Source organism: Leiobunum rupestre, chromosome 11, assembly GCF_980474605.1.
Source record: "Leiobunum rupestre chromosome 11, qqLeiRupe1.1.hap1, whole genome shotgun sequence".
NCBI lineage: Eukaryota > Metazoa > Arthropoda > Arachnida > Opiliones > Sclerosomatidae > Leiobunum > Leiobunum rupestre.
This window is the reverse complement of record NC_143394.1, coordinates 11,936,061-12,190,204: the sequence shown is the minus strand read 5'-3', so window position 1 is coordinate 12,190,204 and position 254,144 is coordinate 11,936,061. Positions and strand designations below refer to the sequence as shown.

Genomic DNA, 254,144 nt, shown 5'->3' with positions numbered 1-254,144 from the left:
CCAATTGGAACTCTGGTAATTATTGATTTTCCAATTGGAATATATGTACCCCAATTGGAACCAATGCATCCTCCATTGAGTCCAATTAATCCCCGGTTGGGATGGTGGAATACCAATTGGTACCAATATATCCTTCAGAAAAAACAATATACACCAATTGGTTTCAAATTGTAGCCAATGGGTCTCTCATTTGGCTCAATTGGAATATGATGGCTCTAATTGGAGATTAATTGGAAATACAATACCCAACTTGGAAAAATCATCCCAATTGGAACTAATGCATCCTCCACTCAGTTCAAGTTTGTTTGTAAACCAAATGGGTTCTAATGGTTTCAATTGGAACTCAATAGGCTCCGACTGCGACTGGGTTTTCTTTAGAGTACCATTTGGAAACCTAATGGGCTCTAATCATTGATTTAAATCACCTATTATATTTCAATGTAATTTTAAATGTCAATTTAGTGAAAATTCTAGCTACAGCCCTGGGTTAGTGATGGCCCACTGCCATACTTTTTCAGACATAATTACTGTCAGTAAAATTAATTTATCAAACAAAAACCCAACTTGTTTTTTTTTTCTATTAAAGTCTCCTCAGATTTGCTTTATCATCCAACTAAACTGACTGTAATAAAATTAGATAAAATTTATCTTTAATATTTCCTTGCAAATTCACCCGTCTTAAAGGTAAATGCAAACAATAACCAATCGAATGCTCTCCCTAATTACATTTCTTGTATTGTCACAGTCATATTCATTAACGTAAACTGTAAAAATATAATCTTTTTGGCAAAGTGTTACTCAGCTCAATAATTACTTAACTATGATTATATCATAACAGATATAGTAAAATTAATACATTATGCAATGTTTAATTCCTGTGGGAGTACGAAAACCACATAACATCAGCATGATAAACATAATTTGATCTTAATCTGTGGTTTCTCGCCAAGTGTACAAAAAGCGTAAATGTGTTGATACAAAACCAATTTGAACCACTGTAAAAATGCAATTGATTATCCACCTCCAATTGGGACCACTATAAACCTCCAATTGGAACCACTAGAAACCTCTAAACTATAATTAAAATCTAAATATCCCATTTAAAAAAAAACCAAATCAATTGGAAAAAAAAAATCTACAATTGGAAAAATGAAATATCCCATTTAGAACCAATATAAACTCTACAATTGGAAATCAAGATATCCCATTTAAATACAATAAACAAAACCAATTGGAAAAAATACATTCTACAATTGGAAAAACAAAATATCCCATTTAGAACCAATAACAAACCAATTTAATCCATCAACAATACCAATGTGGAAACAAATGGGAATGATCCAAAAATACAAGTGGAACCAACTAATCGTTACCAATGTGTAAAAAACAATTGGTTTCTATTGATTTTTTGCAGACTATTAAGTAGGCACTTTTCATGATACCCAATTACCCATGAAAGAGGGTTTTTTTTTTAATTCTTTAATTCAATTTACACTTAACAAAAGGTCAGAGACCCATCACGTCAAGGTACAGAGTATACATGGGTATAAAATCAGTCAAGCACTTCAAAGTATTGCGCGAGAGCTTTCCGAAACTGAGCACGCTGCGGGAGGACCTTCAGATACTCAGGGAGGGAGTTCCAATCGCGAACAGAGGACGGAAGGAAAGAATGCTTTCTTGTGACGAGACGAAAACCCGGTAGGATGAAAGCGGCGTTTCGGTATCCCTGAGGGGCGCGAGACCACGACTACACAGTTTTGGAGAGGGGGGCAAGAGCCCCACTGGCGTTGTGAATGACACTGTTCACCAGGGTGAGACGGCGGAAGCGTCGTCTGGTGGCGAGGGATGTCCATTTGAGGTTGGTGAGAACACGGGTGACACTGAAGCTCCAGGAGAACCCAACACTAGAGGCGAACCGAGCTGCCCGCCGCTGAATAGTTTCGATGGAGTGAGTGCCGCTGGTCGAGGTAGGGGACCAGACCGCAGAGCAGTACTCGAGCGTGGGCAGGACGTAGGTTTTTATTCCCAGGGACTTCGTGGTGAAAGAGCAATGCGCCGAACGAGGCCTAATGAGCGTGCCGCCCGAGACGTTACATGGTCAATGTGGGTGCTCCACTCCAGGGTAGGCGTTAAGGTCACACCCAGATATTTGAGGGACGTGACCTGCTTGAGGGGATCCCCACCCAGGGGGTAGGTGGCATCGTGGGACGGACAACCGCGGTTGTGAAGGGAGAGGACGGTACACTTCTTGAAATTGAGCGGAAGCTTCCATGTCGCACTCCACTCCTCAATTCGGGATAGGTCCAATTGGAGCATGGTTTGGTCTTGTTCATTGGAGATTGTGTGAGAGAGTGCGACATCATCCGCAAAGATATATAGATATATATATATATATATGATGTTGTCTCCAAGGTCGTTAATGTATATAATAAATAACAGAGGTCCAAGCACAGACCCCTGAGGAACGCCCGACGAAGCTGGATGCCACTCAGACTGGGCTCCAGGAGCAACCACTCGGAATTTTCGGTCAGCCAAGTAGGCCGAGATCCAGGTGAGCGTGCGCCCTTTGATGCCGTAGGAGTGGAGCTTTGACTTGAGGAGCTCGTGGGGGACCGAGTCGAACGCCTTGCGAAAGTCGAGGAAGATGATGTTGACTCGTCCGGCCCTCTCGAGCTAAGAAGTCCAGTCCTCAACACAGCACAGCAGTTGGGTTTCAGTGCTGAAACCCGTCCGGAAACCGTGTTGGTACGGGCGGATTTGATTGTGCCGCTGGAGGTGGACTGTAATATCCGATGCCACTATGTGGTCGACTGCCTTCAACACCTGAGAAAGCAGGGCAATGGGCCTCGGCTAACGCGTTGCCTACGTTATAATAACGGCTAACGCTAATATTCGCATTATATATTAATTTTTTACACTGTTTTGTGAAATTGTGATAGCTAATGACGATTGGTAGCACCATAGAGATAGACAATAAATAGAGGGAAGATTACCGCGTTAAGGCACCCCTGTATTTGACCGGGAAAATTCATCCCTCCCCCCCCCCCGCGCATGTATGCGGAGATGGGCAGAATTTGCAACGCCATCTATCCTTCCTTTGTTTACATCAAATTACAGTTGATTTTCAAAAAGGTATAATGTATTTCATTTCACCGCGCGTCGATGGCGCCACGTAATCTGCCCATCTCATGGCTTCCTACATTGGCGAAAAGGGGGTTGGCACTCGGGGTCAACTTCGCCAGATACAATAGTGCCTCTACTTCTTTTCTATCTCTATGGATAGCACATTAAGTATTTGATAGGGTAGCTAGGAATATGAAAACTTGGTTGACTTGAATCCTCCTAGAGAGTAGGGTGTAGATCAGCTGTACTCGCATAACGCGCTCATCTATAATGGGAACTTGGAAAGCACAGCTAATTTTAGTTTTTTTTTGAGATACACACATCGGTGTCGACCCAAGGCCTTAGACACCAGCTCACAATAACTGATTAATCAGGGTGAGATAAGTGTAACGGCCACGCCAACGGGGGGATCCGTGGGGACAGGGGTGGGGACACCCGTGGCGGAAGTATTCCGACCACCCGTTGGGGGATTGGTGGTCGTCCTCACACTGCCATACATAAACTCTGCCTCCCAGATGCTTGGGGTTACAGGAGTACGCCACTACTCAGCTAATTTTAGATTCTTTCAGCCAAGATGATTATAAATCTCCTATTAAGCTATTACCCCGGGTCAGCGATATATCCCGAAAAAACGCTATAATTTTTCATAATTTGTGGGGATTCCCAAGGATTACCCATAAAATATATCATCAATGTGACCCAGAAACGGAATAAAATATAAAACTCAATTGTCTATCTCCCATTGTAGCCATAGAAATCTCATAGGTAACTAGAATGCTGCCGTGTAACTGGCAAATGGCCCAAACGCCGTGGCAGACGACGCCAGATCTCAGCCAATCAGAGCTCAAAGAGTGGTTCTGCCAAGAATTTAATGTCACCGGAGAGAATGACGTCACCTATCTCCCGCTATAGTAACGGAACCCAGGAGGATTATTATCCTCCTTGGCGGAACCACTCTACGACCTCTCATTGGCTGAAGGTTCAAGACGAACTGGCGTCAAGCTCGGCCGTAGGCGGCAGCATTCTAGTTACCTGTGAGATTTCTATGATTGTAGCCTATAAGGGCGGTGGCGCACTGGGAGATGTTAGCTTCGGTCAAATGGTCCTATCTCCAACTCCAACTTTGGTCAGGTTTGGGCTGGATACTGCGCTTCGGCTCAGGCTAACGGAGAGGGTCCAGGCAAACTGGCCAAATCGGTGGATTGGGTAGCCTGCTGTGGGCGGCGGGCCTCCATATGAAGGCACAGTGGTCCTGTTTCCCGGCCTTTTGGAGTCCACCGGGATCTCCGGTGCCAGCTGTGCCGGGTTACTTGGGCTGCTGTGTGCTCGTCGTTCCTCTTTAGGAGCTCTCTCCAAAGGGTTTGATTCTCTACCTTCTTAGGTAGGGTGTCGGCCAGAGTTGCTAGAGCATCCGCTCTCAATACCACTGGTGTGTGCGAAGTGGCGGGCTAGTCGTACCATTGCTGCACCTTCTGCTGGGTTGAGCAGCTTGCGTCGAGGGTGCGCCTATCAGTAGTAGGGTTCTACTACCCATGCTGGATTTGACACCTGTCCGGGCTTGTGGACGCTGGCGTAGGGCATTCGGATGATAGACCTCCGGTGGTGTGGTTTCAATCTTACCGGTACACCGGGCTACAAATTCTGACACATGTCTATCTTTTTTTTATTATTGAAAGAAGAAAGGGCTGATTGAGTCTGAGAAGACCGCGAGCCTGGCGAAGACACCATCTGATTAATCAGGGCGAGATATGTGTAACGGCCACGCCAACGGAGGGATACGTGGGGACACCCGTGGCGGAAGTATTCCACCCACCCGATGGGGGATTGGTGGTCGTCCTCACACGGCCATCCACAAACTCTGCCTCCCGGACGCCTGGGATTACAGGAGTGAGCCACTACTCCCGGCGTCACATGTCTATCTCCCACTTAAATCATTGAAAAAGGTGATTTGATACTCCCACCTAGGAGCAACAAACACAAGGAGAACGCAGCTAGCCTTTAAACACGCTAACGAAGGGTTGTGTACGAATTTCATTCGACGAGCGTCACGAGCCTTTACGATGAACGTTTTACGGGCAGGGGGGGGAGACAATTTCCGAATTTTCCCCTTCCGACGGCAGCAGGCGCTAAAGCGTCTAGCCAATGAAAAACGTACACAAGAAAATCCATGACTTTTGACGGGTGCGTTCTCCTTGTGTGGGGTGTTGTGTTTGTTGCTTCTAGCTCCCACAAACGGGCGTAGGCGTTGGGTTGAAAACGTGGGGACCGCATCCTGGTAAATTTCCGTCACGTGGGTGATTTCGTTAGTTCGCACCATCTAGAATGAGGAAGCCGTAGCGGCGTCACCATCTGTCTTTTTCGAAAAAAAAATAAGTCGTAACGGCGTGGTTACTGAGGTTTCCGAGATCATTAGAATCTAAACGAAAGAAGCATTGAGAAACGATCATGTGGTGAGGTTTTACTATTTACTTTTCCGATTATAATTTAATGATTTTTTTATTACTATTAAAATCTGTTTTTTGCTATAGTTATGGTCACTTAGCTCCATAAATTCGCTATTTAAAAACTACTTAATAATAAAAAAGAGTGAAAAACCTAAACATTAAAAACACGTGTTGAGAACAATTATAATTTCGATAGAGTTTTAAGGATTTTCATTATATTCTCACTTCATATATTTGTGTATTTGTATGTTGAAAGTGTTTATTGTGTTTTGTGCCAGTGTTATTACCATTGTGTTTATATTTCTTTGTGTTACGTATGCCACCTACCAAGGAATCCTCCTCGATCGGTCCCTGACTTCAACAAGGCCGACTTTGCGTCCATGGCACGCTCGCTCTCTGATATCTGATATCCACCTCCCCGATGCCACTTCTATTAAAGAGACGTACGTGGAGCACTTTCACCTCAGCCGTCATGTTCCCTCTAAGCATCTATCCTCCAGGCATAATCTACCGTGAGTAGGCTCTTCCCTCAGACGTCTTATGCGCATCACAAAGCGTAGGTACAACCGCTCCCGGAAGTACCCTTCTGCTGCTAATGTACAAGCCTTCAGTCGGCATCGTGCTATGGTCAAATTTGCACTCCGAGCTGCGCGCACCCATCATATGTTGACAAAGTAGCGTCGGATATCTCAACAAACAGGAAAAAGTTCTACCAGCTAGTCTCCAAGAAGGCGAAGTCAGCGGGAGTTCCCGATCACTCCAGCACTGGAACGACGTTCAGCACAGCAGTAGACAAAGCCAATCTCCTGGCGTCTACCTTCCGGCGTATGATGTAGCCGTATTGCCACTCTTGGCGCCTCTGGCGCCACCCATGCCGTGCATCATATTCTCAGTCAAAGGAATACACCAGCTGTAGACCAAAGTCAAACCGCATAAAGCCCCTGGCCCTGACGGCATCCAGTCAATTGTATTACGCCAGTGCGCCAATGCATTAGCGGCTCCGCTTACGACCATCTTCCAGCTGTCTTATGACGCCGGTGCTATTCCGTGAGATTGGAGTCGGGTTAACGTCACACCGATACCCAAGGGTGGAGATAAATCCGATCCTACTGAGTACCACCCAATTGCTCTCCTGCCCAAGTTCTGAAAGCCGATGAGCATGTCTGTGCGTCTGCCATTTCTACGCATTTCATCCAGCATAATCTGATGAACCCGTTCCAGCATGGCTTCAGGAGTGGCTTCAGCACCGAAACCCAGATCCTTTGCTGCGTCGAGGATTGGACCCTGGCCTTGAGCACCTTTCCCACTGCTCTTTTGCCACGAGGCCACTTGGTGTCAAAACCTATTTATTCCCGATCCTGGAATACTGCTCAGCTGTTTGGTCTCCTTCGACAACGAGTGGAGTCCATGCAGTAGAAAAAATCCAGCGCCGTGCCCTCCACTTCGCTGCCATAGTTGGCTTCGCGTGGAGTACCTCCTTGACGAGGGTTCTTCATAACTAAAAGTGGAACACCATGACTGCGCGCCGCCGTCTGAAGAGGCTTGTCATTGTCAACAGTGTCGTGCATCGCGCTTCTGGTGCCCTTGGTCCACTTTCGACGGTCATTTCCGGTTGGCATCGCCTCCCCCGAGGGAATCGTGTAGCCTCCATGGTCCTCCCGGGTTTCCGTCTCGCCGTTCGGAAACATTCGTTTCTCCCCTCCTCCGTCCAGGAGTGGAATTCCTTTCCGAAACACCTGAACGACATTCCAAGTCGCGTACAATTCCAGAAGGCGCTTTCCTCGTTCATGGATCTGTACGAGTAATGCTTCCCTGTCTCGACGTGATGGGTTTTTAACCCTTTGTTGAGCAAAAACCGAGCTCAAGAACTCAAGAACAGATTGGCTCCCCTTTAGGAAAAGGTCAAAATCTATGTATATCTACATATACATAGATTTTGACCTATTTATACATAAATTAAATTTACATTAAATATCCAAGTTAAGTATTTCCTTTTCAGTTCACACCCCTCCCCAGCAGCGTTGCCAAGTCCAGAACTGAAAATTATGGCACCCCTGTTCGAAGATTATTGAATTCTTGGAAAAATGATTGAATTTCCTCTTCAAAGAACGTGTAGTTATTTAAAATTTTAATATTATTTTCTTTATGAAACATGAGTCAAAACCACCCAATTTAAGATATTAAGGCGGAAGTCGGAGGTTTTGTGTTTCGGGGAAAAAATAAGAGATGACGCTATAGTGCATAACACTCTTTTACGCGCGTTTTCCCCCATCAAAGATCCCTCCCACGATTTCCTCCACAGGCAGTCGCCATAGACGTACCTTGGAGTAGAGAAGTTGACTGGAGGGGAAATTCCCATATCTGTAGCATTGAGTCTCTTCCCCCATCAATTCGGCCTAAGCCCTCCCAGCATGCATTGCGTATTTGGTAGGGGCCTACGTTTTACCTTACTCTAGCGACGAAAAAGAGAGTTATTTCCAAGGGTGTTGTGAATATTTGATCTTCATTTTATAGAACCAACTTACCAAGGCCGAACAAACCGTTAAAGGTTTGAACTTAGAGGTTTGAATGGCAAATTTGTTACAATCAAAATCATGTTTTAAAGACGGTATTATATAGTTTAGCCATTGACATAGTTAGAATTGTTCATAATGAAAAAGTACTGCTGTTATAAAAATTGCAAAAGTGATTCAATTAATAACTTTAATTTATAAAAGAGAAAAAACTTGTTAGGCCTTGGTTTATAGTACAATATTAGATAATAGAACTAAATTTACCTTCATTTTTTTTAATAATTTTTGAAAATTTGATATGTGTGATCATGTTGCTATCCAAAAAAATTTAAACTGAAACAATCCATTATAAAAAGAACTAATACAATCGGAAATAAAACTAAACTACTCCAAGCTTCAAAACTAAAGCATGGCGAATATTTACAATTTTATTTCAATAAAAACCCGAATGAGGGCGACACTAAGGCGCCCCTACCGCGGAGCAAAGGACTCTGGGTAACGTTGAGCTTACAGACTTCCCACCCTCTTTTCCCCTCCAGTCAACTTCTCTACTCCAAGGACGTACTGCACGTAGCTCTACAGTAGAAATGTCTTTCCCCCAAAACCCGTTCTCTGGCTTGCAGTACGGTAATGGCATCTTACATGAAATACGCGCATAAAAGAATCTATAAGTAAGGTTTTTATTTCGATTTCACGTGATTTGAATTCAAATAAAAAATAGCAAAATTTGAATGAAACGCGATATATCTTTCTATTCCACGAGCTAATTTATATACACTTCCCTTGAACTATACTTTCGACTACATAATTTTTATTTTTCAAAAAAAACCTACTGGAAAAAAGGTTTATAAGCGAAAAACCGGCATGTTGCCGAGGACGCGCGCATCTTCGATGGAGTGTGTTTTTCAAATAAACTTCTCTAAGTTGCACCGGGTGGTAAAGTTATGAATTGTCTTATGGTGATACGTGTCATAGTACTACGTAAAACCTGATATGGAACCCCATCGAGATATGTTTTTTACTTGACGTCTTTTACGATTTTACCTTTTTCTCTATAGGGTAAAAGGTGGTAAAGTTATGAATTGTTGGTGATATGTGTCATAGTACTACTTAAAACCACGTCAAGATATTTTTTACTTTACTTTTTTTCTTAATTTTTTTTTAATATTTGAGTATTACGTCTACCCAATAAATAACAAAAACTTCAAATGCGACTGAAATTGTCTACTTTTATTACATAATGCAACTGAAATTGTCTACTTTTATTACATACTTAATGCAACTGAAATTGTCTACTTTTATTACATACTTAATGCAACTGAAATTGTCTACTTTTATTACATACTTAATGCAACTGAAATTGTCTACTTTTATTACATACTTAATGCAACTGAAATTGTCTACTTTTATTACATTCTTAATGCAACTGAACTTGTCGACTTTTATTACATTCTTAATGCAACTGAAATTGTCTACTTTTATTACATTCTTAATGCAACTGAAATTGTCTACTTTTATTACATACTTAATGCAACTGAAACTGTCTACTTTTATTTCATACTTAATGCAACTGAAATTGTCTACTTTTATTACATTCTTAATGCAACTGAAATTGTCTACTTTTATTACATTCTTAATGCAACTGAAATTGTCTACTTTTATTACATACTTAATGCAACTGAAATTGTCAACTTCATTACATACTTAATGCTACTGAAATTGTCTACTTTTATTACATACTTAATGCAACTGAAATTGTCTACTTTTATTACATACTTAATGCAACTGAAATTGTCTACTTTTATTACATTCTTAATGCAACTGAAATTGTTTACTTTTATTACATACTTAATGCAACTGAAATTGTCTACTTTTATTACATTCTTAATGCAACTGAAATTGTCTACTTTTATTACATACTTAATGCAACTGAAATTGTCTACTTCATTACATACTTAATGCAACTGAAATTATCTACTTTAATTTCATACTTAATGCAACTGAAATTGTCTACTTTTATTACATACTTAATGCAACTGAAACTGTCTACTTTTATTACATACTTAATGCAACTGAAATTGTCTACTTTTATTACATAACGCAACTGAAATTTTCTACTTTTATTACATACTTAATGCAACTGAAATTGTCTACTTTTATTACAAACTTAATGCAACTGAAATTGTCTACTTTTATTACATACTTAATGCAACTGAAATTGTCTACTTTATTACATACTTAATGCAACTGAAATTATCTACTTTTATTTCATACTTAATGCAACTGAAATTGTCTACTTTTATTACATAATGCAACTGAAATTGTCTACTTTTATTACATACTTAATGCAACTGAAATTGTCTACTTTATTACATACTTAATGCAACTGAAATTGTCTACTTTTATTACATACTTAATGCAACTGAAATTGTCTACTTTTATTACATAATGCAACTGAAATTGTCTACTTTTATTTCATACTTAATGCAACTGAAATTGTCTACTTTTATTACATAATGCAACTGAAATTGTCTACTTTTATTACATTCTTAATGCAACTGAAATTGTCTACTTTTATTACATACTTAATGCAACTGAAATTGTCTACTTTTTTTACATTCTTAATGCAACTGAAATTGTCTACTTTTATAACATACTTAATGCAACTGAAATTGTCTACTTTTATTACATTCTTAATGCAACTGAAATTGTCTACTTTTATTATATACTTAATGCAACTGAAATTGTCTACTTTTATTACATACTTAATGCAACTGAAATTGTCTACTTTTATTACATACTTAATGCAACTGAAATTGTCTACTTTTATTACATACTTAATGCAACTGAAATTGTCTACTTTTATTACATTCTTAATGCAACTGAAATTGTCTACTTTTATTACATACTTAATGCAACTGAAATTGTCTACTTTTATTACATACTTAATGCAACTGAAATTGTCTACTTTTATTACATACTTAATGCAACTGAAATTGTCTACTTTTATTACAAACTTAATGCAACTGAAATTGTCTACTTTTATTACATTCTTAATGCAACAAAATTGTCTACTTTTATTACATTCTTAATGCCACTGAAATTGTCTACTTTTATTACATACTTAATGCAACTGAAATTGTCTACTTCATTACATACTTAATGCAACTGAAATTATCTACTTTTATTTCATACTTAATGCAACTGAAATTGTCTGCTTTTATTACATACTTAATGCAACTGAAATTGTCTACTTTTATTACATACTTAATGCAACTGAAATTGTCTACTTTTATTACATACTTAATGCAACTGAAATTGTCTACTTTTATTACATACTTAATGCAACTGAAATTGTCTACTTTTATTACATAATGCAACTGAAATTGTCTACTTTTATTACATACTTAATGCAACTGAAATTGTCTACTTTTATTACATACTTAATGCAACTGAAATTGTCTACTTTTATTACATACTTAATGCAACTGAAATTGTCTACTTTTATTACAAACTTAATGCAACTGAAATTGTCTACTTTTATTACATTCTTAATGCAACAAAATTGTCTACTTTTATTACATTCTTAATGCCACTGAAATTGTCTACTTTTATTACATACTTAATGCAACTGAAATTGTCTACTTCATTACATACTTAATGCAACTGAAATTATCTACTTTTATTTCATACTTAATGCAACTGAAATTGTCTGCTTTTATTACATACTTAATGCAACTGAAATTGTCTACTTTTATTACATACTTAATGCAACTGAAATTGTCTACTTTTATTACATACTTAATGCAACTGAAATTGTCTACTTTTATTACATACTTAATGCAACTGAAATTGTCTACTTTTATTACATAATGCAACTGAAATTGTCTACTTTTATTACATACTTAATGCAACTGAAATTGTCTACCTTTATTACATACTTAATGCAACTGAAATTGTCTACTTTTATTACATACTTAATGCAACTGAAATTGTCTACTTTTATTACATACTTAATGCAACTGAAATTGTCTACTTTTATTACATTCTTAATGCAACTGAAATTGTCTACTTTTATTACATACTTAATGCAACTGAAATTGTCTACTTTTATTACATAATGCAACTGAAATTGTCTACTTTTATTACATACTTAATGCAACTGAAATTGTCTACTTTTATTACATAATGCAACTGAAATTGTCTACTTTTATTTCATACTTAATGCAACTGAAATTGTCTACTTTTATTACATAATGCAACTGAAATTGTCTACTTTTATTACATTCTTAATGCAACTGAAATTGTCTACTTTTATTACATACTTAATGCAACTGAAATTGTCTACTTTTTTTACATTCTTAATGCAACTGAAATTGTCTACTTTTATAACATACTTAATGCAACTGAAATTGTCTACTTTTATTACATTCTTAATGCAACTGAAATTGTCTACTTTTATTATATACTTAATGCAACTGAAATTGTCTACTTTTATTACATACTTAATGCAACTGAAATTGTCTACTTTTATTACATACTTAATGCAACTGAAATTGTCTACTTTTATTACATTCTTAATGCAACTGAAATTGTCTACTTTTATTACATTCTTAATGCAACTGAAATTGTCTACTTTTATTACATTCTTAATGCAACTGAAATTGTCTACTTCATTACATACTTAATGCAACTGAAATTATCTACTTTTATTTCATACTTCATGCAACTGAAATTGTCACCTTTTATTACATAATGCAACTGAAATTGTCTACTTTTATTACATACTTAATGCAACTGAAATTGTCTACTTTTATTACATACTTAATGCAACTGAAATTGTCTACTTTTATTACAAACTTAATGCAACTGAAATTGTCTACTTTTATTACATTCTTAATGCAACAAAATTGTCTACTTTTATTACATTCTTAATGCCACTGAAATTGTCTACTTTTATTACATACTTAATGCAACTGAAATTGTCTACTTCATTACATACTTAATGCAACTGAAATTATCTACTTTTATTTCATACTTAATGCAACTGAAATTGTCTGCTTTTATTACATACTTAATGCAACTGAAATTGTCTACTTTTATTACATACTTAATGCAACTGAAATTGTCTACTTTTATTACATACTTAATGCAACTGAAATTGTCTACTTTTATTACATACTTAATGCAACTGAAATTGTCTACTTTTATTACATAATGCAACTGAAATTGTCTACTTTTATTACATACTTAATGCAACTGAAATTGTCTACCTTTATTACATACTTAATGCAACTGAAATTGTCTACTTTTATTACATACTTAATGCAACTGAAATTGTCTACTTTTATTACATACTTAATGCAACTGAAATTGTCTACTTTTATTACATTCTTAATGCAACTGAAATTGTCTACTTTTATTACATACATAATGCAACTGAAATTGTCTACTTTTATTACATAATGCAACTGAAATTGTCTACTTTTATTACATACTTAATGCAACTGAAATTGTCTACTTTTATTACATACTTAATGCAACTGAAATTGTCAACTTTTATTACATACTTCATGCAACTGAAATTTTCTACTTTTATTACATACTTAATGCAACTGAAATTGTCTACTTTTATTACATTCTTAATGCAACTGAAATTGTTTACTTTTATTACATACCTAATGCAACTGAAATTGTCTACTTTTATTACATACTTAATGCAACTGAAATTGTCTACTTTTATTACATACTTAATGCAACTGAAATTGTCTACTTTTATTACATTCTTAATGCAACTGAAATTGTCTACTTTTATTACATTCTTAATGCAACTGAAATTGTCTACTTTTATTACATACTTAATGCAACTGAAATTTTCTACTTCATTACATACTTAATGCAACTGAAATTGTCTACTTTTATTACATAATGCAACTGAAATTGTCTACTTTTATTACATACTTAATGCAACTGAAATTGTCTACTTTTATTACATACTTAATGCAACTGAAATTGTCTACTTTTATTACATTCTTAATGCAACTGAAATTGTCTACTTTTATTACATTCTTAATGCAACTGAAATTGTCTACTTTTATTACATACTTAATACAACTGAAATTGTCTACTTCATTACATACTTAATGCAACTGAAATTATCTACTTTTATTTCATACTTAATGCAACTGAAATTGTCTACTTTTATTACATAATGCAACTGAAATTGTCTACTTTTATTACATTCTTAATGCAACTGAAATTGTCTACTTTTATTACATACTTAATGCAACTGAAATTGTCTACTTTTTTTACATTCTTAATGCAACTGAAATTGTCTACTTTTATAACATACTTAATGCAACTGAAATTGTCTACTTTTATTACATTCTTAATGCAACTGAAATTGTCTACTTTTATTATATACTTAATGCAACTGAAATTGTCTACTTTTATTACATACTTAATGCAACTGAAATTGTCTACTTTTATTACATACTTAATGCAACTGAAATTGTCTACTTTTATTACATTCTTAATGCAACTGAAATTGTCTACTTTTATTACATTCTTAATGCAACTGAAATTGTCTACTTTTATTACATTCTTAATGCAACTGAAATTGTCTACTTCATTACATACTTAATGCAACTTAAATTATCTACTTTTATTTCATACTTCATGCAACTGAAATTGTCTACTTTTATTACATTCTTAATGCAACTGAAATTGTCTACTTTTATTACATTCTTAATGCAACTGAAATTGTCTACTTTTATTACATTCTTAATGCAACTGAAATTGTCTACTTTTATTACATTCTTAATGCAACTGAAATTGTCTACTTTTATTACATACTTAATGCAACTGAAATTGTCTACTTCATTACATACTTAATGCAACTGAAATTATCTACTTTTATTTCATACTTAATGCAACTGAAATTGTCTACTTTTATTACATACTTAATGCAACTGAAATTGTCTACTTTTATTACATACTTAATGCAACTGAAATTGTCTACTTTTATTACATACTTAATGCAACTGAAATTGTCTACTTTTATTACATAATGCAACTGAAATTGTCTACTTTTATTACATACTTAATGCAACTGAAATTGTCTACCTTTATTACATACTTAATGCAACTGAAATTGTCTACTTTTATTACATACTTAATGCAACTGAAATTGTCTACTTTTATTACATACTTAATGCAACTGAAATTGTCTACTTTTATTACATTCTTAATGCAACTGAAATTGTCTACTTTTATTACATACTTAATGCAACTGAAATTGTCTACTTTTATTACATAATGCAACTGAAATTGTCTACTTTTATTACATACTTAATGCAACTGAAATTGTCTACTTTTATTACATACTTAATGCAACTGAAATTGTCTACTTTTATTACATACTTAATGCTACTGAAATTGTCTACTTTTATTACATACTTAATGCAACTGAAATTGTCTACTTTTATTACATACTTAATGCAACTGAAATTGTCTACTTTTATTACATTCTTAATGCATCTGAAATTGTCTACTTTTATTACATACTTAATGCAACTGAAATTGTCTACTTTTATTACATTCTTAATGCAACTGAAATTGTCTACTTTTATTACATACTTAATGCAACTGAAATTGTCTACTTCATTACATTCTTAATGCAACTGAAATTGTCTACTTTTATTACATTCTTAATGCAACTGAAATTGTCTACTTTTATTACATTCTTAATGCAACTGAAATTGTCTACTTCATTACATACTTAATGCAACTGAAATTATCTACTTTTATTTCATACTTCATGCAACTGAAATTGTCACCTTTTATTACATAATGCAACTGAAATTGTCTACTTTTATTACATACTTAATGCAACTGAAATTGTCTACTTTTATTACATACTTAATGCAACTGAAATTGTCTACTTTTATTACAAACTTAATGCAACTGAAATTGTCTACTTTTATTACATTCTTAATGCAACAAAATTGTCTACTTTTATTACATTCTTAATGCCACTGAAATTGTCTACTTTTATTACATACTTAATGCAACTGAAATTGTCTACTTCATTACATACTTAATGCAACTGAAATTATCTACTTTTATTTCATACTTAATGCAACTGAAATTGTCTGCTTTTATTACATACTTAATGCAACTGAAATTGTCTACTTTTATTACATACTTAATGCAACTGAAATTGTCTACTTTTATTACATACTTAATGCAACTGAAATTGTCTACTTTTATTACATACTTAATGCAACTGAAATTGTCTACTTTTATTACATAATGCAACTGAAATTGTCTACTTTTATTACATACTTAATGCAACTGAAATTGTCTACCTTTATTACATACTTAATGCAACTGAAATTGTCTACTTTTATTACATACTTAATGCAACTGAAATTGTCTACTTTTATTACATACTTAATGCAACTGAAATTGTCTACTTTTATTACATTCTTAATGCAACTGAAATTGTCTACTTTTATTACATACTTAATGCAACTGAAATTGTCTACTTTTATTACATAATGCAACTGAAATTGTCTACTTTTATTACATACTTAATTCAACTGAAATTGTCTACTTTTATTACATAATGCAACTGAAATTGTCTACTTTTATTTCATACTTAATGCAACTGAAATTGTCTACTTTTATTACATAATGCAACTGAAATTGTCTACTTTTATTACATTCTTAATGCAACTGAAATTGTCTACTTTTATTACATACTTAATGCAACTGAAATTGTCTACTTTTTTTACATTCTTAATGCAACTGAAATTGTCTACTTTTATAACATACTTAATGCAACTGAAATTGTCTACTTTTATTACATTCTTAATGCAACTGAAATTGTCTACTTTTATTATATACTTAATGCAACTGAAATTGTCTACTTTTATTACATACTTAATGCAACTGAAATTGTCTACTTTTATTACATTCTTAATGCAACTGAAATTGTCTACTTTTATTACATTCTTAATGCAACTGAAATTGTCTACTTTTATTACATTCTTAATGCAACTGAAATTGTCTACTTCATTACATACTTAATGCAACTGAAATTATCTACTTTTATTTCATACTTCATGCAACTGAAATTGTCACCTTTTATTACATAATGCAACTGAAATTGTCTACTTTTATTACATACTTAATGCAACTGAAATTGTCTACTTTTATTACATACTTAATGCAACTGAAATTGTCTACTTTTATTACAAACTTAATGCAACTGAAATTGTCTACTTTTATTACATTCTTAATGCAACAAAATTGTCTACTTTTATTACATTCTTAATGCCACTGAAATTGTCTACTTTTATTACATACTTAATGCAACTGAAATTGTCTACTTCATTACATACTTAATGCAACTGAAATTATCTACTTTTATTTCATACTTAATGCAACTGAAATTGTCTGCTTTTATTACATACTTAATGCAACTGAAATTGTCTACTTTTATTACATACTTAATGCAACTGAAATTGTCTACTTTTATTACATACTTAATGCAACTGAAATTGTCTACTTTTATTACATACTTAATGCAACTGAAATTGTCTACTTTTATTACATAATGCAACTGAAATTGTCTACTTTTATTACATACTTAATGCAACTGAAATTGTCTACCTTTATTACATACTTAATGCAACTGAAATTGTCTACTTTTATTACATACTTAATGCAACTGAAATTGTCTACTTTTATTACATACTTAATGCAACTGAAATTGTCTACTTTTCTTACATTCTTAATGCAACTGAAATTGTCTACTTTTATTACATACTTAATGCAACTGAAATTGTCTACTTTTATTACATAATGCAACTGAAATTGTCTACTTTTATTACATACTTAATGCAACTGAAATTGTCTACTTTTATTACATACTTAATGCAACTGAAATTGTCAACTTTTATTACATACTTCATGCAACTGAAATTTTCTACTTTTATTACATACTTAATGCAACTGAAATTGTCTACTTTTATTACATTCTTAATGCAACTGAAATTGTTTACTTTTATTACATACCTAATGCAACTGAAATTGTCTACTTTTATTACATACTTAATGCAACTGAAATTGTCTACTTTTATTACATACTTAATGCAACTGAAATTGTCTACTTTTATTACATTCTTAATGCAACTGAAATTGTCTACTTTTATTACATTCTTAATGCAACTGAAATTGTCTACTTTTATTACATTCTTAATGCAACTGAAATTGTCTACTTTTATAACATTCTTAATGCAACTGAAATTGTCTACTTTTATTACATACTTAATGCAACTGAAATTTTCTACTTCATTACATACTTAATGCAACTGAAATTGTCTACTTTTATTACATAATGCAACTGAAATTGTCTACTTTTATTACATACTTAATGCAACTGAAATTGTCTACTTTTATTACATACTTAATGCAACTGAAATTGTCTACTTTTATTACATTCTTAATGCAACTGAAATTGTCTACTTTTATTACATTCTTAATGCAACTGAAATTGTCTACTTTTATTACATACTTAATACAACTGAAATTGTCTACTTCATTACATACTTAATGCAACTGAAATTATCTACTTTTATTTCATACTTAATGCAACTGAAATTGTCTACTTTTATTACATAATGCAACTGAAATTGTCTACTTTTATTACATTCTTAATGCAACTGAAATTGTCTACTTTTATTACATACTTAATGCAACTGAAATTGTCTACTTTTTTTACATTCTTAATGCAACTGAAATTGTCTACTTTTATAACATACTTAATGCAACTGAAATTGTCTACTTTTATTACATTCTTAATGCAACTGAAATTGTCTACTTTTATTATATACTTAATGCAACTGAATTTGTCTACTTTTATTACATACTTAATGCAACTGAAATTGTCTACTTTTATTACATACTTAATGCAACTGAAATTGTCTACTTTTATTACATTCTTAATGCAACTGAAATTGTCTACTTTTATTACATTCTTAATGCAACTGAAATTGTCTACTTTTATTACATTCTTAATGCAACTGAAATTGTCTACTTCATTACATACTTAATGCAACTTAAATTATCTACTTTTATTTCATACTTCATGCAACTGAAATTGTCTACTTTTATTACATTCTTAATGCAACTGAAATTGTCTACTTTTATTACATTCTTAATGCAACTGAAATTGTCTACTTTTATTACATTCTTAATGCAACTGAAATTGTCTACTTTTATTACATTCTTAATGCAACTGAAATTGTCTACTTTTATTACATACTTAATGCAACTGAAATTGTCTACTTCATTACATACTTAATGCAACTGAAATTATCTACTTTTATTTCATACTTAATGCAACTGAAATTGTCTACTTTTATTACATACTTAATGCAACTGAAATTGTCTACTTTTATTACATACTTAATGCAACTGAAATTGTCTACTTTTATTACATACTTAATGCAACTGAAATTGTCTACTTTTATTACATAATGCAACTGAAATTGTCTACTTTTATTACATACTTAATGCAACTGAAATTGTCTACCTTTATTACATACTTAATGCAACTGAAATTGTCTACTTTTATTACATACTTAATGCAACTGAAATTGTCTACTTTTATTACATACTTAATGCAACTGAAATTGTCTACTTTTATTACATTCTTAATGCAACTGAAATTGTCTACTTTTATTACATACTTAATGCAACTGAAATTGTCTACTTTTATTACATAATGCAACTGAAATTGTCTACTTTTATTACATACTTAATGCAACTGAAATTGTCTACTTTTATTACATACTTAATGCAACTGAAATTGTCTACTTTTATTACATACTTAATGCAACTGAAATTTTCTACTTTTATTACATACTTAATGCAACTGAAATTGTCTACTTTTATTACATTCTTAATGCAACTGAAATTGTCTACTTTTATTACATACCTAATGCAACTGAAATTGTCTACTTTTATTACATACTTAATGCAACTGAAATTGTCTACTTTTATTACATACTTAATGCAACTGAAATTGTCTACTTTTATTACATTCTTAATGCAACTGAAATTGTCTACTTTTATTACATTCTTAATGCAACTGAAATTGTCTACTTTTATTACATTCTTAATGCAACTGAAATTGTCTACTTTTATTACATACTTAATGCAACTGAAATTTTCTACTTCATTACATACTTAATGCAACTGAAATTGTCTACTTTTATTACATAATGCAACTGAAATTGTCTACTTTTATTACATACTTAATGCAACTGAAATTGTCTACTTTTATTACATACTTAATGCAACTGAAATTGTCTACTTTTATTACATTCTTAATGCAACTGAAATTGTCTACTTTTATTACATTCTTAATGCAACTGAAATTGTCTACTTTTATTACATACTTAATACAACTGAAATTGTCTACTTCATTACATACTTAATGCAACTGAAATTATCTACTTTTATTTCATACTTAATGCAACTGAAATTGTCTACTTTTATTACATAATGCAACTGAAATTGTATACTTTTATTACATACTTAATGCAACTGAAATTGTCTACTTTTATTACATACTTAATGCAACTGAAATTGTCTACTTTTATTACATACTTAATGCAACTGAAATTGTCTACTTTTATTACATACTTAATGCAACTGAAATTGTCTACTTTTATTACATACTTAATGCAACTGAAATTGTCTACTTTTATTACATACTTAATGCAACTGAAATTGTCTACTTTTATTACATTCTTAATGCAACTGAAATTGTCTACTTTTATTACATACTTAATGCAACTGAAATTGTCTACTTTTATTACATTCTTAATGCAACTGAAATTGTCTACTTTTATTACATTCTTAATGCAACTGAAATTGTCTACTTTTATTACATTCTTAATGCAACTGAAATTGTCTTCTTTTATTACATACTTAATGCAACTGAAATTGTCTACTTTTATTACATTCTTAATGCAACTGAAATTGTCTACTTTTATTACATTCTTAATGCAACTGAATTTGTCTACTTTTATTACATTCTTAATGCAACTGAAATTGTCTACTTTTTTACATTCTTAATGCAACTGAAATTGTCTACTTTTATTACATACTTAATGCAACTGAAATTGTCTACTTCATTACATACTTAATGCAACTGAAATTATCTACTTTTATTTCATACTTAATGCAACTGAAATTGTCTACTTTTATTACATACTTAATGCAACTGAAATTGTCTACTTTTATTACATTCTTAATGCAACTGAAATTGTCTACTTTTATTACATTCTTAATGCAACTGAAATTGTCTACTTTTATTACATTCTTAATGCAACTGAATTTGTCTACTTTTATTACATTCTTAATGCAACTGAAATTGTCTACTTTTTTACATTCTTAATGCAACTGAAATTGTCTACTTTTATTACATACTTAATGCAACTGAAATTGTCTACTTCATTACATACTTAATGCAACTGAAATTATCTACTTTTATTTCATACTTAATGCAACTGAAATTGTCTACTTTTATTACATAATGCAACTGAAATTGTCTACTTTTATTACATACTTATTGCAACTGAAATTGTCTACTTTTATTACATACTTAATGCAACTGAAATTGTCTACTTTTATTACATACTTAATGCAACTGAAATTGTCTACTTTTATTTCATACTTAATGCAACTGAAATTGTCTACTTTTATTACATACTTAATGCAACTGAAACTGTCTACTTTTATAACATACTTAATGCAACTGAAATTGTCTACTTTTATTACATAATGCAACTGAAATTGTCTACTTTTATTAATACTTAATGCAACTGAAATTGTCTACTTTTATTACATACTTAATGCAACTGAAATTGTCTACTTTTATTAATACTTAATGCAACTGAAATTGTCTACTTTTATTACATACTTAATGCAACTGAAATTGTCTACTTTTATTACATTCTTAATGCAACTGAAATTGTCTACTTTTATTACATACTTAATGCAACTGAAATTGTCTACTTCATTACATACTTAATGCAACTGAAATTATCTACTTTTATTTCATACTTAATGCAACTGAAATTGTCTACTTTTATTACATTCTTAATGCAACTGAAATTGTCTACTTTTATTACATTCTTAATGCAACTGAAATTGTCTACTTTTATTACATTCTTAATGCAACTGAAATTGTCTACTTTTATTACATTCTTAATGCAACTGAAATTGTCTACTTTTATTACATTCTTAATGCAACTGAAATTGTCTACTTTTATTACATACTTAATGCAACTGAAATTGTCTACTTTTATTACATTCTTAATGCAACTGAAATTGTCTACTTTTATTACATTCTTAATGCAACTGAATTTGTCTACTTTTATTACATTCTTAATGCAACTGAAATTGTCTACTTTTTTACATTCTTAATGCAACTGAAATTGTCTACTTTTATTACATACTTAATGCAACTGAAATTGTCTACTTCATTACATACTTAATGCAACTGAAATTATCTACTTTTATTTCATACTTAATGCAACTGAAATTGTCTACTTTTATTACATACTTAATGCAACTGAAATTGTCTACTTTTATTACATACTTAATGCAACTGAAATTGTCTACTTTTATTACATTCTTAATGCAACTGAAATTGTCTACTTTTATTACATTCTTAATGCAACTGAAATTATCTACTTTTATTTCATACTTATTGCAACTGAAATTGTCTACTTTTATTACATACTTAATGCAACTGAAATTGTCTACTTTTATTACATACTTAATGCAACTGAAATTGTCTACTTCATTACATACTTAATGCAACTGAAATTATCTACTTTTATTTCATACTTAATGCAACTGAAATTGTCTACTTTTATTACATTCTTAATGCAACTGAAATTATCTACTTTTATTTCATACTTAATGCAACTGAAATTGTCTACTTTTATTACATACTTAATGCAACTGAAATTGTCTACTTTTATTACATAATGCAACTGAAATTGTCTACTTTTATTACATACTTATTGCAACTGAAATTGTCTACTTTTATTACATACTTAATGCAACTGAAATTGTCTACTTTTATTACATACTTAATGCAACTGAAATTGTCTACTTTTATTTCATACTTAATGCAACTGAAATTGTCTACTTTTATTACATACTTAATGCAACTGAAACTGTCTACTTTTATTACATACTTAATGCAACTGAAATTGTCTACTTTTATTACATAATGCAACTGAAATTGTCTACTTTTATTAATACTTAATGCAACTGAAATTGTCTACTTTTATTACATACTTAATGCAACTGAAATTGTCTACTTTTATTACATACTTAATGCAACTGAAATTGTCTACTTTTATTACATACTTAATGCAACTGAAATTGTCTACTTTTATTACATTCTTAATGCAACTGAAATTGTCTACTTTTTTACATTCTTAATGCAACTGAAATTGTCTACTTTTATTACATACTTAATGCAACTGAAATTGTCTACTTCATTACATACTTAATGCAACTGAAATTATCTACTTTTATTTCATACTTAATGCAACTGAAATTGTCTACTTTTATTACATAATGCAACTGAAATTGTCTACTTTTATTACATACTTATTGCAACTGAAATTGTCTACTTTTATTACATACTTAATGCAACTGAAATTGTCTACTTTTATTACATACTTAATGCAACTGAAATTGTCTACTTTTATTTCATACTTAATGCAACTGAAATTGTCTACTTTTATTACATACTTAATGCAACTGAAACTGTCTACTTTTATAACATACTTAATGCAACTGAAATTGTCTACTTTTATTACATAATGCAACTGAAATTGTCTACTTTTATTAATACTTAATGCAACTGAAATTGTCTACTTTTATTACATACTTAATGCAACTGAAATTGTCTACTTTTATTAATACTTAATGCAACTGAAATTGTCTACTTTTATTACATACTTAATGCAACTGAAATTGTCTACTTTTATTACATTCTTAATGCAACTGAAATTGTCTACTTTTATTACATACTTAATGCAACTGAAATTGTCTACTTCATTACATACTTAATGCAACTGAAATTATCTACTTTTATTTCATACTTAATGCAACTGAAATTGTCTACTTTTATTACATTCTTAATGCAACTGAAATTGTCTACTTTTATTACATTCTTAATGCAACTGAAATTGTCTACTTTTATTACATTCTTAATGCAACTGAAATTGTCTACTTTTATTACATTCTTAATGCAACTGAAATTGTCTACTTTTATTACATTCTTAATGCAACTGAAATTGTCTACTTTTATTACATACTTAATGCAACTGAAATTGTCTACTTTTATTACATTCTTAATGCAACTGAAATTGTCTACTTTTATTACATTCTTAATGCAACTGAATTTGTCTACTTTTATTACATTCTTAATGCAACTGAAATTGTCTACTTTTTTACATTCTTAATGCAACTGAAATTGTCTACTTTTATTACATACTTAATGCAACTGAAATTGTCTACTTCATTACATACTTAATGCAACTGAAATTATCTACTTTTATTTCATACTTAATGCAACTGAAATTGTCTACTTTTATTACATACTTAATGCAACTGAAATTGTCTACTTTTATTACATACTTAATGCAACTGAAATTGTCTACTTTTATTACATTCTTAATGCAACTGAAATTGTCTACTTTTATTACATTCTTAATGCAACTGAAATTATCTACTTTTATTTCATACTTATTGCAACTGAAATTGTCTACTTTTATTACATACTTAATGCAACTGAAATTGTCTACTTTTATTACATACTTAATGCAACTGAAATTGTCTACTTCATTACATACTTAATGCAACTGAAATTATCTACTTTTATTTCATACTTAATGCAACTGAAATTGTCTACTTTTATTACATTCTTAATGCAACTGAAATTATCTACTTTTATTTCATACTTAATGCAACTGAAATTGTCTACTTTTATTACATACTTAATGCAACTGAAATTGTCTACTTTTATTACATAATGCAACTGAAATTGTCTACTTTTATTACATACTTATTGCAACTGAAATTGTCTACTTTTATTACATACTTAATGCAACTGAAATTGTCTACTTTTATTACATACTTAATGCAACTGAAATTGTCTACTTTTATTTCATACTTAATGCAACTGAAATTGTCTACTTTTATTACATACTTAATGCAACTGAAACTGTCTACTTTTATTACATACTTAATGCAACTGAAATTGTCTACTTTTATTACATAATGCAACTGAAATTGTCTACTTTTATTAATACTTAATGCAACTGAAATTGTCTACTTTTATTACATACTTAATGCAACTGAAATTGTCTACTTTTATTACATACTTAATGCAACTGAAATTGTCTACTTTTATTACATACTTAATGCAACTGAAATTGTCTACTTTTATTACATTCTTAATGCAACTGAAATTGTCTACTTTTATTACATACTTAATGCAACTGAAATTGTCTACTTCATTACATACTTAATGCAACTGAAATTATCTACTTTTATTTCATACTTAATGCAACTGAAATTGTCTACTTTTATTACATTCTTAATGCAACTGAAATTGTCTACTTTTATTACATTCTTAATGCAACTGAAATTGTCTACTTTTATTACATTCTTAATGCAACTGAAATTGTCTACTTTTATTACATACTTAATGCAACTGAAACTGTCTACTTTTATTACATACTTAATGCAACTGAAATTGTTTACTTTTATTACATAATGCAACTGAAATTTTCTACTTCATTACATACTTAATGCAACTGGAATTATCTACTTTTATTTCATACTTAATGCAACTGAAATTGTCTACTTTTATTACATACTTAATGCAACTGAAATTGTCTACTTTTATTACATTCTTAATGCAACTGAAATTGTCTACTTTTATTACATTCTTAATGCAACTGAAATTGTCTACTTTTATTACATACTTAATGCAACTGAAATTGTCTACTTCATTACATACTTAATGCAACTGAAATTATCTACTTTTATTTCATACTTAATGCAACTGAAATTGTCTACTTTTATTACATTCTTAATGCAACTGAAATTGTCTACTTTTATTACATTCTTAATGCAACTGAAATTGTCTACTTTTATTACATTCTTAATGCAACTGAAATTGTCTACTTTTATTACATACTTAATGCAACTGAAATTGTCTACTTTTATTACATACTTAATGCAACTGAAATTGTCTACTTTTATTACATACTTAATGCAACTGAAATTGTCTACTTTTATTACATACTTAATGCAACTGAAATTGTCTACTTTTATTACATACTTAATGCAACTGAAATTGTCTACTTTTATTACATTCTTAATGCAACTGAAATTGTCTACTTTTATTACATACTTAATGCAACTGAAATTGTCTACTTTTATTACATACTTAATGCAACTGAAATTGTCTACTTTTATTACATACTTAATGCAACTGAAATTGTCTACTTTTATTACATACTTAATGCAACTGAAATTGTCTACTTTTATTACATTCTTAATGCAACTGAAATTGTCTACTTTTATTACATAATGCAACTGAAATTGTCTACTTTTATTACATACTTAATGCAACTGAAATTGTCTACTTTTATTACATACTTAATGCAACTGAAATTGTCTACTTTTATTACATACTTAATGCAACTGAAATTGTCTACTTTTATTACATACTTAATGCAACTGAAATTGTCTACTTTTATTACATACTTAATGCAACTGAAATTGTCTACTTTTATTACATTCTTAATGCAACTGAAATTGTCTACTTTTATTACATACTTAATGCAACTGAAATTGTCTACTTTTATTACATTCTTAATGCAACTGAAATTGTCTACTTTTATTACATTCTTAATGCAACTGAAATTGTCTACTTTTATTACATACTTAATGCAACTGAAATTGTCTACTTTTATTACATTCTTAATGCAACTGAAATTGTCTACTTTTATTACATTCTTAATGCAACTGAAATTGTCTACTTTTATTACATTCTTAATGCAACTGAAATTGTCTACTTTTATTACATTCTTAATGCAACTGAAATTGTCTACTTTTTTACATTCTTAATGCCACTGAAATTGTCTACTTTTATTACATACTTAATGCAACTGAAATTGTCTACTTCATTACATACTTAATGCAACTGAAATTATCTACTTTTATTTCATACTTAATGCAACTGAAATTGTCTACTTTTATTACATACTTAATGCAACTGAAATTGTCTACTTTTATTACATACTTAATGCAACTGAAATTGTCTACTTTTATTACATATTTTATGATTTTTTTAAATAAAAAAATTACAATTATTATAAAAACGTCAAGTAAAAAAAATATATCGATGTTGTTCCATATCAGGTTTTAAGTATTACCCATGACGGGAACGGCTCATAATTTCGTAAACCACAACCCCGAATACAAAATTCCCATAAATTCCCACATCTCCGAATTCCCATAACTTAGAGTTCCCATTACGTAGAATTCTCATATCTTCGAACCACAACCTCGAATACAAAATTCCCATATCTCCAAATTCCCACAACTTCGAATTTCCATAACTTCGATTTCCCATAACTTTGAATTCCCCTAACTTCGAATAGTAGTTTTTGGGGTACGGAAATGCTAATTAATATTCTCAACTCAATAGTGAAGTTTGTTTTCGTTGTAAAGCTGTCTTGCGGAAGTGAATAGGAGAAAATTAATATTAAAGCAATATGAAGTGTCATACTTATAAATATTATGTTACTTATGGTCATACTAAAATTAAAACCCAAAATTCCAGTTTTAACGAATAAATTTGAGAGAAATTCACCGTTAAATCTAATCTTATATGGTCTATTTGTTATATTGACCAAAACTAAAATAAATAATTTTTCTTTTCAATAATATGTTATTTATTTTGATATAGATACATATTGTAGTAGCCTAAATTTTTTTTCGCCGAAAAAAGATTATAAACTAAATTTGTAACGACTGAAATTTCGTTGTTATCGCATTCTGTTTGAGGAAATGATTTTAAATTATTTGAAGTTTTAGTACTACAAAGTGATAAGTTCCATAAAACCTTATATCTCAAAGATATAAGGGTTTACCTTTGGATCCCGTACTATTTTAAAAAGGTAATTAAATTTTAACAGTTTCTATGGAAACTAATATCTTTGAGACATTAGACAATTATTTTTCATTTTTTTGTATGTTTCGAAGTTTTTAAATCTCGATTGTATATTTTTTGTTTTTATTTTTAATTAATTAAGTTTAGAATTCTACAGAAGTAAAATGGATTTATCAAGGTTAACGTCCAGGCCCGAGAAGAGAGGGGGGAAGTAGGTACAAATTACCGGGTCCCGTACAACCTTGGGCCCTTGGGGGGTCCGGGTCTGAACCCCTGTACTAGGCTTCTACCGTGAAACATTGGTATTTCTATGAAAAAGCTATCTCTTAGGGCACGGAAGTATACGTTTTTACCTGGGCCCGGGCCCGGGCCCGCTCTTGGTGGCCCCAATGCCGGATTAAGACCCTTGGGGGCCTCTAGGCACTAGGCTATCGGGGGCCCCTTTAATACAAGTTGAGGACTCAAGCAGGACCGGACTGGCTTGTAGTTGGCCCCACCGGCTACGCAATCGTATGGGCCCCATTTCCCATCAATGCAAAATATTTCCTCTTTGGCCCCCAATTTGAATTGGCCCCGATGTGACCGGGCCTGGACTCAAGGATGGAGTAAGAGGGTAGCTAAGCAAACCAACTTTTTCTAGAGTTGACACAATGACCATTTTGAAAATTGGAAATGGTTTTTTTCCCATGGGCGCCCGCAGAGGTGGGCAAACGGGGAAATTTCTCCTACCCCCCTTTTATTAGCCATATCTCTTTAACCCCCCCCCTCCCCGAATCGGGCCTTGCCCTGTTGTTTTTTCTGTGGAACTTTTTGGGGAGTGCAGTGATAAAGAAGAGTGATCCAGTTACTTGAAAGGTGTGTTACATCAATTACGGGAAACTTTTATCCCTATTCCTACTAAGTTTTAGCAAGAATATATCTAGCTATGAATATACAATAGCAATAGCCTCTCTAACCTCCCGCTAAAATTTGGGTTGGGCTTATCTAGTCACGTGATCAATCACATCTGCTCCGACCGAGTGAGGAGCGTGCCGTCATTTCCTTCAGTCTCCTGATTGGCTGAAAACGCGTCACTGGTCTCGAAAGTTGACACCCAAATCAAATCGACATGATAGAAGGGCTATATCGTAGGGTTGGATATTCATAGCTAGATATATTCATGGTTTTAGCTAGAGCTCGTTCATTTATCGGATCGTTTTATGTGTAAATGTTGTATATACCATCGAGTGAGTTCACTATATGCCTCCCCCCTTGAAATAATTTCTGCCGGCGTCCATGCTCTCAGTAGCGTATCCTGGATTTTATTTCGGAGGGAGCACACAATGGGAAACAAAAATAAAAAAGCCATACGTTTCGGTGGGGGGGGGGGGGGGGGATTACGCGGGGAACCGTGGTGGTCCAGTGAAACGGCTAGGCTAATTTGGGTCAAGAGAGACGCCTTTCGCGCTTTTAGAATCTCTCCATCTAGTGATTCCCGACGTTCTTTCGCAATTCAGCGCAACTTTCTCACCAAACACATTCGATCTTCTAAATTTAGATATGAGACCCGCTTAGTTGATGAAATTCCCAGTAACCCAAAGGCCCTTTACTCTCACGTCGCTCGTTCCCTCAACCCCAAACACCCACTCATAGTGGTTGAGGATTCAGCGGGGAAACACTGAGGGACCCTGTCTTATTGTTGACACTTTAAATGTTTTTTCTTAAATCTATTTTCATTTGGAGGTTGTATATTTAGGAGATTTATTTTCTCAATTTACTTGGCCTCCTTGCGATTTGACTCCTCTTGACTTCGGTTTGACGTACTCCACTGTTAGACGCTACCTACAACGGCTATCGGTTACTAAATCTCCGGGTCCAGATAATGTTTACCCTCGGCTGTTACGCGAGGGCCCTTCGATTTTAGCCTCGCCTTTACTCTTGATTTATACGCACTCTATCTCCCTGGGTAGATTTCCTGGGTTGTGGAAACAGGCGAACATCACTGCTTTCCCCTGGCTCCTGTGCCTATGATAATTTTAGAGGCATAAGTCTCACCCTTTTAAGCATTTGGAGACAAATGTTCGAGATACTTTGGTGTCTTTCCTCGAGAGTCGATCGTTCTTCTCTAAAGATCAACATGGTTTCCTGTTACGGCGATCTTGTTTCACTAATATGTTGTCCACTCTTGAGGAGGTCACTCGATGTCTTGATGGTGGTGACTCGTTTGATTTAATTTATTTGGACCCGCAGAAAGCTTTCGACTTGGTGCCACATTCTCTACTTATTCGTAATCTGGAGCTTTTAGAGGTCCCCTCTACGATTGTAAATTGGATTTCTGAATTCTTGACTGGTCGCTCTCAGCGGGTTGTTTTGGGGGGTGCGCGTTCTTCTTGGTGTGAGGTGACTAGCGGTGTCCCCCATGGTTCGGTTTTGGGTTCAACTCTCTTTGTCATCTTCATCAATGACATGCCCCTAGTTGTCAAGGAGTCTTTTCTGAAACTATTTGCAGACGACAACAAAATAGGACGCAACATTTCGTCACTGGGTGACTCCAAGTCCCTACAGGATGACATCCAAGCTCTTGAGCAATGGGTGTCTTCCAATAGCGTGGGTTTCAACGCCTCTAAGTCAATGGTACTGCATTGTGGGGATAAAAACCCCTGTTTCGGGTACCATTTGGGTGGTAGGCTAATTGAGGCTCGAACTGTAGCCCGTGATCTTGGGGTTATGCTCAGTGGCCGTATGTTTGGAGCTATTCATAGTCGTGCTGCCGCTGCTCGTGGTATGCGCGCTCTTTATTTACTACGCCGTTCCTTTTCGCATTTCAGTGTTAAGTCGTTTACAATTTTGCACAATGTATATATTCGCCCTCATCTCGAATACTGCTTGAGTATTTAGTCGCCCCATCTAGTCCAAGATATTGAGCATATCGAGAGAGTACAAAAAAGCCACGAAATTGGTTAATGGCATGCGTACTCTTTCTTACGAAGAGCGCCTTAAACGCTTAAATTTAATGATCTCATTGAGACGTTCAAAATTATTCATGGTCTCTACAATGTCCAATATAACGAGTTTTTTTAGGTCAAATGGTCTGGGTGCAAAGCCCCCACAATTGTCAAAAAGCGCTGTAATAGCGCGCAACGCCGTGTGTTTTTCACTCAAAGGGGTTGTAAATGATTAGAATCAGCTCCCGACAATTGTGAAGGTTAAATCCTCAGCCTCAGCGTTCAAGACCCGCCTTGATAAGTTTTGTGGCTGGTAAATAAATACAAAAACAAAAATGTGTATATATATATATATATATATATATAATCTTCTATCTGCCGTATACCCATAATTATTTTATGTCACTTTCCTTCATATTGTTTTCTCTTGTTTGTATATTTCGTGTTTCAGGGCTCAATAAGTGTATTTCACTTTCTTTTCCTGACTAATAAAATTATTATTATATTTTTCAAGACCTTCTCGAGATAGGCGCTCTGATGAAGGAAATTTGAGCCATCTTCCGTGAAGTCGATCTTGAGACCAAGATAGGTTGAGGCAGCTCCGGTGGTAATCTCGAATTCATCAGTGAAGCGACGGAGGAAAGCATCAACATCTGTATCTGTATCTGTAGTTCCGGTAATGAGACCATTGTCGACGTAGAGGATTAGGATAAGCAATGTCCTTCCATACGAAAAAACGTAGAGGCAATGATCACCATTAGCATGTCTGAAGCCGAAATTTCGTAGAACTCGATCAATTCGCTCGTTCAGCAGCGTAGTGATTGTTTAAGTCCGTACAGACTCTTTTTAAGTCTCCAGACTTTGCCGCTACAATCATCAAAACCTTCTGGTTGGCGCGTGTATATCTCCTCGGACAAATTTCCATGAAGAAAGGCTGTCCTTACATCAAATTGCTTTAAATATAATTTCTTCTGAGCAACGATACTGACGAATATTCTCAGGGTCTCAAAACGGGCAACTGGAGCGAAAGTCTCTTCATAATCGATCCCTTCTCGCTGTGCATATCCCTTGGCTACGAGTCTGGCCTTATACTTGGAAATCGTACCGTCTTCGTTTGTCTTTGTCCGAAAGATCCATCTATTTCCAATGATTTTCCGGCCCGGGGGAGGATTAACCAATTGGTAGAATTGGTGTTCCTTCATGGAAGAGAGCTCTTCAGACATCGCCGTTTGCCATTTCATGGATTCGGCACTTGAACGAGCGGCTTCGGCTGTCTTTGGAGGATCGTCACCGATCAGGAAAACTTTGTCTACAGGCATGCAGGTACAGCAAGTGTGTGCCCTATCTCAGTTTTGAACGATCTCGAAGGACAGGACCGGTGACTGCAGTGGGTGATTCGACGGATCCGGATGTCACGTCTTCGGAATCCGAATCGTCGGAACTCTGCATGCTCTCCCTGACTAGAGATATCCATACATTCTCCAGGTTTAGTTTCGAGTATACACTTCTCAGGATCGAACTTGACATCTCTAGATCGGATGACGTCATTTAGCTCTGGAACGTAGACTCGATATCCATCCATGTTATCTTCATAACCAACGAGAATGCCTTTCAAAGCTTTCTTAGACAGCTTCCTTCGCTTCTCCTTTAGCACATGAACGTAACCATCGGTTCCAAAAAGGATTCAGCTTTCCAATCGATAGTTCGTACGGTGTCTTCCCTTTGATGCGAGTTGGGGCTGTGCGATTTATAATATACGTCGTCGTGTTGACAACTTCAGCCCACAGCTTTGAGAAGATAGTAGAGCTTGCCCTTCATTGATGGAGTCGGTGGTGGTCGCCAGAGTTCTGAATGAATTCGTTCTCCTGGCTTCGTGGCTTTATCTAACCGAGTGCCAAAGCTGTGACGAGTCATTTTTCCAAAGATACATCCTTCGCATAGCTTATCAGTCTCCTGATTGATAATCTCGTAACCGAGTTTCTTCAGAGTAGCCACTACATGTCGTTTATCTTGATGGCCCAATCTTTCGTGCCAGACTTGGAGGTCCCCCTTTTTCTCGTTCCTTCGACCAGTGGCAAGATATAAGGAACTCGATGGCTGCTCCACAGTCATATCCACCCGGAACAGTGACTCGACTTTCCCAGGAAGACGTAAATGCTTTCTTCCCTTTATTTTCTCATAAAGGCCGCAGGAGGACGCAGTGGCTTGAAATTCCAAGTTGGTGTTTCGTTTCATGGCGCTTTTTAGAGAAAATACGTTGCATGCAAAACCGCTGATGTGCCAAACGTTGTGGATAATCTCGTGACGAACGGACTTTCCGACATTAAAACGTACGCGAATGTCACCCTCGCCGTCCGCTGTCATCTGAGCTTTGTTCCCAACTTGTAGAGTGGCTGGACTGTCAAACCTCCTGAACTGAATGAACTTCGTAGCGTCATTGGTGATGTGTCTGCCGTAGTATGAGCAACAAGGCCATTTGCCGCATAAAGACTACCACCGTTGTCGGCGCCAGTGTTGCTTCTTAGATTTCAGGATGGTTTCTTCCCTCCTGTGCAGTCTATCGAGAGATGTCCTAACTTCTTGCATTTGAAACATCTCGGCCGATTTCCTTTTGAGCTGTTGCCAGTGCTAATGACATTTCTTCTATACCATCTCGACGAGCTAGAAGACCAGATGACTCTTCAAAGACGTTTCCATAACGTGTTGAACGGCCAATCAGTAGGCGCTCCAACTCAGTGACAGTCTGCTTTTCTTTGGGCAATGTATTCCAGAGCATACCAAACTCTCGGTATTCGTCTTGAGGTAATGACTCAAAAATACAGGCGATCAGAATACAGTCATCAAATGAAACGTCCTTTTCCATCTTCGCTGTCGTCAGGATGTCTGACCATAGGGAACGCATTTGTGCAAGATGGGCGGCCATGTCATCTTCAGGAGTTTTCGTCGTTTTTATCAATTGGGCGAGTAATTTCCGGAGCTGGCTGGACGACTTTTGTTCAAAAATTTCCAATAGTTAACACCACATTTCCCTTGGTGTTTCACAATCAGCAATCATGTTCTGGACCTTCCGGGATAACGCTGACCAGATGCCAGTACGGACTGTACTGAACGCAACTTGGTATTTCTCTAGGGCTGCAGAAAACGCTGCCTCATCGGTTCGTACTGTTTCCGTACGACTTCCGTTGACAATGTTGTAGTCGCTTCGTATCGTCAAGACGTCACAGACTTGTCTTTTCCAGCTTCGCCAATTCTCTGGACCAGGTAGCTTCTCGACGTCATGGCGTAGAAGACCATCCATCGTGGCAGGAATTAGAATGCTGTGAAACAGGATACGATGAAGACGGGTAACCAGGATACTAAAGACTTGACTTCAGTTAATCATCATAGACAATAGTGTGGCGCAGTGGAAGCGTGCTGGGCCCATAACCTGTTGAAGTTTTATAGCAGCAGCGCTTCGCATTGATGAACAAGAACTCGAGTTAACGATAAACTGGTTTAATTGATTACTCGAGTTCTTGTTCATCACTGCGAAGCGCTGCTGCTATAAAACTTCAACAGATGTCAATATTATCTTTGCTCAAATTGTTTAATTTGGTAGGGCAGAGCTATTAATGTTGCTATTTCCGACAACATTTGAAAATTTTGTGGATGACCCGAGTTGTATTCCTACACCAAAAAGGTTCCAATAACTCATTAGGACTAAATAGAAATTTAGACAAAATTCCATTCCACCCTTATTTTTCAATTAAGGATATTTTAGGCTATACAATTACACTCTCAATTTTTATTATAATCATCCTTGTTGACCCAAATTTCTTCAATGACCCAGAAAACTTTAATCAAGCTAACCCTCTTGTCACACCTCCCCATATCCAACCTGAATGATATTTTTTGTTTGCTTACACTATTTTACGCTCAATTCGTAATAAATTGGGGGCGTTCTAGCTTTAATCTCTTCAATCTTAATTTTATTGACACTTCCTCTAAGAAAAAGAAACTTTCAAGGGCTTCAATTCTACCTGTTAAACCAAATTATATTCTGAAGTTTTCTTACCCTAGTTATTCTATTAACATGAATTGGAGCCTCCTCAATTGAAGAACCTTACCTCAATTTAGGACAAATTTTTACAATCGCGTACTTCGCCTACTTCTTATTAAACCCTCTAGCTATAAAAATTCAAGATAATAGACTAAACTAATCATTTAGCTAAGTAAAAGCAATTTGCTTTGAAAGCAAAATATAGGTAACCTAATGATTTATTTCATTCAAAACTATATCTCAAACCCCCTAAGCAAAAGGGATATAGGGAGGAAAAAACATTCTTATTAATACTATTATATTAAGAGTATATTGCTATACTTAATATTAACATTAAATTTAACGAAACAACAAATCTAATCTACCAGTAAAGACTATATAGTTATTCTTCATTTGACTTTTTACTATTTTATTTTTAAATCTCATAAAATAGTAAAAGGTCAAATGAGGGCCTTTAATAATTTTGTTAAATAATTATATCGTTGATAAGTAAAGGCTCCATTCAAATTGCGCTAGGTATAGGTCTATGTCGCTGCAGTCGATTTCTAACTACTTCGCATTGCGATAGTTGAACTGAATTCTTAAAACGTTTCTGGACAAACGTACTGCAGCAGCCAGCATTCCAATTTAAGCAACATCTCAAAGATTATCCAGGGTAGCTATGCCGTACCTTTTCCTGTATTGAAATTGTCATATCTTCAACATAGCCCTCCACTTGCGGTTAGAGAAGGGGATGAACTGGAATAGGGTATAATACCAGGCTTGTTTTCCCGGTCGGTATTCGTACGTCGGTCGGTGACATAAGAATATGAATGATCATATCCATCCTCAAACCTAGCTGTGACGAAACTGTCCTACCATCGATGGTTAAAGTATACAGCCAAGTTTAAGGGCAGTACAAGTGGTGTTGTGTAAATTAAATGGCAGAATCTGCTAAAACTGCACCGTGACTCTGATCGAGGAGCAGTCCGATATTTGCCAATTTGGGATTTGGAAATTTTTAAATCCTGCCACAGTGTCACGGTGTCGTTTGAGCAGCTTCTGCCACGTAGTCTCCCCCACACTACCCTTATTGTCCTTTAAACGGCCAAACTGGTGTCGGGAAAAAATATGTGTAAACCGAATAGCTCCTTTTTTGTCTCACCTCGTGATAGCAGACCAGGCCAATAATTATCTGTATTTTTCCCCTTTCCATAAAAACTTGTAGAAGGTAACGGCATATGTAACATAATTATTCATAAGTATGCCACCGTACCTTTATTTCATTCTAAAATCTTCAGTAACGGTTTGTTTCACCACGAACCAGTATAAAGGTGGACTACGTTAGATTTTAACCTTTTTATACATCCTAGTAATTTTGGGAATCACACTATTGGCTATTAACATGTGTATTTAAGCCAATGGAAAACCTCTAAATTGAGAAGGAATTTTTGGTGTCGAAATTTTAGTCAGCCCAATGTAGCTTTATTGAAATTTATAAACTCGCTCGGTTTGTGCGGATTAAGTTAAATAATGAGTAGTTTAGAAAAAGAAAAGGTTGGGGAAAAAATCGCTTTCCAAAAATGGAACAATTCGTTGAAGTGGGATATTCCACTTTAAAACTCATACCAAGCCTAGAAGAGTTAGGCCTAGGCTCAAAAGAATCTGCAAAGACTCCAAACTGGTTTGTTTACTAAAATAATGGCCGTCGGTTTATCAGACGTTGAGCTAATTGTGCGATGGCATAGTCAGCATTTGAGATTCGATGACGTCAAATATGACATCATATAAGCGTAAAAGATGTATGCTGAATAGCGACCGCCATGCAATAATTGGTGAAGAATTTCACTATAAATTGCACTGGACTGCTCACATATAGGGCACTCTGATTGTTTATCATATAAGACGTCAAATATTACGTAGGATACGGAAGACGCAATATCTGTGAATTAAACCGTTAGTGAAGAAATAAAGCTGCTAGTGGCATACTTATGAGTAATTATGTTACATATGGTAACGGTAATAGTGATTGTAGGTAGCTGTAGGCTCGCACTACGAACGAATGGGCTGAGGGTCTAAATTGCCACGGCCTTAAATAAACTATATCTAAAAATAGTTTTAATGATTGACGCTAGATGGCAAACGCTCCACTGAAAATTTTATATAGAAGGATTCAATGAAAGCCGGGGCTAGTGGCGCCTGGAAGACAGATAATGTGGTGGGCCTTGTGCGGACGACCACCAATTTCCCCAACGGGTGGTTGTTATACTTCCGCCACGAGTGTCCCGTCGCTTTCTAAACGTAACCCTCCCATTCAGGTAAACACCGAACTTCCTAATCCCAGGTGAACAAATTGGTCTGGTTATAGGGAAGATTTAAATCTACAGTTTCTACACCTGAATTATGATAAGCCTAGGCTGTCATCGGTGTTGGATTTCGATTTGGCTGTTGATCGCATGCAACACGCCGTTATCGACTCCTGCCACCGCAATTGTCCGGTGAATACCAACCAGTCAAGGTTAGTTCCTTGGTGGAACCATGAGATTGATAGACTTCGCAAAGAAACTAAAAGGTCGGGTGATTGTGCTGCTTATAAGCATACCCTCACTGCCTACCATAAGGCCATCCGCGAAGCCAAGAGGGACTAGTGGAATAATTTCTGAGAGAATATCTCTGATATTTCCAGCACGGCCAAGTTAATGAAAATTAACCTTCAACTCAAGCTTTGAGGTGGGGTGGCGGAGTGGTTAGCACTTTCGCCTCGCAGCAAGAGGAGCCGGGTTCGATCCCAGCTTTTGGCACTGGGTGAAAACTCAGAACAACTCCTTCTGCGTTGAGTTTGCAAGTTCTCTCCCCGCTGGTTAAAGGGGTTTTCCCCCGAGATCTTCGGTTTCCCCTTCCATAAAAACTTGCTTAGGTTAACGGTAATAGTTAGTGTAGGGAGCTGTTGGCTCGATCTCGTGGCATGCAGGGCTTGCCACCACCCTCCTACGCATTATAACCCGGCCACCTGAATTAAGGCTTCAAAGGTCGCATGATGACTTAGGCCTAAGGTGGTGCCTTGGGTATTAGCCTAGCTGATTATTATTATTATTATTATTATTAGATGGATGGCCAAAGGCAGGCTAAAAAGTTTATTTCGGGCCCCTCCAGGCAGAAAGCAAAATGGTTGCTCTCGCTCTCCAAGTCCAATACCAGGTTGGTCATTGGCCTACTAACAGACATCCTTACTTGATTGGAATCAATGATGATCCAATCTGTAGGGCTTATCAGGTTGAGGATGAAACTTCCTCTCATGTACTTTTTAGGTACGATTATTACGCGGCCCAAAGGTTCGAGTATATTGCCGGCCAAGCGGATTCTCCGTTTTGTGTCGGATATTGGACTTTTTAAGTTTTAATATCTTTGGTTGCACAGTGGTCGAAGTGCATGAATGGGAACATCTCTTGACCTTCTCCCCACTCATTAATAATAATAATAATAATAATAATTGGCGTAGCTTTGACACAGATCTCACCCCTGATTGGACGAGGAAAAGATAATTTAAACTCGTACCCTAGATTCGAAATCACTCTCTCGCGCGTTGCCGATAGCGTTTACCCACTTCCCGCTGGAACTCAGAAAAAATTCTCTCCATGGCTTGCGCCTTACCGCAACCGATGGAGCCCGATTTTTCTGAGGTCACGTGCCGGAAAAGGGTAAACGCTTTGTAACAAAACCGTCAATGGGAAAGCTCTCAGTATTCGAATCTAGGGTATGAGTTTAAGTTATCTTTGGACGAGTGGACTGTGCTGTCCCACACGCCCTAATCTTTAAATAAATAAATACAGATCTGAAAAAGTCTGCCCCATTGAATTGGGAATAGCCGATGTAACCGCTGAGTCTCCGATGATCAACGTGACGTCAAAACCGGAAGTCAAAAAACCCGTTCAGCAAAAAACCGCTGACCGTTGAGCTCAGCGCTGAGTCCGCTGAGTCCCGCTGAACGTAGCCCGAAATATGCTAAGAGAGCTCGCACTCTTGGTCCCGTGCCTTCCTCGGTGTCTGCTAGGTGTCAATTCCGTATTTTATGTTAGGCTTAGACACCCCGAAATTTATCTAGACCTTTCTATACATTTCTTATATGCGCCGACTCGAAATTTCAGAAATTGCTTTGCGAAACCACGGATCCGGAATGCGCCTTTGTCATTCTAGCGGTACTATTCCCAATGGACGCTTCAATAAAAGATACTCGGTTTTTACTCCACTCTCCAAATTCATCTGGGAAGGAACTATTTCCGGTCGGTCGGTTAAACGGTTAGAATCGCTAGCCAAAAAGTCATATATAAGCCAAATGGAGACGCGTTTTTGCCCTCATGATAATTTTGCGTCAGATAAGAAATGCGTCGGCTCACGTGTATAAGGAACTACTACTAATGTTAATTTTCGATAATATATTTTAATGTGAAATATATAATGTTACTAAAACTAAGTATAAGAAGATAATATTATTATTATTATCATCCTCTTATGGTATAAATAATAAAAATTATACGGAATATTTTTATATTACCGGGCAATTTTAAGGCTTCTCATTTCGTATAAAATTATCTTTCGGAAAAAGATGAAAACTAATTCCTTTAGAACTAAACGTATTACTTTTGCAGTACGGTATGCAACAAGTGTTTCCTTTTAACCAGGTAACGTTTTTACCTCTCCTATACAATCACCGTGTCTGTCTGTGGGTCTGTCTGTCAGGCGTGCGAACGCGTTCGCATTTTCGGGGCAAAGGTTAATCATTGCGTACGCAGTTTCTCGAAGGGTTGGCAAAACCACCGTGTGACGGTGACCGTTAACGGATTGATTTGGGTTTGGTTGGTGTTTTTTTTCGAGGGGTAAGACACTCTCAGATAACTTGTACACCGAGTTCGTGCATTTAGCACTGTTAAGGGTACGGATTTTCAAGAGTTCGCGAGTTCCATTTAGCACTGTCAGTGTACACCGAGTTCGCAGAGTGTCTTACCACTCGGTTTTTTCGTCAACGTTCACCGTCGCGACAGTTTTAATTCAGTTTGATTGGATATTTCGTTATTGTAATGTTTATGTGTAGGTTGTGGATGTTGAGTTTGTGTTATGATTGTTGTGGATGTTGAGTTCGTGTTATGACGGTTGTGGGTGTTGAGTTTGTTGTGTTTGTATGGGCGTTTTCTCTCCAACTTCTTCTTAATGACTTTGGGACGGACCGAGTTCTGAGTGTTATGCAACCACTCGACGTCCAATGGCAGAGTTTCCACCAATTGTACACGGTATTCGTCTTAGTATCAATTTGCGATTTTTTGGCGCCGGCCGGGAATCGAACCAGCTTTGGCGAATGTCCTTTACAAAGTTATAACGTTAGGTACTATAATTTATTCTACATCATTTTAAATATTTATAAATTATATTAATCTTATATTTAATTAAATATTTATAAATTATATTAATCTTATATTTAATTAAATATTTATAAATTATATTAATCTTATATTTAATTAAATATTTATAAATTATATTAATCTTATATTTAATTAAATATTTATAAATTATATTAATCTTATGTTTAATTAAATATTTATAAATTATATTAATCTTATATTTAATAAAATATTTATAAATTATATTAATCTTATATTTAATAAAATATTTATAAATTATATTAATCTTATATTTAATAAAATATTTATAAATTATATTAATCTTATATTTAATTAAATATTTTAGTATATTAATATAAAATTTGATCGTGATCAGGAATTGAACTCGGGTCGCATTGTAACAATGCGGATAGTTCATCGCCGAGCCATTGACTTCCTTAGGGAAAATCTTAAGTAAAGGAACCATTATGATAAGGCGGGTTTTTTTACTAAACGGATTAATACAATATCTGTATATATTGTTTATTTAATTTTGTTTGTTTATTCTTTGGTACGGTTTTTTGTTTTGTTTTAAATTTTTGTTAAATTCTTAACAAAATTTCGTTAAAACACAAAAAGTAGTTCATTGTTACCTTTTAATAACGCTAAGAAAAAGGATAATTATTCGAAACTCTCGCGGAAACTATATCAAAGTAACAATATAGCGCCACCGTGTGGAGAACTATCAATCAAACCGGGTAAAAAATTAAATCTCTTCAATTTTTCGAACTTTAGTCAAATCTCGACGGGTCAAAAAAACACAAAATAAAAGTATATAAGGCCGTTGCCGTCAATAAAGAAGATATAGTCTTTCTTAGTTCTTGGCTGTCAGACGAACTACTACAGGACGGGGTCCTGGTGTCGGTCAAAAGTTATGAGGTAACTTTGCGGTTTTAATTAGTATGTTCGGTCTTCGGTCAAGAAAAGAGTTAAATTGTGTTTCGCGTTTGGAACGTGAGTGAAAGGACTTAAGTGTATGAACAGTGCGCGTTTAAGACTGAAAGTGTTAAAGTAATTGTGAACTAACTCAAGTCAGCTGTAAGATAAAATTGATTGTTATTATTTTTTGAATTGGAATAACCTAATTATACCCTTGAAATTATCAACTCAACCTGTGAGGCTAATTAAGTAGATTGGAAGTAATTAGTAGCGAACCGCTCTCAGCTGTTAATTAAGACAGTTTATAGTTAGGTAGTTTGAATTTAGTTAAAATTACTCAGTATAATTTATGATATTTACTTAAGTGTAAGTGTGTTTTGGTTTATTTTTCAATCACGATGAACTAAGACAAATCTAGTCTTAGACACTTGAGTACCAGTTCTGTACAATTACGTAGAAGGGATATATATTGTTGGGTTATTGATGAAATTTATTTTCCCGCTATAAACCATGCTATAAACTATTGGCGACCCAATGCAAAAACTATTCTAAAAATAATTTTCCGCTAGTTGCGTTCAACGCCAAAAGATATTTTTGTTCGTAGGTTAACATAGAAACTTCAATGAATGGGTTGGCCGCTATGGGGGGGGGGACAGAATAACAAGTAGCGCCAAGACCTTCACACTAGGCGCACAGGGAGAAAAATTACCCAGCCAAAAAAAAAACACAAACACACACACACACACACACAAAAAAAAACAAACGCGCTCAAAGAGAAACACATCAGATATATACAAAAAGAGCAATAATTAGCGCGGAAAAGCTTTACGAAGAAATTGAGAAGTTTCCGAAATCTTGCCAACCCTTGCGCGAGTGTCGAAGTTGGCCGTGGTAGAGTAAAATGTAGGGGGCAGGCTAATAGCAAAGAGCTAATAGTATTCGCTTACTGCATAGAGATAGAAAAGAAATAGGGGGAAGATTAAGGCCATAGAAATCGGATAACAAACTAGAACGATTTTTGAAATTTTGTCGTGGGTTCCGATTAGAACTTTTAAAAAACCCTGCCTTTGGTCCATGCTTTTCGTTTGGCTTGCAACGAAAGTTACGCCATCGGTGCCAAACTGGTGAACTAACACTCCATTTCGCCTAAGATTAAATGACCGACTTTAGCTCGACGCTAACGCGTTTTTTTTTTAATCTTTAAAGTGACTTATGTTTAATTAAAGTTGAAGAATGGCTCAAAATTGCGTAATCAAATCGTGTAAGAGTACATACTCAAAAGAAAACATATCTTTTCACAGGTTAGTGTTAGAAATAGTTTTCTTTTTACCATAATTTCCAATCGCTAAGAACGCACTGGAAAACTCGTTTCTTTCAAATCATAGAAAGCTATTTTTTTTTAATAAAAAATGAAGAATGGTTCAAAATTCCGTAATTAAATATTTCATGAGTAATTACTCAAACAAAAACCTATCTTTTCACAGGTTACTGTTAGAAATAGTTTGTTTTACGAGCAATGGTTATGGGGGAAACCGGTGCTCAGTAATGGTTTATCGCGAATATCTACGTTAGTATTGTATGTACGGCTATAAACACTATTATGAACATTAGGGTCCGGCTATTTCCCACAAAAAATGTTCTATGAATATTTTACATACGAGCAATCGTTGTGTCGTATTCGCGGTTTTAACGTTGTACCCGAAACGCGTCTTACAATTTTGCGCCTTCGTTGACTTAAAACTCATCCGCCGCTCTTCATGTAACCGCGTTTAAAATTTACCACCCAGCTAACTCTTGTTATTTTTGCAATAAATCGCTTGAAAATGAAGCTATTGAGAAGATTGTGTGAGACAAAATGATAGGAAAGTCGGAATAATGGGTTACTTCAATTTAAGTTCATATTGATTGCCGTAAAGAATAAATCCAAAAGACCAGTATCAATGCTTTGAAAAGAAAACACAACACCGATGAGACTGTTCGACATGTAGAACGCGAGCGAATCAACCTACCAAATGATATAAGAAATATTCAACATACAAATTTTCCCGTTTATATGAACTGAAATGTAATATAAAATCGTCTTGAAAAATCGTTTATTGCTTTATAACATTCAAAAATAATATTTTTAATGCGCCATGTAGATAATCGAACATCTGCTCGTCTAGGTAAAGTTTGCGTTGTCAACGCGCGTATTAGAAAGCAAAATGAGATTTTAGAAAGTAGGTTGTAATTCGGAACGATATTAATACTTTTCGCGAATTTGGTCATCATTGAATTATAAATATAACTTTAAATAAGTTTCAAGGTTTATTTAAAAGCTAGTTTCATAACTTTTCATCCATTGGTTCGTTCAGAATTATTCTTTAAAGTAGACGAAAATTTTAAGTAATCAGGTTTTTCAGTTTCAAAATACGCAGTAGATTAAACCGAGGCTTTTTAAGACTGGGAAAGATTCAGCGCCTTAAAATTTTCGTCTACTTTAAAGATACATTCTGAACGAACCAATGGATGAAAAGTTATGAAACAAAATTCGTGAAAAGTATTAATATCGTTCGGAATTACAACCTACTTTCTAAAATATTATTTTGCTTTCTAATACGCGTGTTAACAACACAAACTTTACCTAGACGAGCGGATGTTCGGTTATATACATGGTGCGGGAAAAATATTATTTTTGAATGTTGTAAAGCGATAAGCGATTTTTCAAGACGATTTTATATTACATTTAAGTTCATATAAACGGGAAAAATTGTCAGTGGAATATTTCTTATATCATTTGGTAGGTTAATTAACGTTTAATTATAGCCAACTTTACATTAATTTCAATGGGGTGGGGGAAAACTTTTAACCAAGTTACGCGTGAGGCAGCGCAGATGGCGTTACTGTCGTTTTAGCCAAGAATCTAATCGGTACCTTGTCAGCCATTCGATTAAGCGTTCTAGTTTGTTATCCGATTTCTATGGTTAAGGCACCCCTGTTTTTGTCCGAGAAAATTCATCCCCCCCCCCCCACGCATGTATGAAAGCGGAGATGGGCAGAATTTGCAACGCCATCTATCCTTTCTTTGTTTACATCAAATGACAGTTGTGACAGTTGATTTTCCAAAATTCATAATGTATTTCATTTCACCGCGCGTCGATGGCGCCACGTAATCTGCCCATCTCATGGCTTCCTACATTGGCGAAAAGGGGGTCGGCACTCGCGGTCAACTTCGCCAGATACAATAGTGCCTCTATTTCTTTTCTATCTCTATGGCTTACTGCAGAATACTGCTTATTTCTAACATGGACTAATTAACAACAGGGACGGCCCAGATCTATAACATTTCCCTATAAAGACCCCAAATAAAAGTGTTAACTCGTTCAGCAGCGTTGCCAGGCAAATATTTTTTAACCTGGTGATTCAAACGTCATAAACAGGAAACAGATTTTTAACGGTTTTAGCGGTTGTGATTTGAATTTTCAAATTATTCATCATCAAAAAAAAGGTAAACAACTATTAAGCCTTTGTACAATCATTTATATTTATGAATAATAATAATTACCGTAACAAATTTGGGAATTGCTTTCAGACGGTAAGCAGAATATTTTACTATTTGTACGATTGAAAAAGCTCGACATTCTAAATTTTTACGACGATTCATTTAAAAGACTAAAATATTAGCACCGCATGGTAATCTCGTGGTTAAAATTTTAAATTCCAAGCATTCCAAGGAAGCTTCTTGCCCTATTTTACTCCCCCCGCCTATTTTGAATCACCAGCCTATACAAGCATTTCCTGTTATGCCCGCGAGTACCGCTAGAGTGCGTCGATGCTTGTTCTTTTTACTTTTTCCCCGGGCTGGACCGTCCCTGTTGTTAATTAGTCCATGTTTCTAAGATGGCCGAGACGATAATGATAGCGGCTTCTTGTGCCTCAAATGAAACTCATTTTTCGCCGGTTGTTTTAAACGAAAAGGTTTACATAGTTAAACGTAGTTTAGGTAGGAATAATTCTTTTAGTTTCTTCATTAGTGATTTAACCCGTATTTACTACGAAACTCTAAAGGAGAATGACTTGAAAACCAGATGTAACGTAAGCCTTGGTCAACAGTTTCAGTTTTGCCATGCGTATTTCAAACTATTTTGATGAAAAATCCCAGGTTTTAAATCCTAGTTTGGAAATTACCGCAAAATACCTAGTGCAACAGATCAGTATCGCTAGCGGTATCGAAAATATTGGCGGCTCTGAGATATTGACCCAAAATGATGAGGTTATAAGCCTTAAAATTAAAATGACAGTTGCTAGTGGCTTTCCGTTTAATTGGGAATTCCATGCTAAACGAGGGGATGAGTTAATGGTAATAATTATGCCATGAATTGGTTAATGCTAAAGTGATATTTCACAGGCTGTAATTTTTCCACGAATATAAGTGAGAGGCAAACAAGGTATACACAGTTCTCTATATCCGTTATCCCAGTAAAATAAATTTGGTATGAGAATGATAAAATTTACTCAGTGCCATTGGAAAGATTTTGGTTCAGAGGGGTGACACAAAAAAAATTGTTTATTCAAGGACTGCAGGTGATCCCTCTGTCTACCCCACTAACTTTTATTAAAAAAAAACACCCTATTAGTGTTAGCATAAAATTTTAATTTGAAACTGTGGAACATCCATTAGCTTTAATTAATCTATAGTTTTGTATACAACAAATCTGGTAACATGAAGGAGTAACACTTATTATCTACAGATGCGCGACCTTTTGGTCATTCCTTTACTTGGAACTGTGTCTGTTTTATTAGCACAAAATAAAATTCTGACTTCTATAATTGAAAAGAAAGACAGAGAATTGGAGGATTTAAAAATTCAGGGTGCTAAAGTTTCCCGCAAATATTTAGAAACTGATAAATTTACCAGTTTATCAATATCTGAGGATACACAATCGGTATGCCACTGAAACCATAATCAATACTAGTTTAGGTCCGGAGTAAATATAATTTCTTGTAGGAAATATCACTAATTGCATCGGTTAAGTCAATTTTTGGTGAAGGTGGTCAGTTTTTCAAATTCGCTGAAGCAAATTTAAAATATGAAGGTGTGTAGAAACTGAAAAAAATTTAAGAATTGTTTTGTTATTAAATTTATTTTTCATTATACAAAGATAAAATCGAAACTGTTGACAACACGCTAGTATCAGAAAATAAACCTGTACCATTAACGACTAACGTTGTTGAAAATGAAGTTGATCAATCAGTGCGTATTAAAACAGATTTCTAGTAATTTATGCAATTCAAAAAATTATTTTCAAATTGTTCATAGGAATTAGAACGCCAACGAAGAGAAGACCTTAAAAGGGAGTTAGCTAGTCAGGATAAGACCAAAAAGAAAAAAAAAATAAAGTTCTAAATTGAGCGAGAGAGTATCGAACCCCTTTGCTTAGCTAAAACCGAAGTTCCGGAACAATACTGTTAATTTCAACAAAAGCGAACCAATTTATTGTTTTACGAAAAGAAAGACCTAAACCGCTCCCACTTGGCAAATATTGAATTTCTGGGACTGGAACGGTTCAACTCGAAAAAGTTCATAAAGTTTTATCAACATTAAAGAATAATTATTTTATTAACTACATAATTTTCTTACATTATATTTAAAGTTGAATAAATTCAATTAATTTAAATTAAAGTGTTTTGTTTTTTAAACGCTAGATGGCCGCAGTTTTCCCTCTATAGACGTTGCAACCGCGAAATTTAAATAACCTTGGTTGATTATGTTGGTACTGTTAGAAATCGCGGTGGTACCAGTCTTATAAGAAATTAAAATGGAACAAAACTTTGAACTTTCAGTAAAATGGCCAAATGCTAAACAATTTACATAATTGCGCAGACCAAATACCTCTGCAGTTTATGATTAAATCATATCGTTATAAAATTTGAAAATAATATAGACTTTGGTTTGAGCATGGTCCGTGGTTTGAGCCAAAATGTAGAAGCCGCCCATTTTTTTACGATAGTTATGGTTGTATATTAACTTTTATTAAAAGCAGTGGCGTGGGATATGGTAGTTCATATAATTGTTTTTTTTTTTATTTCATTTGTGTGCGCATCCCCCCAAAACCTAAATCCTGGCTACACTACTGACACAGCAAGAACAGTACCATGTTCTAAATTCCACTATATCGATTTTTTTTTATTCGTGACCGAAACGAGTCTAGGTGGCGTAGCGGCGCTAGCTTCTCCGAGGTAGGGCCTATGATCTAGCGTCTGCTACAGACAAATTAAAAAGTCATAAGAACGTTAATTATTAAATAAACTTATCAAAATATAAGCAAACGATGCAAAAATGATATTAAAATGCAAGTAGCATCAAAAGTAAATAGGGGGAGAAAGTCTATCACTGCCTTTAGATTTTACCTTCCACCATGCTTGACACCCTTTTTAAAGAGCTAGTGATCACGTGATATTTCTAACCAATAAGGAAAGCACATTACGCGCGAAGTAGTGCATTATTATTTTGTGGTATTCCGGTCCGGGCTCAAGATGAAAATTTTGAATTTTATTAACTGGCAGCCCTGTCACCACCTCGCGATTTCAAATAGTCTCTCTGTCAAATCATAGACAGTATATATCCCTAAGGGGACGAGAATACGCTCTGATTTTTAGACCCCCACCACAGTCGCTTTGCGGCCAGCTGCAAGAGTTCGTGTCGATGCTAGGGCCCCAACCGAATAAAGACGGCCGTACTTTAAAAACGGGAACTTTCAAGGTCATTTGAAGCGCTTAGAAGCTTACGTGTTTCCCCCCCTCTTTCAATAACAGAGCGTCAGTGAGAGAAACAGCGACGTTAATGCAGTGGAAGGTAGGCGATTTCTCGTCCCCTTAGGGATATATACTGTCTATGGTCAAATGCTGACCATAATTTCCTTGGAAAATGGTTGATTTTAATTAATAATTACTATATCAATTGTAAAATAAACAAAAAAGCTCGTAGCTATATCTATTATTTCAGCTAAACTTGCAAATTGTTAAGCCTTAACATCCAATTAGTCCCGATCTCTGACCTTAGATGGCGCCACGCTCTCCACGATTTAAGTAAGCGTTTTTCTAGCTACGGTTAATTTCTTTTCAAAAGTCGTGTTATTTTTTTTTAAATGTTGCATTTTAGTTTCTATCATATATCTACTTTATTTAGGAACTAAATTAACCAAATTATCGAAAGCAAGAATTTAATATTCACGTATTTTATAGAGAGCTATTTTTCATCGTGGCGGAGTACAACCGATACCTTTGTGTCCCTGTAAAGAGGCGAGGGGGAAGTCATTTCCGAAGCCCAAAAATTTTACCCCTCAAATAAGACGTCGTGCGGTTGGACCCAAGTGCCAGACTTTCTCCCCCTATTTACTTTTGGTATTATTATTTATAAAGTCAAATTTACGAATAACGATGAGGTAAAACTTATAACGTCTGCTTTAGCCGCTACCTATCTAGGTTTCAATGGCGAACCAAAGGGGGCGTAGCGATAGTTTTCAGTCGCGAATATTCTCAATCTGTGTTTATTCCGCGGTTTATTCGCATTAAAATTATAAGCATTGTGGCTTTAAAAGCCTAATTTTTTATTGGCGGCTAGTGTTATATAATAATGAGCAAATCCCCTTTAGGCCCATTTCTCTTTAGACGCGTTTTTCAACCATTATTCATTTTTGAAAATAAATTGCGCCTTGTTTAATTGAAGACTTTCGAGGTTGGGTACGGCCTTAAACACAGCCACTTCTAAAGAGTCATTTTTCAATACAAAATAGCTCGCGGATTTTTGGTTTTGCTTAAAATTGCTGGTTTTTTAAAGGCCATTCCATTTTATCTACATAATGTAATCTGTAATTCGTGCTCAACCTACTCTTTCGGTATTCGCCGAAATGTTAAATTGTCCGCGCCCACGAGTTCGTATGTAAATAAATAGCGCTCTAAAAGGTAGGCGGGCATTTCGCCAGATGCGTTAATTAATTTACCTTTGTTAAACATTTTCTTTTAAACGAAATTAATAAACTTCGGTGGACTTAGAATCTAGAGGGACACGCTAGAGTAATAAGAAAAGACACGTTTTTAGGCTCCGGGCTTGGGAAATATAGCGCCATCTACTTCAATACTATTCAACTAAAGGTGTGAAAATGTAGTAACACAACTTTTGAATTTATTTATCTCTAGGCCGTTGTGCACAGATAATTTTGTAACAGCTTTTCATAGATTCAATTTAAGTAAGTAGTTGGTAAGTGGCGACAATTATGATTAAAATTGAAACTACGCACGAAGCGCCGAAGTAGACCCCGTCGCCGCCGACGGTTTATAATATTTTAACAGGGCTACCAGATTTTCCGTTGATTTCTTTGCAGCTTCAATAAAAATGTAGTTCTTTCTTTATCACATTTCAATTATTACTTTGCTAGTGCAAATAAAATACAGTTTAATTATAAATACTAAAATTTCGTTCCATGGTCGATATAACTTAAATTAAATTTAAATTTGGAAGAGGGTAAAATAAACGTGAAAGGTTGGGGAGGTTTTCAATGTTAAAAATAATTTTTATAAAATGTTGATTAGTGATGGATTTATCGGATAATATTGTTTTGGATAAAAAAAATATAAAATGTAATACATATTTGTAAATTTTAGTGGGTTTGTAACAACGACTGACGAAGGACCGCGGTCCGAAAGCTACCGACAAAATTTTTTATTTTATTTTATGAACCTCCATGTAGTAGCAGAACTTTTATTAAATTTTACTTTAAAAGACAGTTTAGTTTCTACAAAATTTCATATAAACTCTGCGCCACTGGATCGCTAAGAACTTAATTATTGTGTGAAATATTTCTACAAAAGAGAATAGAGACTTGGCACATACCGCCATAAATCAAGGAGAGTGGTGTAAAATGGGGTTTTTACCTAATTATTTATGTAGCTCGAAATTGGTACAAACACCCTATACACTGGACGCAAAAATCTATCGAGTTTCCGAACAGCTATATTTAAATATTTATTCAACCTCGTTCGGAGGGGGGGGGAAGTGGCATAGGAAACCCCCCTTCCCCCGATCTTTCGGTATGAAAGTTACGTTGACTGGTGCTATATTTCACACATCATTATATTGTAATTAATGTATCGGGCTTAATAATAACCCGCGGGCTGTCCTCTGATTGGCCGATCCGACTTTTACGTCGTAATTTTTCTAATAAGCAGCTCTCGTTAGAAATTTCCACCTTTCCGCTGAATGGTGGCCGCCGGGGCCTGTTTTGACTCGTTATTAATTAGGTTCTGATGGAAAGCGCGTTAGGCCTCGGTTCATCATTTTCCGCGTCGCCCGCCTAATGTGAAAATGGTGCAACTACCAAAACCACGTTTCCTCCAGCCGCCGAAGACAATTCTGACAAATATACACCTACTAGCGCAACAAATTCAGATCATATTAATTAATAAAGGGGCGTAAGCGTAATATTAATATTACAGTTTATTAGGGCTCAATCAAAAAGAAGAGTACCAAAATTAATATGATTTTAAATATATGTAATTTAAGCTTTGTGGCGAAAACGGCCGTTGTTAACTGTGACGTAATTTTCCCAAAATAAACGCGTTAATAGTTCTGTTGATTGACCAGTACGAAGCAACTCGACGGACCAACTGTGTTTGGCAACTAAGTTGGCTCGGGAAAGCGAAATATTTTTGCGTCATATAGGTTGTTTGCATTAGAGGCGTATTTTCTGTCGTGTAATGCTACACTGTTTGAAATATAGAAAATAGAGTAAAATTATTTCGTCGCTTTGGTCATGGTCGCCAATTTAGAAGCGTTGTTTATCGAAAAATAGCATGGATACAACTAAATACATAAGCTATACTAATAAATTGGGGAATTTTTTTAAATTATAGCTTACAACGTTGGAAGAGTAATATCCCGCAAAACTGCAAATTGGTTGTTGTGACGTTTTGGCTTTAAGGCGAACGGTTCTAATAAGATTGTTGAACTCAATCCAGATCAAATGAGCGCGAAAAATTCAAATGAAACCGCTCTGTAATTCGTCAATGTTGCATTTTTAAACGTGAAGTGAATATAGTTTTCGAAGAAACCGGTACCCGAGATTCGCTCTCGTGAAGAATACGATACTGGATGATCAGCCACCTTCATTTTAATTAGTTCCTTGTTGCGACGTCAATTGAGTTTTATTCGCCAAAATTAGACATTTTGCCGTTTCTGTTTGGGTCCAAGGTTTAAAGTTTGCTAAGATAATATTGCTACATGCGTAAGTGACGTAACAAAGATTAGAATGATCGGGAAATTATTGAAGGATTTGTAGTTAACAAAACTAATATTGTTAATTCCATAAGTAAAGGGGCATCATCAAGTATGATCAAGAAATTATTGAAGGATTTAGAAGTTAGAAATAATAATATTGTTAAATTCATTAAGTATGATCGGCAAGTTATTGATGTATTTATAGATAGCAAAAATATTATTGCTAAAAATATTATTGCTAAAATTATAAGTAAAGTGGGATTATTGCTAAAATCATAAGTACAGTGGCAATATTGCTAAATCATGAGTAAAGTGGCAATATTGCTAAAATCATGAGTAAAGTGACAATATTGCTAAAATCATGAGTAAAGTGGCATTATTGCTAAAATCACGAGTAAAGTGGAAATATTGCTAAAATCAAAGGTAAAGTGGCAATATTGCTAAAATCAAAGGTAAAGTGGCAATATTGCTAATATCAAAGGTAAATTGGCAATATTGCTAAAATCATAAGTAAAGTGGAAAAATTGCTAAATCATGAGTAAAGTGGCATTATTGCTAAAATCACGAGTAAAGTGGCAATATTGCTAAAATGGAAAGTAAGGTGGCAATATTGCTAAAATGAAAAGTAAAGTGACAATATTGCTAAAATGAAAAGTAAAGTGGCAATATTGCTAAAATGAAAAGTAAAGTGGCAATATTGCTAAATCATGAGTAAAGTTGCAATATTGCTAAAATCATGAGTAAAGTGACAATATTGCTAAAATCATGAGTAAAGTGGCATTATTGCTAAAATCACGAGTAAAGTGGAAATATTGCTAAAATCAAAAGTAAAGTGGCAATATTGCTAAAATCAAAGGTAAAGTGGCAATATTGCTAATATCAAAGGTAAATTGGCAATATTGCTAAAATCATAAGTAAAGTGGCAAAATTGCTAAATCATGAGTAAAGTGGCATTATTGCTAAAATCACGAGTAAAGTGGCAATATTGCTAAAATGAAAAGTAAGGTGGCAATATTGCTAAAATCAAAAGTAAAGTGGCAATATTGCTAAATCATGAGTAAAGTGGCAATATTGCTAAAATCATGAGTAAAGTGACAATATTGCTAAAATCATGAGTAAAGTGGCATTATTGCTAAAATCACGAGTAAAGTGGAAATATTGCTAAAATCAAAAGTAAAGTGGCAATATTGCTAAAATCAAAGGTAAAGTGGCAATATTGCTAATATCAAAGGTAAATTGGCAATATTGCTAAAATCATAAGTAAAGTGGCAAAATTGCTAAATCATGAGTAAAGTGGCATTATTGCTAAAATCACGAGTAAAGTGGCAATATTGCTAAAATGAAAAGTAAGGTGGCAATATTGCTAAAATGAAAAGTAAAGTGGCAATATTGCTAAAATCAAAAGTAAAGTGGCAATATTGCTAAAATCAAAAGTAAAGTGGCATCATTAAGTATGATCAAGAAAATAATTGAAGGATTTATAGTTAGCTAATTAGATTAATTTTCTGGTAAGTTTATTTTCCGAGTTAGTCAATGGCGTAGCTAGCATGGGGTGACACCCGGGGTGGATTTCATGGTGTGCTACCATATGTAACATAATTACTCATAAGTTACTAGTCTCTAGTTTGTATATGGTTTTATTTTTTTCACGGTCGAGTGTCACCCCCAAATCACGCCCAAACACATATTTACTTTTATAACTAAATAAATATTTTCGGTAAACATTCTTCGAGATGTTACCAGAACATTCCAAGACAAGGTAGGGATACGTACCAATTTATAAACAGTGTTGATACAGGCACTTTAAAAACTAATCTAATAACTTTTAATTTTTAAGAACTTAAAAATGGCGGGAAATTTAAATTTATCTTGAGTTGCGTTAATAAGCGAGTTTCAATAATATCTGACACACGCGCAGTTCGACGAAAAGCAGACGAAGATGGTACTTGGACGTCATACGTCAGCGTGACCTCGGTGACCTATGACGCCCGCTTAGGCTTCCCTTTGTTGTGACCAGTACCATCCTAATAGTTATTTTAATGAAGTACAGTTTTTGAAACTCGCTTATTTTTACCCAAAACAGTTTAGGACCTGCAATTTTCTTACTTTGAAATCATAATTTTGTAACGTGAATGTCTTTAAAGGGAATATAACTATTTTATTGATTAATAATACCCAAGACAGCTTTCGACTTATTTATCCTTTAATTCAGGTGGGCGGGTTACAATGCGTAGGAGGGTGGTAGCAAGCCTTTCATTCCACGCGAGCCAACAGCTCCCTACACTAACTATTACCGTTAACCTCTACAAGTTATTAAGGAAGGGGAAACCCCTCTAACCAGCCGGGAGATAACTTACAAACTCTACGCGAAAGGAGTGGTTCCGAGTTTTCACCCAGTGCCACAAGCTGGGGTCGAACCCATATAAGAGATTTTTTTCTAGTAACCTTGGGTCGAACCCAGGTCGTCTTTCCGCGCTGCGAAAGTGCTAACCACTCTGCCACCCCACCTCCGTAATAAATCACTCAGCAAAGAAAATATGCAAATGCATAGGAGGGAGTGGCTATAATTGGAACCCTTTGAGCAGGGCGACATAAAGGTGTTATATTCCTTTTAAGGGGACGGCCTATTCTTACAAAATGTTTCAAAGACAAAAGCCATGAATCCAGTGCCAGGATTTTGTTTCGGGGGGGGGGGGGGGCATGCCATTGAAAAAGTAAAAAATAAAAATATTTGTACGTACGACCCCCCTGGCTACGCCACTGCATGAATCTATAATTCTATTTCATCAAGGTTAGTTCAACGTCAGTGGTAAATCAGGGATTTTATTTAGTGTACCAAACCAAGTATTTTTTCCTGACAAAGCCAGCGAAAACTGAAAAGCCTCGCTTCTTTGATAGTTGCATCTTGTTCTTTTACCTCACACCAATTAGTCCATGAGCCAGGTGCCAAAAAGGGGCTTGTCAGGCTCATTAGGTGGTGCCAAACAAAACTTTTAGGGCTGATAGATGATGTCATGAAAAAGACAAATATCAATTATGCACTCTGAAATCCGTAGCTTTTCAAGATGGCGGCCACGCAACATCTTCAATGCGCAATATCTAAGGTTCACCTTGTCCGTATTTGACGTTCTATACGTCACGTAAAAGCTCTTTGGGTGAGCTACACTACAGGTTGGTAGTGTGAATTCGCTATATGAAGTAGTTTTGAAGACACGCCCAATTTACGGTGACACCAACCGTTTCAGTTTGAATATTTCCGGTCGCTATTCAAAACCGAATTGAACAATAAAATTGCGAATTCTCTCGTTAATACTACAAAGAATTGGAGATAGGACCATTTGATCAGAGCTAACATCTCCCAGTGCGCCACCGCCCTTATGGGTTACAAGAGCCGGACCCCGACTCCCCGGTAAAGCCACCAGTTATTGCACACTCTAACCCATTTAGGGCCAAGGTCGTGGTACAATTAAGTGTCCATGTCTCGTTGTCTCTCAAAATATTGATTTCGTCAGTTATTGCTTTGGTCCATTCAACCGCGTCGTTACCCGATAAAGCTTCTTTGACTGTTTCCGGATCGAGGTTGAGATTTGGTCGTTCTCGCGTTATTTTGCAGTTCTGATGTTTTTGCGCTAAGCGCTCTGATCGCCGAAGTGTTACCAGTCCTTCTTCTCTGTTAGCTCCTGATGTTTTGGTTTGTGAATGAACAGTCAAATCAATTATAGTTGTTGACTGCTTCCCTTGCAAAGGTACGTTTTCTTTGATCTCTTTATGGTTTTTTTCTTCAACGGTATCTTCTTCATCTGATTCCGTTTGTGCATCTTCGTTAACAAAAACGAAATCTTGGATGTTTTTATTTGCAGCAGTAATGGTAGTCAAAGGAGGAATTTCGGCATCGTTTTTCAAAGGATAGGTGAGTTCGTCAAAAGCGACATCACGGCTAACGAATATGTTATCTGTTTTGTAGTTCCATAATTTGTACCCTTTAACTCCTTCAGGATATCCTATGAGGACGGTTTCTTCCGCCTTTGGATCCAGTTTCGTCCGTTTGACTAGTTTTCCTTTGACCGTCCAAACACGACATTCAAAGGCTCGTACGTTGTCTAGTGATGTAGGCTGTCCAGTCCACAGCTCTTCTGGTAGTTGATTTTTGATGGACTTCGAAGGGCATAGGTTTCGTAAGTAAACCGCCGTATTCAGGGCGTCTGCCCAGAAATTTCTTGGAATTTTGGAATCCAGTAGTAAACACCTCGTCATGTCTAGTACCGTTTGGTTAACGCGTTCAGCGACTCAATTCTGCTGCGATGTCGCTGGAATGGTTAGTTGGTGTTTAATGCCTTTTTCCTTTAGGTAGTCGTCGAATTCTCTACTCATATATTCTCCTCCATTGTCCGATCTGAGTGTGCCAATTTTGAGTCCTAATTGAGCTCCCGCATATTCCTTAAATAGTTTGAACTTATCAAACGCTTCACTTTTGTATTTCATGAAATACGTTGTAATACGTCGAGAATAGTCGTCAACAAATGACACGAAGTAATGCGCACCACCTTTTGAAGTAGGATCGATTTTTCCCAGGACGTCAGAATGTATGAGCTCTAATGGCCGTGTGGCTCTTTTCGCTTGATTTTTGGGGAATGGCTTCCTTCGTAATTTTCCCAAAATACAGATCTCACAAGGTTTCTCTAGTGGTGTGTAATCTTCTTTTAATTAAATGCGTAACGCGTCTTCGTGGACATGGCCCATTCTTCTATGCCAAGTATCGTGCTTAACAATTTTCGCTGATTTTACAATTTTAATTACTTCGTTACTATTGCTTTCTTCGACAGCATAGAGTCTACCAACTCGTGTTGCTTTTAATATAGCTTTCCCATCTTGTTGTTTAATTATGGCCGCGCCATTTTCAAATGTTACCGTATATCCTATTTCTTCTATACGCAGAATGGATAGAAGGTTTTCGTCTAATTCTGGTACATATACCACGTTGTGCAGCTGGATGTTAAGTGACGTCTTGTTTATTTCAGTGCGAAATACCATATCCCCCTTTCCTTCGACTCGTATAACCTCTCTATTGGCAACTTCAACTGGTAATTTGAAAGTGTTATCAAAATTATTCATGTTATCCCGGAGTGAAGACACGTGATCCGTTGCCCCACTGTCCAAGTACCACAGGTTGATGTTAAAGTTTACATCGCTTCTTCGTTTCTCGTTGAGGTAGAGTGCCACACTGCGGGCTGATAGTTTCTCCTTCTCTGTGTCTGTCTCGTGACAAGAAACCATCTTCGCGGCGTTCCTTTTCGAGTCTTCCTGTTTCTTTGAGACGACTTGTTTGTCCCGCTTGTGTGTAGAGGTATTCTTCTCTCGCTATGTGACCCGCAGCGCCGCAGCAGAAACAAATAATGAAACGATCGTTCGGCTTCCTCGCGTTTTTCGAGTTTCTATAATTAGTGTTTTTACGTGTGATAAGAGCTCTTCCAGCGCGTAGTCCTTCGTCGGAATGTTGATTATCTTCGTCTCGTCTACACTGTCTACTCTTCGATGGATAATCTTGCCTGGACCATTTGCGATGTTAAATTTGCAATATCATGCTCCAAAGTTAATATTAGGTTTTCATATGATTTTGGGAGACCTAATAACATTATGAATGCTACTTCTTTATCAGTAAAGCCTTATCCGCACGCTTCAAGTTTTCTATGCAAATCCATTATTCTCGCGAGCTAATTCTGGACTTTCTCGTCAGACCTTTTATTTATGTTGAATAGGTCACTTAAGAGTTGCAAGATATGCAACAAACCAAATTTGGTGTGCGTATCCGATATCGTTTACCACCAACATCGTCCAGATAATTATCCTCAACTAATAGAAATAAAAATGATATTGCTTTGTCATTTACTTTTCTGTCGGCATCTGAAATGTTAGGTCCGTAGCGAGGGGTCGGACATTCCCAAAAAAAACGTACGAGATTTCGAAATCTCTGTGATTTCGCGATTTCGTCGGAGATTTCGGGATTTCGTCAAAGATTTCGGGATTTCATAAGATTTTGCGATTTCGTCGGAGATTTCTTGAGAAGTGTACGGAATTTTGTACAAATGTTCGACCCCTGGTCCGTAGCCTGTATCAATAGCTTCCCATAGCCCTTTGCTAATGAGTGCTTCCATACTCGTATGGCCCATGACTTCTCTGCTGATAACCGACTGATCCTGAATTCTTCGCCTTGCGTAGCCAGCTTCGTTAGGCTTAGCGATCGGGGTTTTCAGGACCAAGGTTTATCGGATTGAATAAAAATAACTATCACTTTCTTCACTTTATAACGCGCAGTGGAAGCGTGCTGGGCCCATAACCTGTTAATAATGGATCGTAACAGGTGCAGTTATATATTCGAAATAAGAATTACCAAAATTTTAACAATAAAGAAATAAGTTTATTACTCAAAAGATTAAATTGCCATACACATCGTTTAGTAACTCGCGAGTAACTGCGTAGAGTTTCTCTGGTAAACAAAAACAACAAAAGCGAAAAGGAGGACAAAGTTCGCGTGCAGGACTCACGATTTCGACACAGTTTATGCTACGTTCATGCGCGTATGTCCAACAATAAAACCAATAGAACCGGAGATATAATAAATATCATGTGATTCTTAATTAAAACAAGTTGTTTAAGACCCACATAAAAGTAATCAAATTTAAAAGAAATAATTCTTTCAAATAATTCTTTTTTAGAAACCAAGTTAAGTAAATCGATTTACCTAACTATACTGGCATATTAGCCTTATTTGTACTTTCGCCGCCATTTTGAAAAATGGCTTCCGATTCCTAAGACATTTTTTAAACTATTCTCAAAGCTGAACATCACTTATTCGGTTGTATGATACTGGTAGCTTCGAGCAGAAAACTCAACATGGAGCGGGTGTTCCAACACCTTCTTGGACCGTTGCCATGCTCCTTGGCCAATAATGACGTAGCTATGAAGAAAATAAATAAGTCCGCTTTAGCGAAACACCCCATGTAGCAAATTAGAGTCGGGCCGACGTCGGCCAAAGGTACTAAACACTAAAGTCGGCCGACCTTTGGATTGTGGGTCGAAATGTCGTAGGGGTAAAAGGGTCGGCCCACCGTCGGCCGACTACAATGCGTCGACTCTTTGCCGCCTTTTAATAGACCTAAGAACCGACTCCGAAACGACGTCGGGCCGACTTTATATTAATGCTTATTTCCGACACAAAACTGATCTAATTATTAGATGCCACGTTTTTCGAATACAAATAAGTTTGAAGAAAAAATAAAAGTTAATAAAAAATTATTTCAGAATATCATCAAATAGTCATAAAATAATAAAAATATCCCCTTTTCCTAAATAAATATGGTTTGTTTCATAAAATTAATGTTGAATCCAATAATTAAATGTAAGGTCTATTTTAAGTTGGATAATGGTCGGCATACCGACCATAAATAGTCCCAAAAAAGGATTTACGGTTTTAGGGTCGAAAAACGTTCGGACGTTTTTAGGTCGGCATTTGGTCGTCGACTATAAAGCGACTTTTCGACCGTACCCCGACCCTAAAACGACTTCATATGCTACAGGGGACATTGAATCTGGGATCTGTCCTTCTGAAAATGATTCACGGCCTAAGGCAACTATAATTGATGGAATGACGCTAGTAGAAAAATTTAAATGCGAAAATTACAATTTGGGAGAGCTATCTCAATATCTTCTAAGCCAAGTGCTTCAATTAGGCTCCGAAAATGGAAGAATCGACATTGTATTCGATGTTTACAGGGAAATCTCCATTTAAAATAGCGAAAGGCTAAACCGAGGAGCAGATTCTGGGGTGCACTGTTCTAGAATCGTAGCTGGTCGCGAAATCAAAAACTGGAGGCGACTCCTTCAAAGTTCTTCCAGTAAGAATAACTTAATTGCGTTCCTTGCCGAGCATTGGAGTTTAAAATTGGAAACTATAGGCACAACCGTGCTGTACGTTGCCTACGTTTTCATACAACATAACGGCTGAAATGAATATCAGATGTGGAAACAAAAATAGGACTCGCTTAGTAAGTGTAAGTAAAGTAGCAGCGTCACTAGGATTTGAATTGCGCCAATTAATCTTTACCAGGACCGTGGGCCTTTACCGGATGTGACACTGTTAGCGAATTATCAGCTCAGGGCAAAATTAAAGGGCTCAAACTCCTTCGACAACATACGATGTTGCAAAAAGCAAGAAATTCGACTTCGATGAAGAATTATTCGGTGATTTACAGGAGTTTACTTGCCTATTGTACGCACCAAGAACCAACGTAATCTCGGTAAACGAGCTACGGTATCAATTGTGGCGCGCCAAAAAAGGAACCGTGGAATCAGGCCAGGCCCGGACTGGCCATGGTCGGCTGGTCAGTGATCGCCGAGGGCCCCCGGCTCAAGGGGCCCCCAAATTGCTTATAATAAATTTTTCCTAAAAGTCCTTTAGAAGCGTTTTACGTTTCAAATTACAGTACGCGTAGAATCTAGTACACTTTAAATGTTATTTGTTGTGCTATACCGACAGCTAGAGCCTAGCGCCGCCGATCCAACGCTGCCGCCGCCGCTGATATTTTCTCTGGCGCCGAGCCGCCGCCGCCGACAAATTTTGATCCGCCCACCGAATTATTTTTGAGATTTTCTACGTTACTTTATTTTTTTTCCTTCAAAAAACATTTTTTGCAAAATTTTCAAAAGGGGATAATTTTTTGCGCCTTCGCGCCACCGCCGCCGAGAATTTTAGAAAAATTGGCGCGCCTTGGAGTGAAGTACAGAATTGACGTCATGCCCAAAAAGGTAAGCATCTCTAGCCTCTGCGGGGTTATTCAACTGTTAGGAGGTTTCGTTACAATGCTATACCAGCAATAGAAATTAGAAACGCATTTCCCACATTTAAGCCACGGTCACACTTGAACTTTAAACCCAGTTTAAGTCTCTTTGAATGCCAGTTTTGACCAATAAAATTGAGATTAACTAGCCATCAAAACTGGTTTCAAGTGATATAGTGTGACAACGCGGCTGTCAGAGTTTCTACACCCAGCTTCTGGCTGTGGGAAGGGAATTTTATGTTGATTAGTCGACGGCGCCCTCTATTGCAGATAAACAGAAGCTGTCAAAAATCAAAAAACAATTAATTATAAAAATAATTTTAATATATTTCCTTTTATAACTAAATATATATTCTAAATTACCGCTAATCTTTACCGAATGTAATTCACAAAGTTAATAAATAGTTTATCTAGGTGGCGCTTCCGAGCAATAATGATAAAAGATGGGCCTGACTTACGAGTAATTTAACCTCCTTAAGTTGAATAACCCTGTTATAACGACTTACTCGGAAATCCATAAAAATGTCCAGTTATTCTAGTAAAGGTTATCAGTAAAACTTAACACGCGAAAGTTAGGAAAGTGACACACTTCTACGATACGTAATTATAAACTTAGGGCCTTACACGTCGGGGCTATATGGCGGTGCTTGTGACGTGACTCCGGGGTCAAAAATGCATTGAGAATATGCCTTTTAAACATACGAGGTGCTGCGTATGTGAGATGAAATGTTTGATAAAGAAAGGAAATGCCTCTCGGTGTCTAGTCTGGAATATGATGAATTAGTCATGCTTAAGAATCTGACTGGCGCGTACCTTTTTTCTGATTAAATTTGCACGCTTGTTTTGGTGGAGAGTATATCTATCAAAATAACGTCAGCTGGAATTAATAGCGCCGAATCAATTTGTCATACTATTTACACGAAGGCCGAGGTTTGCCAGATATTATGCCCATGTTACGCGTTTTTTTTTTTTTCACTATTAATTTAATAAGAAGTAAAGCTAAAGATGAAGTATTCATCAGTGAATATTCGCGAGGGAAGCCTAGCGCTACGCCCTCTTTTGGTTGTCGTCGAAAACTAGGTAGCGTATTAGGCTATTAGCAGACGCTATTAGCGCATTGGTTAAAGGCATAGACATAATAAATAGGATAAACCCCCCTATTATATAATTAGCGAATAAGTAGATTATTCCATTATGAAAAGGGATAATAAAGCTAAACCCTAAACAAATTTGAAGAAATTTAAAAATTTAATAATAGCTCGTACCGATAGGTCTTCGAGCGAACAAAAAGACGCGAAACTCGGACCAAATAGATCTTCGAGTGAAAAACTAAATTAAATTAAATACTAGCTAACACGCTAGGCAGAACTAGCAGACGCGGGGGAAATCGCCTGGAAAACACCACAAATCGGAAACTAGTTAAACTATAAAATGTCAAAGTTAACAATGGCGTGTCAGGCAGGGTCGAGAATCATATGTTCTTTCGTAGAGTTTATAACTCTAAAATTTTAATTTCAAGTCATGAATAAGTGAATGGAAACTTATACGAAAGGTATGTAAATGTTTAATTATATATATATTAATATCTTTGGTTTCAAATAATTCATTTAAAATTGTTGGTTAATAATATTAAACCAAGGCTTAAGTAACATCTACGATATAAAATATAACAGAACTATGAAAATTAGCTTACACAGTGCTGGTGGATATTTAACTATAAGTTAGCAAAAAATAAGTTATTGGCCTTGAAATAATATTAATTTTGAAAATTTATGCCCAATAACTTTTTTAGCAAGTTTGTTAGAAATGAATAATTTTTTAATTAAACTTTTTCTGGGATGTTCTATGCCCACTTCGGAATCAAACATGTGTTCGGTAATAATAATATTTAAAATTTACAGTGGCAAGAACTTACCAAAACATTGTCTTCTTCTGGGTTAGATTGAGATGTTGAGTCCTACGGAATCAAGAAAATGTCATCATTTTGAAAAATAATCTAAATCTACGTTCACACTTACCCCTAAATTCGCTTCGTTTAGAACTTTAGATAACTGGTTTTTAAAACTAACGTGAGAAATCGCTTCGTGTTGGTTCGGGAAGCAATTCGTCCAAGTCGGTTCGCTTAAAATCGCTTTCAAAACGACAAGGCGGGGAAGTAAAATTGCTCGTATTTTCAAAATAATGGGGATAAAATTCTAAATAATGTCAAATAATATTACTGTATGTATAGTAAACATGATTAACTAATTGTTTTGGGATACATTTTAGTATTTTCAAAATTCTAGTCATAATTTGAAACGGCGTTAAGCCTTGGCTATAAACGAACCGGGTGTGTGAACTAAGAATTATCGTAGGCGGTCAAAACTGGCATACAAACCGACCTAAACTGGGTTTTAGGCTCTAGTGTGAACGTGGCTTAACAGAAGTTAAATTGTTTTCTCCGATTGTTTGCTTAAATAAACCATACACACGAAATATACCGGTATTGTATTCTTTTCAACAACTGAGTCAAAATCTAAAGTTTCCTCAACTGATTGGTTGCTCACGTTCATCAGGAGACCACACTTTATTAATAACGCTCGCTTCTGAACCCGACTCGTCTGTCTTTACTACACTACCATAACATTTCTGGAACAAATTATGTTTTAACTGTAGGATACGCGAAAAACCATGTTATTCTTATTGCTTAAACCATGGAGCAGAAATTGCAGAATATCTATCTTTCCCTAGTAAAATTCTAGTAAATGTCTTAAAAACAGAGGGCTTTCTGCTCCATAGCAATAAATTTTCCCGCTTAAACCTACAAGAACAGATTTGTGATCAAAGAATATGTCACTTATTTCAATTTCATCAACTAAATTCTTAGTTGGAATGGTGTCTTGTAAAAGTTTGTGTTTGCCATTTAAAATCTGAATATTTTCGGCCAAAAAATGATCACTACAAACAAAGTCATTGTTGGTTGGGTCCCAATCATCAAGATTCACAAAAAGCGTTTCAGGTTTAGAGAAAGGAAACCTTTAGTTTAGGCCTACATTTAATATAAATAATAACGAATTGTTACAACCTCTGGAAAGAAACATTTGTGCTCGAATTTGTGGTGGTTAATATATAATTTTGGCAATGAACAAATGCACAACTTTTAACCATTTTGAAAAAACAAATATATTTTGCGTAAAAGTAACCATCAAACTTTTTGCGTCTAGTTAGGCTTAACTTGAACTTCGCGCTTGATATCAATTTCAGTAACTATTTCCCCACGCCACTTTTGTTGTCTTTAATATTTACACGTTTCCTTCGTGATAACTCAGATAGATTACGACGCCCAGATTTAGTAATTTTTCTCTAAATTGACAATATCTGACGCTAGCTCATAGGCGCTACCTCGGAAGAACGTGCCACCTAGAGAACGCAGCTAGCCTTTAAACACGCTAACGAAGGGTTGTGTACGAATTTCATTGGACGAGCGTCACGAGCCTTTACGCTGAACGTTTTACGGGTGGGGTGCATTTGGCCGACTCCTCATTTGACCGACTTTTCATTTGGCCGACTGCTCATATGTCCGAATACCCATTTGGCCGACAGCTCATTTGGTCGACTTTTCGGTCGGCCAAATGAGCAGACCATATGGCCGACTACTCATTAGGCCGACTACTCATTTGGCCGACTACTCTTTTAGCCGAAATTCTGGTCGGACAAATGAGCAGCCCGTTTGCCCGACTGTCCATATGTCCGACTTCTCAGTCGGACAAATGTGCAGTCGGCCAAATGGACAGTCGGCGTAACGTGTATTTTGTGGTCGGCCAAATGAGAAGTCGGCCAAACGAAACTCTCCCCGTTTTACGGGCGGGGGGAAGACAATTTCCGAATTTTCCCCTTCCGACGGCAGCAGGCGCTAAAGCGTCTAGCCAATGAAAAATGTACACAAGAAAATCCACGACTTTTGACGGGTTGCTTTCTCCTTGTGTGGGGTGTTGTGTTTGTTGCTCCTAGGTGCCACCGATCGTATATTCCATATTTTGCTGAGTTTGTCAATACAAAGACGAACAGAAAATCGTATTGAAGATTTTAGTATATTCAGGCTCCTTGCATGGACTAACTATCGGGGGTGCGTCTAGTTGCTAGTAGTTGGTCATACTGTGTTCTGACAAAAAGATTTTTTTCTGAGTCAGAAAAAATCTTAGCGTAAGCTTCGAAACAGACGCGTTTCTTTTACTAAGAATTCTTAACCGTACTATAATTATCGTATACCTGGCAACGCTGCCACACGGATCCATTCCGGCTCAGCTTACACGCAAACAAATTTGCAAATGGCACTCTTGCGTCAAGAAAATGCCAGAATTATATCTGGACAAGCGCTAAAAACGTGGCACAGAATAGATTCGGTAATATCTAGACTAGGGGTGCGTCCAAATTCATTCTAAGAAGGAATTCTATTCTTGAGAAGAGTTCTTCGTGAGAACTCGCTCTAAAAAGCGTTAAAAGTAAAAAGATTTTTCTAAAGATGGCGGCTTTAACGAGAATGCCACGGACGTTGGAAATTAAGCCTTTGACAATAAATATTATTTTTAAACGATTTCACGACAATATATGAAGGAAGAAAACATTTGATTTGTAATTTGAAAGAAAATATTTCGTCGGAAATTACTTTACCATTCTGTATTCCCTGAAATTTTCATCCACAAAAAAATGATACTGTTTATTTTCTTCAGCATCAAGTAAACTGATAAGAATATTAGCTGCCGTTTTTATTTAAAATTTAAACCCCTTTTTGGCCCACTGAAAATGCTCGGAGGCATTCTCACTCTTCTCAAGAGAACTCGATTTCGTCACTTCCTGTGAGAAGGACCGCCACGGTGTGCCTTTTTTAGCGCATGCGCAGACGTTGTAACCATTATATTTCCCGATAGATCCATTTACAAACAATTACGGCCAAGACAGGTGTCTTAATTATCCATAATAATGAAAAAATTGTATTATATTAAAATATTAATTTAATGATAACCTTTAGAGATATTATTTGTAATAATGAACTCATTATTTGATATTTTATCTAAATATTAATTTACGAATCACCTTCAAAGAAACTGACTACAGATGGAGCAGAAGTCATCTTTGAAATAAAGAGGAGAAGTTAGCGTATAATAACGTTACAAGTCCCGTTGGATGTAATTGGTCTGAGACTCGGGCCACTTTGTGTTTTTGTTGCGTCTCGGACTAATTATTGCAGGGATGTTTTGGTGCCACTAATTTTCCCTAGAAAAGCATGAAAACCCTTATACACAGCCCTCTATCGGGAAAAATAGGCATAACAGCGACTGCGTGAGCGGCCATGTTAAGAAATTGCATAAGCTACGCCACCGTACGGAACTTAAAGACATTACTAAGAATGTGCGTACTGAGGGAGAATAACTTTGTTTTATATTTAAAATTATATTTTTTTCTCACTAGATGGCCTCCATAGTCTCGGAAGATCAGTCTGTACACTGACCAGGGGCGTAGGAACCGGGAGGGGCAGGGGGGGCAATGCCCCTCCCTAGAATTATGTTGGGAGGGGCAACTAATGTTATTGCCCCCTCCAACATTTTGGTCAGTTGAAATTTTCAAAAGGCTCAAATTATCATTTTAAAAGCATAAAAAGTTTAAAGAACCTCAACTGTGTTTAAATTTCAGTCTTTTCCCGCCAAATTACATAGTAGTAAACAGTACACATGCATTCGGAGAAGCTACACCCCATTAAAAATTCAAAACCATTCTCCAGACCACTTTTCGTTTCTCTTTGCCCCCTCCAACTTCTAGAACGTTACTACGCCCCTGACACTGACAATTTTGAGTGGTGAGCTTCACTATGGGGAAAATGTGTGTCAACCGAACTGAACGGAACTGGCATCCCAAGCCATTTTTTGAAGTCACCACAATCACGAATCACAAGTCATAGGCTGCGTTCAGTGACGCCCAACGGAATTGTTAATTAACCGTTGATCTCCGTTTGCAATCGTGACGCCACGTCTGTTGAACGCTTTTTTACGCTTGTTGTCAATTCTATAAAAATCGTCTGTCGTGTCGTCCGCAACTAGCCTTCCCGCGTGCTGTGACGTCACGATTGCGTTTATCAACAAAATAACCGGCTCTTCCAGCCGCTTATTTCGATAGCTATTCGATTGCAAACATGACGTCAATCCCGGAAGTGAAAAAAGTCGTACAGTAGCGAATGCGCATTGAACGGTCCAACCGTTTGCTGTTACTGAACGCGGCCATAAAATGTTTCTAAGAATTTTAAGTAATTCTTTTGGTTAAAACCAGAACCGTCCCTTGAGTAGGGCGAGCTGGGCAGTGGCTCAGGGCGCCAAAGTTTTAGGGGCGCCAAATCAAAGATTTTCATTTAAATTGGATATTGAAAAATTAAAAATTTCTACCTAAAGTTCTGGGGGCGCCATTTTGTTTTTTTGCCCAGGGCGCCATTTGGGCTAGGTACGGCTCTGGTTAAAACGTCCAATCCAGAAAATGTATTGTGGATCGAGTCGATCGCGTTGGCCATCTCAGCACCAGAATTATGGTTTAAACAGTAATGATGTAGTTAAATATTCACGGTTGAGATGAATACATTCAAAGCAGACGGCAATTTTGTAATTAAACATTCGCCATCTCTAGGTTCGTAACTGAACCAGTATTTAGCAGTCGATAGTTCCTAACGTCCGGCGAGCTTTGCTAATAGTTCGACAATCAATTTAGAGATGGCTCCACGTACGCGTCTAGGGAGCGGTGCGCTAGTTACTAAGCTATGGTAGCAAGTGGGATCGGCTATTTGGCTTATTAGAGACTGTTTTAACATAATAAGTGGCAGCTAGGAGCAATTCAATTTATTCAATTTATTTTATTTTATTCATTCTGATATACGATGTTGTAATTAAAGGAGAACGCAGCTAGCCTTTAAACACGCTAACGAAGGGTTGTGTACGAATTTCATTGGACGAGCGTCACGAGCCTTTACGATGAACGTTTTAAGGGCGGGGGGAAGACAATTTCCGAATTTTCCCCTTCCGACGGCAGCAGGTGCTAAAGCGTCTAGCCAATGAAAAACGTACGCAAGACAATCCACGACTTTTGACGGGTTGCGTTCTCCTTGTGTGGGGTGCTGTGTTTGTTGCTCCTAGGTGGCAGAATATACTCTAACAGCACGCCAGCGCCACAGGAGAACAGTGAATTTCCTTTGAACTAAATTCTGTCTAAGTTTTATTCATTTTCCTCAGTATAGCGCTGCAATTCGAGCACATTCTGGCAAGGAGTTTACCCTACGTCACTCTTTTAGCTCTATAATAATAATCAGCTAGGCACCACCTTAGGTCTAAGTCATCAAGAGACTTTTAAAGCCATTAATTCAGGTGGCCGGGTTACAACGCGTAGGAGGGTGGTAGCAAGCCCTTCATGCCACGCGAGCCAACAGCCAGTGGCGGACTGGCCATAGAGTGAACCTGCCCGATGGCAGGTGGGCCCCACGGACCGTTCATGAAGTGGGCCCCTCAAACATGATAGAGTTATAGTTGTTAAAGCTGGGGCCCTTTGTCTTCTGGCAGCCCAAAATATTAGACCCAGTCCGCCACTGCCAACAGCTCCCTACACTAACTATTACCGTTAACCTCTACAAGTTTTTATGGGTGGGAAAACCGAATAGCTCGAGGGAAAACCCCTTAAACCAGTGGGGAGAGAACTTGCAAACTCAACGCGGAAGGAGTTGTTCCGAGTTTTCACACAGTGCCATGAGCTGGGATCGAACCCAGCTCCTCTTGCTGCGAGGTATGCTATCCACTCCGCCACCAACTATAAAACTCGTTGACATTTAAAAAAATATCGACCTGATTACTTAGTTCAAACATACTCCGCCATCGAAATTGGTGTTAGTGTAACTTCTAGGTCAGCGGTTCCCAAATTTATTTTGTTATGGAACCCTAAATTATCCACATAATTCTGGTGGAACCCCAACTAATTTTTTTACTTATCTTAAAAGACTCTTGACACAAACAAAGATGGCCGCGCTGCGAATTCTCGGAACACCTTTTGGGAACCGCTGTTCTAGGTAATACGGCTAAGAATCTTTTTCTCCAGTTAATTTTGCTTGAGATCAAAGGCTATTGAAGTTAAAACGCTTTCATATGACGTTTACTTCGCCGAAATATTGACCAATTATTGCATCGGAACTTTTATTAACATCCCATTTCTAAAGGGGGTTATTTTGAAATTTAAGATCAAAAACGCGTTCAGTAACTGAAGTATACTGTTTTGTCGACGTAGTAGTGGTTCATGGCCTCTAACATCAGAAGTCCAAAGTTTCGAATAACATAAAAAAATATATCACGGACATTTAAGTACACACAATCCCCCCGTCGTATTAACTGTATTTTAAATATTAAATTTAAATTTGGACAAATTTCCAATCATCTTGTACATTAACTAAATTAATAAACTCAAGGGGAATTTTATCGGAAAATAATTTTTCGAGTTACCTGGTTTTGGAAATAAAGTAACGAAACGCGAACACTTTAATTTAAATAGGTTTTTAGATAAACCGAATTTTTCGAGTTAGATGGCACTGTTATCAATTGGCACGAAATTCAATTATGACAATGGTGCATACGCTGGTTGTGGGGTCCCGCAAATTGGCCAGAAATCTCACTTCAACTTAATTTGGTTTAATTCAACTGCAAACTTAGTTCAGAAATTATCAGCATCTACTATAACTTAATGTAAAAAAATTATGTACATTTAAATTCGAAAATCGCCAAATATCCCTTAAATGGGTTAATGCGGCACTTCCGGTAGCACAATCTCACAAATGTAAAAAATGCATGATATTTCCAATCGATTGACGCGTCATGTGTCTTTGTACATCTAGAGGACAGCGAGAAATCATGCGAACAAGGGAGGCGGCGGCGGACACAGTACGTTAAACCAGGAATCCATATCTCCACTTGGAATGCTTATCCTGGCGTATCGCGTATGGTAAGATCACTCTGACGGCTTTGACCCCGCCTACGAGAGAAAAAAACCCCTCTGCGCGCGCTCCCCTCTCAGGTTGTTGTTTGTTAAGTTAACATAGTGACGTCAAAAAAACCGTCAGCCGCATCGAGACGAATATCTGTCGCGATAAGCATCCCAAGTAGAGGTATGGATTCCTGGTGAAACCAATACAACATTTAGTATAGGTACTTCAATAAAACATCTTCAAGGAAATCGCCAAGAAGTAATATTTCCGATAGCCAGGACCTGCAAGTTCCTGTTTATATAGTTACTTCTTATGGGTATTAGCCTTGCTGATTATTATAGTGCTTGTTGAAATAGTGGAACCTTTTTACCTGTTAACAGAATCTCTCATTTTTGCTAAGCCTTAATATCTCGGGAAAACTACCTTGTTAAAAGGAAACACTGGTTGTGTTCCGTACAGGTGAAATATTCCTTGAAGATGTTTTATTGAAGCGCCAATTAGCTTTGCGTGTACGGACTCGGTATAGACATCCAAAATCAGTGGCTGGTTCACGCTAACGTTAAATTTCTAGCGTTCAGCGATGGTCAAGACCCACTGACCGTTAAAACAAGAAATCATCGTTTTGGTCAGTACGCCGCGGTCTCGTGAGACTAACCGCAATCCTTTGACGCGTGGTGGGTGGTATAGGTACGCCTTCGAAAGGCAAATTGTGATGATAACGGACTCTCGCTTGACCCCACCAACCCTCTCGTTTGTCATTGAACTTTCAACTCGAGCCACGCACAAACCTCATTTTCCGGTTCGTTTGATGTCCGAGCGGCCCTTTCTTCGACAATTTGAAACGTCAGATCGGCTTAGGGCTGCCAAAGGGTTGAAAGAGGTCCGGCCATTGTCCGCTTTTCTCTGGAATTCGGCCACCACCAAAAGACCGCCTTGCATGTGGGTTTTCTCAATCGCCGTCTTTCCCACCGAAAGAATACGGGTAAGCGAGATTTATCTACCTTAGGGCTCCTTGACTCTCCCCCCTGGATGCCTGCCTACCGTCTGCAGGGTTGCCACGCGCTAGGGAAATCGGAAGAAATATATTTTTAAATTGTCTAAAAATCAAGGAAATACTAGAGAGTTTTAAGAATTTCGCAAAAAGTCCATTTTTAATTTTACGAACGTGGTCTAATGCTTGTTTTCCACTGGCGCGCGCAACGACGCGTTTCTCAGCTTTGAAACGTTCAAAGGTTTCTACGCGCGTAAAGAAAATAACATTATGACGCGCGCTAGTGGAAAACAAGCTTTACAGAATTAAAGCGCGTAATAAATATGTTTTAGTTAAGAGTCATCTTTATGCTAAAATATCGGTAAACTTCCGATAACAGTAAAATAGTAACATCTTCAAGGAAATCACCTAGCAGTAATATATCCGAGAGCCAGGACCTGCAAGTTACGGTTTATTAAGGTGCTTGTTGAAATAACGGAAACTTTTCACCTTTAAACAGAACGTCGTGTTTTTGCTAAACTCTATAGCTTGATTTCCACTAGCGCGCGTCATAATGTTATTTTCTTTACACGCGTAAAAACGTTTGAACGTTTCGAAGCTGAGAAACGCGTCGTTGCGCGCCAAGCTTGATATGTCAAAAAAAGCTACCTGGTTCAAAGTTTCCATTATTTCAACAAGCACTATATAAACAGTAACTTTCTGGTCCTGGCTCTCGGATATATTACTTCTGGTCGATTTCCTTGAAGATGTTATATTGAAGGGCCCTTTACGAAATTTCAGTTTATTTCATAATTACGATTTGGGAAAGCCGTATACTAGAAATTTGGTTTTGGGGTAAATATCTTATTTTTTTTGGGTATTTGACCATGAGGTAACTTAATGTCATTATCTTAGTAATTGGCTCATGGTTCGAACTTCTGGTCGTAATTTTTATTTGACATTTTGTAATAGAGGTCAAAGCTTTTGTTGGTTAATTGACCTTGAGGTAAGTTACTTAATGTTATTATCTTAGTAATTGGTTCATGGTTCGAACTTCTGATCGTAATTTTTATTTGACATTTTGTAATAGAGGTCAAAGCTTTTGTTGATTATTTGACCTTGAAATCACAGAACGGTAATTTCTAAACGCGCGTAAATTTGGATTTGGGTCACCGGTGATTTGAACTGACGCTAAATCTGAGCCAAAGACCCCGAATTTACCAGTCTAGAGACAATGTCTTCCTATTCAATTTACGAATAGGAGACGTATTCTCGAGCTGTCCTAACATTTGTAAGCTGCGGACCAGACTCACCAGAGTGTAATGTTTCAGCGCTGTTAAGCCTTGGCCTCGCGAGCTAACCCAGTACTAAAAATTCTTCTTGCGCAAAACAAATGGCCGGAGTTCGGGCGCAGCCCCGTCCGACGATTTGGCCAATAAAACGAGCCCTCGCCAGCAGTACTCCGTTGGGAAATTATCCGCCAGATCGGCCACGCTTAGTTTCGCTGCCCGCGAAAGTTATAATTTAGTTTTATTGTTTTCATATTTTTGCCCTGCTGGCAATATATATACGGGGCTATTTTTCGGTCATTACGGCCCCAGCGGGAAGCCAGGGTCCTCCGAGCGCAGACCCCTTTGAAAAGTGACTCCCAGCACTGGCCAAATTCGCGCCAATAAAACGAATGATAAAAAACAGCGGCCGCTTTACTTAGACCCTGGAAAAACCTGGCTTTTGGACTGCGCTATGTTTTTATCGCTTCCGGAGTCAGTCCACTAGAAAACGGATCGAGGCATTTGAGAACCAACGTGTCTGCCGAGATCTTATGATCTTACAATTTAGTCAAGACGGGACGTGCAGATCCCAAAATCGAAAGCATTATAATGGAAACTTTAACAAACATCCTAAATTTCTAACTACTTTTAAATATACTTTAATCTAAAATCAGTACCTTTTTACGCTATTAATTATTAAAATTACATTATATAAAAAATAAAAAAATAAATAATAAGAATGAAATGTAATTAATGTGCTATAATACTAAATATAACGTATTTTTAAAAATTAAATAATTACAATAATTAATTATAATAATACTTATGAGTAAAGTTTCGTATACCTTTCAAGAGATGGCGCTCTAGATCTAAAATCAAGATGGAGCTGGAAATGGGGCGGGGCGTTGGTCTAGCCGGAGCTGTTCTTTTTTGCTTAAATACGTTCTTGTCGTAGTCGCCATCTATGAGTCGCTAATGTAACTATATTTACGAGCGGCCTTGATTAATATAACTAAAAAACTAAATAAACGAAGAAAATAAAACTGATTTGTACATGGTGGAAAAAAGCCTTTAAAGGGGTAAGATATAGTTATCTCTTGATAGTAACTAGAGTCAATGTACTCCGAATAGTTATACAAATTACTAACTGCCGTAATATGGCAGTTATTAGGCTGCAGATAAATATGTCAAGTTCGCTTTTTTAGTTGACAGACTGTGGCCACCACTAATTTTATAACAGGCGGTGCCACTAGAGCTCAAAACTATGTTTGTGCAGTGATGCCAGACCGAATGATATTTTACCCCGCAGAAAGGAAAAATCTCGGGGAAATTTTAACGAGGGAGTTAAAACGAACCTGATATAAAAAAAACGAAAAAAAAACACGCAACAAAAATGAATTAATTAGCAACTGATAATGTAGATGGCGCTTTCTTTTCTTTACCATTGACCTACAAAAAGAATTATTTCCACAATGAATACTTTTTTCCGAGGGGCAGGTAACTTCCATTTTGGGTGCGTCTTAATCATAGTAAAATTATTAAATCAGATTAATCGTGATTAAATCAGGGTAATCAAGATTAAAAATCTAATCAAGATTAAAAATCTAATCAAGATTAAAAATCTAATCAAGATTAAAAATTTAATCAAGATTAAAAATCTAATCAAGATTAAAAATCTAATCGCGATTTAAACGAGATTTAATCATTCTAATCATGATCTAATCTTTTAATAATGAAATAATCTTTTAATAATTATATAATCTTTCTAATCCTGATCTAATCTTTTAATAATGATATAATCTTTTTAATCAGGATTTAATCATTTTAAATTTAATCATTTTAATCAGATTGAATCATTTAATCATGATTAAACGTGATTAAATTTAATTTAATCAAAATAATCACGATTAAATCAGATTTAAACATTCCAATCATGATTAAACGTGAATAAATTGAATTTAATCAAAATAATCACGATTAAATCAGATTTAAACATTCTAATCATGATTAATCGTGATTAAATTGAATTTAATCAAAATAATCACGATTAAATCGGATTTAATCTTTAGAGGGGTGCGTCGTTAATCAAGGAAGTGACCTGCCCCTCGCTTTTTTCAAAGGTTTTTTCTAAAGTAACTATTTACTTAAATGTGATTGTTCATGACGTTTTGGAAAATCAAGGCAAATTTATAATTCAGAAACGTAAATATCGATGGTCTGAGAAGGAAATTTAATTTGGTCTATCTGGCACAACCGCGTTCGAGTTCCGTTTCCTGCCTCGAGCGTTCGCGGCGCCACCTTTTGAGCTTAACTCGTCTTGTTGAAGCGAGAAATCGTCGAACGGCGTAGCAGAAATGATACGCTAGTTTCGGACCTAATCTTTAAACACCTTCTTTTACACGAAATGGAATTTCTTTCCACTTAAAAGTTTAGCGTTGAAACGCGCGCTTACCGTATTTCTTGTATTTGGCTTTCTGGTCGCTTTCCCACGATGCGAGGGCCTTGGCGCGCTGCCGAGGCTTAGCGAGCGGGGAAAGCCTTTTTATTGTATTCGTAAATTGCTCTCTTTTTCAATTCTCAAAAGTGATCTGTTTCTTTTTCGGATGCGCGCCGCTTTGAGATCTCTCTGGCGCGTTTTCGTCGGCGTCATGCTGAGCCATTGTTGCCGAGCGTTTTAGGAACCGCTTTCGGACGGCATACGCTGATTTTTGACTCTGTTTATCATTTGCGAAAGGATGAGCTCTTTCCTCTTCTGGTGGGAACACTTGTTTGATTTATGTCAAAATATCTCCGAGACCTTTTAGACGGACACTCAAATTTCGATTAGCCTTTCATATAATATACGAAATATTAGTAATTAATTAATATATTGTATGTTTATTATTTTCTATTTATTCAGAAGTTAATCTGACGCGTCTTAAATTTAATCAGAAATATTTACAATTAATCTTTCATTTATTTCCCAAATTTGAGATTTATCTTTATTTTTTTCTGTAACATCCGATTGAACTTTCGTATCTTCCAAAAATTAAATTATCCCGATAGATTTTCGATTAATCTATCATTTCGATAGATTTCCGATTAATCTCTCAATTATTCCGAATGATTTTCGTTTAATATCTCATTTATCCAGAAATATGTTTTTACCCTATAATTTAGAATTAATTAATAATTTAACATTTTAATTAATCTTTCACATGATTTTTCCGATTTTTCTTTCGCAAATTCTGATTTATCCGAAATATGTTTCACGTAATTTTATCTACCTAATTTATTCATACAAAGGATTTAATTACATATGGTTACAATGAAACCCTTAATTTATCCCAATTAAAATTTAATATTTCTTCAAACTTAGTTTGAGTTTTATATTTAAAAAAAATAAAACTAAAAAATATATATTTCTTCGAAACAAATTCCGTTGGCGTGACATAACTTTGTGAAACCAAAAAAAAACCAATATTGGTAAAGCTTTAACAACACTCTGAAATCTTCGTAGATAAAACTCCACGAGAAGTTAGCTGCTCCTCGATAACAACGATTCTAAGAACGGTGATAATCTATCTATACAAAACAATTCAAAAACTTTTAAATAACGCGATAAACAAATCACCAAAAACGAAGAATGAAATTTAAAATCGCAAATCGATGGAAAATTTCTAAGCAGTTGCCAAATAAAATTAGTCCTAAATCGTGGCTAGAAAAATAATAAAAAATAAAAGCATTTAGCCGAGAGAATTTTTCCCTTTTTTATCTTTTGTAGGAGCGAAAAATGGCTTAGGGCAAACCACACTCGAATATTGCCCTACCTGACAGCGAAACTGGCCTAAGTGCAATTTGGCTTTTTTCAGGAATAGATGGTTTTAAGTTTCGATAGAGACCCCTAGCTGACATATTTCGAATTAGCTAAATAATTATGTCGGCTGTAAAAAAAATTATTTAAAATTTTCTAATTTCTAAAAAAAAATATTTTCAAATGCTCAAAAATTCTTATCTGATATTATTTTATTAAAATTTATTTGAAATAATATTATATTTCAATATTAATTTAGTTAAACGACCGTTAAATTTGTATGTCGAGATGAATAAATGTATTTTATTAATTTATCATAAGGAAAGGGGCGTGGCATTAACATACCACTGTAGAGATGATGACGTCACACGGTAAAACTATACGGATTGGCTAAAGTTGACAAAAACGCGGATTCGTAAACGTTTTACGCAAAATCTTTAGTAGCCCCAATATTTTTATTTCTTTGAAATCATTATTGCGAATTTTTTAAGAAAGCGGCCATCTTAGATACCTTGCCCGAACAGAGAGAAAATTCGAGGTCAAGTCTGGCTATTTTTATAAGAATTCTTATCTACTTGACGCACCCTTATTAACTCTTTAAAGGGAGAATTATTCAGGGTGGATGACCCAATTGGACAATTCTGCCACTGGGTTTAACAGAAGCTACCCTATAGGTGGTATTCACGAGAAGATGGCGGCCATTGCTCTAAGGTAAATAGCTATGGGTGAAAGGGGGATGACACTAGCCTTCCACTACAGCGATGATGACGTCACGAGAATGGGTGTATTCTCTAGACGTCATCATCGCTGGCGTTAGTTACGTTAAAAACACATCGTAGCGCGTGTAAGCAGACGAATTTTCATAGTAAAATACGCCATAGAAAATATATAAGAGGAATAGCAACTCTAGCTTTGAAAAAGCTTTACACGAAAAGTGGTTTTAAAGGCTGGTACCCCGAAACGATAAATCGTCCTAATTTAAAACAGATTTACTTGTTCTATCCTTACGCTAACAGATGATAAAATTATTAAAAAATGGGATACGAATTATTGCGTAAGTTAAATTGCTATTCTCCTTTTATATTTTCTACGAGCATACTCGCAATAAAAGTGCAATTTTCCGAAAACGCGACGTTTGCGAGTTAGTACATTTTCGCCTTAAGCCTCGGCGATTTCAAGAAGAATAAAAAATATCCTTCTCTCTCCTCTCGTAGCGAAAATATTTTCCCGATTTCTGTGCATCGCCTTCGCGGGGCGCTACATTGAGAGGGATTCCAGTTAGCTTCAAAGCCGTAATTATGGGTATGGATCTGCTTGTAACTCGGATGGTGTGAGAAACTACGCTTTCCCCTCGTTTGCCACTCGCGATTGGCTCCGAAAGCGGACAAATCAAACACCCCCAGACGAGAAGCAGTAAGGGGGGGAGCGCATTAAAGGTGGATTTCGTTGTATTACAATTTACAGGATTGTTAGCTAAGAAGTACCCGATTTCAACTACATTTTTTATAACATCATTTTAAACACGGAGGGTTAAAATTTAAAATAAGATTATTTTATGATCGTCTGTAGATGGTATTAAGTTTTTATTTTTTCTTTGTGTTTTTTAAGTATAATGAAATCGAATATTAATGTTTGTTTAGTACGATATTATTTTTGGCCTATAATTAAATTTAAAAATTGTACGTTTCGTTTAGTTACTCAAATTATTTTATTGTTAAGTATCTCTTCAATTAGGTCATGATGAGTGTCCTTGTTGTTGAACAATCGCTTCGTATTTTTGAGGTTTAACCCGCACTGCCGGGTTTGCTGGGTTTAATCCTTTATTTTTTGTACCATAAAACATTACCAAAAAAGTACCAAATATAAAACGTTATAATTTTACACCAAATATTGTGAAATACATTTCAAATATTTGCAACTTTAGATAATATTAAGTTTGGTTTATTACTTATTTATCAATTATTATTAATAATACGTAATTTATTGATAATAATGATTAATATTTATCATTATAATTTATTAAATTATTATATAATTTATATTTTTAATTTATTTATTATATGAAATATATCATTTGTTTAATTTTATTTTTAGGGAATTGTTTAAGAGAAGCCACCGATTAGATGGCGCCACTAACATTGTAAGTACTAGCGAGGCTTAAGCCATTTCCACCAATGGGAAAACGGGTGAAAGGTTATTGCCCCTTTCCACTTCTTTTTTATTGGGCAATGAAAAAGCGTGACCTTTCACCCGCTTTCGCATTGGTGGCAATATGGCTTAAGCCCCCTAGTACTCAGTGGCGCCATCTAATAGGAAGCTGTTGTTAAACAATTCCCTATAAATAAAATTAAACAAATTATACACAAAAATTCCCTCATTAGTTACTAAAACTGAATATTTTTAGTTTAATTTTTAATTTAAAGATTAAAATTTAATTTATAACTTAAACGTAATGATCGTATTATTACGTAGAAATTAGATATTTTTATTTTAGTGTAAACATTTTCTGTAACAGTTGGACGTCATAAAAAATTAAGTTTAAATCTTTGGTATTTATTAAGTGAAATACCACAGCATTTATAAATTTGTATAGGTATGTGGGAAAACTTTAAAAACTAGGAGAAACTAATTGAAAATTCAGGAATTTCTGGCGCAGTTAATAACAAGTTAACAAGGCCCTAATCAGCCCCAACATGCGTGGGTTTAACAATAAAGGCGTTGTAGAGTTGTACTCCACTTCAAACCGGGAACAGTCTGTTACAATCCTAATCGACGCTTTATCGGGCTTGTTGAAAACGAATCCGGGTTTTGGCCATTTATTTTTTTTATAATAAAGAACTCGCCCCCCCCCCCCCCCCCTTCGCCTTCTCTCGTAGCTATGATAAAATATAGTTCATTATAAGATAGCGCAGGCTTGAGGCGCTTGGCACCTTAAGGTGGCGAAAATACGAAATATATAATAGGTGTAGTCCGGAACTTAAATTTCGCACCGTCCCCCTCTCACCTAACCCCCCTAACTACGAAACTCGGTGGAGTTTTGGAGCCCCCCCCCCTCCGCGCGGTATCCTTGGGGAGGGGATCCGAGGCTTAGTGAGGCGCTTTCATCAGCCCCCCCCCTGTCCCGTGAAAGTTAGCCTATTGGTAGGCCTAACTGCTTACCGAACTCTCGGAGAACTTGACGAAGTTAAAGTACGTACTGCCTCTGAGAAAACGCGTTTTTGTTCAAAAGTTTTTAGCACTTTTTCCAGCCGTAGAAATCTCGGTCGGGACGCGAAAAGTCGGTGTCCGTAGAGCGGCCGTAAAGTGTCGGTTTTCCCGGGCCACGAACCGGACCCCCAACCGCCGCTCTTTGCGTCTTGTAATACGGTCGTTAGCAAAGGCTGTTTCCCCCACTTATCATTTGATAACAATCGCGATTTTGGACCCAAATACTACTTATTAAATACCTTTTTAATCACAGTTTTAAATTTTTCTACTGATAAATTAAGCGTTTTGGCTTTAGTCGCATTTTTACTCGTACGATTTTACCGTTTTTTTTTGCGTCTTCATTTTCAATTTCACGCAATTTTTAAAATAATTGGAAATGGTGTTTTTAATATTCGCGTTTTTGAACTAATCTTTGGTTCAATTAATACTGAGTTAGCTACGCTGTTTCACGTTTGTTTTTTTTACTAATAAATATGTCTTAGTGGAGCAATTTCGGGTGTCGCGCGCTTTTGTCGATGAGGAGTGATTTGACGCGTTGTTAGACTAACGGCATTTTCTCGCCCAATGCCGCTGCCCGGACGCTGGCGGCCGGGTTTCGCGCGGTGTTCCAGTTGGCGGATCGCGGGATGCTTCAAGAATCCATGAGTGTCCTTTACCAGTGTCCATCGCCGTTTTGCGGTACATCCAGAGGTCCCCGGTACCGGGCCAACCTGGATAGGGATCTGTGCCAACTGCCGCTCACTCCAAGCCGAGTCTTAAGCGAGCCGGTGCGCTGTCAACGGGAGACGACCGTGTCCGCGTCGCGACAAGTTTTCGTCATGTTCCTGGTGGTGCTGCTCGTGGCCGAGCCGGCACTATGTTGCGGCCCGGGCCGGGGTGGCGGACGCCGCCGGCCTAATCGGAAACTGACGCCGCTGGTCTTCAAGCAGCACGTGCCCAATGTGTCCGAAGATACCCTGACGGCCAGCGGACTCCGCGAAGGCAGATTGACCCGCTACCATTCGCGCTTCAAAGAGTTGGTTCCCAATTATAACACGGATATTATTTTCAAAGACGAGGAGGGCACCGGAGCTGATCGCCTCATGACGCAGGTAACCGTTACTTTCACTTTCCACGATCTTTTTTAACATACACAATGTTTTTTATTCCCATTGCTATACGAGATAATAAAGTTCGATTGACGCATTTCCATGGCGAGTTTAGTTCATAAACCGGGTTTTCATTTTCAGTTTAATTCCCAATTGGCGTTTTCATTTCCAGTTTAGTTCACAAACCGGGTTTTCATTTTCAGTTTAATTCCCAATTGGCGTTTTCATTTCCAGTTTAGTTCATAAACCGGGTTTTCATTTTCAGTTTAATTCCCAATTGGCGTTTTCATTTCCAGTTTAGTTCATAAACCGGGTTTTCATTTTCAGTTTAATTCCCAATTGGCGTTTTCATTTCCAGTTTAGTTCACAAACCGGGTTTTCATTTTAAACAGAGTTCACAAACCGGGTTTTCATTTTAAACATAGTTCACCAACCGGGTTTTCATTTTAAACATAGTTCACCAACCGGGTTTTCATTTTAAGCATAGTTCACCAACCGGGTTTTCATTTTAAGCATAGTTCACAAACCGGGTTTTCATTTTAAACATAGTTCACAAACCGGGTTTTCATTTTAAACATAGTTCACAAACCGGGTTTTCATTTTAAGCATAGTTCACAAACCGGGTTTTCATTTTAAGCATAGTTCACCAACCGGGTTTTCATTTTAAGCATAGTTCACCAACCGGGTTTTCATTTTAAGCATAGTTCACAAACCGGGTTTTCATTTTAGGCATAGTTCACAAAACATCGTTTGGTTCACGAATATTGAACCCGTTGAGCACGATGTAACCAGCCTTATAAAAATAACTGATGCTAGTCCAAAAATCGGAAAAAAAGGGGAAAAGAGATGTAGCATTCGTGAATGTAGCCTGGTAGCGAAACGGGATGGAAACGACTGACGAAAAACGTCCGTACAACAAAGCGTAGCATTTCGGCGTAAAGTATCGCTTCCAAAACATCAAAACCTTCTTACCGTGTCCGTCGTCAAGCTAAGACTCCCAGCGCGGGAGAGATCGCTAATGGCGAAACTGTTCGGAGAATTTCCCACGCTAATTTCCATCCATTTAGCGTACCTGGGTATGGAATTTCGCCATGATTCGAAAGCCGTAAAAGTCACCCCACTTTGGAGAGAAAGAAAAGCTCTTTTTTGTCCATAATTGTTTTACAGCCACTGTCCCCCGCGGTCACGGCTCTTTGTGGACGTCCCAAACGACGCCCGTTTAACGATCCGCGGGGTTGTTGGGCCCCCGCGAACCCATCTATTTCGGCGCGGAGAGGGACTAAAATCGCGCGTACCTGCGGGCAACTTGTAACTTTAGAAGCCGACCCATTATTCGAGAAAAAAGACACAATGGGATGTTTTTCAAGTTGAAATTCCCCGGAGATTAGGGCCGTGAATGTGGCGCGGGAGACGATTTCGGGCGACTTGTAAGGATTCGCCGTATCGTCCGTGATCGACTTATTCGCCTACTCACTCGATATTGATAAAATATCGCTCGCGAAATTATATTGGAAATACTCGATAAAACATTATCTTTGGACTCAAAGGGGGGAAATATTAGTCTTTTTTTTCTCTCGCTGTTGGTATTGGATGCGATAAGAACTCGTTTATGCGTATGAGAACGGACAACTTCGAACATAAACTCGGTTATGCGTATGAGAACGGTAGGAGGTTTATATAGCGAAGCGTACTTACAAGGAGACATCCCGAAGTGTAACCCACCGATTTTGTTCAAACTCGGGGGATTGGTAGACCTTCATGTAACTTGAAAAATCCCAAAGGGAATTTATTCAATGGGCAACCGTTTTGCCATGGCAACGAAAACTGTTTTGGACAACATAAAATTGAAATTTTCCCATTGAAAATAACATGGGATTCTGACCGATTCCTAGGACCCCCCTGTGAAAAATTTTAACAAACTTAAAAATTTCGAAAATGCCAAAAATAGAAAAAATAGATAAAAATTGCCACAAAAAACATCAAACTTGATCAACTTTTGATCAATTTGAGGTCAAAATCCCATGCTATTTTCAATGGGAAAATTTAATATTTTGTGTTGTCAAAAACATTTTTCGTTGCCATGGCAAAACGGTTGCCCATTGAATAAATTTCCTTTCGGATTTTTCATACATGAAGGTCTACCAATCCCCCGAGTTTGAACAAAATCGGTGGGTTACCCCTCGGGTCGTGTCCTTGTTAGTCTTTTGAGTAAGACTCTGTCTATTTAGAAATCATCTTCTAATGACGTCACTCCTGTGAAATAATCTTTCCTCTGGGGGGTTAAAGGTTAGCTTCGATTTAAAATAACGCATCATTGAAATTATTCGTTTACTTGGGGGTCCTTTACTTATGGTATGACCATAAATATTTTCTAATAGTTACTCTGTAACACTTACCATTAAGTATGAGACTTACCGAATGACAATTCGGAAGTTAATTAAATTAAAATTCAGCCAGTTAGTACAATAAGCCTTGAAATATCCTTTACAATTACAGTACTTATAGAGTTGTTTGTGTGGCGACTTGTGTGTAGTAACTCAGAAATAAAATTAAAAGTTCAATATTATACATTGAGACTACTAGTTTCGCGTTTCTGCAAACACATCGTCAGGTCCAACGATAAAATTGGCATATAATACCTGTTAAAGTTAATTTTCAAGTATTAGAACTAATTATTTTCAAATTGTCATAATATTTACATTTAAATGTTATCTTAAAATTGTTATAGTGCTCGTTGAAATGTCTTAAAAATGGTCAGAATTTCCACTGAAATGACATTAAAATGGTCAGAATTTCCACTGAAATGAGGTAAAAATGGTCAGAATTTCCACTGAAATGTCATAAAAATTGTCACAATTTCAACTTAAATGACATTAAAATTGTCACAATTTCAACTTAAATGACATTAAAATTGTCACAATTTCCACTGAAATGACGTAAAAATATCATAATTTCCACTGAAATGACAGTAAAAGTGTCATAATTTCCACTGAAATGACAGTAAAAGTGTCATAATTTCCACTGCAATGACGATAAAAGTGTCATAATTTCCACTGAAATGACGATAAAAGTGTCATAATTTCCACTGAAATGACGATAAAAGTGTCATAATTTCCACTGAAATGACGATAAAAGTGTCATAATTTCCACTGAAATGACGATAAAAGTGTCATAATTTCCACTGAAATGACGATAAAAGTGTCAGAATTTCCACTGAAATGACGATAAAAGTGTCAGAATTTCCACTGAAATGACGATAAAAGTGTCAGAATTTCCACTGAAATGACGATAAAAGTGTCAGAATTTCCACTGAAATGTCGATAAAAGTGTCAGAATTTCCACTGAAATGACGATAAAAGTGTCAGAATTTCCACTGAAATGACGATAAAAGTGTCAGAATTTCCACTGAAATGACGATAAAAGTGTCAGAATTTCCACTGAAATGACGATAAAAGTGTCAGAATTTCCACTGAAATGACGATAAAAGTGTCAGAATTTCCACTGAAATGTCATAAAAATTGTCGCAATTGTCACAATTTCAACTTAAATGACATTAAAATTGTCACAATTTCAACTTAAATGACATTAAAATTGTCACAATTTCCACTGAAACGGCATTAAAATTGTCACAGTTTCCACTGAAATGACGTAAAAATATCATAATTTCCACTGAAATGACAGTAAAAGTGTCATAATTTCCACTGCAATGACGATAAAAGTGTCATAATTTCCACTGAAATGACGATAAAAGTGTCATAATTTCCACTGAAATGACGATAAAAGTGTCATAATTTCCACTGAAATGACGATAAAAGTGTCATAATTTCCACTGAAATGACGATAAAAGTGTCATAATTCTAATAAAATATTTAGCATTTAACAAATTAAATATAAGAACGGCCATAAATGTCTATCAACTTTTCAATCTCTTAAAATAAATACTCTACTCGGGCCAGGAAAAAGGTGTAATTGGAAGCGTTTTTCGGCGCGCATGAGTAGTCGCTTTGGATGATGGGTCGCCGCTGCAACTGCCCTTTTCTCCACCCTGGAATTAAGCCTATTATGTTTCCCACATTCACTTTTTGCCGCTCAAAAAATAAGATTTTTTTTCTGTGTTATTGATATTTAGTGGGAGGAGCTATTTCTAAACCGGAAAGCGGCGAGTGAAACATTCTAGAATTTACATAGAATGGAGAAATTTAGCGGGTTTTTCCGTCGAATTTATACAAAACCTGTAATTGAAAATTATAATTATAATTTCCTGGGCTGATCCCCGTTGCTTTTTAAAACTGTTCGAACGGTTTGAGACGAGCGTGAGATATTATCGCGAGAAAAAACGGTAATTTTACAAAATGTACTTTTATTCTTTAGCGTACATTTCAAATTTAGTATTCCATTGGGAAAATTAAATTACAAAATGTACTTTTATTCTTTAGCGTACATTTCAAATTTAGAATTCCATTGGGAAAATTAATTTGAAATTTTGTATTCCATTTGGGAAAATTAATTTGAAATTTAGTATTCCATTTGGGAAAATTAATTTGAAATTTTGTATTCCATTTGGGAAAATTAATTTGAAATTTAGTATTCCATTTGGGAAAATTAATTTGAAATTTAGTATTCCATTTGGGAAAATTAATTTGAAATTTAGTATTCCATTTGGGAAAATTAATTCCAAATTTAGTATTCCGTTTGGGAAAATTAATTCCAAATTTAGTATTTCATTTGGGAAATTAATTCCAAATTTAGTCTTCCATTTGGGAAAATTAATTCCAAATTTAGTCTTCCATTTGGGAAAATTAATTTCAAATTTATTTTTACACTGGTGTAAAGTAGTTTGAAATGAATTCATTATTTAGTTTTACATTGGGTGAAAGTAATTTAAAATTTACTGTTACGTTGAGTGAAAATAATTTCAAATTTTGTGTTACACTGGGTGAAAGTAGTTAATTTTACACAGAGTGAAATTAATTAATTTTACACTGGGAAAAATGTAATTTAATGACACCGAGGAAAAGAGTAATTTTAAATTTTGTACTGTGACACTGAGGAAATGTAATTTCAAATTTAGTACTGTGGCACTGAGGAAAGGTAATTTTAAATTTTGTACTGTGACACTGAGGAAAGGTAATTTCAAATTTAGTACTGTGACCATTTGGAAAGAGTGATTTCAAATTTTGCTTCGTGCTACTGAATTAAACGTTATTTCAACTTCCGTACTATGTAACTGAAAAAAAAGTGATTTCCAATTTAGTGCTGTGCCATTTGGGAAACCATTTCAAATATTAAAAAAAAAGAGTAACATTTTATAAATAGCTCGACTGTTACGGACCAGAAAAGATTAAAAAATGTATGAAAATGTATGTGAAAGGGTGAAACATCAGAAGGAAGCGATGAGCGCTGCAAAGTGAAGCCGACAAAAACGGCTGTAATCTCGGCCGTAACTTTTAATTTCTGGTTCCATGTAGACTTCGCTATCTCGCAAATGGCGAGTTTCCGAAGAGCGGTCTTCTTCATTTTGAGTTTTTTAGTCTCAACCGATTTTTTTTGCCGGTGTCAATTTCCAATAAATCTCCTTCGGTGTATCCCCGCATCGGCCTCATTTAAATTCAGCACTCGTTGAAATGTACCAACAGATCCTTAGAGGGACTCCACCCGCTCTTACAAAGTAGCCATTGGTACGGAGAATCTCGCGATTCTAGTTATCGTCGTCAGTGGCGGCGCCAGGAATTTTCGCGACGGTAGGCAAACCAAATAAATGGGCCCCCGACCCGGGACCCCCCTTTTCTCAACGAAATACTTCAATAAAATAAAGTAGTGATGTACATGACGAACAAAAAAGTTCTAACAACAGTAAAACGAGTCCAAATATAACAGAACTGGTTTTATTTACTAGGAGATACCTAAAATATTTCTAAATACATTATCGACATTGGTTTCATTGTTATTTATAAATAATTTTATCCCTTGGGACAATTTTGAGACCCTTTCTAGATCAATTTGGGGCCCCTTGTAGGGTGATTTTGGGGCCCCTCAAAAGTTTAAGGTAGGCAGTGGCCTACCTGGCCTACCCCCTAGCGCCGCCACTGATCGTCGTTCCAACTTGGTGGCACTGATGTAGGACGGAAAATTTGGGGAACCTTAAAGAATTTGGGGAACTTGCGAAAATTGGGGGAACCTTTAAAATTTTGGGGAACTTGCAAAAATTGGGGGAACCTTAAAAAATTGGGATAAATTTTAAAATTTTGGGGAACTTGCAAAAATTGGGGGAACCTTTAAAATTTTGGGGAACTTGCAAAAATTGGGGGAACCTTTAAAATTTTGGGGAACTTGCAAAAATTGGGGGAACCTTAAAAAATTTGGGGAACTTGCAAAAATTGGGGGAACCTTCAAATTTGGGGGAATTACCTTCAAAGGTTTAACGTAAATAGCGCCAGTTAACCCTAGCTTCTTTTAAACCAGGTGGTAGAACCAGGGTTCGACATAAGGCACTAGTCACGGCATTTGAATACTGAAATAAATGCTCTGACTACTAAAATTATATAAATCTGGGGACTCACTAGTCAATTTGACTAGTGATAAATGTACCTAAATACTCATAAATAATTCATCAATCCCATTTTATAAAAAAAAAATAACATCGATAGGCTGTTACCAATGTACAATGAATAAAGTGTCAATAAAGTCATTTGATGATAATATCAATGAAAATTTTTTAAACTAGGCAAAGACTCTTAAGTCGTGAACAAATTGTGATCGGCCAAAGACACGTAACTCAACTGATAATAAATTCCTATTTTAATTCTGACGGGTAAAGCAAAATGTTTTTATGCCCCCTTTTTTACCGGCTCTAGCCAGTAATATAAAATCCTATAATTTTGGTATTTGGAACATTTCCAATCCCGCCACTCAGTTAAATTTATAGATTTAGCTATAGGATCAATTCCTAATCCAAGTCGTTCTAGTATATACTTTTGTTATTGTTAACATGGTTAGCTACTAGTATATTTTGGTGATAAAATGGTTAAATAGTTTCTATTTTTTAAGTGAAAATCAAAGATTTATTTATCTAAATATAGATTTTGTTTTTAAATGTATTAAGTTAGTAAATTAAATAGCGTATAAAGTCCTATTAAATCCTTTAATTTTGTATAAAGTCCTATATTTTTTGAAAAATAATCCTATAAAAAAATTGAAGATTTGAGTGGGGGCCCTGTAAATATGGAAGTACACACTTCCTTTAATTTTTCGACTACATTTTAGTCGTTGTTGAGTTATGTAGAATTTTGATTGTCGAAATTAGTTTTCCACAGTGTAGCGCCCCTTTTCCATTTTGGTCAGCCTACACCCGGTATTTCAAATTGAATGTATAAACGTTTTCTGCTCAATAAAAGTAAAACGGTTATTAAATCTTTAATCATTTTCTCCCGATTCTAAGCCAGGCTTACCGTGTAAAGAAAGTTTCCGCCGTGAATCCCTCTAATAATTTCTCGGTCCATACGCCAACAAAGCTTAAAGATGCAACGACACGTTCTCATTTCATTAAACAAGTTCTTGCAAAGCGCGTTATCAACAACGCCGTGAAATTTATCAGTATGGAAATGAACTTAATCGGATAAATAAGGATTTATCTAATAAATTAATCGACCTCAAATAGTCGAACATATAATTTGATTATTATTTATTGGCGTGTTGTACATTGTGTCAGTCATAACTATGATACGAAATGATACTGGTTAATGACAGCGTGTCATCATGGTTTGGGAACAGGAAACTGACACGCGCCAAATTTCATCTCTTTATTGGCAAAGTAAAAGATATTTTCAATTTTTGAAAGCGTTCCAATTTTCTGTCATAGGTCTTGAATGTCATTTCTCGAAATTGTAAAAACACTTCTCAACGATTTTGAGCGTCGCGTCGTACCATAAGTTTGACACTTTGGGGAATGTTTTACTGAGAGATAGTAACGAATTGACGTCATCACAAGAAGAAAATCTCCCCCTAGCGAGGCGCTGTCAAAGGCTACGTGTGACGCGGGAGCGAGTGGACGCAAAACGGCGACGAAGCCCGTAATGCAGTCTGTCTTGTGAATACAGGGTTCGTACACGACCTGGAAAACCTGGAAAAGTCAGGAAATTTGAAAATCTTTCCAAAAGGTCAGGGGAAAGTCAGGGAATTTGAAAATGATTCCAAAATTAAGGTCAGGGAAAAGTCAGGGAATTTGAAAATGGTTCAAAAAAGTAACGGAATTTCAAAATGACCCCGAAAAAATAAGTCAAATAATTTTTGAAAGATGAGATGTATTAAACCATTTATTTATTTTACAAAAATGGTCGGGGAAAATTTGGCAATTTGGTCAGGGAAAACCTGGAAATGTCAGGGAATTTTCGTCTGTTTAGTGCACGAAAATTCAGGCGTTTGATGACTGATTAACGAATTTCACGTTTTCCCGCTAGGAGCGTTGTTGATCGACATTTAGGGTGAAAGGTCTGTAGAAGCCTCTATTCCTACTGTATTATGCAAAATTCGGTTTGGTGGCCAAGATGGATTTCGAAATTAAATTAGTGCCCCCTCAATTATTACCCCCCAATAACTGATTAATATTTTAAAGGAAATATAACATTCAAGGCTTTCTTTACGGAAGCAGAGCGCAACAATTTGAGAAATTACCTCTACAAAGCAGCGCCTAAAATGTAAAAATTCAAAGAAGGGATCAGCCGTTATTTGAGACAGCGGTAATAATAGTCATTCTTAAAATTTCCCTTCGGTGTACGGGGCTAACAAGTATTACTTGAAAATGCATGATTTTCAATTGAAATCCTCACGCGTCAGTTGCCAAAGCCCCCGAGGACATTCGTTTGACATCGGTTAAAACTCCCTCAAATGGTCGACTCATTTTCATTTCTACAAAAGGTCATTATTTAAAAATAATCCGAGTAATCAGGTGATCTTATCAATTTTAAACGTATGCAAATTGAGATATTAAATATATTTAATTGGAAAGATGTAAGATCTTTAAATAATTATAAACCAATTAATTAAATTAACCGGTTTTTATTAATATTTATTTTCAAAATTATAATTTAGGTCGCTGGGGATTGATTTTTTTAAGTTACCAGTTTTTAAGGAAAAATTACGCAAATTAAACTTAAGGTTTTTTACCAGAATCTGACACGCGTCGTTAAGTATTAGTAGACAGGAGGTTGCGCCCAGTGTAAAAAACTATGATACCATCTTAAGTACTTACTAGTTCGGTACATTCAAACAATTAAGTATAGCAAGGTTATTGTAATATCGGCCGATATCAACAAAGTTATCTATCATAACGGTAGTGTATATGATGAAATCAGTAGCGTAGCCAGGATTTTGTTTCGGGGGGGGGGGGGGGGCACACCATTGTAAAAAGTAAAAAAATAAAAATATTTGTGATGAAATCATTGTAAAAGACGGTTCAGTACACTGTCATACCATATTATAAAATTTTGCAAGAGCATATCCGAATATGTTTCTTTTCATTTTACGCGATACATATTTTCTATCACAAATCGAATATCATAGTTTTCATTTGTTTACACTCGTAAACCCTTGTCTGAAAAAGGTATGATCTAGCTTCTGAAGTCAAGCGTCCGTGGCGTGCCCAATCCAATAACATATTATCATTAGTTATAGTTAATCGATAATTTTCTTATTTTTAAATGTTTTTCTGAAAATATTTTTCTAATACCGGTATCGGCCAATATCGGCTTCGCTTAAGCTATCTCGTTGCATCCCTAATTCTTGGATCGACTACATTGGAATTTCATCATTTCACTTGACTGAAATGAGTTAATTACTATTATAGCACCATTCGCAAATTACTTTTACCTTGAGACGTTCGACTTAAGTCGCCAATTTAAACCTGTTGCCGGAAAGAGGATAAATACGGATTTATTATCAAAACCACGTCTTCGACTATTTTTGAACGATTTATTTATATCTCTCATACTAAGCGCATTTTCCATATGAAATCTCCCTTTAATCGACGTTTTCAAATTTCACGCCTTCATAGCTCCATTATCGCCATCTATCGAATAGAAGGTGATGACGGGTAAATCGAATGTGGATACCCACAATCTCCCTAGTGCAATTTTTCTCGGGAACTAAAGGGGGTGGAACTCCGATGGATTTTCATCTCCCCACGTTAAGGAAAATGCCTTTTAAAATTTTGGCCCTCTCCTATAACTTAGGTTCATTTACTTCTGATTTTATTATTAATAATTAATTCAATTTAATAAAGATTAATTTAAAATACAGTTTATGTTATCGCTGCACTAATTTTTTTATCAATTTGTCAAGAAAACAGTCATAAAACCTTAAAAAATCAATAAAATAAAAAAATCTATTAAAATAAAAAATTAATTTTAATCAAAAAATTAATTAAAATAAAAAAAATCCGATTTAAAACCAATAAATCAATTATTTTTATTTAAAAAAAAATCCAAATGATGTTTGAAATCTCAGGGGCTGGTGCGAAACGTCAGTTACTTTTAGGTCTGAGAAAGAGCGGTTTAAACCCGAAATGAAATCCTGGATACGCCCCTGAGTTACTTTTCCCTCAAAATCAAGTTTATTTACGCTAGCTAGTAATGCGGCGGTGTTTGTTTGAATGGAAATGAAATGAAGGTATTCTGTCGAGAAAACTCGAAAATGGAACTCCCGATTTTTCGCAAGTTTTCACCGAATGACCAGTGACTGCCGCTGTTTGTTTGTGGCGCCCCGATTCCGCAAACAAAGGCGACCCCGCTCAGAACCTTAGACTACGATATTCTATTCGCTGCTTGCTCGTATAGGCATATCGCTCGTAGCAGGAATCCATACCTCTACTTGGAATGCTTATCGCTCGTAGCAGGAATCCATACCTCTACTTGGAATGCTTATCGCTCGTAGCAGGAATCCATACCTCTACTTGGAATGCTTATCGCTCGTAGCAGGAATCCATACCTCTACTTGGAATGCTTATCGCTCGTAGCAGGAATCCATACCTCTACTTGGAATGCTTATCGCTCGTAGCAGGAATCCATACCTCTACTTGGAATGCTTATCGCTCGTAGCAGGAATCCATACCTCTACTTGGAATGCTTATCGCTCGTAGCAGGAATCCATACCTCTACTTGGAATGCTTATCGCGGCTGATTTTGGTCTCGATGAGGCTGACGGTTTTTGTGACGTCACTATGTTAACTTAACAAACAACAACGTGAGAGGGGAGCGCGCGCGCAGAGGGGATTTTTTCTCTCGTAGGCGGGGCCAAAGCCGTCAGAGTTATCTTACCATACGCGATACGGCAGGATAAGCATTCCAAGTAGAGGTATGGATTCCTGCTCGTATAGTTACGGGGAAAGGGTATACAGTAAAAGCCCCTTTTTCGTTCAAGCTGAACGTTTCTGTTTTATCAATTACATAATTGAATTATATTTTTCTTATTAGGCTGAACCTTCCTCTAGTACTTAAAATAATTTTAATATTAATTAATTCATTAATTAATTAATTAATTATAATATTAATAGTTAACGAGATATAAGGTCCTAACTAAAGAGTAGCTTGGGTGCTTGCCCAACTTGTTTAGCTCCGGGGGTCCAAATTAAAACGTAATAACTTAATTTCTTTTAAATTTAAAATTGTAAAAATTATTTTAGTCACTAAGCAAGAGGCTGTTCTACCCTTAAATATTAATTTTATAAGTTAAAATACAAAATTAACAGCCGCCATGCCATTATACCAAAGATAATATAAAACTCCGGACCCTAGGTTGACGGTAAAAGTAAGTGTAGGGAGCTTTTGGCTCGCGTGGCATGAAGGGCTTGCTACCACCCTCTTGCGCATTGTCACAGGAAGTGGGTAAACGCTATATAGAGTTTTAATGTCATAAACAACATAAACTAGTTGCCATGGTCACAACAACTCTATGTTAACCGCAAAGACTCATTTACGAATCTTATTTGTTATTATGACTTATTTAGCTTATGGTTTATTATATTTATAGATAATTTAGTTTATGGTTTACACTAGTGTACCTTATGGAATGTTGCTGTTATGTCTTACCGGCGTGACTTAAACTTACAATTGAAACTACCAATAGCAAACCCGTAGCAATAATATTTTCCCATCTTAGTACTCAATGTCACCCGTGGTTAATAACTTAGGACTAAGAGGGGTCGCGTAGCCTTCGACGGTAGTGACAGGTTTATATAAAAATTTAGAGGGAGGCTCTTTGTTGGTTAACGTGACACCTATTAATTTAATCCACTCGCCCGTTGCCACCGATACATCGGGACAGGTATCTCGAAGCTGCCTCTTATCAGCGGGGACCTCCATGTCGCGCTACCCTGGCGGTCCGTGGGAACAAGGAGGCCACCCTGGGGACCACCTCCAGCAGGAATTAGGCGGGGACCACACGCTGGATACCCCTTCCTTTTTATGGCCCTTTGCGCAATTTATGGGCGCCGATACTCGGTGAAACGAGAATGAACTCAGCCAAGAATGGATTTATTTCTCTTAAAGGCCGACTACATAAATATTCGGTTTACTCTGTCTTTCACTGGAAGTCGGCTGACTGCAATACACGTGTGCCATGCAGTCAGCCGACTTCCAGTGAAATTCAGAGTAAACCGAATATTTATGTAGTCGGCCTTTAAAGGAGAATGCCCATATTGAGGCGATTTTTAGCGTGGCTCGGAATCCCCCTCTCGCTATAACAGTGACCTCCTTGTCCTAATCATCATGGTCAAATTTTCCCCTTGACACGTGCGGGGGAGGGGGGGAATACGTGACCATCGTGTGTTTCAAAAGCGACATAAGACCCAAAAGTGTGTCAATTCTACCTTCGCGCCTGCTAAAACATCTAGCGAGAGCTAGTCTCATTATAGACTACATAACCTACTAGTTTGAATAGTATACTAGCAACAATATAATTAGTCAGGAATCCATTTCTCTACTTGGAATGCTTATTCTGGCGTGTCGCGTATAGTAAGATCACTCTGACGGCTTTGGCCCCGCCTACATCGAAACGAAAATTTGCCGCGATTAGCATTCCAAGTAGAGGTATGGATTCCTGATTTAGTCTATGGTGTGACTCGATTTTCTCTCTTCGATTTTCTCGCCCGTAGACATACGTTCTAAAACGCCTCACTCGGCGGCGCTGGAGTTGAGAAAATTTCAAATTTTGATGACGTAGCTCGTACGTCACTCTTACCCCACTCTTACCCCCCGATCCCTGTTCATTCCCCTCAGTTCAACGAGCTCCCACCGAATGATTTACCTTTCTGACACACTTTTGGCTTGGAGGAGGGAATACTTCTCTCCTCCAAGCTTTTGGGTCTTAAGTCGTTTTTGGTGTTTGAATCGCGTCGGGGATTGGTGGAGCTACATCCTTAGCTATACTTGTCTCGCGTCATCTATGTTTACGTTTTGTGATTAAAACGACACTTAGCGGCCAGCGCGGAGAGCTCGTAAGCTCCAGTATTTTCGTCCGCTTCTCTGTAAACTAAAAAGCCTTATTTATTGGTTTTTGGTAACGTCTGCAACCGAAAGTTTATGCCCAACGGAAAAAAGTACCCCTTTAAATGTATATTGCCAATGCCTGCGTATAAATTAAATATCTATTTCACAATATTACTTTTTGAATTATATTTGAAGCTTAGATATATTCTTGAATGAACTTTAATATTTCAAATTATAATTTAGTAAATTTTCTTCATAATTATTGAACTATGAATTAAATCAAATTACATAATTAAATTTAATTAGGATTAATTTACAATATAGTTGAAGATATATACAAGCAAAATATTAATTAAACTTAAAAAATCGCCATTTAATGAACCAAATAAAAATTAATTAAATTGAAGAAAGATTTAAATAAATTATATCAATTTATAATTTAAAAAATATAAATAATTCATAAATATTCAATAAATATTTTTTGTATTTTATAATTCGAAAAGTTGTTAATTTTACCGGAATAATTTATACAATAGAAAACGAGAATTAACAGTTTAAAAACGAATTAAACTAGATCAATTTAAAGTTTAAATCAGTCAATATTCGAGAACTATTATTTGTTTAATAATCCGAAAATTAGTCAATTTTACCAGAATAATTTCTACAATAAAAAGCCTACATTAAATGTTTAAAAATAAAATTAATTAAATCAAGCAGATTAATTAAAAATAGATAAATCAAATAGATCAATTCATAATTTAAAATTAATTAAATCAAATAGATCAATTCATATTTAAAAATTAATTAAATCAAATAGATCAATTCATAATCAAAAAATAATTAAATCAAATAGATCAATTCGTAATTAAAAATAATTAAACCAAATAGATTAATTTGCAATTAAAAATAATTAAACAAAATAGATCAATTCCAATTTCCAAAGTAACTAAATTAAATAGATTAAATCAAAATTAAATTACAAATTAAATCAAATAGATCAATTGAAAATTAAAGTACTAATTAAATCAAATAGCTAAATTCCTAATTTTATTTAATATAATTAAATCAAATAGCTAAATTCTAAATTTAATTTAATATAATTAAATCAAATAGATCAATTAAAAATTAAAACATACATCAATATTTGGGAAATACTATGTCCACGTATTTCCAAAATTTTATTTGTACCCGAAAAAATAAATGAACCTAAAATGGGGTGTCGATGGGTTGCGGCTAAATGAATGAAATAGCAAGGCGAGTGTTGATAGGTCTGTTTATGAAACGAAATCTAGTTTCTTTGGCTTTGTAGGATGAAAGATCCTCCGGAATCCACGCTCTCCAACTCGAATCCTCCTTCTGGCTGTGGCCCGTCTCCGCGCAGCGCCCAATGGCACCACCAGCCGCCGAAAACATCGTGGTGGGTCTCCGGGAGAGGCGTCCCCGCACTACGCCAATGAGGAGAAGATCACCACGGATCCAACCCATTCGATTATTATAGCATTGTATTCGAAAAACGGCCTACAAAATGCCGTTTGCAATGTCGCCAATCCTTTTGTAAACGTCACAGTTGTGATCGAGACAATTTGCCTATTTTTTCGGTTGGCTGGGTTTTTTCAACACGGCCTTTTTTCGGATGGAATTTTCTAGCTTATTCTTTGGGGTGGCTGAAACTTGGTGCCATCTAGTGGCGACGGTTTCAATTGGATTTGTAGTTATTTTTGTATGATATTGGAATACAATAACATCAGAAGCGAATGAAGTGAAGTTATTGAATTGGGTTGGAAATCTGCGATACTATTTTCAGGGTCAGTTTCTGCTATTTAATCAGGCTTGGGAATTATACTAGGCTACTGCCGTAATCTTAGTTTATTAAAAGAGTGGGCCACTTTATATATATAGAGAAAGTGGTGGTCACTAGTACCGGTGACCAGGTTTTTAATATCGAACTGCATTAGGTAGTTTAGAATCAGTCGCTGCATGGGGTGGGAGGGGCTTAGTTATTATGACGTCGGTCACGCGCCGCCACTCAAAAATTCTATCGAAGGGCTGGGCAAAGTTCTGAAAGTTGACTATTTCAGAGCCAAAGCTTAGCCCGAAATTTAGTTTATAAAATTTCTATTCCAGGGTACCGAGTTTTCATATTCCTAGGTTAGATGTTCATGGTTGAAATGAATACATTCATGCTTCCGGGTCACAACTCACAACAACAGTTTGATAGTTTGAAATATAAGGGATTCCTGTTCAAAACCAGTTTATGAACAGCTTAGAAAAGTTTATATGTTGGAAAATTGGTGGTAATTGGTACCGATGAGCAGTTTAATCATTTGCAAATTTATTTGGTTTAAAATATAGGGGATTACTATTCAAAATCAGTTTACTAAATGCGTGGACCACTTTTGAATAGCAAAAATTGTTGTGACCAGTTTATTCACGTTAAAATTTATTTAGTACCAACTGTACCATCATATGTAACATAATTACTCATAAGTGTGCCAAAAAGAACGTCTTCACAATGAGACCTTGTTCACAGGATATGACGTAATTGACGTCACTTTCCAATCGATGACGGCTTTTTCGTCATCAAAACCAGGTCTGGCGGGGAGGGAAGGAAGTTAAACCGGTTTTGGGCGTAGTTCGTTCGTGATTTCTTTGGTGGCTGTGAAACAACGTCTCATTGGAATTTTTAATACAGAGATGTTATATAAAGACATACTTATAGGGTAATTATGTTACATATGGTACCATTAACTAACTCGTCATAAAAACAGTTTGATAATTCGAGAAATAACTTATTATTGGTCCATAGGAGCAGTTGATAATGAAACTTATTTGCAAGCAGCTGCAATATTCAAAGTAAAATAAGTCCTAAACAGACGCAAACTGCCAGACATTTGTGTACAAAAAAATGCAGCTAGTGAATCCCCTTCCCTCATAAAAATTAAAGAATTTCGCGTGACAAATAATTCCCAAGTGTACGACACTCGTAAAACAAGTTAATACCGTGACAAAATTGCCTAAAGTAGGTGCTACAATTCTAGGCGGATTTGTTCGTATCGGAGGCCAGAATTTGGAAGCGGAAAAAAAGCTTCGAAAAATTGCGCGAACAAAGATCGTTGTAACAGACGCGAGTCCCCACTCGGAGAAAAACCAACTCGCGAAAATATGTACACAGGGGGAAGGCAACCTGGGGGGGATGCGAAGATACGCTCTAACAAGTGTTACGAGAACCCCCCCCCCCCTTCCGAATCTCCTTCTTGAATTTCGGCGCGCGTTATGTTATGATAAATTTTGATCCAGGCCCAAAGTTCAAGCCTCCATCTCTGTGGGCAGCCGGCCGCGTTTGTTCGCCGATAAGCCTCGGTTCGCGTTTTTGACTGATACGCTATCTGTGACACCGCCAAGACCCGCCATTACTCTCCCGGGGTGGTTCCCGGCCACTTTTTACGCTCTGTTAGCTAGCGGCATATTGTACCATTTCTTATTTGTTTTTCTCCATTTTGCTCCTCGAGTTTTTATCGTCTTATATCCGTGTAATAATCGTATAATGACAAGGTGTTAGACCCACTCGGCCCTTATGTTAGGCTTACGCTCTCTTTAAGAAGAGTCGTGTGGCCAGAAGTAAATGAATGCCGTTGGCATTTGCGGGGTTTTAAAATCCCGTTCTCCCCTTTGCGTAATTGTCTAACCCCTTTTCCGTTTGCGTAATTGTCTAACCCCTTTTCCGTTTGCGTAATTGTCTAACCCCTTTCCCGTTTGCGTAACTGTCTAATCCCTTTCCCGTTTGCGTAACAGTCTAACCCCTTTCCCGTTTGTGTAACTGTCTAACCCCCTTTCCCGTTTGCGTAACTGTCTAATCCCTTTCCCGTTTGTGTAACAGTCTAACCCCTTTCCCGTTTGCGTAACTGTCTAACCCCTTTCCCGTTTGCGTAACTGTCTAACCCCTTTCCTGTTTTCGTAACTGTCTAACCCCTTTCCTGTTTTCGTAACTGTCTAACCCCTTTCCCGTTTGCGTAACTGTCTAACCCCTTTCCTGTTTTCGTAACTGTCTAACCCCTTTCCCGTTTGTTTTAAATATTTAAAAAAAAATGACAACAGTAGATTGCCCTGATCCGAGGGGTAAGACAGTCTCAGATAATCTGTACACCGAGTTCGGGCATTTAGCACTGTTAAAGGTGCATATTTTCAAGAGTTCGCGAGTTCCATTTAGCACTGTCAAACGTACGGCAGTGTACACCGAGTTCGCAGAGTGTCTTACCCCTCGCCCTGATCGAGGGGCTGATCACTCCGCGTAATCGGTGTACAGAGCCGTACCTTTGACTGTACTAATGGGATTACGCGTAATCTTTGAAGTCCCTGCCTTTGGCAGTGCTAATCTAAGCGTAATCGGTGTACAGACTTTCTAAGAGTGGTTAGCCCCTCGGCCCTGATTGTAAAGATACGAAATAAAACCAATTAATAGACTTTTCGGGGAATATACTAAGCCTAAGAGCAAGAATTTAACAGGCTTAATAAGTCCTAATATTTTTTGAGTAAAATTCCCTGATTGTGGAAATTGCGAAACATTGTAGATGTTTATTTAAATAATACGCCTTTAGTATTGGCTTTATCTCAGAGCATTAGCTAAGCCTTCGAACAAACAGGTATAGAAATGATTAGTCTTAGACTCTTAGTATAATTGGTGGATCTTAAAATTCATTTTAACGCGTGAAGAAAATACGCGGCCATGCTATAGGGTATAAAAGCAGGTAAATATGCCTGTTATACCTCATGATGTATAAAGGTTGTGTCCTTTGGAAATTGTTCAAATACGTCCGGTGTATTATTTAGATTTTAAACACTAATTGAATATGGTGCGTTGAATAACAGCGGAAAAGGTCAATCGCTTACAAGGAGACTGACTACCCAAGGTGGTTATCACCGATTTTGTTGGACTCGGGGGTTAGGTAGACCTTATGGTAGTATGAAAATTCGCGAAGGGAAAAGTTGCAATGGGCTATAGTTTTCTCATGGCAACCGAAAATGTTTTTGACCTCTCCATTTAAAAAAGCATGGGATTTTCTCGATTACCCAAATTTTGTTAAAATTTAACCACAATTTATCAATTTTACCCAAAATAGGTCAAATTTACCTTTTTGGGTAAGTTTTCAAAATTTAATTTTTTCGAATTTTTTAAGTAAGTAAGTACCCTGTGAAACCGAGAAAATCCCATGCTTTTTTAAATGGAGATTTTTTGGTTTTGAGAGACCAAAAACATTTTTGGTTGCCATGGGAAAACTAAAGCCCATGGCAACTTTTCCCTTTGGCCATTTTCATACTACCATAAGGTCTACCTAACCCCTGAGTTTCAACGAAATCGGTGACAACCACCTCGGGTAGTCTCCTGCCTAAGACGTGCGGATCAAGAAGTGATTAGGCTTAGCAAATGGCCTGATAAAGCCTAACATTTTTTAGAGTAAATTGGCCCGATTGAAAAAATTACGTAGATAATATCAATCCAAAAATATAGCTTGATAACGCCTAATATTCAAAGCGTATATTTGGACGGATATAAGTCGTTCTAAGCCTCTGTCCGCAACACAGCCGCGGAATGTTTCGACGGCGGCGAATGGTTTGTGAATGTGATTCGAGATCGCGTCCTTCCAAGGCCGGTAATTCCGATGATATTAATGTTCTGGCGAGGCGCCGCCAGCTCCCTCTACTTTCGGGTCCCCGAAGCGATGTAAAGGTATGAAAAAATCCCCCCCGAAACCAGAACGAAAGGTGTTTCGCGAATTGGCAGCCAGCCGCCTGATGGTCGCTCCGGGCCGAAAATGGCATTTTTCTCTTTCGACGTTTTCCCCTCGCAACGAGCAGTTTTAATATGACGGTCGGCAGCCCTCTTTTTAATTCCTTTTGATTTGAAGTCCAATTTGGAAAACGATGTGTTGCTGTTAGCGCGTATTTAGACGCGAAAATCGCCCCGCGTTTCTCTACCTTTTGGCGTGTCTCGATCGGGCCAAGGCTTAACCTTTTTTGCGTCCGATTCAGGATCTTAGCTTTTTCTGCGTGCCTACTTGTTGCTCCCATCCGCTGTTCGTGTTATTAGTTGGTACAAATAACGCCACTTCAGATTTCATTGTTGTTTTTTTGTAGAAATGGGATAGAATGAAATTACACGTATTAAACATTTATCATTTTTGATTGTAGATGGCGCATTAGGTATTGACTCAAATTCCAACAATTTTTACCATCGGAAACAAAACGAGTGTTAATAAACGTCAACATTTCTGTTCGAATTGGTTAATATAGGCTTCAAGCTTAGGAAATATAGCGCCCTCTGCTTTAATACTCGTCAACTGCCCTACGTTTTAGAAACGCATTATCTCCAAAAATGGCATTTTGAGATAAATCTATTTTTGTAAAAATAACAATACTATAGTATTTAGGTAACTGTAAACTAGTTGTTAGGGGTTTCTTTTAGTCCGCAATTTAAACATGACAACGTCTATCGCCAAAATTAAGTTAATCTCAGAATAATTTGACATAATGCGTTTTGTACGTTTATATTTGGCTAAAACTCTTGGCAGAAACGCATTATGTGGTATAATAATCGAGAATAATACTGAGTAACGGCCATTGTGACTGTTATACGAAATGAATACTCTTATTGGTTAATAACGACTTAATGCGTTTTTGCATTTTCACATCTCGGAAACTAGACCAGATAGAAAAAAACGGACGTCAATTGTAGAATCAGCGCCCTAAAATTAGTGTGAGGAGCTTTCAAACTCGAAAAGTTCAAAATGGTCGATAATGCGTTTCTGAAACGTAAAGACCATGCGTAAAACCGCCCCTTAAGTCGGGAGAGTAAAGTCCCGAGTTCTGTCAATTTTGAGCTTGACCCAACTTGTTAAAGTGGGCTGGTATCAGACTGGTTTTGGACGAAGTGAAAACGGGGAGTCTTGTACCTCGCAATAAGACAAACGATGGTTCGAAAAGAAGATTATATGGCTTATACGCCGAGGCTCCGGCGAGAATGTTTTTACCTCCACACTCTACTTGTCCAGCGAGTTAAGCCTCTGCCTCGTTTAAAAGTGTAAAGGCTTTCGTACGTGTAGGATGATTTCGCTATTTATGAGTAGCCATTGTTTGGCCTAAATAATTTATTGGCTCCTTGTTAAACTCGCAAAAATGAATTAGTAGCAGTTTTCCGCGTGGGCTGCTATTCGTGATTAGATACGATGGAAACTTGGACGCACTGCGCCGAACCCTACGATTTATAAAGGGTAAATTGGCAGCACTGTCGAACCCCTTTTTTGCGTTGGAAAAAATAATCTGGCAGAGAGACTGGCAGCTTTGCACAATATACGTTTGCGTCTGTAAATAATATAAAAGTGGCAATGGCGCGAAACATTTTAGCCGAAATGGAAAACTGGCAGCTCTGCGCGATACATTATAGCTAAAATGGAAAACTGGCAATACTGTGCGCTCAAAATTAAAAGTATAGTTTCGACAAGAAATAGCTAAAGGGAGTATGAACTTTCATATTTATAGGGGTTCAACGAATTTAACATTTCTACCACCAGGTTTAGCAGAAGCTCGGGCTGACTGGCGCTAGTTACGCTAAAAACCGGACGTTGCGCGTTTTAGCCGACGATTTTTTTCGATTTAATTTTACTCGTTTTATGCGGTTTTCAGTATTAAATGATATTGAAAAAAAATCCCATATTTAGCGCTCATTCAAATTCGGCCAAGAAAACCGTTCTAATCGAAGGTAACTGAAAAATAACAATTTCCTCAATTTGAAAGTTAAACGAGCGTGAAGGTGTTCGAGCGATAGGCGTCTTCAAGAAAAATAAATTTGCGTTTAGCTGTTTTATAGCGTTGACATCGTTAAGTCTAAATGGAGCGACGAGACAAAGAAGAACGCATTTTAATGGCGAATTAGTCTCGCTTTTTAGCGACGGTTTACGGCGCCGCTTTCCCCCGTCTCGCCACTTCATCGACGCGAAAATCGACTGCCAAGGCTTAGCGAAGTCTTCATTCAGATTTCCCATCTCATCCAAACGAGCGTTACCCCCTCAGCCAAAAGGGTTTTACTTTTCGCTGCTGCGCGTGTTCCTCGCATATTGCCCTTTATTTTTATTTTCATAACCGGAAGCGCAACCATATTGAATAGTTTACTTCCGGCAATATATATGCAGGATTAACGATTTTCGCATATCTGCCGCTAGATTTAACTGACGTTAGAGGTGATTGTTGCTAATTACGTTAAAAACCAGGGTTGAACATAAGGATATTTTTTTGTAATCAGCCTGACTAGTGAGCCTCCTATCTTAATTTATTTTAGTAGTCACTGACTAGTGGGGGTAAAAAGGGGGTATAAAAACAAGGACAGCCAAAAAGTTTGCTTTAGCCGTCAGAATTAAAATATTAGATTATTATCACTCGAGTTACATGATGTGATTTATTTTTAAAAATGGGATTAATAAATGATGAATTAATGATAACGCCATATTCGCCATTATTTATGAATATTTAGGTACATTTATCACTAGTCAAATTGACTAGTGAGCCCCAAGATTTCGATTAATTTTAGTAGTCAGAGCATTTATTTTAGTAGCAAATGCCGTGACTAGTGCCTTATGTCCAGCCCTGTTAAAAACACGTTGTTTTAGCAGACGATTTTTCGTTTTGGTGTTTACTCTCTTTAAGGCCAAACGAGTTACAGGGGCGTAGGAACCGGGAGGGGCAGGGGGGCAATGCCCCTCCCTAGAATTTTGCTGGTAGGGGCAACTAATGTTATTGCCCCCTCCAACCATTGGCCAGTTGAAATCTTCAAAAGGCTCAAATTATAATTTTAAAAGCATATACAGTTTATAGAACCTCAACTGTGTTTAAATTTCAGTCTTTTCCCGGCAATTTACATAGTAGTAACAAGTACACATGCATTCGGAGAAGTTACACTCCGTTAAAAATTAAAAACCATTCTCCAGACCCTTTTTCGTTTATCTTTGCCCCCTCCAACTTCTAGAACGTTCCTACGCCCCTGACGAGTTATGAATTATCGGTAAAAATGAACGGCCCAAATCTCGGAATGAGCGACGCGTTTTTCGAACTCGATTGGACAATCGCGTTGACGCGCAAGTGTCGTTTCTTTTAAATAAGCCCGAAATGCGAAACGGCGCGTTTTCAAAACAAGCGGCGTCACCTGTAGGAGCGTCCCCCGATTAGCTGGCTCGTTCGATGGTTGTGGGTATTATGTATAGAGGGCGCTATAATCCATCTTGTAGGCAAGTAGAGGGAAGGCTGTCCGTGAGCGGCGGGCCACCAGCGCCGTTCTGGCAAGGTGGTCCCCCGCTCCAGCGCGCTTCCTTCTCTTAAACTATCGTTTGCGCGGGGCCTTCCACTTATTTAACGATGAAAAAAATATATAATTTGCCCTCATTAACGCCGACTCGTCTTCAAGGCAAGAAACGCCGCGCGCCCCGAGTTCGCTCCCCCCCCCCCTAACGCTCTCTCTCTCATTGAAACGCGGTGAGGGGGCGGAATTAGGGGGAGGAAGACGCGAAAAATGCTAGTCCCGCCGCGCGCCCTCTTACATACGCCAGTAAACTAACTGGCTTTCGCGCTGAGAGAAAAGGGAATACCGCGCGACCATTTCCCCACCATCAGGGGACGTCCATTAGCCTAATTTGTTGTTGTTTTTTTATGACACTTCAATTGATCATTGAAAACGTATTCCCCCAATTGTTTTTATTATTTTTTTATAATATTTATTACATTAAAGATAATTTTATGTAGTTATCGATAATATTTATGAAAGATAATTTTATGTAGTTTTCGATAGTATTTATGAAAGATAATTTTATGTGGTTTTCGATAATATTTATTCGAGATAATTTTATGTAGTTTTCGATAATATTTATGAAAGATAATTTTATGTAGTTGTCGATAGTATTTATGAAAGATAATTTTATGTAGTTGTCGATAGTATTTATGAAAGATAATTTTATGTAGTTTTCGATAGTATTTATGAAAGATAATTTTATGTAGTTTTCGATAGTATTTATGAAAGATAATTTTATGTAGTTTTCGATAGTATTTATGAAAGATAATTTTATGTAGTTTTCGATAATATTTATTAACTTATTTTATGTATGTAGTTTTCGGTAATATTTATTAACTTATTTTAGGTATGTAGTTTTCGGTAATATTTATTTAAGCTAATTTTATGTAGTTTTCGGTAATATTTATGAAAGATAATTTTATGTAGTTTTCGATAGTATTTATTAAAGATAATTTTGTAGTTTTCAATAATATTTATTAAAGATAATTTTATGTAGTTTTCGATCATATTTATTAAAGATAATTTTATGTATGTAGTTTTCGATAATATTTATTAAAGCTAATTTTATGTAATTTTCGATAATGGTTTAAATTAAAGCTAATTTTATGTAGTTTTCAATAATGGTTTAAATTAAAATATATTTTTCGTTTGTTTCCTTATACCGAGTATTTCTGGAAAGTTGGGTACACATTTATTTGTTAGTTATTTAGGTGAAACTGACTTAAAAAAATCTTTTTGTTACTATAATTTTGCGGTTTAACAAAGTTTAATGACTTTCAAAGTAAAATTAATAGGTGTTGAGATATTTAGTAATTTAGGTACACCCCTATTTCTCTGGAACTCAAATGTTAACGAATGGTATTGAGGTCGTAGGCTTTTTGAGATTTTTTTAAATTCATTTGCGTCAGACTGACTTAAAAATACCCCTTTATTAAACCGCAAAATAATAATAACCTCAGTATTTATTGAGCGCCATCTACTGCAGTTTTTGGAAAACAGATACTGTTTACGTTTTTGTAGAAACGGGAGAAAAGGAAATTACACACCAAGAATTTTAATTTTATGAGTGTAGATGGCGCTTTATTCATCGCGGTCGCGCAGACGGTATTAGTCAAGTGATGTATTGATAGGTATTGAGATATTTAGTAATTTAGATCCACCCGTATTTTTCCCGGAACTCAAATGTTAACGAATGATAGTGGGATAGCGGGCCTCCGTCCAGTTTTGTACAAATTTATTTGCGCATTTTTTAGGTCATACTGACTTAAAAATATCTTTTGGTCACTATTATTTAACGGTTTAATACGAGGGGCCGGACACTTCTACGGGATTTCGGGATTTCGTAGAGATTTTGGGATTTCAATGTTAGTTTACCATAGAGAGAGTTAAAAGATTTTACGATTTTAGACAAAGTGTACGGGACTTTGGTAAATGTCCGACCCCTCGGTTTAATAAAGTCCGAAAAACTTGGAGTATTAAATTGATAGGTACTGAGATATTTAGTAATTTAGATCCACCCGTATTTTTTTGTTTGGTATCTCGAATGTTAACGAATGATAGTGGGGTCGTAGGCCCCGGTAACCCGGGCTTACTCTTCTCAGCGGAACAGAGCCAGCCCAGCCTGTAGTTGTTAATTGTTTTCCGCAACGATACGATAAATCTAGTTGATTTATGTCTAGTTTCTTTCTGATTACCCGGTAACTGCTTCTGGAAAATCATAAAACATGTCATGCGGCTGTAAATTTTCCTTCTAGGTTGTATTTAGTACCCCCCTCGCTGATTGGTCGGTTTAGGCGATTGACGTAACTTCCTTTTTCACCAGGTCCCTTCGCCCCCCCCCCCCTCGTCCCCTCAAGGTCTATCATCGCTTTGAAAGCGACAACTCGCGAAAAGTTTTCGCCCGGCTTAGTGCAATAACGTGTTAAGTGTAAATTCACTCTTTTCGGCACTAGTCGCGGCCCCGTTGTTTGTCGAAATTGTAGTGCAACAATGCGCTTTTCTGGAAACTCCCTTTACTAACACCGGAAGTAAATTAAACCCATATTTATCATACTGAAGGTATTTCAGGGTTGCCACAGTACCTTTAATACCTGGAATTCATGGAAAATGTGGGGAATTTGACTATGGGTTTAACTTTTTAAGTCAAGGAATTTTAAAAATAAGTATAAAATTCAGGTAATTTAATTTGAATTGCTGAAATATAGGTTAAAATTTGGTAAAATCTTTGTAAATGGCCGGATAAGTCGAATCTGAAAAGACTGTGGCAACCGTTTATTTTATATTATAATATTCCACGCTAAAATCAGCCAAAGTCGAAGCTTTACTATCGCTAGCAATCAGTGGTGGTTGCGTAGAAATAGCTGCATCCATAAAATCGCCTTTCAAAATCAAGTATAGAATTTGTTCTACCTAGGAGCAACAAACGCAGCACTGCCCACACAAGGAGAACGCAACCCGTCAAAAGTCGTCTATTTTCTTGCGTACATTTTTCATTGGTTAGACGCTTTAGCGTGTGCTGCCGTCGGAAGTGGAAAATTGTCTCCCCCTTGCCTGAAACGTCCAATGAAATTTGTACACAACGCTGCGTTAGCGTGTTTAAAGCTGGTTTCACACTCGACGGAAAATTAGCTGCGTAAAGCCTGGTTTTCACTTGGCGGAAAATCACCGACAGAAAGTTTGACGTCGGCGATATGGTTTTCGACGTTTCGCTCACTGTCGGCGTTTTAGCATTTTCACTTGGCGTTTTTTTAGGGCGGAAATAAAGCGATTTTGTTCCAGCGAGTTCGTCGGTTTTCGTCTGATTGTGGAGATTTAAGCCTAGGCCTAAAAATGGATGATTTATCTGATCATAATAGTGAACTATTGATTAAAGCTCATGTAAGCATTTTAAATTTAATGTTATTTTACATGATCTATCGTGTTCAAAGAAATATGAGTTATGAAAGATCGGTTTGTGTGAAAGAAACATGCTGGAAAAGAAGGCAACAAGGGTATCATGAAAAAAAAACACGTTAAAAAAATTCACAGAAAAGCATTAACCATCCCACCTGACGTCACAGTCACCTTTCGAAAATGGTTTTTGATTGGTTGAAAAAGAGCGAAATCGCCCAACTGAGCGAAAAAAATAGAAATGAAAATCGCCACACAAAACCGAAAACCGACGGAATTTCCGCCCGGCGTCGACGGAAATTTTCGCCCATTTTCCGTCGACGCCGGGCTTTTTCGCCCAAAAACCGCCAAGTGAAAACCAGGCTTAACACGGACGAAACTGAACAGGGCTAGAAAAGGTGGAAAAGAACGGGCTAGATAAGACACGAAAAAGAGTATTCGCGACCGAAAACTATCGCTACGCCCCCTATGGTTCGCCATCGAAACCTAGATAGGTAGCGGCTAAACCATTAGGTTTTCCTCATTGTAATTCGTAATTTTAACTTTATAAATAATGATATTTGCATTTAAATATAATTTTTGCATCGTTTGCTTACGTTTTGATAAGTTTATTTAATAAAAAAACGTTCTTGTGACTTTTGAATTTGTATATGTAGCAGACGCAAGATCAGAGGCGCCACCTGGCAGAAGCTAGACTCGCGAATTTTACTTAAAAAAGTTAGTTTAAGAAATATAACATGTAAATAAGGTTGTTAGCTTTATTCTAAGATAATTTCATAAGCAGCTGGATTTTCCGTCTGCTTTTATAAATCACAAAGTTACTGCTCATGTTGGCCGGTACGTGGCTCTATGTAAACTAAACTAAAACGGCTAATTAGACTATTAAATTAAAGTTAAGCCTTGGATATAAAAAATAAGTCAGATATAGTATTTCCAGCGTAGACAATAGTTTTCACTAAAAGGACCAAAATTGGAATTAATAAGTTGTTGCTTTAAGACGAGGTTTGGCGAGAAAATTATGAAACCGCTCCTGGCTTTTGTTAAAGACGAAAATAGAGCGACCCTGCAGGGTAAAGAGAAAATTATTTGGTCGTGTGCGTCTGACTTCCTTGTGCTCAGCATACATTTTCCGCTAAGCCCAAATAATTAAATTGCTTTTACGTTTTGTTTGTCTGAATAAAAGTATGATTGTCAAAGTATTTATATTTCATTTAATACTATATCATTCTAAAATTAAAAGATTTCATAATTATAAAAATAGTTTAAACTGAAAATTACGTATTATTAAAAGAAAAATAGTCTAAACGGTTAATAGGAAATGACCTAGTTACAATTTTAACAGGGAATTTAATTTCAATTTTTAAAGTTGTAAAATATTGATAATCATTTTGGTAAAACTGACCGTGAATTCTTTAAGGAGGATGTTGGAGTGTACAACATTTTTTTAATATCCAACCTATTTGAAACTCAACCAATGACTTTGAACAATTTCGTGATGTCACTGACGCGCGAGTTTGGTAACTTTTGACTAGTCGTCTGCTAATATTTTTAATACTCTAATAGCGCCTAACGTCTCCATGGTCTAAGTGAATAAGCCTTTCTATAAAGTCCTTACGCTTGCCTAACTTGTTTTAATGTATCGCGGCTTTCGTCACGAGTTCAGTTCAGTTTTGAAGTTAAGATCTTCATAAAAAGGGCGACTCGTCGAATTTTAATTCGTGTCTTGTTCAACTTGTTAAAATGTTCCACGCGCTCTTTCATATTTTAGCGTAAAAGGCTCGCGCATATTTTTTTATTTCAGGGAGCACGCGTGAAATCGCTCGAGCCCATTTGCAGTAACATATCAAGACGCGCGAGGAACTTTAAACAAGTTGAATAAGACACGAATAGAGTTTATGCTAGCGTCTATTGGCTGTCATAGCGAAACGTCGCTTCTACGTCACGAGTGACGCGCCCGATACATCTAAACAAGAAGGCCAATGTTACTTTATAGAAAGGCCAATTGGCACCCGTAAAATAGCGTAGACTTCTTAAGTTACTTAATTGCTCGTAGACTGTTCTCGCTAGGGTTTCCTACGAGCTGCCTTTAATTGTATAGACCACAGACTGGTAGAATTGATTATAGCTAGAACAATTTCGACGGTGTAACAAATGACCGTAGGAGCAGCGTGTCGATTACCAATCATGACCTGACATAAGGTAATTACTCTAAAAGTATGGTGCGTATAAATCTGGCAGATAAAAAATGATAAAACCACAGTTTAATAAAAATAAACCAGGGTTTCAGAGTGATTCAGTTTCTCAGAATAAAAAATCGGGAGAGCTTATTAAAGTGTTGGTTGCAAAAATCGATAGTAATAAAAACGAATGAATGCGGGCTTGTTTTGAAGCCGAGGACGTTCTCTTTTCAAAAATGTCATTGTCGCAACAAATTTCCAAGCCTAAGTGTATTAACTTTGAGTCCGAAGCTGACCTTTTTCGCTCCCCGAAATCCTGAAATTTTCGGCGAATTTCTCTTCCCCGTAGCACGAGCAATTTGGGGCAAATCAAAGCTGTAGTTTTATTCCTAAAATAGAAGGAACTGAAGTGGAGGGATTCGGTTTACTTGTAGAAGTTTTCAAACCAGAGGTTTTTAATCATAATATTAGGCTTATAGAGTGCCAACAGCTTGAAACCCTACGACGTCACCAATGTTAAACGTCTATTGAGATAAAACGCGAGTTTTCATGTCAACCATTACGGAAGCTACGGCTGTGACGTCACTAACTTTTAAAAACGCATCAACTGCTAGCACTCTATTATCGAAATAAAAAATATTTTTCGCGAGCGACCCGACATTTTAAGAAGAATTTACAAGGAGCCTTGGGTTTCATAGCTTGTGTATGCCTATTTCAATTACTACTGCGTAGGACTTTTTCCTGGGTGTTAAATCAACCTGCTTTTAATCCCAGATGTAAAGAAATGTATTACAGACAATTAGCCAATGATACGCTTCGCATTTTCTGACGTCATGGGTGCCGAGAAGAATTTTAGAAGTCTGTAAATTCGCCGAAAAACTCGATTTCCACCATTTCGACTTCTTTTTATAATAATTCAAAGACCACTTAACTGATTTTGATGACATTTTCTGTACTTGCTATTAAATGTTTGCTCTTTCTAATGAATCATTAATTAACCATAGCTAAAATTTAGTGCAACCAACACTTTAAGATCGTTGGATATACTTCCAACTCAAACAACAAAAAGCATTTAAAACCACCCGATTTCACCCACCACTCGCTATTTGAACGGTGGCGCCATCTATCGGCAATAAAAGGTGATAAAAATCTCTCTTAGTGTCGAAAGAAAACATTCCAGCGGCGGCGTCTGCTCATTTTTCTCCCAGCGTCCAAATTCCAGCCGTCGTTGTTCGCTTACGGTATTTGATAAATAATGGCGATGAGAGATGAAACACGTGTAGACGTTCCCCTCCTCCGCAAAGGGTTATTGATTGTCCCCTCGACCAAATAGATTTGCTCGCAATTGCTCAAAACGAGGTACTGGGCGCCTGATGTCGCGGTTACACCCACTCGCCGAGTTTCATTGCCACAAAAGCAACTCTTTTGTAAAATCATTTCAAGCTCTTTTTACAACAGAATGAGCGTTTGAGTAAAAGGGCAAAATAAACACGCCTTCCGAATCCATTGAAAAAAGTAGTTTAGCTCTGGCTCGGTAATCTCACTTATTTTTGGCAGCGCACTAAAAGGCGCGAGTAAAAGAGTGTACTAAAAGACTCGCGAATAAACTTTTTGATACACGCGATTGGCTCTGTAATTCGCGAAATTTCAATTCCAGAATAAATATCAATAATAGTTAGTTTAACGTTCGAATTCAATAATTCACTATTATTTTTACAACGACTTATTTTTAAGGTTTTGCGGGATTTTAGTAGGTACTCGCTAAACGTCGCAAACTCACTCGCATCATTTGATAGTGTACTTCAACGCAGCTGCTAGCCTCGAAACCTCGCTGCCAAAAGTAGCTGAAAATGAACGGGAATTGGCCAACCAGGTGGCCCTACTGGGCAAAAGGCGCATGCTACGGACACAAAAGGGTCTCAAACTCGTCCGCTCTTATGATAGCCAGAAGCGTTTTGAGGGCTGACCGCGACAAATTGGGTTTTGATTGTGGCAACAAGCCCGCGCTTTTTACGCGCGTCCTCCTCCAATCTTACCCACGCCGAGCCATTGTAACCGAGTTTTAAAGCGATACCGAGGCTTAGCTGACTCCGACAAACCGCCTCGAGGTAGCCTTAGACCCGCCTTCGTGGAAGTAGCGACTGAGGCGACGCGAAAACGGAACCGACCGAGGCTTAAGAATTTCAAAGGCAAGGGCGGATCCAGATAACTTCTCAGCGGGAGGCGCGATTTGTATTAGGACTACGGTTGATTTTTAACCCGTAAATCCGGCAGGGGCGCACCCATCGCCTCTCGCCCTACACCGCTTTTCAGCCACTGATTGACGTTTTGAAAAATATTCCGCAATTATAAATAAGTAGAAGCCGAATACGATGATAGATACGCGCCTATTTTATTATTATTATTTTTCGCGTCCACCGCCCGTTTTTGCCAAGGTTCTATTATTGAAAGCGATATGATAAATAGGGCTTTTTTACATCTTGAAAATGTGGTATCCCAAAGACGCTTCGATAAAACATCTTCAAGGAAATGGCCAAGATGTAATATTTCCGATAGCCAGAACCTGCAAGACACTGTTTATATAGTGCTTGTTAAAGTAATGGAAATTTTCACCTGTACGGTATGCAACATTGAACATATGGCTAGCTTTATAATTACGTAACATTATGAATCATTAATATCCCATGAAGGTATTTTCTTATATGATCATGATATTTATGATTCATAATGTAAGATACAAAATATCATGATCATTTATAGGGGAACGGTCAAGCTTTAACCAGTTAGATAGCCCTATAGCCCATTAAAAACAAAAAATTTCAAAAAATATTGAGAGGTTAATTTTTAATAAAATAAAGAAATTTCGGGAAATCGAAAAGCACCCGTCCGCCGCGACGCCTGGTGAGAAGTCGGCGAGACAGCAAAACCAACGTAAAAGCGCGCTGCTGAAGACCCAAAAAAATTTGTTTCGCACGCGCGGCGCGTTCCAGTTATAAGAGACCTAAGCCTAAATTTTAAAAGTTAGGATAGTTCGCAAATCGCTCATACGGGGTTAGGGGCGCTGGCGGCAGCCCCTAAGATGGCGGCGAAAATTCAAACCCAAACACCTGGAATTATTTTTCGTTTCAACTTTTTGGGCCAAAAGCTTTTTTTTCAAGACAAAAAAGGTACGTGTTAGTATATTGAACGTCTTGTTAATCTTTGGATACGGAAATAAGGCCATATTTGGAAAAGCTTGACCGTTCCCCTTTAAGAAAATACCTCTATGGGATATATATGATTCATAATGTTACGGAATTATAAAGCTAGCCATATGATAATTTTAGCTATACGCGATGGTAGCAGTAGATACTTCGACGAAGAGATAGTAATGGACTTTTGGTAGTGCCTCGTGACAAAAGTCAAGCCGCTTTATTAATGTCTAATTTTCCTTTCGTAAAATGTCAGAGTGGTGCACCACAACAAGAAGCCGTTCTTTCAAGCGGAATGAAAAGCGACTAGCTAACCTTAACCTTGCGCGCCGAAAAGGTACGAGTCAAACTAGATCTTCCCGACTGTCGCGCTGACGAGGGGGATTCCCGGGAGGGGGGGTTTGGGGGCGAACTACAAGGATCTTATGACATTTCGTAAACAGATTGCGTTACGCATTACCCTGGTTGAAGGCCTTTTCGCTCGAGTCAACATCTTACAATGTATCTACACGGCGTTTACGAACTCAATTCGTAAAAAAGTACATCATCTTTAAGGCTGTTTTTAACCAGGTTTGGCTGATTTAAATCAACTTGATTTTAATCACGATTAAGAATTCTATATAAAAATTTATTTAAATCAATGATTTTTTTGAAAAAAAATCATTGATTTAAATAAATTTTTATATAGTATTTTTGAAAAAGAATAAACCTCGCCAATTGCTATAATTTGGGTTTAAATATAATCTTTCTTGTACTTCCCATCCTATTCTGAAAAATAGCGCGTGAAACAGGTAATTTAGTCGGTAGTGCAAATTCAAACGGCGGTGTGGCCCTTTAAAAATAAGTATGTGGAGGTGGAATCGGAGGCTAATGCTCCCATATTCATAGATTGGTAATCATTCCGCTAACGAAAGTTTTTTATAATATCATTACTTTTTTTTTATTTATCTTTTCATTATTATTTTTTTTTATTATTCAACCTATTTACAATTTGTTAATTATAAAGCGTTTCCATTGTAATATCCAAGAACTCCTTTTTTAGAATATAAATTTAAAACGGAGGATACACATGGATATTAAAATTAGCAGTGTAATTAAAACTATCGTGAGCTTTCGACCCGCGGGTCAAACAAAATTTTTATTCATATAAATTTTCCATGGATCTTTTCAAAAATTTTAATATTCCTTCTTTAGGTTTAAATTAACGCACCCCTAGTAGCTTGTCTTTCGTAGCTGTAGTATAATGTGTCGTCTAGTGTTGTAAGTCGGAAGATTTTCCGGAAAATTTTCAGTATTTTCCCGGAATAAATAAAAAAGTTTTCATTCCATGATTAGTCTAATATATTGTTTGTAAATTGAAATAAAGCGGCATTTTCGCCTCATTTTTTCGAATCTGAAAGTAAAATTAAACCTCTAGACTAGTTTAAACTGATTAACAATGTAACACTATTAATGTTTTATAGTATGTTTACTGATATTAGACATTTTATATCAATAAAAAGTTAAAAACATTAAAAACCCTTAAAAAGTAATTTATGTTTAAATTTTTTATTTTTCCGATTTGCGGAAAATATTCCTTAAAATTTTCCGCATTTTATTTTTCCGGAAAATTAACAACACTAGTTTCGTCTAGTGTCCGGAATTCTTTATTCATTATCCACAAATTTTCCGATTTATTTAAAAAACGTTGGTAAAACGAATATCATTTTAACTTATTTACAGGGCTCCCACCAGGTCCCTAAACCACCATAAAATCGGGATTTGGTCACTAAATCACCCTATTTCTAGTACATTTGGTGAAAAGTACCATCGCCTTAAAATATTTCGTAGAAAAGCGAAAAAAAAAACCCGATTTAATGTGATAGAATTATTACAAAAAATTTATAGTCATTTTTGGGATTGATAAAAGTTTTTTTAGAAATTAAAACTAAGTACTTAATTTTTGTGATAAAACATTTTTTAAATTAAAACTAAGTCAGTTTTAAAAATTTGCTGCTTTTAAAAGTTTAAATTAAGATCTTATTTTTGTTTATGGAAATGTTCCCTATTTGGTTCCTACTTTAAAATATTTGGTTCCTATTTCACCCTATTTCTAGCCAGAAAAATCCCCTATTTCCCTATTTTTTTTGAGATTTTGGTGAGAGCCCTGTATTTAACGTAACCAAGCATTAATTTGAATAAAAGTGGCATTTATTTAAATAATTGTTTGTTTTATTCACCTTCGATTATTTAAATATTTTACAATTTTATTCAACTATTGGTTATTTAAATAAATACTATTTAAATATACCCGAGCTTATTTTATTCATGCATAAAAATTAATCGACTGCCGAACACTAGTTTCGTCTATGTAGATGACGTTTAAATCCTTGGTCAGAAAGTCTCCTCCGATTTGGCTAACTGGACTTGTAAAGCTGAAATGCAACGGCTGGTTGGTCGTTTTACTTCCCGGCTTGGAATGCGAGGAATGCGTCTTCGGCCGGTGGCTCGTTCTGGGCGGAGCCCGAGGTGCCCCTCTCTCTCTGGCGCCCCGGGGCCATCCGCGTCCCAGCGCGCTGAGATATATTTAGGCTAAAATGGAAATTACAAGGTGGCGCTTCGACCGCGGATCGTTTGTGGACGGTAGCCCCGCTTGCCTCCCCCCTCGTTCCATCCCCCCGACGCTCACGCCCTCTAGTCACACAAAATGCGCGACCCGTTCTCAGTGAACGCTGCATTTTCACGCTGGTTTGCCAAACCATCACTATGATCGCCCAAACATATTTTACAAAATAGATTTACCAGAAGTATACAGGGTGTTTCAAAAGGTTATGCATAAATTTTAAGGAGTTGTAGGGGGTTAGTTGAGAAGTGTGCCTGTTTTTCTTCTCATTTTCCTACGATGAGTGAAAAGAGCGCCAGAGAGCTTCAAAGTGTGGCCTACTAGCCCCTGGAGGTAGGCTGCAACAAGCGCAAAACAAAGCTGTAGGGACTTTAAATACTGTTTAAGTTTACAAAGTCCTTTTTTACCTATTACACGAACCCAAACCTTAATGATCGCGTTTCCCTGCAGCTTGGTTTTGCACTTGTTGCAGCCTACTTTCAGGGGCTAGTAGGCCACACTTTGAAGCTCTCTGGCGCTGAAACACCCTGTAAAAGACCTTTAACCCATACCGCTAATGTGCACGAAACGTCTGTCTTCTTAAGTTATATATTTATATAAGGATTCAAACTATTCACCCCCTTTTATCCTTCATACTTAAAGGGAGTATTAACTAAATCGTCTGGTGACTTGTTTTTAACATAACTATCGCCAATCTCCCCTAGCTTCCGTTAAACGTGGTCGCGGTAGTGTTAAATTTGTTGTGCATCAGAAACATAGAAGTTCATACTCCCTTTAAAGGGAAATTTTACGATTTGCACTCGCTTAAATATATACGCCCTTGGTGTATAAACGCAATTTCATATTCTTGTAGGGCTATTTGCGTTAAAATCAATTCGTAGCCCAATGTAGCAGACGATTTCTAGATATAGTTTCTACTCCCGTTAAAGGGATAATTACGTTTTGAAAATTAGAGGAAGTAAATTAATTTTAAATTACATTTTGCACTGTGCCAAATCTGTAGTGCAAATTTTACATAAGGCAGTAGAAATAGTAGACTTTTCCCACCAAAAAACAGCGCTCCTATCGGGAAAAAACAACATATTCGTTTATCCGCCATCGAATCTCTAATTTTATTATCCCTTTAAGTAGTATAAAAATACCACGTTCTTTTTAACATAGACGAGTTCTTCGTTCTTTTATCGGTTCTAGAAATATTTGACCTTTAGATGGCGCGATAAAATTCATTGACAACGTTTATCCGCTATTTAAGGCAAAAATTCGACCGATCGAGTCCCATTTTATATTTGCAATTGTACTAAAAAAACGGTTTCCCTTACAAATTTATACTTATTTTTTTAAATTTAGTTTGGGAAAGTTAAGACTTTTTTACATAGTTGATATATTTTGAATATCACGGTTTTCGGGACGTCGTGACCTAAGAAATAAACTAGAATTTTGAACTCTGACGAATTTCGGACGCATTTCTGACATTCTTCGTCCATGTTTGTGTCGACGTTGTTTCATTTCGGAATTATGGTATAACATCGAAATGTAACAAAATATATATTATGGGGAATGACTGGGAATCATTTTCAGGTTAAGGCTTGTTAATTTTCGATCTTATTCCTTATTTTACGGCAGGAACGCTAATAACGCCTCGCGGTGAGCCATATTGAAAATATTTTCCACCCAATACAAGCGGACGACATTAGGCCTAATATCTGTAGCTCGTAGAAGCCTTTTCTTTTGCGGAAACAAAACATTACATTCAAAGTTTATCTACATACGTAATACTTTATAGCAAACTCTTTGTATTGCATTTATATACATATAAAATTACTTAAGATTTACATTTTTGTTAAATCCGAAAAAGTACCTAGCTCTAAAAAGGCCAACTTCCGTTAACAGCAACAGAGCAGACGTCGTATAAAAAGGTCAATCTGATATTTATATATGCGCGTGCTTTATATTTGGATAGTTTCTCGATTTTCCCGGTATAAGCGCTGTTGATGCTATTTGCCGAGTGGGGTAGGTACATTTGTTCGAATTTCAATCGTCCGAACGGTGGAACAAATGTTCGAATTTCATTCGTCCGAACCGCCGAAATAACAAATGTTTCAATTGTTCGAATTGGACAACTTGTTTGTTTCATTCGTCCGAATCGGTAGCATCACTTGTCCGAATTCTGTCGCTAAATTAGTATTTCTTATTGCTGTTTTTGCGTTGAATGTTGTGGATATTTTAGGTTAGGTTAGGTTAGGTTAGGTTAGGTTCACGTTAATGTTACTATTTTCTTATATTAACAATATTAAAAAAAAACCAAGCAATTCCAAATGTTCGAAAAAACGGACACACGATTATTCGAACAAATGAAATTCGCCAGTAAAGTTAACATAAATTGAACGACTAAATCACCAACAAAAGTTGTGATAAGTTTTTCGGGCAAATGAAATACGTTTTCGGACATACGATCCTGTTTTCCGGCATTCGGACAAATGATCATTCGGACATTTGTACCACCTTTCGGACGAATGAAATTCGAACAAATGTACCCAAATCTGCCGAGTGGGGGTTTTTGGCTTATGATTCGGGTCCATTAATTTATTTGTTTTTATCCTAATTTGGAATAGAAGCAACGTCGACTCAGCAATAACGTCGGCTCAACAATAACTTCGACAAATAGCGTTAAACATATGGTGAGAGTAAATTTTTCGGGCTGATTTGACACTCGTAAATTCATTTTATCGTGATAATAATTTGATATTCGATAAAAATTTTAATTTTAAAAGTTGGACAACTTCGACACCGTTACTGGAAAAACTTTCAACTTCGAGGTTATAGTGTGTCGGCCTAGTTCCATTGACACCCACGTGAATGTCTTATCAGTTTTTAGTGGATTGCTTCTTAAAAACTGGGAGTTAAAATATATTTTTATGACCGTATACAGTGGCGTGTATTTAGATCGGCCGAAAGATTTCGTCGAGAAATACGCGGTAAATGGAACTGTACCGGTTCTTCCGACATTTTGGGACGGAATTTAGTCACTCGTAAAAATTACTAGGGCAGTTGGAATCCTACTAAAATTGTACCAACAAACCTCCTGCAGTAGCAGTGGCTGCGGTAATTAATCTCCCTTCCCCCCCTCGATATGGTGTCGCCATCTCTTTGTCCAACAGACGCGTATAAATTCTGTCTTATTCAACTTATTATTTAAAGTTCCAAGCGCGTCTTGATATTTTCGCATAAATGGGCTCGAGCGAAAAAGCGCGTGTCTTTTACGCTAAAAACTTAAGGAGCGCGTGCAACTTTTTAACAAGTCGAACAAGACCCAAAGAACTTATGCTATCGCTTATTCCAAAGCTGCAAGTATAGTTCTTTTTATGAAGTAAATTGGCCTTCTTGTTTAAATGTGGCTCTTACGTCACAGTCTCTTGCTTTTACAAGTCTACGAGCGCGCGCTACAGTCGCCAGAGAAATGTAGCTTTTTCTAGCGCGCGTGCAAATCGCCCGTGAGAAGAATATACTAATAAAGCCGGGTCTTGTGACGTAGGAGCAAAATTTTAACAAGCTGGGCAAGACCACTTTTTATTTTATAAAATCAACCATTCTAAGAAATTTAAAAATGAACACTCAAGACAATGTATAGAAGTTAAAGACTAGGTTTTCTCCTGCCTGTCACCCTTTAAATTTACTTTCCTTCCAAACAAATACCCTGGTGGTAGGCCAACGTGTTCTGCTTTCGGCCTACCACCAGGGTATTTGTTTGGAAGGAAAGCAAATTTAAAAGGTGACTGGCAGGAGAAAACCTAGGCCTTTAAGGCAATATATATTGTAATTTTACGATAACTTCAAAAAATATTGATGAAGCTCCACGTAGCGGTGACTTCGCGAACTATACTAACGAGTATTGCGAAGCTCGATGGGTTGACCGTTGATTCCATACTTATGGAAATGACGTGACTTATGCCAATAGTTCTGATAATCTGGCACATAATTTTTAATTAGCGTGTATTCGCTTAATTGCAGAGGTGTAAAGAGAAGTTGAACACGCTGGCCATTTCCGTGATGAACCAATGGCCAGGGGTCAAGCTGCGAGTGACCGAAGGCTGGGACGAAGAGGGCCACCACGCCAAAGACTCCTTCCACTACGAGGGCCGAGCGGTGGACATCACGACCAGCGACCGGGACCGCTCCAAGTACGGGATGCTGGCTCGTCTCGCCGTCGACGCCGGATTCGACTGGGTCTACTACGAGTCCAGGTCGCACATTCACTGTTCAGTCAAGTCAGGTAACTCACTGTGACATGTCAATTTTTGCGCGTTCCAATGTACGCGATTGATATATTTACGTTACCAGGGCCGGATTTAGAGATCGTGGGCCCATAGGCAGATAAGGAGTCTGGGCCCCCTTTACTCTTCTCCCTGGAACTAGGCTGTGCCTTAATTTCCCTGATTCAGCGTAGAAGTCTGAGCTCTACGGTTATATTACTAAATAAAAGCTTTTAACAATCGTCGACTAAATACGCGATAATTATGCAACATTGCGATTTAAGGCTGCGTCCGTAAACTGCCAGGCAGAAATTTTGGTAACTTTAAAACAAAATCTTCTACCTAGGAATTTCTCCAATATAAAATACGATTGATATTAAAGATTTATGCCTTCGAATACAGTAATTACGGTCACTGGAGGGCCCTAGGCCACGGCCTAGGTTGGCCCAGGCGGAAATACGGCACTGTACGTCACAGGCTTCAAATATCGTGATAATGACACCACGGTAATACTCTATTTAAAAATATACATGTATATGGCGTTGTTTCGTGAGACAGCCGATCGGACAGTCAACTAAGTAAAAGTTTTTGGGCCCCAATGCGCATTGGCGTATTTACTGACGGAGCTTGAAATCCAACTCACGCTCGCGCAGTAAACTCTTACCACCCTTACAAAGATTTTCTATAGATTTTTCGATAGATTTTCTATGGTTTAGAGAATGTCTAAGGTTTTCTATGCCCTATAGGGTTCTCTATAAATATTTCTTCAGAAAATATTTTTCTAATGATTTTTTCAATAGCCAATTTTCTGTAGAAATTATATAGATTATTCCTATTATTTTCTATAGAAATTATATCGATTATTCCTATTATTTTCTATAGAAATTATATCGATTATTCCTATTATTTCCTATAGAAATTATATCGATTATTCCTATTATTTTCTGTAGAAATTATATAGATTATTCCTATTATTTTCTATAGAAATTATATAGATTATTCCTATTATTTTCTATAGAAATTATATAGATTATTCCTATTATTTTCTGTAGAAATTATATAGATTATTCCTATTATTTTCTATAGAAATTATATAGATTATTCCTATTATTTTCTGTAGAAATTATATAGATTATTCCTATTATTTTCTGTAGAAATTATATAGATTATTCCTATTATTTTCTATAGAAATTATATAGATTATTCCTATTATTTTCTGTAGAAATTATATAGATTATTCCTATTATTTTCTATAGAAATTATATAGATTATTCCTATTATTTTCTATAGAAATTATATAGATTATTCCTATTATTTTCTATAGAAATTATATAGATTATTCCTATTATTTTCTGTAGAAATTATATAGATTATTCCTATTATTTTCTATAGAAATTATATAGATTATTCCTATTATTTTCTATAGAAATTATATCGATTATTCCTATTATTTTCTGTAGAAATTATATCGATTATTCCTATTATTTTCTGTAGAAATTATATAGATTATTCCTATTATTTTCTATAGAAATTATATAGATTATTCCTATCATTTTCTGTAGAAATTATATAGATTATTCCTATTATTTTCTATAGAAATTATATAGATTATTCCTATTATTTTCTATAGAAATTATATAGATTATTCCTATTATTTTCTATAGAAATTATATAGATTATTCCTATTATTTTCTGTAGAAATTATATAGATTATTCCTATTATTTTCTATAGAAATTATATAGATTATTCCTATTATTTTCTATAGAAATTATATAGATTATTCCTATTATTTTCTATAGAAATTATATAGATTATTCCTATTATTTTCTGTAGAAATTATATAGATTATTCCTATTATTTTCTATAGAAATTATATAGATTATTCCTATTATTTTCTGTAGAAATTATATCGATTATTCCTATTATTTTCTGTAGAAATTATATAGATTATTCCTATTATTTTCTATAGAAATTATATAGATTATTCCTATTATTTTCTATAGAAATTATAAAGATTATTCCTATTATTTTCTGTAGAAATTATATAGATTATTCCTATTATTTTCTATAGAAATTATATAGATTATTCCTATTATTTTCTGTAGAAATTATATCGATTATTCCTATTATTTTCTATAGAAATTATATAGATTATTCCTATTATTTTCTGTAGAAATTATATAGATTATTCCTATTATTTTCTATAGAAATTATATAGATTATTTCTATTATTTTCTATAGAAATTATATAGATTATTTCTATTATTTTCTATAGAAATTATATAGATTATTCCTATTATTTTCTATAGAAATTATATAGATTATTCCTATTATTTTCTATAGAATTTCAAAACTACTAATCGCGCAATTTATACTATCATAAGTCAATAATAACCTTGGTTCAGTAAGTATGTATCTAAATGAGATATTTTACAGCGAGCTAATTGCGCCTAAATAGGCGATAGCATAAATTGTTTTGGCCTTAGCTAACTTGTTAAAATGTTCCCGGAAATTCGTCATAGCACTGCCAACTTCTATAACGCGCTTCCGCGATCGGGGTTGGCCGTGGTCAAAACATAGGGGCTGCTTCTCTAAGCCTCTGGTTAATATTTTTATAATTTACTAGTCGGATACTTAACAGTATCACAAGAATAATACTAATATCGTCGTTAAATTAAGTTCAATAAATTAATCTTTTTTCTATTAAAAAAGTATAAATATTTAAAAACATAAATTACTTTCCTTAATGAAGCTGGAAGTCGCTGTTTAACGGTAAACTTTAAAGCAATAGGCCTTTCCATAGATTCGCAACGACTGGCCAGCTTGTTCTTGAACTTGCGCAGTCAAACCTATGGACAAATTCACTAGCTCTCTTTAGTGGGAGAGCAGGGGAAGCATTGTAGAAGTGAGAAAAAAACCGTTAACAAGAAGGCCACGTTAATTTATAGAAAGGTCTACTTTATAACCACGTGACTATTTTTAAAGGCTTCTACCGTTTGATGGCGCTCAAATAAATTTTACCCAGTATACCTTGCAATTCATGCTATAGCCTATTTACCCGTTCGACCAACGCGTTTTATTGTAGTAGACTTAATCTAATATATTCTATAAGCGTTTTAAATTTAAAACAGGCCGGAAAATAGCGTTAAATTCGCTACCCTCTCCGGGGGGGGGGGGGTAATTTTGCGAGCGTAAAACAGGCGGGAATATTTAGCGGCTTCTGGCAACCCTGCGCCGTGCCGGAAAAAAATGGCTGGGGATAAAAAGTCTAAAATCGTATCTCTTTACCGTTCTCCCCGGCGGGCCGCCGAACATCGTGTGAGGTACCTACGGGTGTTAGTAAATTACCTACCGGCTCTATCACATTATATCTGTGGCTTTTCATCGAGAAGCGATCGGCGCGGGAGATAGGGGGAGCCACCATCGCCATCCCCGCCCCCTCCCTCCCTCCCTCTCCACCTCGAACACCCCCCCCTCCCCCGTGCTCGGTACCCGTTGCCATTTAGTAAAAGAATCCCACATTTTTAGTCCCAACTATTCGCTCGAAGATGGGTGAACGTGGTTTATGCATTCGGGGGTGATGGCGGCCGCTGTGGTTATTGTTGGTGGAAGTAAGATAATACAATTTTAGTAGACATTTTCGAATTTAAATTCTTCTCGCTTAGACCGTGACGTTAATATCGGGTTCTATGCCAAATCTTTAAATTACAGATTATAACAGGAATCCATACCTCTACTTGGAATGCTTATCCTGCCGTATCGCGTATGGTAAGATCACTCTGACGGCTTTGGCCCCGCCTACGAGATAAAAAATCCCCTCCGCCCGCGCTCCCCTCTCACCTTGTTGTTTGTTAAGTTAACATTGTGACGTCAAAAAAAACCGTCAGCCGCATCGAGGCGGAAATCTGCCGCGATAAGCATTCCAAGTAGAGGTATGGATTCCTGCTTAGGCTTAAAGTCTTGTTTTCAATGGGGCAAACGCCACGACGGTGCACGACGACGCAAAAAATCGGTGTTAGGCCTAATGCTATAATTTTGCGCCGTTTCTCGTGCGGCTTAAACAAACGCGAAGGCAGATTCGGTACTTTATAAAGTTCATGGTGGTCACGTGATGCTTTACTAGGAAACTATACGTGTTCGTAGCTGACTCGTGGGTGTGGCCTATTTTCGATGCCTTGGTAACGAATTAATGTCGGCCATGACATTAAGAAGCTCATGGGCGTCAAGTGATTCTTTACTAGGAAACCATACGTGTTCATAGCTTGCTCGTGGGCGTGGCCTATTTTCGTTGCCTAAGTAACGACTTTATAAGAAGCTCCTGGTGGTCACGTGATCAAACAGGATCGTGTGATGTTTTCTCTCGTCACCTGTGACGTAGAAAAGTGTCATGGCGGCTTAGCTACGACATAGCCTGCTGTATTAGAGAAGGCCAGGAAATCCAGGCGATTTTTCTTAAAAAAACTTCCCGCGCTCCTGGCGGTTTTATCCTCTAGATGGCATCTTTTGGCCCAGTAATATTGTGAGGTCAGAGGCTAGCCGTTTGCTACCGTTAATGTTTTTACATACCATTTGAATTTCGCGCCTTTGAAAACTAGGCATATAAGCGCCATCTAGCAGCAGGAGCTGCATAAAAAATTGTTTAGGCCACCCAATCCGAAAAAACGATTTCCTGGCCTTCTCTAATACAGCCGGCTTTGGCTACGATTTCCTGGCCTTCTCTAATACAGCCGGCTTTGGCTACGATTTCCTGGCCTTCTCTAATACAGCCGGCTTTGGCTACGATTTCCTGTCCTTCTCTAATACAGCCGGCTTTGGCTACGATTTCCTGACCTTCTCTAATACAGCCGGCTTTGGCTACGATTTCCTGGCCTTCTCTAATACAGCCGGCTTTGGCTACGGCGTTTACGAAGCTACGAGCAAGCGCGGAACAAAACTCGTTGTGGTAGTGGCGATCTTGTTTTACCGCCGCAACTTGTCCCGCGCGCGCACGTCCGTATTCCGCGTGGTTTCGCCTTGGAAGCGTGGTCGAATGGTGCGTTCATGGCGGAGAGTGCCTTTTCGCGTCTCGGCCAGCGCTGCCCCATAATTTGTCATGGCCCGTTTCGCTGTCTGTAAAACTCACGTTCGCTCAAATTGATTTTCAAACCTTCTGCTTTCGTCTACGCCGCTTTTTTTATTTCTTGGCCGCGGTACTTATACTTATTCATAACTTTTTTTTTACATTTTGCTTTTTTTCGGTTTAAATGAGTAAGTATCTGCCGTGAGGTGGCGTGGCTGTACAAAAGGGTGTATACTCGAGTCTATTCTATAGCGTTAGCGCGTTTTCTCGGTTTTAAGGTCACTTGTTAGGCCTATTTTCTCATTATAAAATGTACGCGAGAACGTCTGGAGTATGAAAATTAATTTCAAAAGCTTGTCAGCCAAAATTCTATTCTATTCCAATAAGGCTGTTTTTTTTTTACTTTCTCGCGGGTAAAATTTGTTTTCGTAATGTATCAAGAACGTATTTCCACAACCGAGAACGTTCGAGTGCAATGGCAACATCGAGTTGGTAAATTCTTCCACAAAATGTCAAGATTTTTTTACGTTCTCGACAACTTAAAGGCCTAGGTTTTTTTTCTGCCTGTCCCTCTTTAAATTAGGCCAACATGTTTAGCGGTTGGCCTACTACCAGGGTATTTGTGCTCCACTAAGTTAATTTAAAGGGTAACAGGCAGAAAAAAACCTAGGCCTTTAACGCTGCTTTTAAAAACTGCAAATTAACTGAATAAGAATGAACGAAGATTTGTATGATTGCTTTGCAAGGCGAGGGTCGTACATTTGCAAATTTTAAGTTCGGGATTTTTCAACCGAAAGTTATTTAGGAAATCCGAAACTGATTTTGAGATTTTGGAGTACGATTTGCGTGGTGATTTTCAGGTTTTTTAAACTGATTTCGAGATTTTGCAATTGGTTTTCGCTCAGATTTATAGATTTTCAAGTTTATATAACAGTTTCTAAAATCTTATTTATGTAAAATGTATGAATTCTTATGAAGGTTCGACAACTCGTTTGGGGTATATTTAATAACAAGAACTCAAGATGAAAACTAATTCTTTTCCCGTACAGAATAGCAGATTCGATCAATCGTAATCTTTTAATTACTTAAATTAGATTTCTTTTTATAAAAACCAAGTTGTTTAAAAATATCTAAGGCTTTATATTATAAGCATTCTTGAAATTTTTCTTTCAAGGTTTAAATAAGGTCAGTAAAATAAGCAAGCTTTATTGTTACAAAATCGGTGAAGTCGAAGTCCTCGTAAAACATTCCTGGCATAATCCTTTCGAAATCGCTTATAAATTAAACGTCTTCGAGCCTATTTAGTCGGGCAAGCAAATATCTACCATTGAAAACGACAATATAAATATTCCTTTTATCCGCTTGTTTGGAAATAAAATGTCTAGTCTACCCTATTAAACCTCAACCTCAAATCAAATATTTCTCTCGAGACAAAATCGGAGACAGTTTTATGTATGGAAATTAGTAAATGATTATTTCAAAGCAACCATTTGAGGTATTCCTTCTCGGTTTTTATTTTATTAGTCGCGCTTTATATCGCCAGTTTCTAAGAATAAATATCATAGCAAAGGCTTAACAAACGCGGCTGTTTAGTCGCGTACAACATCCTAAGCCTCGGTTGAGAGAAGATAGCGTAAAAAATACCTTTTAAAAACCTTTATACGAAAACTTTCCCACAAATTCCGTATTCAGAACTCGTAGACCAAGATGGCCAAAAGATAGTTAATAAATTATATTTTTTACACCCTTTTTTCGTTTTCCAACGAGTAAATGTTTAACCTTACGTTTTTAACTCCCGCTTTGTCTATTTTATGTAAGACATTTTCAATTCGTCGGCGCGTTTAGGCTGAAAAGGCGGGAAACGGTTCGACGAGGGCGATTTCCAATGCCCCTAATTTAAAAGCGTGGAAGCGTGTTTGACCCCGACGCGTTGGCTAAGATGGACGCCGAGGTCGACTTTAGCGCCACCTTTTATCGTGATGGAATAATATTAACGCTTTTGAAAAAAAAACATCCTTGGTTCTTGAACTTCTCGGGTTTTCTGTTTCTTCGAGAGGCCTTTGCGACTGATGCCGGCCCAATATCATCCACTTTCCCGTGTCGTTTAGAATAACAGCTTTCAAGCAAATTGCCAATTTCCGTCAGGTTAAGTTTCATTTGTAAAGCTATTGAGATTTTCGATCATTTCTCGTTCAAATTCAAATAGTTTTTTAATTTTTTTAGAGCAAAATATTTCGGCACTTTCGTGTTCTTTCTAACGAAGCTTTTTTGTAGCATATCTGAATCGACGGTTTTTGATAGCTGCGCGTTCTTGAAGCATATCTCGAGAAAATCATAAATTACTAGTCTAGTAGTTTTTATAAATACGCGTTCTGGTAGCATATCGTAAGCGACGGGTTTTTATAGCTGCGCGTTAGGGTAGCATATCGTAATCCAAAGGGTTTTAATAGCTGGGAGTTCTTGTAGCATATCGTAATCGAAAGGGTTTTATAGCTGCGCGTTCTTGTAGCATATCGTAATCGAAAGGGTTTTAATAGCTGGGAGTTTTTGTAGCATATCGTAATCGAAAGGGTTTTAATAGCTGGGAGTTCTTGTAGCATATCGTAATCGAAAGGGTTTTATAGCTGCGCGTTCTTGTAGCATATCGTAATTGAAACGGTTTTAATAGCTGCGAGTTCTTGTAGCATATCGTAATCGAAAGGGTTTTAATAGCTGGGAGTTCTTGTAGCATATCGTAATCGAAAGGGTTTTAATAGCTGGGAGTTCTTGTAGCATATCGTAATCGAAAGGGTTTTAATAGCTGGGAGTTCTTGTAGCATATCGTAATCGAAAGGGTTTTAATAGCTGCGAGTTCTTGTAGCATATCGTAATCGAAAGGGTTTTATAGCTGCGCGTTCTTGTAGCATATCGTAATCGAAAGGGTTTTATAGCTGCGCGTTCTTGTAGCATATCGTAATCGAAAGTGTTTTAATAGCTGCGAGTTCTTGTAGCATATCGTAATCGAAACGGTTTTAGTAGCTGCGAGTTCTTGTAGCATATCGTAATCGAAAGGGTTTTAATAGCTGCGAGTTCTTGTAGCATATCGTAATCGAAAGGGTTTTAATAGCTGGGAGTTTTTGTAGCATATCGTAATCGAAAGGGTTTTAATAGCTGGGAGTTCTTGTAGCATATCGTAATCGAAAGGGTTTTATAGCTGCGCGTTCTTGTAGCATATCGTAATTGAAACGGTTTTAATAGCTGCGAGTTCTTGTAGCATATCGTAATCGAAAGGGTTTTAATAGCTGGGAGTTCTTGTAGCATATCGTAATCGAAAGGGTTTTAATAGCTGGGAGTTCTTGTAGCATATCGTAATCGAAAGGGTTTTAATAGCTGGGAGTTCTTGTAGCATATCGTAATCGAAAGGGTTTTAATAGCTGCGAGTTCTTGTAGCATATCGTAATCGAAAGGGTTTTATAGCTGCGCGTTCTTGTAGCATATCGTAATCGAAAGGGTTTTATAGCTGCGCGTTCTTGTAGCATATCGTAATCGAAAGGGTTTTAATAGCTGCGAGTTCTTGTAGCATATCGTAATCGAAACGGTTTTAGTAGCTGCGAGTTCTTGTAGCATATCGTAATCGAAAGGGTTTTAATAGCTGTGAGTTCTTGTAGCATATCGTAATCGAAAGGGTTTTATAGCTGCGCGTTCTTGTAGCATATCGTAAGCGACGGGTTTTATAGCTGCGCGTACGTGTAGCATATCGTAATCGAAACGCTTTTAATAGCTGCGAGTTCTTGTAGCATATCGTAATCGAAAGGGTTTTAATAGCTGGGAGTTCTTGTAGCATATCGTAATCGAAAGGGTTTTAATAGCTGGGAGTTCTTGTAGCATATCGTAATCGAAAGGGTTTTAATAGCTGCGAGTTCTTGTAGCATATCGTAATCGAAAGGGTTTTATAGCTGCGAGTTCTTGTAGCATATCGTAATCGAAACGGTTTTAATAGCTGCGCGTTCTTGTAGCATATCGTAATCGAAAGGGTTTTAATAGCTGCGAGTTCTTGTAGCATATCGTAATCGAAAGGGTTTTATAGCTGCGCGTTCTTGTAGCATATCGTAATCGAAAGGGTTTTAATAACTGCGAGTTCTTGTAGCATATCGTAATCGAAACGGTTTTAGTAGCTGCGAGTTCTTGTAGCATATCGTAATCGAAAGGGTTTTAATAGCTGCGCGTTCTTGTAGCATATCGTAATCGAAAGGGTTTTGGTAACCAAGAGTTCTGGAATCATACCACGAAAGATTGAAATACAGTTAAACAAACGATAAAAAATACTCAAACATTATTAATCGTGAGGGTAATTTGGCGATTTGTCAGTTATTTTACTTAAACCATAAGAATTTAAATGGCTTTTTTTCAATAATGTGCATTTTTAATAAAGTCTTTCTTAATCACGTAATACCTTTAACATCTTAACTAATTAACGTGAAATCGTTAATATAAACCAATAGACCCATAACATAAGAGGGGCCGCAGACCCGGCTTAAGTGAGACCTCTGGACGGAACATCCTGTTTGTGACGTTTTGAACCACGTGACCGCCATTGAAATATACAGGCGGAAGTAAGGAAACGGATGTTCCGTCTAAATGCCGAGTTGCCAGGTAAAAATGTTAATTTTCGGCCATCCCAACTTTCATCATGGGCCTATTAGGAACTGAGCGAAATAATCTTTTTATTATTAACTTTTTATTTTAAAATAGAAATAAAATGTAATTCGAACAACCGCTACACTGTCCGCAACACTCCCGAGGCGTGACAATGAATTGCAAAACAAGAAATGAAGAAAAGCCGGCCTCACCGCGAAAGTATTTTATCGCGCTAGTTTCTGGAAATTCTAAATCGTTTCCACCTAAAAAAGGGCCCGATATTTATAGTATTTCGAGCATAAAATTACATACAGCTGGAGTAATGCGTTTTTGCGTGGAATGTTTTTTTTATCGTTAGGCCTCGGAACTCTCGCTTGTAAAACGCGTATTCTCGGGCTCACGTGACCGCGATGCAGCCCGAGGCGCAATTCCGCCACTAGAGGGCGTCAGTTTTCGGCACCTTCTTAGAGAAAAGGGGTTGGTCCTCGCCTCTCTCTCTCTCTAGCTAGCTAGAAAATATTAAATAGAAAAAAATTGCGGTTACTTTCCTCGCGCTTTTTTTTGAAGAATCTTGTTGGCTCTCGTAATTTCCGCCCATTATAGCCCCGAGATTTCCAAAATGTATTCGGTTGTTTTTGGGTATTGGTCAGAGATCCTATATAGCTACTTTAAGCTATCTCTGGTATTGGTCTCGCGACGAAATATGGGCAATTAACAATAACTGGCAACACTGTTACCTAGGTACAACGATAAAAAATACAACATCGAGGGGGAACAGGGGCACTCAAAGTATTGGTAGGATTATATATTAAACTCATTTTTCTTGAAATATAAAAAGTATACTTTTTTTAAATAAAACAAAATAACGTGGTTTTCCAGAGGGGGGGGTAAAACTTTATTAATTTGTGGAGACTAGATGGCGCTTTATTTAACTTACGCACAATACCTAATGCTTATCGCGGCAGATTTCCGCCTCGATGTGGCTGAAGGTTTTTTTGACGTCACAATGTTAACTTAAAGGGCGACTACATAAATATTCGGTTTACTCTGTCTTTCACTGGAAGTCGGCTGACTGCAATACACGTGTGCCATGCAGTCAGCCGACTTCCAGTGAAATTCAGAGTAAACGTGAGAGGGGAGTGCGGGCGGAGGGGATTTTTTCTCTCGTAGGCGGGGCCAAAGCCGTCAGAGTGATCTTACCATACGCGATACGGCAGGATAAGCATTCCAAGTAGATGTATGGATTCCCGCATAAGTGTATAATATTGTGACATAAGTGTGACACTTCATATTCTTCACATGCAAATGTTTTACTGAGAGCTATTCACAAGACACTGCATTACGGGCTTCGTCACCGTTTGGCGTCCGCTTGCTAACGCGTTACACGTAGCCTTTGACAGCGCCTCGCTACGGGGAGATTTACTTCCGGTGATGACGTCACTCCGTTTCTAGCTCTCAGTAAAATATTCCTCAAAGTGACAAACGTTAGAAACAATATTATAGACTTATGCTATAGCGGCCTTCAACGACTTGTTATCGGAATAGAGTAAAACGGAAGGAAATTATTTAAAAAAAAAGTGAGTGAGACCGGAAGTAAACAATAACTATGGCGGTGTTTCCGGTTAGGCAACATCAAACCATAACTAGAGTACGTGACCTAAAATACCGCGCGCCTGCCTGAGCAACAGACCGATAAATTTGATAAGGCGGAAGATGTTTCCACATGTCCCGGTTAACGCCATGAAGAAACGATTTTTAAATGCTCGAAGTCTTACAAGATGGCGCCAACTGTCTGAAATGTAGAAATATTTCCATAACCTTAAAACCAAATCTTTTTGTAGAACAGGTGAAACTGTAAAGCTCTTTGGGTCTTTCCCGACCTGTTAAACTGGTAAAGAAAAACCACGTGCACAGAGAAGCTCGTGCATTTTTCGCACTGGCTCACTGAAATAAAAAATAAGCACGCGATGTCACTAATATAATTACCGTATTTTATACAAATGAACTATTCATGAGTTAATGACGTCAATTGGTCACCTGAGTCCCATTTTTCATTCGCAATCAACTTTATAGTTTCGACTATTGTTATTGAGTTGATCTTTTAATCTATAGCTGTTACAATAAACCACGCCATACCATTTTTTCGAGGCCGACCCGTTTCTGATTTTCTTAAAATATTCGGTGATTCCCGGTGATTTCTCATAATTTTTCAGTGATTCCCGGTTATTTCTCACAATTTTTCAGTGATTCCCGGTGATTTCTCACAATTTTTCAGTGATTCCCGGTGATTTCTCACAATTTTTCAGTGATTCCCGGTGATTTCTCACAATTTTTCGGTGATTCCCGGTGATTTCTCACAATTTTTCAGTGATTCCTTGTGATTTCTCACAATTTTTCGGTGATTTCCGGTGATTACTCATAATTTTTCGGTGATTCCCGGTGATTTCTCACAATTTTTCAGTGATTTACGGTGATTACTCACAATTTTTCGGTGATTCCCGGTGATTTCTCACAATTTTTCAGTGATTCCTTGTGATTTCTCACAATTTTTCGGTGATTTCCGGTGATTACTCATAATTTTTCGGTGATTCTCGGTGATTTCCGGTGATTACTCATAATTTTTCGGTGATTCCCGGTGATTTCTCACAATTTTTCGGTGATTCCCGGTGATTTCTCACAATTTTTCGGTGATTCCCGGTGATTTCTCACAATTTTTCAGTGATTCCTTGTGATTTCTCACAATTTTTCGGTGATTTCCGGTGATTACTCATAATGTTTCGGTGATTCCCGGTGATTTCTCACAATTTTTCGGTGATTTTCGGTGATTACTCATAATTTTTCGGTGATTCCCGGTGATTTCTCACAATTTTTCGGTGATTCCCGGTGATTTCTCACAATTTTTCGGTGATTTCCGGTGATTACTCATAATTTTTCGGTGATTCCCGGTGATTTCTCACAATTTTTCAGTGATTTACGGTGAGTACTCACAATTTTTCGGTGATTCCCGGTGATTTCTCACAATTTTTCGGTGATTTCCGGTGATTTCTCACAATTTTTCAGTGATTTACGGTGATTACTCACAATTTTTCGGTGATTCCCGGTGATTTCTCACAATTTTTCAGTGATTCCTTGTGATTTCTCACAATTTTTCGGTGATTTCCGGTGATTACTCACAATTTTTCGGTGATTCCCGGTGATTACTCATAATTTTTCGGTGATTCCCGGTGATTTCTCACAATTTTTCGGTGATTCCCGGTGATTTCTCACAATTTTTCAGTGATTCCTTGTGATTTCTCACAATTTTTCGGTGATTCCTTGTGATTTCTCACAATTTTTCGGTGATTCCTTGTGATTTCTCACAATTTTTCGGTGATTCCCGGTGATTTCTCACAATTTTTCAGTGATTCCTTGTGATTTCTCACAATTTTTCAGTGATTCCTTGTGATTTCTCACAATTTTTCAGTGATTCCTTGTGATTTCTCACAATTTTTCAGTGATTCCTTGTGATTTCTCACAATTTTTCGGTGATTTTCGGTGATTACTCATAATTTTTCGGTGATTCCCGGTGATTTCTCACAATTTTTCGGTGATTCCCGGTGATTTCTCACAATTTTTCGGTGATTTCCGGTGATTACTCATAATTTTTCGGTGATTCCCGGTGATTTCTCACAATTTTTCAGTGATTTACGGTGATTACTCACAATTTTTCGGTGATTCCCGGTGATTTCTCACAATTTTTCAGTGATTCCTTGTGATTTCTCACAATTTTTCGGTGATTTCCGGTGATTACTCATAATTTTTCGGTGATTCCCGGTGATTTCTCACAATTTTTCGGTGATTCCCGGTGATTTCTCACAATTTTTCGGTGATTCCCGGTGATTTCTCACAATTTTTCAGTGATTCCTTGTGATTTCTCACAATTTTTCAGTGATTCCTTGTGATTTCTCACAATTTTTCAGTGATTCCTTGTGATTTCTCACAATTTTTCGGTGATTTCCGGTGATTACTCATAATTTTTCGGTGATTCCCGGTGATTTCTCACAATTTTTCAGTGATTTACGGTGATTACTCACAATTTTTCAGTGATTTCCGGTGATTTTTTTAAGTGAATTCCCGTGATTTCCTATGATTTGTACACCTGATTACTTAAGTCACTATACGTCCTCGCACGCGCCTACGACCAAAAATAGGTAGGAACATATTTTATCGCGCGCGACCGGTAGCTTCAGTAGTTCAAAATGTGGGTGTAAGTGGGAGGAACTAAGACTTCGAAATATCTGAAGTTCATTCTGCGCGTCAAAAGCTATTTTAACGACCATTTTGGTCAGTGGGCTTATGGCGCACTAGTTCGGAGGAGTTCGCACAGAGTATACATAGGTTGGTAGTTTTTTTTCTCCGTGGTAAAATGTCGAAACGCAAGCAACAACCATCGGAAAACTCGAGGCCAGCTTTCAGCACTGAACAAGAGAAACAATAGAGACTTGGCACTCCGTAGCTTTGGCCATGGCCGCCATTGTGGTAATATTATTCTAAATGTCTAATATCAGTAAACATACTACAAAACATTAATAGTGTTACATTGTTAATCAGTTTAAACTAGTCTAGAGGTTTAGTTTTACTTTTAGATTGGAAAAAATGAGGCGAAAATGGCGCTTTATTTAAATTTGCAAACATTATGCATGGAATGAAAACTTTTTTTTACTTTTTTGCGGAAAAATACGGAAAATATTCCGGAAAAAGGGCCTCTGTCATTTTCCGACTTACAACGCAAGTTGGCATTGATTCCTTTCCCGCTAAAGGTTTAATATGGCGTCATCTAGTAAAAATAAAAGCGTCAAAATCGAACCTATAAGGGTGTCTCTCTAAATGTTTGTTTCCCTGTAAGGAATTTGAGAGTCGATGTGTACCATTCTAAACAGACGCTATTTCTAACCGCGTTTATTGATCGAACTCTCGAGAGGTGTTTATTTTACAGGTATTTTCGCGCGTATTCCTTTAGCGAGGGTTTCAATTGACAAAAAAGGGCGAGGAGGGAATTATGCAATTTTACTTGTTCGTATTTCAGCGGCGAAAGGAAGTGAAGTGGGAGACGCACCTGCGTACCGAGATGCTAATCAAACAATGAAATTCACAAAAAGCGGCCGCTCTTGGAATTCGTATTACGGCCAACAGCGCCGAGTTTGATTCTGTCAGCTCCCGCCAGCGGGCGCCCCCAGTCAGCCCCCCCCCCCCCCTCCATCCTGCGCAAACAGAGAAGCGGGCTTAGAAATTGGAAGGTACTTAGTCGTTTTGTTATAGCGTTAGTTTTCGATTGGTTTCCTTAGGTACACAAAAACTAACCCTCTTGAGAAAATTTGCCCTTTCTTCGGGGATTTTTTCATTCGGGACTCTGCTTAAGGCTAGTTTTCATTGCGGCCCAAAATGCCGCGACGCGAAAAAATTGCGTTAGGCCTAACGGGGGAGTTTCGCGTCGTCGGGCGTCAATGCGGAGTTTTCGCCCTCGTGGAAACCCAGTCTTTAGCATTTCGGAACCAGCGCAAGAGCGACGTTTTCAGTTGGAGCTCAAAGTAGGTTATATACGTGTAGAAAATTTATATTTTATGTCCAAGCCGAACATAATTAACCATAAAAGGGCTTAATTAGCTTTTTCCGTCTGCATAAAAACCACTTAGCGGCCAACGCGAGAAGTTCATTAGCCGCTCGATTTTCGTACTTTATAAACTGGAAAAAGTGTGCTTAGCAAGCGAAAATGAAGTTCTCGCTGTGGCTCGTTGTAAACTGAATTATAAAAATAGCGCCACGTGGTGGCGACTTCGTGAGTTAAAGCAATTAAAATTGCAATAGTAATACCATCGGTTGAAAAATATTTTTAATCAGTTTTAATAATTGATGATTTTCCAAACTATTTTGCTTTCTATGACTAATATAATCATTAAATTGAGCTTTATTTAGTTGGACGAACGAAATTAATCATTTAAATTGATATTTCCGTAACGAATTGTACATTATTAAAAGAAAACTCCCTTACCATCGATACTAGATGGCGCCATACAATTTGGTAAATGGAGGGCTTCCCTTAAACGCGCCCGTTAAGTAGACTCATACGCTCACAATAACCTAAATAAGTTCTTGTTTATATCAGTAACTAGATACTTAAATGTAAAAATGTTAGTATATACCACGCCTCAAAGATAGACTACCTAAGTCTCCTCCCACAACCTAAACACGCCTACAGCTCATTTCAAACAAAGGCCCAACCTCTTTGAGCTCATTTTCACGATAGCTGGTAATTACTGATGATAGTTTGAAATTTCCCCGGTAGATGGCGAAAGCACCTCTCTATTTTAAGTTTTGACAAATTGTCAAAAGTTTGAACGTTCAAACCGGAATAAAATACAGTTAGGCTTTTTTTCAATTATCGCTTTTTGGGGACTAGCGTAGGTTTGTTGTTCCGTTGTTTCTCACGGAACTTTCCCACTTAAGTTGATCCCCTTTGTTGGGGAAAAGATAAGTGCTTTCCCCCTGCTGCGCGGTAGAAAACAAACAGACGCCGCAAAAACCTCTCCCAACAGATTGAACCGCCGATGTACCGAATATCGGCTCTCCAAAACAGGTATACAGCAATTGCCATAGTTTCCTTGGCATCATATTGGAAGAAATAGGATTATTCAATAGAACCCAATCAAGAACGCATCTATTTCAATTGAGAATATGTGAGCTCGGATAAAAATGGAAATTATAGAAACGGAGATGGTGTCGCCATCTAGGTCTTTAAATAAATAAATAAATAAGGCAAGAGTTTATAAACCAAAGAAATTGAGTAAATAGCAGATTCTTGCCTTAGACTGTATTAGGGATGAATGAATATATATATATAACATAAAAAGATAAAACATAAAATTAAGCGTTCACATTATGTGAAGATAACGGGGGGGGGGGGGCGGGGGTGGCACTACCCTGTAGAATGTTGTAAACCGGACGTAAGATATTCAATATGGCGAAGCTTCCGGTTCCTAAATGAAAAGTAATCGACACTGTGGAAAGTGAAGCCTTATTGGGTCAGAAAAATGTGAATACCGTGAATTGTTGGCTTAGAGTATAGGCAATTTTAAAATGTGAAGTTTTTAAGTCGGGCACCATTTTCGGAAAATAAGTACCGTCACCCTATATTTAATTTTACACGTTCTAACTCTCGCTACGACCCCTTTTTAACGTAACTAGCGCCATTCGCCTCTATATTCTGTTCTAAGTGCACGCTATATCCTTCGAAACCTCAATTTAATAATCTAACCTTAACCATCGCGGGAAGCAAACAAAACTCCCGCTAAGATGAGCCGAAACTCGGCCAATAAAGCTTGGCAGTAAAGTTGGCTCGTCACCTGACAGTCCCGAGAGGGGCTTAGCGCGTTCTCCCTGCAGGCGACAACGCTGTTTGGCAAATTCGATTACCTCGGGTTGTTGACTTAACTGCAAACTCAGATAGTCGAGCTCCTTCGACTGTATAAAGCAACTTATGGCAAGGCCAATAAACCAATACAATATCCCGAAGGTGTATTGGCATCCCCCCCCGACGTTGAAATAGGCCTAATAGTTCACCACTTACCTCCACCTAGCGGCCTTTTTCGTCATCGGAATTTATTTTACAAGACTTGTTCGAGTTTTTTTCGCCTTTTTTGTGTATTTGCGGTGAGGTTTAACGAGATTCCCTAGTCTTGAATTTCCCCCAATTCCTTTTATATTGATTTTATCATGCTGATAAAAAAACTACATTGTTCCCGTGTTTCTTATTTACGTAATGGTAACTTAAATCGTTGCCTACGCTATTATAAAGACGCGTGCACGCGAAATTTCTTCAATTTATTTCTGGCATTTTAGTTCGCCAACTCTGGTCACTAGATTTCCTTTGTTGCCAACATTATTATAAAGTCCCGTACCCGAGAAATTTCCTTAATTTATTTCTGTAATTTTAGTTCGCCAATTTTCATCACTAGGTTCTCTAGTATCTACTTGCCTAAGCAACGGCAAGGTTTCAAGAGTCGAAACCAAAAAATATGGCGTTACAAACTGCTGTTATATTATAACAAATTTGGGATGTAATTTTTGTTTTTTTTAGCTATTTTTCTATGAGGTTTAATTCCCAGAATTTAAGTAAGATAGAGCTGATTTCATTAATAGAGCCACCTCTCGTGAATAAAAGCAGAGACAAATATTTGCGTCGTAGTAATATGGAGATGTGCACCGGCCTTAATAATAACGTAGGCAACGCTTAAAGGCGATACAATAACTGTGGTTATAGGGAGTATGAACTTCCATATTTAAGGTGGGTCAATTAATTTCACATTTCAGCCGGCAGAGCCAACAGACTGGCGCTAATTACGTAAAAACAAGCCGTAGCGATATATAGGAAACTGACATTGACAGGCTATAAGACATTATATCGCCATCTGCGTTCAGAATTATGAACTAAAAGCCTTATTGGGGGAGTGTGTGAAGTTGGTAATAAGGGAAAAAATTTTACTAAATGTAACATTTAAGTTTTAGAAGCTATAGCCTTTTTTAGTGTAAGGGGTTACCTATTTTTATTTTCGTTGAGTTGGTAGGAAAGGCGCGTTATCATTGGTGGGTTGCAAGGAAAGGCGCGTTATGGTAGGTGAGTTGGTAGGAAAGGCGCGTTATGGTAGGTGAGTTGGTAGGAAAGGCGCGTTATGGTAGATGAGTTGGCATAAAATGCGCTTTAACTAAGGCATGCTTTTTATTGACGGTGGGGAGAAAATTTAAATGTACAATATTCTCATTTTATTAGATCAACTATGATTCAAAACAATATCAGCCAATCTTGAAATTTTCTAGATTGAAAGTACCCTGTCTAAAAATGAAGGTTTTTTTTTTATGAATATCAAGGAAAGCCGTAGAGTTTTGAAAATGTAGCACTACACTAGGCACTTTTATTGTCCAACTATGATGTAGGAATTTTCCCGAACAAAAAGTGGAGTAAAAGAACAATGTATGTCACGGGGGGGGGGGGTCGTGCGAGACGTGGGAAATGGCCCCAGGGTCAGGACGAAGCCGTCAAACGAAATGGCCACCCGTTTGACAAACAGAAGGAACTCCATAACGGCAACGGAAAACTTGGCGAGAAGACCTGGCGGCTCACTGCGGGCATCGCGCTACTGCCTTAATGCGATAAGGTTTTAAGTTCGAAATTAAATTCATATCTTCCGCGTGTTAAATTTTAACTGAAAACCATTATAAGAATGACCATACATTTTTAGTGGACTTCAGGCTAAGGCATTAGGCCAAATACGGGCTCATAGTGGGCCCGTGCAGCGATCGTTATAATTTTTTTCAAGTCGTATATTTTTCTCGATAGGGGCGCTTATCGTCTTGGGTATGACTTTAATTTTACACATAGCTGTTGGTGTGTAAATATACTAACTGGTACACTTATGGAACGTATCTATAGGCTTATGGTCGTCACAGGAAGAAAACGTCAACGCTGTAGACTCTTTGCCGTGAATAGCACTCGGTCAAACCACTGCGCGTGAAGAATAAGAAGTTTCACACTTATAGAATATTATTATATACTTATGACCATAACGACTTTCTGGCAACAACAATAATGATATCTTTAAAAAAAAATGTAAAATTGTATTTAGCGTGTTTTTGCTTTAAAATGGCGTCCTATCTAGAACTATAAAAGGAGGCGAATTAGCCGTGTTGGCTTTAAGAGGGGGAAGGGAGGCTTATTGGAACAGCGGATGACATGACCCAAGTGAAGCCTTGGTCAAAATAAAGAGAGGTCAGGAACAGTTCGATCGGTCCGCTGATAAGAGCTGAGCTCCCACCCGTTTTATTCGTATTCGCGAAGCACCGGAAAAAGAAAAAGAATACCTAGCTTTGCTGATTCGATTAAAGTTTTAGGATTGGTTGGCGAAATAGAATTGTTCCCCCTAGACGTAAGCTACTTTTTATAGCGCTTTTTGCCTCGCCCTAGAGATGGCGTTAGTACGACAAAACTCGTAATTTCTCCCTTACTACCGAATTGCCTTTGAACTGAAAGGATGGGGATGTAGACAGTCATCTGTTAAGCCGAACTGGAACTTTAAAAGAGCTTTACTACAGATAAATTAACGATTTATTAGCCATCTACATTTTGAAAATCGAACTAAAATTTCTTAATTATTTTGTTTCTGTTTTTGGCTTTTTCAACATTTTAGTTCAGTTAAAGGGGATATAGTATTTCCGTTACCCCCCCCCCCCCCGGGGTTCCAATATTGGCCGCTCCCTCTTATGCAGGCGCTGCTTAGTGGTTTAGGTAATATTATATTAATTTAAGAGGTTAGCGATTTTAAAATGGTTTCATTTAGAGAGATAGAGACCTCGTACGTTCTCATTTGCATGAGTGGGTTCGTTTTGGAGTTAAAATCGAGGTATATGCGAACGAGAGCCAAATTTTGGATATAAGAGGAAGGCGAAGATTCAAGAATGTATGGAAACTCCAGTCGAAACTGGTGAAAGAAATCCATTATGATAGAAAAGCGGTTCTTCAGCCCCTTCCCAGTCCGTTTTTATCTCCCTCTGGTGGCAGGTACCCGATATCTTTCCCGTAGCACTGCTGTCGGCAGAGTACGAATATTCCCCCACCTAGTGAGCGTAAACCACCGCAATTACTCGGGCGCTTTCTTCTCACAGTCATAAAATTTGTCAAGAATCCGTCGCAGCCCCTTTTCGGAGGTTCTATCAGCGACAAATAGGGGGAGCTACGATCGGCGCTTAACAATTATCCACTTTAGAATATCAGTGCTTTATCGTCGCTGCAACACGAGCTTTTAAAAGGCCACCAACGATACTCCGGCTACCTGCCACGCTGTGGGAAACAACGCGTCCCCGGTTCTGAGCTGGAAATTCCGACCGAGGCTTAACTTCGCGATTCGACGGGGACGCGTTTTTTCACACTCACTTTGAAGATAAATTGACGGTAAATACGGTTCCCAGGCGGACCATTCTCGGCGCCCAACCCTCCCCGCTCCTTATCTTTGGCTTCCTTAGCATCTTTAACCATTTATTTCAGGTTAAAAATGTAATAAATGACTGTTATTGTGGGAGTTTCGTGGGACATGGAAACTTCTTCAAGAAAAAAAATGTTTATTACAGGTTTTTTTTACTCTCTAGGAAAAATATTGGCAAAGGTCGTAGGACCTGCACTCGTGTAGCGCAAAATATGAAAAGTTATTAAAGTGCCTCCTTATATTAACTAGGTTTTTCGGTCCTTCGCGTGATCGCAACTAAATTACCGTGTCTTCGAAAAACGGTTTTTTATGGGTTTTTTCCCGGCTTGCCCCTAATGAAATTTTATTCGGCCCTTTATGATGCTAAATCTCAGAGATTAACTTCAATTTTCACTCAATTTATTATATTAAAATGGTTAAAATTATTGAGTAATGGTGTAATTATATAGGAAGTGATTCTTACGGGTTTTTTTTAAACAAAGTGTTAGGCCTATGCACAGTCCCGAATCCACGTTTTTTTTGGTCGCTGAACAGACGCAAGATGGCGCTGGTGTTGTGTGATATTATAAGAAAATTTTGGGGGAGCCGATCTTAGGAGGAAAATACCACCAGCGGCTGTGTTTCAAATAGGCTGATTCAGAAACAAATATTTATAATTCGATTTTAATGTTTTCATTTATAATATAATATAATTTTAACCTTTTGGCGGTAAGGGAAACAATATAAATTTATTTATATTACAAAACTTTATTTAAGCGGTGTTTTTGGTAAACAAATATAAATTAATTAAAAAATAATAATTATAAATTTCAAAGTTCAATTATTAAGAAACTGATAACACATTCATAGTAGGAAGGGATTTTAGTTTCAACAAAATATTTCGCTGTCACTGTTAGGTTTTTACGACGCGAAGTTGAGGCGCCATCTATAACCCAATCCACCAACTATGTAAAGCGTCATCTATCGAGAATGTAAAAAACGAAATTAAACACTTAACGGAAACTTCTTAGCTCCTGACATAGTGCGTCGTCTGCTTAGAAGACTGCTAGCTTTGTGGAGTGCTAATGTCGAAAATCTTATTATCGTAGATACTCAAATGTGCACTGCCCTACGTTTCAGAAACGCATTATCCACCATTTTTGCCTTTTGGAGTTTGAATGCTGATTCTAAATTAGAAATCCGTATTTTTCAATCTGGTCTAGTTTCTGAGATCCGAAAATGCAAAAACGCATTAACGACTGTCGGAAACTTGCAAAAACGCATTAAGTCGTTATTAACCAATAAGTGTCTTGATTTCGCATAATTTCGTCTGCTCTAGTTTCTTCAGCTGCATTCGCAGGATAACAGTCGCAATGGGCGTTACTCAGTAAATTTATTATATCACATAATGCGTTTGTGCCAAGAGTTTTAGCCAAATATAAACGTACAAAACGCATTATGTCAAATTATTCTGAGATTTTCTTAATTTTGGCGAGAGACGTTGTCATATTTAGATTTCGGACTAAAATAAACCCCTAACAACTAGTTTTCAGTTACTTAAATACTGTAGTATCGTTACTTTTCATAAGAATTACGAAAATATAGTGTTGTTAATTTTCCGGAAAAATAAAATGCGGAAAATGTTTCCGCAAATCGGAAAAATAAAAAATTTCTTTTTAAGGGTTTTAATTTTTTTGAACATTTTATCGATATAAAATGTAAACATACTACAAAAAATTAATAGTGATACATTGTTAATCAGTTTAAAGCTAGTCTAGTTTGTCGATGTCCATAGGTTTAGTTTTACTTTTAGATTCGAAAAAATGAGGCGAAAATGCCGATTTATTTAAATTTGCAAACAATATTAGACTAATCATGGAATGAAAATTTTTTTAAATTTTGTTTGTAAAAATACGGAAATTTTTCCGGAAAAAAGGCCTCGGTCATTTTCCGACTTAAAACACAACAAAAATTGAATTATTTCGAAATGCCATATTTGGAGATTATTACGTTTCTGAAACGTAGGGCAGTGCACCAACCGCTGAACAGTGTATATATAATTTATTATTATTTATTGTAATCCATATTTATTTATTTATTTTTATTTATACATAATAATTGAATTATTTTTAAAATTATTTTTCAGAATCATCGGACGCAGCCAGATCAGGCGGTTGTTTCCACGCGGGCAGTCTGGTGGAGGTCGAAGGTCGCGGTACCATCCCAATCTCGGATGTCCGGTTATCGGACAAGGTCCTGGCCGTTTCCAGCGACGGTTTGCTGGTCTACAGCGAAGTCATTCTCTTTTTGGACAGGGACGAAAGTCAACGGCGAGATTTCGTCGTCATCAGCACCGAGACGGGCGCTCGGGTCCGCCTCACCCCTGGTCATTTGATGTACGCGTTGCCCGACCAACGGCGGACGAACTCTACCTCCCCCCACCCGCGTTTGCCCGACGTCACGTTCGCGAACGAGGTCCGTCCGGGACAACTCATTTTGGTTTCCGGAGCGACCACCTCCGGACGCGGCCTTCGTTTCGAAAGAGTGCTGGACATAAGCGCCGAACGGCTGGCGGGATTTTACGCCCCGCTGACGAAAGAGGGCAACTTGGTGGTCAACGGCGTCGTAGTCTCCTGTTACGCCGTCATCGACAGTCAGTGGTTCGCGCACGCGGCCTTCGCGCCCATCCGCGTCTGGCAAAATGCCAAGGAAGCCCTCTTTCACGTCTTGAAGAGTCTGAGCGTCTTCCCCAAAAGGACTAGCGACCATTACTCATTGCCAAAATCGCGTCAACACGGGGTGCATTGGTACGCTAAGTTGCTGTATTTCGTTGGATACTATATTCTACCCGCGAGTTACTTGTTTCGCTGACGGAGACGCTAGCTTTTCTACTAATCGTATTAAAAACATTGTGACAAGATCGTCTACTGTTTTTACCAAATTTTTATTTCTCATATTTATTTCCAATGAATTTCTTCAAGAGTTACTTTCGAGTACGTGTCTAGACAACTGAGAGCCATTGTTTTTCTTTTGAGCGAATTTTACGTCGTTTTATATATATTTAAATTCATTAGTTTATAAATGCCAGCTTGTAAAATTGGATAGATGGCGACACCGTCTCTATATTTCGGCATTTAGCTACGGCCAATTTTTATTTTGACAACCTAGTTCACTATAAGCGAGAAAATATAGCTCTCTTAGATCAAGGACAGTAGATACAGGACGAGAAAGTGTATTGGCGGCCTCTGTTGGAATATATCATCTAAAACGACCTAAACGCAAGGAGAGTTAGTTGTAAACCAAAAAAATGTCGGTCACCTAATTTTAGCGGTTCTTGACGATGTTTAAGTGTTCAAAACAAATGGGCATTTTTTTATTTACGCTCGTAGTTTTATTTTTAATTTAACATCAAAATGGTAAAAACTAACTACAATAATACGGTCCATGGTGAACCACGTTTTAACAATGGCCGCGGTTTGTTTACATCTAACTCCCCGTGAATATGAAGACGTTTAAAATATAATCTTTCCCCATGCTTTCTCGTCCCTGTATCTACTGTCCTTGCTTAGATGTTCTCAGTTGCTTAAACGAGTTCTTGACTTTTTCTATACCGATGTACGTTGATTACTTAAACTATTGATCATGTTAATTGTCGAAATATAAAACATATAAAAACTAAAAATGTTACATAAAGTAGCGGACGACATGATCGTAGAAATATTAAATTTCTTTTCAGATAAGTAACGCCACCTAGTATTTTAATTTGAAACTAAACAATGCAATTAGGTTAATATTTATTTCACGATGTTTACTTTTAATTACAATTTCCCTCAGCGCTTTTTAAATACCGAGACCAATTACGTTCCTAAAAAAAGCATCAATTTTACAAAACGGCGGTAAAGTTTAAATACAATTTACACATTTATTCTGTTAATGACTAAATTAATTTTTGTACGCGAGAATTTTTAAGAAGTATAACTTGGATCCTAGCAAATGAAACGCGGGATGTAAAGGCGAGACAACCTCGAAATGTCAAACATCAAAAATCCTTTATATTATGTTCTGTACATACGTGCTATTTTTAGTCCAATTTATTGTGATAATTTCCCGTTTCTTCTTATTTTTTATGTCCCGTAATAGCGTATTTATTTATTCCACGAGCATCTAATCATATAATAGACCTATTTAGCAAAATTTCGTGCGTTTTGCGACGTAGCTTCAAATATTGTTTCTTCAACTTCAATCAATCAAATCACGCGAAATAATCAAATTTTTTACGACATTTTGAATTTTTTAAATGCGAAGAACTAAATAATATTATGTAGATAATTTGTCCATATTTCAGAGGAGAAATTGGAAATAAATTAATTTTTTATCGAATGTTTTGGCTTTTTTTTGTGCCTCTACATATTTCTGGTTTTAAAATTAATTCCTCTTTATCGATGATTTCAGATTTCTATCTTTCATGGTTACCACTGTAAATTACGGTAGTATTTTTATGTAATCTGGCAGCACTGGCAGCAGAAACGTCCTATTAAAATAATGGGCTCTGATAGCTCTGGGATATTATTAAATAATACATTTTATTAATATATATTGGGTATTAGCGTAGCTGATTATTTATTTATATTAATATTCTTTAATCATCAAGCTAGATGAAGCACTCCAAGGAAATCGCCAAGAAGTAACACTTCCGAGATCCAGGACCTGTAAGTTACTGTTAATATAGTGCTTGTTGAAATAATGGAAACTTTTCTCGTGTACGGTACACAATAAGTATTTCCTCTTAACTAGGAGATTTTTTGTTATTAACTTAGCAAAGACTCTGTAATGCCCAATACTTAATTTTATTTATATTTCAAATTGAAATAATTTTTTTTACAATTTTAGTTTCTTGTATAGTTCTGGGAATTCCTCTATCTCAACCATAGAAATCTCATAGGTAACTAGAATGCTGCCGTGTAACTGGCAAATGGGCCAAACGCCGTGGCAGACGATAGCCAGATCTCAGCCAATCAGAGCTCAAAGAGTGGTTCTGCCAAGAATTTAATGTCACCAGAGAGAATGACGTCACCTATCTCCCGCTATAGTAGCGGATCCAAGGAGGATTATTATCCTCCTTGGCGGAACCACTCTACGGCCTCTCATTGGCTGAAGGTTCAAGGCGAACTGGCGTCAAGCTCGGCCGTAGGCGGCAGCATTCTAGTTACCTATGAGATTTCTATGATCTCAACATATGTCCTTGGCTGCGTTCAGTAACTCTCAACGAAGTACCCGAAAAATCATTTTCATTGTGACCTTTGCTAACGTGACGTAGGATCTTGTTGAACGCTTTTTGTAAATTTTGTGAAATATCATCTGTTGCGGCGCCTGCAACTAGTCTTACTCATGTGACCTTTGAGCAACGGAAAAACCTGCTTGACAGCCGATGACTTCGTTGCTCAACGTACGGGCAACGTGACGTCAAAACCGGAAGTCAAAAAACCCGTTCAGTAAAAAACCGCTGTCCGTTGAGCTCAGCGCTGAGCCTTTTTAGAGTTACTGAACGCAGCCTTAGAATTACCGAACGCAGCCCTATTTTTCATTTTAAATCATCAATGGCCTCGTGAGGACGCTGGTCGCCCCCTTTGACTTTTGACAGTTTTACAACCAGCACTCTGCCAACGAACCTTTCGGCGCGTTGGCGAGGTCGTCCCCGAAATGGTTTAGAGGGCTAATGGCCATGGTACTTTTATTCCCCGTTCTTGCTGTTGACTTTGTTCTGAGCGGCTCGCGAGTGCCTTTTCTTTTGGGGCTTTGTGTGAGACCGTACCCGTACTTACATTTGTTATATTTTGACCCTCGCGTACCTTTCTAAGCATTAACCAAGAAAATAAGTATTGAGGTTTGCCAAAAAGCCAGTAGATTTTAACAATCACATGCTCGCTCTCTTGGAATATATTTTTTTATTTGAGACACTAAACATTCTTTTCCCCATATGCACCTACTTCAGTTGTTTTTCCACTGTTACCATAAGCCTATCATAAGTCCCCATAAGTAAAGGTCTGCCATAGGGGCCCATGTTAACGGCGTTGTCCTGGATAAAATTAACGTACGACGATAGGACCTTGGATTAAGAATACGTTACATATTCTTAATCCAAGATAGGACAGTAGGAACATCTTTTTCAAAATATTCTCTTACTTGGTAGAGCAGCCACGCTCGGGTTGATAAATGCCACAAAAACGCGTCTAAATCGCAAATTTGAAAAATAAATACCTTCAGAAACACAACTCTTATTTCTAATAGACAGTTTTAGGTACCGTTCTGATGAATCATTTTGCAAAGATAAGTGTCAATTTTAAGTTTTAAAGCGATAAAATTGGGAATAAGCCTTGGCTACGGTGCTAAGAGCTCGCGCTGGAGATTTCTCTCTCTTGGTTCTAAGTTTAAAAACGTTCACGCACGGTTTGCGCGCATTCATCATGCATTTCGCGAAATTTTTTTCAGAAATGCATAGTTGAGGACGTAGCCACTAGGAGGTGCAGATTTTTAATACCTACCTCTTAATAACGGGTATGTGATTGTAAAAAATTTGGCCTAGACCTTTGCTTATGGGGACCTTATAGCCATGTGTGTTGCGGGTGTTATGCGGGAGGTCTTATGACCAGGGACGTCAATTCAGGATTTTTCAGGAGTGGCAGTACTTGAGCTTCGGAAAACAGTTTTTTTAAAAAACAAAAATGCGTCCAATTTAATATTTTTTTGGATTTTAATAAAGCAACTGTCGGCTCTATCATTTCCACCTGTATTATGAAAAGGCCCCTGTTATTAGAGATGGCCATGAATCTATCCGAATCTTCGAAAAAAATTACTTTCGTGGAGAGCGTGGAGCCATCTATTAATGGGAACGGAAGCTAAAATTCTAAATAGCGAAATAATAACGTCGTCAGAGAGCCATTATAGGGTATTATATTTAGACCACTTTTACTCTGCTTATAGCGTTTTCCATTGGGAACCTCCGAGTGTGATCCGGATTTGTTGAGTGACGTCACTGCTCTGTAGGAGGCGCTCGGAGGATTCGCCCTTGTAGCTCCCTATATTGCGCAATTTCAAAAGTTAGGATAGTTCGCAAATCGCTCGCTGTTGTCGTGCTGGCGCTGGCGATACACCTTAAGATGGCGGCGAAAATTCAAACCAAAATACTTGGCGTTACTTTGCGTTTCAACTTTTTAGGCCAAAAACTATTCTTTCAGGACCAAATAAGGTACGTGTAAATATATTGAACGTCTTGTTAATCTTTTGATACGCAAATAAGGCGATATTTGGAAAAGCCCGGCCGTTCCCCTTTAATATTTCGTCGTTTATAAATGTTTAAAAACGTACAGTTACTTATTTGTGGTTGAAATCAATACATTTAATTTAATTTAAAAAAAAATAAACTTCAGAAATACTTAAAGACTTTATTAATCACAAAAAATTCGAAAATATTTGCTGAACAGAGTGTATTGATAGACTGTATTATTTACATGACTTCAGAGGTGCTCTTTTTTATTGGTTTACATAGACAACTATTAATATTATGGTCAAACAGAACACTGTACAATTTCGTCATATTATTGATATGATATTTTTGATAAATTTACGATACAATTCTGTACCATTTTAGTAACAGTAATATAATATTAATAGCCTATTCAAGGTTGAATTTAACCCCTTCAAACAACATTTTTTTAAATATTGATAACTACTTTTTAAAACTGGAAATTTTAGTTAATGATATAGTTCAACGCCAACAATGCCGTACATTTTTAATCAACTCTCTTTTGATTAATAAATTTCGGGATATTTTAATTAGTTTTAAGCTTAGCCGAGGCGTGCCTTAAAGAAGGGGTTGGCGAAGTTGAACCCCATCACTCTGGGTCTGGCCATCCTGGGGTCCACTCCTCCGAGGCAGCTTTGCGGGTCGGAGAAGTAGAAGCAAACCCTTCGGTGTCCGGCTTTGTGTCGTCTCTGCAATTGGCAGCAATGGCCCTTTGACACGTCGCATTCCCTGCTCGTTAAGCAGTCGTCATCTAGTTACAAATACACCAAAACAATTGAGAACTATTTTATACATTTTTAGCTTAAAATTAAGCGTGATAGAAAAGTAGATGGCGATACTTTCGCTGCGGATAATTTATTTAGATTTTTACCTTACGACGCCAGACCTTGCGAAAAGTATTGCAATGGTGTTAACTATGTACGTACTATATTCCGATATACTACTACTATTTACACGCAAAGTAAATTTTGTTTGGTAAATTTAGGTTTATTAGCAGTATTTGTTTAGATAGTCTAACGGTGGTTATCGTCAATTCTATAATACTACATCTTACAAACCCCACTTGGCCGAAGATTTGACCGTGTTATATTTTCACCCCGCCTCGACCACTCTGAACCTTTCAATAAACTGACCCTCCTTGACGAAATTTTGGCTACGCCACTTGTCGTATCTTTCATGATTTTATTACCATATAAGGTTCACCATCCGGGGAAAAATTTATAAATTTAAAAAGTGAACAAACATTAATACCATGTACTCTGGCACATACTACAGACACATTCAATATGATTGCACGCAGCGCTTCACACCGGGTCTGTCGGCGTTAGGGTTAAAAGCAAAATATTATTTACAGCGAAAGTATCGCCATCTATGAGTCTATGATGCTTTATTTCACGTAAAAAATACTTTTTCGTCAGGAATATTTTTACGAAGAGATTTTTTGGGGGGATAAACATTTTTATTGAGTTTATTAGGTTCGTTTGGAAGGTTGGGTACACTTATTTAAACCAGAACTGAATAACAAACTGTTTACCTCGTCTAAAATATTTTTTTCTAAATAAAACCGGGAATATTTTGTATTATGATTAATCAATCGATAGGAAATGTCAAACCCACGCGGTCCCAATATCAATTTTGCCCATCACGTGGCCCAGAAATTGGGCAGCTCATTTTATTTTTAATTTATCGAGTTTCACCTCTGAACTGGACAAAAGTAATTTCAAGGAAAGTAGTTATTTTTTGTTATAATATTTGAGATCGGTATTTACTGAATTTGTGCACCCATGATAATGTTTTTGGACAGTTGCCGTGTGAAATATAGCTCAAACATTTCGTGGAATGAACGAAATAAAAAAAGGAGGAATTAAGTTCTCATTTGAATTGCCCTTTTTGAGTACAAATTAATGTTATTGAAAATTGGGGCCAGACAGTTAATTAGTTTTAAATCCGCATTTCACATTCCGAGAAATCGTCTTCAATACAGAATGGCACAATATTAGTTTTTCCCAATTTATTGCAGTGAGTAATTTAGCAGAATCTTCTAAGCTAGGAGGAACCATAGAAATAGAAATCAAACTAGAACCACGATCGGATTGGGGGGAGATGTACCAGCTAGAAGGCCGCCATTAGAGTGGAATCGCGCATATCCGCGCCATCTAATGAAATAAATTTAAACTAAATATGATCACGTGGCATAACGTCGTAAGCAACGTCGTCTGGTTTGTTTATGTTCTTCGATTGGTTTTTGACATTGTAGAGTTGTAAAAAAGACTGATTTATTCTTTCAACGACATTATATAAGTTATTTAAACAAGAATCTACATTACCGTAAATTATAGTTTTATAAACGTTTTAAATTTACTGGCCTTGAAATAATTGCTTTCCCTTTCATTTCTAGGTTTTTGTCTCTGGAAATTTTGTTCATATAACATAATTGTATTTCTAATTAAAATATTGCGATGATTGACCATCCCCGACTCAACGTCAAACCTATGGTCTCGAAGTTTGCTGAAAATTAAAAACAGGTATAATACGAGATTAGTATAAAATAATTCCTATAATATTACATACTTATGAACTGAGCATTTTATTTCTTTACGACATCGGTTAGTACAGAGCCAAAAAGAACGCAATTTTTTACAATTTTTAATTATCCGCGGTTATGCTTATAGACGCGAAAAACGCAAACACGAAAGTACCGTCACTGCGCGCGACGTGATGCGCAGAGGCTCGCCACCTTTAAAAATGTCCACCGTAACCATAGCGACAATGTTTAATGCGCTTTTCAGATGGCGCGGATAGCTCGATTCCACCCTAATGGCAGCGTTCTAGCTTGCCCGTTTCATTTACGGCGCAGTGGTTCTAGTCTCTAATTTATATTTCTATGGGAGGATCTACCGCGGGAAAGGCTCACTCGTTCAAAAACGCAGTGTTCTACAACTAAGTTGAGGAATTAAGTTGAATTTCCCTTTAAAGGGAGTAGAAAGGTTATGGAAATCTAGGGTAGACATTGTGGAGACTGTGAATTAATTTGAAATACTCATTTCACACACCGACAAATCTGTGCTGCGGAATAGTATGTTAGGAGGTTTCCCGAAGTTTACGCAGTGAGTAATTTAGCAGAATCATTTATACTCTAAAGTCAATCAACAGCGCCTAGCGGTCAAAACGTGAAATTCGTTGATTCAACGTCGAACGACCGTCTGCACACTTTAAAGGGCCCACAGAATCATTTGCAAAATACGGCCTGAATTTCAGTTAGCTCCTCCCCATTCTGAAACCAATCATATTCTGGAATTTTCCCAGCCCTTTTTCCGGAAACTAGTGAAACTCAAACGATTAAAGACCTTGGTAGACCCTATTTCTGAGAAGAAATTTTTTAATTTAATTTTTTCAAACTCATAAACTTTCGTAGACTTCTTCGAACCTTTCTAGGCCCTCAGGTCCGGATTAACCAATAGGCCGAATAGGCCTGGGCCTAGGGCACCAAGCCTACAAGGGGCACCAAGAGGGTTCGAAAAAAATAGAAGTACAAAAATTTAATGATTTGCTTTTCACAAAATATTTTCCGGAGTAATTTTAGTAAATGCGTCCACCCCTATGAACCAAAAACGTTTGATTGTCACATTCTCGGACGGATTGCCGTCTAGCCCTTGACGACAAACTAAATCTGTCAGCAAAATGAATTTTCCTTCAATTTCTCAATTATAAATTGAGGAAGCGCCTAGCTCGCTTCGCTCGCTATTGAAAGGGGGCACCAAAGTTAACTTGGGCCTAGGGCCCCATAAAGTCTTAATCCGGCCCTGAGGCCCTGAGCAGTACAGTGCTCATGATGCCCATTCGATAAAACAGCCATGAATTCTGTGACCATTTCTCAAGACGGTTGCACGTTTTCAGTGGCATTTTTATGTGGATTCTTTTCGCCTGTTCTGGGATTTCAGAGTAGGGTAAAAAGAGTAACCCTTATTCTGTGGTGGCGAATAGTTGGACCCCCTTTTCGCCAATGTAGGAAGCCATGAGATGGGCAGATTGCGTGGCGCCATCGACGCGCGGTGAAATGAAATGCATTATGCCTTTTGGAAAATCAACTGTCATTTGATGTAAACAAAGGAACAACTCTCAACAATGTAAAATCAAATAATTAACAATAAACGAACTTGAACTTGAACTTGATCTCCGCTTTCGTACATGCGCGGGGGAGATGAATTTTCCCGGTCAAAAACAGGGGTGCCTTAACGCGGTAATCTTCCCTTTATTTCTTTTCTATCTCTATGATACCAACTCTTTATAATCAGCTAATTTAATCAGTTTACTCTCTTTACTCCCACTTTTGAGGAGTAAAAAGTGTAGCCCCAAAAGTGAGTAAATACCTCGCACCAGAACAAGCTAATAATTTAATTTAGAGTAAAAGATATACACCATATGTTCCAGAACAAGCGAAAAGTATCAACCTGATGAGATCTAGAGTAGACTGGAGTAAAAAGTGAAAGTGGGTGGACTTACTGATTTGTTTCTTGCGCATGTCGCGGGCTTCCAGGCGGCATGTTCTGGACTGAGCCATGTTGACGTTTTCCAAACAGCGCAGGCCTTCTTCGCAATCCGAGTCCTGTCGACAGGGTTCTCCGTCTTTCTGGGCGTAGATGGGCAAGCAAGAGCCTACTGCTCGATCCAAATAAAACAGACGCGTTACGGTTAAGGCTTAACGAGTTACGCAGGGTAGGGAAACATATCCATAAGTTAGGAATTAATGGAGAGTTTCTGGAACTCATGAAAGTCTACGATTGAAAAGTTTTTTTTTGAAAACCAGAAATGTCCAAGATTTATGAATTTGTAAGATTAGTCCCCGATTAGATGGCGCCACTAAAAAGGAGACTACACGAGCAGGCTTGGAAATAAGCGGTGGTCACTGGGTCAAAGACCAGTTTATTAATTGATATGACCAGTTTTTTTATTCAAAAGCTAGGGGTTCACTGGTCCAATGTCCAGTTTATTAATTCAAAATTATCTACCGTATTATTAACCAACTGGTCTACGTGACCACTTAAATAATTCAAGAGTTGGGAGTCACTGGCCAAATAGACCAGTTTAGATATAAACCTTATTTCCAAGTCTGTACACGAGGTGTAATCATCAGGGATAGTTCTCTTCGAAAATAAGTTTGATTCAAACGCCATCTGTCCTAGCGGGCGAAATCAGAACTAGGCTTAAGCGGAAACGATTCAATTCGGCAGACGGGCAGTTTTTTTTGGCGCCGCGAAATCTAATGAATTTTTTGCATCGCGTTTCTGTTTTTAGTACTTAAAATGTTTTCATCAGGTAATTTTTTTATAATAATAATAATAATAATAATAATAATAATAATAATAATAATAGAATCCAATAACTGTTGATTTTTTACCAATTTAAAGCTAATTACTATTTACCTATGCGATATCAAAAATTACGGATTAAACAACGACAAATCCTATTAAATTCCGAATAAAATAATCTGCGGACCAATTTCACTGACAATCGCCATTTTAGTGAGCCGCCCTGTTACAAAAGGGTGTCGAAGACGGCAACAAAAAACCTTAAAACCTTAACCTTAATATTAAAAACCATAGTGTCGATTTCAGACACGAGATGGCGTTACTATTTCCGGATTTGAATCGTTTTTGGGGCGGGGAGTGTAAGAGAGGGGGAAGAGTTTGTAGCAAACGTATTTTTGCCTGACAATGATAGTTCTATGTAAGAAAACTATCGCTGTGAGTTATTGCAGGAATCCATAGTAGCGTTATGGATTCCTGGTTATTGTTAATCCTTGGTGTAATCATGACCAATAACCATTTTGTTTAACCCCGGAGTTAAGTAGACTTTTATGTAACTTAAGAAACCGTAAAGGGAAATGTTGTTATGGTCTTAAGTTTTGCCGTGGCAACCGAAAACGTTTTTGACAACTAAAATAGAACATTTATCTACGTAAATTTAAATTTTAAATCTTTTTACATAAATTTAAATTGTTAATTTTAAACCTTTTTTTTACATAAATTTAAATTGTTAATTTTAAACCCTTTTTTTACATAAATTTAAATTGAGAATTTGAAACTGTTTTTACAATAAATTTAAATTGAGAATGTGAAACTGTTTTTACCCTAAATTTAAATTGCGAATTTTAAACCGTTTTTTTACATAAATTTAAATTAAGAATTTTAAACTGTTTTTACCATAAATTTAAATTGATAATTTGAAACTGTTTTAACCATAAATTTAAATTGCGAATTTTAGACCATTTTTAACCTAAATTTATATTCCGAATTTTAAACCGTGATTTACGTCCCATAATTAATTTTTGTCCGTTTCTCAATGTGCTTCTCACTTGATCTATTTGTAAATATAATTTTTTGCAAAACCCATGTTTATCGTAGCGCAGCTCAGATCAGTTTGGGGCATTTTCGTCAAAGAGCCGCTCAGCTCACTCACCGCTCGCACTCGCTAGCCTAATATCCGCTCACGCTCACGAATTTTTGAGCGGTAAAATTGACGCTCCTCTCTTTTCGCTCTTTTTTGAGCTTTAAAATCGGCGCTAATATCTTTTCGCTCTGTTTTGAGCGGTAATATAAGCTCTCCTCTCATTTTGTTCTTTTTAGAGTGGTAAAATAAGCGCTCCTCTCTTTTCGCTCTATTCAGAGCGGTAAAATAGGCGCTCCTCTCTTTAATTTTTTTTTCGCTGAAATTGGCGCTCCTCTCGTTTTCGTTTCGCGGTCTTTTAAAAAAAAATTTTGCCGCTCAATTTCGCTCATAATAACAAAAGCGCTCACGATGAGAGGAGCAGTGTACATCACTGGCGCAGATTAATTATCGTGCTCGTTTGAGGCGAAAATTTGCTACATAAAGCCTCTAATACGTTTAACTGGTTAATTTTAAGTTTTTATTAAATTACCTAACAATATGTGAGTTTAGCATTAACCTAGCGTAACATCGTCTGCTTTTTAATCCGAAAATGGAAACATAGATGGCGACTGACTGGTTGAAAATATTGAAAATATTTTGAACTTTCACTACAAAGTATGTGAGGTTTAGAATCTCTGCAGTTTCATATTCTTAGGCACTTGGTACCTGATGAATTCATTCTTCGATCCTATTCATAAACTATACACGTAGTTTTAATTTGAAAGTCGCACATTAAGTGACCAATACGTTCACTTTCTGTTGGAATGTTCAGCCGAAAATGAGATAAAAATTAATTTAAATAAAACTTTAAAAAATCTTATAGGAAAAATAGGAAATTTGTAGTCGGATTATAGGATTTTACAGGAGATATTTTTTGCAAAATAACGGAAAATATAGGACAAATTGCGCTAAAATTACAGGAAAATACTGGTTTCAAGTACTTTCGAAGTAAAAATCCCTGGTTTTTAAAGGGAATTTGTTTTAATAACTGGTTTCTAATATTTCTGAAATTCTTTCTAAATTTGTAGATTTTGATATAAAAAAACATAACTGCAACAGGTGAGGCTCGAACAATTCCACAATAATAGGAAAAAATAGGAAAATAGTGTATGTAGTGAACTTATATTGTCGAAAAACATCACATCCTCCTTATGATATTACTACTTATGCCTAGGTTAATTTCAACAATTTTTCAGTTTATCCTATTCAGTCAATAGCTGAATAAGCAAATTGTTATCCCCACCAACGAACTTGTTTTACTGTTGGGGTCGACGTCACAAAAACGTCATAGAAACTAGTTATGCGTTTTTTTGTTCGAATTTGGCGTCTGCTTCAGGTACACTGGGTGACAGGGCAGGAAATAAGAAATTAAAGTTATCGGACATTTGTCCAGTGATCCCACCTCATTTTAAAAATTTTATCGGACATCGTCCAATAATTTTAAATTTTTTTATTTTGTAGAAAAAAACATTCCCAGTTTATTGAAAAAGTTATCGGACAAATGTCCAATGACCCCCTTAGATTTTGAAAAAGTTATCGGACATACGCAAAATTTATCGGACAATGCCCAGTGTCCTGTGCTTATTTCATGCCCTGCTGGGTGATAGTGAAACAGCAGCGGCCTTTGAGAAAATAACAATTTTTGTCCTATTTAGTATTTGAGTATTTATTTTATATGTTGGCAAGGTGTTGGGTGGGTTATGGACTCCATAAATGAAAATATTCCTAGGTATGTTTTAATATATTTTATATTTTTTGTCGTGTAGTTTTAAGGTTTTCTTTACGTAGGACAAGGCCTATCGGAAATAATGGCACTATCAAAAGTTTGCATATGGTACATACCTTTAGATATACAAGAAAAGCAATTTATCTTATCTTGAAACTTTCAAAATAAGTTTCAAATGTTTAACTAATAATTTTCTAGTTTATTAAATAACAATTTAAACTAAAAAGATGGTAAAACGATCGAAACGGTCTAAGTAAAAAAACATAAACTTTAGCAGGCGACACTTTAGACGAAACCGAAAAAAAAACGGCTATTACGGCCAACTAAAAAATGCCTCGGTTGGCAGTACTCCCAACAGTAAAATAAAAGTGAAGCGCCGGATTTACGAAAACACCTATTCCAAGGAACCTCTTGTTCAATTTGGAAACCAGGTGGCGCTTTTAAATGTACTGGACGACAACGCGCAGGGAAAGTGTTTGTGATTACTTCGGTTCAATTACTCCCGCTACAAAAAAAGTCTGTTAATTGCGATCCAGCGGAGCGGAGCGTTTTAACTGACTGATGACGCCTAAGTGGCGCCTCCTAACGAAAAACGAACGCAGTCTCATTTAAATATTTCTCCATTTAAATTTTTCCCTCTTAGCGAACTTTCGTTTGACCTCGTCGCCTCACTAAGAGACGTATATTTATTTTAATAATTATTCCTTCCCCAATTAAACTTTCTTAAATTTGTTGGCACTAATTAAAAGAGGAGTGTAATTAGGAATTTATCCACGCCGAGATTACGAACGGTTCCACAAGAGAGTTTCATTTTGTTATTGGAGCCTATTTATTGACGGATTTTAAGGGTCTACCGAAACGTAATGCTTTCTTGGTGGCACGACTTGTCCAATACTCTTTAAGCTCCTCGGGGATTGTTTAGGCTTAAGACCGTCTAACAAAACCTTGTTTTTTACTTTTTGTATCTGTTCTAGATCGTTATATATCACTAATGATCGTAGTTTGATCATTTCTCGAGCAATTCCTTTGTAGGCTTAGAGTTAAGCCTACTTGTTTAGGCCTCGGGTAACCGTCATTCGTTATAAAATTGAAAATATAAAATCATTTTAGTGGGAACTATCAATGTGAGTAATATATTTTGTGAAAGCCGTTCACAAATTACATAATGCAGCACGGGGTAGTGGTTGGGTTGTGAAATCGTGTCACTAAATGTGACAGGGGAAATAATAGTAATCAACTAGGCTAATACCCAAGGCACCAATTTAGGCCTAAGTCATCAAGCGACTTTTAAAGCCATTAATTCAGGTGGCCGGGTTACGATGCGTAGGAGGGTGGTGGCAAGCCCTTCATGCCACGCGAGCCAACAGCTCCCTACACTCACTATTACCGTTAACCTCTACAAGTTTTTATGGAAAAGGGAAACTGAAGAACTCGATTGAAAACCCCTTTAACCAGGGGGGAGAGGACTTGCAAACTCAGCGCGGACGGAGTGGCAGAAGCTGGGGTCGAACCCAGATCCTCTTTCCACGCAGCGAAAGTGCTAACCACTCCGCCACCTTACAAAGGAGTTTTATACCGGAACCGAAATTATCCATTACTTCATAAAAATATACAGGTTAAGCCACCCGTCAAGCTTCGTTGCGAGGTCGTTCACGTAATTTGTGATATTTGGGTATATTTAGACACTAGGGGGCTCTGTGTTAAACCTTGGATAAATAATAGTAGTTCCTACTTGGATATATCACTTGAAAAAAAAAACCTGACAAGCAAATGGCTTTTGCGACAACAGCGCCGCTTCGGCAAAGTTAACGGAGAGTTTCGGAAACTCCCGTAACACGTAGACTTCTACAAGGCAGAACCCGTAACAAACACTTAGCAAAGTGTGATATATCCAGGTAGGAACTACTATTATTTATCCAAGGTTAAACTAAACCATTGAAAATTCTTTGTCAGCTTTTAGAAATGTGTAAAACCAGAAGAATATAAAACACATCTTACGAGAAGCAGTCTAGCTCTGTCTATAAGTAATATAAAGGTATTTTCTTAAATGAAACCTTGTTCATATGAAGTGACGTAAATTATTGGTTCTTTGAAAGTTTAAGTAATGGTAATTAACCATTGTGTTAAACCAGTAACCCGCATATGGCTCCGGTTTTTTAATAAAATTCCCTGGCATGCATTTCATTTCTAAACTTAAAACATTTAGTGAACTAAGCCTAACCTAACTTTAGCACATAAGCCCAGGCTATAAGATTATCGTATGCAGTGCCGTAACTAGCCTTTTATGCACCCGGTGCGAGCTTCTATAATTGTGCCCTTGAAAAATGTTCTAATCTTACCTGGTCTGGTCATTTCTGCGCCCCTCCAGGGTCTGCGCCCTGTGCCTTGGCACCGCTGGCACCGCCCTAGTTACGGAACTGCTCGTATGATAGTCGAGGGGCTAACCACTCTTAGAAAATCTGTACACCGGATTACGCTTAGATTACCACTGCCAAAGGCAGGGACTTCAAAGATTACGCGTAATCCCATTAGTACAGTCAAAGGTACGGCTCTGTACACCGATTACGCGGAGTGATCAGCCCCTCGATGATAGTTGAACAGAATTTTATAGGCGCTTCAAAGCGGCTGAGGTCAAAATATCGGGAATATTGAGTTCCCTTCATTGAGTTGGGAATATTAATCTAGAGGTCCAATCAAAACGTCGGATTTCAGTATTTCGCGAAACAAGTTTTTAAAAAATAAGAATACTGCCGTTTGCTCACAAATGACAAGATAAACTTTATCATTCTACCCGTGGCGCCGTCTATCTCTCAATGGTTCGTTCAACTAAGACGCGTTTTCCGGCTAAAAGATTTTTATTTCAAAAATAATGGATGGCGCCACGGGTCATATGATAACGTTTTCTCGTCATTTTAGAAAATTTAGAGGAGACGGCACATTCTTAATTTTCAAAAACTTGTTTCGCGGGGAGCAGATTTGATTGGATCTCTAGATTAATATTCTCAACTCAATGGTTCCCTTAGATGCTTTGTCCATTGGCTAAAGCAATTTTAAGCGTAGCTTTTTTCTAGGAACCTTGGGCTAAAGGATGTAGCTCAAATACGTTTTGTGTTAGGCAAGGAGGATTAAGGGAAGGGGAGTTGTATTGAGGCTCCTCTTATGGCTGCATCCGTAGTCAGAGAGCGTGAGACGCCCAGTGGGTGGGAGCGGGAGGAAAACGTATGTAAAATACCGGATCGCGTTCCTGTTTTGAGCGCCCTCTAGTTCAAAACAATTGTTGAAAGTTATTTCGGATTTTATGTTGAGAATTTTGCTGCTTCGGTGTTTCGTCGTGAATACGCTAAAAATGTATGTCGACTAGATTTACTTAGTAAATAAAATTCGAATTTTTTTATCACGCGAAGATTAATATCATATAACTAAAGTAAGAGCATTTTCCATATAAAAAAATATTTTGAGTTTTGCAAATTGTTTACTAATTTACGGCATTAGAAAAACAAACACCAAAGCAGCCGAATTCTCAAAATAAAAACCGAAATAACTTTCAACAATTTTTTTTAACTAGAGGGCGCTCAAAACAGGAACGCGAGCCGGTATTTTACATACATTTTCGTCCCGCTCCCACCCACTGGTCGTCTCACGCTCTCTGACTACGGATGCAGCCATAAGAGGCGCCTCAATACAGCTCCCCTTCCCTTAATCCTCCTTGTGTTAGGTATGCCATCTAGTGGAGTAGGTTGTTTACTAGTCTGAGACCCCAGAAAATAATCTTCATGGTTACGTAATGGAACTAGAAAATGTGAGGAAAAATTAAGTTTAGAGTGTTGTCGTCTGATACGATTTTGAAAACTTGTAACGTCACAGCTGTAGTGTTAACAGTGGCCGCCATGCCAGTTACCGTTTCTTATCAATAGGCAAATTACAATGGTGACGTCGCAGGGTTTCAGACGACAACACTCTATACAGATCTTAGGTTTGGGATTTAGCATAAATAATTAATTATTTAATTAATTAAAAAGACTAATTATCAGTCTATTAATCTTGTATAATTAATCATTCCGCCCCTTCGAAGGCTGGCTTGCATTTTTTTTACCTATTTAAATTTAATTGACTACAGCCAAAATATATTTATACCATAAGTAAATTAATATCATAAGTATGACATTGAACGTTTTCTATTAATGATAGTCTGTCGTAGAGTGATTGCGTAACCGGAAACGCACCGCATATCTCTTCACTGTTGAAATTACTGCCAAATTAGTTTGATGGCTCAAATTTGAAAATAACTAACTAAAATATAATCGTTAATTCAATAGTCAATTGTTTTTTCAGTCCTTAGCCACATACTGATTTATGTGGTCATTGGCGAAACAGACTATCACTAAAGAACTTAGTGTTGTGAGAATTGAAGTGTCATACTTGTGTTTATTATGTTACTTATGTTTATACTTATTTCTATGTTGATATGATTTTAGCGTTGCTCTCATATTCCTAGTGCTATTGAAAACGTTACCAAGGAAACTAAATCACGTGATCACGCGATGAATGATCGTCAATATCCGCTTCACTCACTTCCGTTTCCCATCTATAAATGAGTGGGAAGTGACGTATTTTACGTCTTATCCCGTCAACAAGGTTTCATTTAAGAAAATACTTTTGTGGTATAGAGTAATGGCAGTGTGACGTCACGGCACGACACCCATGCTTTTTCCTATAGATAAAAAGTCGCGACCAAAATGGCGACCATGGTCAAAGCTACGGAGTGCCATTACTCTATACTTAACGCGTAGCGTGAAACGTGAGAAGTTCATAAAAGGGTAGATTTTCGTCTGCTAAGTAGACTACAAATCAGAAAAACTCAGCGTAGCAGACGAAAATCTAAGTATTTATGAGCTTCTCGTGTTGGCCGCTACGTCGCTTTATGTCTAATTATACGTTTTCCAGAACTTCTCGAAATGACTTGGATTTTGGCAAAGATTTGGCCGTAATTCTCTCTATTCTGCCCTTAAATCCGTCGCTAGAAAATCGGGGCAATAAATAAAGTAGGATATAGTTTATTTCTTTACGCGGGTGTGTCCAGCCCCACGAACTAATGGCCCGGCCAGGGATGGGCGGGTTGAAGGCTCGAAGTACGCACGCTTACTGTTATCCATGTCCACGCAAACTGAGCCTTTGCAGCACTGGTCCGAGTGGACGCACGTCCTGCCGAAGCAGCCTTCGCTCGCTTTGGCGTCCTCGGCGCCCAGCAAGGACCCCAGCACTTCCTCTCCGCTCTTCTTCTTCTCATTCTGTTACAACAAAAAAAGAGAAGAATATAAATTACCATAAAATATTATGCCCTGCAGAGCCCCTTTCCAAAAAAAAAATCATCTATTGCTGTATGTAAATTTTCGTCTGATTTATTTGGTTAGGAATGAAACGGTACTTTTCGTTTATGCTGAAGTTGTTAATATTTCAAAAGTCTAGGCTCCAGGGGTTTTAACGTTGGCAAATAGTGCTACGCCCAGCCAAATTACCGGAATGGATTTTAGCGTATCTTTGGAACCTTAAGCAATGAAATAGTTCCGTGTATTTTTGTAAATTACAATCGTACGTCTTGCGCACACGAACTAAAATTTTTGCCAATACTTGATTGCGGAATAGAGTTGATATACGAGACGGAGCAGTGCTTCCAATTTAGGGAAATTTACATATTTTGTTGGGTCTATTTTGTTTTGGGAAACGTTTCTAAACCATGGTTTTAACGACCAAGGCTTAGTTCTAAATACTTAATTTTAATTTAATAATATCATAAGCCTATCATAAGGTCCGCATAAGTAAAGGTCAAGCATTGAGCCCCATGTTTACGGCATTGTCCATGCGAGCAGAAAATTAACGTACGACGATAGGGCAGTAGCGACATCTTCTTTTTCCAAATTTCTACATCTAAAATATTCTCTTACTTGGTAGAGCAGCCACGCTCGGGTTGAAAAATGCCACGCAAAACGCGTCTAAATCTCAAATTTGAAAAATAAATACCTTCAGAAACACAACTCTTATTTCTAATAACCAGTTTTAGATTCTGGTGAATCATTTTGCAAAGACAAGTGTTAATTTTAAATTTTAAAGCGATAAAACTGCGAATAAGCCTTGGCTACGGTGCTAGGGGCTCGCGGCCATGGCTCGCGGCGGAGATTTTTCCAGCGTGGTTCTAAGTTTAAAAAAGTTCGCGCTCGGCTTGTGTGCATTCATAATGCATTTCCCGAAATGCATAGTTGCGGACGTAGCCACTAGGAGGTGCAGATTTTGAATACCTACCTCCATAAGTCTATAGTATTATTCTGTAAGTTTGTCACTTTGGCGAATATTTTACTGATAGCTAGTATATAACGGAGTGACGTCATCACAAGAAGAAAATCTCCCCCTAGCGAGGTGCTGTCCAAGGCTACGTGTGACGCGTTAGCAAGCGGACACAAAACGTAATTCAGTCTTGTGAATAGCTCTCAGTAAAACCTTTGCATGTCAAGAAAAGGAAGCGTCACACTTATGTAAAAATATTATACACTTATGCTACCTCTTAATAACGGGTATGAGATAGTCACAAATTTGGCCTAGACCTTTGCGGCGCTCATGGGGATCTTATTATACGCTTATGATAATATTCATACCAAGAATGTATTTATTTATACTCAGGGAGAATGGATATGTGCGACTATCGACGGACACGTTGAGGCCCTAACCCCGTCACACTAAGGGAGGAGGGGAAGGAAGCAATCTTATTTTTTTTGCGTCCTCGCAGCATCGTTAATCGCGTCGAAAAACGTAATTATTAAGAACCAATGAGATTGCAGTATTATTTGATTTTATTAAAGCGGAGGAGCATACCGGGGGCCCCAACGGGTGGAATTGGAGAAACGCAAAAAATAATCTCGGCATATTCATTCTCCCTGAGTATAAATAAATACATTCTTGTTCATACTAAAGACAATAATGTTTTTTTTTGTTTTCGAGTGAACAAAATTAATGGCAACTAGGAGCATGTGTTTGTTGATCCTAGATGGCAATATGGATATAACACTTATTTATTTTGCTGACATTTTGTAAGAATAACAATTATCTGCCGTTCAAATCGTGGAATCGTTTAGTGGAATGGAAAACGTGTATTACGAAATTTGGGTTGGATAAAATATTGTCTCTTGAATAGATCTTTAATTTTGTTCAACTAAGAACAGACTTTCCAATAATAGGAAGCCTTTTTTTAAATTTAACCTAGGGAATTAGGCAGGGCCGTAACCAGGGGGGGGGGGGGCGCTCGTAACCTGAAACGTATGGTTGTATGTACAATTTTTTTTTTTATTATTTGTTTCCATTGCGTGCCCCCCCCTGAAATCAAATCCTGGTTACGGTGCTGGAATTAGGTCAAGCTAGGGAATGTAAAAAGAGCATTTTTTACGCAAGGTTATAGTGTAAACACTCTTTGCTTCCGTTACATCTCTCTTGGCGTCAACAAAGAAGATGATTGGGTATTAAGAACGCGCGTGTCTATAACATAAAATGTTTTTCATCTTGCTAATAAACTACTTCGATGTTTCCCCTTTTGGAGAGTAGAAACTAAAGCCTTCGATGGTGGATTCAACGAATTTCATGTTTTTTTCTCCGCTAGGAACGCTGTTGATTGTTTGTTACCGCGTTCTGCAAAATTCTGATGCGTGCTTCAAATTCTCGCAGGCTAAAGCAAGTGTCGGCTCTAGGTGAAGTAGCTCTTTTATCAACAGATGTCGCTAGCGTCGAAATCAAAACAAGATGCTGAAGCTACATTTTGACTCAAAAGGCGGGACATAAAAGTATGCTTCGCGTTGATTGTCTCGTTTGTAGATTTGTCAATAACTTCAATTATAGAAATTGTTTACAATATATTTTATATGGGATATTTAATTTAGGTTAAAGTTAACTAAGCAGAGTAAAAGTGGTCTAAATATAATACTCTATAATGGCTCTCTGACGACGTTATTGTTTCGCTATTTTAAATTTTAGCTTCCGTTCCCATTAATAGATGGCTCCACGCTCTCCACGCTCTCCACGAAAGTCATTTTTTTCGAAGATTTGGATAGATTCATGGCTATCTCTAATAACAGGGGCCTTTTCATAATACAGGTGGAAATGATAGAGCCGACAGTTGCTTTAACTCTGAACGTAGTCCAAGAAAATTCTACTAATTACTCATTGCGTAAACTTGGAGAAAACTTATATCATACACTATACCCGATGTGCAGATTTGGCCGAGTGTGAAATGGGGATTTGAAAGTAAGTCGATGCCCCGACAATATATATTTAAATAAACTACCCGTCAAAGTCCAATATAGAGGTTTTTCTACCACGACAGGACTTAAAATCAGTTTTTCATTATACTGCCAAAGCTGTTGTCAGCCGAGGAGGATTTTATGGAAAGAAGTATTAGCCTTTTCAGTTTAAAACTCGATAAGCTCATAAACTGCAAGATTTTAGTAACATTAGAAAACACACAGCGTCTGCTTAACAGACGAAAATCTCGCAATTTATGAGTTTCTCGCGTTGGCCGTTACGTGGAATTACGTAAACTAAAAAGGGTATTTACTAGTCTCAATTTTCCAAACACTTTATAATCAATTCGCGACTGAAAACTATCGCTACGCCCCCTTTGGCTCGCCATTGAAACCTAGACGGGTAGCGGCTAAAGCAGAAGCTTTAAGTTTTTCCTCATTGTTATTCGTAAAATTGACTTTATTAATAATGATACTTGCATTATAATATAATTTTTGCATCGTTTGCTTATATTTGGATAAGTTTATTTAAGAAAAAACGTTCTTATGACTTTATAATTTGTCTGTAGCAGACGCTAGATCAGAGGCCCTACCTCGGAGAAGCTAGCGCCGTTACGCCACCTAGTTTCGTTCTTTAGAGAGATATAGATACATTGACTTTAATTTAATTTAAATCAATTCCCACGGACTTATTTGTTAATTTTCATTTTTGCGTCTGAAAAAGGTAGTCGTGTTGAAAGACAACTTGAACGCCAGAATGGCGGCTGACAAAAAGAGGGGCGACACCGGGTCTTTTCTGGCGCGTGAATAGGCTGATGCCGTTAAAGCAACAGCTTCTGCTACTGGCGCTCTCACTTTAACGTGAGCTAACGAAATTAAAATAACGTCTGCTATATCGTACGTTTTACCATGGAGAAAGGTTTTACAAGGCTTAGATATGAAGTGTTGTTAGGCATGGAAGGGTGGGACTGGGATGACACCTATTTACCTAAGCTACTAATATATTTAAAATAGATGTAAGTTTATTTGTTCAGTCAAGAACTGCGATATTTAAAACATATGCTTCAATATTCTATAGACTTTTTATTTATCTTTAATGCCAAAATTCCTCAATACAAATTTACTTCATAATTTAATTCTACATGATAATTGAAATTGATCATCTTTGAAATATCACTAATGTCCCAACTACCACTGATTCTGTAAGGGTGGATTAACTCTTCGTTTTGATGTCAACATTGGTAAATTTGTTAGCTTAGTATTCTTTGCCGTTTTTTGGTTATTATTTGCCAATTTTTTATCGAAATTACATGCTACAGACTTATTTTTCGTTTTAGATTTGCTAATTAAATACTAACTATATTGAGTTGATGCATCCTAGGAGGTTGGAAATTCATTTTCCTAGATGCATCTGTCACACTTTCTAAGCTGTTAATATCCATAATAGATAGCAAAGACGTTTCAGCGATTATATCGGCTGCCATTTTCTCGTGTTTCTATAAATTTCCACCAGGCTCTATGATAACTTCCTCTAATCTAATTCTGCTAAATTCAACTTAAAATAAGCCGCAAAATCGGAAACTCAGGGTAATAAATCTAAAAAATTAAAGTTTAAAAATTCTAAAACTTGTTTTAAAATTTTAAATTCGCGCCAAAGCCCAAAATAATACTATATAGTTTGAAGTTCAAATATCAAAATGAGGGCAAGAAATCGACCTAAAATCCAGATATCGGTTCTAAGAGTACAACATAAAATCTTAACTCGTCGTTTAAAATTTCAAAATCCATTTTAAAACCTTGGAATTGGTATGCTTTCCCTGCATCACCGAAAAAATTACCTCGGACCTTTTGCGATGATGGTTATAAAAATAGCTTATTTATTGAAAATATAATTATGTCAGTGAAAACTTGGCCACTGTCGGGAAAAAACCGCAACATAAAAAAAATAGTGGAGGAATCCCTAGAGGTCGCTATCATAGTATATGCAAGGAGGATAGTCCCACGCAAGGTTATCCTAAAGCGTATTGTAGAAACCACGTTTGATTTTAACTCTGGGATATAAAATTACTTTTTACGACCATGCCATGAATGTATATGACGCTCGGTATATAGAACCTCGGAACCTGTCGTGTCTAAATCTATTTTGTAAGTTTTTTAGCGTGGGCTTTAGGCCTCGGTCTCTCTACCTTCAGATTTAGCGTCCCCTTTTTTCGCGTTGGCCCATTGATGTTGCGCGGCTCGCTTCATTGAAGCCTCTACTTCCTCAGAGAGAATTAAGATAGGCTACCTAGAGAACTCTTTCGACGGAAAACGTTATTAGCGAACGCGCGCGAATAGGAACGGTTGTCGTTTTTTATGGAAGAACTTCCGAGAAGAAAAAGCATATTGAGTTAGGACCAAGGCCTAGTCGTTGGAATAAACGTTTCTTTTTCTATTCCAAGACCTAATTCAACTATATTAATTAGGCCTTTTGAGCTACGACTGTAGTTGCAATTTGGGCGATGTACTAAGTGGTCGAGTTAGTATTTAGGTGCCCTTAATTAATTGGCTATTCGAATCCGAGCCAAGCTTTAGCACCTTCATTTTCGCGGAGAAATTTCAGTTATTCGTATTTCCCTCAAGCAGTGTTGCCAATAGGTATTTTCTGGATGTACCTTTATAGAATACGGAAAAGTACTTTATGTACTTTTGCTATAAAAAACAGGGCCCCACCTATTTCTGTATATTTTGAATACTAACAAGTTTTAATAGATGGCGCTTAACTTTATTTTTCTCAGAAATGTTTCAAATTTAAATTGAAATGTGGTACAACCAAATTTTTGTGACTTTGAACATGTCAGTCTCAAAAGCCTAATTTTGTATATTATTTTAAATCTAATCTAGTGAGGAGCTTCTTAAAAGTCGTTTTTCTCATAATTTTACGGTTTTAGAAGAACCACCAATTTAAAAATTACCAAATCTTAAAACGTACCAAAATCCCCTTAAATATCCGAAACTGTGCCTTGGTACTCAGAATTTGAAGTTGTACCAAAAAAGTACAATTGTACCAAATATGGCAACACTGCCCTCAAGCGGCGGTTTTTGGAAGCTTGTAAGTGGGCAATGGGGAACAGGGCTGGACATAAGGATATTTTATTAGTAGTCAGCCTGACTAGTGAGCCTCCTATCTTAATTTATTTTAGTAGTCACTGACTAGTGGGAGTATAAAATCAATAAGGACAGACAAAAATTTTGCTTTACCCGTCTGAATTAAAATATGAATTTATTATCACTTGAGTTACATGACTTTGGCCGATCACAATTTTTTTCCAAATAAAATGGGATTGATGAATGATGAATTTATGATATGCCATATTCTCCATTATTTATGAATATTTATCTAAATTTTTCACTAGTCAAATTGACTAGTGAGCCCCCAGATTTCGATTAATTTTAGTAGTCAAATGCCGTGACTAGTGCCTTATGTCCAACCATGATGGTGAAGCAGGCACTATTTTAACAAGGCTGCCATGCAATTTTCGTTATTCTTAATTTAATAAGCACCTAAATAAAACATCTTTAAGGAAATCGCCAAGAAGAAATATATCCGAGAGCCAGACCCGCAACTTACTGTTTATTTGGTGCTTGTTAAAATAATGGAAACTTTGCACCTGTAAACAGAAATGTCAAAAAAAGCTACCTGCTTAAAAGGAAACACTTATTGCCTACCTTACGGGTGAAAAGTTTCGATTATTTCAACAAGCCCCAAATAAACAGTAAGTTGCAGGTCCTGGCTCTCGGATTTCATTGAAGATGTTTTATTGAAGCGTCTATTAACATTGTAAATGTGTGACAACCGTGTTTTCTTGCATTTTAACAGCAGGGTTGTCATTAATTTTTCAAGCTAAATTATTTATTTTACCTTGAAAATGAATGAATGCCATAATTAAATTAATTAGATCGAAAAATGCTGGGCAACCCTGTTTTAAAAGCGTCTGCTTCATTATTGTCCACTGGTAACCTTCCGAAAACCGGCTCTTTAGGTCTGGCTTAGTTTTTCGTTAAATGTACGGTAAGACAAAATCAATGAGCTAGAGGGATGGATGCGAATAAGCCTTTGCGCTCTTGTTAGGGAGGCCGAAACGTCCTTGTAGTTAATTAGTCGAAGGTTCTAAGCAGTTGAGCTAAATGTAAACAACAATCAATTACCACATCATTTCAGACAAGTAATAAATTGCACTCAAATTTTTTCGACAAAAATATTTTTCTGTTAACTGAACTATTCAGTACCAGACTATCAGTTCCGTTCAGCTTACTCGGGAAACAGTTCTTTCACTGTAAAATTGCAATTCGTTTAAAAACGTTCAGAGCCGTGAAATTTCGCCAAAAAAGGTCATTTTTCTGAGTCGCTTATTTTGGCTAGAGACGTTTTTCTTTGGGCTTATGTGACGGCTCTGTGTGCTCCGAAATTCGTGGTGTGTCGCTTTGGGGCATCTAGAGCAGATCCCGAATAGAACCGATTGTTACTTTGCTCCTAGGCAGAGAGGAGCTAATCAAGCCCGTACCCGGCCCCCAAAACTCGGGCCGCTCAAATTATTATGGGGGTGTTAATACTTTGACACTAAAAATCTTCCTTTTTAACTCCCACTTGTGAAATTAGTAAATATCGTTTGCTTTATTTTGTTATTTTTTAAAATTATAAATTTCGATTTCGTTGAATACAGAATATTAAACAGCGTTCGATATTCATTGAACAGGTTTTATTGAAAGGTCTATTCTGATTACGAAACTATATGTACCACAATTTCGTACATAAATGTGGTTAAAATGACAGCGGTTTAGGATTGTTTCAAAGAAATCTGGATTTTTGGCAACCCTGCTTTTGATTGGCTGGTTCAGTATTTTTTCAATTGAAAGACCGTCACATATTTAGCATTTTTTTTATGGATTGTTGATCTTCGGTGCGTTACTCAAGCTTCGAAGAAACGGTTTCCTTAACCATTCCTTGTTCCCTTTTACTCCGAGGCAGAGAGCTGCTAATTCCTTGTTCCCTTTTACTCCGAGGCAGAGATTATCTAATTTTTTGTTCCCGTTTACTCCTAGGTAGAGAGCAGACAATTGCTTGTTCCCGTTTACTCCGAGGCAGAGAGCAGCTAATTACTTGTTCCCTTTTACTCCGAGGCAGAGAGCTGCTAATTCCTTGTTCCATTTTACTCCAAGGCAGAGATTATCTAATTCCTTGTTCCCCTTTACTCCAAGGAATAGAACAGCTATTTCCTTGTTCCCTTTTACTCCAAGGCATAGAGCAGCTAATTTCTTGTTCCCTTATACTCCGAGGCAGAGCGCAGCTAATTCCTTGTCCCCTTTTACTCCTAGGCAGAGAGCAGCTAATTCCTTGTCCCCTTTTACTCCTAGGCAGAGAGCAGCTAATTCCTTGTCCCCTTTTACTCCTAGGCAGAGAGCAGCTAATTCCTTGTCCCCTTTTACTCCGAGGCAGATAGCAGACAATTGCTTGTTCCCGTTTACTCCGAGGCAGAGAGCAGCTAAATGCTCCTTCCATTTTACTCCGAGGCAGAGAACAGCTAATTCCTTGTACCCTTTTACTCCGAGGCAGAGAGCAGATAATTCCTTGTTCCCTTTTACTCCGAGGCAGAGAGCGGCTAAATGTTTGTTCCATTTTACTCCGAGGCAGAGAGCAGCTAATTCCTTGTTCCCTTTTACTCCGAGGCAGATATTATCTAATTCCTTGTTCCCGTTTACTCCGAGGCAGAGAGCAGCTAAATGCTTGTTCGATTTTACTCCGAGGCAGAGAGTAGCTAATTCCTTGTTCCCTTTTACTCCGAGGCAGATATTATCTAATTCCTTGTTCCCGTTTACTCCGAGGCAGAGAGCAGCTAATTCCTTGTTCCCTTTTACTCCGAGGCAGAGAGCAGACAATTGCTTGTTCCCGTTTACTCCGAGGCAGAGAGCAGCTAAATGCTTGTTCCATTTTACTCCGAGGCAGAGAACAGCTAATTCCTTGTTCCCTTTTACTCCGAGGCAGAGAGCAGCTAAATGCTTGTTCCCTTTTACTCCGAGGCAGAGAACAGCTAATTCCTTGTTCCCTTTTACTCCGAGGCAGAGAGCAGCTAATTCCTTGTTCCCTTTTACTCCGAAGCAGAGATTATCTAATTCCTTGTTCCCGTTTACTCCGAGGCAGAGAGCAGCTAATTCCTTGTTCCCTTTTACTCCGAGGCAGAGAGCAGAAAATTGCTTGTTCCCGTTTACTCCGAGGCAGAGAGCAGCTAAATGCTTGTTCCATTTTACTCCGAGGCAGAGAACAGCTAATTCCTTGTTCCCTTTTACTCCGAGGCAGAGAGCAGATAATTCCTTGTTCCCTTTTACTCCGAGGCAGAGAGCAGCTAAATGCTTGTTCCATTTTACTCCGAGGCAGAGAGCAGCTAATTCCTTGTTCCCTTTTACTCCGAGGCAGAGATTATCTAATTCCTTGTTCCCGTTTACTCCGAGGCAGAGAGCATCTAAATGCTTGTTCGATTTTACTCCGAGGCAGAGAGCAGCTAATTCCTTGTTCCCTTTTACTCCGAGGCAGATATTATCTAATTCCTTGTTCCCGTTTACTCCGAGGCAGAGAGCAGCTAATTCCTTGTTCCCTTTTACTCCGAGGCAGAGAGCAGACAATTGCTTGTTCCCGTTTACTCCGAGGCAGATAGCAGCTAAATGCTTGTTCCATTTTACTCCGAGGCAGAGAGCAGCTAATTCCTTGTTCCCTTTTACTCCGAGGCAGATATTATATAATTCCTTGTTCCCGTTTACTCCGAGGCAGATAGCAGCTAAATGCTTGTTCCATTTTACTCCGAGGCAGAGAACAGCTAATTCCTTGTTCCCTTTTACTCCGAGGCAGAGAGCAGATAATTCCTTGTTCCCTTTTACTCCGAGGCAGAGAGCAGCTAAATGCTTGTTCCATTTTACTCCGAGGCAGAGAGCAGCTAATTCCTTGTTCCCTTTTACTCCGAGGCAGAGATTATCTAATTCCTTGTTCCCTTTTACTCCGAGGCAGATATTATCTAATTCCTTGTTCCCGTTTACTCCGAGGCAGAGAGCAGCTAATTCCTTGTTCCCTTTTACTCCGAGGCAGAGATTATCTAATTCCTTGTTCCCGTTTACTCCGAGGCAGAGAGCAGCTAATTCCTTGTTCCCTTTTACTCCGAGGCAGAGAGCAGACAATTGCTTGTTCCCGTTTACTCCGAGGCAGAGAGCAGCTAAATGCTTGTTCCATTTTACTCCGAGGCAGAGAACAGCTAATTCCTTGTTCCCTTTTACTCCGAGGCAGAGAGCAGCTAAATGCTTGTTCCATTTTACTCCGAGGCAGAGAGCAGCTAATTCCTTGTTCCCTTTTACTCCGAGGCAGATATTATCTAATTCCTTGTTCCCGTTTACTCCGAGGCAGAGAGCAGCTAATTCCTTGTTCCCTTTTACTCCGAGCAAAGATAATATAAACCGCGTACCCTAGTTCGAAAACACCGCCATGCGCGTAGTCAACAGCGTTTACCAACTTCCCGCCGGAACTAGAGTAAAATTAGATCCATAGCTATCATGGTAACCAACTACAGGTAGCTAATTACAGCAAACAATGACGGCCGATTTTTGGAGGTCACGTGCCGGAAGTAGTTATTCGCTTCGTTACAAAACCTTCAATCCGAAAGCTATGTGTTTTCGAATCTAGGCTACGAGGTCTATATTTTCTTGGTTCCGAAAGAGCGCAGATAATTTCTGGCTCCCTCTTGCTCCGAGATCAATAACGGAGTTTTGATCAAGTTTGGTTTTGAGAAAATGGAGGTAAGAAGAGTTGCATTTTTTTTATTAAAATCATCATCATTTTTACAGTTCAGAAGCAGAGTATTTACCCTAATTAATTTTAAAATGGATGGATTTCCTGGAACATGAAGTGAATAAATATACGTATATGTTATCTTGTTTAATCGTTCGAGGGAAATTTTATGAAAAACGTAGTCTAAAATTTCCAACAAATCTTTAAAGTCTACCTGCACCCAAAAAATTAATATTTAATATTTTATAGTTGTCAACACTGTCAAAATTTCATATTAAAATATTAATTATTTTATACGTTATGAGACCAACTTCCACTTTCAATTGACCCGAAAACACGAAATCTTGAATGTATGACGTAGAAAAAGCCAAACAAAATATATTTTACTCAAACCGCCAAATTGCCTAGATCATGATTACGTATGGCAACGATTGGCTACACCCTAGAAATTAAAAAGCCAAATTTCCAGAACAAGTTATGTCGCGTTGTACGATGAAAACATACTAAACATTAAGAAATAGAGGGCTCATGGTTTTAAATACAAGTGGATGAAACTATTTTTACCCCATCTGTATGAAAGAAACATTTCTACCAGGGAATAATTATTACACGGTTGGCGCTGCTGTAGTCTAAATGAGTACATTAGCGACACGAATTAAATCTTATTTACATTCGAGCCCGCCAAGCGGCGCCAAATTAACTAGCATCTGTGACCTCAGTGATGCTATAAATTAAATCAAGCGCACTTTTAAAAACGGAATTAATTTCTATAGAAGGTGCTATAAGGAGATGCACCGAGAAAATAGGAGTCAGTGCAGGTTGACTTTAAAACATTAGTTTTATCTGAAACGGAACAAAGAACTTTACTCCTAGCGGGAGCAGTTTCAGAGTAGGCAAAAGAAAAAACTAAAGCCTTTAAGAAAATATGGTTTGAACCGAGTTTATGGTGGATACTTTTAGCTTGTTCTAGGATTTCGGGGTAGGATAAGTAGAGTACCCCTATGACGTCATTTTACTCTGGTTCTGCGGTGATGAATAGTTCGATTCGGGGTATAAATTGTTTTCCAAAATGGTTACCTGTGGCCATTTTAATAGATAAATTGTGGATAAGTAGTCGATTTTATTAGTTTACTCTCTTGACACCTCCTTTTGAGGAGGAGTTAAAAGTGTAGCCCAAAGACTCTGACCGTAATGAATAGTTCACGATGTAGAGTAATTATCTTCACCAGAACAAGCGAATAGTTTCATTTAGCTTAAAAGGTTACAGCTTTTGTTCCAGAAAATTATCCAGCAATAGGAACTTGGCAGCATGACGTAGATAATACGTCACCCATGGTTTTTGCAATTGGGGATAAAAAACATACCGGCATGGCGGACATAGCCAAAGGTACAAGCGAATAAAACATTTTAGGTTAAAAAAAATTACACTTTTAGTCCCAGAACAGGCGAAAAGAAACCACCTAAATTTTGGATAAACGTTTTTACCCCGACTCGAACTATCCGCTCACAATTAACATTTTGACCCTCGTCTGTTTAACTTTGACCCTTAAAGTCTTTTATTACAGAAATTAGTTTGAAAATTTGAAATTTAAGTTTTTTTTGTGTTTCGATATTTATATAGTTTCAGATTAGATAAATTTTGACTGATTTATTTATTTTTATCTATCGCCTTTTAATAAACAGTAACTTGCAGGTCCTGGCTTTCGAAAATATTACTTCTTGGAAATTCCCTTAAAGGTATCGAAGCGTCTATTTGACCTCCAGTGGCGAGAATTCCTAACTATTATTATAAGTTTCCCTTCGTAGATTTAATAGACGTGTTAAACCAGTACCAGAAATTGGCCAGCAAACGTGAACGGAGGAAGTAGGTGCAGGCTGTACACACAAAGGAACGCCTCCACTCAGCTACAAGTTCCCCATACACATTTATGGACAGGTATAATAATAGTTCTCGCCAAATTGAAATATTAAATTAATTTCCAATTAAACATTCTAAGGACACTAGCAGCTAGGAGCAACAAACGCAGCACCCCACACAAGAGGAACGCAACCCGTCAAAAGTCGTGCATTCTCTTGTGTACATTTTTCATTGGCTAGACGCTTTAGTGCCTGCTAAAAAATTCGGAAATTGTCTTCCCCCCCGCCCGTAAAACGTTCAGCGTAAAGGCTCGTGACGCTCGTCCAATGAAATTCGTACACAACCCTTCGTTTAAAGGCTAGCTGCGTTCTCCTTGTGTTTGTTGCTCCTAGCTAGCAGCCAGAAGCCCAGATAGTAATATATAAATCAGTCGAAATAAGCCGAACTTGTTTTAATGTATCGCTTTCGTCAGGGGCGTATTAACCATTAGGCAAAGTAGGCACGTGCCTAGGGCGCCATTTTTCTAGCGGCGCCAAAACTCTGATAACGCACAACGGTCCATGTACTTTGCTTGCCCCTACTCAAAATAACGCCGAAAAGGTTTGGGGAAACTAAAATATATTTATTTATTTCTTAAAAACCGATACGCCCTTCCTTAGCTGACCAATGCCAAGGGGCGCCAAATTTTTTTTGTGCCTAAAGGCGCCGAAAGGGTTAATCCGCCCATGGCTTTCGTCACGAGATACGTAGGAGTTCAGTTCAGTTTTGAAGTTTAGATTTTTATAAAAAGGGCGACTCGTCGAATTTTAATTCGTGTCTTGATCAACTTGCTAAAATGTTCCACGCGCCCTTTAATATTTTAGCGTAAAAGGCTCGCGCATTTTTATTTCAGGGAGCACGCGCGAAATCGCTCGAGCCCGTTTACGCTAAAATATCAAGACGCGCGAGGAACTCTAAACAAGTTGAATAAGACACGAATAGAGTTTATGCTAGCGTCTATTGGCTATCATAGTGAAACGTCACTTCTACGTCACGAGTGACGCGCCCGATACATCTAAACAAGAAGGCCAATGTTACTTTAAAGAAAGGCCAATTGATCAAATTTGAAACTATATAATTATCAGAAACAAAATAATTTAAATTTCTATCTTATTTTAGTAAACACCGAAATCATCCACGATGATTAGCACCTCCATTGTTCCCTTTTTAGATTTATCATTTAAAAGAATATACATTGTTTTACGACGGGCTAAGTTAATATAGCCGTTTGTACGGTGAGCGAGTATTTGTTTGGCTAGAAACGATGCAACATTACCCATAAGGATGAAGCCTAGTGTCCCACCTAGAGCAGGCAGCAGGGACCCATTCATCACAAAGGACGTATATGGCGTAGGTACCCGAGCATCGGTTAATACGGAACTGGCGTTAAAAGTCGCAAGATGACTCGCGTTGCCAGTTCCCAAAACTGAAATTATAGTATCAAAGCTAAAAAATAATCGAATTATCTATAAAATTATAGTACACAGATACGGCCAGCTTTGATTACTCTCTATACCGTGGTAGCACTTGATCATAGTTGGCCGTACTCACATATTTATTGTGTCACCCACTTCCAAGTTCCACGGCCTATTTCGTTCCTACAACACGCTTAATTAGTCGGCCGTATTTGCGAGTCTAAGAAAATACAAACCAAACACTCCAATTAAGGAGTATAATATATCTATTCTTAGCCTACTAAGAGTTATATAACAGACTGGAAACGGCGTTCTTAAGTTAACAGAAGGGAACTTTTTAAAATGTCTTTAATTATCGCACAAATATGGGAATTATAGTAAAATTATCGCTAAAAACGCGATTGAAATTATAGTTTTACGGTTAAATCGAAAGGTAATATTATCGAAATGTACTATAATTATAGTACGGTTGGCAACTCTGGGTGGTGCCTTGGGTATTAGCCTAGCTGATTATTATTATTAAAAAATAAGCCGATAATTTTTCGAGTTGAAAACCTTTTAGAAGATTAAGTACTAAATAAGAAATTAATCAACTTTTTTTATAATAATTTTTTTTATTTGATTAATGACTACTAGTTTCGCAACCCGTTCGGGTATTTTAGAAGATAATTTGTGTATTTGAGCTGAAGTTGCTGAACTGAAATTGTCTTTTTAAAGTTTGATGGGAATACGATCAACGAATTTCACAATGCAGCCACCAGGCTTAAAGGAACACAGAATCGTTTGAATTTTGAGGGTGGGGCTACGGAATCACGTGTTTTGGGACGCGAGGAGATATGTCCGAGTCACCTGATGGAAGAGGAGGAGCTAGCTGAAATGAGTTCCGATATTTTCCAACTATTCCGAGACCCTTTCAAGGAAGTTATTGGTTGCTTGCTCGTAGCGTCGTAGGCATAGGCGGTAGCTCAGCAAAGGGGCGGATCGTTAACTTTGAACTTAGGGCCTCCCCAACTTACCCAAGTTAGGGTTAGCTGTGGCGAACAGGGGCGTGCCAACCACAGGGGCGCAGATTTGTAGTTCACTCAGGATAATTATTTTCCACGGACGGACTGTTTCGGTGTCGCATGTTTAGTCAACCTGACAGGCTGGTTAAACACGCGACACACTTGTGTTTTGTACCCTATATCTAGACATTTTTTCGGACGCAGCCTATATGTCTGTGCTTGTAAAATGGTTTTTACCCCCGCTCTCGTAAAAACATTGGCACGCCCCTGGTGGCGACTCTTTCACCATTTTGTCGAAAAAAAAATTTTACTTTTAATTTAAATGGTTTTTATTTATTTTTGACCGTGAAGGTAGCTCTTTTATTGGATGGGGCACTGGGCGGCAGCCCATAAAGACCATGCCCAAATCCGCCCCTCCTTAAATCAGCCGCCATGACATTTATTTCACGTGACAGATCACGAGGCAAAACACCGCACGCGAAATTATCACGTGACCACCATCCGGTGTTTTAATGCCATGGCCCACCTAAACGCGTTACCATGGCAACAAGCACAGGCCACACCCACAAGCAAGCTACGAATGTTAGCGGAAACTCCAAGCCCATGTTTGCAGACGATTTTTCTATTTAGTTCATAAACTTTATATTCCTTTTCAATAGGTTTCGGCGGTTTCGGGCGGAAACTCGACACCCACCAGAACCCGAAATAACGCGTCTCTTACTATAGTTCGCCATCTATATCGAGAGGTGGAAACAAAACAAATCTCAATTTTCTTGGAAGACGACGCAAAAGTTATTACTGCGGGAAATAGGTGGTCTGCCGCCGAAAGCGTTTTCCTCCGAAGACGAAAAATCGCGCCGAGGCTTAAGAGTTCTTTCCGGTAGTTAGAGTCCAATTTGCGGAACGCTCGCGGCTACGAAAACCCGGGACTCCCCGTCGATCAGGAAACACCCAGTTACGGCACGGAAGTCTCCTACCTCTTTACCTCCCTCTATCGGACCATTCTGAAAGCTCGACGGCGCTTAATTTTCCTGAAAGATTTCGTTTTTCGTTTTCGTCGGGGAACATTTACCTTAATTCTTAACGGGCCACCAAACGACTTCCGGTAAATCTATAGCCAACCGGAAATGAAGAAAAACTAGCGCGTGGCCTTCGTGGCCTTCGTTTGAATTGCCGAGTTGTCTCAATTGAGTAGTTTCGCCCACGCGCCCACACGATTGATAACTTATTTACTCAATTATTACGAAAACATTTCTACGAACTGAATGAAAGACAGACCAGACCTGCCTACGGATAAAACCTTACTCGTACCAAAGATTCGAAATCACTGCCTAGCGCGTAGTCAATGGCGTTTACCCACTTCCTGCCGGAAATCGGAAAAAATTGCTCCATAGTTACCATGGCACACAACTATAGATAAGACACGGCCAACTTGGATGACGAGCGCATCATCCAAGTTGGCCGTTATAAGACTATGGCAGCTAGGAGCAACAAACGCAGCACTGCCCACACAAGGAGAACGCAACCCGTCAAAAGTAGTGCATTTTCTTATGTACATTTTTCATTGGTTAGACGCTTTAGCGCCTGCTGTTCACCGTAAAGGTTCGCCCAATGAAAGTTGTACACAACACTGCGTTAGCGTGTTTAAAGGATAGCTGCGTTCTCTTGGTGTTTGTTGCTCCTATAGATGGCAGCTAGAAGCTTCGGTAACCACCACGTATAGGCTTTGCCTCTGTGGTTGCCGGCAAAGTTTTTTGCAAAATAAATATTATTATTATTATTATTAAAGTTCTGCGTTCAGTGTTTGGTTTCTTAGCGTATTGTCGTCAGTTATACTGGCTGGGCCAAAATAAGCCCAAATAAAAATTTAATTAACTGGTTATGAATATTTTGCGTAATTAAACGTTATTAATTTGAAAAACACTAAAAATTATATTAAAAGTGTAACTACAGGTATGGAAATTGAAGCTATAGTGGAAAATTCCATTCATTAAGTCATTTAACTTAGGAACCTCGAGCCGATGACTTCGATGAGCAGCGTGGCGTCAAACCGGAAAGGTTAAAAGCGCACAGTAAGCGGTGTGTCAGCGGTAAACCTAGAGTTTGTGCACGTACAACCCGTTTGAAGAGTTGCTAAATGTTGAATTCTGATACCTGTATCGATTTTCTTTTATCACAAATATTCGAGAGTATAAGCACTTTTTACAAATCAAAACATAAGCAAAGGTCTAGGACAAATTTTTGACGATCACATACCCATTCTTAAGAGGTAGGTATTCGAATTCTGCACCTCCTATTGGCTACGTCCTCAACTATGCATTTCGGAAATAAATTTCGCGAAATGCATGATGAAGGGGCGCAAGCCGTGCGCGAACGTTTTTACACACAATCCCGTAGTGTATTATGTTCACGTACAGTGTGGGCCCGCCGCCGCCGCCACCGCCGCCACCGCCGTTCGTTCGATTACTCTCGAACCGTTTGCAATACAAAATCAAACCCTCGTCGCCATTGCCAATTATTTTTGAATGGGTGCTAAGAAGTTGGTCATTTGCCCAATTTAGTGGACCCCCACGCTTCTTGGCGATTAAAATTTGAACGGATTTCGCGTTATTACTCTTAAATCGTTTGCGTTACAAAAACACCAAATATGCCAATCGATGGGGACTATTAAAACCTAGCTGCCATACACTGTTAACAATTTTGAAATTGAAAAACAAGAAGATGATCATTTGCACTTTCCAATGGGACAGAATCCAAATTTCATCGAATTTCGAATTTCCCGCAACACCCAAGATAAACCAGATAGCTTTAAAAAAGGTATCAATTAAGTGTTACTATACTCTTATTTATTTCACGTGTTCCTGTTAATAATTTTATCCGTTCTAAAGTTCACGTTTGCTACTATTTTTGTTTTGCTATACACGGTGGTTGTTGGTGAATAAGAAGGGCGTTGTAATGAACTTTTTTCTTTCAATTTAATTGTCTGATTTGATACGATTTTTTTGCCCAGCGTGAATGTTTTATATCGGGCTGTGATTATTTACTGTGTTGTAGACTTAATGGAAATTCTGGTGCTAATTTTGATACAGGGTGAATGTTTTATATCGGGTTTGATTATTCACTGTGTTGGACATTTTCTGGTGCGAATCTTCATACAGGGTGAATGTTTTATTCGGACTGTGATTTTGAAATCTGGGACCGGAGTGAATGTTTTATTCGGACTGTGATTTTTGAAATCTGGGACAGGGTGAATGTTTTATATCGGGCTGTAATTATTTACTGTGTTGTAGACTTTATGGAAATTCTGGTGCTAATTTTATGGTTAATGTTTTATATCGGACTGTGATTATTTACTGTGTTGTAGACTTTATGGAAATTCTGGTGCTAATTTTATGGTGAATGTTTTATATCGGGCTGTAATTATTTACTGTGTTGTAGACTTTATGGAAATTCTGGTGCTAATTTTATGGTGAATGTTTTATATCGGGCTGTAATTATTTACTGTGATGTAGACTTTATGGAAATTCTGGTGCTAATTTTATGGTGAATGTTTTATGTCGGACTGTGATTATTTACTGTGTTGTAGACTTTATGGAAATTCTGGTGCTAATTTTATGGTGAATGTTTTATATCGGGCTGTAATTATTTACTGTGATGTAGACTTTATGGAAATTCTGGTGCTAATTTTATGGTGAATGTTTTATATCGGGCTGTAATTATTTACTGTGATGTAGACTTTATGGAAATTCTGGTGCTAATTTTATGGTGAATGTTTTATATCGGGCTGTAATTATTTACTGTGATGTAGACTTTATGGAAATTCTGGTGCTAATTTTATGGTGAATGTTTTATGTCGGACTGTGATTATTTACTGTGTTGTAGACTTTATGGAAATTCTGGTGCTAATTTTATGGTGAATGTTTTATATCGGGCTGTAATTATTTACTGTGATGTAGACTTTATGGAAATTCTGGTGCTAATTTTATGGTGAATGTTTTATATCGGGCTGTAATTATTTACTGTGTTGTAGACTTTATGGAAATTCTGGTGCTAATTTTATGGTGAATGTTTTATGTCGGACTGTGATTATTTACTGTGTTGTAGACTTTATGGAAATTCTGGTGCTAATTTTATGGTGAATGTTTTATGTCGGACTGTGATTATTTACTGTGTTGTAGACTTTATGGAAATTCTGGTGCTAATTTTATGGTTAATGTTTTATATCGGACTGTGATTATTTACTGTGTTGTAGACTTTATGGAAATTCTGGTGCTAATTTTATGGTGAATGTTTTATATCGGGCTGTAATTATTTACTGTGTTGTAGACTTTATGGAAATTCTGGTGCTAATTTTATGGTGAATGTTTTATATCGGGCTGTAATTATTTACTGTGATGTAGACTTTATGGAAATTCTGGTGCTAATTTTATGGTGAATGTTTTATGTCGGACTGTGATTATTTGCTTTGTTGGAGACTTTCGGGAGCTAATTTTGATATAGGTGAATTTTTTATACCGGGCTTGATTATTTACGGTGTTGAGCATTTTCTGGTGCGAATTTTGATACAGGATGAATGTTTTATTCGGACTGTGATTTTTGAAATCTGGGACAGGGGTGAATGTTTCATTCGGACTGTGAGGATTAACACATCAGCGGGATTGTGTGTACGGAAACGTCTTTGACATCTTGTTAAACTTAGAACCACGCGGGATAAATCTCCGCCGCGAGCCCTTAGCACCGTAGCCAAGGCTTATTCGCTTAAATACTTAAAATTAACACTTATCTTTGCAAAAAGAATCATCAGAACCTAAAACTGGCTATTAGAAATAAGAGTTGTGTTTCTGAAGGTATTTATTTTTCAAATGTGAGATTTAGACGCGTTTTGTGGCATTTTTCAACCCGAGCGTGGCTGCTCTACCAAGTAAAAGAATATTTTAGATGTAGAAATTTTGAAAAAGATGTCGCTACTGCCCTATCGTCGCACGTTCATTTTCTTCTCGCATGGACAATGCCGTAAACATGGGGCTCTATGCTTGACCTTTACTTATGGGGACCTTACCATAGGCTTATGATCAAATGCATAAACAATGCTACTACTCTTTCGCTTGATGGTAGCATAGCTGATTATTATTATTATTATTTTTAAATCAATATATTCCGAAATGACCGACAAAAGGTTAATAATTTTACTTTACGTGAATGATTTTTTCAATTTCTAATCTAATAGAACCCTTCTTAAATTGCACTGCCCAATTGGTTTAATTCCCCGTTGATTTATAATAAATATTTATTAAAAAAGCGATTATTTTCATATATTTGATCATATAGATTAAAGCCAAAAGGCCAAATAAAAACGTTTCTCCAAAATCGAATTGAAACACATTTCCATTTATATGGTGAAATAGTTCCTTTTTATTTTAATTTGCCCGAAAAACGAGAGGCCCTTGTTTTAACCTTCCATAAAAAGCGCATTGGCTGAGTTATGCTAATGCAATTTCCCCCTCAATCCCCGTTGATTGAGCGTATTCAAATGAGATTATTTTACTTTCTTTCGCAGCCCCGGCTTAGTTTCGTATCTCGCTTTATTTAAATCTGCCCCGTTTCTAAGAGTAATGACTTACAAGACCGAGGAAAAAATAAGGGCTGGTATTCTCATAGGCCTAATTTGCCTCAACATTTCCGTAAAGTGTAGGGGGGAGGTTTTATAAATAAGCTAATACGTAAAAGCTCGTGACATATCGTGGCCTATTTTGGGCGGTGCGGCTAAGTTTGACTTAAATCTATTTCCGTATATTTATCCTTTGGGTCGTATCACGTTCTTGAGAATATTTACTTAGGTACGGTTTAACGGGAAATTGCGTACAAGAGTTTGTTTGATAAATACTCGATATGGGGTCCTAGACTCCTAGTTATGAATGTTTATGTTAGATCGAAATTTCTTGACTTGCCTTCGTACCAGAATATTGCTCACTCAACAAATTAAATGTTAAGTATTTAATACAGCGATAGTAAATGGGCTTATATGAACTAACAAAAATATTACCTTTGTAACGACGATTAAATAAATTACAATGGTTTTCACGTTCCCGAAATGGTTCCTAAAGTTGAGTGTAGAAAACAAGATGTCACGGACATTTAAGTACACGCAAATTGAAATTTGAACTAATTTTTAACCATCTTGTGTATTAGCTTAAAAAAAACGTACCATAATAACCCAAGATGCATTTTCTCAAAAATGAACGTTTTCTCAAAAAACATTATCTCAATCATCCTGTCGTTTAACATGACTAACCCACTAAAATACGCAAATAACCAACTTCTTGGCCTCCGATTTAAAAAAACAAAATTAATTGGGCTACCGAGGTTTTGATATTGGCTGTTGATGGACGTACCATTTTACTCCAAACCTGTCGAGAGTTATGCCCCGAACGGCGGCAGTGGCGGCTACGTACCATGTGAAAACAGTGCACACAAATCCCAAAGGGATTGCTTGTAAAAAGGTAGAACATTTTGTGATAGCATAGTTGCCATCCTTACCGACTTGCGACTTCAATAATTCGCGACTGAAACGAGTCTAGGTTTGGACATAAGGCACTAGTCACGGCATTTGACTACTAAAATAAATGTTCTGACTACTAAAATTAATCGAAAGCAAGGGGCTCACTTGTCAATTTGACGGGGCTCACTAGTCAATTTGACTAGTGAAAAATTTGCCTAAATATTCATAAATAATGGCGAATATGGCGTATCATAAATTCATCTTTCATCAATCCCATTTTAATTTAAAAACAAATTTTGATCAGGCTGACTACTAAAAAAAAATATCCTTATGTCCAACCCTAGTAGTGCCTAAGATCTAGCGTCTGCTATACCTAGGAGCAAAAACGCAGCACCCCACACAAGGAGAACGCAACCCGTCAAAAGTCGTGCATTTTCTTGCGTACATTTTTCATTGGTTAGACGCTTTAGCGGCTGCTGCCGTCGGAAGGGGAAAATTCGGAAATTGTCTTCCCCCCTGCCCGTAAAACGTTCAGCGTAATAGGTTCGTCCAATGAAATTTGTATGCAACACTGCGTTAGCGTGTTTAAAGGCTAGCTGCGTTCTCCTTGTGTTTGTTGCTCCTAGCTGCTACTGACAAATTAAAATTTCATAAGAATGTTTATTCTTAAATAATCAAACATGTAACTTCCAGGTAACGATGGCGATAAATTTCTTTCGTCAGCTTTGTGAAATCTAAATCTTTTCTTTGCAAAGGAAGTATGCTAGAATTGTATCACAATACAAATTCACTTGGTTTGGCGCTTGTTGCAGCCTACTTCCAGGTGCTAGTAGGCCACACTTTGAAGCTCTCTGGCGCTCTTTTAACTCACCCCCTACAACTCCTTAAAATTTTTGCATCACCTTTTGAAACACCCTGTCTAAATATAAATATAGGTATATAAATTAAATATGAAATTTTAAATTTCCCGCGCTAATGATTGTACCGTATGACGGCCAGGTGGCGATAGAATCGTAATTCCAAAATCGCCTTTCATACCTAGGTCGACTCTCCTTATCTGTCCTTATCTTTCCTTCATGCTCATATTAAACCAGGGTTATTCAACAATTAAGAGGTTGGATTACGACGCTATACGAAAATATTTGGTGGGGTAATAAAAGCCAAAATGCGAAGAAGCCCACAGCGCTCCGAGAAAATTACATTTCTTTGTTAATTCGCGTCGACGCGAAAAATTCCCGTTAGGCCTAATGCAATATTTTTGCGTCGATATTCACCGTTGTGGCGTTTTTGCCTTAGTGAAAACCAGCCTTTAAACGAATAATGACTCGTATACTAAAGTACACGATTCGTAAAAACGCTGATGATTTCGGTTTTTTGATTGTTTTTCTAAATTTGTTCATATTTGCTAGTCACCGAAAACTATCGGTACGCCCCCTTTGGTTCGCCATTGAAACCTCAGCAGACGCTATTAGTTCTTCCTCATCGTTATTCGTAAATTTCATTTAATAAATTTTAATACAATTTTTGAATCATTTGCTTATATTATGATAAGTTTATATTTAAGAAAAAACGTTCTTATGACTTTTGAATATGTCGGTAGCAGACGCTAGATGACAGGTGCTACCTAGGAGAAGCTAGCACCGTTACGCCATCTAGGTTCGTTTCGATTGCAAATAGGGCAGTGTTTAGCAAATAGCAAGTCTAATTCAGTATTTAATTAAATATCTTTTTAAATTTATATAATATAATTATTATTTCTGAGGATTTTGGAAAATTATAAACCAACGTGTGATTTATGAAATTTTTGGAAGGGCAATTTGGGGGGTACAAATACAGTGATTGTACCCCCGCCTGAAATCTAAGAGGGTTCAATGTACCCCCTATTCCACCTTGGACGAATAATTACTGGACTCGAAACCTAAGCCAAATCCCCGGTTCCACAATTTGCATCGCCCGTCAGCGCTCCTACCGAGAGAATCGCGAAATGTTTCTATCCAAGCACAAAACACGTCCGTAAAATGTCAGATGACCCGCATTCTGTCGTCTGCTCTGCTGTTTTTAATAGAAGTGAGGCTTTTGTAATTTTAATAGGCTTTAGATTATTCAGAAATAATTGTATTGGAATAAAAATGAAAGGTAATAATTTAATTAATTTAAATGGTAAGTTCACTTGAACGTTTTTGCATATATAGTTTGTGTGAAGGTTTAAATAGATTATAAATTTAAAAATGCCTAGTCAAAATGGAAATAAAGGTGTAAGCTTTGACACAGTGACGAGCTAAGAACGCTAGGCCTAACGTCGTCCGCTAATATTGGGAACGTGTTTAGAATTTGGATAGAAATCTTTCCAATACTTGACACTACAGCGCTACAAGCGGCGCTGCCGTAAAAGCACCAAGCGCGCCATTTGGTTTCGGGTCCCGTAATTATTCGTCCAAGATTCCACCATCACTGACCGCGGCGTGCTTAGAGGTATCGCGGCCCCGGGCGAAATGCATGGGCGAAACTGAAAATTGTGAGGGTAGCGGCCCTCCGGTATATACATCCCTATGGTAAAATTTTAGCGGCCCTGGGCGACCGCCCTGCTCGCCACCCCCTAAGCACGGCCCTGATCACTGACACTATACCAGTAATAGATACGCGTATCCCTCAATAAGTCAGACTTGACTCCCCTTCCACCGGGCTCAAGGTGGGGTATTTGATTTTGAGAAACAGCGCCCTCCATTGTGGATAAATAGAAGCTCGTTAATAAATAAGAAAACAATGGTGGGATCGATTAATAATGAATCTTATTTAATTTACTTTTAACTTAGAAAATAATTAGATATTTTGAGTAAATATTTATTTAAAATTATGGCGCTCCCCGACAACAACGAAAAGCCAGTTGGACTTATGGCCGCCATCCGAAATCTTCCGTAATCTAACCTTCTAAAGTTTAGAAACCCTGTTACCATATAAAACCAAGGAACTAGGTTACATGTTTGCCAGACGTTATCCCTCATAACGAGCCTCCCTGGTTCAACAAAAATATAGCCAAGCCTTCGCCCCTTCCCGCTCAAAAGGGGAAAAGCGTTCGCAAAGAAATTTATAGAAGAGTCTCTTCCTCTTCTAACGAGTTCGCTGGACGATGGTCGCTGGTATTACAAACAAAACTCTTTCCCATCAAGAACTGGGCGGGTCCTGTTCCAACTTTTAGCGAGGCTTAGAGGCAAGTACGCCGCGTGCGATAAAGGAAACGAAATTTTTACTAGGCCCCGGAATTTTTCGTAGTTATATATTAACCTTTACCGTAGTTTTCTAATGGAGATTACCGCCATCTACTCAATGAAATTGTAAGTTCTCGGTGCGTTTTTGTTTGCTTTATTTTAATAATAATGTCTATTCACGAACTACAATAGTTTAAAGGGACTTAGACTTAATTGGTCTACATGAGCGACATATATAAGCTTCTAACAAAATCTTAGGCTTTTATTACCTTTATTGGCAGAATAAAGGAGTAGCAATAATAGCACCACCATCTATCCGCGTCAAAAAATAACTACTATGATATTATTTTTTTTTAAAAGAAAGGGAAGCTTAAGCGAAATTTGCTTTGTTGATCTAAATCATTTGATTTAAATAAGATATTACACTTTTATCAGGAATGTATTTATTTATCCTTCGTGAGAACGACTACAGGGAAAGGTCAGGGAATTTTAAGAATTTGTAAAAATTCAGGGAAAAGTCAGGGAATTTAATTTTATCGTGACACTTTTTGAAGGAAATTTGACTCTAGATCTATGACAAATTCTATGGTTATTATTTATTTCTATGAAAGTTTGGCTAATTTTTTCAAAATTGCGATAACCATTTTACCGAAATATAAGTCCATTTAAATTTATTAACTTTTGATAAAAGTAAATTAGAACGTAAATATAAGTCAGGGAAAATCTCTTAAAATGGTCAGGGAATAGTCAGGGAAGTTTAATCTCAAACATTGGTGGCAGCCCTGGACTATGGAGATAAAAGTTGTTCTCAATCCCCCTCACGCTCAACATTGTTAGTTGATTAGGTTGTGAGAATGTGGGCGGAGTTTCGCGTAGTACTACAATCACCAAAGTATAAAGATATAAAAACAAGTTCTTAGTTTCTTGAATACGTTCTCGGTGAGAGTCACTGGCTATTTTGTCCGTCTCAACTTGTTTGATATTCCTAAACCTAGTTGGTTTTTTTCGGTTTCTTGTTGAGACGGGATGGGCCTTGGCTCTCTCGTTAAGACGATGCGCCAACCATTGGGATAAAGATGCCGGGATATAACAATACAAGGTTCTTGTTCGATATAACGATTGTCTCGGTTAGACTTCTTTGACGTTTGCCCCTGAGGTTTGGCTTCTCTTTTCCGCCCATTGATTTCGCTTTATACGAAAGAGGAAGGCCAATTAGATCATTTATTTTATTCTTAATTTCCTCCTTAATTGGAAAAAGCTACAAATTCTTAAAGCAGAAAGTTGGTTTCTACTTTTATTACCGTCTTCGTAATGAGTCCTTCACTGGCTGCGAAAGAAATTAACGAGACAACATTTAGTCACAACTTTTTTCCCGAAGAATTCACAAGCTCCACGCCTACGTTAATACAAAGGCCCGAGCAATTTATTTCTGCCATTTTAGTTCGACAATTCTGGCTACTAGTTTTGCTGATTTGGGTACATTTCATTCGTCCGAACGGTGGTACAAATGTCATTTGTCCGAATGCCGGAAAACAGGATCGTATGTCCGAAAACGTATTTCATTTGCCCCAAAAATTTATCACAACTTTTGTTGGTGATTTAGTCGTTCAATTTATGTTAACTTTACTGGCGAATTTCATTTGTTCGAATAATCGTTTGTCCGTTTTTTCGAACATTGGGAATTGGTTGTTTTTTTAAATATTGTTAATATAAGAAAATAGTAACATTAACGTGAACCTAACCTAACCTAACCTAACTTAACCTAAAATATCCACAACATTGATCGATATTAATACGAATATGAAGTAAAATATACAATATATAGATATAGCAGCAATTAAGAAAAAACCACTTGAACAAACAACGATATTTACAATGTAGTTTTTTATTTTTAATTCTTGCACTAAAAAAAATTCAGACCAAAAAAAAAAAAACAGCAATAAGATAGCGACAGAATTCGGACAAGTGATGCTACCGATTCGGACGAATGAAACAAACAAGTTGTCCAATTCGAACAATTGAAACATTTGTTATTTCGGCGGTTCGGACGAATGAAATTCGAACATTTGTTCCACCGTTCGGACGATTGAAATACGAACAAATGTACCTACCCCGTTTCGCTCGTATCTGAACCCCGTTACCAGGGCAACGGCTAAGTTTCAATACCCACAAAATAATACGGCATTTCAAAGTGAAAATTGTTGTTATAATAAATTTGGGGTGTAATTTACCATTTTTTTGCTTTTTTAAAAAGTTTAAATTTCAGAATTTAAGAAAAATAAAGCTTTGACGAATATTTCATTCATTTAAATGATTTTAAAATAAATTGTTGTTTTGTCTCATTGGAAAAGGTTAAGCTTAACGTTTTGAAATCCCCTTATTCAGTGCAGATCAGAGAGACATCTTTCGTGAATCGTAAGCAAAAAAATAAACAAGTCGTCGCAGGGGCCTTTATAATAACGTAGGCCACAATTAACTAACGGATATGGCTAGTGTTCGTAAAAATGCTTACCACCCTAGGCCCAAGTAATTTTGCGACTTTTATTGCCTTTGATACACAGTGGCGTACCGAGGGGTTGTGGCACCGGGTTCAAAATTTTGATACGGTGCCCCCAATGTATGTCATCAATAAAATAAATTAGGAATAAATATTCATTTATCCCTTACATATTACGTCGTTGGTTTTGTTCTACTGATAATTATATACAGTGTTCTGTCATTAAGAACGTTAAAAACTAACGTCTATAAAGGACTTTTAGGAACAGTTGAATATAAGCAACCATGAATGTATTCATTTCAACCGTGAATATCGAACTGCATTAGGTAGTCTGACCTCAGTCGCTAGGATGGGAGGGGCTTAGCTATCATGACGTCGGTCACGCGCCGCCGATCAAAAATTGTATTGAAGGGCAACGTTTTGAAACTTCACTAACTTTCAGTGCCAAGGCTTAGCGTTAAATTTTGATTCTAAAATTTTAATACACATCTTTTTGATTGAAGGAAAATAAGTAAGAATATGAATAACAAATTCCTTTATTTATGATTATCAATTGATTTTGTAGTAGTAGAGGTATTTTTCTAAGAATCACGAGTCATTTTCTTCACCGGTTAAATCGCGCAATCCCGGAAACGTTTTGTGGATCGAGTCAATAACAAATGTCTGTCTACTGATTGGCTCAAGTGATTACGTAAAACGCAGAAAGGAACCGCCCATCTTAGCCCCAGATGGTAGAAAGGGTCATGATATAGATTCATGGTTGAAATGAATATATTCATGAAGCAACGTATATAGTTGGAATAATTTTTAGCCTTTTAGGGCCCCTCCAGAATGCCCCCTCTGCCCCCTATAGAGTGTTGTCGTCTGAAACCCTGCGACGTCACCATTGTAATTTGCCTATTGATAAAAAACGGTAACTGTCATGGCGGCCACTATTAACACTACAGCTGTGACGTTACAAGTTTTCAAAATCGTATCAGACGACAACACTATCGGCACGCCTCTGTTGATACAGATGGCCGGTTTACAATGCGTAGGAAGGTGTTGGCAAGCCCTTCATGCCACGCGAACTAACATCTCCCTACTCTCACTATTACCGTTAACCACAACAGGGTTTTATGGAAAGGGGAGAGAACTTGCAAACTCAACGCTGAAGGAGTTGTTCCGAGTTTTCACTTACGAGGAGACTACCCGAGGTGATAATCACCGATTCTGTTGAAACTAGGTGGGTATGTAGACCTTATGGTAACAAAATAGAGCAGTGTTTAGCAAATTTTCAAAACCAAAAAAATTGATCAAAATTGATAAATGAAATTAATTTTATGATATTTTGATGAATTTTGGTCAATTTGATCAAAATATGTAAAAATTGATCAGAATCGGTAAAAATGGAGAAAAGCAAAATATAAAAATAAAAAGTTGTATTTACCAACTAATCGCCAAATCGACGGTAATAAATTAATTTTTTCGAAATTAATAAAATAGAATTTAGTTGTTTGAATTTGATCAAAATTAATAATTTTAATTAGAATTATTATTATTATTTTTTAGAAGTGCTCAGATTCCCATGTTATTTTCAATGGGAAAATATACATACTGTGTTGTCAAAAACATTTTCGGTTGCCATGGCAAAACTAATGCCCATTGCAACTTTTCCCTTGGTGAAATACAGCGGCGCGTTTAGGTAAATTGTGGCACTAGGCGCAGTTTGATTTTGGGGCCCCTTTTTCCACAAGGTCATTTAAGCCAATGGCGTATTCAGAGTTGCACTTCGGAATTTTCAGATAACGTATAGAGTAGATTAGTGTGGCCTGAAAATTTTATTTCATGTTGAAACAAGTGTTGTATGTAAATTAATAATTATTTATTTTTATAAATTTAATTTTGTTTTAAATATTTATTACGAAAAATAAAGCTACTTCCATGTAGCACATTTAAACATTTCTAATGGATTTCGGTTTTTTGGCTAAAATGGGGCCCCTAGAAATCGGGGGCCCTAGGGCGCGCGCCTCGTGCGCCTGTGGGGAAAATCGCCACTGGTGAAATATCATGTTACCATAAGGTCTACATACTAGTTTCAACAAAATCGGTGATTATCACCTCGGGTAGTCTCCTCGTTAGTGCCAGAAACTGAGTACGAGCCCGGCTCCTCTTGATACGAGGTGAAAGTGTCAACCCACCTACACTCTGGCACCCCAGCTAATGTAGTTAGATTAACAAATACCACATGGCCGCAGCTACAGCCTCTTTGGTCGTTGTGTCCCCCCCCTCCCCTCCCCTTTACTGGGGCGTGGTTTTTCATCCGGGATTCGCGAGGTCAACAGATTATCCCATTCATCTGAAAAATCCTGCTTCGTATCGATTGCGCCATAATTATATAAAACTTTGGTGCCTTTAAGGTTAAAGGTAAATTACATCCTGAGAAAAGTTATATTTTTAGAAAGGACGTCAAAAATAAACAAAAGTTGTAATTGAAATTTTGTCTCTATCTATAATAACAAAAAAGTTCTAAGCATTTACGTTTAGAACTATTTTGTCAAGGCGCCTACGCCGCGGGCCCAATGAGAAAGGCAGGACGAAAAAACGTAACGCCGGCTTTACTGGTGAGCTAACGACGTAGGCGTCTATAATTGTATTCTTCTCTGAAACTAAAATGCTTATAACTCTTTTGTTATTATAGATAGAGGCAAAATTCCAATTCTAACTATAGATTATTTTTGGCGACCACTAACCACTTTTCCTCAGGGTGTAATTTCCCTTTAAGAAAATGTATTTACGTTTTTTAACATAGGTGGCGCTAGAAACATAAATTTCATTTCTTAGTAAAATAGTTTCTCGGCTATTTCAGTTTTACGATTGTAAGATTTTTTCATAATACTTTGAGAAGCTTAGACTGGCTTGAGCTTTAATTAGACGCTTAAATAAACCCCTCTCTGACTGTCTTGCCCCCCGTTGAAAAATGCTGCCAGATCTATGAATAGAAAATTCTCAGCTTTGGCAGTATAAAGAGAAATCGTAGACAAATCAGTTATATGTCCAATCCAATGAGATGCAGGGTTGGTTTGATTTATTTTAGGGGGGGCGGGGCTTACTCTTCGACCATTAGGGAGATTGGGAGCATTTTTGAAATTCATTTCATTATCTCTAAGTAGAAATAAATACATTTTTGTTAGACCTAATAGTTTTGTCTGAAATTCATTATTACGAAACGTTTTAAGAAAAACTATATAACGGCTTTTTTGTTTTAAAAGTTGATCGACGTCCTAATTAGGATAAAAAACACTTAAATTAAACTACCAAGTACGTTTAAAGGCTTCAAATACTTATATTACTCTGAATCACTATTCGCGACCGAAAACTATCACTACGCCCCCTTTGGTTTGCCATTGAAAGTTAGATAGGTAGCGGCTAAAGCAGACGCTATTAGTTTTTTTCTCATCGTTATTCGTAAATTTTAGTTGATAAATAATAATACTTGCTTTTAATATAATTTATGCATCGTTTGATTACATTTTGATAAGATTATTTTAAGAAAAACGCCCATAACTTTTTAATTTGTCTGTAGCTGACGCTAGATCATAGGCGATAATAAAATCAGCACCATTGCATTTGAATAGAAATATACCCTCCGATCCTTTCCGCAGCGCCAATCGGCGGAAGACGCAAAAACAAACTTGACGGTCGCGCGGTTTTAATGAACACGTGACTGCCGAGTCGCCATTGTTACAGACGGAAATCGGATGACGCTATTTAATGTTTCCCAAAGTTTCAAAAGAGGGCGCTGAGGTCACTGTAAGGTGAAGAAATCCAAAATTAAAAAAATAATTACAAAACAACCGCTTTCACCATGAAATGAATATTTTCGTCACGTATACGTTCGTGTCACTAGCTAAAGCTTGACGCGTTCTTTCTAACTTAATAAAGAGGTTTATCTTAGTAACTTGTAGTAGTGTCTTAATCTCTGACATGATACGAAACGTGCCTTCAGCGTCGTCTTAAAGTGATAAAATGTTCAAGTATAAAAGCGAAAATAAGTCCGTGTAAAGTTTATAGGCCTTTTCAAGTTTCGTTCGATTATGTCCAAAACTATTATCCCCAATAAATATTCTAGTAATACATTTTTTAAGGAGTTGTAGGGGGTGAGTTGAGAAATATGCCTGTTTTCTTCCAATTTTCCTACGATGAGTTAAAAGAGAACTTCAAAGTGTGGCCTACTAGCCCCTGGAAGTAGGCTGCAACAAGCGCAAAACCAAGCAGCGGGGACTTTAAATACTGTTCAAGTTTACTTTTTTACGCTGGTTACCTCGATTTGTTTACAAAGCCCTTTTTCACCTATCACACGAACCCAAACCTTAATCATAAAGGTTAATTTTTTTTTTAATGTTCGCGTTTCCCTGCTGCTTGGTTTAGCGCTTGTTGCAGCCTACTTCCAGGGGCTAGTAGGCCACACTTTGAAGCTCTCTGGCGCTCTTTTCACTCATCGTAGGAAAATGGGCATACTTCTCAACTCACCCCCTACAGCTCCTTAAAATTTTTGAATAACATTCTGAAGCACCCAATTTATGAATTATTTATATTTGGAAATCATGAAAGTAGTGGCATAACTTATGGTAGTGGCTACAGTTGCGGCTGCATATTATCCGTTAACACATAGATTCTGGCTATTTTGAGACTATGCGTGAGCGGGTTTCGTATTTCCAGGCGAATGCTCTTAACATAAACACGTATAAAAATTCAAAGAACGACAAATTCCATCTAGTTTTTGACCACAAGTGGTTTTTCCCATCACGAAAACGCGAGAAATGTAAAGTCCTAAGGCTTAGCTGACACAATAAATCTATAAATAGTTCTTTTCACCCGGAATTTGGCTTGTAAATCGTATATGAAGTACGTTTGCAAGAACGACGACAATTTGTGTACGCGCTGCGAGTAACAATGTCGGCAGCCTTTGACAGTTATTTGATCCTAGTTTTAGGGTTGTCGTGAGGAGAAGCTATTTTTCGCAGGGGTCATAAAACCCTCCCAAGTATGGCTCTGCAGCAACAAAACAATTGAATTAAGTTACCGCGCCTCTCACCGGGGCTGGATTATGAGATATTACTTGATGGTTATTATTACGAACGCAAAGACCGGGTAAGTTCATAATTAGATTTAGCGAAAGAGTGACCTTTCCACTTAACTTCCACATTTTCATAATGACCACACGTTTTAGATGGACTTCAGGACAAGCCTAATACGTGTTCTTTGGATCTTCGTCATTGCTGGAGCCGTGATCATTTGTATTTAATTTAATTTGGTATTTTATAAAAGGGAGGCGTAATATCATAAGTTTATAATCAGACGACCTAAAAATTAATTTGGCGATAACCATTTCTAGAATGAGCACATATTTTTGTTGAACTTGAGACTAATTTAAGCGTGTGATAATTTGTTTTCAAGTATTTTTCTGGCTTACGTTTTGAGTATGAAGCAATTCTACATTACAACACATATAGCTATCAGTAATTATTGCCAGTAACACTTATGGAACGTAATTATAGACGTATGGTAAAGTTAATGGACGAAATTTTGTCTCATAGCACTTTTTTTCCTTCCATACGGAATAATTCTACTTCCGCTAAAAAATGTCGTCTGATACTATTTCTGTAACGTTTCCTTCAAAGACGTAACAACAATTTTAACGCCTTTAGGGCCAAATTTTAAAACACGTTTCGGGTACAACGTTCAAACTGCGATTGCGCAAAAATTATGACTCGTACCGAAATATTCCATAAAACCGTTTTTTGTATAAAATAGCCGTTAAAAAGTGGTCTCGAGTACTCGAATAATTAGGGTTAGCTTAAAAGGGGTGTTTCTAGTGCTCGAATAATTAGAGCTCGCTTAAAATGGGGGTTTCTAGTGTTCGAATAATTAGGGTTAGCTTAAAAGGGGGGTTTCTAGTGCTCGAATTATTAGGGTTAGCTTTAAAGGGTATTTCTAGTGCTCGAATTATTAGGGTTAGCTTTAAAGGGGGTTTCTAGTGCTCGAATAATTAGAGCTCGCTTAAAATGGGGGTTTCTAGTGTTCGAATAATTAGGGTTAGCTTAAAAGGGGGTTTCTAGTGTTCGAATAATTAGGGTTAGCTTAAAAGGGGGGTTTCTAGTGCTCGAATTATTAGGGTTAGCTTTAAAGGGGGTTTCTAGTGCTCGAATTATTAGGGTTAGCTTTAAAGGGGGTTTCTAGTGCTCGAATTATTAGGGTTAGCTTTAAAGGGGGGGTTTTAGTGCTCGAATAATTAGGGTTAGCTTAAAATGGGGGTTTCTAGTGCTCGAATTATTAGGGTTAGCTTAAAAGGGCGGTTTTTAGTGCTCGAATAATTAGGGTTAGCTTAAAAGGGGGGTTTATAGTGCTCGAATAATTAGAGCTCGCTTAAAATGGGGGTTTCTAGTGTTCGAATAATTAGGGTTAGCTTAAAAGGGGGTTTCTAGTGTTCGAATAATTAGGGTTAGCTTAAAAGGGGGGTTTCTAGTGCTCGAATTATTAGGGTTAGCTTTAAAGGGTATTTCTAGTGCTCGAATTATTAGGGTTAGCTTTAAAGGGGGTTTCTAGTGCTCGAATAATTAGAGCTCGCTTAAAATGGGGGTTTCTAGTGTTCGAATAATTAGGGTTAGCTTAAAAGGGGGTTTCTAGTGTTCGAATAATTAGGGTTAGCTTAAAAGGGGGGTTTCTAGTGCTCGAATTATTAGGGTTAGCTTTAAAGGGGTTTCTAGTGCTCGAATTATTAGGGTTAGCTTTAAAGGGGGTTTCTAGTGCTCGAATAATTAGTGCTCGCTTAAAATGGGGGTTTCTAGTGTTCGAATAATTAGAGCTCGCTTAAAATGGGGGTTTCTAGTGTTCGAATAATTAGGGTTAGCTTAAAAGTGGGTTTCTAGTGTTCGAATAATTAGGGTTAGCTTAAAAGGGGGGTTTCTAGTGCTCGAATTATTAGGGTTAGCTTTAAAGGGGGTTTCTAGTGCTCGAATTATTAGGGTTAGCTTTAAAGGGGGGGTTTTTAGTGCTCGAATAATTAGGGTTAGCTTAAAATGGAGGTTTCTAGTGCTCGAATTATTAGGGTTAGCTTAAAAGGGGGGTTTTTAGTGCTCGAATAATTAGGGTTAGCTTAAAAGGGGGGTTTATAGTGCTCGAATAATTAGGGTTAGCTTAAAAGAAGGGTTTCTAGTGCTCGAATAATTAGGGTTAGTACTATCACTAGGTTCTACTATTTCTTCATTAAGGGGTTTTCCCCCGAGATCTTCGGTTTCCCCTTCCATAACAACTTATTGAGGTTAACGGTAATAGTTAGTGTAGGGAGCTGTTGGCTCGCGTGGCTTGCAGGGCTTGCCACCACCCTCCTACGCATCGTAACCCGGCCACCTGAATTAAAGGCTTTAAAAGTCGCTCGATGACTTCGGTCTAGGGTGGTGCCTTGGGTATTAGCATAGCTGCTTATTATTATTATTATTAAATAATATTTACTGCCAGAGCTTTTACGTGTACTTGAAGCCATATTTGAGAAGTCTAATTTAATAACTGTCCTAACAAGGGATCACAACAAGAAACTCGGGGACTGCTAAACCGACAAACAATTGACAATAAACAGCTAGGCACTCTACGTTATGTAACTTATGGTTTTGGTTTCGTTTTCTACATTTAAAATCAGTGACCAATCAGAAACCACTAGGACTTCCCTTACGAAAATGACTTGATCCAATTTTGGACATTGGATCCAATTTGTATCAAGCTATATCCTGATGGGATTAAATAAGGATCAACTATTTCTTGATCAAATAATCTTTATCAAATTTGGATCCAAAAAAATATTTTAACTAAGAACTGGATAATAATTTGATCCAAATTAATTTGATCAAATAAAATTGTATCAAATTTGGATACAAAAAATCTTTTAAGTAAGAATTGGATACAAGTTTTATCCAGATAGGTTTGATCAAATAAAATTGTATCAAATTTAGATCCTAAAAATCTTTTAACTAAGAATTGGATCCAAGTTTCATCCAAATATATTTGATCAAATAAAACTATATCAAATTTGGATCAAAAAAATATTTTAACTAAGAATTGGATCCCAGTTTGATCTATATTGTTTTGATCAAATAGCATTGGATAAAATTTGGATCCAAATTAATTTGGTCAAATTAATTTATTCAAATAAAATTGTATAAATTTTAGATCCAAAAAATCTTAACTAAGAATTGGATCCAAGTAGGATCCGAATTAATTTGATCAAATTAATTTGTTCAAAAAAAATTGTATCATTTTAGATCCAAACAAATCTGAACTAAGAATTGGATCCAAATAGGATCCAAATTAATTTGATCAAATAAAATTGTATCAATTTTAGATCCAATTGATATTTCGCCGGGACACTTTCTTGGAATCGTGTATGGAATCTTGTACGGTGTCGTCATGTTAGAAACACTGAGAATAACTTAAGCCGGTGGCTTAAATATATTATTTCTAAAATAGATGACGGCACCGTATAATGATAAATGACAGCCGCCGTAAGTGTTTCTAGAAATTGGTCCCAACCGAGACACCATAGCGGATATCAATTGAGTGTTCAAGAATCTAGAGTAAATATTCCTAACTCAATGGTATAAACATAATTATAGAAGGCGATAGGAGATTAGATGACTACTTTTTATGTCTGGCGAGACCGCCAGAACAATATCGATCTCAGTAAATATATATATTTGTTTCAATAGTTAAATTTATCGAACAACTGGCAACATTTCGATAAAACTCTACGGCATAGAAATCAGAATGTAACTAGAACGATTTTTGCAATGGACCCCGCGCCGATTTGAAACTGGCGGATTAGTCAGTAACACCCAAGGTTAGTAAAAAATGCTATAAAAGGTAGCCTCGTTTGGGTGGTTTTGGTTTACGCGTCGTCTTATTTTAAGTCTGTTCCCTGCCTTCTACACTCTAGTCGGTTCTCTAATAGTTAGCCTTCCCAAAGTTACAGTGACGTCACTCGGTTCTGACCAATTACATTTGTTTGTTTTATTTAATCTACCATCTAAGCGCAACCAGGTGTAAAAACAAGGGATTTGGGTGGGGATACAATTCATTGATTTTGTTAACTATTGTTATATTTACCTCAATTATTTTCGTTTACCGCGTTTTGAGCACGTGATGCACGTGCCATTTTTTGATCAGTTTCTTCATTTTAGGCCAAAGTAGACGTCTTTTGGAAGGTTTTGTAGGTTTCCTAGCTTTTTGGCCTAAAGATTAGCTTTTCTTTATAGTTTCTTATCGTTTCTTGGCATGATTTGTTATGTATTTAACAAATTTTTCCACAAAGTTTGGCAGTTCTCGTCCTTTTGACTATGGTTAATTGTCACAAGTACTACACTGTGAGTGACTCTCACGGCTAAGTGAAAAGTGTAGTATCTGCTGTTAAGGTTATTTAATTATAATTCATGCCACCAAAATTACCCCTTTTTCAAAGTATTGCTTACCGCCCAGTTTCCATACTTTTAATGCTGGTCTCAATCGGGATCCAAATCTCGTTGGATCCCAATTGGATCCAATTCTTATTGAATTAAGAGCTGATCCAAATCTAATTGGACCAAGACCGGATCCAAATCTCATTAGATCCAGTTGGGTTCTAAATCTCATTGGATCCCAATTTGATCCAATCTCATGGGATCCCACTTTGATCCAATCTCATTGGATTCCAATATGTATAAAATTGTGATATATATTGGATCCTAACTTAGGAAATTGGATCAAATTGTGATATATATTGGATACCAATTTACGAAATTGGATCCAATTGGCATTCAAATTTCATAAAATCTATCCTTACTTTATCCAATTTGGATCCCAATTTGATATAAATTGGATCCTAAATTTTATCGAGAGGTCTTAAAGTAAAAACAAAATTGGATCCAACTGTAATTGGATCCCCGTTTGATCTGTCCAATTTTTGATCACATTTGGATCCAATAAATTAAATCAAATTTGGATCAAATTACGATCCTCCATGTTCGTAAGGGTTGTACGTCACCCAATAAGAGATCTTAAGGCGGGACCAAAAGGGAATTTTTTTAGTAGCTTTTCCCACCATTTTTAAACGCTCGCAAGTAGTGCTCTGGTAAGAATAATAGTTTCGAGTACTCGAAAGTTAAGCCTAGGCCTCGATTTGAGGCTCGAACCATTTTTGAGCTTTTCAACTAATGATTTTCGAGCTTCGAGCCGAGTATTAGGCGAATGGAAGTCCCTGGAAGCTCATGGAACATTAATCGTAACAGGCCAACTTGTTTTCGAGGCGTGAATAAATATAGCCCGAAGAGCGATGCTGTTGTTTTTACATTTTTTACAGTATAAACTTACGTTTTTATCAAGATATTGTACATGACCTTTATGCCAACTTGTTTATTTCACGCCTCGAAAACAAGACGTTGCGTACGGAAAGTGTTCACAAGTTTCGCTGATAGCCTTCCACTCTATGTGAGCGGGTTACTCTATACATATTCTTGGTCCTTGTTAATATCAAAACTTTTAAGGAGTTGTAGGGGGTGAGTTGAGAAGTATGTCTGTTTATTTCCCATTTTCCTACGATGAGTGAAAAGAGCGCCAGAGAGCTTCAAAGTGTGGCCTACTAGCCGCTGGAAGTAGGCTGCAACAAGTGCAAAACCAAGCAGCAGGGAAACGCGAGCATTAAGGTCTGGATCCGTGTGATAGGTCAAAAAGGACTTTATAAACAAATCGAGGTAACCAGCGTAAAAAAGTAAACTTAAACAGGATTTAAAGTCCCGGCTGCTTGGTTTTGCGCTTGTTGCAGCCTACTTCCAGCGGCTAGTAGGCCACACTTTGAAGCTCTCTGGTGCTATTTTCACTCATCGGATGAAAATGAAAAAAAAAACTAGCATATTTCTCAATTCACCCCCTACAACTCCTTAAATTTTTTGTAAAACCTTTCGAAACAACCTGTATATAGAATGTTAATAAATATTGACAGTGGAACTTTCGGGCGCCTTTTAGCCAACTTCCGTTAAGCCCAGTTCACACTAACCAATTAATTGGGCCACTAAATTGAAACCAACTAATTGTAAGCAAGAAAATTGTACAGTGTGAACAGAAAAAGTTGGAACAATGGTTACAATTTTTCTGTTCACACTATTCAATTTTCTTGCTTACAATTAGTTGGTTTCAATTAAGAGGCCCAATGAATTGTATAGTGTGAACTGGGCTTTAGTAATGAAAATGTGGTACAGTTTAGCTTCAACAGGAAGCGGTACGTGATCCCCTGAAAGGTGGCTCCTCGCGTGTCTGATGTCCGTAAGGGAGAGGTCAATTAATTCGATGCCGCGATAAAGCGATTACACGAAAAGTGGCCGCCTTATTAAATATTCAACGTGGCGCGTTGCAGCTGCTGTCATTTTCAACTACGTCTCACTCTCCTACTCAAGAATCTCTTCGGCTCAACGGAGAATGTGAATCGCGACTGTACCCTCCGCTTTCGTGATACCCGGAAAATATTCCCCGCCTACAAGGAGAAAGAGCCCGTGATCCTACTGGAGTGTCATCCCCCCTTGCCGGGAGAAAGGAGGAGACAATACGCGAGCAAAGGCGGAGGGGCGGGGCTTTTCTCCGGGGGATCGCGAGGCGAACTGGCAGAGACCCGCGTTTTCTCCGTGCGCCTAAACACGTTTTTGGTCTCGGAGGCGCGGCTTCATACGGTCATTTTCAGAGCTGTTTGGGCGAATATTGTTTTGAAAAGAGGGGTTGAGTGTGTGAAAACGACCATCCGGCCCCCACTCTATTGGCCCGTCTTTTGTTGATCCTAGATGGGATCCTATAAACGATTCAATTTTGAAATAATCGAGGAAAAAATGGATCTATATAAAAACTGCGTTAAAAGAGTAATAGTTTTATTGGGCTAACAAAATATTTCAACTACTGAAGACAAGTTGTTTATGTCTCTTTTTTGAGCCATAAAATATCATGACAATCTAAAATTTCAAATAAGTATCTTCTGAAACGAAGCTAGAGTTTATAAAAGTCAATTTTACGTTCCTAGTTAATAATTGGTAATTTTTTCGCCGAACTAAGCTTCAGTTTTCATTATTAAACTGTTTTAATTTCTCAATAAGCCTTGGTCTCAGGAAAAATTTACCCGCAAGGAGATTTCTTGCCATAGTTACCTGGAAGTTACGCACTGCGTTAAGTTCGCCCGCGTCGTATGTGTGGACTAAATAATCAGGTCTAGTTGTTCCAACTGCACTGATTAGGTTAATAATAATAATAATAATAATAAATCAGTTAGGCTAATACCGAAGGCACCACCTAAGGCCTAAGTCATCAAGCGACTTTTAAAGCCAGTAAATCAGGTGGCCGGGTTACAACGCGTAGCAAGCCCTACATGCCACGCGAGCCAACAGCTCCCTACACTCACTATTACCGTTAAGTTTTTCTGGAAGGGGAAACCGAAGAGCTCGAGGGAAACCCCTTTATTCGGTTTATAATTATCAACTATCTGAAGCTAATTATATTATCCTCACAGAGTAAGCTGAATTCAAATGCTATGATTCATCTCATCAGATTTAGTCAGCTGATCAGTTATCTGACTTATACGTTGTGAAAAGCCAAAAAAAATAAAACATTTCTAAAGGAATTTAATCCGGGGATTGCGTAAAATAATTAACTGAGAGCCATCCACTCACCTTCTCTCTGAAGGCTCACAATTACTTTAGATTAATTAATTAATTAATTTAATCCGGGGATTGCGTAAAATAATTAACTGAGAGCCATCCACTCACCTTCTCTCTGAAGGCTCACAATTACTTTAGATTAATTAATTAATTAATTAATTAAATCCGGGGATTGCGTAAAATAATTAACTGAGAGCCATCCACTCACCTTCTCTCTGAAGGCTCACAATTACTTTAGATTAATTAAGTAATTAATTTATTTAATCCGGGGATTGCGTAAAATAATTAACTGAGAGCCATCCACTCACCTTCTCTCTGAAGGCTCACAATTACTTTAGATTAATTAAGTAATTAATTAATTTAATCCGGGGATTGCGTAAAATAATTAACTGAGAGCCATCCACTCACCTTCTCTCTGAAGGCTCACAATTACTTTAGATTAATTAATTAATTAATTTATTTAATCCGGGGATTGCGTAAAATAATTAACTGAGAGCCATCCACTCACCTTCTCTCTGAAGGCTCACAATTACTTTAGATTAATTAATTAATTAATTTAATCCGGGGATTGCGTAAAATAATTAACTGAGAGCCATCCACTCACCTTCTCTCTGAAGGCTCACAATTACTTTAGATTAATTAATTAATTAATTTAATCCGGGGATTGCGTAAAATAATTAACTGAGAGCCATCCACTCACCTTCTCTCTGAAGGCTCACAATTACTTTAGATTAATTAATTAATTAATTTAATCCGGGGATTGCGTAAAATAATTAACTGAGAGCCATCCACTCACCTTCTCTCTGAAGGCTCACAATTACTTTAGATTAATTAATTAATTAATTTAATCCGGGGATTGCGTAAAATAATTAACTGAGAGCCATCCACTCACCTTCTCTCTGAAGGCTCACAATTACTTTAGATTAATTAATTAATTAATTTAATCCGGGGATTGCGTAAAATAATTAACTGAGAGCCATCCACTCACCTTCTCTCTGAAGGCTCACAATTACTTTAGATTAATTAATTAATTAATTATTTTAATCCGGGTATTGCGTAAAATAATTAACTGAGAGCCATCCACTCACCTTCTCTCTGAAGGCTCACAATTACTTTAGATTAATTAATTAATTAATTTAATCCGGGGATTGCGTAAAATAATTAACTGAGAGCCATCCACTCACCTTCTCTCTGAAGGCTCACAATTACTTTAGATTAATTAATTAATTAATTTAATCCGGGGATTGCGTAAAATAATTAACTGAGAGCCATCCACTCACCTTCTCTCTGAAGGCTCACAATTACTTTAGATTAATTAATTAATTAATTTAATCCGGGGATTGCGTAAAATAATTAACTGAGAGCCATCCACTCACCTTCTCTCTGAAGGCTCACAATTACTTTAGATTAATTAATTAATTAATTTAATCCGGGGATTGCGTAAAATAATTAACTGAGAGCCATCCACTCACCTTCTCTCTGAAGGCTCACAATTACTTTAGATTAATTAATTAATTAATTTAATCCGGGGATTGCGTAAAATAATTAACTGAGAGCCATCCACTCACCTTCTCTCTGAAGGCTCACAATTACTTTAGATTAATTAATTAATTAATTAATTTAATCCGGGGATTGCGTAAAATAATTAACTGAGAGCCATCCACTCACCTTCTCTCTGAAGGCTCACAATTACTTTAGATTAATTAATTAATTAATTTAATCCGGGGATTGCGTAAAATAATTAACTGAGAGCCATCCACTCACCTTCTCTCTGAAGGCTCACAATTACTTTAGATTAATTAATTAATTAATTTAATCCGGGGATTGCGTAAAATAATTAACTGAGAGCCATCCACTCACCTTCTCTCTGAAGGCTCACAATTACTTTAGATTAATTAATTAATTAATTAATTTAATCCGGGGATTGCGTAAAATAATTAACTGAGAGCCATCCACTCACCTTCTCTCTGAAGGCTCACAATTACTTTAGATTAATTAATTAATTAATTTAATCCGGGGATTGCGTAAAATAATTAACTGAGAGCCATCCACTCACCTTCTCTCTGAAGGCTCACAATTACTTTAGATTAATTAATTAATTAATTTAATCCGGGGATTGCGTAAAATAATTAACTGAGAGCCATCCACTCACCTTCTCTCTGAAGGCTCACAATTACTTTAGATTAATTAATTAATTAATTTAATCCGGGGATTGCGTAAAATAATTAACTGAGAGCCATCCACTCACCTTCTCTCTGAAGGCTCACAATTACTTTAGATTAATTAATTAATTAATTATTTTAATCCGGGGATTGCGTAAAATAATTAACTGAGAGCCATCCACTCACCTTCTCTCTGAAGGCTCACAATTACTTTAGATTAATTAATTAATTAATTTAATCCGGGGATTGCGTAAAATAATTAACTGAGAGCCATCCACTCACCTTCTCTCTGAAGGCTCACAATTACTTTAGATTAATTAATTAATTATTTTAATCCGGGGATTGCGTAAAATAATTAACTGAGAGCCATCCACTCACCTTCTCTCTGAAGGCTCACAATTACTTTAGATTAATTAATTAATTAATTTAATCCGGGGATTGCGTAAAATAATTAACTGAGAGCCATCCACTCACCTTCTCTCTGAAGGCTCACAATTACTTTAGATTAATTAATTAATTAATTATTTTAATCCGGGGATTGCGTAAAATAATTAACTGAGAGCCATCCACTCACCTTCTCTCTGAAGGCTCACAATTACTTTAGATTATTTAATTAATTTATTTATTTAATCCGGGGATTGCGTAAAATAATTAACTGAGAGCCATCCACTCACCTTCTCTCTGAAGGCTCACAATTACTTTAGATTAATTAATTAATTAATTTAATCCGGGGATTGCGTAAAATAATTAACTGAGAGCCATCCACTCACCTTCTCTCTGAAGGCTCACAATTACTTTAGATTAATTAAGTAATTAATTAATTTAATCCGGGGATTGCGTAAAATAATTAACTGAGAGCCATCCACTCACCTTCTCTCTGAAGGCTCACAATTACTTTAGATTAATTAATTAATTAATTAATTTAATCCGGGGATTGCGTAAAATAATTAACTGAGAGCCATCCACTCACCTTCTCTCTGAAGGCTCACAATTACTTTAGATTAATTAATTAATTAATTTAATCCGGGGATTGCGTAAAATAATTAACTGAGAGCCATCCACTCACCTTCTCTCTGAAGGCTCACAATTACTTTAGATTAATTAAGTAATTAATTAATTTAATCCGGGGATTGCGTAAAATAATTAACTGAGAGCCATCCACTCACCTTCTCTCTGAAGGCTCACAATTACTTTAGATTAATTAATTAATTAATTTATTTAATCCGGGGATTGCGTAAAATAATTAACTGAGAGCCATCCACTCACCTTCTCTCTGAAGGCTCACAATTACTTTAGATTAATTAAGTAATTAATTAATTTAATCCGGGGATTGCGTAAAATAATTAACTGAGAGCCATCCACTCACCTTCTCTCTGAAGGCTCACAATTACTTTAGATTAATTAATTAATTAATTAATTTAATCCGGGGATTGCGTAAAATAATTAACTGAGAGCCATCCACTCACCTTCTCTCTGAAGGCTCACAATTACTTTAGATTAATTAAGTAATTAATTTATTTAATCCGGGGATTGCGTAAAATAATTAACTGAGAGCCATCCACTCACCTTCTCTCTGAAGGCTCACAATTACTTTAGATTAATTAAGTAATTAATTAATTTAATCCGGGGATTGCGTAAAATAATTAACTGAGAGCCATCCACTCACCTTCTCTCTGAAGGCTCACAATTACTTTAGATTAATTAATTAATTAATTTATTTAATCCGGGGATTGCGTAAAATAATTAACTGAGAGCCATCCACTCACCTTCTCTCTGAAGGCTCACAATTACTTTAGATTAATTAATTAATTAATTTAATCCGGGGATTGCGTAAAATAATTAACTGAGAGCCATCCACTCACCTTCTCTCTGAAGGCTCACAATTACTTTAGATTAATTAAGTAATTAATTAATTTAATCCGGGGATTGCGTAAAATAATTAACTGAGAGCCATCCACTCACCTTCTCTCTGAAGGCTCACAATTACTTTAGATTAATTAATTAATTAATTTAATCCGGGTATTGCGTAAAATAATTAACTGAGAGCCATCCACTCACCTTCTCTCTGAAGGCTCACAATTACTTTAGATTAATTAATTAATTAATTTAATCCGGGGATTGCGTAAAATAATTAACTGAGAGCCATCCACTCACCTTCTCTCTGAAGGCTCACAATTACTTTAGATTAATTAATTAATTAATTTAATCCGGGGATTGCGTAAAATAATTAACTGAGAGCCATCCACTCACCTTCTCTCTGAAGGCTCACAATTACTTTAGATTAATTAATTAATTAATTTAATCCGGGGATTGCGTAAAATAATTAACTGAGAGCCATCCACTCACCTTCTCTCTGAAGGCTCACAATTACTTTAGATTAATTAATTAATTAATTATTTTAATCCGGGTATTGCGTAAAATAATTAACTGAGAGCCATCCACTCACCTTCTCTCTGAAGGCTCACAATTACTTTAGATTAATTAATTAATTAATTTAATCCGGGGATTGCGTAAAATAATTAACTGAGAGCCATCCACTCACCTTCTCTCTGAAGGCTCACAATTACTTTAGATTAATTAATTAATTAATTTAATCCGGGGATTGCGTAAAATAATTAACTGAGAGCCATCCACTCACCTTCTCTCTGAAGGCTCACAATTACTTTAGATTAATTAATTAATTAATTTAATCCGGGGATTGCGTAAAATAATTAACTGAGAGCCATCCACTCACCTTCTCTCTGAAGGCTCACAATTACTTTAGATTAATTAATTAATTAATTTAATCCGGGGATTGCGTAAAATAATTAACTGAGAGCCATCCACTCACCTTCTCTCTGAAGGCTCACAATTACTTTAGATTAATTAATTAATTAATTTAATCCGGGGATTGCGTAAAATAATTAACTGAGAGCCATCCACTCACCTTCTCTCTGAAGGCTCACAATTACTTTAGATTAATTAATTAATTAATTAATTTAATCCGGGGATTGCGTAAAATAATTAACTGAGAGCCATCCACTCACCTTCTCTCTGAAGGCTCACAATTACTTTAGATTAATTAATTAATTAATTTAATCCGGGGATTGCGTAAAATAATTAACTGAGAGCCATCCACTCACCTTCTCTCTGAAGGCTCACAATTACTTTAGATTAATTAATTAATTAATTTAATCCGGGGATTGCGTAAAATAATTAACTGAGAGCCATCCACTCACCTTCTCTCTGAAGGCTCACAATTACTTTAGATTAATTAATTAATTAATTTAATCCGGGGATTGCGTAAAATAATTAACTGAGAGCCATCCACTCACCTTCTCTCTGAAGGCTCACAATTACTTTAGATTAATTAATTAATTAATTATTTTAATCCGGGGATTGCGTAAAATAATTAACTGAGAGCCATCCACTCACCTTCTCTCTGAAGGCTCACAATTACTTTAGATTAATTAATTAATTAATTTAATCCGGGGATTGCGTAAAATAATTAACTGAGAGCCATCCACTCACCTTCTCTCTGAAGGCTCACAATTACTTTAGATTAATTAATTAATTAATTATTTTAATCCGGGGATTGCGTAAAATAATTAACTGAGAGCCATCCACTCACCTTCTCTCTGAAGGCTCACAATTACTTTAGATTAATTAATTAATTAATTTATTTAATCCGGGGATTGCGTAAAATAATTAACTGAGAGCCATCCACTCACCTTCTCTCTGAAGGCTCACAATTACTTTAGATTAATTAATTAATTAATTTAATCCGGGGATTGCGTAAAATAATTAACTGAGAGCCATCCACTCACCTTCTCTCTGAAGGCTCACAATTACTTTAGATTAATTAATTAATTAATTTAATCCGGGGATTGCGTAAAATAATTAACTGAGAGCCATCCACTCACCTTCTCTCTGAAGGCTCACAATTACTTTAGATTAATTAAGTAATTAATTAATTTAATCCGGGGATTGCGTAAAATAATTAACTGAGAGCCATCCACTCACCTTCTCTCTGAAGGCTCACAATTACTTTAGATTAATTAATTAATTAATTAATTTAATCCGGGGATTGCGTAAAATAATTAACTGAGAGCCATCCACTCACCTTCTCTCTGAAGGCTCACAATTACTTTAGATTAATTAATTAATTAATTTAATCCGGGGATTGCGTAAAATAATTAACTGAGAGCCATCCACTCACCTTCTCTCTGAAGGCTCACAATTACTTTAGATTAATTAAGTAATTAATTAATTTAATCCGGGGATTGCGTAAAATAATTAACTGAGAGCCATCCACTCACCTTCTCTCTGAAGGCTCACAATTACTTTAGATTAATTAATTAATTAATTTATTTAATCCGGGGATTGCGTAAAATAATTAACTGAGAGCCATCCACTCACCTTCTCTCTGAAGGCTCACAATTACTTTAGATTAATTAAGTAATTAATTAATTTAATCCGGGGATTGCGTAAAATAATTAACTGAGAGCCATCCACTCACCTTCTCTCTGAAGGCTCACAATTACTTTAGATTAATTAATTAATTAATTAATTTAATCCGGGGATTGCGTAAAATAATTAACTGAGAGCCATCCACTCACCTTCTCTCTGAAGGCTCACAATTACTTTAGATTAATTAAGTAATTAATTTATTTAATCCGGGGATTGCGTAAAATAATTAACTGAGAGCCATCCACTCACCTTCTCTCTGAAGGCTCACAATTACTTTAGATTAATTAATTAATTAATTTATTTAATCCGGGGATTGCGTAAAATAATTAACTGAGAGCCATCCACTCACCTTCTCTCTGAAGGCTCACAATTACTTTAGATTAATTAATTAATTAATTTAATCCGGGGATTGCGTAAAATAATTAACTGAGAGCCATCCACTCACCTTCTCTCTGAAGGCTCACAATTACTTTAGATTAATTAAGTAATTAATTAATTTAATCCGGGGATTGCGTAAAATAATTAACTGAGAGCCATCCACTCACCTTCTCTCTGAAGGCTCACAATTACTTTAGATTAATTAATTAATTAATTTAATCCGGGTATTGCGTAAAATAATTAACTGAGAGCCATCCACTCACCTTCTCTCTGAAGGCTCACAATTACTTTAGATTAATTAATTAATTAATTTAATCCGGGGATTGCGTAAAATAATTAACTGAGAGCCATCCACTCACCTTCTCTCTGAAGGCTCACAATTACTTTAGATTAATTAAGTAATTAATTAATTTAATCCGGGGATTGCGTAAAATAATTAACTGAGAGCCATCCACTCACCTTCTCTCTGAAGGCTCACAATTACTTTAGATTAATTAATTAATTAATTTAATCCGGGTATTGCGTAAAATAATTAACTGAGAGCCATCCACTCACCTTCTCTCTGAAGGCTCACAATTACTTTAGATTAATTAATTAATTAATTAATTTAATCCGGGGATTGCGTAAAATAATTAACTGAGAGCCATCCACTCACCTTCTCTCTGAAGGCTCACAATTACTTTAGATTAATTAAGTAATTAATTAATTTAATCCGGGGATTGCGTAAAATAATTAACTGAGAGCCATCCACTCACCTTCTCTCTGAAGGCTCACAATTACTTTAGATTAATTAAGTAATTAATTAATTTAATCCGGGGATTGCGTAAAATAATTAACTGAGAGCCATCCACTCACCTTCTCTCTGAAGGCTCACAATTACTTTAGATTAATTAATTAATTAATTTAATCCGGGTATTGCGTAAAATAATTAACTGAGAGCCATCCACTCACCTTCTCTCTGAAGGCTCACAATTACTTTAGATTAATTAATTAATTAATTTAATCCGGGGATTGCGTAAAATAATTAACTGAGAGCCATCCACTCACCTTCTCTCTGAAGGCTCACAATTACTTTAGATTAATTAAGTAATTAATTAATTTAATCCGGGGATTGCGTAAAATAATTAACTGAGAGCCATCCACTCACCTTCTCTCTGAAGGCTCACAATTACTTTAGATTAATTAAGTAATTAATTAATTTAATCCGGGGATTGCGTAAAATAATTAACTGAGAGCCATCCACTCACCTTCTCTCTGAAGGCTCACAATTACTTTAGATTAATTAATTAATTAATTTAATCCGGGTATTGCGTAAAATAATTAACTGAGAGCCATCCACTCACCTTCTCTCTGAAGGCTCACAATTACTTTAGATTAATTAATTAATTAATTTAATCCGGGGATTGCGTAAAATAATTAACTGAGAGCCATCCACTCACCTTCTCTCTGAAGGCTCACAATTACTTTAGATTAATTAAGTAATTAATTATTTTAATCCGGGGATTGCGTAAAATAATTAACTGAGAGCCATCCACTCACCTTCTCTCTGAAGGCTCACAATTACTTTAGATTAATTAATTAATTAATTTAATCCGGGGATTGCGTAAAATAATTAACTGAGAGCCATCCACTCACCTTCTCTCTGAAGGCTCACAATTACTTTAGATTAATTAATTAATTAATTTAATCCGGGGATTGCGTAAAATAATTAACTGAGAGCCATCCACTCACCTTCTCTCTGAAGGCTCACAATTACTTTAGATTAATTAAGTAATTAATTAATTTAATCCGGGGATTGCGTAAAATAATTAACTGAGAGCCATCCACTCACCTTCTCTCTGAAGGCTCACAATTACTTTAGATTAATTAAGTAATTAATTAATTTAATCCGGGGATTGCGTAAAATAATTAACTGAGAGCCATCCACTCACCTTCTCTCTGAAGGCTCACAATTACTTTAGATTAATTAAGTAATTAATTAATTTAATCCGGGGATTGCGTAAAATAATTAACTGAGAGCCATCCACTCACCTTCTCTCTGAAGGCTCACAATTACTTTAGATTAATTAATTAAGTAATTAATTTAATCCGGGTATTGCGTAAAATAATTAACTGAGAGCCATCCACTCACCTTCTCTCTGAAGGCTCACAATTACTTTAGATTAATTAAGTAATTAATTAATTTAATCCGGGGATTGCGTAAAATAATTAACTGAGAGCCATCCACTCACCTTCTCTCTGAAGGCTCACAATTACTTTAGATTAATTAAGTAATTAATTAATTTAATCCGGGGATTGCGTAAAATAATTAACTGAGAGCCATCCACTCACCTTCTCTCTGAAGGCTCACAATTACTTTAGATTAATTAAGTAATTAATTAATTTAATCCGGGGATTGCGTAAAATAATTAACTGAGAGCCATCCACTCACCTTCTCTCTGAAGGCTCACAATTACTTTAGATTAATTAATTAATTAATTTAATCCGGGTATTGCGTAAAATAATTAACTGAGAGCCATCCACTCACCTTCTCTCTGAAGGCTCACAATTACTTTAGATTAATTAATTAATTAATTTAATCCGGGGATTGCGTAAAATAATTAACTGAGAGCCATCCACTCACCTTCTCTCTGAAGGCTCACAATTACTTTAGATTAATTAAGTAATTAATTAATTTAATCCGGGGATTGCGTAAAATAATTAACTGAGAGCCATCCACTCACCTTCTCTCTGAAGGCTAACAATTACTTTAGATAAATTAATTAAGTAATTAATTTAATCCGGGGATTGCGTAAAATAATTAACTGAGAGCCATCCACTCACCTTCTCTCTGAAGGCTCACAATTACTTTAGATAAATTAATTAATTAATTTAATCCGGGTATTGCGTAAAATATTTAACTGAGAGCCATCCACTCACCTTCTCTCTGAAGGCTCACAATTACTTTAGATTAATTAATTAATTAATTATTTTAATCCGGGGATTGCGTAAAATAATTAACTGAGAGCCATCCACTCACCTTCTCTCTGAAGGCTCACAATTACTTTAGATTAATTAATTAATTAATTATTTTAATCCGGGGATTGCGTAAAATAATTAACTGAGAGCCATCCACTCACCTTCTCTCTGAAGGCTCACAATTACTTTAGATTAATTAATTAATTTAATCCGGGGATTGCGTAAAATAATTAACTGAGAGCCATCCACTCACCTTCTCTCTGAAGGCTCACAATTACTTTAGATTAATTAATTAATTTAATCCGGGGATTGCGTAAAATAATTAACTGAGAGCCATCCACTCACCTTCTCTCTGAAGGCTCACAATTACTTTAGATAAATTAATTAATTAATTTAATCCGGGGATTGCGTAAAATAATTAACTGAGAGCCATCCACTCACCTTCTCTCTGAAGGCTCACAATTACTTTAGATTAATTAATTAATTAATTAATTTAATCCGGGGATTGCGTAAAATAATTAACTGAGAGCCATCCACTCACCTTCTCTCTGAAGGCTAACAATTACTTTAGATTAATTAATTAATTAATTTGATCCGGGGATTGCGTAAAATAATTAACTGAGAGCCATCCACTCACCTTCTCTCTGAAGGCTCACAATTACTTTAGATTAATTAAGTAATTAATTAATTTAATCCGGGGATTGCGTAAAATAATTAACTGAGAGCCATCCACTCACCTTCTCTCTGAAGGCTAACAATTACTTTAGATAAATTAATTAAGTAATTAATTTAATCCGGGGATTGCGTAAAATAATTAACTGAGAGCCATCCACTCACCTTCTCTCTGAAGGCTCACAATTACTTTAGATTAATTAAGTAATTAATTAATTTAATCCGGGGATTGCGTAAAATAATTAACTGAGAGCCATCCACTCACCTTCTCTCTGAAGGCTAACAATTACTTTAGATAAATTAATTAATTAATTTAATCCGGGGATTGCGTAAAATAATTAACTGAGAGCCATCCACTCACCTTCTCTCTGAAGGCTAACAATTACTTTAGATAAATTAATTAAGTAATTAATTTAATCCGGGGATTGCGTAAAATAATTAACTGAGAGCCATCCACTCACCTTCTCTCTGAAGGCTCACAATTACTTTAGATTAATTAATTAATTAATTTAATCCGGGGATTGCGTAAAATAATTAACTGAGAGCCATCCACTCACCTTCTCTCTGAAGGCTCACAATTACTTTAGATAAATTAATTAAGTAATTAATTTAATCCGGGGATTGCGTAAAATAATTAACTGAGAGCCATCCACTCACCTTCTCTCTGAAGGCTCACAATTACTTTAGATTAATTAAGTAAGTAATTAATTTAATCCGGGGATTGCGTAAAATAATTAACTGAGAGCCATCCACTCACCTTCTCTCTGAAGGCTCACAATTACTTTAGATTAATTTATTAATTAATTTAATCCGGGGATTGCGTAAAATAATTAACTGAGAGCCATCCACTCACCTTCTCTCTGAAGGCTCACAATTACTTTAGATTAATTAAGTAAGTAATTAATTTAATCCGGGGATTGCGTAAAATAATTAACTGAGAGCCATCCACTCACCTTCTCTCTGAAGGCTCACAATTACTTTAGATTAATTAATTAATTAATTTAATCCGGGGATTGCGTAAAATAATTAACTGAGAGCCATCCACTCACCTTCTCTCTGAAGGCTCACAATTACTTTAGATTAATTAATTAATTAATTTAATCCGGGGATTGCGTAAAATAATTAACTGAGAGCCATCCACTCACCTTCTCTCTGAAGGCTCACAATTACTTTAGATTAATTAATTAATTAATTTAATCCGGGGATTGCGTAAAATAATTAACTGAGAGCCATCCACTCACCTTCTCTCTGAAGGCTCACAATTACTTTAGATTAATTAATTAATTAATTTAATCCGGGGATTGCGTAAAATAATTAACTGAGAGCCATCCACTCACCTTCTCTCTGAAGGCTCACAATTACTTTAGATTAATTAATTAATTAATTTAATCCGGGGATTGCGTAAAATAATTAACTGAGAGCCATCCACTCACCTTCTCTCTGAAGGCTCACAATTACTTTAGATTAATTAAGTAATTAATTTATTTAATCCGGGGATTGCGTAAAATAATTAACTGAGAGCCATCCACTCACCTTCTCTCTGAAGGCTCACAATTACTTTAGATAAATTAATTAAGTAATTAATTTAATCCGGGGATTGCGTAAAATAATTAACTGAGAGCCATCCACTCACCTTCTCTCTGAAGGCTCACAATTACTTTAGATTAATTAAGTAAGTAATTAATTTAATCCGGGGATTGCGTAAAATAATTATTTGAGAGCCATCCACTCACCTTCTCTCTGAAGGCTCACAATTACTTTAGATTAATTAATTAATTAATTTAATCCGGGGATTGCGTAAAATAATTAACTGAGAGCCATCCACTCACCTTCTCTCTGAAGGCTCACAATTACTTTAGATTAATTAAGTAATTAATTTATTTAATCCGGGGATTGCGTAAAATAATTAACTGAGAGCCATCCACTCACCTTCTCTCTGAAGGCTCACAATTACTTTAGATAAATTAATTAAGTAATTAATTTAATCCGGGGATTGCGTAAAATAATTAACTGAGAGCCATCCACTCACCTTCTCTCTGAAGGCTCACAATTACTTTAGATTAATTAAGTAAGTAATTAATTTAATCCGGGGATTGCGTAAAATAATTAACTGAGAGCCATCCACTCACCTTCTCTCTGAAGGCTCACAATTACTTTAGATTAATTAATTAATTAATTTAATCCGGGGATTGCGTAAAATAATTAACTGAGAGCCATCCACTCACCTTCTCTCTGAAGGCTCACAATTACTTTTGATTAATTAATTAATTAATTTAATCCGGGGATTGCGTAAAATAATTAACTGAGAGCCATCCACTCACCTTCTCTCTGAAGGCTCACAATTACTTTAGATTAATTAATTAATTAATTTAATCCGGGGATTGCGTAAAATAATTAACTGAGAGCCATCCACTCACCTTCTCTCTGAAGGCTCACAATTACTTTAGATAAATTAATTAAGTAATTAATTTAATCCGGGGATTGCGTAAAATAATTAACTGAGAGCCATCCACTCACCTTCTCTCTGAAGGCTCACAATTACTTTAGATTAATTAAGTAAGTAATTAATTTAATCCGGGGATTGCGTAAAATAATTAACTGAGAGCCATCCACTCACCTTCTCTCTGAAGGCTCACAATTACTTTAGATAAATTAATTAAGTAATTAATTTAATCCGGGGATTGCGTAAAATAATTAACTGAGAGCCATCCACTCACCTTCTCTCTGAAGGCTCACAATTACTTTAGATTAATTAATTAATTAATTTAATCCGGGGATTGCGTAAAATAATTAACTGAGAGCCATCCACTCACCTTCTCTCTGAAGGCTCACAATTACTTTAGATTAATTAATTAATTAATTTAATCCGGGGATTGCGTAAAATAATTAACTGAGAGCCATCCACTCACCTTCTCTCTGAAGGCTCACAATTACTTTAGATTAATTAATTAATTAATTTAATCCGGGGATTGCGTAAAATAATTAACTGAGAGCCATCCACTCACCTTCTCTCTGAAGGCTCACAATTACTTTAGATAAATTAATTAAGTAATTAATTTAATCCGGGGATTGCGTAAAATAATTAACTGAGAGCCATCCACTCACCTTCTCTCTGAAGGCTCACAATTACTTTAGATTAATTAAGTAAGTAATTAATTTAATCCGGGGATTGCGTAAAATAATTAACTGAGAGCCATCCACTCACCTTCTCTCTGAAGGCTCACAATTACTTTAGATAAATTAATTAAGTAATTAATTTAATCCGGGGATTGCGTAAAATAATTAACTGAGAGCCATCCACTCACCTTCTCTCTGAAGGCTCACAATTACTTTAGATTAATTAAGTAAGTAATTAATTTAATCCGGGGATTGCGTAAAATAATTAACTGAGAGCCATCCACTCACCTTCTCTCTGAAGGCTCACAATTACTTTAGATTAATTAATTAATTAATTTAATCCGGGGATTGCGTAAAATAATTAACTGAGAGCCATCCACTCACCTTCTCTCTGAAGGCTCACAATTACTTTAGATTAATTAATTAATTAATTTAATCCGGGGATTGCGTAAAATAATTAACTGAGAGCCATCCACTCACCTTCTCTCTGAAGGCTCACAATTACTTTAGATTAATTAATTAATTAATTTAATCCGGGGATTGCGTAAAATAATTAACTGAGAGCCATCCACTCACCTTCTCTCTGAAGGCTCACAATTACTTTAGATAAATTAATTAAGTAATTAATTTAATCCGGGGATTGCGTAAAATAATTAACTGAGAGCCATCCACTCACCTTCTCTCTGAAGGCTCACAATTACTTTAGATTAATTAAGTAAGTAATTAATTTAATCCGGGGATTGCGTAAAATAATTAACTGAGAGCCATCCACTCACCTTCTCTCTGAAGGCTCACAATTACTTTAGATAAATTAATTAAGTAATTAATTTAATCCGGGGATTGCGTAAAATAATTAACTGAGAGCCATCCACTCACCTTCTCTCTGAAGGCTCACAATTACTTTAGATTAATTAAGTAAGTAATTAATTTAATCCGGGGATTGCGTAAAATAATTAACTGAGAGCCATCCACTCACCTTCTCTCTGAAGGCTCACAATTACTTTAGATTAATTTCCGGCTTAAGCCATCCGCTTTTCATTTTGACCCATATCATCTGATCTGATAATAACGTAAATGCAGGTAACATGATATCTGATATATCCTAATAATTTGCTCGGATCAGATAACGTCGCAGTTATTTGAAAATAGACTGTAAGCACTAAACGGGTCGATAATTTGTTCCGGTTGTTAACTTGTTAGTCTTCAGTTGCAGATTTCCCACTGAATAGATTTGCCTTAAAACGTCCAGTAATTTAAGTAAAAATTTTGGCTAATCTTCGGAAAAGTTGCTACTTTGCTGAATTTGTGCTGGCACCTTCATTTAGTCGTAATATATAAAAGGTCAAAGGTCTCCATCAATTGGTTATGAGCACCTAGGAGCAACAAACGCAAGGAGAACGCAGCTAGCCTTTAAACACGCTAACGCAGTGTTGTGTACAAATTTCATTGCTCCAAGGTGAGCACAATGTTTTATGGCGGTAAGTAAGCGCACAAAAATGGGTTTTGGCGAATATCTCCGTTTGCATTGTATTTACAGCTATAAATACGAAAATTATGGCCGGGCTATTTTCTACAAAAACGGTTCTGTGTAATATTTATCCTCCGCAATCGCGATAATTTATGTCGCGTTTTTATCCATGTAGCTGCGTTTAAAATGATAAACTCGGCTAGCTATTGTTGTTTCTGTAATACAACGCTTGAAAATGAAGCAACTGTGACGGTTAAGCGTGGATTGAATACTCTGATAGAAGCTAGTATTGAGAGGAACGATGGGAACTTCGAATTAATGCGCAATGCAACTTCAATTAAAGTTCATAAAGCATGCCGTAAGGATTACACCCTGCAAGACCAGTATGAATTGCGGCGGCCGCGAACTTGGTGTAGGAAGGCACCAAGTTGTAAAACGCGTTTCGGGTACAACGTTCAAACTGCGATTGCGCAAAAACGATGGCTCGCACCGAAATATTTCATAGAACCGTTTTTGTAGAACATAACCAAGCCCTAATTTTCGTAATTGAGTTTATAGCGGTAAAAACAATAAACACGGAGATATTAGCTAAAGACCATTTGTGTGTGCCTATTTCCGGTGAGGGGCTGATCACTCCGCGTAATCGGTGTACAGAGCCGTACCTTTGACTGTACTAATGGGACTACGCGTAATCTTTGAAGTCCCTGCCTTTGGCAGTGCTAATCTAAGCGTAATCCGGTGTACAGACTTTCTAAGAGTGGTTAGCCCCTCGATTTCCGGCCATAAAAAATTGTGATCACAACCAAATGATGGGGATGTTTGAAATTTTATATATTACGACTAAATGGAGTTGCCTACAAAAATTCAGCCCAGTAGCAATTTTTCTGAAGTGAAACCCTAAAGTCACTAAGGTGAAACTTGTAGCTGAGAATAATCGTTATTAAAGGGGCACGGCCAAGCTTTTCCAAATATCGCCTTATTTGCGTATCAAAACATCAACAAGACGTTCAATATACTTACACGTACCTTATTTTGTCTTGATAAAATAGTATTGGGCCTAAAAAGTTGAAACGCTAAATAACGCCAAGTATTTGGGTTAGAATTTCTCAGCCATCTTAAGGTGTATCGCCAGCGCCAGCAGCACCTTAGTGAGCGATTTGCGAACTATCCTAATTTTTAAAATCGCGCAATTATAGGGTTAGGTTTCGATAACTGTAACGCTCCGCGCGTGCAAAACAAATCTTTCGCGTCTTCAGCAGTGCTGGCTTTTATGTAGTTTTTCTGTCTCACCGATTTCTCACCAGGTGTCGCGGCGGACGTGCGCTTTTCAATTTCCCGATATTTCTTTATTTTATTAAAAATTAACCACCCAATATTTTTTAACGCGGTTTTCGGCAAATATTTTAGTTTTTAGCGGGCTATAGGGCTATCTAACTGGTTAAAGCTTGACCGGTCCCCTTTAATTTATTACTAATTAATAACAATAATAATAATTGTTATTGCGTACAATCTACACTCATGCAAACACTTTTTGTAAGGTATCATTAACCTCTCTTTTTTGCAACGTTTCAAAAAATGTCAAAAGTTTTGGATAACTCTCTAAATTCCCCCCAGGTCATTATTGGATATGGAATCCACTTCTATTCTGACAAGGAAACGGTCTCGAAATAGCCCAATTTATTTTTTCGGTACACTGCTCAATGTTTCGTAAAATATTACTGAATAGAGTTAAAGGGAGTATAACCCATCTTGTTTGGTAAAATTGGTAGGGTGCACTTAGACTGTACCGAGTATCTTCAACAATCCTTCCTAGCGAGGGGCGGCAAGAAGTTAGTTTGGTCGGGGTTTACCCCCAAATTCCCAAAAAGTGTATACACCCTAACTAAACTAACTCCTTGCCATCCCTCGCTAGGAAGGCTTGTGGAAGATACTCGGTACAGTCTAAGCGCACCCTACCAAACAGGAGGGGTTATACTCCCTTTAAGGAATGTTTGGTGATTGGGGCTGAATATATCCTTTAAAAAACTGGTGACGTTTTGTCTTTCCCCGCGCGCGAGACGGGGGAAAGGCGTTCAACGTGCCCGGCGATTGTTGCAACATAATCATTCTTCCTAATAATAAATAAATACATTCTTGGTAATAATAAAAATATATAAATAATATACACGTATATAAAAACATTTTTTTCAATGTAATAGATTTAGAAATTCGCTAAGAATAGTTGCTTAAAGAGTGTATTTGTTAAGAATAATTTTAGCGTTGCTCCCACCCCACCTCACGCTCAATCAGTAAGCTCCTCCCTTGGAGAGTCAATCAAATCAGGCTAGCATCTCATTGGTTCCCTGCAAATGACGTAGTTCGTGATAAGGGAAACTTCGACCATGGTGCTCAACGTAGTTAAATAAATGCATTCTTAGTTACGTAAATGGTTTTGGGATACGTAAGTGTGCAGTTATCAAAAAGGTGTATTTTTCGTCTTATCAGGTGAAAAGGTTGAGCTCGCTTAAAACTTTATCCGATATTAATCGTGGATTGATAGAGCTTCAAAATCTGCTTCAAACCCCCGTTACAAATTGTCCTTTAAGACTTGAGCCCCGAAAGACTAGATTAGCCTTTAAACAAATCAGCCGGAATCGACAAAGCTATCGCCGGAGGGCGTCTTAAGCCTAGTCCGATTATCGGAAGTTCATCAGAGAAAACGGATTCCTAATGACAAGTTATCTACTTGTGAAAGTCTTAAAGACGCGAGCGTAATCTCCTTTTCGGGAGTTTGCTCCGACGCTAAGCCTTGTCTTTGCCTTAATCTATCGGTGTAAAATTAAGGACCCTGGGCTCGGGTTCCGTTGACAGTGACGTATTGATCAAGAATCCTTTAATCCCAGCTGCCCAGCCGCCCACCGTTTCTATATTTGAAAGTTTTTCGCGGTTAGATCTGTTTGGGTCGATTTTGTCCAAATAGCCGCTTTTGTTTGAAGACGACGCGTTCGAAATTGCGCCAGCGTTGCCAACCTGATCGAATAGAATTATCGTACCAACACCAGAAAATTATCGTATTTCAGTTATATTTATCGTACCGTTCGTACACTTCAAAAATATCTAGAGGTCTGACTAGCGAGTAGAAAAGGGGGGCGAAATTAAAAGGGGGAGCTGTTCGTCTCTCTCTTTAGAGCACTGATCATCTGATGGCGCGATATCCCATGACAAAGATAATCATCGTCAGCGTTGCCATACGTACTTTAATTATGGTACAAATAACATAATTTTGCATAATATTATAAATGGTACTATTTTTTTTGAGAGCGTACTATAGTTTAATTGTAAACATATTTCTAAGAATAAACTTCGATACCAAACCTAAGCGTCAAAACGGGTATTTTTCAACAACGTAAATTACAAAACCTCATTCTTACTGAATTATCGTACAATTTTCAATATAGTACATTGTAATATCGTACATCCTACTGAATTATCGTAAAATTGCCGATATCGTACGTTGTCATATCGTACATCGTACGGAAGGTTAAATTATCGTACAAAACGATAATTATCGTACAGGTTGGCAACGCGGAATTGCGCCCACTTTTGGCGGTTTTATTCTGTTTCTAGTGGAAAGGATATCGCGATAGGTGTCGCCGTCATACGTTTTTATTCGGCCTTGAACTTTGTGTATATTTTTGTTTCCGAGAACAGCCCAGAAGTTTATTTTGTTATTTAGAAATACGGCCAGATTGGTTGGATGCGGAGGGATTTAACGTTGTTTCGGTGAGGCGTTTTCTCTGGAGTAGCTGAATTCTGACGGATTACCTTAACGCATATTTCTGTCGTGGTACTTCAGGTATAATCTCAAATAAAGTTCGCTTTTCCACGAAACGTTGTTGGTCTTTGTTACTTTATCGCTTATTTTAAAGGGAGTACAAATAAGGACTTGGTTCAAAAATGTACTGGTTTTGAAACGTCCAGATGGCGTGTTGAGCTGATTCTGAAACGTAGAAAGCCTAATCGCTACCTAAGAGCAAAAGCTAAGCAAGTTTTATATCTATAATAATTGTAAAAATAACCTAATAATTAAAATATACTAAAAATAAGGTTAAAGCAACATTCAAAATTAAGTAATGAGTAGGTTTAATGTGAAAACATTTGACCCTTTTAATTTTGAATTTATTTCAAAAGTAACGTATCTCGACTTGATTGGCATTTTCACCCAGGTTTTCAAGGTTCTTAGAGACGCAAATACGTTCTTGGTAATAGAATTGAAAATAACTAGGATTAATATAATTTTGGATTAGTAGCGAGAATGTCTAAGTAAACCACATTATTTTTGTTTAACAAACACCTCACAATTTCAATACTTAGCGTTCCAGCTCACGATAACAAATACAAGATTACCCGTCTAAATCCTTCAAACTAATAGAACGACTTTGAATTGTACGGAAAACTCTTGGTTTTTCTACGGAACTTCATACGTGTGTTTCCCCAAATTCCCCTCGCGGGCTTGAGTGAACGGTCCGTAAATTGCGAGAGACTAACGAAGACGTTTTCCAAAATTAAGTTGCTTATATTTAGGAACACAACAGTTAGTTTTAGAATTTCGAGACTCCTTGGATACTTTCACGTATGACATCAATGAGTATCGCCCTCTATCCTAGCCTCAACATAAAATATTTCAATTTTATCACCCGACCGGAAAATCCGGAAATTTCTCAGTTTAACCGGCGAAGAAAATGAATAATAATAATAATCAGCTAGGCTAATACCCAAGGCACCAATTTAGGCCTAAGTCATCAAGCGACTTTTGAAGCCATTAATTCAGGTGGCCGGGTTACAATGCGTAGGAGGGTGGTGGCAAGCCCTGCATGCATACCACGAGATCGAGCCAACAGCTCCCTACACTAACTATTACCGTTAACCTCGACTCGTAACTCTTTCAAAAAATACTTAATCTACTACAATCTCGGTTGAGAAACCCAATTTAGATGTGTACTTTGTCATACTTCAACTTATTTTTCGTTCGATCGAAAAGATGTTTATTAAAATATAAGATTAAAATTTGACTCGGTCATCAGACGGTGAACTTGTTAAATTCGAGAGGCTAAGACTAGAAATAATAATATACTGCAATTAATTAGTCCCCACCGTTCGTAAGCTTTGAAAATCTCAACCAATCGGACCTAATGAGCTAGGTTGGAGGAATACAGTAAAACCACCATTCGCTTTAATAAAAGTAATTTAATTCGCCTAATATAACTGACGGAAAGTCAATTGTTTCCGAAATTCACATTTGAGTGAAACACGGTTTCGTTTATGTCTAATTCTTATCATTAGGGCTACTTGAATATTTTAAATTATCAAATTATCTGGAAAGTTTTCGATGGAGACTAGAGCGGTGGCCACTTAGACAACGTTGCAAATTCGGCAGCATAATTAATGAGATAGGCCGTCTTAGTTTGGCCTCATCTAAATACCCCGTAGTCCTCGATGAACAGCGAACGCTGATGTCTCGATTTAGCATAAATTCTGCCTCGCCGTGAGATGATTTATTATCATAACAGGGGTTAAGAACCCAAAGAGTACCCTGATTGTAGCGCACGTTTTACGCCTAACATATCTTTAGGCAAGTATAACACGCGGGTAACAAAGTAAACTGCTATTTGACTATAGCGGAAGTTTATGAAATATGACTCTTAAATTACTTTGGCAATTTTGTTTACAGTTTATTTTTATTTGCTTCCGTGAAGATTATATATATTTTTAACTGGTATGTAGGGAATAGAGCGCTTGACTAAAATAGCATTTGTTAAAATAGCGTTTTCAAAAGCGCGTTTTTCAAAACAGCATTTTGTTGCAACGGCGCTTTGTTAAAACAGCGGTTGTTGAAATAGCGTTTCTCAATACCGCGGTTTGTCGAAAGAGCGTTTTGTTTAGTCAGCGTTTTTTGGTTAAAGGGAATATAACCTGCAAAGCAATCTTTACGGAAGACCCCTTCAATTTTTCAAATTACCCTGTACGGTGGCGCCAAAATTTTCTAAAGCCAAAGGCAAGAGCGTCCAGAGCTGCAAACGTTGGTGTTCCACACCAAATACCTGAGGTTATATTCCCTTTAAGCGTTTCTCAGTAGAGCGGTTTGTCAAAACAGCTTTTTCCATAAACAGCGTTTCTGAATATAGCGTTTCTCAAATTAGCGATTTTGAAACAGCGGTTTTGGTCAAGACAGCGGTTTCTTAAAATTTATATGAATTGACGATGGAAAATGTATAACATGCATATGAACTTCAGGGGTTAGGTTAGGTTAGGTTAGGTTAGGTTAGGTAAGTTTGCAATACTAACTATCGGCAGAAACCATTAGGTAATGAAATTTGCCGAAATTCCAGAAAAATATGTATTACAATAGGCCTATATTCTTAGTGCTATAGAAAGCAGCGCCGTTTTGGGAAACGCTGTTTCGACAAATTACGGTTTTGAGAACCGCCGCTATGACAAAGCGCCGTTTGAACAATTTGTTGTTTTGGGAAACGCTGTATAAAGAAACGCTGTTGTGACAAAGCGCTATTTTGACAAAACGCTGATTTGAAAAACGCTGTTTTGGAAAATGCTGATTAAACAAATGCTGTTTAGGAAAGCGCTGTAGTCCCTACAAATCGTTCAACTAATTGAATATGGTGCGTTGAACAACAGCGGAAAAGATCAATCGCTTACAATGAGACTAAACAAGGTGGTTATCACCGATTTTGTTGAAACTCGGGGGTTATCTAGACCTTATGATAGTATGAAAATGGCCAAAGGGAAAAGTTGCAATGGGCTATAGTTTTCTCATGGCAACCGAAAATGTTTTTGACCTCTCCATTTAAAAAAGCATGGGATTTTCTCTGTTACCCAAATTTTGTTAAAATTTTACCAAAATTGATCAATTTTACCCAAAGTAGGTCAAATTCCTCTTTTTTTGGGTAAATTTTGAAATATTAATTTTTTTAAATTTCTTAAGTAACTAAACCGAGAAAATCCCATGCTTTTTTAAATGGAGATTTTTTGGGTTTTGAGAGATCAAAAACATTTTCGGTTGCCATGGGAAAACTAAAGCCCATTGCAACTTTTCCCTTTGGCCATTTTCATACTACCATAAGGTATACCTCCTTGTTAGTTGATATAATGAATCAGATGCAATTTAAGATCAGATTGTTGGCTGGTGGGGAACGTAATATATCAACCCGATCTAGTTTGGATATCTGAAAAGTACGATCTGTTAAGCTGTTCAGTTCAGCTACGCTAATACCCAAGGCACTGAATATGTACTAATTAATAAATAATAGTCCCTCCGTAATAGTTTTAGAATCTCGTAGTGTTGTTAATTTTCCGCAAATCGGAAAAATAAAAAATTGAAACATAAATTACTTTTTAAGGGTTTTTAATGTTTTTAACTTTTTATCGATATAAAATGTCTAATATCAGAAAACATACTACAAAACATTAATAGTGTTACATTGTTAATCAGTTTAAACTAGTCTAGAGGTTTAGTTTTACTTTTAGATTCGAAAAAATGAGGCGAAAATTCCGCTTTATTTAAATTTGCCAACAATATATTAGACTAATCGTGGAATGAAAACTTTTTTTATCTGTTGCGGAAAAAAGGTCTCGGTCATTTTCCGACTTAGCGTTGTTCCCAATCTCTCTTAAAGCTAGGAGCAACAAACACATGGAGAACGCAGCTAGCCTTTAAACACGCTAACGAAGGGTTGTGTACGAATTTCATTGGACGAGCGTCACGAGCCTTTACGATGAACGTTTTACGGGCGGGGGGAAGACAATTTCCAAATTTTCCCCATCCGACGGCAGCGGGCGCTAAAGCGTCTAGCCAATGAAAAATGTACACAAGAGAATGCACGACTTTTGACGGGTTGCGTTCTCCTTGTGTGGGGTGTTGTGTTTGTTGCTCCTAGCTTAAAGGGACTTTCAAGAAAGGTCGATTCAAAAAACGTCACTGAAACGTCATCAGACATCAGAGTGTAGCTTTGTAAATGCGACGAACGTATTTCAAATGGACGGGCCCACCACTCTCCCTTGAAAGTCCCTTTAAGCTATCCGTACATTCTTGGGGCAGCTAATACGTTCCAATTCGTATCTGCAGCGCGCTCTTTATAATTTAGTTGACGCGACGCGTTGAAAAGTGTATTGTCTCCGAGGATAACGGAAACTTGGAGACGTGACTTGGCGTAAATTTTCTCCGCTGAGTTATGTTTACCCTGATAGTTTCGCGTCTACTTGGCAGATGCCTTTGAAGGGACATTTACGTTCGTCATTCCAACTGTACCGGCTGTTCGTTTTACGTTTTGATAATCATAGATGGCGCGACTAAATTCCTAATCCCGCGTTAACTCTCGTTCTGTTAGAAAAAAGGATAATTTAATTACATTACCGCTAGGAGCGCTCTTGACGTTAAGGATGAAAAGTCTGTAAGAGGCTCTATTCATAGATTATAAAAACGAAGGATGTTCAGCAGAGCTAGAAACATTAAAAATACCTGTCCCAAACGCTCTCTCGCGGGCGAAATCGTCAAAACGGATGCAATATTATTTTTGCGGAGGAGCAGACGAATGTTGATCAACGGTTATCACGTAGATGATTAAAATTGATGATGTTTTCGAATTATAATTATGAAACATTATATTTGTCTTCATCAAACGATGGCAAAGAAATTTCCTATTTAGATTTATCATCGGGTAAGCCTTTCAATTACGAAATTGGCATTTAATTTAGAAATTACATTAAGCCTGGGCTGGGTTGGCTCGTCTGTAGTTATAAAATTAAAACCGTTATATTTCAAACACGCTACGAGAGCACGACTGCGTTAATTTGGTGCCGTGAATAAACGAAAGGTGGCGCCGTATTTAGAATTATTTTTCCGTTTGCCGCAGTAAAAGGGGGAGGGGTAGGAAGGGGATGAGTAATACAAGTTCGGGACACCTAGCTACACTTCTTTTAGTTGAGATATCTAGCTCTGCTCTATTCCTACCGTCTTCTACAAAACTCGGACTTTGGCGTACACGGGGGGATGACGCGCTAATAATTTACAGATGGCGCTGGCGGGCCAATCCTGTAAATGAACTTCTCCCTGAACACCGATGTATCGCGTGCGGAACACTTCTACAGGCGTAACTGTAGGTCAGGTTTTTCGGAGTTCATATAATATGATATAAGTAACATAAATGTAATAAAAAATGGTATAAGTAAAATAAATGTTATCATATAAAATGGTATAAGTATAATAAATCTTATCATATAAAATGATATTAGTAAAAAAATTATTATCATATGAAATCATATAAGTAAGAAAATTGTTCTCATATAAAATCATATAAGTAAGAAAATTGTTATCATATAAAATCATATAAGTAAGAAAATTTTTATCATATAAAATGATATTAGAAACATTGCTATCAAATAAAGTGATATAAGTAACAAAATTGTTTTAATATATAATGATATAAGTAATATAATTGTTATCATATAAAGTGATATAAATAATATAATAGTTATCATATAAAATGATATAAGTAATATAATTGTTATCATATAAAGTTATATAAATAATGTAATTGTTATCATATAAAATGATATAAATAACATAATTGTTATCATATAAAATGATATAAGTAACATAATTGTTATCATATAAAATGATATAAGTAACATAATTGTTATCATATAAAATGATATAAGTAACATAATTGTTATCATATAAAATGATATAAGTAACATAATTGTTATCATATAAAATGATATAAGTAACATAATTGTTATCATATAAAGTTATATAGGCCTAAGTACTATAATTGTTATCATACAAAGTGATATAAGTAACATAATTGTTATCATACAAAGTGATATAAGTAACATAATTGTTATCATACAAAGTGATATAAGTAACATAATTGTTAACATATAAAATAATATAAGTAAGAAAATCGCCAAAAATGCGAAAAGAGAGTTGAGCCCGGACGCCATAAAGTCTCAAAATTACGTTTTACATAATAAGTGTGTAAGTTGTCTTAGTTGTGTTCATTTTTTAATTAGAGTCCTTTCTAGAAGAACCATACATTCATGGTGACAAAGATATTTTAAATTAAAGGTATTAGGCATTATACGCGTTCTTTATCAATAATTGTTTCGACAAACTGGCACACTCATGGAACGCAATAATAGGCTTATGCTAACGCTAAGTGCTAATACGCTGATTTAAATTAAATTTTGTTCTGATTAATAGATAAAATTAAAACAACACAGTATTAAACTTTATGTTTGTGAAGTAAAACCTGTTCAAAGAGAGTAATTAACACCAGCGATGACCAAGTTTTATTGTAAGAGCTTGGAAGGACTTGTAAAAAAATTAGTATTTTCGTAAAAATATTTTCTCACTTAAAAATTTAATTTAATGTAAAGTACTTCAACCACCGCCATTAGTAATAACATCCGCTTCTACACTAAAAAGATCATGGAAACTCTGTTTTAAAAGATTTTACAATTAAGGGCAGAAAACGCCTAATTTTTCTACATAAATTAACATGATGATTTTTCCGCGTGAAAAAAACGGAAGAGCATGAAGGACATCTATTGATCAGACAATGAAGTGACTTCGTTATTTTTTTATGTTAAATACCGACCACTTTAGTTGTCTCAGGTAACATTGATTTCAAGGATAGACACCCCTGATTTACACCATAAATCTATAATTTTGTGTGTCAATTACTCTAAACAATTACTGATAGCTATGCCTGGAGTGACATCATTACGCATTGTAACCTGGCCACCTGAATTAATGGCTTTAAAAGTCGCTTGATGGCTTAGGCCGAAGGTGGTGCCTTGGGTATTAGCCTAGCTGATTATTATTATCCAGAACGACTAAAATAAGCAACATAAAAACCAATTATCACGTATTAGAAAAAATAACTATGTTGAGACAATATGTGAGCAAAATTATCTAGTTTTACACATTCAAGAGGGACGTAAAATAAATAAATACAGTCTTGTTATAGCTTTGTCCCAAGTCCACCAAAAATGGTTCATCGTGTAATAATATTTAACCCGCGTTTAGTTAGACCCGCCACCGTCACAAACATATACAGTTATTTTCCATTTTATAGTCATTTAGTTTAATGAAATCTACACTTATATATCGTTAATCGCGAGGTCTAATTTACCGCAAAAGTATTTATTTTCAAATAATGCGCTAGTCTTTAAAATTGCTCGTTTTCTTCAGATTCGGAAGATACTTAAAGAAATTTGGACATTGTCACGCGGGGTAATACGGTGTATTCTTCCGCCGTTTCACGGTCGTGTTTGCGACTAGCTTACGCCATAAGTCTATAATTATGTTCCGGAAGTGTGTCAGTTAGTTGAAGTAATTACCGATAGCTTAGTTTGTAGTGGCGTAGAATTGAGGTCATATCCCAAACAATAAGCGAGAAAAATACGCCACTTGGGTGATCATTCTAGAAATGGTCCTCAGTAACATTTAAACACGCCGAAAATGGTTGATAAGTAAACCATGTAAACCCTAGATTAGTGTTGTTAATTTTCCCGAAAAATAAAATGCGGGAAATTTTCCGCAAATCAGAAAGATAAAAAATTTAAACATAAATTACCTTTTAAAGGTTTTTAATTAATGTTTTTAACTTTTTATCGATATAAAATGTCTAATATCAGAAAAAATACTACAAAACATTAATAATGTTACATTGTTAATCATTTTAAACTAGTCTAGTGGTTTAGTTTTACTTTTAGATTCGAAAAAATGAGGCGAAAATGCCGCTTTATTTAAATTTGCAAACAATATTAGACTAATCATGGGATGAAAACTTTCTTATTTTTTCGGAATAATACGAAAGATTTTCCGAAAAAAAGTCCTCGGTCATTTTCCAACTTACAAAACTATTTTGTGGGTTACATCTGAATTCGTTTTGGGGAGACAAAACAGAAAATTAATTGGTATTTATCATTTAGGAGTTCTTGTCAGATACTCGTTTCATAAGCATATTTATTACACTTCTCTCGTAAGAGATATGATACGTACTTCCGGTATTATTGCGGAAAGCAAATACATTAAACAAATACCGAGTGATTTACTTGACTTACGGCCGTATGAAAAGGTACTTACTGGTACGACATCGTCGGAGCTGGTCCAACCTGACCTGGGAAAGGCGATATTGGCCCAGTTGGACACGGGTTCGTCTTGGTTGGCGACCACCAAAGCGCCCCTGGCCACCAACAGGACAGTCGCTGCCGTGAAGCTAACTAACTTAATGACCGTAAACATGCTTCTGATACTTTTGAAAAAGAAATCTAAGAAAACTTTGGTAATCGAGAACTATACTTTAACTAGTAAAAACTAGACTAACTCGATCGCGGAGTGAGAGTTTCGAGACGTTGCGAACCTCAGAACGGCTTTTAGACAGAGAGCAAAGAGAACCGAAGGTTTTATCTGCCGGGAGAATCTGCGGACATCCCGCGCCTGCGCCAATAGAGACGGTGTTCCCGAACCTCTCTTCCAAGAACAGTGCAGCCGAGACAACCATCCACGACGTCACTACCAAAGCTACGTTTTTCACCTTGAAACAGCGAGATAAATTTTGAATATTCTGCACGTTCAAGCTTCAACAGTGGAACCAGAATCACGTTGTCATAACAAAAATTGGGGCTCCGAAATTTAGTATAATATCAAAAGTATATTAATATGGTTAAACTAACCCTATGCATTCAAATATAGAGTGTTGTCGTCTGATACGATTTTGAAAACTTGTAACGTCACAGCTGTAGTGTTAATAGTGGCCGCCATGACAGTTACCGTTTTTTATCAATAGGCAAATTACAATGGTGACGTCGCAATGTTTCAGACGACAACACTTTATAGAAAAATTAAAGAAAACGACCACTATTGCATAGTGAGATTTAAAAATATTTTATTAAAAATAATTAGACACGACTAGTTTCTGATAATATGAAAATAATATTATATATTTCTTACGGCCAACTAAACAGGTTAATCAGTTCGTAATTTTAAGATATCTTAAGATAATCAGATCTAGTTGATCTGTTACGTTCCCCTCACCCAATAACCTGATATCCAATTGTATCAGATCCATTACCTCAACTTAGGTATCTGATCTGAACTGCTAAACTTATTTTTTAAATTTTAATAATAAGCTAAGCTAATACCGAAGGCCAAATCAATTAAACGCTTTTAATGCAGTTAAAACTGTGTGTGGGGGTGGAAAGTTTATCGTGCCACATGAGCCAAAGCTCACTACACTCACTATTACCTCAACAAATTTTTATGGAAAGGGGAAACCGAAGAACTTGGGGAAAACACCTTTTACCAGTGGGGATAACTTGTTAACTCGACGCGGGATCGAACCCGGCACCTCTCGCTGCGAGTCGAAAGTGCTAACCACTCCCTTCGTTCATCCTAGGAGCAACAAACACAAGGAGAACGCAACTAGTCTTTAAACACGTAACGCGGTGTTGGGTACAGTCTACTGTTGGAATCTCTGGCCGAAATTTTGACTTTTGACTTCAATTCTATTTCGATCAAACCGAAATAAAGTTGATTTTCATGTATTGTAATTGGATAAAATATGAAATTTTAAATCCAATGTGATTTGCCCAAATTTATCGTATGAAATTTTTTCTAATCGGATTAAAGAAAAATTGATCCAATCGAATAAAAAACAGTTCATCCAATCCTTTTCGATTCTAAACTTCCAAGATCGTTGGTCACATGATTTTTTTACTTCCGGTCGTATGGTTAAAGTATTAGCGCGCGCTTCTTTTTTAATTTTCAACGCGCGTGCAAAATCGCGCGAGCCACAATCTATTAATATATAAAATGCACGCGCCCAAAAAATTTACTCTTTTCTTAATGTATTTGTCGATATGATATTTAAGAATCACTTATGGAAAAAACACAATTTGATACAAGTCAATTTGTTGCCAAATTTGTTAAAAATGATTTGATCATTTGATTTAAGCCGGGTCAGAAACAAACAAGTTGGCAAGCCAAAATATACCTATCCTCGGAAGAATTGTCCCTAGTGGTATTAATTTATCGAGATAACCCTTAAAGATATATCTCCGCAATTTAGAGTTATTTGTTAAAAATATTAACCCATTTCTATCCCGCCCGGTATAAAATTTTAATTATAATTAAAATAATTGAGACGAAACGACCAATTTTAATTTATTCAGAATATCATAAGTTAAGTAGTTACAACAGTAAGTTAGACGTACTATAACAATGCACAATTGAATTAAACCCTTTTACAGAACAAGTTTATCAGTTAAATATAATACGAAGCAAATTTTAATGAAAGAAATATCTACAGAGGCTTTTAGGAATTACTCTCTTACGAAATACTTGCCGCATCTTTAACGCTCATTTTATTTCAACACTCGCCCTTGATGAAGATACCGTAGATATCTGGTAGTGGACGACTCGTTCACTTCCTGTTGACGTTGTGACGCATACCACATGAAAAAGACCAATGCCGTCCAATTTCCAATATCATATAATGACTCGCACACCCAAGAAATCATTGACTGCGTTAGAAATCGTAGATATCCAAATATCCACACCAAATGTATTTACAAGAAGCAAAAACCTTACCATCAACAAAGCACAGAGAGCCACTTGACGAACCGCCAGCTCTTAAAGCAATTAACGTTAAATTATCTCCTTTGAATTAACAGAACTATATATAGGTCGTTAAAAAAGTGGACCACCCACAGGGTCTACCCTTTAACCCTCTAATCTCGGCTGACTGCGCTAAAACAAGATTTAACCTTTAAAAAATACCAGATTAGACCTTCATAAATTCATTAATAAAAAAGACTTTATTACCTATTATGCTTACGATGCCTGTCTTAATTTCAGTGAATCTAAGGAGCTATCGGTGGTTCTGTGGTAGAGCGCTCGACTGCCAAGCCGAATGGTCTGGGTTCGAAACCTGGGTGGCGCATTTATTTTTAATCAATAGAGAAACGCTAAAGTAGAATTTCTTCGATGCAATAATTTCAATTTCAATTAAACCAAAATTTCGTACTCTATTAAATACGCTTCCGATAAAGCTGAAGGTCTAATTTTCAATAAGGCGTAACAAGTGTCGGTGGTTCTGTGGTAGAACGTCCGCCTGTCAATCAGGAGGTCTCGGGTTCAAATCCCGCCCGATGCGATCGCAAATTGATACTAAGACGAATACCGTGTACAACTGGTGGAAACCCTGCCATTGGACGTTGAGAGGTAGCATTACACTCAGCACTCGGTCCGTCCCAAAGTCATTAAGAAGAAGTTGGAGAGAAAACGCCCATATAAACACAACAGACTCAACATGCACATCCATCAGAACACAAACACAACAAATTCAACACTCACAACCTACGCATAAACATTACAAAAACGTAATACACCAAACCGTCACGACGGTGAGCGAAAAAACACCATCCAAACCAAACCGCAAATGCATCCGTTAACGCTCACCGTCACACGGTGGTTTTGCCAACCCTTTGAGAAACTGCGTACGCAGTGATTACACTTTGCACCGAAAATGCGAACGCGTTCGCAGTCCTGACAGACAGACACACCCACAGACCCACCCACAGACCCACCCACAGACCCACCCACAGACAGACACGGTCGTTGTATAACCCCTCCTAGGGGACTTTGTCCCCTCGGAGAGGTAAAAACTTCGATTTCAAGGTTTTAAAAAAGGAATTGGCGAAATGTGTATTGATATAAGTAACATTAAAACGATAAGTATGCGACTTCCTTTTGTTTTATTGCTAATTTTCTGACCGAATCTTTTTCGTCACTGACATTCCGACAGGAACTTGTACCCGAACTCAGTAGTATATTATCGTCCTTGCGAATATTTAGACACTAGGGGGCTCTGTGCTGTAAACTAAACCATGACTGCGCAATAAATCTGAAAATCAGTTCGGTGATAATTTTTGCAAATTGACTTATTATGGTATTAGCTAATAAAAACATAAAAAGGTTTTAGTGTTCCAAAATATATTAGAAAATATTTGAAATATTTCGCTAACTTATGATTTTAATAATAATCAGCTAGGCTAATACCCTTGGCACCACCTTAGACCTAAGTCACCAAGCGACTTTTAAAGCAATTAATTCAGGTGGCTGTGTTTCTTAATTTGTTTTATAAAGCCCCCTAGTGTTGTAACGTGCCATTTTCCGTCTGGTCGGAGTAGAAATTATCCTCATTATCGCTATTTCAAAGTATTTGTATCACGTTTCCAATCTGCTCGGAAAATCCTGCTACGAGCGTTTATTTCGCCACGATATTTCTCAACACTGCTCGCGGCGGAATGGGAAATTGAAGTTTCCTTATCTCGGATTTTATAGAATGGTCTATTTTGGATATAATACTTTTTTATTAAATTTTGGTCTGACATTTTCGTAAGAGTGGATACTTCTTCGTTAGACATATATATATTTCTGGCCATAGTGCACTTTGTTCCTGTAGAACATCATAGGAATGAACAGCATGTAATATCATAAGTGTATTGTTAATAGAAAAAATAGATTGAGTTTTTTCACTTAATCATAGACAATGAGTTACCTCTATAAAAAAGTATTCCCGCGATAACGATTGTGTATATATTGAAACATTTTATTGTACAACACGCTGTATGAGTTCCATGATCACTTAATAAACTTAGTTATGATTTTAACGAGTGTTTTCCATCAACCAACTAATAAGTAGTTAGAGTAGGGTTCGGATACGAGATAAGCCTATCATAAGGTACCCATAAGTTAAGGTCAAGCATAGAGCCCCAACTAATAAGTAGTTAGAGTAAGGTTCGGATAAGAGAAAACAAAACATGGTGTCAGAATCGTGAACCACCTCTCAACACGTCCGGCACTCTGGTCACTCATCGATGAACGGGCTCAAGGCACCTCCGGAACAGGCATGGCGCGTATTTCTTCAAATATTTGAATCGGCGACAGCGTCTGGAGACGGCAGAACTGATGCGCAGAACTATCCCTACTCCTGCATGCGGCTGGACAAGAAGCGATCGATGTCTATAACACCTTCGTCTTTACGACCGCAGTTCCAAAGACATACGATAATACCGTGGCAAAGTTTACGGCATACTGTACACCCAAGAAAAATGAAACATATGAACGATTCATCTTCCGGGGTCGTATGCGGAAGAAAGGAGAGGGAATCGAACAGTACGTCGTCGATCTCCGACTTAAAGCCAAGACCTGTGGATTTGGTGACCTAGAGGACTCGCTCATTAGAGATCAAATTGTGCATGGCGTGCTGGATCAGAAGGTACGCCAAACGCTTCTTGCTGAAGAAAACCTTACATTGAAACGGGCCGTCTTTGCCAAGCAACAGAGACAATGCTGCAGCAAATGTAGAACTGGACCGGGAGTGTCACGAATCTCGAAAAAGTCGATGCCATAACAAGCGAAGGTTCCAAATACAGAGGGAAAGATGACTCGAGGCATCAGCGAAATTCGAGCTCCGGTCAGTTCGGGAAGAAAAATCGGCAACGCCATAGCAAGCCGCCGCAGCCGAGTAAATCCAACACGGGATTTGTCAGAGACTGCAGTCGATGCAAGGGGTCGCACGACCACAAGAAATGCCCAGCGTACGGGAAGACCTGCAGGAAGTGTAACGGAAAGAATCATTTCGCCAACAGTTGTAAAAGAGTCAAGGTTGACGCAATTCAACAATATGCGAGCGATGACGAGTTCATCATCGATGCCGTAGAAGGCCGGGAGAAGGAAGACTGGGTAATTTCAATACAAGTCAATGACAATACTGTTCCATTTAAACTAGACACAGGAGCCCAAGCCAACCTCCTGCCGCTGGACTACTCTGAGACGATGGTAGCCAGACCCAAACTTAATAAGACTGTGGGATCTGCTTATGGGGTAAGCAAAATCACGACTTTCGGTGAGATCAACGTCACGGCGAAAGTCAAAACGGCAACAGTGAACACAAAAATGGTCCTCGTCGAACAGGGAGGAAGACCAATTCTGGCACGTGAAACATGCGTCCACCTGGGTTTGGTGAAGCTGATTTAAAAAGTCGACTTGCAGAAAATGGCCACCGAAGAAACGGGAGAAGCTCAATTTCCAGGAGAAGGTAAACAAGAATTTCGAGTCAAAATAATTCAAGAATTTCCGGAAGTCTTTAAAGGAATCGGACGGTTAAGAACAGCGTGCCGAATTCAACTGCGAAACGATGCCGTTCCGGTTATAGTGGCACCACGGCGCATACCGTACTCGTTACGAGGGAGGTGGAAAGCCGAGTTGGACAGGTTGCAAGGGCAAGGAATAATAATCCATAAGGTAAATGAACCAATGCCCTGGGTCAGTCCATTGGTGATACGAGAGAAGAAAGACGGATCTCTACGGTTATGTTTGGATCCGAAGACGCTAAACGAAAACATACGACGGGATCATCATCAACTGAAGACTAAAGAAGAAATTGAAGCATAACTGGCAGGGGCGAAGTACTTTTCCAAGCTGGACGCGGCATCTGGCTTTTACCAAATTCCGCTTGACAGCTGCTTACGACCTTCAACACTCTGTTTGGCAGATACTGCTTCGAAAGGCTACCGTTCGGAATTGCTTCAGCACCGGAAATTTTCTTCAAACACTTTAGCCAAATCTGGTCTGGGGAAAAACGTCGGTGGAGCATGACGACAACCTCAGAATGGCGCTCTCAAAGATCAAGGAAGCAAGAGCGACCCTGAATGTGAAGAAGTGTGTTTTCAAAGCAGCCGGCGTCACGTACATGGGAGAAATCATCTCGAGGAAGGGAATAGCGCCGGACCCCAGGAAAATAGCAGCGATACTGGAGATGCCGACGCCAGCGTCCAAGGCAGAGGTTCAGCGTGCACTCGGTGTTGTCAATTTTGTGGGGAAGTTCATTCCAAACCTCTCAGCACACACGACGCATTTACGCAGCCTCAAGAACAAGGACATAGATGATCTACAGATACTCCCGGAACACCTTCAAGAGTGGAGGCGCATAAAAGAGATCCTGACGAAATCTCCAGTACTCCGGTACTACCAGAGATCCTGCAGTTATAGAGATGCGAAACTCCGCCGAAAACCTGACAAAAAAAAATGCAAGCATCAGCGCCGCCCTTCGGCCGGAAGGAAGCGCCCGTTTCAAGCCGAGAGACGCAAAAATTGTAAACAACGGTAACAATCCTAGGATCTCTGTGATACTCCCCACGTACAGGCGTCGCTGCGATCGGCAAAATTTGAAGAAAAAAAACTGGTTTGCTTAGGGTATAGGGAGTTTCGCATCTCTATAACTGCCAGGATCTCTGGTACTACGACCCACGGAAAGAAACGAAGATTTCGACCGATGCTTCGAAAGACGGTCTGGGAGCAGTACTAATGCAACGGCATGGGGACGATTGGTGCCCAGTAGCGTACGCCTCGAAAACCCTCACCACGGCGGAAACCCGATACGCGCAGATTGAGAAGGAGAGTCTGGGCCTTGTATTCGGATGTCAGAAATTTCACAATTATATCTATGGAAAGGAGCTGACCCTGGAAACAGACCACAAACCCCTGCTGGCTATGAAGAAGAGAGTATTGGCGGAAGTCCCACCTCGCCTCCAGAGACTATTTCTCAAACTGATGAGATACCACTTTACGATGATATTCACGCCGGGGAAAAGTCTAGTCCTTGCAGACGCCCTATCCAGAACCAGCCTTCCATTGAAGCCTGGGGAAGACGATGAAATTGGCAAAGAAACTGAGATCCATATCAACTCGGTGGTCAAATCACTTCCGTTCGGAAAAGCAATGATGGAACGTCTCAGGATCGAAACCGGAAAGGATGCTGAACTTCAAAATGTCCGACAGCAGATACAGGGCGGGTGGACATCAAAGGACAGAGCAATATCAAGCTACGCCAGCATCAGACACGAACTCACAGAAGTCGATGGTCTGATTTTTAAAGGCTCTAAAATCGTAATTCCGAAAATACTGAGGGAGCACATACTAAAAGTCATCCACGATGGACACTTGGGCATAGTCAAGTGTCGTCGAAGAGCTCGACAGTCAGTATACTGGCCGAATCTCAACATGGCGATAGAAGGCCAATGCAAGACATGCTCCACTTGCAACGTGTACCAATACGCCCAACAACAAGAGCCGAGAAACACCGGACAAGCCGTGGGACCGAGTCGCCACTGACATATGTCATCACGCAGGCAACAATTTTCTGGTTGTCATAGACGCATACTCCAACTACATCGAAATGGAGCGAGTGAAGACCACATCGGCGAAGGTCGAAGAGAATCTTTGGTCGCCATGGAATTCCGCAGGAAGTCTTGTCCGACAACGTACCGTTCGACTCCCAGGAGTTTCACGACTTCGCAAGCAGCTATGGATTTGTGACAACGAGGTCAAAGTCCAAAGTATCCACAGTCGAATGGTCTTGCGGAAAAAGGGGTCCAGATTGCGAAGAGGATTTTAAAGAAAGCACTGCACTCCAACGAAGACGTTCAACTGGGCCTGTTGAGCTACAGGAACACTCCGTTGGACGGGGCAAAGTCACCAGCGGAACTGCTAATGGGACGTTTCTTGAGAACACGCCTGCCAACTTTTCAGGAAGAGAAACAAGAGAGGAAACCGCCGAAAAAGAAGCAGCGGAGCAAAGGCAAAGAATTGGGGCAACTTCAACCCGGCAACGTCGTACGCGTACAAAATCAACAAGGCGTTTGGGTGAGCAAAGGTCAAATCTTGGAAGAAGTGGTTCCCAGGTCTTACAACGTTCGGCTGGAAGAAGGGGGAATCTGGAGGAGAAACAGACGACACCTGAGGCCAGTTCGAGAACCAGTTGGAGGAGTCCTGAACCGCATGGATAATCAAACGGACAGTCACATACGAGTTTCCGAACATCAACCCTAGAAAGGTTCCACAACAAGGGCGTCCAGCAGAGATGCTCGACTCCAAGTCCAGAAACAGTATCACTGACAACATAGGCAGACACAGCGAGGAAAGGTCCAGATAGCGACAGGAGTAACGCCGGCAAGACGAACGTAATAAAAAAGGGGCAGACCCATCGCCCAGCCCGCGAGATGCAGCACCGGAACCAAAGAATCATTCCAAGGGTACCGACATCAGACGAGGACCGAGTCAGCAAACACCGACGCAAGCAGAGGCGAACAATCAGGTACAAGTCACGACGACGGCGGCAGGACGACCAAAACGGAATTTGAAAATACCGGACAGATTGGGACTCTAAGAACAGTATCATAATAGGGTCTCTTTCTTTGTTTTAAAAAAAAGAGATGTATTGTTAATAGAAAAAATAGATTGAGTTTTTTCACTTAATCATAGACCTCTATAAAAATGTATTCCCGCGATAACGATTGTGTATATATTGAAACATTTTATTGTACAACACGCAGTATGAGTTCCATGATCACTTAATAAACTTAGTTATGATTTTAACGAGTGTTTTCCATCAACCAACTAATAAGTAGTTAGAGTAGGGTTCGGATACGAGATAAGCCTATCATAAGGTACCCATAAGTTAAGGTCAAGCATAGAGCCCCATGTTTACGGCATTGTCCATGCGAGAAGAAAATTAACGTACGACGATAGGGCAGTAGCGACATCTCTGACTTAAGCTTAGTTGTCACTGACAGAAATTTTGCGGACACCGCTTTTCGAGAACGCAAAATTTCCGCAAAAATAACGCAACGTGGCGCTGTGACGTTTTCACTGCATCCTGAGCTGACTAGTAGACGTCACTAAAAACAGTCGTTGCTGATCTTCAGGCTGGTCTTGTCTAGAATTTTTAAAGAGGAATTATCTGTGTGAGATAATGTTATTTCGGCGTATTTCAATTTAATTAATACGATTTTATTAGTTGCTTTATGGCGCAAACAATGGAAAACTAGATATGAAAAGCGTTTTTGGGTTAGAAATATTTACCGTAGAAGGGAGAGCCAAGGATATTTTCAGAACTTAATTAAAGAAATAATTTTAATCATCTTAATTCATTAAAATATGTAAATTTTCTAATTAGTTAATTTTAGCTATAAATATTTTTCTTTAAAAACCATGGCTAAGGTATATTAATAAAATTGTTTTAAAAGAACTGCTACTTAATGTTTAACCAATTTATTTTAAAAAATTATAATGGCATTGTGTACAGATCACTGTCTGAAAGTTCCTGAGAAATTTTTAATTAGGTCACCATGAAGCAGCAGTTGGTTTAAAATTTTATCAACAGTGAATTTTAGTTTTAACATCATTCAATAGCGGGTTTATATTAAAAGCTTGCAATTTCAAGAACCATCTTCTTTTTTTATTTTGGATCTAACGCTACTTAATTATAAAGTTTTTAAATTACAATGATTTATTAAATTTATTACATAAGAACGTAGTGGCCAAGAAATTAATAAACTGCTGTTTTTTAGCAGATGAAAATGCAGCAATTTATTTGAAAAGACTAAATTGTAGGTTCGCATAAATGTCAACAAGTTTTACTTCAAACCAGATTGAGGGCAGCTATCATAAGTAACATTTTGTTACTTATGATAGCTGTCCTCAATCTGGTTTATAAAAATATAAGTATGGCATTTTGTATTTTCACAATGCTTTTATTATATTGCGTAGGAAACGTGTGTATATAAGTGCCCTTTTTTCTTTCAAATACCTGTCCCTTGCATTGCGCCATTTCTTTTGAACGTAATCAGCTGTAATGTGGATGACATTACTTAATTTCTGTACATAATAATTATTAAATAAAATATTCATAAAATATACTCGCAACTTAGGTGAAATATGGCCCCAATGGCAATCCATCGGTTCACTTTTAACTTGTTATCCTTATAAAGTCTTTCAGTTTTATCATAAAGATACCTATGCTGCCTAATTTCATTAACGAGTTCTTCCATAACAACGACGGTCCTTCACGGTCCTTCACAGAATATAAAGCGAGTTCCGCTCTTGAAACAATTTCATCTACTGATGAAAACATTTAAACATTTTCAAGATCGCTATGACTTGGTTTGACTTGAGTATGGTTTATAGTTGACTTGGTTTGACTTGAGTATGGTTTATATTTGACTTGATTTGACTTGAGTATGGTTTATATTTGACTTGATTTGACTTGAGTATGGTTTATAGTTGACTTGGTTTGACTTGAGTATGGTTTATAGTTGACTTGGTTTGACTTGAGTATGGTTTATAGTTGACTTGGTTTGACTTGAGTATGGTTTATAGTTGACTTGGTTTGACTTGAGTATGGTTTATAGTTGACTTGGTTTGACTTAAGTATGGTTTATAGTTGACTTGGTTTGACTTGAGTATGGTTTATAGTTGACTTGGTTTGACTTGAGTATGGTTTAGAGTTGACTTGGTTTGACTTGAGTATGGTTTAGAGTTGACTTGATTTGACTTGAGTATGGTTTATAGTTGACTTGATTTGACTTGAGTATGGTTTATAGTTGACTTGGTTGACTTGAGTATGGTTTATAGTTGACTGGGTTGACTTGGGTATGGTTTATAGTTGACTTGGTTTGACTTGAGTATGGTTTATAGTTGACTTGGTTTGACTTGAGTATGGTTTATAGTTGACTTGGTTTGACTTGAGTATGGTTTATAGTTGACTTGGTTTGACTTGAGTATGGTTTATAGTTCACTTGGTTTGACTTGAGTATGGTTTATAGTTCACTTGGTTTGACTTGAGTATGGTTTATAGTTGACTTGGTTTGACTTGAGTATGGTTTATAGTTGACTTGGTTTGACTTGAGTATGGTTTATAGTTGACTTGGTTTGGCTTGAGTATGGTTTATAGTTGACATGGTTTGACTTGAGTATGCTTTATAGTTGACTTGGTTTGACTTGAGTATGGTTTATAGTTCACTTGGTTTGACTTGAGTATGGTTTATAGTTGACTTGGTTTGACTTGAGTATGGTTTATAGTTCACTTGGTTTGACTTGAGTATGGTTTATAGTTGACTTGGTGTGTCTTGAGTATGGTTTATAGTTCACTTGGTTTGACTTGAGTATGGTTTATAGTTGACTTGGTTTGACTTGAGTATGGTTAATAGTTGACTTGGTTTGACTTGAGTATGGTTTATAGTTGACTTGGTTTGACTTGAGTATGGTTTATAGTTGACTTGGTTTGACTTGAGTATGGTTTATAGTTGACTTGGTTTGACTTGAGTATGGTTTATAGTTGACTTGGTTTGACTTGAGTATGGTTTATAGTTGACTTGGTTTGACTTGAATATGGTTTAAAGTTGACTTGGTTTGACTTGAGTATGGTTTATAGTTGACTTGGTTTGACTTGAGTATGGTTTATAGTTGACTTGGTTTGGCTTGAGTATGGTTTATAGTTGACTTGGTTTGACTTGAGTATGGTTTATAGTTGACTTGGTTTGACTTGAGTATCGTTTATAGTTGATTTGGTTTGATTTGAGTATCGTTTATAGTTGATTTGGTTAGACTAGTTAGGCAAGTCTGGTTAGTGGTAACCGACCAGACTTCAGACCCGGTCCTTGCAGACCAGCTCACGGGTCCTTTTTGGCGCCGGGTCCCAGGCATTCCCATTAACCAAACCCTCTTTACCACCTTGAGAGACAGCAATTTTCTAAAGACAAGTTAGAAAATGACAATGTCAATTTCCCATTTAAAACACCGTAGAAAATACCTAAAAATAGTCCCATTAAAGTGCCAAATAAGCCTTTTGAATTTGTACAAAATGTCAATCTGGTGAAAAAGGTGCGCCATGAATTAACAGTACGACTTTCTATGTGTAACAGTTTTATAGGAAACTATTAGTTTTACTCCAAAAGTTCTAGTTAATTGGGTAGAAAATCGAGGGGTCGTAGCATACGGCGAAGGCAAATTTGTTCTTCTTGGGGCTTATGTTGTTTGAGCATTTCCCCCGGGGCCGACGTCCCGAATAAACGACACTCTTCGCTTCGCCTCTCGTGACACAACGCCATCTCGCGACACTCCTGGCGTTCTACGCTTCTGGGTAATTCGTTTACGAAGCTAGGCCTCGGCGCGCCCGGTCGATTTTCCCCTTTCTTCGTAGTTCTGCAGAATGCGTCACTCGCTTGCTAAGAACTGCGGGTTTTGCCCAAAAATAAATATGATAAAGTTTCTTCCATTTTTACCCACCATTTCTAGAAAAATTTTAAATTCTCAACCCATATCAAGAACGCCATTTCCTTCGAGATCCGGTGAATTGGAAGCACTAGCTAGACAGTCTTTGAAAAGTTGGAATGCAAACGCATTTTTGTGTATGAATTACGAATTTTGTATACAAAGTTTGCATCCCTACGTCATCAATGACGCAGTTCCAAGTTTAGATATATGCACTAAAAATAAATATGTATTTTGAGCAAATATTAACCGTACAATGCCGCCATTTTGCTGGTGTTAATTTCTTAGTAAAACGCGAGAGTTAACAGTTTCCATCGTCTGCGGCTTTTAATTATTTTCAAATTATTATAGATGCATTCAAATATTGCCTACACGGAAATATGCAAAAAAGGGCGACATCCATCCGAGGTACCTTCCTATTTAATAATGTTTAAAGTAGATGGCGACACTATAAAGTTTATGAAAAATAAGCTTTTTAAAAAGTTATTAATTAATTACTAAATTATAGTACTTTAAATTCTTATTAAAAATATATAATTTTTGTAATTTAAATTAACAATTAATTTTAACAGTAGTTAACACTCTCCGCCATAGATGGCACTATAATACAATTTTAAACTATCCAATCAGGTAAGATTATTTATTTTACATCTCGACAAAACCGTTCTCCACTAAAAACTGAAAACTTTCAACCTTGATAGAAGCTCCATGTTTCAACCAATCGTTGAAAATCAAAATTATGACGTCATGTGGCTATCAGAGCGCCATCTACTAACAAATAACGCCATCACCACGTTACCTCGGATGAATTTTACCCCTTTAAAGTCGTCTTTGCCACTTAAAAATTGTAAATCGATCTATTAATTTAGTTTCGCGTTAAAAATGGTAAACTGCCTTGTTAAAATTGTTAGAGTAGTTCAATTAGAAAGTGAGACCGAAAATTGTAATTTTATCGATACCGAAGATAATCGTAAATCTTTTCCCGTCGTCATTTCATTTAAATAACCCGGGTTTTAAATTTTTCCTGGTTTTGTTTAGGACCAATAACGATATTAATTTAAATATTTGAAAGCATAAATCTAATTTTCGTACGTTTGATCGCTTCGATGAGATTATGAATCAAATGGCTACCTATTTAGTAGCTACGCGCGAAGTGGTTTCAATTTTTGTATCTCCCCCCGGTTTTCATCTAGTTAATTTTATAAAATAAAAAGTGGTCTTGCCCAACCTGTTAAAATTTTGCTCTTACGTCACAAGACCCAGCTTTATTAGAATATTCACCGCACGAGTGATTTGCACGCGCGCTAGAAAAAGTTACATTCCTCTGGCGACTGTAACGCGTGCTCGTAGACTTGTAAAAGTTAGTAAGAAGCTGTGACCTAGGAGCAACAAACACAACACCCCACACAAGGAGAGTGCAACCCGTCAAAAGTCGTGGATTTTATTGTGTACGTTTTTCATTGGCTAGACGCTTAGCGCCTGCTGCCGTCGGAAGGGGAAAATTCGGAAATTGTCTTCCCCCCCGCCCGTAAAACGTTCAGCGTAAAGGCTCGTGACGCTCGTCCAATGAAATTCGTACACAACCCTTCGTTAGCGTGTTTAAAGGCTAGCTGCGTTCTCCTTGTGTTTGTTGCTCCTAGCTTAAACAATAAGGACACGTTACATTCTAAAAGGAACTATTGAAAAATAAAAATAAAAATTATACTCATATTCTTTTTTATCAATTAAATTCAAATTATAATTAAATAAAACTGCCTCCAAGCCACGGATAGAGGGCGCGTAAAAAGCCTCCGCTAGAGTTAAATATTAATGGGTGAAATAAATTGGTTGTAGATTATGTGTTCGCGTCAAAACATGGACCCCGCCATTGCCGCTCATTACACCCGCCATTTGCCCTCACCTAACAGTGATTGTAGGCGGTGATTTTGGAAAATTCTTCCCATGTTAGAAAACACCGAATTAAATGTTACTTTTGTTACTGCCTACTTATACAGAACCATGATGGTTTGTAGGGGTGTGCAAATACCTTTTTTTGGGGACCAAATCAAATATCAAATATTTTTTTTTAAGATCATCAAATACCAAATCAAATATTTGAAAAGTCAAATAATTTGGTCAAATAGTATTTGGTTAAAAATATTTGATCAAATACCAAATAGTATTCAAATATCAAATACTAGATCAAATATCAAATAATTTGGTTTTCAAATAGTGTCAAATAGTTGTCTACAACCAGTTTCAATTTAAATAAGTAAAATAACTTAACCTCCATTTCATTTATATTTAACAATAAGTCAATTACCCAATGAAACTATCTTAATTATCATTAATCAATTAATCATCAAACTATTCAGTTTAACTATTTATAATTATAGATATTAAAATTACGATCCATGGTTTTAAAATTTAAGTAATAGAAATTAAAAAGACAGATACTTTATTACCAAGTCATAAAAAGGTAGCTTTCGGCCCAAATGTTAACAAAATTAGCACTTACAATATTTACAATTACATCGCTGACAATAAAAAATAATATCATCCCTTTTTTTATATATTTTTTTTATACAACCTATTTATAGTTTGTTAATTATAAAGTGATTCCATTGTAATATCCAATAACTACTTTTATAGGTTTAATTTCCTCCAACCAAATATGTGAACCGTGCCTTTATCTAGATTTATAAGTATTAAGTGACAATTAAGTCTAATAGAAATGGAATTTTAAATTGTTTCTTACCATTAGTGTAAGTTGTTCAAGTCTTAATCTTGAACTTTTCTAATTAACTTAAGTCTCAAACTATTTAAATAAAAGCATTTATTAATGCCGGTTTAACATAAATAAATTTAAATAATAATAAATCTAACAATAGACTAACTAGTAGTAAAGAACCAAGTTTCTTTTACACTCGTCCAGCTCATAATGCTTCTTGCTTTGTGTTTTAGTTTCGCTTTCATATTTCCATTGTTCAGCCAATGGCCAAAGCGCACGAGCTTTAAAATTTTTGGCGGGAAAACCCAGACAACTTCTAGCGGTTAATTGATTATTTGACTAATTTATCTAATATTTGAAATCACCAAATTCTATTTGAAGACACCAAATTATTTGATTTTGGAACTATTTGACCAAATACCAAACTATTTGATATTACCAAATACTTTTTATAGCTATTTTCAAATATCAAATTATTTGGTCAAGAAATAAAATATTTGACAAATAGTTTTAAACACTATTTGATTTGGCAAACCGGTTATTTGATTTGGTATTTGGTCCAAATAATTTGGTTGTACCAAATATTTTGCACACCCCTAATGGTTTGTAAAAATGGGGTGCCCACTGCCCACATATTGGCGCGAGTTTATAATAAACATTTACCAAAAGTGACATAATTACCTAAAGTGTGTCAATCGGACCTATTTCAGAATGAATGCTACGAGCGAAATACAAGTTGGGAGGGGAGAAGGGAAAGTATGCCTTGGGTAGGGAAGGAAGTTAAAGCAACTGTCGGCTCTATCATTGCCACCTGCATTAGGAAAAGGCCCCTGTTATTAGAGATGGCCATGAATCTATCCGGATCTTCGAAAAAAATGACTTTCGTGGAGAGCGTGGAGCCATCTATTAATGGGAACGGAAGCTAAAATTCAAAATAGCGAAACAATAACGTCGTCAGAGAGCCATTATAGAGTATTATATTTAGACCACTTTTACTTTGCTTAGTGAACTTTAACCTAAATTATATATCCCATATTAAATATATTGTAAACAATTACTATAATTGAAGTTATGTGAAACCTTTAAAGAAATGAAAAATTTTTTAAATTTCAAAAACGTTAAAAATACGTTTAAATTGATTTTAAAAATTTAATTTAATCAAGTTTAAATTCAGTTTGGTCAATAGGGGGACCCTTAAAATCCTTCAGATTCCCATGTTATTTTCAATGGGAAAAATCCAAATCATGACGTCAAAAACGTTTTCGGTTGCCATGGCAAAACGAAAGCCCATCGCAACTTTTCCCTTGCAGGTTTTTCAAGTTACATGGAGGTGTACATTATACCCGAGTTTGAACCAAATCGGTGATTATCACCTCGGGTCGTCTCCTTGTAAGTAGCACTGGTCAAAGTTAGTGTATTTTTTATTTTTCCTCGTTCTGTGGAGATGCTATCGCCATCTACCTACGATATAATACCATAGACTAAAAAAAATCCAGAAAGGCGACAATACATAGTCTTGTATGTGGTTGATCTCGAGTTGAGCATTCATTAAACCTTTAGCATACGAAAGTACAGGAATTGTCACACTTTTGGTAATTATGACACTTTTGCATTTACTGTATTTGAAAAACAGACGCAGCAATTTTAAGCTAAATGAAATCGTCTAATTATCGTGTTAGGAGAGTTTAGATTACTAACATACCATTTACTTTTAAATAAGTTTTCTTTGTATCAATCATCATAATAGATTGGTCGATGTTGACCTGCAATTCCTCTCACGTTCGAAGACCAAATACGTCAAATTATTTGATAGTCGAAATACTATTCGGTATTTGATCGGTTAACAGAAAAATTTTCGACCAAACTAGTCGACGTTCTAAATATTATATTTGGTATCTGACGTTACTAGAAAGCAAATATTTGATATCCGATTGTATCGCCAAACAGTGGCGTCGCTAGGCTGTTTTAGGTAGCGCTTGAGCCACCTGAAAATTTTCTGAAGCGCCTCCTAAAATTCCCGAAATTGATTTCATTGTTTTGATGAAACTCATAAAAGGGTTTCTATTACAATTTCGGAAATAAAATGGTTTATTTTCTTAAAACGTTTCGTTATATACCTTTAATTTACGTGGTTGGTTTCGGGAGAGTGAAAGAGGAGAGGACATAGAAGCTTTAACTTTTCGAACGTTATCTGAATTGGACCGAAGTTTTCTTGATAAAAATTATTTCTAAAAAGTCATCGGTTTGCTAAGTCGATCTGTATGGGAGCCCTTGAGCAGGCGCTTAAAGCAAGTGTCGGCTCTATCGTTGCTATCTGTATTTTTGATTGGGTCTATGTAACGAAGATGGCTATGATTGCTTAGATCGCCGGGAAGGTGCTTCCATCTATTATCGACTTTCAAAAACCTATTGTCATTTATTTGAAAGTCAACGATGACGTGATTGAAACACGTGATTGCAGAAATGCCAATCCAAGCTAAGTTGACTGCGCACGTGATTACGCAAAGCCAATCAAAGGAAGGGGTACGTCGAGGCACCTACTTTTGAGGGAATAATTTGCTTGCTCAACTTGTTTCAATTTCAGCTAAACTCGACGTTAGTGACATCTCTCGCTCGCCAATGATACTAACCTTAAAATAGGAGCCGACACTTGCTTTAAGCGCCCCCAAAACGGAATTTCTGGTGACGCCACTGTCGCCAAATGTAGCAATTTCCTCACCTCTGCAGGGAACATTTATGTCCTTGTCAACTTGTTTTAAGCTGAGACCTTGCAGGACTAGGATGAGCCTTTTCGAATTGATGAGACTGGAGAATAAGAACCGAGAAAAAAGCGACAAATTGGGGAGAAACTCCGCTTTATTAGCAAAATAACGCGCTGTTTCTGGCGATAGGCCTTCCAGGCGAATATAAGCTTTTTCGAACTGCTTCTGAGTATTTTTGCGGGAAATTCTTTTTATAGAAATTCTTCCCCCGATTTTCCCGTGGGTTTCAATTTACGGCTACCCAAAAACTCTCGCGAAAGAACGTGGAATTGAGTTAGGGAACTTAGGGTAGACTTTTGTTCTTCATTTACACAGACTACACGTCAAGCCTTTGTGGAAATTTTTTCAAAATTGTATTGGACTTTTATAGAAGTTGAAAGTTTACTATCCTACTAAGATTGTTGAAGCGTGGAACTTTTTTTACTGGAATCCAGGACCAAGTATCCAGAGAAACTCGTTGGTTTCCTATGGCGCACGCGTGGTTTATTGAAAGGGGATCATGCAGTCTTCGGGATGGCCCTGACAGGGCTCCCACCAGGTCCTTAAAATACCTAAAAGCCCCTACTTATTTCGAGGTCCCCCTAAACCACCTTAAAATATGAATTTGGTACCTAAATTACTCTATTTCGAGTAAATTAGCTGAAAAGTACCATCGGCTTATAATATTGAACCAGAATTTTATCGATTAACGTTTATAGCTATAATTTACTACATTAGGTGGCGCCACGAGCTCGGCTAAATTGAAATACTCGGTAAAATTCAGAATGAGCCTCGCTGTCGTAAAGTTGAACTATATAATTTTGAGTAAAAAAAATTTACAAATTAAAACTAAGTCAGTTTTAGAAAGTAATTTTTATAAAAATTCAAGTTTAAATAAAGATCTATTTTTTCTTAAATAATCCCTATCGGGTTCCTACTTTTAAAAATTTGGTTCCTATTTCACCCTATTTCTAGCCCGATTCAGATTTTGGTGGGAGCCCTGCCCCGAGGAAAAATATCAGTCTTATTCCCACTTGATGCGAAATTTTGTTTTCGTGAGACTAATTGACGGATTGCGAATAAAATTTACTAGGCATCAGTGTCGCTTTTTTTTTTTAAATGGGCTTTCGGTGTTGCTTTTTATAGAAGGTCACAGTCCTACCTCTCACTACAACGAATAGGCGAAACTATAAAGTCTAGGGGGGGGCTGAAAAGATGGTAGTCACGTGACTTTTTGTGGAGAACCGAAGCGCCATCTATCCTAAGAAATACGAACCACTATTCATTTTATTTTGATAATGGCGGTTTAAATTTTGAGTAATAAAATCTAAATTATCTAATTTAAAGTATTATTATTATTATTTAAACCATCTTAATAGAAAGGTTAAAATTAATTTGCTGTCTGCAGTATCTGAAAGGAATATTTTTTTATTTTCCGTCGCACGGCCAACTATGAACAGGAGTTACCGAATGCATGTTGGCTGTGATATGGTTGTCACGTGATTTCGTTTTCCCATTTTAACAAGTTGGTTATGACCAAATTTACTTTATAGTTTCGCCTATTGCAACCCTTTCGCCACAAATTGGGTCTGCTCCTGATGGTGGATAAGGATTAAGGAGTATATAGAAACGAAATACTTCTTTGTCTCGTCGCGCCATCTAACGACCTCTATTGGATCTAATATGATTTTTAGCGCGAAAGTTAAACTAGACTGAATTAGGGTAGTGGTAACGCCAATCTAGGCTATATCCTACTTTTCATCTTACTTCGGGGCCCACAAATCGATTTTAAGGGCAGGGCCACGTTGATGGCGGGGGGAGGGAGGCCAAAATACCCAGGGCCCGGTTGAAAAAGGGCCTGGAAGGATGCTTTTTAGGGGTCTGGTACGATAATAGTCCATCGCCTTGCCTTTCGGCTTGAAAATTTCAGTTAGAAAGGCTCGCGATGACATAATATGTTCTGGGGCCCAAAATGTATCTGCATGGCTTTATTTAAGGACCCCTGAAGTGACTCCTCCTGCTACTTTGTGGGGCTCCAAGTGAGAACAAAAAATAGATTAGCCTACAACTCCAAAAATCCTGGCATCTCTTAACACTACATATTTATTTACATTATATAATTTAAATACTGAACATTTAAATACAGCGCCTGGTGTCTACTAAAAAACAATGCAAAGCTATTTTTCCTAGCAATTTTCAGGTCGCATAGCACGCGCAGGGGATCATTAGATTAAACAAAACTCAATGACCTTGAGCCATGTCCTCAGGGTCATTCAAAATCTATCTCGAGAATCGTTGGGCTTAGAGACTCGGTTCTAATTAGGAAGGTCCACGCCATCGCATTTTATGTCCAAGTGGCTTAGAACCGATGTAAATCGGGCAATAGGAAGCTAAGAAAATAAACACCAAAAAACTGATGTTTCCCGTTCTTTTGCTCTCTACGAGCCCAATCAACAAGAAAGGGACCAGATCTGACTATACGACTTACCCAGGGCCGTGCTTAGGAGGGGGGGGGGGGCGAGCTGGGCGGTTTCCCAGGGCCGCTAAAATTTTACTATAGGGATGTATATACCGGAGGGCCGCTACACTCAGTTTCGCCCATGCATTTCGCCCGGGGCCGCGAGACCTCTAAGCACGGCCCTGGACTTACCACCCCATTAGTAATCTTAATCAGCTCCCAAAACTTTGCGAACACTTGGCCCACGTCCAAATTACTTCCTTCTTGCAAAGCATACGTTTTTTTAACACCTTCCCAGCATGGTTTTCTTGCTAAGCGGTCTTGTCTTCCCAGCCTACTCCAAACCCCTAATTCGTGGTCCCATTGGATAGATGAGGGCTACAGTTTTGGAGGCCCGTAGCCAAGTCTTCGAGGTAGAGCGGGCGAGCCGTTTCGTAGGAGGGGCGAGTAGTTAAAACCCTCGCACAAATGTTTCTATGTCGGTTTTATCACATTTTCGCATTGGTGTATTGTTAATAAATTAGGTGCTGGCTTGCTTGAGTCCAGGGAGTGTAGGTGTAGCTTCTCCTTTTTCGATATTAGGTGGTTTATTTTCGCCGGTTCTCGGATTAATAGTGTATTGTTACCCTAAAACGTTTTATTCACCTGTTCCAGGGATGATAACTACTCCGGCCCATAAACTATTCACTTGTTCCGGAGCATTAGGGTTACTCTTTTTACTCCTTCTGTAAAGGAGTAAATCTGATTTTGTCGTTTGCTAGCCAGAATTTATCTGCTACAGGCAGCCATTTGGGAAAAACGTTTTTACTCCGACTCTAAATATTCGCCCCCGTAGAATCGAAGTAAAATGACGTCAAAGCCTTACTCTTCTTACCCTACGCCGAACAAGCGAAAAGAAACCACCTAATATAGGGGGAGTGCTGCTGGTGCAACCTTGGAGAGTACCGGTTCTGGAAAAATCCGGTACATGCTCGCAAGCCGTTTAGGAAAAAGAGGTACAGGAACCGTCAAGAGAAATATTGATTACAAGCTCCACTGCACTACTGCATTCACGTATTTGGCCATTATATGATTCTAACACTCATTGGGGGGAAATTCGTAGCAAAAACAAATTCAGAAATTTAGTTTTTTCAAATGATATTTCCAATCTAAACGGTTATCTTTGTAAAGTGGTTGAAGCATATTTTATGAAACAGCAAACTCAAGATTCGCGTTTTCTGGTCTCCAACCAAGAATGCCAAGCTCTTGGATGAAACTTTGAAACTTGCATAGAAAATGTTGAGGACCTGATCTCACATTTTCGCTCCACCGTTGAGCTTCCCAGGGACTGGAAGAGCGCCATCGTAACGCCGTTGCCAAGGCTGGTTCGTAAGACGACCCTGGTGAGTAACGGAAAATCTCTCAAATGTGTCCGACAATGTGGTGGCTTCCACTGTCACCACCCATCTGAAAACTCAAAATGCTATCACCAAGGCTTGGTATGGGTTTCGGTGTGGCTATAGCACCCAGCAGAGTTGGGCAAAACTCAAAATTCTATCACCCAGGCTTAGTATGGGTTTCGGTGTGGCTATAGCACCCAGCAGAGTTGGGCAATACTCAAAATTCTATCACCCAAGCTTAGTATGGGTTTCGGTGTGGCTATAGCACCCAGCAGAGTTGGGCAAAACTCAAAATTCTATCACCCAAGCTTAGTATGGGTTTCGGTGTGGCTATAGCACTCAGCAGAGTTGGGAAAAACTCAAAATTCTATCACCCAGGCTTAGTATGGGTTTCGGTGTGGCTATAGCACCCAGCAGAGTTGGGCAAAACTCAAAATTCTATTACCCAAGCTTAGTATGGGTTTCGGTGTGGCTATAGCACCCAGCAGAGTTGGGCAAAAACTCAAAATTCTATCACCCAGGCTTAGTATGGGTTTCGGTGTGGCTATAGCACCCAGCAGAGTTGGGCAAAACTCAAAATTCTATTACCCAAGCTTAGTATGGGTTTCGGTGTGGCTATAGCACCCAGCAGAGTTGGGCAAAACTCAAAATTCTATCACCCAAGCTTAGTATGGGTTTCGGTGTGGCTATAGCACCCAGCAGAGTTGAGCAAAACTAGAAGTGAAATTGTGCGAATAATTTTTTCCCCACACTCTTTTCACTCCACTCCCTATCATAATTACGTGTGGACCACTCTTCACAATCATAACTTCCATCCGTATCGAGCGACCCTCCACGAAGGAGATATGGAACGTAGATTTGATTTGTGCAACTGGCTAATAGCCATGTCTGATGAGAACCCATCATTACATTACGTCAATTGGGAAGATTGGGAGAAAAGGAAAGGTGGTGGAAGCAAAGCTTTGAAAGTGCTAAATCCCCAAAACCCTCCTTAAATACGCCATTGTTTATTAGTAGTAAAAAATAGTCTCTCAAAAAGAGTCACATAAGAAGGCCCCAAAAGAGTTTCGCGGGGGGGGGCGAGGACCTTAGTTACGCCACTGCAAGTCTACTATTGGTCCCCCAAACTTGTAAAACAATTGTATAATTAGCTGGTCCTTCCCATAATCTCCCATCTGAACCTCACATTTATCGAAGGATAATACAATTATTATTATCCGTGATTTATCTACCAATCTTGTTACTTTGCTAAAAGCGCAAAACCAATTTTTCAAACTCGTTACTAAATTCGAAAAGCTTTCTTGTTTGAAGTCCATCTCTATAGAGTAATGGCACTCTGTAGCTTTGACCACGGTCGCCATTTTGGTCGCGATTTTTTATCTATAGGAAAAAGCGTGGGTAACGTGCCGTGACGTCACACTGCCATTACTCTATACAGCCCATCCATATTCGCCACAAAATCAATATGTTTATACCACAAATTTTTCTATAACGGCTAAGACACTTGATGTCTTTCTTATTTCCACGTCATTATTTGCGTGTTATAATTATAATCTGTTTGGTTTCTGTATTTTTTTTCCGATTTGTAATTTGTTTTTTATTATTTTTTTTTATTTTGCGGGAATTGTATAATTTTTTTTGCCACATTTGTATTATTTATCGGGAGAGTTTCGTTTGGCCGACCACAAAATACACGTTACGCTGACTGCCCATTTGGCCGACTGAATATTTGTCCGACTGAGAAGTCGGACAAATGGGCAGTCGGCCTAATGGACAGTGCATTTGACCGACTGCTCATTTTAACGACTGCTCATTTGGCCGACTACTCATTTGGCCGACTACTCGTTTGGCGGTAGGACGATACTAGGTGCGTTTGGCTAGGTACTGTCCTTTTGGTCGCGTTTCAGAAGGCCCAGCTTGGTTATAAAGAACGGGGCCGTCAGTCGCCAATACTTAGAATACATTGTCCGTTCTATAAGTCACCCTAACACTAAAGACATAGTATAGGACAGGCTATAGTATAACAGTCGATCAAATCAGCCGTTTATTTGACCGACTGAGCAATCGGCCAAATTAGCAGTCGTGACTCGTTCAAATGAGCAGTCGGTCAAATGGGTTGCTCATTTGGCCGACCAGAATTTCGGCTAAAAGTTTAGTCGGCCAAATGAGTAGTCGGCCTAATGAGTATTCGGCCATATGACTAGAGGACAGTACCTAGCCAAACGCACCTAGTATTGTCCAGCTGCCAAATGAACTGTCGGTCAAATGAGGAGTCGGCCAAATGCACCCCACCCATTTTATCGCTTTTGCCTTGATTTTAATTATTTGTCGTCCTTATCAGAAGTGTCCCTATGTATTATCAATTTTTTTAAATGTAAGGCTTTGCGGACACAACCGGTTATATTAAATAAATGATAAATAATTTGCTATTGAGTAAAGCTTTTTTTTCTCGATCTGAAAAGCAAACTCAAAAAAATTTATTCCAAGAGTGCTCTCGGTCCATCTAAATGGGTAAGATCAGATGCGGATAATCCATATTACCAACAAACATCTGGAAAGAACCATTTCTAATGATCCTGGGAGTGGTCAAGTGCAGTAAATGGAACTTGATATTCAATGATTGTAGCAGTTAGCATTCAAATTGAACACGTTGATTGGAGCGATCTCGAGAACTAAAGACTAGTCTAATGGAAAACATTATAAACGTTTTGCAATCAAGTCCGTAACTTAAAAAATAATTTTATTTTGATCGTCATTCACAAAGCAGCTAATTTATGAATCTAGAAATGGCACAAATTTAGGAAATTTTAAATACTGTGAAGCGTATTTTATTGCTAACTAAATTTTTCAAATAATATATTTACATTTTATCTTTAATTTTCGACCTACTATCAAAAGATTTTATTTTTATAAACAAAGATTTCAATTTCACAGGAGATCATATTGGAAATATCAAAATCACTATAATATTTTTACATTTGATAATAATTCATAAATATTATGAATATTTATTTATTAAAATAACCCAAGTCCAATAATCTAAAGGTACTTTGACAACTTCAGCACCTGCATTTATGTTTATCTCACTTGGCTGTTTTCGGTGTTTTGTTAGTTTGCATGTGCTGCTAAATATTTGTTATAAAGTCAAGTTATGTTAATACTGATTATTGAACTTGACTTATTTATACAGTTTCATATGAAAGTTTAAGCTCTTAGTATACTAGATGTATTATGGATTATAAACGTAATCAAGTTTAGTTTTCAAAAGTTTGTTTAGCTTCTTTAGTTAAGAAAAATGCGTAATATTGCCAAAGACAGACATTATTTTGCCATATTGTAAGCCAATATTATACTTGGAGGCGATTAGGTAGGCGGGGTTCCGGAAATGGCTTAACGTTTTTAAGTAGCGCCATCTAACTGTCAATTGCAACTTAAATTTTCATATAATTTTTCTGTTAAGCTTGTTAAATAGTTTATAATAATATATTTTACTAACATATTCATGCTTAATGTACAGAAAACATTTCCTTTTTTCAGGCAAAATGTCTTTTAATAATATTTTAAGATACGTAAAAAATTATACCGTATTAACTACGTAAAGAAAAACTCCATATATTAAGAACATATTTGTATATTTCTATTAGGCACTGACTCCCACCGTAACACAATGTTTTTTTTACAGTTAAAATAATGTACAATTTGCGAGTGCACGTTCAATCTAAGTGTTCTTGAAAAGCACTACTGTCATTACTAGTATCGATACTAATTGCAGGATCCATCATGGAATTTTCGCTCGTTTGACTGATATCATCCTCCGTTTTTCCAATAAACGTTAGAACTTCAATTCCCCCACTATCGTTACTTGTTAATCCACTGATTGTCTGAAATGTGGGGTTACTCGAAGTTGCACACAATGACTGAATATTCATTGCCATGTTACAAAGATCAAATGCTAGTATCAAAATTAATTTTTGTTAATATCAAAAGCCAAAAATGTCAATAGGCCTTCATACCAAAAGCCTCACTCTTGCTCTCTTTCATAAATTTAGCTATCCTCATTTCTTTTAGCAAAAAAGAAGTAGTTTAAATGAATGGTGTAGTCTGAAAACGTTAGGAAGACACCATAGGGAAAAAATAAAAACTGTATACTTAGGAAATGAATTCTTTAACTTTTGTTGTAAAATTTAAAATATTGCCTAAAATCAAAAGTAAATGAACTGAAGTTATCAGAATGCTATACTCCCCATGTTGGAGACGTTTTCCTTATGAAGTTACATTTTGACCTGGAATTTAATATTTTGCCGCTCCTAGGCCAATTTTTTATACATGGAAATAGCTATACCCACAATTCCCAGGTCCAATTTATTGCGTCAAAAGACGGGGATAGAAATTAGCTTTTATTTGACTCGATTTAATGCTTGGAATCAGTGCCATAACTAGCCTTTCATGGGCCCTGTGCAAAGACGTGATTCCCCCATTATATAGAAATCACAGGAAGTCAATTTATAGGCCCCCATCTCGGTCGTGGGCCCTGTGCTGCCGCACCTGCCTAGTTACGGCACTGCTTGGAATTGTTTGTATCTGCTTAAGCAGGTTTCAACTCAGACTGGAAA

The 254,144-nt window shown here is 37.0% G+C and overlaps 4 protein-coding genes across 8 annotated transcripts in view; 2 read left to right on the top strand and 2 right to left on the bottom strand.

Annotated features, from left to right (window-relative positions):
• Positions 1 to 45,468: 45,468 nt before the first annotated feature.
• Positions 45,469 to 47,274, top strand: LOC149921346 (non-homologous end-joining factor 1-like). Of its 2 annotated transcripts, none has more exons than XM_090163101.1 (6): positions 45,469 to 45,700; positions 45,768 to 45,965; positions 46,357 to 46,551; positions 46,614 to 46,701; positions 46,768 to 46,859; positions 46,926 to 47,274. In XM_090163101.1, the coding sequence occupies exons 1-6, from the start codon at positions 45,506 to 45,508 to the stop codon at positions 47,010 to 47,012; spliced, it is 855 nt and encodes a 284-aa protein (XP_090019227.1). In that variant the 5' UTR covers positions 45,469 to 45,505; the 3' UTR covers positions 47,013 to 47,274. The 2 variants fall into 2 exon arrangements, with proteins under 2 accessions (XP_090019227.1, XP_090019228.1); XM_090163102.1 differs by having other exon boundaries at positions 45,519 to 45,583; positions 45,640 to 45,965; positions 46,926 to 47,272.
• A 31,546-nt stretch (positions 47,275 to 78,820) lies between these two features.
• LOC149921345 (sonic hedgehog protein-like) lies at positions 78,821 to 143,446 on the top strand. Its single transcript, XM_090163207.1, has 4 exons — positions 78,821 to 80,024; positions 118,196 to 118,457; positions 141,249 to 142,313; positions 142,682 to 143,446. The coding sequence occupies exons 1-3, from the start codon at positions 79,560 to 79,562 to the stop codon at positions 141,971 to 141,973; spliced, it is 1,452 nt and encodes a 483-aa protein (XP_090019333.1). The 5' UTR covers positions 78,821 to 79,559; the 3' UTR covers positions 141,974 to 142,313; positions 142,682 to 143,446.
• A 3,086-nt stretch (positions 143,447 to 146,532) lies between these two features.
• spab (space blanket) lies at positions 146,533 to 227,500 on the bottom strand. 3 transcript variants are annotated; one of them, XM_090163303.1, is made up of 4 exons: positions 227,212 to 227,500; positions 159,698 to 159,848; positions 150,909 to 151,067; positions 146,533 to 147,156 (listed from the first exon to the last, which is right to left on the bottom strand). In XM_090163303.1, the coding sequence occupies exons 1-4, from the start codon at positions 227,368 to 227,370 to the stop codon at positions 146,948 to 146,950; spliced, it is 678 nt and encodes a 225-aa protein (XP_090019429.1). In that variant the 5' UTR covers positions 227,371 to 227,500; the 3' UTR covers positions 146,533 to 146,947. The 3 variants fall into 3 exon arrangements, with proteins under 3 accessions (XP_090019429.1, XP_090019430.1, XP_090019431.1); XM_090163304.1 differs by having other exon boundaries at positions 150,909 to 151,064; XM_090163305.1 differs by having other exon boundaries at positions 150,909 to 151,064; positions 159,704 to 159,848.
• Positions 227,501 to 252,378: 24,878 nt separating this feature from the next.
• Positions 252,379 to 254,144, bottom strand: part of LOC149921343 (cyclic AMP-dependent transcription factor ATF-7-like) — a 4,353-nt gene continuing 2,587 nt past the window's right edge. The window contains exon 10 of one of the 2 annotated variants that reach the window (XM_090163189.1): positions 252,379 to 253,483. In XM_090163189.1, coding sequence (XP_090019315.1) covers positions 253,245 to 253,483 — 239 coding nt within the window. In that variant the 3' untranslated portion in view covers positions 252,379 to 253,244. The remainder of the gene's footprint in view (positions 253,484 to 254,144) is intronic. The other variant, XM_090163190.1, reaches the window with a different exon arrangement.

Bases quoted from the DNA above. Each gene is read 5' to 3' on its own strand.
- spab (XM_090163303.1), bottom strand. From the start codon at position 227,370: ATGTTTACGGTCATTAAGTTAGTTAGCTTCACGGCAGCGACTGTCCTG. The intron at 159,849-227,211 runs GTAAGTACCTTT...TTGTTGTAACAG, and splicing joins GCTCCGACGATGTCGTACCA to AATGAGAAGAAGAAGAGCGG. The intron at 151,068-159,697 runs GTGCGTACTTCG...ATTTGGATCGAG, and splicing joins GGACATGGATAACAGTAAGC to CAGTAGGCTCTTGCTTGCCC.
- LOC149921346 (XM_090163101.1), top strand. From the start codon at position 45,506: ATGGCCGAGACGATAATGATAGCGGCTTCTTGTGCCTCAAATGAAACT. The intron at 46,702-46,767 runs GTGTGTAGAAAC...CATTATACAAAG, and splicing joins AGCAAATTTAAAATATGAAG to ATAAAATCGAAACTGTTGAC. The intron at 46,860-46,925 runs GTGCGTATTAAA...AATTGTTCATAG, and splicing joins AAAATGAAGTTGATCAATCA to GAATTAGAACGCCAACGAAG.
- LOC149921345 (XM_090163207.1), top strand. From the start codon at position 79,560: ATGCTTCAAGAATCCATGAGTGTCCTTTACCAGTGTCCATCGCCGTTT. The intron at 80,025-118,195 runs GTAACCGTTACT...GCTTAATTGCAG, and splicing joins CTGATCGCCTCATGACGCAG to AGGTGTAAAGAGAAGTTGAA. The intron at 118,458-141,248 runs GTAACTCACTGT...ATTATTTTTCAG, and splicing joins TCACTGTTCAGTCAAGTCAG to AATCATCGGACGCAGCCAGA.